Source organism: Carcharhinus amblyrhynchos, chromosome 2, assembly GCF_965287045.1.
Source record: "Carcharhinus amblyrhynchos chromosome 2, sCarAmb.v2.hapA, whole genome shotgun sequence".
Taxonomy (NCBI): Eukaryota; Metazoa; Chordata; class Chondrichthyes; order Carcharhiniformes; family Carcharhinidae; genus Carcharhinus; species Carcharhinus amblyrhynchos.
Genome location: NC_137325.1, coordinates 115,591,439 through 115,859,904, shown reverse-complemented (window position 1 = coordinate 115,859,904; position 268,466 = coordinate 115,591,439). Strand labels below are relative to the sequence as shown.

The window sequence follows — 268,466 nt, the reverse complement described above, 5'->3', positions numbered from 1 at the left end:
AACTATTGTTGTGTCTGGGAACCACGTGCAATGCCCAGCAAATGGTGCCTCACAGGCTGGGTGGGAAGAGAATTCTGACTCCATTTCTGGATTTCCCAGGTGCAGGACATTAATGATTGCACCCATGAGGGCACCAAGATATCAACAAAGAACCAATTAGATTCTTCAACCAGAAGGACTTTTATTCCATCAACATTCAACTGGTGTGCGACAACAACAAAATATTCCTGCATATGTGTGCTTGATTTCCTGGTGGCTTCAATGACTCCATCATCCTCTGGCTATTCGGGATGCTGTGGTTCTTCATTTCAACTCCCCAAACTACATGAATGGATTCTAGGAAACAAGGAATATCCTTCAAAGAAATGGCAACTCGTGACTTTGTGACTAAGCAAAAGCGTGCAGTCATTTGCTCACAAGGAATAGACGCATAACCTTCACAAGATATGGTGCCAGTGCCTGAGCCTATGGGTGGCAGTATAAGAGTTTTGTGCATTGTGGTGGTCTGCTGCACTCTCCACAAATATAGCAGTCCAGACTGGTGAGGACCTTGAAGATGCTGAAATATTGGATTGAAAAGGCTCATCAGCAGAAGAGAAGGAACAGGATATGTGAAAGGAAGATGCAGAAGGAAATGATGAGTTGAGAATTGCCCCCAACTACAATGGACCCAGTTTCCTTATCTCATACTCAATGTGCTCAGTGTTAACAACCTCCATCCAGGCCTTATTCCAGGAGGCTTTCATCATTTTTTTTCCAGGAAGGAGCCCTTCCTCCTCTTTCTCCTTGCCTTGACCATGATCCACACACATGCATCCTTGAAACAGAGCTACCCTACCCTGGGCTCCAAGCGTATGTCTTTCTGGAGACATCTTTCCAACAGCAGGTAATGCAATGGACCAAAAAGGAAATTTATGCATGGTGACCGGGAACATGGCTGAGGTATAATAAACACCGTGAACCTGCCTTCACCAAGAAAGAAAATGCTGTCAAAGTCGGGGTGTGACTGGGCTTGCAAAATCTCACTAACTGTCCTGGCTTGAGACGATACACATCTTTAACCTGTGCTTAATCCTCTCTCCACTTGCATTGTGTGCATTGGGCAACGCAGGGACTGTGGTGCATTATTGACCCTAATAATCACACTTTCATTTGATGTTTTCAAGTTTTTTTGTACTTTGATTTTGTTCGGGCTGTTCCCCCTCTTTTTGGGGAGCTGCCCCTTTTACTTTGTCCTAATTTAACTTGAGTTTGTTTATTTGGTTTGACCTTTTAAAGAGGCCACTCGCATTGTCTGAAGCTGTAAAGACTGAATTATCTGTTAAAACTCGCATTCCAACCACTGTCTTGCAAATGAATCTGTGTCCATGTATACCCTGATTGTGAAACCAATCCTCCACTCATCTGATGAAGGGGCAGTGCTCCAAAAGTTTGTGCTACCAAATAAACCTGTTGGACCTCAACCTGGTGGTGTGAGATTTCTTACGTGAAAGGGGAGATATTTGAAATACCAGTTGGGCTAAAATTATTAAAGAGGAGGACTGGCTAGGTTGGCCGTAATGAGGGTTGATAATTCAGCAGCACTGCACCTAAGATGCAATTTCAAAGAAGAATCATGTTTGATTTGAAAGGTTAACTGTTTCTCTCTCCACAGATGCTGCCAGACTGGTAAGGTTTTTCTAGTATTTTCTATTTTTTATTTCTGCAACTAAGGATGTGGAAATTGCATAGGCACTGACCAGAATGTCCCAATTCACCTTAGAATAGAGGTGATGCCCGAGGACTGGAGAACTGCTAATGATAAGTTCTGTAACCACAAGGCAGTCAGTCTAATCACAGTGGTAAGAAAACTTTAAGGAATGATAATTCGGGTCTAAATTAAACGTCACTTAGGCAAGTGTGAATAAGATAAGGAAAAACAGCATGGATTTGTTAAAGCAAATCATGTTTAACTAACTTGAGTTTTTTTGATTAAATAAACTGATGAGGGTCATACTGTTGTACAAGAGCTTTCAGAAGGAATTTGACAAGGTGCAACAAAACAGCTTGTTAACAAAGAAAGAGCTCATGGAATATAACTGGCTGAGTGAGTGGAAACAATGAGTAGTGTGGAATGCTTGTATTTTCGAGAGGCAGGTATACACCATAATGAATCAAATAGCCACCTTTTGTTGTGTATCTATTTTGTGTATCTGGATTCCGGGGAAGTGCCAGAAGATTGGAAAACGGCTAATGTTACGTCGTTGTTTAAGAAGGGTGGCAGGCAAAAGGCAGGGAATTATAGGCCGGTTAGTTTAATGTCTGTTGTAGGTAAAATGTTAGAATCCGTGATCAAGGAGAAAATAGCGAGACATCTTGAGGAGAATTGTTTGATAGAGCAGATGCAGCACAGTTTCGTTAAGGGGAAGTCGTGTCTGACGAATTTATTGGAGTTCTATGAGGTTGTGTCTAGGGCGGTGGATAGTGGAGAGCCGGTGGATGTGGTGCTTCTTGATTTTCAGAAGGCGTTTGACAAGGTGCCCCAAGAGGTTATTACAGAAGGTCAGAGGGCATGGAGTTGAGGGTAGGGTGTTAGCGTGGATAGAGGATTGGCTGTCAAATAGGAGGCAGAGAGTGGGGGTCAATGGGTGCTATTCAGATTGGCGGTTGGTGACTAATGGAGTGCCCCAGGGGTCGGTGCTGGGACCTCAGCTATTTACCATTTATATAGATGATCTGGAGGAGGGAACCGAGTGTATGGTGTCGAAATTTGCTGATGACACCAAGATTAGGGGAACGGCAAATTGTGCGGAGGGTGTGGAGAGTCTGCAGAAGGATCTAGATAGGCTGAGCGAATGGGCCAGGAACTGGCAAATGGAATTTAATGTTGGCAAATGTGAGGTTGTCCACTTTGGTAGGAATAATGGTAGGAAGGACTATTACTTACATGGCGAAAAACTGCAGCATGCGACGGTGCAGAGGGACCTCGGGGTCCTTGTGCATGAGTCGCAAAAACCCAGCCTGCAGATGCAGCAGGTGGTCAAGAAGGCAAATGGGATGCTGGCCTTCATAACGAGGGGGATTGAATATAAAAGTAGGGAGGTCTTGCTGCAGCTGTATAGGGCACTGGTGAGGCCGCAGCTGGAGCACTGTGTGCAGTTTTGGTCACCGCACTTATGCAAGGATATTTTGGCCTTGGAGGGAGTGCAGAGGAGGTTTACTAGGCTGATTCCGGAGTTGAGGGGGTTGAACTATGAGGAGAGGCTGAATTAACTAGGCTTGTACTCGTTAGAGTTTAGAAGAATGAGGGGAGATCTCATTGAGACATACAAGATGATGAATGGGATGGATAGGATAGAGGTGGAGAGGCTCTTCCCGCTCAGAAAGGACAGTAGGACTAGAGGGCTCAGCCTCAAGATAAAGGGGGGGGCGGTTTAGAACAGAGTTGAGGAGGAACTTCTTCACTCAAAGGGTGGTGAATCTCTGGAATTCTCTGCCCGTTGAAGTGGTGGAGGCTGCCTCGCTAAATATTTTTAAGATGCGGGTTGATAGGTTTTTGATAGGCAAGGGGATTAAGGGTTATGGGGAGAGGGCGGGAATGTGGAACTGAGACACGGCAGATCAGCCATGATCTTATTGAATGGCGGGGCAGGCTCGAGGGGCTAGATGGCCTACTCCTGCTCCTATTTCTTATGTTCTTATGTTCTATTTTATGAATCTATGGGCCAGCCTTTTCAGGGTACTATGGTACCCGCCCTTCAGACTGAAAAGCTATTAACAAACTTACCCATCATAGGGTGATGGCCCCACAGCAATTTAATGCTTGGAGCAACATTAATTGCTTTAAAGTGAGATTTCAGGAGGAAGTCCTGCCTTAAAGAGCTGTTGACCAATTGGATGGTCAGCAGCTCTGTAGCCTCAGCAGGGGTGTGGCAGACACTCTTTAACTTGATTGATTATTGTCAGATGTATTAGTATACAGTGAAAAGTATTGTTTCTTGTGGACTATACAGACAAAGCATATCATTCATAGAGAAGGAAACAAGAGTGCAGAATATAATGTTACAGTCATAGCTAGGGTATAGCGAAAGATCAACTTAGTGTGAGGTAAGTCCATTCAAAATTCTGATGGCAGCAGTGAAGAAGCTGTTCTTGAATCGATTGGAATGTGATCTCAGACTTCTGTATCTTGTTCCCAAAGGAAGAAGGTGGAAGAAAGAATGCCCAGGGTGTGTGGGGTCCATAATTATGTTGGCTGCTTTGCTGAGGCAGCAGGGAAGTGTAAACAGAGTCAATGGGTGGGAGGTTGGTTTGTGTAATGGATTGGGCTACATTCATGACCTTTTGTAGTTTCTTGCAGCCTTTGGCAGAGCAGGAGCCAAACCTACCTGTGATGCAACCAGAAAGAATACTTTCTGTGGTGCAGTCCTGATGAAAAGGAGTCCAGACTTGAGATAAATCCAAAGTACTGCATAGTCAGGCTCTAGCAATGGGGGATATAAGATATTCAGACCACTTATTTTGGACTAAGGGAAATGGGGAATGAGTTTGAGAGGCTAGAGAGATGGTTTGACCTTGTGTGTGGAGAAGGGTTGGGGAATGACACCAATGGGCACAGATCTGCAAAGGAGGTCCCCTCCATCCTTGCCCAGTACCAAGCTTCCCACATGATTCGGACCTTTTTTTTTTCTGCTGCAAGTAAAATATTGGCAATGATGTGTTGAGACCCTTAATTGGTCATTGAATATGCCCAAGAGCCTCAACATACTATTGGCCTAAGGACGGGCAAGCTATCTCCGATAAAATTTGAGAAGGCTTGGTTGCTTCATTTAGATCACATCCTCACAGGCAGAATTGACCGTAAACTTGAAGCCTAAAAAAGTAATAAGCCAAGTTGATAGTTGACATCATAACAATGAATTTATATTGCAAATACAAATGATTTATTTCTGAAATGTACCTGGGTAGTCCTTTTTCCTTTGCTACTCTACTTTTCCTTTTAATGCAGATATCAAGGAATTCCTAGTGGAAATGCCATTGTATCCCAGCTAAAAGTGCATGAAATCTGGCACAATAGCAATTAATAAGATAGAGATGTGTCTAAAGGCACAAAATAATCTTCAGCTGTGAAGTTTGACTAACTACATTGTCCTCGTAAGGCAGCCTTTAATTGTATTTTTGTCTGTACTTTTATAAAAGTCACGTTGATTCGCCCATGCTCATCAAATGCCTTTGCATTGAAACGTGGGAGAGTGGAAAAAGAACAAAAGGAAAGATCAATGATGAGATGAATCTTATTCAGATTATAAGGGGAGGGAGGTGAGTGTCTTACTGTTACACCCTCAGTTTTTGCAATTTTATAATTAAGTATTGGACATGATGGGCACATCTTTAAATTTAAACTACACAGACCAATTATTGGAGTAATTAGCACCACTGCAATTAAGAAAATGCCTTGCAATTAAGAAAATACCCAAGGCTATACATCTTGTATCAACAATGAATGAATAAACAGAAAATAAATAGTTTGGGAATGCTGTAGGCAGATCAGCAATCCGTTCCTTCACACTGTCAGAATATTATCTCCTAGATTTAGTGGTGTGAACAATCTGTGATTTTAGCATTCGTGGTTCCTAAAACCCTTATTGTGCTGTTGAGAAGAGTAACAGGATCACTAGCAAACATTCACATTTGTAGTTGTATCAGAACCTTTGGAATTACAAAAATATAAATCAAACACCAACCTTTAAAATTAGATCATAAAGTAACTGGGGCATCCCTATTTAAAAAGTAATTGATTAAATTTACACTGTGCATCTTTGTCCCTCGATTAAATTATGTGGCATGAGTTTACTTGTATACTGGACTTTTTGAAGGGGGTCTCATGTGACTGATGCTGTCAGCCATCTAACATTTAGGCATTTTCAAAAACAATAATGCTTTAAAACTGTTTTTTTTTCAAAAGTGCAAATAAAGTTGCTTTTATGTGACAATGTGAATAAAGTTCCAAGCTTACAAACTCACAAAATGCTGAGAACTGCATTCTATTATCTTGTGTTGCAAATCTTGGTAGCTTTTTTATTACCTCTTAAGAAAGACACACCTAACATCTGTTATAGTTCCACAGTTACTAGTTGCCTTCTGATACCTTACTCGAGATATCCATTCTTGGCATATAATCCAGAAAAGAAAGATTTGATATGCTGTTTGACTATTAAGGCATCACATTCAAACTCATTGCTCCTCATTCAAAGCTCATAAACACGATTTTTCCAGTAAAAATCGCTATATTCTGATGCAGCATGGGGAGCTCAGTTGAATTTTTTCTTTGCCTACAATGATGGGGACCAGTATAGAACCCCTGTGCTCACCCAGCAGAGATGAGCAAACACAATTTGGATTGGGAATGGAGCATAACGTAAGATTATGGCTGATCTGATTTTGGCCTCATCTTTACTTTCCTGTCAGCCCCCACCATTAGCCCTTAACACCCTTGTCAATTAAAAAATCTGTCTAATTCTGCTTTGAATATATTCAATGGCCCAGCTTCCACTGCTCACCAGGGATGAGAATTGCAAAGGCTAACAAACCTCAGAGAAAAAACTTTCCTCATCGTCTCAAATGGGAGACACGTTATTCTGAAATTGTGCCCCAGTTCTAGATTCAGTTATCAAGCTGCCTCAAAATTTTGTTTCAGTAAGAGCAATTTTCATTCTTCCTAATGTCAAAGAGTATAGGTGCAACTTGCTAAACCTTTCCTTCTAAGACAAACCCCTCATCCCAAGAATCAACCTCGTGATTGCAGAGCTCTGTTGCAGAGGGCTCTGGGTGTCGTCATGCATAAATGACAGAAGGTTGGTGTACAGGTACAACAAGTAATTAGGAAAGCTATTAGAATGTCATCATTGCAAGGGGAAATGAATACAGAAGTAGAGAAGTTATGCTTCAGTTGTACAGGACATTGGTGAGATCACTTCTGGAATACTGTGTGCAGTATTGGTCTCATTATTTAAGGGAGGATGTAAACAGTTCCGGGAAGGTTTACCAGACTAATATTTGGAATGGGCGGGTTGTCATACAATGATGGGTTGATAAACTAGGTTTGAATCCATTTGTGTTTAGAGGAATAAGAGGTGACTTCGTTGAAATGGCATTGAGGCACTGTGGTACAGTGGTTAGCACTGCTGCCTCACAATGCCAGGGATGCAGGTTCAATTCCGGCCTTGGGTCACTGTCTGTGTGGAGTTTGCACATTCTCCTCATGTCTGCGTGGGTTTCCTCCAGGTGCTCCGGTTTCCACCCACAGTCCAAAGATGTGCAGGTTAGGTTGATTGGCTGTGCTAAATTGCCCCTTTGTGTCAGGGGGTTAGCAGCGTAAATATGTGGGGTTATGGGGAGAGGGCCTGGGCGAGATTATTGTCGATGCAGCTCGACGGGCCAAATGGCTTCCTTCTGCACTATAGTGTTTCTATGATTCTATGAAACATATGAGATCCTGAGAGGTCTTCACAGGTCTTCATATGGAAAGGATGTTTCCTCTTGTGGGAGGATCTAAAATTAGGGGGCCATTTTTTAAAAATAATGGGTTGCCCATTTTAAGCCGGAGGCAAGGAGGATATTTTTCTGAGGGTGGTGAGTCTTTGGAACTCTCTTCCTCAAAAGACAGTGAAAGCAGTGCCTTTGAAAAATTTTAAGGCCTACCTGGTTAGATTTTTGATAAGGTAGTGAAAGGTTATCAAGGTCAGTGGGATTGCAGCATTGAAATTACAATCAAATAGGCATGATCTTATTGAATGGGCAAGCAGGCTCGAGGGGTGAAATGGCTACTCCTCCTAATTCCTACGTACGTATATTTATATATTTCTTTCTGTAGACAATCTCCAAAATACATCCCTCCTATGTGGTCTGAGTCTACATTGTGCAGCAGCCCACAATGGGGCCATACAATTGGAAATAAAAGGTAATGTTTTTACCTGTTTTTTTTCAACTGTTGTTGCGCCAACTCAATAAAAACATAGGAAAAAGATAATACACTTGAACTTAGTCATAAAATCTAAAGTGTGTAAGGATTCTGTTCAGCCTGTGGCAGCTCTTTGAAACAGTCTGATGCTTCTGCGTTTTTCCCATATCGCCTCACAAATGTTTCCTCTTCAAGTACATGTGTATATATCTAATTTCCTTTTGAAAGTTAATCTTGAAATTTCTTCCACCACCCTTTCAGGCAATGCATTCCGATTGTAACAATTTGCTCTATACGAGAAATTCTCATCTCCCATCTGGTTCGTTTGCCAATTATCTCTATCCTGCATCCTATAGATCATGACCCTGCTGCCAGCAGGAATGGTTTTCCTTATTGATCTCATCAAAACCCCTCATAATTTTGAAGACCTCTATAAATCTTGCTTTACTCTTCCCGTTCTAATGAGAAAAATTCATGCTTCTTAAGTGAAGGGTATTCAATCACAATCCTGACCTGTGCCTGGTAGATGGTGGAAAGTTTTGGAGAGGCGAGAGGCAAGAGGCAAGTTATTTGTTGCAGAATTCCCTGCCTCTGACCTGCTGTTAGAACTACAGTGTTCAAATAGCTAGTATAGTTCAGTTTAAGTTCAACGGTAACCACCAGAATTTGAGGCTGGGAGTTATAATAACAGTAATGCCATTGAATGTGTCTATAAAATAAATAAATTGTGTTTAACTCGATCTTTCTCAAAATCAGATTTGTTGAAATCTGAACTTAATTTTTTGCCTGTACTCATTTGGCATTTCATTATACTACAACAACTATTTTCAATGTTGATTGCAGAACAGATTCTGCAGACATGTTATAATGTGATTGCAAAACCGTAAGTCTCAGTAAAGTTGACTGATCAAATTACCCAGCATAAACAGTTTGCTGCAGAATTAATAGTATTTTGCTTCTAATTTCTCTTATTGTATATTAGAATATTCCTGAGTTATGTTGTTCAATGTTTGGTTCATTTTACATAGAAACATAGAAGAAAGGAGCAGGAGGAGGCCATTTGGCCTTTCAAGCCTGCTCTGCCATTCACTATGATCATGGCTGATCATGCAACTCAACAGCCTAATCCTGCTTTCTCCCCATGACCTTTGATCCCCATTTGCCCCAAGTGCTATACCTAGCTGCCTCTTGAATACGTTTAATGTTTTAGCATCAACTATTTCCTGTGGTATTGAATTCCACAATAATTATTTTGCAATAATCTTTTGCATAGATAGTTAGCATAAAGCTTAGGAACAGAAATAAGCCATTTGGCCCATCGAGTCTGGCCCATCATTCAATGAGATCATGTCTGATCAGACATAATCCTCAACTCCACTTTCCTGCCTTGTCTCCATAACCCTTGATTCCCTTTCTGATTAAAAATCTCTATCTCAGCCTTAGCTAGACATACTTGACAACTCAGCCTCCACAACTCTCTACAGTAAAGAATTCTACAGATTCACCACCCAGAGTGAAGAAATTCCTCCTCATCTCTGTGTTAAATGGCCAACCCCTTATTCTGAGATTATGCCCTCTGGTCCTAGACTCCCACAAGAGGAAACAACTTCAGCATCTATCCTGTCAAGCCCCCTGAGAAACTTATGTCTCAATAAGGTTGCCCCTCATTCTTCTAAACTTCAATGAGTATACACCTACTTAGCCTCTTCTCATATAAGAAAATTCCTCCATATCCAGGATCAACCTAGTGAATCTTTGGACTGCCTCTATTGTCAGTGTATCTTTCCCTAGATAAGGCGATTAAAATTATTCACAACATTCCAGGTGTGGTCTAACTGTTATGATTATCTATATCTCCTACCCTCACTGATTTCCACTAGCTGCCTTTCACAAAGATCAATCAATTTGAAATCCTGCCTACTAATTGTTCTGTAGTCTTCCCTCATGTTGCTTTCAGCCCTGTGCTCCAACTTGCATTCTTCATTGTTCCATCTTTGATCCACTGTGTGCATTTCCAATTCAATATCAGTAGAGCAAGATCATACTTCAGGAATTATCTTTCTAGATTGATATTGTTCTTCCCACTTTAAAAAAATCTACTTTATGTCTACTTTTCTACGGATCAAAATAACGTGAATGCTGAAAATCTGCTTTAAGAATGGAAAATTCTGGAAATACCCTGACTCCACGTGGTCCGGCCATCCTCGAGCCATCTTGCCTCAGACCTGCTTGGGAGTAATCAGGAAAATGAATTCCTCACCAAGCCTCCCTGTCCCATTATTTATTACTTGTCTCTCAATCTGCTTCAAGGGGCAGGCATTAACTTACTCCCAACATTTGAGGTTAGTGATCTTTCATTTTTGATGTTTTACCCTGAAACATTAACTCTGTTTCTCCTTGGAAAGATGCTGCCAGTCCTGCTGAGTACTTCAGAACTTTGTCCTCATCTGTAAACCTCACCCTAACTTCTTGCTTGTTTTTGAGTGCCTTTTTCTGAGGCATCTTAGAGCGTTTTTCTCTGTTAAAGGCGTTATATAAGTGCAAGCTCTAATTGTAATCCTTCTCCATAATAAGGAAGAGAAACATACAATTTAAATTTATGCCAATGTGTGTTTTAACATAAAATACAATGAGAAATGCAATATCGAATTGGTTCAATGCTTGTGGATAATAATTTTATACATCTTGGCATTGACTTTGTGTAGACAGGAATGGGGTGTTAAAATAGTCTGTATAAGAAATGAATTCAAATGTATTAACAGCTTGCTAAAAATAGCATAGCTGAGTAATTTAAACTCCACAGGGTTATACAAAAAATCTAAAATAAATACTCTAAAAACAAATGATGCTCCAGCTGATTAGTATTAAAAACCAGCTGTGTAAGTTCCCAGTTGTCTAAGTGGATAAATATATCACAATATACAGTGTTGAACCAAGAAGCTTCCAGCAGCAGTTCTCATCTCTACTGTTAGCCTACACCCAGTAGTGAAAGCATTAAAGTTAGCTTAGGAGTTGAGGGAAATAAATTGGGTAGCTTTGCGATTCAATGAAACGCCCCCCCACCCTGCTTATGATTATTTTACACTTGTAATTCGACAAGTTATAAGAGTACCACTGATACCCCAGCATTCATTGTCAACTTTTGGAAAAAAGAGATAAAGAAAGAAGTCAGACGAAAAACTAATGGAAGGAAAGCATTCTATGACACATTATTTTGGACTAGTATATTGGCTATGCTAAATCCTCCCTCAGTGTACCTGAATAGGCACCAGGATGTGGCGACAAGGAGATTTTCACAGTAACTTCTTTGCCATGTTAATGTAAGCTTACTTGTGACACTAATACAATAAAAAACTTTATAACGTGATGATTCCTGACATACTAAGTGTTTATTTATTAGTCATAAGTAGGTTTGCATTAACACTGCAATGAAGTTGCGGTGAAAATCCCCATCACCACGTTCCAGCGCCTGTTCGGGTACACTGAGTGAGAAGTTAGCATGGCCCAATCTACCTAATATGCACATCTTTGGACTGTGGGAGGAAACCAGAGCACCTTGAGGAAACTCTCACAGACATGGGGAAAACGTGCAGACTCCACACAAACAGAAACCTGAGCCGGGAATCGAACCTGGGTCCCTGGTGCTGTGGAAGCAGCAGTGCTAACCGCTGTGCCACCATGACATACTTAAGTGGCTCCTAATCTCAACTGTTGCTAAACAGATGTTAAATGTAGCGTAGGAAGATAATCAGCCTCAAATTGTTAGTAACTGGGTCAAGACTGCCATAGGTCATTCCCTGATAAAATTTTAAAAATATTAGTATTTAAGTATTCCAAATTGAAATTGAAAAAGAAATATTTTGGATAATCCAGACATATTCATCACATGAAGCCGTTAAATCTACAGTTCTCATGTTGCTTTTGTACCTATTCCACCTAAGGTACATATTGCAATGGCTTTGATTTAGTAACTTCTTCCATCTGCTTGGTCAAAGTCTGGGAATTCAACATTCTATATTCAAGCCATTGTATTTTTAGCCACTGCAATTTTAACTGAGGTGATTCAGGTCTTTCATAACGCTCCCACTAAGGCAGGGGGGAGCTATTTAAGATGTAAAATTTGAAGCTTAATTATGTCATTGATGCCATGATGTAATATCATCAAGAAAGGTAGATTGTAAATAGCTGGAGCACAAGGACCAAACCCTGGGGCACACCACTCATTACTTTCTGCCATTCAGGGAAAAAAACATTTATCCCAACTCTGTCTCCTGTCCATCAACCAGTCGCCTATCCAAGCTAATAAATTATCCCGAATCCCATGTAATCTAATCTTGCAAATTAACCTTTCATGCAGCACCTTATCAAACACCTTTTAGAAGTCCAGATATGCTACATCTACTTTGATTGTTACATCTTCGAACATGCTTGTATCTGGAACGATAAAACAGTTATGGTGCAGAAAGGGGCCATTCAGCCCATCATGTCTGCACTGCCCAAAAAAAAGCAAAATAAACTAGTTATTCATTTTAGTCCCACTTCCCAGCATCTGGTCCAGAGCCTTACAGATTACAGAACTTCAGATGCAAATACAGGTAGCTTACAATGAATTGAGCATTTCAGCCTCAACCATCAACTTAAAATGCCTTCCATGCTCTGGGTGAAAATATTTTCACTCGTGTCGCTTCTAATTTTTCAAGTCACCTGCCTGGGCCCATCAGAATTTTGTACAACTCTATTTGTCACCGCTTAGCCTCCTCGGTTCTAAGGAAAACAATCCAAAACTATTCAGTCCCTCAGAGCTGCAATTTTCAAGCCCCAGCACCATTTTTATAATTTACCTCTGCGTTCTCCCCGGACTGATAATGCGGTGACCAGAGCTCTGCGCAAAACTCTAGCTGTGGCCTAACCAGCATTTTATACAGTCCTATCATTACATCACTGCTTTTGTATTCAATATCTGACCCAATAAAGAGAAGCATTCTGTATGCTTTCTTGACTACCTTGTCCACCTATCCTGTCACCTTCAAGGACCTGTAAACATGCACGCAAAGGGGTCTCAATATCTTGAGAGTATTCCTTTTGCTTTGTTTGCCTCCCCAAATGCATTACTTTTCTGATTGAATTCCATTTGCCACTTCTCTGCTTACTCAACACCAAACCATTGATATAGTTCTGAAGATGACAGCTATTCTCTTCACAAACATTAGCCATGTGGTTGATAGTGCCTTGTGTAAATTTCCCAATCACCCCTCCCATATTTAAGTTTTAGTCATTACAAACAGCAAGGGCCCAAACAGTGAGGCCTGATGAACACCTCTGGCAACTCTTTTCCATTTTTTCCAAAAAAAATCCATTACTCTTTCTTTCCTGTCGGTGAGCCAATTTTGGATCCAACCTGCCACCTTCCATGTATCCCATGAAATTTCACTTTTCTGGTAGTCTGGCACCTCGCCTATATCTAGTGAGGATTAGAAAATGTTCCTCAGAGCATCTGCTATTTCCTCCTTGGCTTCCTTCAACAGCCTGGGATATAAGTTTTTTGAACGGGTAACCAAGAAGGTAGATGAGGGCAGTGTAGTTGATGTTGTCTACACAGACTTTAGCAAGGCCTTTGACAAGGTACCACATGGTAGGTTGTTGCTTAAAGTTAAATCTCACAGGATCCAGGGTGAGATAACTAAATGGATACAAAATTGGCTTCTTGACAGAAGCCAGAGAGTTGTTTTTCAAACTGGAGGCCTATGACGAGCAGTGTGCCTCAGGGATCAGTGATGGGCCCACTGTTATTTATCATTTATATTAATGATTTGGATGAGAATTTAGGAGGCATGGTTAGTAAGTTTGCAGATGACACCAAGATTGGTGGCATAATGGATAGTGAAGAAAGTTCTCTCTGATTGCAATGGGATCTTGATTAATTTGGCCCATGGGCTGATGAGTGGCAGATGGAGTTTAATTTAGACAAATGCAAGGTGATGCATTTTGGTAGATTGAACCAGGGCAGGACTTACTCAGTTAATGGTAGGGTGTTGGGGAGAGTTACAGAACAAAGAGATTTAGGGGTACATGTTCATAGCTCCTTGAAAGTGGACAGAGTGGTGAAGAAAGCATTGAGTGCAGGAGTTGGGATGTCCTGTTGAAGTTGTACAAGACATTGGTGAGCACGTTTGGAATACTGTGTGGAGTTCTGGTCACCCTATTATTGAAAGGATATTATTAAACTAGAAAGAGTGCAGAAAAGATTTACTAGGATGCGACAGGGACTTGGTGGTTTGGGTTTTCAGGAGAGGCTGGATAGACTGAGACTTTTCTCTTTGGAGCATACAAGACTGAGGGGTGATCTTTGGAGGAGTAAAATAATGAGGAGTACAGATCAGCTAGATAGTCAATATCTTTTCTCAAAGGCAGGGGAGTCTAAAACTAGACACCATTGGTTTAAGATGAGAGGGAAGAGATACAAAAATGTCCAGAGGGGCATTTTTTTCACAGAGGGTGGTGAGTGTCTGGAACAAGCTGCCAGAGGCAGTAGTAGAGGCGGGTACAATGTTGTCTTTTAAAAAGCATTTAGATAGTTACATGGATAAGATGGGTATAGAGGGATATGAGCCAAATGCAGGCAATTGGGATTAGCTTAGATGTTTAAAAAAAGGGCGGCATGACAAGTGGGTCGAAGGGCCTGTTTCCATGCTGTAAACCTCAATGATTCTATAATCCATCTGGCTCTGGTGGTTTAATCACCTTCAAAGATGCCAGTCTCTCCAGTACTTCCTCTCTCAATATGCTTATTGTATCTAATATTTCACACTTGTCTTTAACTAGAATGTCTGAAAGATTTCCTTGGTGAAGGTAGAGACAGAGTTCATCGTGAACTTTGCCCACATCTTCTGAAACAACATATTAGTTACTGTGTACATCTCCAAAAGGCCCTTCCTTTTCTTTCCTTTTGCTCTTAATGTATTGATAAAACATCTGAAAATTTCTTTGTTTTTTTTACCTGCCAATATTTCTTTGTATCCTCTCTTTGCTTTCCTAACTTCCATTTTTACTTCACTAGTGTACTTTCTATATTCTCGAGCTTTTTTCAGAATTGTCTTTTCTGACCGTCATAAGCTTTCTTCTTCTGCTGTATCATGGTCTGTTGGCTTCTGGATAACAAAGGTGCTCAAAATTTGGCTGAACCAACCTTTTCCTTTTTGAAGATATTTCTGTGCTGTGCCTGTAGACTTTTGCCTTTTAATACCTCCCACAACTTTGACAGTTTTTCCTTCTAATGGTTTATACAGTCCACTCTTGCCAGTTTGTTACTTCGCTTTGTAAAATTTGTCTCTTCCCCGACCTCCCCAGTTTAGAACTTCTGCTCCTTTTCTATCAATGTCTCTTCCCATAATTATGCTAAATCTAACTACATTATGGACTATCTCAAATGGTCCCCCACTGCTACTTCATCCATCTGACCAGCTTCATTTCCTAAAACAAAATCTCTGAATGCAGTTCAATAATTTTATACTTTCTGTACTCTTTACACTTTTCATAACCCAATTGATATTGGGTTGGTTGAAATCCCCATCAATTGGGCTCTATTGTCTTTGCACTATGATTATTAAATATGTTGTACACTACCTTTGGCTGTATCCTTTAGAAAGCTCTAATATTTCCCTTCAAAAAATAGGACCACTGTAATAACAGTAATATTGTTACTTAACATTAATGAACATTAAACAATAATGGCTTAATGTAATCTCAGGCAGGTAATCAGAAATATAAAGATAACATGGGTAGATTTCCTCACTGATCTTGAATAATATTTTCTCTCTCTTACCAGTGATATTGAATCATTTGGAGTACAGTTTTAGAGGCTCTGGCAGCTATCCAGGAAGCATCTCCGCCAAATTTCCATTCTTCATACATGAGCCCGTACAATTAGTGTCAGCAGTATATTTGAGTGTGGTTAAAGGACAGAATGTTTAGAGGTGTGCTCATTGTAGACATACCTTGGCATCCATTCAAGAGATGCTTTCCTTAGATGCTTTACTTACGCATAATGAGCGTAAGTAAAAATCCAAACTACTTTTTCTCAGTGGTGCTAAAGCCAATTGTAGTATTCCTGCTATTGCCCTAATTTTCTGAATCTTGTGTTTCAATTCCACAGTTAATAGTGAAACTGTTGGTCAAGCTAAGTTTTGCTCATCTATAAGGTTCTTGGTATTATTAGTGACCTATAGCGTGGAATGTCTCCTGTTCTCTTCAAGAGTCTCAGGCTAATGCTTTTTGTGCAACTCTTTTAAATTGTGTAAGACCAAAATTAATTTGTTATGTATACACTTATGGTCTCATCCTGTGGTGGGCATAACTCATTTCCAAGAACTACTGGGTGTTCAAATGGTGAATGGATAGGCATATGGATAACATTGGAATAGTTTAGTTTAGAGGGTCATTAGATTGGTTCCACTGGTTGGTGCAACATCGAGGGCCGAAGGGCCTGTACTGTACTGTAATGTTTTATGTTCTATACTGATACTTCCTTTCTTGAAGTTTGTGTAACAATTGCCTGTGTGATTATAAAAAATCCTGCAAATAATTACCTTCACAATTGAAGGCAGGCAAAGATAATGTTTTTCTTCATTAGTCTTCATTTTATGTGTACAGGAAATGTGGACACCAGTGGCTAGGTCATCATTTTATGCCCATCCCTAATCTATTTGTGTAAACTATATATCTTAAAAATTAGTGGATGGATTTGAACAAAGCTTGGTACAGTGATGTTAAGAACGTAAGAACATAAGAAATAGGAGCAGGAGTAGGCCATCTAGCCCTTCGAGCCTGCCCCGCCATTCAATAAGATCATGGCTGATCTGTTGTGGCTCAGTTCCACATTCCCGCCCTCTCCCCATAACCCTTAATCCCCTCTCTTATCAAAAACAGCTGATTTGTTTTTGAAGATATGGACCCGGATCTGGATCCTGGAATTTTAGAAAGTGTCCACTAAAATTAGAATACAAGTCAAATTGACATTGTGTTAGAATATTATGATTTTTTTAAATTCAGAATGCTGTGGATGGTTTCACCTGCTGTGGTGGACAGAAGTCCATTAGAACATACAAAACAGGTGGAGTTGTCCATCGGGCCTCTTGAGTCTGCTTTGCCATTTAATAAAATCATGGCTGATCTGCACAACATTCAGCATTATTCATGACTCCTCAGATACTGAAACAGTCCATGTTCAAATGCAACAAGACAATATCCGGGCTTGGGTTAACAAGTGGCAAGTTACGTTCACGCCACAAATGCCAGGCAATGACCACCATCAATAAGAGACCATTGCCCCATCACATTCAATGAGGTTACCATCACTGAATTCCCCTCTGTCAACATCCTTGGGATTACCATTGACCAGAAACTCAACTGGACTCACGACATCATAAACATTGTGGCTACAAGAGCAGCTCAGAGGCTAGAAATACTGCGGCAAGTAACTCACCACCTGACTCCTCAAAGCCTATCCACTATCAACAAGGCATAAGTCAGGAATGGAGTACTCCCCACGTGCCTGGACGAATGCAGCTCCAGCAACACTAAGGAAGCTTGACACCATCCAGGACAAAACAGCCTGCTTGATTGGCAGCATATCTACAAACATCCATTCTCTCTACCACTGATGCTCAGTAGCAGTGGTGTGTACTATCTATAAGATGCACTGCAGCAATTCATCAAAGATCCTTAGACAGCACCTTCCAAATCCATGACCACTTCCACTTAGAAGGACAAGGGCAGCAGATACATGGGAACATCACCAACTGCAAGTTCCTCTGCAAGCTACTCACTGTCGACTTGAAAATCCGTCGCTGAGTCAAAATCCTGGAATTCCCTCCCTAATGGCATTGAAGGGTCAAACCACATATCATGGACTGCAGCGATTCAAGAAGCTGGCTCATCACACCTTCTCAAGAACAATTAGGGATGAGCACTGAATGGTGGCCAGCCAGCAAAGTCCATGTCTGACACATTTTTTTTCAAAAATCCACTTTCCTGCCTGCCCCTGCCATGATGTGGAGATGCCGGCGTTGGACTGGGGTAAATACAGTAAGAAGTCTCATAACACCAGGTTAAAGTCCAATATGTTTATTTGGTAGCAAAAGCCACTAGCTTTCAGAGCGCTTGCTGCTCCTTTGTCAGGTGAGTGCTCCCTTGTCAGTCAAAAACCTGTCTAACTCAGTCTTAAATATATTCAATGACCCAGTCTTCACTGCTCACCTGCGGAAGAAAATTCCAAAGACCAACAAACATCTGGGAGAAAAAACATTCTCCTCACCTTCCTCCTTCTTAAATGAGGGACTTCTTATTTTAAAACATAGAACATAGAACATTACAGCGCAGAACAGGCCCTTCGGCCCACAATGTTGCGCCGACCAATTAAAAAGCAATGACCCTGTAATCTAAACCAATCCCTTTCCATCCATAAACCTATCCACGGATCTCTTAAACGCCCCCAAACTAGGCGCATTTACAACTGCAGCAGGCAGGGCATTCCAATCCCTCACCACCCTCTGGGTAAAGAACCTACCTCTGACATCCGTCCTATAACTACCACCCCTTAATTTACAGCTATGCCCCCTCGTGCTATCTTTCTCCATCCGAGGAAAAAGGCTATCACTGTCCACCCTATCTAAACCTCTAATCATCTTATATGTTTCAATAAGGTCCCCTCTTAGCCGCCTTCTTTCTAACGAAAACAACCTCAAATCCCTCAGTCTCTCCTCATAGGACCTCCCCTCCATACCAGGCAACATCCTGGTAAACCTCCTCTGCACCCTCTCCAAAGCCTCCACATCCTTCCTATAATGTGGGGACCAGAACTGCACACAATACTCCAAGTGCGGCCGCACCAGAGTTTTGTACAGTTGCAACATGACGCTGCGGCTCCTAAATTCAGTCCCCCTACCAATAAACGCCAAGACACCGTATGCCTTCCTAACAACCTTATCTACTTGATTCCCAACTTTCAGGGATCTATGTACACATACACCTAGATCCCTCTGTTCATCAACACTATTCAGAGTCCTACCGTTAGCCCTATACTCTACACATCTGGTATTCCTGCCAAAGTGAATTACCTCACACTTTTCCACATTAAACTCCAACCGCCACCTCTCGGCCCAGCTCTGCAACTTGTCCAAGTCTCTCTGTAAACTGTGCCTTCTAGTTCTAGATTACCCCCATAAGAGAAAACACCCTCTCAACATCTACCCAGTCAAGTCCTCTTAGAATTTTATAAGTTTTAATAAGATCACCTATCATTCTTCAAAATTCCAATACATTTGTACAGTTGTAGCAAGATTTTGCTACTTTTATATTCCACCCCCTTGCAATAAAGGTCACCATTCCATTTGCTTTTCAACTGACCTGTTTGTACCTGCTCGCTGATTTTTTGTGATTCATGTTGTTGCCCTCAAACTTGGGTCAACAATCTATAAAGACACTCAAACTCTTGAATTATTGGGCAACAAATCTCCTTTATTGTACTCTACTTCTGTGGTAACTTAGTATCAACCTCTACCATTCAAACTTTAATACACAAGTTATCAAACTTCATTGTACATAAAGTATTCAACCTGCCTTACTTTGCTATATATGAAGTATCTAACTTCTGACTTCATTATGCACAAAATATCTAACCTTTGACCTACTTTGTTATACACAAACTATTCAAAAGCTTCACAAAATACCCAAACTCTCAACTTGGACTAAGATACTATCTGTGGCGAGGTGAGGTGATCAGACTCTCAACCAATAGACTTTGTTCAGACTGAGTCGTACTGCTTCTTTTGCAGTGGTTGGTCCTGGGTTACCATTCCTGATATTTCTTTGTCTCTCCTTCTTGTACAGTTCTTGCTGTCACTGTTCATGCTTCCAGTCACACATTCACAGGATGGTACTAATTAATTGCCTTTTTAGTCACAAATGCTCCGAGGTCATGTCTCTCTGAGGGAGTCATATTTTTGTCAGGGGTACAACACGTGGGCTGTCTGTATTCAATTACAAAACATTTGGACAGGTACATGGATGGGAAAGGTTTAGTGTGATATGGGCCAAATGCAAGCAAATGGGACTAGTTCAGTTTTGAAAAGCTGGTCAGCCTGGACAAGTTGGGCCAAAGAGCCTGTTTCCATGCTGTATATCTCTATGACTATCTGTTCAAAGCGTAACAGCCACTGTCCAATCAGTTCCTCTGCCTGTTTTTTTTTGCTGCTCACCCCTGTGCAGTCTTGCTATTCGCACAGTCTTTAGCCTGGTACAATGTTAGTTCTTAGAACCAACAGGCTTTGCTGATGTCTTCATTTTGGTGGTGACTTTATCAATACCCATTAAGCTACAATGTACTCAGAGTTTTGTATCTTTTTCCTGACAGAAGGTGGAAGAGAGTACATCCAGGGGATGTGTGGTCCGTAATCATGCTGGTGCTTTTTGGAGGAAAATGTGGACGGTGTCAATGGATGGGAGACCATGGATGGGTTGAGTGATGGACTGGGCTTTATTCATGACCCTATGTAGTTTCTTGCGGTCTTGGACAGAGCAGGAGCCGCACCAAGTGTGATATAACCAGAAAGAATCCTTTCTATGGTGCATCTGTAGAAGTTGGTGAGGGTTGTAGCAGACATGCCAAATTTCCTTAATCTCCTGGAGAAAGGTGGGCTTTTGTCTGCATGGAGGGACCAGGACAGTTGGTGATCTGGGCACCTAAAAATTAAAGTGTCAACAATTTCTACTTCATCCCCCCGATGTAGACAGGGGCTTGCCCTCCACTATGCTTCCTAAAGTCGATGACTATCTCCTTCATTTTGACATTGAGGGAGAGATTATTGCTGTCATACCTGTTCACCAGATTCTCTATCTCTTTCTTGTAGTGTCTCGTCATTGTTAGAGATCTGACCCACAACAGTGGTGTCATCATTAAACTTGAAAATCGAGATGGAGGGGAATTTGGCCATACAGTCAAAGGTGCATAAGGTGTATGGTTAGGGGCTGAGGACACAGCCTTGTAGAACTCCAGTGTTCAGGATAATTGTGGAGGAGGTGTTGTTGCCTATCCTTACTGACTGTGGTCTATGTCAAAATGCTGCCAGTTTATTGGAAAGCAAACTATAGAATTGCCACTACAATTATTTCATAATGCTCCCTGGATGAAATGTTTTTGTAATTGCTACCAATTCTTTCCTTTTTACTGTATATGTGAGTATATCTCAATGACTGACAAATGATGGCTTTCCTGCTTATTTTGTTCTACTAAACAAACGGAAATAATAGTCAGCAGATTAAGACATCCTCCCACTCACTAATACATCCAATCAATCATTTTTACTCCTAAACCATTGACATTTTTATTGTAATCTCTTGGTTTAAAAAAAAAGTCTCAGCACAGGATTTTTTGAATGGAATTTAATGTTTCATAATGACTTGGATCCTGTTTATTAAATTGATAAGTGGCCAAAATTATGAATATATTTGGGACAACCACAAACGCTCCCCACCCTGCCCTCCATCCCCACCCTGCCCTAATACCTCCAGACTCTTAACCCATCCTCAAAACACTTTTAGATCCTGATAACCTACTCCAATGCTGCCAAAGTCTGACTTTCTAATGTTCTCAAGTCCTAAGAATGACTCCAATCAGAATGTGTTCCTGACACAGCTACTTGGCATAAATCTTATAGATGTAAAGGGTAATGCTATTGGAAATCTGGCTGTGTCTCATGATGTTGCTTATTTCTAGTCAGAATCTGTGTGATTTGGAGGGGCACTTGCTTGTGGTTCTGTGGTTCATGCATCTGCTGTTATTGTTTCTTTAGATGATAGAGGTCATAGGTTTGGAAGTTTTGAGATGGAGGAAGGTTTGTAGTAAAGTTCTCCAGGGGTCATTGTTGGGACTTGTTTTTCTTGATATGTATTAATGACCTGGGCCTTGGTGTACAGAGCACAATTTCAAAGCCTGCGGATGATGCAAAGCTTGAAGGCATTGTAAACTGTAAAGAGAAGAATGTAGAACTTCAAAAGGACATAAAGAAATTGGTGGAACAGGTGGACAGGTCACAGATGAAGTTCATTGTAGAGAAATGTGAAGTGATTAATTTTGGTAGGAAGAACAGGGAGCAATAACCTAAAACAAAGGTACAACTCCAAAGGGAATGCAGGGGTAGAGGGACCTGGGTGTATGTGTGCTTAAATCATTGAAGGTGGCAGGTCAGGTTGAGAGAGCAGTTCATAAAACACACAATATCCTGAGCATTATTCATAGGGGCATAAAATACAAGAGCAAGGTTATGTTGAATTTATGTAAGTTACCAATGTTACTTGTGGAGGAAATTCCCATTGATAGTGAGTACCTGAAACTGGACTGTGTGACTGATCCTTGCCAAAACAATTATGTCCTGGGAAAAGTTGGGAGGAGAGGTGGCTCTACAGCAGATAGGACAGAAAGTAGTGGCAGCGCCAGTGGTACTGCCTGAGGCAGTAACTTGCTAATCCTGCCCTGCTGATTCGTTGGGCCTCAGATGGAGCATTGCACCCAGTTCTGGGCACCACATTTTAGAAAAGATGTGAAGGCATTTGAGAGACAGTGTAGAAAAATTTCTAGGGATGTGGAACTTCTGTTACAAAGATAGATTGGAGAAGATAGCTGTATTTTGCTTCGAGTAAAGAAGATGAGAGGAGAATTGATAGAGCTATTTAAAATCATGACTTCTTTACAGAGAGGGAGAAACTGTTCCCACTCATGGGCGGCACAGTGGCTAGCATTGCTGTTTCACAGCTCTAGGGACCTAGGTTCGTTTCCTGGCTTGGGCCACTGTCTCTGTGGAGTTTGCACATTCTCCTCGTGTTTGCGTGGGTTTCCTCTGGGTGCTCTGGTTTCCTCCCATAGTCCAAAGATGTGTGGGTTAGATTGATGGGCCATGCTAAAATTGCCCCGGAGATGCGTAGATTAAAGGGATTAGCAAGTAAATATGTAGGGATATGGGGGTTGGGCCTGGGTGGGATTGTGGTCGGTGCAGACTCAATGGGCCAAATGGTCTCTTTCTGCACTGTAGGTTTCTACAATTTCTATGAAATGATTGCAAATGAGAGGGCACAGATTTGAAAGAAACAAAAGTAATATGAGGAAAATATTTTTAATGCAGCGAGTGGCTAAGATTTGGAACTTAAGAGGTTAGTGTGCAAAATTAAAATGATTGGGGTTAATATATTGCCATGGCTTGCGTAGTGGTTAGCAGACGGGAAACAGTAGAAATAAATGCGTCTTTTTCAAAGTGACATGGTGAGTTGGTGTGATGACACAGTGGCCAGTGCTTGGGCCCCAACTATTCACAACATACATCAATGATTTGGGTGAGCGGACCAATTGTAATATTTTCCGGTTTACTGATGACATAAAACTTGATGGGAATGTGAGTGGTAAGGAGGATGTTGAGAGACTTCAAGATGATTTAAGCAGGTAACATGTGGCAGGTGCAGTATACAATGGATAAATGTGAAGTTATCTACTTTAGTTGGAAAAACAGCATGGCAGAGTATTATTTAAAGGTAGTTGATCGGAACGTTTAGGAGTAAATGGATTAGGGTGTCCTAGTACACCAATCACAAAGTAAGTATGCAGGTCCAGCAAAAACAGAAAATGCTGGAAAATCTCCAAGTTTGATAGCATCTGTGGGGAGGGAAGAGAGCCAATGTTTTGAGCTTGGAAGATCCATCGTCAGAGCTATGAATCATAGAATCCGTACAGTGCAGAAGGAGGCCAAATGGCCCATTCAGGCTGCCCCAACCACAGTCCCACCCTGGCATTATTCCCGTAACCTCACATATTTACCCTTTTGATTTGATTTATTATTGTCACATGTATTAACATACAGTGAAAAGTATTGTTTCTTGCACACTATACAAACAAAACATACCGTTCATAGAGAAGGAAATGGGAGTGTGTAGAATGTAGTGTTATAGTCATAGCTGGACTGTATAGAAAGATTAACTTAATGCAAGGTAAGTCCATTCAAAAGTCTGACAGCAGCAGGGAAAAAGCTGTTCTTGAGTCGGTTGGTACCTGACCACAGACCAAAAGTCTGAGGTCACTGCTAATCCCCTGATACTAGAGGCAATTTAGCATGGCCAATCCACCCAACCCATCATTGTGACTGTGGGAGGAAACTGGAGAACCTGGAGAAACCCCATGCAGATATGGGGAGAACGTGCAAACTCCACCCAGGCAGTGACCAAAGCTGGAGATCGAACCTGGGTCCCTGGCGCTGTGAGGCAGCAGTGCTAACTGCCGTGCCACGTGCCACTCAGCAAACTCAGAGAGAGGTTGGGGTGTGGAATGGACTGCATGCTGTGATAATGAGTCGGGCACTTTAGGAACTTTCAAGTGGTTGTTGGGTAGGCACATAGAGCACACCAGAATGACGGGGAAGGGGATAGCTTGATCTTGATTTCGGGCAAAGCTCAGCATAACATTGAGGGCTGAGGGGCCTGTACTGTTCTATGCAAACACAGTAAGAAGTCTCACAACACCAGATTAACGTCCAACAGCTTTATTTGGTAGTAAACACCACTAGCTTTTGGGGTTTGCCCCTTCGTCAGGTGAATGGGCTGATCACAAACAGAGCATATAAAGACATAAACTCAATTTACAGCATAATGATTGGAATGCGAGTCTTTACAGCTAATCAACTCTTAAAGGTGCAGATAATGTGAGTGGAGATAGCATTTAAGCATAGGTTAAAGAGACGTGTATTGTCTCCGGACAGGACAGTTAGTGAGATGTTGCAAGCCCAGGCAAGTCATGGGGTTTACAGATAGTGTGACGTGAACCCAAGATCCCGGTTGAGGCCGTCCTGTTCCATGTAACCCACTGGAGGGTCTGAGCTGGCCCCGCAGGTGATCAGAGACTACAGCTCCCAGCATGCTTTGCGGCCGGGGTCCAGCGGGGTGAGAGGTCAGGGCCGGGCGGTGAGAGCGAGGCTCGCAGTCCCAGAGTGCCCCGCGCGGTTGGGAGGGGAGTAACCAGGGCGGCGCGAGCGAGCGGGCTGGCGGGCGGGGAGGAGGAGGAGGAATAAAGCGATGCAGAAAGATGTAAGATGGCAGAGCTGCAGATGTTACTCGAGGAGGAAATCCCCGCCGGCAAGAGGGCGCTGATTGAGAGTTACCAGAACCTGGGCCGCGTGGCTGATTACTGCGAGAACAACTATATCCAGGTGAGGCTGGGCAGGCGAGACGAGCGGGAGGGAAAGGGGAGAGAGAGAGAGCGGTAGCAGCGGCACCGCCAACAACTCCCCCGGCCCTGCCCCGCTTGTGTCTCTCTCTCTCTCACACACACCGTCCCCGCGGGCTGGGCCCCGCACTCTGTCCCCTTCCCTTCGGTCCCTCAGCCCGGGGTCGACTTCCCCCGGGATTGCTCGGTGATTATAGGATTCGGCCCAGGGCTGACTGAAGGCGGAGGTTTCCCTCCTTATTCTTTCTGTGGCTTTTAAACTCACTTTGTGCAAGAGTGGGCTGCCGCTGGGTTTATCACCAGCACGTTTGAGCTCTCGCCTATGTGTGTCCCGGAGGGTGTGCCGCTCCTCTGTGTCTGCTCTGATTCCTGGGGTAAGTCGGCGGGACTCTCCCAATAATCCCCCACCTCCCTCCCGGCTGTGGAGGTGCCTACTCTTACAATTTCAACTAATGATTTTATTAACGGCTTTTGTTCTTTTGTGCCAAGCTGTTCCTCTCCGCTTTGTTTTTATTCGGTCAGATCTGCAGCTTTCCAAGAGATTCCGGTTATTCTTTGCATGGATCGATCCCTGTGCGTGAGAGATATGAATTTCGGTGTTTCTTCTCAAATTATCTGTCCGAAAACTGATAAGTGCTGGGTTTTGTAATCGTAAACATTGGAAAGATGTCTCAGTTGAGCAACGTTTACCTTGCCTAGGTTGGGCAACATTTGAAGGGGAAAAAGTGTCCACGGGACAAGTTTCGTGTGAAACTGGTTTTAGAACAGATCTTGTTTCGACAGGAGAAGGTTCCTCCGGCGCCCACTCCTCTTCCCCCAGGAGATTTTCCCTTTTTCCTTTTTTAATCTTGATAAATTCCTCGGGCATGTGGGTGTTGAAGCTCGTTGTTTGATGGCCGTGTGTGTAGTTTTACTTCGAGGTCGCCAGTAACAGGATGAGATGTCGAACTCCACCCGGGAGATAGTTTGATGCGCCAAATACGTAGGAAGCCAATGTAGCATTTGTTTTTTCCTCGGACGGAAATATGATAATCAAAGAGGCAGACAGAAGTTGCAACACGTAGTCCGACTTGTCAACTATGCAGGCTGTGTTGTTCGGGCTACATAAGACATTCGTTCTAAAATTTGTTAGAACGAAGTATATTTATGACTTGAGATCTCTTGCTCACTTTCCATATGGTCTGTCTACACTTAATTTTTGTTACTTTAAGCGGTTTTCAGAACTTTAACATTAGGAATGCATCTCAAAAGCATGTCAGAATGTGACATGACAAAAGTTGATACTGAGCCAAAGAAATTAAAACTGCTGGGTTTTCGAAGCCTGGGGTCTAGGTGGTTGAAGGTTTGCTAGCAGTGTGGGGGATGCACATGAATCTCGAGCTACGGGCCACAGAATTTTTGGTGTGTTGTAAAACTGGAGGAGGTTGTAGAGATATCTCAGTTAGCAAGGTCAAGGCTGATGGGTGAATGGGTCTTGTTTCAGATATAGGCATTGGAAGTTTGTATGAGCTCAAGGCTACACAGAGTAGAAGATGGAATGTGGCCAAAGGCAGCTTTGGAATCGGCATTTTTGAGGTTTCAGTAGTAGATGAGCTGGGCTGGGATTGGTGACTGAAAGGTTGGGTTGGATTGGGAGAAGCTTGGATTCTAATGAAATCAGTTTGCAAATAGTCTGGTTCAATTTACGTTGTCATGCACTTTCCAGTCACTTAAGCAACTTGTGTCCTTATGCAGGCTCTTTACAGGCTCCTCCTCAGCTTGCTTTTCCATCTAGCTCTGTACTTTCAGCGCACTTGGGACCTTAGTTCCCCTCATCAAAGTAATTGATACAAATTGTAAATAGTTGCGGCCCAAATACTGACCTTTCCAATACCAGTTGCGTCTTGCCATCCCAAAAATGACCTGTTTTTCCTACTGTTTTCTCTTCCATTCTCAACCCATGCTGATCCGTTACTTATGTAACAGGAGCTCCCCTGACGCCTTCACCAAATGTCTTCTGAAAATCAAGTATACTACATCTTTTAACTATCCTGCTATTTACACCCTTGAAGTAAGCAAACATGATTAATCTTTCACAAAGCCATGTTGACACTTGCCTAAACAGTGATTTTTTTTTCACATTTTGTTGTCAAATCCTGAAGTTTTAGCTTTTTTTTTAAAGCTGGTCCCAGTTTTCTTTTCCCTACATCTGTTACTGTTCAGTTTTTAATGGCACTTACGTACGTGCACCAGAAACCATCACGCATGCAAATATTTTCTTAGAAAATGCTGGCATGTTTGTCGCATTTTAGTTGTCCATTGTTACAGGGATTGCTATTTTTTAAAATTTCTCCTATTCTAAAGGCTTCTTTGCCTAGAATTAGAGACATTCCACCTGAATTATCTCAATACTAGAATAAACATACCTGCAAAATAGCCTCGGACATGCTATAGACCTCCCTCCTTTCCAGTATGTTATTTGATTAAGTACCCATTCTTCTAGTACTATCCCTGATTTTGTTTTCTTGATTTTCTTTATCTTCTGCAAGGTAAATCTATATCCTCCTCTCAAGTTCTTTGACTCTAGGATAGCGCATTTGACAACTCCTAAGTTCAATTTATGGTTTGTTTTTTGTTTTCGGACATAGGATGAGTAGTGTGCAATTTTATGGCTTAAAGTTCCCTTAACTTAATCTACATTTGAATGTCAATTGATCAAACTGTTGCTTCACTTTTTTCCAAATGTATACTTTGTAACACACTTCTGTAATTTTTATAAATAAAGTTGACAAAATGCAAGTCTTTTTTTAATACTGTTTATGGATCAAGCTGCTAATTCTGTCTTTGTTCCTCTTCCTGTTTGATTTTAAGGGCCAGCCCCAATCACTCTTGTGCTTCCAGTTTTATAACTTCAGTGGGACATAACTGGAATATTTCTTTCAAGTGAGGGAGGTGCTGCTAATCTATACAGCTTCAAAACACTGCCCACTTGTTCCTCTGGTATTTTTTGTCATTTCCATCCCCAGCAGTTGTCAGTCATTTTGTGTATGTTATCAGAATAGGTGTCTGCAAGCCTTGATTATGTATTATATGTTGTATGTAACTTTTCTTATCAGCAGTTTCATCCTACAGGCAAACACACCGCGGATGACCAGGTTGGCTGACCTGTCTCTGCAGAATATACATTTCACTGATCGCAGAATGCCTTTGCCTCCTTCAAAGGCTTGTTGGATGGTGAAATCATGCCTGGTTTTGATGGGTGCAAGTTGCACTTGCAGGTCTTGGATAACCAAATTTTATTGTGACTGTACCTTTACACTTCTATTGCCTCTACACAATCCACATGCTCCAAATTGAGTACAGAATGTTACTTTCTTAATACTAGCCAAATTTTTTTTAAAACTGCTCATCATAGTCTTGCAATCCAGTGCACTGATTAAGTGCGTGAATGCTGCCACACTTTATGCTGCTCTATTTCTCCTGAATAGATTTTAACCAGAAATGTTCTACCATCACTTGACCAACGTTTAAATGTTATAACCTTTACACCAACTTTGTGTTGGTAGATTGGCAGCTTTATTTACATCACTTGACTGAAAGGTTCATAGTGCTGTATCGGGGAGATGAAAAGTAAATACATTGCATGTAATTTACAGTGCAAACAGGCCATTTAGCCCAGCAGGTCCATGTTAGTGCACTGAGCCTCGTCCCACCCTTCATCTAATCTCACTAACTCAGTTTAGCTTCCTCTTACATTTACCTATGCTTGTTGCCTGAATTGCTGCATATGGTAGTGCATTTAGCTCTCTGGGTTAAACAAAAAGCCTCTCCTGAGATCCATGTTGGAATTTAGTGATCTTATTTCTGTTCTCTAGTCTGAACTTTCATGCTAGTGGAAAAGTTTTCTCCATGAGTACATTGTCAAATCCTTTCATAAGTACAAACATCACGTCATCTGTCAGTGTCCCATTCTGGAGGAATGAGCCACCGATTACTGCATTCCTGAAAGCTGTATCTTTTGGTATCATCGTGGTTGATCTTTCTTAAACCTCTCGTGCCCTGTATCCTCCTCCTAGAGGGAAAAAGAACCATCTGCAGTGCTCACAAGTGTGGTTTGGCCAAGATTTTATTTGGATTTGACACCCAAATTTTATTCCTCTAGACATAAATCCCAGTGCTTGTAACAAAATCCAAAAGTAACTTGGACACTACATTATGTTACCTGTGCTCGCTTGGCACCCTATTACCCACTGCCCATTGATCAGACACAGACAAGACAGGTGACGAGAAGCTGTCACTAAACAAAGCTTAGTTCTTATTCTTTCTTGGGATGTGGACATTGCTGGCAAAGCTAACTTTTGTTGTCCTACCCTAATTGCCCTTGAATGGGACAGTCAAGAGTCAACCACATTGCTGTGAATCTGTAGTCATATGCAGGGCTGACTTGAGCAAGAAGAGCAAAGGCATGATAACTAAATTTATAGATGACAAAGATATGTGGGAAGATATCAGAAACAGAAAATGCTGGAAAATCTTAGCAGGCCTGACAGTATCTGTGGGGAGAGGATAGAGCCAATGTTTCGAGTTGAGATGACCCTTCGTCGGAACTGCTCAAAATGTTGGCTCTATTCTCCCCCACAAATGCTGTCAGATCTGAGATATTCCAGTTTTTTTTTCAAATTCCAGCGTTCATAGTATTTTGCTTTTATCTTGGGTAGGAAAGTATGCTGTGAAGTGGCCGTGAGGAAGTTGCAGACAGATATGAATAGTTCGAGTGAATAGGCGAAATGATGTACTATAGCGTAAGAAAATCATTTTGGCAGGGCACATAAGACAGAATATTACTTAAACAAAGGTCGACTACAGAATTCCAAGGTGCAGAAGCAGTTAGATGTTCTGCATAAGTTGCAAAAATACAGGCGCAAGTAATTAAGGCTAATGGAATGCTATCTTTTACTATGAGAGGAATTGAACACAAAAGTAAAGATATTGTGCTTCAATTTTACAGGGCATTGGTGAGACCACATCTTGAACATTGTGTGCAGTTTTAGTCTCCTTATTTAAAGATGAATGTAAATGACTTGGGGGCAGCTCAGGAGGTTTATTGGATTTGATACCTTGAATGTCTTGAGGAAAGGTTGGACAGACGGGGCTTATTTCCATTTGAGTTCAGAAGAGTGAGGTGACTTGATTGAAGTATACAAGATCCTGAATGGTATTGACAAGTTGGATTTGGAAAGGGTGTTTCCTCTTGTGGGTGAGTTTGGGTATGGCTTTAAAATTGTGTCACCATTTTAGGACTGACGTGGAGAATTGTTTTGAGAGTTGCGCAATCTTGGAGTGCTGCCAAGGAAAATGGCAGATTTTGTTAGGCAATAGAATCAAAAGTAGTCAGACAGATGGGCATGTAGAATTTGAAATACGGATCAGCCATGAACTTGTTGAATGATGGAGCAGGTTTGAGGAGCTGAATGGCCTACTTCTCACTTCATATGTATGTACCAGATAAGGATTAGCAGATTTCATTCACGAATGGACATTAGTGAACCAGTTGGGTTTTTACAGCAATTGATAATTTCATGGTCACCATTACTAAGATGAGTTTTATATGCCAGATTTATTAATTTAATTTAAATTCTACCAGATACTGTAGTGGTATTTAAACCTGTCTGCAGGGCATTTGCTGGGCCTTTTGATTACTAGTCCAGTGACATTACCATTCCACCACATTTCCCCATGTTTGATTGTTTGACCATATATTGTGGTGGAAGAATATTTTGTGGTGTTGATCTTGTTCCATTGAAATGTAGTTTTGCTCTCCCTAGCCTCCCACAGTGACTCAATGGTGTATGTTATTCATTAGTCCAGTAACATATTCTAGAATAAGAAGATTCTGCATTTTTAATATGGTTAACTACCATCATTGGCCCTTGTTTCGGAAGGAAAATAAGCTAGGGCCTTGTATTTGATTCCTTTTAGCTACACTTGTTTAAGATGTGCATGCTTTGTTGGGTAGTGGTTGATGCAAAGATCTCTGCAGCGCCTCAACTAATTATAATTTGCAACTGTTTTGAGGTTTGGATGACTTGCTATCAAGGGTAAGATGGTTGTGCTAGTTCCTGGAAGGCAGTGCCTTCCATGCCCACTGAACACTGCAGGGACTGGTGTACATTATTGATCCTGTTAATCGCATTTTGATTTGATGTTTTTAAGTTTCCATTCCACTTTGTCTTTTGTTTTGGGTGGTTATCTTCCTTTTGGGAGCTGCCCCTTTTTAATTTGTCCTTTTGTTAATTTGATTTCGTTTATTTGGTTAGTCAAAAAGATTGGTCCTGGAAGACAATTAACATTGGAGCCATGCCTATTGAAAAGTTAACACCTGCATAGTAAGAAAGATGGTTTTTGAGGTGCTTATGGGCTACTGACTTGAACCACTGCAATTATCAAAGAAATAATAGAAACCCTACAGTACAGAGAAGTCATTCAGCCCATCAAGTCTGTGATGACCATAAACCCATCCAGGCCTACCCCCATACCCCTACATATATTTTACATGCTAATCCCTCTAACCTATGCATCTCAAAGACCAAGGGGCAATTTTAGCATGGCCAATCAACCGAACCCGCACATCTTTGGACTGTGGGAGGAAACCCACGCAGACACAAGGAGAATGTGCAAATGCCACACAGTGACTCAAGCCTGGACTCAAACCCAAGTCCCTGGAGCTGTGAAGCAGCAGTGCTAACCACTGTGCTACTGTGCCGCCCCTCGTGCTTGCATGACATTGAGATCCAGTTATGTGGCAAAGGTATTTACACAATTCTGTTAAGTAGGCAGTCCCAATATTTTAGCCCAGCAGAACTGAAGGAAATAGATTGTATATTTAAATCAGGATGGTATATGAATTGGCGGTCATAGTGTTTCCTATGAGATACTGTTAAAGTAAGATGTTTAGTGCATTCTGAGAGGTACTTATTGTAGTTGGGGGTCTGATGCTGCTGGTGGGAGTGAAGATTTAAAGTAACTGGGGGGGGCTGCTGATAAAAAGTGCTGCTTTGTCCTGAGTGGTGTCGCAACTGGAACCAAATAAGCTCATCCATCAAAATTATTCCATCACATTCTGCTTTGTAGGTTGTAGAACGGTTTGGGAGAGCCAGGTGGCATTCCAGTTGCTGCAAAATATTTCAAACTCCAAGGTAATTGTGTGGCTGGCGAGGTTGGAACTCTGACTGATGGTGGTTTCCAGGATTAGCTGATTTAGGAATGCTACTAAAACTTGAGCAACTTTTGTGTGTCAAAGCAAGTGGCTGCTCTCATGCATAATGAGAGATAGATATTTGACTTCTGGGGCATCATCATTTACTCAGTCTTGATGCACTTCAGCAAGCATCAGTGGCTAGTGGTCTGTAGGAGTCCTGGATTCCCTCCACCCTGTGCTGAGATCTGTTGTAGTTCCAATACTGCAGCCAAACTGGCCTCCTAACAATGTACAGGTGAGGAAACCATTCAATCATTATGTCCAGTATAACTTGATACAATTATGTTTCATTATTTCAAACTTAACTTTAAACTAACACTTTGGGATCGTCCCTTTAGTCTGAGGTTGTGCCTCTGGTTCTAGTTTGTCCTGCTAACACTTTGGGTGACATGACAAAATACAGCAGCTGCAAGTAACATTGTTGTTAGTTTACTTCAACATCGAACCTATTATGTGCAAGTTGTTTAACTATTAATAACCTGCTGTGATTTGGTCATTGCTTGGTTTCAGGAATCCTAATGTCAAATTTAATTTCAAAATGATCACACCCTTGAAAGCAGCCAGGTAGATGTTGAGTAATGGCTTTTGAAGTTTGATCTTTGCATCATCAGTGGAGATGGGAGAGGTTCTGGAGGATTGCGGATGTGGTTTCTCTGTTCAAGAAAGGGAGTAGAGATAGCCCAGGAAATTATTGGCTGGTGAGTCCAACCTCAGCAGTTGGTAAGTTGATGGAGAAATCCTGAGAGACAGGATTTATGAACACTTGGAGAAGTATAGTATGACCAAAATAGTCAGCACAGCTATATCAAAGGCAGATCGTGCCTTATGAGCCTGGTTGAGTTGTATGAAGATGTGACTAAACACATTGACGAACGAAGACCGGTAGATGTGTTTTATATGGACTTCAGCAAGGTGTTCGATAAGGCCCTCCATGCAAGGCTTATTGAGAAAGTGAGGGGGCATGGGGTCCAAGGGGATGTTGCTTTGTGGATCCAGAACTGGCTTGCCCACAGAAGGCGGAGAGTGGTTGTAGATGGGTCTTTTTCTGCATGGAGGTTGGCACCAGTGGAGTGCCCCAGGGATCTGTTCTGGGACCCTTGCTGTTTGTGATTTTTATAAATGACCTGGATGAGGAAGTGGCGGGATGGGTTGGTAAGTTTGCTGATGACACCAAGGTTGGAGGTGTTGTGAATAGTTTGGAGGGGTGTCAGAAGTTGCAGCGAATCACAGGATGCAAGACTGGGCAGAGAAGTGGCAGATGGACTTCAACCCAGATAAGCGTGTGGTGGTTCATCTTGGCAGGTCAAATGGGATGAAGGAATATAATACTAAGAGTAAGATTGGCAGTGTGGAAGATCAGAAGGATCTTGGGGTTTGGATTCATAGGACTGTCAAGTCAGCTTCGCAGGTAGAGGTTGTGGTAAAGAAGGCGTCTGGTGTACTGGTCTTCATCAATCGAGGAATTGAGTTTAGGTGTCGGGAGATAATGCTGCAGCTGTATAAAACCCTGGTCAGACGCCTCTTGGAGTACTGTGCTCAATTCTGGTCACCTCGTTACAGGAAGGATGTGAAAGCCATTGAAAGGGTGCAGAGGAGATTTACAAGGATGTTGCCTGGATTGGGTGGCATGTCCTAATGAGGATAGGTTGAGCGAGCTTGGTCTTTTCTCCTTAGAGACCAAGATGAGAGGTGACCTGATAGAGGTATATAAGATGTTGAGAGGTATTGATCGGGTGGATTCTGAGGCTTTTTCCCCAGGGGTGAAATGGCTGCCACAAGAGGACACAGCACCAGGTTAAAGTCCAACCAATTTAACCTGGTGTTGAGACTTTTTACTGTGTTTACCATCTTGAAGGGAATTGTTTGATAGAGCAGACGCAGCACGGTTTCATTAAAGGGAAGTCGTGTCTGACAAATTTACTGGAGTTCTATGAGGATTTGTCTAGGGCAGTGGATAGAGGAGAGCCGATGGATGTGGTCTTTCTGGATTTTCAGAAGGCGTTTGACAAAGTACCTCAAGAGGTTATTGCAGAAGGTCGAGGGACATGGAGTTGGGGGTAGGGTGTTAACGTGGATAGAGGATTCGTTGTCAAATAGGAGGCAGAGAGTGGGGGTTAATGGGGGCTATTCGGATTGGCGGATGGTGACTAGTGGAGTGCCCCAGGGGTCGGTGCTGGGGCCTCAGCTTTTTACCATTTATATAGATGATCTGGAGGAGGGAACCGAGTGTAGGGTGTCGAAATTTGCTGATGACACCAAGATTGGGGGAACGGCAAATTGTGCGGAGGGTGTGGAGAGTCTGCAGAAGGATCTAGATAGGCTGGGCGAATGGGCCAGGAAATGGCAAATGGAATTTAATGTTGGCAAGTGTGAGGTGGTCCACTTTGGTAGGAATAATGGTAGGAAGGACTATTACTTGTGGGGCGAAAAACTGCAGCAGGCGACGGTGCAGAGGGACCTCGGGGTCCTTGTGCATGAGTCGCAAAAACCCAGCTTGCAGGTGCAGCGGGTGGTCAGGAAGGCAAATGGGATGCTGGCCTTCATAGCGAGGAGGATTGAATATAAAAGTAGGGAGGTCTTGCTGCAGCTGTATAGGGCATTGGTGAGGCCGCAGCTGGAGTACTGTGTGCAGTTTTGGGCACCGCACCTGCGCAAAGATATTTTGGCCTTGGAGGGAGTGCAGAGGAGGTTTGCTAGGCTGATACCGGAGTTGAGGGGGTTGAGCTATGAGGAGAAGCTGAATAAACTAGGCTTGTACTCGTTAGAGTTTAGAAGAATGAGGGGAGATCTCATTGAGACGTATAAGATGATGAATGGGATGGATAGGATAGAGGTGGAGAGACTCTTCCCGCTCAAAAAAGACAGTAGGACTAGGGGGCACAGCCTCAAGATAAAGGGGGGTGCGGTTTAGAACGGAGTTGAGGAGGAACTTCTTCACTCAAAGGGTGGTGAATCTCTGGAATTCTCTGCCCGTTGAAGTGGTGGAGGCTGCCTCGCTAAATATTTTTAAGACGCGGGTTGATGGGTTTTTGATAAGAGAGGGGATTAAGGGTTATGGGGAGAGGGCGGGAATGTGGAACTGAGCCACGACAGATCAGCCATGATCTTATTGAATGGCGGAGCAGGCTCGAAGGGCTAGATGGCCTACTCCTGCTCCTATTTCTTATGTTCTTACGTACCCCAGTCCAACACCGGCATCTCCACATCGTACCACAAGAGGTTTAGGGTGCTGGGAAATGGGTACAGAGGAGATGTCAGGGGTAAGTTTTTCACTCAGAGTGGTGGGTGAGTGGAGGTGGATTCGATAGGATCTTTTAAGAGACTTCTGGATGAGTACATGAGACTTAGTAAGATTGAGGGTTATAAGCAAGCGTAGTAGGTAGAGATATGTTCGGTGCAACTTGTGGGCTGAAGGACCTGTTCGTGCTGTAGTTTTCCTATGTTCTGAAGTGAGTAAAGAACAGATTTTGTAATGTGTATGTGAAATTTCAGTTGCTGTTTTGTGTTCCATGAGGGTTGTTGGAAAAATTGCTGTTTGGCTCAAGTGTGGTACAGAAAATGTTGGTTGGACAGGTTAGGGTTAATTGATTAGAGAGTTTGAAATTGTCTCAGGTGATGATGCAATTTCTTTCTACTTGGTGGTGTTAAAATTTGGATGTGGCTACAGGGAGCAAGGTATCAAAATTTGCATGTCATACAAAAGTAGGGTATTTGGCAGAGGGTTAGAGTTCAAAATAATCAGGTTAAATTTGGGACAACGAACAGTAAGGAATGTACTCTATGATAGGGGAGATTAAAATCTGCGTAGTGGTTCAAAATCCGTTGTGCTGGGTAAGCTTTGCTTGCCAATCTTTGTGCTTGGATGGCAGTACCTGTCACAGTAAAACATAAACTTAAGCAGGACAGCAATCTGCTACAGAGGCAGAAGGGTTGTGTTGACTTGCCTGGTCTTCTGGTGTCAAATGCTTAAAGCTATAGTTTGCACAACAGATTTGGATGCTTTACCTGTTGGCTTTTTGCTTTGAGCTCCTGAAAATGGGTGGATGTGCATTGGTTTGCCAACCAACAATGGTTAAGGAAGCTGGCAGTAGCTATGGTGTCTATTTAGAACCCATAAATCTTTGGTTTGCATTTATGATTTTGATATTATAGGACTTGGTTGTTTAGTATATGTTCACAATAAGAACATAAGAAATAGGAGCAGGAGTAGGCCAACTAGCCCTTCGAGCCTGCCCCGCCATTCAATAAGATCATGGCTGATCTGTCGTGGCTCAGTTCCACATTCCCGCCCTCTCCCCATAACCCTTAATCCCCCCTCTCATCAAAAACCCATCAACCCGCGTCTTAAAAATATTTAGCGAGGCAGCCTCCACCACCTCAACGGGCAGAGAATTCCAGAGATTCACCACCCTTTGAGTGAAGAAGTTCCTCCTCAACTCTGTTCTAAACCGCCCCCCCTTTATCTTGAGGCTATGCCCCCTAGTCCTACTATCCTTCTGAGCGGGAAGAGTCTCTCCACCTCTATCCTATCCATCCCATTCATCATCTTATACGTCTCAATGAGATCTCCCCTCATTCTTCTAAACTCTAACGAGTACAAGCCTAATCTATTCAGCCTCTCCTCATAGCTCAACCCCCTCAACTCTGGTATCAGCCTATTAAACCTCCTCTGCACTCCCTCCAAGGCCAAAATATCCTTGCGTAAGTATGGCGCCCAAAACTGCACACAGTACTCCCAGCTGCGGCCTCACCAATGCCCTATACAGCCGCAGCAAGACCTCCCTACTTTTATATTCAATCCCCCTCGCGATGAAGGCCAGCATCCCATTCGCCTTCCTGACCACCTGCAAGCTGGGTTTTTGCGACTCATGCACAAGGACCCCGAGGTCCCTCTGCACTGTCGCCTGCTGCAGCTTTTCTCCACGTAAGTAATAATACTTCCTACCATTATTCCTACCAAAGTGGACCACCTCGCACTTGTAGAAAACCAAATTTTCAGATTTTAGGAAATGTATGTATTTTCTGTAGGTACTAATTTTAAATAACTGATTCATTTTAAGTTTTTAAATGTGTATTTTCTATACAAGTTCACTTAGGAATTTAGAAATTGATTTGTTTCTTGATCACAGGGTAGCGTGGTTAGCACAGCTGTCTGTGCCAGGGACCTGGGTTTGATTTCCATCTTGGGTCAGTGTGTGAAGTTTGCACATTCTCCCCGTGTCTGCGTGGGTTTCCTTGGTGCTCTGGTTTCCTCCCACAGTCCAAAGATGTGCAAGTTATGTGCATTGGCCATGCTAAATTCTCCTCAGTGTACATGAACAGGCACTGGAGTTTGGTGACCAGGGAATTTTCACTAACTTTGTTGCAGTGTGAATGTAACCCTACTTGTGACACTAATAGTTAGACAAGCATACCAATTCTAAAGTTTGAGATTCAGCTGGATTGTTTGACAATCTTATTATACTTTTAAAAAGATGATTCTCTTCTAACATGTTTATAGTTTATTGTTTTTCCTCTTCAAAACTCTCACTCTTGCTGTGTTGTGATCTTGACTATCAGGAGTGTGGTCATTCACTTAAATGACTGACATTTATTTTCTTTGGGAGCTCACAATTTGGATATAGTCACAACTCAGTATCCAAGTCAAACTACAGCACAGGAAGCACATCCTGCAAACGTATGATATGCCACAGATATCCAGGCTTTGTATTTTGTAGTTGCTTGAGTTGTGTGCTCAGAATTTTACTTTGGACTTGCATTGCATAGCCTCAGCTGAACCTCCCTTGCGATCTGTATATGAACTGCAGATTGAAGTGGCAGTACAGAATAGCTTTGGTAAGCAGATGATTACAGTTCCAGTGCCGCCATCTATGTTCGTGCTCGTATTAGTAAATCAGATTTTGCTTTGATTTCAAGACGTTAGATATTGAGTTCAGGATTATGTACTTTTTGCAGAGGATCTTGGTATTGTATTTAAATATTTCATGAAGATCAGCAATGCATCTGAATCATTGCCTACAGTGCAGAAGTAGGCTATTCTGCCCACTGAGCCTGTACTGGCAACAATCCACCCTGGCCCTATCCCTGTAACCCCTGACATTGTATTTGACTCTGCCCCTCAATGTCAGGGTAATCAATCTAACCCATATATCTTTGGACTGCGGGAAGAAACTACATCTGTGGAAACCCATGCAGACACTGGGAGAATGTGCAAACTCCACATGGTCACATGAGGCCAGAATTGATGCTGTGAGGCAGCAGTGTTAACCTTGTGCCATCGTGCCACACGTTCCCTGAACCAGCAGGGAAATTCATCAGTGCACTACCTTGTGAAATTTGGCCATTTGTTTTAATTGTTTATAAATTAAAGTAGGACAACATACTGATTCTTGTTTGATAACATTGGAGGCAGATTTGTTAATGGGCAATCCCATTCCAGTGCTCAACTAACTGACCAATGAAAAATTGTCTTCTGAAAGCTGTAAAATCCCTATTGCTGACCTTGTGCCAAATTATTAATGTAAATTTGTTACTACAGGTGGAATGCCATATGTGTTATATTTTAAGATTACTTTTATTCTGCTAGTCATTGCCTTTAATTAGTGTATTGCTGCAACAGTGTCTTGTAAGAAAAAGCACATTTAATTTAAAAAGAAAATCAGTGTTATTGCAGCCATGACAATCAGTGACAGATTTATAACTGTTAGTGTTACGCAGGTCCAAATAGCCTTTCTGAAGACTTCCAGTTTGGAGGTGACTTGTATATAATTACACAGCTATCCTTTTAGAATACTAAATGTAAGTAGCAAGAAGTTCACAGTACAAGTTGATGACAGTGATTGCATTTGTCTTTTTTTTAAACCCTTCTCCATTTCCCAAACTCCAAACATTAATCATTGATTAGGCAACAGCAACTTGCATTCTTATACCTTTAAATGTTAAAATGATCCAAGTTGGTTGACAGGAGCATTATTGAACAAGACTTAATGATGAGCCTGATGAGATGTGGTCAGGTACCAAAAGCTGAGCTATAGTAAAACGGTATCTATTGATACGGCTACAATACTGCTACATAACCATCCTGTGGGACGTTGGTTATCGTGATCATATCACTGGTTGTGTATTGTGCAAAATTGTAAATGGGCCAAAGGCTGCCACTTTCAGACCTGCAATGTGCATTGTCTGCCTTGAATAATCCTGGACATGCAAAGTATTGCACAATCTGAGCAGATTAAGCAAGCAGTTTCACACTGACCCAATGCCATGGTAGACAAATGATATTTTCCACCAATAGCATGCTACTGTCTGCCCAAAAAGATGTTCTGCTTGCTATACAAGTGAGCAACATGTGTTTCAGTGCTGGTGTGATGCCAGTAATATAGGCTGTACATATCAATGATTGTTCGATTGAATTAGACAACATATCCCTTTTGTCTTCGTAATAATAAAGCGCAGACAGGGTGGCACTGCTGCCTCTTGACTCCAGGGACCCGGTTCAGTTCCGGCCTTGGATCACTGTGGAGTTTGCATGTTCTCCCATGTCTGCGTGGGTTTCCCCTGGGTGCTCCTGTTTCCTCCCACTGTTCAAGGATATGCAGTTTATGTTTGGCCATGCTAAATTGACCCTTAGTGACTGGGGGTTAGCAGGATAAATAAGTAGGGGTAGGGCCTGGGTGGGATTGTGGTTGGTGCAGGCTCGATGGGCCAAATGGTCTCCTTCTGTACTGTAGGGATTTTATGATTGAGTTCTTACCTAGCACTTGCCTCACAAAATCCAGAACAAAATGTCACCTGTTCGATGTTATCCTTTTGAACAGTAGTTGTTGAACAATCCTGAGTGCACAGTAGCTACACTAATTACAAATTTAAGATAATCGGTTGAGCTCGTAATGTGGTAATTTTGCATTCGCTAGAAGTGACATGCATTTGTAAGCAGGAACCCTCCTTTACAAACAGGAATATATTTGAGCCTTGCATCATCTTTGACTTGCCCAGAAGTTTGGGTCTATAGTTCCTTGGTTAGTCAAAGTATTGCCAAGAAGAAATTAATCAGTCAACTTGCCAATGAAGCAGCAACCTTTTCTCCTGTAGTCAAAATTGTTGTGATTGTTTCAAATAGTTTTGTGATTTGTATTGGTAAACACTGGCAATAATGTGTAGTTTTAAATGGGTTTAATGTAATGTTTCTGTCCCTGGAAGGGAAAGGTTGTCGTTAGATTCTGTGTACATAAGAACATAAGAAATAGGAGCAGGAGTAGGCCATCTGGCCCTTCGAGCCTGCCCCGCCATTCAATAAGATCATGGCTGATCTGTCGTGGCTCAGTTCCACTTTCCCGCCCTCTCCCCATAACCCTTAATCCCCTCTCTTATCAAAAACCCATCAACCCGCTTCTTAAAAATATTTAGCGAGGCAGCCTCCACCACTTCAACGGGCAGAGAATTCCAGAGATTCACCACCCTTTGAGTGAAGAAGTTCCTCCTCAACTCCGTTCTGAACCGCCCCCCCTTTATCTTGAGGCTGTGCCCCCTAGTCCTACTGTCTTTTTTGAGCGGGAAGAGTCTTTCCACCTCTATCCTATCCATCCCATTCATCATCTTATACGTCTCAATGAGATCTCCCCTCATTCTTCTAAACTCTAACGAGTACAAGCCTAGTTTATTCAGCCTCTCCTCATAGCTCAACCCCCTCAACTCCGGTATCAGCCTAGTAAACCTCCTCTGCACTCCCTCCAAGGCCAGAATTGGAATTGGTTTCAATTACAACTGTTTTCTATTGTGCTTAGAGAGGATTATTGTATGGAGAATCAGTAGGCTGGCAAAAGTAGCAATGGTTGCTTAGCAAATAGGGCCTTTTTGGGGAGAGGTTTTTTGGAGTTAGTTTTAGCTGGAGATATTGCAGTCAAAGAAAGGATACTCAACTTGCATAGTAGGCTTTCCAAAGAACCAGATAACCAGGGAATTGTGATATAACTTCAGTCGTCAGACATTTGAGAGCTGGGACCAAGGTATTGTTCAGGAGAATTCAAGGGGGAAAAGTAAGCCAAATACTCTGAGTTAGAGACTATTGCAGTGACCATATTTATTGTGAAATTGGACTTCAGATTGTAGTCTGAGAATCGATAGTTAAAGCAATTGTGAACAGTTTGTACAACAGTTCAAGGCAGAAATCCTAAAGAAGTGATAAAACCTGGATATTGGATTCATTGTTAAAAGTGAAGAGGAAACTTTTATTTGAGTCATTTGGAAAGCCTGGACTGGATTTCTGAACACAAGCCCTACTAATGGAACGTGTTGTTGTGGAAGAACATTTGAGTATATTTGGAGTTTGGAAACTCTAATGTGAATTCTGAGGAGCAATTCATAGACATTAAATTTGGCTCAGAGTGGTGCTATTCGGATTGGCGGTTGGTGACTAGTGGGGTGCCCCAGGGGTCGGTGCTGGGGCCTCAGCTATTTACCATTTATATAGATGATCTGGAGGAGGGAACCGAGTGCAGGGTGTTGAAATTTGCTGATGACACCAAGATTGGGGGAAAGGCAAATTGTGCGGAGGGTGTGGAGAGTCTGCAGAAGGATCTAGATAGGCTGGGCGAATGGGCCAGGAAATGGCAAATGGAATTTAATGTTGGCAAGTGTGAGGTGGTCCACTTTGGTAGGAAGAATGGTAGGAAGGACTATTACTTACGTGGCGAAAAACTGCAGCAGGCGACGGTGCAGAGGGACCTCGGGGTCCTTGTGCATGAGTCGCAAAAACCCAGCTTGCAGGTGCAGCAGGTGGTCAAGAAGGCGAATGGGATGCTGGCCTTCATAGCGAGGGGGATTGAATATAAAAGTAGGGAGGTCTTGCTGCAGCTGTATAGGGCATTGGTGAGGCCGCAGCTGGAGTACTGTGTGCAGTTTTGGGCGCCGCACCTGCGCAAGGATATTTTGGCCCTGGAGGGAGTGCAGAGGAGGTTTACTAGGCTGATACCGGAGTTGAGGGGGTTGAGCTATGAGGAGAGGCTGAATAAACTAGGCTTGTACTCGTTAGAGTTTAGAAGAATGAGGGGAGATCTCATTGAGACGTATAAGATGATGAATGGGATGGATAGGATAGAGGTGGAGAGACTCTTCCCGCTCAAAAAAGACAGTAGGACTAGGGGGCACAGCCTCAAGATAAAGGGGAGGCGGTTTAGAACGGAGTTGAGGAGGAACTTCTTCACTCAAAGGGTGGTGAATCTCTGGAATTCTCTGCCCGTTGAAGTGGTGGAGGCTGCCTCGCTAAATATTTTTAAGAAGCGGGTTGATGGGTTCTTGATAAGAGAGGGGATTAAGGGTTATGGGGAGAGAGTGGGAAAGTGGAACTGAGCCACAACAGATCAGCCATGATCTTATTGAATGGCGGGGCAGGCTCGAAGGGCTAGATGGCCTACTCCTGCTCCTATTTCTTATGTTCTTAGAGTGGTTGAAATTTAGGGAGGGAATTTGAGCTGAAAAGCCTAACCTGCTGAAGGCATGAGTAAAGGGACAGAATTGGAGGAATGTAGTGGTACCTCAAGGGTTAATTTACTTTCTTTCCAGATTTTAAAAAAATGTTCGGTCATGGGCATCGCTGTCCAGCATTTATCATCCTTAACTGCCTGAGGGCAGTTAAGAGTTAACTCAAAGCTGTGCTTGGAAGTCACATGTAGGCCAGACCGGGTAAGAATGTCCTTTAGGGAAGGTTTCCTTCCTAAAGGACGTTAATGAACCAGATGGGTTTTTCTGGATAGTCAACAATAGTTTTATGGTAATCAGATTCTTAATTCCAGATATTTTTATTGAATTCAAATTCCACCATCTGCCATGGTGAGATTTGAACCAGGATTCCCAGAACATTCGCTGAGTATAATACACTAGGCGATTGCCTCTTCTTGGACTGAATGTTTTGAGCATTTTTGATTTTTTTTTCTCTGAATTTCAGATCAAGTTGTGCCTTGAATTTTTCGTTTTGGAAGCAGGAAGTGAATATTCTTCACATTCACAGGATGTGGCTATTACTGGTTACTCAGCATCTATTGTCCATCCCTAATTACCATCTTGAGAAGCTCATAGTGAGCTGCCTTCTTGAACCATTGCAATCCATTTGGTCTAGGTAGCCCAAAATGTTGTTAGGATTTACTTTGTTCTTGATAGAAAACCTTTTCAGACCCTGGGGAAATGTCTTGTAAAAAAAAATGCAAGCACCGTTGGAATCCCTTGTATTTCACGACTATAACATCTGGGTGATGTTTTTACTTTGTTCAGATTGTAGATTTGAGTTCTGGCAGCAACATTACACCTGAATTGGGAGGGAGGTGAAGAAACTCAAGATATGTTCCTCCTTTGGAGGGTAGAAAAGGAAATATTGGAAAAATTTTGTGTTCGGATTTAAACTGAGTCTGGCATTGTTTCTTCTGTGATAGGCAAGTGAAACAAGAACTAATGGTTCTGAAATGTATAGGTGATTGTCATGACGGTTAACTTTTCATGCATGTAAAGAGAAAAGCATTTCTGTAGTTTTACATAGTATTAAAGCACAAATTCAAGAAAGCATTGATCTTGTGTCCAATAATTGAAGCATTGGCTTTTAATTAATGTTCTTAGCTACACCTGAACTGTCAACGATTCCAAACTGCAGCACTTTGAAATGGCCAGATTGCTTAACCCATATTGCAACAACAATTATGCAATAAATTTATCCTGCTGCAATTACAGTTCAAAAAGAAATACAGAAGACTACTGAACCAATTCATTAAATGTAAGATGAAAAGAAGTTCAGTCTTTTGCTCAACCAGTTTTTGCAACCCAGATTCTTTTTGTAACAATCTGTTTAATTCTACTTGACGTTAGGAAGAGAGTATAGAGGAGCTTTTAAACTATTGATGCACTATTTCAAGAATTGAAGGTGTTCATTATTCCCCTGTAATAACTATTGATTAGTATTTGGCTGTCCTTATTGTGAGCTGACCTTCACCTTTCCTGCCTGCTCCCCATAACCTTTGAAGCCCTTATCAATCAACAATCTCTCTAACTTGCCCTTGAATATATTCAGTGGCCCAGCTTCCATTGCTTGTTGGGAAAGATAATTCCAGTAACTGAAGTTTCTCCTCCTCTTGTCTTCTGGACGAGCCTTATTTTTTAAATTGCTGTCTAATTTTAACCTCTCAACATCTACCCTGTCAAGCACCCTTCAAAACCTTGTGTTTCAATAAGATTAAAATAAATTATTTTCAGGTTTGCTTATAATTGGTGCCTTTGCAAGGAGTCATACTATCGTGACAGGAGAACTAAGTTCAGTGAAACTTGATTTTTTTTTGGAGTGAAATATCTGTAACTTGTAAAGAGTTATTGAGCTTGTACAGATTCTGATTTTGGATCATGTCATAATCTTTGTAGTGCAAAAAATTGCAGAGTAGTAATTGGTAAAATGTCCTGGAACATTGCCCATGATGGTAATGGAAGCAGAAACAATGATTTTGAAGGAAATTTGATCGGCACTTGGAAGAAAATAAACCTGAAGGGTTTTTGAGCAGGTGAACGGGATTGACTGAATTACTCCAGGGGGAGCTGGCCTGCAGTTGTTAGGCCAAATGTCTTCCTTTTGTGCCACGAGTGACTTTATAACTCGAGTGTGGAAGTTAAACAATAGCAACATTCTAACTTGTATATTATTTGTAATGACAGGGTAATTTCACTGGTCACTTTACAGCTTAACATATGCAGCTATGACTTACTGCTGTTTGCTTGAATATAAACAGAGGGAATCTGGAAAGTAAGCAATCCTAATTTGAAAATTGGCAAATAATAGAAACGATTGACACTTTGGCTTTGCCATGGAATCTCTTTTACTTCCCAATAACAAAATAACCTCATGCGAAATGCTGAGCAATGCATTAAATGGAACTACAGTATTCAAACACCATGCTTTGTGTCACAGCGTTGCTGCAACATGCCTTAACCCTTCTACTGCCTCCAGTTTTGTCCTGCACTTCAGGGAAGGGCTTGTGATACGTGGTTGTCCCAGTGTGGGAAATTTACTTCTAAGGCTAAGGCTGTCAAGAGTAAATGTATATTCATGCTATGTGCTTTGCAATAATTGCCTTAATGTATTTTCTTCACACTTGAACAAACTGATGTCTTATGTCTTGGGTAGCTTCTTTCAGTTCATCTCAAATAGCAATATTTCTTGACCATGTCCACGTGAAGCTTGAGGGTGTTGTGACGTCTGGTATATCAATATTTTTAAGTTTGGCCTGAAGACACTGCTTGATTTAGTGAGATGAGTCTAGGTAGCACACCATTGAACTGTGTACTTGCATTTCAAGTGCGCCAAGCATTGTTTAAGTATACCTATTGTGGCTGAGTTTAATGAATGAGCACCGTGATCAGTTGATGTTCCTTGTTAACTAAATCAAACTTCATGTGTCTTTTTATTAGTTATGGGAGCTGTATACGTAATAAAACTTCTCTTTGATCTTCTGAGTTATTTATCCATCCACTTGCGAAATGGCAGTGCTTTGCTCTGCTTTGAGGGCAGGCTGCCATTGAGTGGTGGGACTTTCCCAGCTGTTTCCTTGGTATGTTATGTCATTTGGAGGAGGATTGGTATGTATTATAATAGTACTATTTTAAATTCTTTGCAAGTGTAGTGTGATGAGGAATGTGGCCTCTCCATCTGGCAGTTCCCTCGGGCAATTCGCATGTCATCAGATCTGCAAATATCTACACGTAAACATAAGAACATAAGAAATAGGAGCAGGAGTAGGCCATCTAGCCCTTCGAGCCTGCCCTGCCATTCAATAAGATCATGGCTGATCTGTCGCTGCTCAGTTCCACTTTCCCGCCCTCTCCCCATAACCCTTAATCCCCTCTCAAAACCCATCAACCCGCATCTTAAAAATATTTAGCGAGGCAGCCTCCACCACTTCAACGGGCAGAGAATTCCACAGATTCACCACCCTTTGAGTGAAGAAGTTCCTCCTCAACTCCGTTCTAAACCGCCCCCCCTTTTATCTTGAGGCTGTGCCCCCTAGTCCTACTGTCTTTTTTGAGCGGGAAGAGTCTCTCCACCTCTATCGTATCTATCCCATTCATCATCTTATACGTCTCAATGAGATCTCCCCTCATTCTTCTAAACTCTAACGAGTACAAGCCCAGTTTATTCAGCCCCTCCTCATAGCTCAACCCCCTCAACTCTGGTATCAGCCTAGTAAACCTCCTCTGCACTCCCTCCAAGGCCAAAATATCTTTGCGCAGGTGCGGCGCCCAAAACTGCACACAGTACTCCAGCTGCGGCCTCACCAATGCCCTATACAGCTGCAGCAAGAGTGAGCCGTTCAGTTTCCTGTACTTGCTGTGTCATTTCATAGAATAATGGCCAATTTAATAGCAACCTCAAATCTGCATCCTGCCGACTCCCGATAACCTAACACTGCCTTACTTACCAAGAATCTATCCAGCTCTGACTTAAAAATGTTCAAAGTCTTTGCTTCCTTTGCCTTTTGGGGAAAAAGGCCCACAACCCTCCTTATCTGGGTTAAATGGGCAACCCTTATTTTTAAACAGTGACTTTTAGTCCCAGATTCTGTCCCAGGAGGAAGCATCCTCTCCATCCACCCTGTCAGTACCCTTCAGATCTTGTATGTGTCAATCCAGTTGCCTCTTGCTCTTGTAGACTCCTAGCCTGTCCAAACTTTCATCATAAAACAGCCTATCCAGTTCAGTATTCCTTTTTCAATGTGCTTGAACAAAACCAAAGCATGCATACTGCACTTAACCTGGTACAGATCAATGATCAAGCTTGGCATTGTATTCAACTTAGTGATCTGCTTGCTTTATTTGTTGAAGTTGTACTTCATTGTCTGCGATTCAGAACTGAGTTTGAAAGCTCAATAGTGAGAAGTGCCTACGATTGTGGCTCAAAGTTGGTTGATATGTACAAAACCAAGAATGAGGGGAGATCTCATTGAGACGTATAAGATGATGAATGGGATGGATAGGATAGAGGTGGAGAGACTCTTCCCACTCAAAAAAGACAGTAGGACTAGGGGGCACAGCCTCAAGATAAAGGGGAGGCGGTTTAGAACAGAGTTGAGGAGGAACTTCTTCACTCAAAGGGTGGTGAATCTCTGGAATTCTCTGCCCGTTGAAGTGGTGGAGGCTGCCTCGCTAAATATTTTTAAGAAGCGGGTTGATGGGTTCTTGATAAGAGAGGGGATTAAGGGTTATGGGGAGAGGGCGGGAAAGTGGAACTGAGCCACAACAGATCAGCCATGATCTTATTGAATGGCGGGGCAGGCTCGAAGGGCTAGATGGCCTACTCCTGCTCCTATTTCTTATGTTCTTATGTTCATATTTCAAAATGCTTGATAAATTTTCTATTCATTTGGCATGGTCTTTCACACTTAACAATTTAGAGAATTTGAAAAATTAATCAGGTGGATGCGATGGGAGAGATTTGATTGTCAGGTGAGAAAGATTGAACATTTGTTTGGTAAACAGAGACTCTTAATGGAAGAACTTGAGCAATATCTTAAATTACAAATATTTCAAAGATTAGTCTGACAAAAGCAGAAAAAAAATTTATTGAAGTATTGCAAGGCAGGAAATGGTTTTCTAAAATCTTAAAGTACAAAAATACATTCAAATTTCACTTTGCTACCAAAATAATAGGGTAATTGAAGTTTTATTATATCCTGATGTAGATTTTCCACTAAATGGGGCTGGTTTTGCCCCTGTATGCAAAACATCAAGGAGCTTGAAGTCCCAGTAATGCCTGATATAAATCAAGTTTGTGTTTTTTTTGTTAATAAAATGAGCTGGAAGTCTGTCTTGCCCCTAGATTGAATTAATCATTTAAGTGAGTTTCTTCCAATTGCACTTGGTGTCCTTCAGGGAGGCTTCAGAAATTGGGTTTAAGGTCTGGGAGCACTAATAAGCTATTTTGAAAAAAGACTTTACATGTTTACTGAAACCAACTGATGTACACCACAAAATAGTAAATAGCTCTGCATGTTTTCCAAATTTACTTAAAATTGAGGTAAATTAAGACGAGCAGCACCATGGCACAGTAGTTAGCTTTGCTGCCTCAGTGCCAGGGGACCTGGGTTTGATTCCGGCCTCGGTCGTTGTGTGGAGTTTGCATGTTCTCCTCATGTCTGCATGGGTTTTTATCCGAGTGCTCCAGTTTTCTTCCACAGTCCAGAGATGTGTGGGTTAGGCTGATTGACCATGCTAAATTGTCCCTTGGCATGGGGAGGAAGGAGATAGATATATGGGGTTACAGGGCTAGGATCTGGATGGGATTGTTGGTGCAGGCTCAATAGGCCAAATGACCACCTCTTGCACAGTAGATTCTGTGAGGTTGCTCACAGGTAATAGAATCATAGAAATCGTACAGAGCAGAAAGAGCCCTTTTGGTCCATTGAGTTTGCACCGACCACAATCCCACCCAGGCTGTACCCCTATATCCCTACATATTTACCTGCTAATCCCTCTAACCGATGCATCTCACGACACTAAAGGGCAATTTTAGCATGACCAATCAACCTAACCCGCACATCTTTGGACTGTGGGAGGAAATCGGAACACCCAGAGGAGAATGTGCAAACTTCACACAGACAGTGACCCAAGCTGGGAATCAAACCCAGGTCCCTGGAACTGTGCCACTCTTTTAATGAGCAAGATGCATCAAAAATACTTGAGCTACTTAGAACAAATTGGCAAAAAAAAATCCTTAATGCACTTTGGAGTAGTAACCTAGCATAATCTGATCCAAAAATGTGTTCATAACAAAACATAAGTTTGGTTCCTGGAAGGTTTTTGTTCAGTAATATTCAAATGAATGAATGTAAACCTGAATGAAAATCAGCAATTTTGTGCATATTTACACTGAACATGCTGATCTGCGCTCACAGTGGAAACTACCCACAGCATAAAGTGTGCATTCGTAGGATGTCACACCTGGACTGTGTCTGCTGTGACATCCAAATTATGCATGCAGTGTCAATTTTGTCTGTAATGGTTAGCTTAACATCTCTAAACAGACTGGAAAACCTGGGAACCAGTAGCACACTTACAGAAACAAGAAAAAAGCCTGAAAAATACTCAACTGCTCTAAGCATTTTAGCTTTTCCAGAAAAACTAATCTCTATTTTTATCTTTAAATGCTAAGTGATAAGAGGAACAAATCAGTGATATTAAATTTGTACATAACTGTTAACTTCTTTAGCGATGCTTTTCCCTCTCTCTCGAACTTTGAATTTTACTGTGTTTTTCAACTTGCTGTGTGAATCTGGATCTTGGATTAGACTTTTTCATGGCAACTCTCAATGTATAATTGATACTGCACCTTTTTTGTATTGATGAACCACATTTCCCAAAATTTAGTTTCAGACTGCATTGTAGTTCAGTATTAGGTCAGTTATCAGGACACTTTAAATGGTATGCTCTGATAACGAATAGTCTTGCTTGAATTCTCAAGTTCAGTAACTTGTATGTGATTGGTAGGACATAACTTTTCCCAGATTCAACCAACTAACTGGATTCATTTATATATCATGTGATTGGATCCTCCTTGAGGTTTTGCCCCTGTAATCCAAAGTTTTGGCCATTCTGGCCTGGGCACAGCCAATGTTTTTCCGTCTTAGTCACTGTGCTGTTATAACATATTACATCTTTCAATTCGGTCTCTGACTTGGCAATTAAAATTAGTTTACATTATTGTGCAAAGTCTAGTTTGACTTGACGACTATTTTCCTCAAGATGCTTTTCGGCTATTTACTAAAAAGAGGAGCACTTAGTAATGCATGCTGTGATTTTTTTTTTATATTAAGATCTAACAATTATAGACTTTTTCTATTGCCTTGGGCAAAACTGCGTTTTGTTAAGCTATTTCTGTTACTACACACCACATGTCAAGGAGTACTATCCCAATCAGATTTTTGTGCATTTGTTGCCACCCTGTACTGAGAACACTTCTAATTTGTTTGTCAAGAATGAAATGAGTCTTGAAAAGAAACTAAAGCTTGAGGGTGATTGTTCAAAGTAATTTTCTAGCACTTGGTCATGAGATTATTGTGAAGTTGGTGTGTACTTGCTAACATGGTAATACTGGAATAATAGGAGCTCTGGAGGCGTTAATTGGTGAAATGAGAAGACTGATGGATGTTCACACTGTTGTTTACGAGGGTAGGCAAAGATGGCTGAAGAAATTACAGGTCTAACCTCAGGTAAAATCTATTGAATCCCTGCAGTACAGAAGGAGGTCATTTGACAAATTGGATCTGCACCGACTCTCGGAAAAAGCATCTTATCCAGGCCCACTGTAACCCCACGTGTTTACCATGTCCAATCCGCCTACCCACATTTTTGCATTGTGGGAAGAAACTGGAGCACTTGGAGGAAATCTGCGCAGGTGGGGAGAGTGCTCAGTTATGAAGACTAGAATTGAACCTGGCCCTTGGTGCTGTGAGGCAGCAATGCTAACCACTGTGCCACCGTAATGGAAAAAGTCCTCAAGAACAGTAATTCATACTTTAGGTGGTGGGAAAGATAAACAAGGCAAAGGAAAACAAATGATAGGAAGTGTCAGGGCCATATAGTGCAGTGGAGTGCATTGGAGTTTTTGTGCGTTTGAAGTGTTCACTAGTTCTGGGCATAAGCCCTGGCAGAGCTATTGTTATCAATGAGCAACAAAAGGACAGTACCTTGGCATGCATAGCAACAGGTCCTTGAAAGTAGCAAGGCAGCTAGATAACGTAGTCACCTTGACTACAAGGGATACTTGCCTTTTATTAGCTTGCGCATCAAATATAAACAGGGATGCTATCCTTGAACTAGATAAAATACTAGCCAGGCCTCAGTCGGAGTTGCAAGTGTGAGGTTATCCACTTTGGCAGGAATAATAGTAGGAGGGATTACTATTTAAAGGGCGAAAAGCTGCAGCGTGCTACGGTGCAGAGGGACCTGGGGGTCCTTGTGCATGAGTCGCAAAAACCCAGTCTGCAGGTGCAGCAGGTGATCAAGAAGGCGAATGGGATGCTGGCCTTTATAGCGAGGGGGATAGAATATAAAAGTAGGGAGGTCTTGCTGCAACTGTACAGGGCATTGGTGAGGCCGCAGCTGGAGTCCTGTGTGCAGTTTTGGTCGTCGCACTTGCGCATGGATATTTTGGCCTTGGAGGAAGTGCAGAGGAGGTTCACTAGGCTGATACCGGAGATGAGGGGGTTAGACTATGAAGAGAGACTAAATAGACTGGGTCTGTTCTTGTTGGAGTTTAGAAGGATGAGGGGGGATCTTATAGAGACGTATAAGATGATAATGGAGGGGATGGGTAGGGTAGAGGTAGAGAGATTCTTCCCGTTCAGAAAGGACAGCAGGACTAGAGGGCACAGCCTCAAGATGGGGGGGGGGGAGCAGTTTAGAATGGAGTTGAGGAGGAACTTCTTCACTCAAAGGGTGGTGAATCTCTGGAATTCTCTGCCCAATGAAGTGGTGGAGGCTACCTCACTAAATATATTTAAGACACGGGTAGATAGGTTTTTGGTAGACAAGGGAATTAAGGGTTATGGGGAGAAAGTGGAACTGAGCCACTTCAGATCAGCCATGATCTTATTGAATGGCGGGGCAGGCTCGAGGGGCTAGATGGCCTACTCCTGCTCCTACTTCTTATGATCTTATGTTCTTAAGAGTACTGTTCATGGTTTGTCATTAATACAGGAAGAGTCTAAGATTTACAAGATGTTGCCAGGAGTGGGCAATTTTATTTGAGGGAAGATTAAATAACTTGGGGTTAATTTCCTTAAAATATGAGGTGTGTGAATTGAGGGAGACGTTATCAAGTTTTTAGAATCCATTTCCCCTGGCAAAGAGGTCCATAATCTGGTGCACAGATTAATTGCAAGAGGATTAGAGGAATTTATTGACTCAGAAAATGACAAGGGTATAGGACCTGCTGTCTCATGGCAAAAAAAAATTGGACATGCACTTGAAAAACTGACCATACAGGATTATGGACAATGAACTGGAAAGCTTGTTTGTGGATATTTTTTGGCTGGCACAGACACTGGGTTCAATGACTTGCTGCTGTGGTAAATTTTCTACTTTGCATTCTCCTGGAATTGCCTGTAATTTTTACTTTCATTTTCTCTGGTCTTTTCAGTTCAACTCTGGAATATTTGCTTGGGTAGCTCACCTGAAAAGCTGCCTAAAACATTTTCACAACCGTAGCTACCTTGAAAGCTGATGAGATTACAGACATGTGCGCCTTTTGTCTTAAATTGTTAATTCTTGATTCAGTGTCTGTGTTCAGATATACATTGTGGTTTCGAAAGAATGTGGTTTAGCTCATGTTTGTGGGTACTTGAGAGCACTGTTTGTGTTTGGTAAAATGACGTGTAGCACAGTATGTATTTTGATTGACTCTTAAATTATAAGGTTTGTGTTTAGCTTCAAATAAATTTGTACAGCATTGTGATTTTGAATTCATTTTGACATTGAGTTAATTTAATATGAGACTAACTTGTTTCAATCAGATTTGGTGCAGTACTACAACACTATCTCACCAGAGTATATTGGCTTGCACCGGTTTAGGGTCGCATCCTGGAGTTATACTTGCTTTCTCCAGAAGGGCATTGAACTGGCTAGGAAAGTTGACATTCCAATACTAACCACAGCATCTGCTCCTAAAGCCATGCAGAATAAGGGCAGCAACTCTTCAGGCTGAACCTAACCCATTTTGACCTACATTAGATAAATGCAAAAGATAATTTGCTTGTAATGTTACTGCACTTCAAGATTTTTCTGACCATGAGGAAAGTTGCATTGTAGCATTTGGTGACATCAGGGAGTAACGTTCAGAGTCAGTAATCCTTGGCTCGATCATGATTTAACCAAAAAAGTAAATTTTATTTTGAGAAGTTAAGCTTTAGTTACAACTGGCACTAACTGCAAAGAGCTGAGGTTAAGTTCTCAACAATTATTTTTGTTGTGTAATACTTCTATTGCCTCCTTGCAGAATCATTTTTACAGTCTTTCTTCAGCATTGACTGTTGTGCTAACAATGCTGATTACTTTCCCTCTCTCTCTTGTTTCTGTTAGAAACTGGGCTTGTTGCCAGAGGATAATGCATTCTTTCAACGCTTATAACGTAGAACCCAATCTACACAACATTTGTCTACCTGAGGAATCTTTTGAAATTGAGTAAATGTTTTCAATCCAAAATTCACAAATTGATTTATGAAATTTATTTGCGCACCCATACAGTTTGTTTTTACTTTGACAGATCTCTTCCCAAGCAGCTAGCTACAATGCAGTTTCTACCAATAGCTTGTTTAAAAACTTATTATTCAATTGCAGTCAGTTTTGTACAGTTATCGTCATTGTCATACTTGCTGAAGTTTCCAGTTTTAAAATAATGTCTGGTTTATTATTTGCTATAAAAATTGAATCTCCTGAGTGTTCTTTTTATTTTACAGGCCCAAGACAAGAGAAAGGCCCTTGAGGAAACAAAAGCATATACCACCCAGTCCCTTGCAAGTGTTGCTTACCAGATAAATGCTTTGGCTAACAATGTGCTCCAATTGCTGGATATTCAAGCCTCTCAACTACGGAGAATGGAGTCTTCCATTAACCATATCTCCCAGGTAACAATGAAATTTGAGTGAATTTTTATGTGAGACATGCGCAGCCCCTTTGTTAATGTGTTCACCATAGTTGGATCGTAAAGCGCAGAATGAATTTAATCACAAGTTTATTGCGCCTTTGAGTTTTTAAAATTGAACTCTGTTACAATGTTGTAAACATGAATAGGTTATGATGTTGGGACAATTAAGTTTTCCTGTTAATTTTTAATGAACCATGGACTACTGGTAAGTTAGCTACTAAAACAAATCCCTTCTACCTTGCTTGGAAACAATCATATAAAGCTATGTTTCTCCATGCGGCATGAAGGGACAGAATTATATAACCCTTTCAAGGTTATGGAATATCTATTTTCTTAAAATGTTCAGTTTTTTTTTGTGATCCTCGGGCATTGGCTTGCCATGATGATGTCTGCAAAAAAAAGCTTGTATATAACAGGATTAAAAAATAATTTGTCACCTTTCCAAAGTTGAGAAAACAATTGGTACGTTTTGCATTAATTGTAACAAATTGCAATGTTGCCTCAGTGTGCAATTATGAATGTATAACCAATACTTAAATTATTTTGTCAAATTTGTACAATGGTGTACAATGATTTAATTTTGCAACTGACTTTAAACTGATCTCCCAACCTTAATTTGCTGTTGCAATTTTTTCCCTCACGATTTGCATTCTACTTGATAAACGTGGAAATGTTAATTTTAACCTTTCAACTTTTGGCAAGTGCAGATGATTCTGTACTTTTCGATCTGTCTCTGACTACAGTATTCCTCTGATTTAGACTTAATGTTGGGAGCAGAATCATAGAATCCCTACAGTGAAGGAGGCCTTTTGGCCCATCAACCCTGCACCAAAGACAATCCCACCCAGGCCCTGTCCCCTTACCCACGTGTTTACCCCCTTAATCCCCCTGACATTACGGGGCAACTTGGCATGTCCAATTGAACACACCCACATACCTCTAGAGTAACTCATGTTACTTAAATTCCTAACTATTTGTACTTAATTTTTGCTCTTGCCAGATTGCACTTTTTTTTTAGATTACTTGAGTAATCTAAAATTATTTAATTTAACTAGTTGTTTAAGTTGCTGAAATGTTGCTTTTTTCCTAAGTCAGATATCCAAATGTTCCATCTGGCACTGGGGCCCACTTTAAAAAAAACTTTCTGAATTGAGTATGGAGCAATACCCACAATTTACTATTATAACTATCTAATCATTCTTTTTGAAAATGCATGTAGTTACAGTTCGCGTGCCAACAATATGGGGCTTTACAATAATGTTCTTCAAATTTAACTAGTTTGTAGCATGTGATATAGATTTGCATGTGAAGAACGGTCACATAGGTGAGGATGACTGGCGCAAGTAAAACCAGCAAGAATCAGTGTACTAAAGTGAAAATTTCAAAAAATTTGGTTACTGAATGCACAGTTTTTAAAAAGATGTTTCAGAATGCTGAAGTGCAACTTGATTCTCTTAATGTAGGTCTCAATCTTTTCCCAACTCTTGTCATAGAACATAAAACAGTACAAGTCTTTTGGCCCTCGATGTTGTGCCGAGCTATGTCTGAACCCAAGATCAAGTATCCCACTCCCTGTCATTTCTGGTGTGCTCCATGTGCCTATCCAATAACTGCTTGAAAGTTCTTAGTGTCCGACTCTACTATCACAGCAGGCAGTGTATTCCACACACCAACCACTCTGAGTAAAGAATCTACCTCGGACATCACTCCTGTATCTCCCACCATGAACCTTAAAGTTATGCCCCCTAGTAATAGCTACGTCCACCCGAGGAATTAGTCTCTGAATGTCCACTCTATCTATCCCCCTCATCATCTTATAAAATTCTATTAAGTCGCCTCTCATCTTCCTCCACTCTAAAGAGAAAAGTCCCAGCTCCTCATAAGACTGACCCTCCAAATCAGGCAACATCCTGGTAAATCTCCTCTGCACTCTGTCCAATACTTCCACATCCTTCCTATAGTGAGGTGACCAGAACGGCGCACAATATTCCAAATGTGGTCTCACCAAGGTCCTGTACAGTTGCAGCATAACCTCACGGCTCTGAATCTCAAACGCCCTATTAATAAACGCTAACATACTATAAGCCGCCTTCATGGCTCTAGCCACTTGAGTGGCAACCTTCAGAGATCAGTGGAAATGAACCCCAAGATCTCTCTGTTCCTCCACGTTCCTGTAATCCGCATTCAAGTTTGTCCTGCCAAAATGAATCACTGCATACTTAGCAGGGTTAAACTCCATCTGCCACTTTTCTGCCCAGCTCTGCATCGTACCAATGTCTCTTTGCAGCCTACAAGAGCCCTCCACCTCATCCACTACTCCACCAATCTTGGTGTCATCAGCAAATTTACTAACCCACCCTTCAGCCCCCTCTTCAAGTCATTGATAAAAATCACATAGAGGACCCAGCACTGTGGTACACCACTGGTAACTGGCCTCCCGTCTGAAAATTTTCCCTCCGCCACCACCCTCTGTCTTCTGTGAGACAGCCTGTTACTTATCCAGTTGGCCAAATTTCCTTCTATCCCACACCACCTCACTTCCTTTGTGAGCCTACCATGGGAACCTTATCAAACGTCTTACTAAAAGCCATATATAAACATCAACTGCTCTACCTTCGTCTACACACTTAGTTACCTCCTCAAAGAATTCAATCAAATTTGTGAGGCAGGACTTACCCCTCACGAAACTGTGCTGACTATCCTGGATTAAGCTGCATCTTTCCAAATGGTCATAAACCCTATCCCTCGGGACCTTTTCCATTAACTTAACTGACTACCGAAGTAAGATTAACTGGCCTATAATTACCAAGGTCATTCTTATTTCCTTCCTTGAAGAGAGGAATAACATTCACCACTCTCCAGTCCTCTGGCACAATCCCTGTGGACAGCGAGGACCCAAAGATCAAAGCTAAAGGCTCTGCAATCTCATCCCTTGCCTCCCAATGTATCCCATCTGGCCCAAGGGACTTATTGACCCTCAGAACATCTGTCTCCTCTATCCTTTCAGCCTGTATCTCACTCTCATCCTCAAAAACATGGCCCCTCTCCTTAGTGAATGCTGAAAAAAAAAAGTATCCATTCATCACCTCGCCTATCTCTTCTGACTCCATGCACAAGTTCCTACTACTATCCTTGACCGGCCCTAACCTCACCTTGGTCATTCTTTTATTTCTCTGATAAGGGTAAAAAGCCTTGGTTTTCCTTGACCCGCCAAGGACTTCTCATGCCCTCTCCTAAGCTCTCCTTTTAACTCATTCCTTGCTACCTTGTAACCCTCAAGCAACCCAACTGAACCTTGCTTTTTCTTCCTTACATATGCTTCCTTTTTCCTCTTGACAAGACATTCAACCTCCTTTGTGAACCATGGTTACCTTTCTCGGCCATTTCCTCCCTGCCTGACAGGGACATATCTATCAGGGACACGCAGTATTTGTTCCTTGAACAAGCTCCACTTTTCATTTGTGCCTTTTATCTGACAGTTTCTGTTCCCATCTTATACTCCCTAATTCTTGCCTAATCGCATCATAATTACTCCTGCCCCAATTATAAACCTTGCCCTGTCGTGTGACCTTATCCCTCCATTGCAATAATGAAAGACACCAAATTGTGGTCATTATCTGCAACATGTGCTGTCTCAAACAAATCTAACACTTGGCCCGGTTCATTACCTAGTACCAAGTCCAATGTGGCCCCACCTCTTGTTAGCTTATCCAAATACTGTGTCAGGAAACCTTCTTGTACATACTGTATAAAAAGTGTCCTATCTGAACTATTCGACCGATAAAGGTTCCAATCAATATTTGGAAAGTTAAAGTCATCTGTGATATCTACCCTATGACCTCCCCACCTATTCATAATCTGTTTTGCCTTTTCCTCCTCCGTCTCTCTTACTATTTGGGGGCCTATAGAAAACTCCTAACAACATGACCGCTCCTTTCCTATTTCTAACTTCAGCCCATATTACCCCCTCAATGCCTTTCAGCAGCCATTAAACTATCCTTGATTAACAATGCTGCTAGTCCACCTCTTCGACCATCTTCCCTACTCTTACTGAAACATCTATACCCTGGAACTGCCAACAACCATTCCTGGCCCTGTTCTAACCATGTCTTCGTAATGGCCACAATATCATAGTCCCAAGTACCAATCCACGTTTCGCGTTCACCTACCTTACTCTGGATGCTCCTTGCATTGAAGTAGATACATTTCAACCCACTGTCCTGTCTGCCTATATACTCCTGTGACCTTGATACCTTCCTCAGTACCTCACTTCCCTCAACACTGGCTTCTGGACTACAGCTCGATTTCCCACCGCACACAGGCATGCACCCGACAAATTAGTCTGAAGTCCCCCAAAGAGCTGTAGCAAATTTCCCTCCCAGGATATTGATGCCCCACTGGTTCAGGTGCAAGCTGTCCTGTTTGTACAGGTCCCACCTTCCCCAGAATATGCCCCAATTATCTATGTAAATGAAACTCTCTCTCCTACACCATCCCTGTAGCCAGATTTTTATCTACATTCTCTCCCTGTTCCTCAACTCGCATGTGGCACTGGCAATAAACCAGAGATGACAACATGCTTTGTCCTGGCTCTGTTTCTATCCTAGCTGCCTAAATTCCTGTTTTAAATCCCTGTTTCCCCCCTCCTACCTATGTTGTTGGCACCGATGTATACCATGACCTGCGACTGACCCCCTCCCCCCTTAAGGATCCTTGACCTGTTTGTTTCAAATGATTGGGTTATCTGTCTGGCAGGCAAAAAAAACACTCTGTAGTATTGTTCTTGCTAACGCTGTGAAGATTAAAGCTGTTTTATGCTTTCACTGGATTAAGTCTTCCAGCAAATAGATAAGTGACTTTCATAAGCTCTGCCATTTTTTGAAGTTTTTCCTGTTAATGGTGAAACAAGTGGGTGGGTGGATGGTGAAGACCTAGACCATGTACAGTGCTTGGTTTTTTTGGTATACAAAATAAATGGATCATCCTTGACAATAGCCTGAATAAAGCTATAGTTGTACTTGGCCATATTATTTAGGCTTCACTCTAGTTTCTGACCATTTTAATGGGCTGTAACGGGTGTATTTGCAAAATAATGCGCTTAATTTATTTAGTAAACTGTTTCTGTGGGATTGGAATGGCTATATGATTCCATCCAGTTTTCCTGAGTCTTACAGAACATAAGAACATAAGAAATAGGAGCAGGAGTAGGCCATCCAGCCCTTCGAGCCTGCCCCGCCATTCAGTAAGATCATGGCTGATCTGTTGTGGCTCAGTTCCACATTTCCGCCCTCTCCCCATAACCCTTAATCCCCTCTCTTATCAAAAACCCGTCAACCCGCGTCTTAAAAATATTTAGCGAGGCAGCCTCCACCACCTCAATGGGCAGAGAATTCCAGAGATTCACCACCCTTTGAAGAAGTTCCTCCTCAACTCTGTTCTAAACCACCCCCCCTTTTATCTTGAGGCTGTGCCCCCTAGTCCTACTGCCCTTTCTGAGCGGGAAGAGTCTCTCCACCTCTATCCTATCCATCCCATTCATCATCTTATACGTCTCAATGAGATCTCCCCTCATTCTTCTAAACTGTAACGAGTACAGGCCTAGTTTATTCAGCCTCTCCTCATAGTTCAACCCCCTCAACTCCGGTATCAGCCTAGTAAACCTCCTCTGCACTCTCTCCAAGGCCAAAATATCCTTGCGTAAGTACAGCGACTAAAACTGCACACAGTACTCCAGCTGCGGCCTCACCAATGCCCTATACAGCCGCAGCAAGACCTCCCTACTTTTATATTCAATCCCCCTCTCTATGAAGGCCAGCATCCCATTTGCCTTCCTGACCACCTGCAAGCTGGGTTTTTGCGACTCATGCACAAGGACCCCGAGGTCCCTCTGCACCATCGCCTGCTGCAGTTTTTCGCCACGTAAGAAATAGTCCTTCCTACCAAAGTGGACCACCTTGCACTTGCCAACATTAAATTCCATTTGCCATTTCCTGGCCCATTCGCCCAGCCTATCTAGATCCTTCTGCAGACTCTCCACACCCTCCGCACAATTTGCCGTTCCCCCAATCTTGGTGTCATCAGCAAATTTCGTCACCATACACTCGGTTCCCTCCTCCAGATCATCTATATAAATGGTAAATAGCTGAGGCCCCAGCACTGACCCCTGGGGCACTCCACTAGTCACCAACCGCCAATCTGAATAGCCCCCATTAACCCCCACTCTCTGCCTCCTATTTGACAACCAATTCTCTATCCACGCTAACACCCTACCCCCAACTCCATGCCCCCTGACCTTCTGCAATAACCTCTTGTGAGGTACCTTGTCAAACGCCTTCTGAAAATCCAGAAAGACCACATCCACCGGCTCTCCTCTATCCACCGCCCTAGACACATCCTCATAGAACTCCAATAAATTTGTCAGACACGACTTCCCTTTAACGAAACCGTGCTGCGTCTGCTCTATCAAGCAATTCCTCTCAAGATAAGAACATAAGAACATAAGAAATAGGAGCAGGAGTAGGCCATCTGGCCCTTCGAGCCTGCCCCGCCATTCAATAAGATCATGGCTGATCTGTCGTGGCTCAGTTCCACTTTCCCGCCCTCTCCCCATAACCCTTAATCCCCTCTCTTATCAAAAACCCATCAACCCGCTTCTTAAAAATATTTAGCGAGGCAGCCTCCACCACTTCAACGGGCAGAGAATTCCAGAGATTCACCACCCTTTGAGTGAAGAAGTTCCTCCTCAACTCCGTTCTGAACCTCCCCCCCTTTATCTTGAGGCTGTGCCCCCTAGTCCTACTGTCTTTTTTGAGCGGGAAGAGTCTTTCCACCTCTATCCTATCCATCCCATTCATCATCTTATACGTCTCAATGAGATCTCCCCTCATTCTTCTAAACTCTAACGAGTACAAGCCTAGTTTATTCAGCCTCTCCTCATAGCTCAACCCCCTCAACTCCGGTATCAGCCTAGTAAACCTCTGCACTCCCTCCAAGGCCAAAATATCCTTGCGCAGGTGCGGCGCCCAAAACTGCACACAGTACTCCAGCTGCGGCCTCACCAATGCCCTATACAGCTGCAGCAAGACCTCCCTACTTTTATATTCAATCCCCCTCGCTATGAAGGCCAGCATCCCATTCGCCTTCCTGACCACCTGCTGCACCTGCAGGCTGGGTTTTTGCCTTGCTATTTCCTCCTTGATGACGTGTTACAGCTCAAAGTCAACGTAGTAAAACTTGAAACAAGTTGTGATTTATAGTAATCTTGTTTAATTTCCAAACAGATCTAGTGTTCAGAATCCATGGGTGTGGTTGGCTAGTGATTATGGAACTTATCCAGTAATTTAGTTCTGTAATTCAAATCCCATCGTGGTGAGGTTGTGTTCACGGATTCCCTTCAGAGAAGGCATTGTGGCAGCTGTAATATTTTCCACTTGTTGGAATGCCATTTGAATTGGCCTTGTGAGCTGCTGAATAATGTAAAGATTTGCTACATCTGAGTGATTTGGATGGGTCTAATATGAGGCTGTAAACACACTGAGAAATGTTAAAAATATTCTCCAGTGCATTGTGCAGGGATACTGTGGCAATTTTGGGATTTGTTGAAATACCTTGAAGATTGATATCTTTGTTTTTGAAGTCGTGTGCTCTATTTTACTGAACATGTAATTTAATTTGCCTCCTTTTCAAGGAGAGCGGATCTGGACATGTCAGGTGAACTTCATCGTACTACAAAACTAACTGTTAATCCTGGGTAAATGTTCCTCAGTGATGCATGGAAGATTGCAGGTTTTGAATCAAAGATTTTTGTTACTGAAAACTGGTTTTTCGCTATGAGCAAAACAAAACTGTTGAGAGACGGTCCAAATCGTATTGCACAATATCAAGGCTGAAGAATTTTTCTAGTCGTGCAAGACAGAAGTGGTGAATTGAGGGTGTTTAAGAAGTTAGATTGCACGAGAGAAGAAAAACTAACATGTGAAACTTCATAATTTTGAAGTTTGAATGCATGACTTAAAACAAGTAATTGTATCTTAATCTTTACAGTGGAGATCATCAAGCACTGTGCAGTATTTAAAGCTGGAAAGGAACAACAATGTAGTGATAGTTTAATTTTAAAACTAAAGATGTTCGAGAAAAGGGAAGGAAGGATTGCATTTTAGGTCTCTTCCTTGTGTTCTGTGCAGAAGCGCAAGAATATCAGGGACTCCTGAGATGCAACTCCACTATTAAAATCTTGAGCTTAGAGTCATCTAAGCAAGTGGGATGAGAAAGGAAAATAGTTCTACCTAAATGGCTTTGGACGAATGAAGATTGAGATTAGCTGTTGGTTAACTTATCTAGAAATTTAAAAAAAACCTCAATGTTGGGAACTGTTGATCCAGTTATTGCATTGCACTGAAGCCTTTGATCTCTGGGAGCATCTGACTTGGAATTGGCAAACAAATGAATCTGGCAGGGTGATGAATTCTAGAACAGGGGATGATTGTTCAGTTCTGTGCAGTTTTTAGCTAGTTCGAACTGTTCTAATCCAATTTCCTTCTTCCCCATCCACTTTTAATGTTTCATTTTTCAGGTAGTTTAATTGCTTCTGCCTCTAATTGCATAGTATTTCATGTTCCAATAATCTGAATATATTTCTAACTAACTGTGCTCCAGTGATAAATTTTGTTTCCCAAACTGCCGTTCGTTATTTACTCCCTCACACTTGAAATTTTGAGAACCATTTGCAATCCCATTGTTTAATTTTCTGCGATCCAGTGAAAAGATCCTTTATCCTTAAACCACTCCTGCATCATAGCTGTTATATTTTTAAATGTTGTGCTGGCAACTGCATGTAATACTGAAAACAGTCTTGTATAAATTTAGCATCGCTTTCTTGCTTTAATATTCACTCCCTGAACGTTTTAAAACCCAGAATCTTGTTTGCCTCTTTATGACCTTTGTTCCAACTTGAAAGATTCAGGAATTTACATCCCTCGATCCTTGTTGTTAAGAATTTTATCATTCTTTAATACACTCCTCACTCTTGACACTAATTTACCACTTTGCCCATGGAGTCAACCAATCATGCATTCTCCTTGTTGCTGCTTCTCTCATCCGGTATCAGATAACTGTAATATACCTTTGTACCTACTGAAAATCACTTGCACGTCACAGAACGTGCAGCTAATGCCAATTAACTCTACATCGTTTTCTGTCTTCTAGCCGGCTCCCTGTTGCACAGTTCTGCTTTCTCTAGTGTGTATTTTATTTTTAGCATCAACTCTCTTATATGACATATTAGCAAAAGTTAACATAATGTTAATCTAATTCTCTTGACTCATGATGCAGAGAATCCTACCGTTGCAGAGTGGAATTTTAATTCAAATTAATAAATGTGGCTTTAGGCTAGTGTCAATAATGGTTGCAGAGAAACTATTGTTTTTTGCTTTAAAAACAGTATTTGATTCATGTACTTAAGGAAAAGAAATCTACTGTCCTTAACTGATCTGGCCTACATCTGACTCCAGACCCAGAGTAGTGGAAAGTTGACATAATCCCAGATGACCATGGGCTGTTCTCAGCCTGAGGAGGAGAGATGATTGGTGTTGGTTTAACCTGAGGATCACCAATAACCCAGAGGAGGAGCAAATTGAGAATCACAGAATCGCTACAGTGTATATAAGAACATAAGAAATAGGAGCAGGAGTAGGTCATCTAGCCCTTCGAGCCTGCCCCGCCATTCAGTAAGATCATGGCTGATCTGTCGTGGCTCAGTTCCACTTTCCCGCCCTCTCCCCATAACCCTTAATCCCCTCGCTTATCAAAAACCCATCAACCCGCGTCTTAAAAATATTGAGCGAGGCAGCCTCCACCACTTCAACGGGCAGAGAATTCCAGAGATTCACCACCCTTTGAGTGAAGAAGTTCCTCCTCAACTCCGTTCTAAACTGCCCCTCCTTTATCTTGAGGCTGTGCCCCCTAGTCCTACTGTCCTTTCTGAGTGGGAAGAGCCTCTCCACCTCTATCCTATCCATCCCATTCATCATCTTATACGTCTCAATGAGATCTCCCCTCATTCTTCTAAACTGTAACGAGTACAAGCCTAGTTTATTCAGCCTCTCCTCATTGCTCAACCCCCTCAACTCCGGCATCAGCCTAGTAAACCTCCTCTGCACTCCCTCCAAGGCCAAAATATCCTTGCGTAAGTGCGGTGACCAAAACTGCACACAGTACTCCAGCTGCGGCCTCACCAGTGCCCTATACAGCTGCAGCAAGACCTCCCTACTTTTATATTCAATCCCCCTCTCTATGAAGGCCAGCATCCCATTTGCCTTCCTGACCACCTGCTGCACCTGCAGGCTGGGTTTTTGCGACTCATGCACAAGGACACCGAGGTCCCTCCTGCACCGTTGCCTGCTGCAGTTTTTCACCACGTAAGTAATAGTCCTTCCTACCATTATTCCTACCAAAGTGGACCACCTCGCACTTGCCAACATTAAATTCCATTTGCCAGTTTCTGGCCCATTCGCCCAGCCTATCTAGATCCTTCTGCAGACTCTCCACACCCTCCGCGCAATTTGCCGTTCCACCAATCTTGGTGTCATCAGCAAATTTCGACACCATACACTCAGTTCCCTCCTCCAGATCATCTATATAAATGGTAAAAAGCTGAGGCCCCAGCACCGACCCCTGGGGCACTCCCAGTTGACCCCCACTCTCTGCCTCCTATTTGACAGCCAATCCTCTATCCACGCTAACACCCTACCCCCAACTCCATGCCCCCTTACGTTCTGCAGTAACCTCTTGAGGTACCTTGTCAAATGCCTTCTGAAAATCAAGAAAGACTGCATCCACCGCCCTAGACACATCCTCATAGAACTCCAATAAATTTGTCAGACACGACTTCCCCTTAACGAAACCATGCTGCGTCTGCTCTATCAAGCAATTCCTCTCAAGATGCCTCGCTATTTCCTCTTTGATGACGGATTCTAACATTTTACCTACAACAGACGTTAAACTAACCAGCCTATAATTCCCTGTCTTTAATAAGAAGGCAATTTGGTTCAATTGCCTGAACACTCCAACAGAGCATCTTACCCAGGCCCCCACTCTGTCCTATCCCTGTAATCCTATGTATTTACCCTGCTAGTTTTCCTAATCTACACATCTTGGGATACTAAGAGACAATTTGATATGGCCAGTCCACCTAACCTGCAAATCTTTGGATTGGGGGTGGGGGCCTGTGCAAACTCCACACATAGTCATCCAAGGCTAGAATTGAACCCAAGTTTCTGGCACTGAGGCAGCAGTGCTAACTACTGTGCCATTGTGCTGCCCACAGAAGGTGAGGCCTTTATGAATAACCTCAGCCGGTACAGGAATTAAGCCCATGCTGTTGGCATTGCTTTGAATCAAAATGTCAAGCCAACTGGGCTCACCAACCCTGATACTACACTGCTCTCTTGAAATGGAATAGGTAGCTACTTAGTTGTATGAAACTGGGAGATACTTTTTTTCAAATTTTATTTTAAAAAGATCACTAAGGACTATTGGAGATTAAGTTTAATGTTGGCTTTGCCAGCGATACTCACCCCCTGACAGCATAAAAGTTTTTAAAAAAGCAGATGGATCATCTAATATCTTCCTTCCAGCTACATGCTAAACAATTGAGGGAAGTAAGTTAGATGTCTTTTGCAAAACCATTCTGACTGTCCCTGATTTGTTGTCTGAGTTCACAACCTTATTCTGTGGGTGAGTGGGATGATCGTGGGAGAAGAGTAAGTGGTGTAGTCCTGGGTGCTTTAACCATATGCAAAGAATGAAAGTATTAGTTATTATGTGAAGTTATTTTGAAGGGAAATTAAGAATTGTAGCCTCTCTGATTTTGGGATACCGGATCAGATACCGCAAGGTAAACAATGAAGCCAGACTAGACCCCAACAACTTTTTATTTTGGCATTAGTGTGAGGATAAGATGTCTCAGTTCAGGCACAATTGTACTGGGAAGCTTTTATGAAACAAACTTTATTTAACATAGTTGAACCATAACAAATGTATTAGCTTAAGCTTTATCAATTCAGCATACTTAACCATGCCAAGTTACATATCTAATCGGCTAACCTTTTGCTATGAGTTCCAATTAAAGCAATATTCCTCTCTTAGACTAAAACCCCTCTTTAAAATTAGGTTTACACAGGCATACTCGTGGTAACTTGGGTTACCAGTTTAAGAGCTCTGAGGCCTTTTGAAGAGAGAGCGCCACTGCTTTTCTCTGGCAGTCCGGGCAGCAACTCCCCTTGTTTTTAAAATGAAACTGAAAACAGTATTTCTTTGCAGTTTAGCTCCTCCCATTAAGCACATGACCCTGGACCTGTCAATCAACCTAATCAAAACTCTATCCTGAAATCCCAGGGAGAATACAGATAAACAAAAATGCATCAGCTCTGCTTAAATGTCTAAAATGACTACTTATTTGTGCTCCCAGCTACCAATTTCTAAGTTTCCTTAGACAAGTTGGCATCCTGCAAAACTTAGCTGAATTCTGAGCATTCCCCTTACAGGAAACACACTGATGTCTGACTGAAATGTCCTTTCAACATTTAAAGTGGGGATTTACTGGAGAGCTTCTGTGCAGAATCCTTGATGGATATGATTGGAATTATTTTTCTAAATGTCTACCTAACCAATTAAAGGGGTGAGAAAAGCCAGACTGAGTCTTTGGTATCAGTTAGGGCAATTTACCTTTTACTAGATGATTTCCACGTCACTTCATTTGAAATTTGCTGTGGATAAATATTTTCACTAAACTACTCAGCATAGTTAAACTCCTATTCATGCTGTCATGTCCAAATAAATGGAAGTCAAATGAGTTACAGGCTGTAATTTGTGTTTGTACAAACCAATGAGGCCTATCTAAGTATTTGAGTGATTTTTGAGCTTCAAGGTGATAATGGCACAGTTGGCATAGGCTTTGCTTTTGAGATGTCTTTTATATGGCATTGGATTAGATCTTAATACACTTAGTGTTTACCTTCAAATGTTTGCATGTGGTATTACATGATTTTAATTTTGAATTGTGTTGCTGTGTATTTCTTATCTATATTTCTGTTCTGCTGCTGGGGAATAATTTTCGTGGTATTTTGTCTAAGTGGCCATTCTTCATTTTTATTATATTAGTGTTTTGACTGAACCTGATCCTGTCATCCAGTTATTTCTGGATGTCAAATCAGAGCAACTTTTGTACTTGCCTTTCTCACTTTATGCATCAGTCATTTCCACAAAAATTCCTTAATTCAATCTAGGCATTGTTGAACCCGAAAGTAGATTTGAAAATCTTATTTGATATTTAAGATGGGTTTTTTTGAAAACTGAGAATGATGCTGCTGCTTGAATTGTGCTCAATTTTGGTAAATTTGTAATTTACAAAGTCTAAGCTTTGCAAGATTTCTAATTTATAAGGGAATACAATTAATGCTGTATAAGAAAACACTTCTCATACAATAAATTGTTGTTTTAAAATAGAATAGAATATTCTATTTTATTTCCCAATAATATTCTTGTGAAGCATTGAATACAGGATGAAAAATTTTGACCTTTTTACAGCAATATCTTTAATTTTGAAAAAAATTACTATGGCATAATTTCCAAATTAAGCACATTTTAGTATTTGTGCCTTGTGTGGCATAAAATGGCAAACAATTACAGTGCCATGCTTATGACATTTTCTCCCCACTGTAAATGACATTAAGTTGCTTTGCTGATTCTAGCATTCCAACGTGGAGGTGTTTGGATTATTGGACATGCTGACGAGAGCTAGTCTCCAATCTCAGATTATTTAATGCAGTAGTTTTTTTAAAAAATGGAGTTGAATTTCTTGCTGTTTTTGGGGAAAAAACTGTTCAAAATTCATAGTTCGTATCCAACATTTTTGGATAAATTGGGAAAAATACCTGAAGTTGGAAGTTGTTGTAGCCATTTTATTTGGTTATTGTCTGGATTATCAAGGTTTTAGAAGTTCAACTTGCTACTCTTGCTCACTGTGAAGATCTGATTGTTACAAAACTGCTGCACTTTCCATTCATCAGGATCATTTCTAGTTTTGATTTCAATAAGGAATTTTAAATTTTGGGTCAACTTGGCTTTAACTATTTTATCACTGAAATAGTCTGCAATCAAGATGCAAGTCTGAGTGGTACGTGAAAGCACTACAGTTGACTTACAATTTTATGCAATTGTGCCCCCAGGATCTTATAAATAACTTCTGTCCATTTCTGTCTGGCATGCAATATTTCCAGATCACTGTCCTTTTGAATATTTTGAGTATTCAACTCCAGCTCCCTTTTTGAGACTGCTTGGCAGTATTGCATGCCATTAACAAGTTGAACATTGTGGTTAACTATCAGAACTTCACAGTGTGATAGATGCATTTTCAATATACCTGGAAAAACAGTAACAGTAGTTGATAATATTGATCTATATAAGATGACATTCACCATAAGATGACGTGGTTTCTGAAGGTCTGTAACATACGCCTGCCCTGCAAACAGGGTCTCAGCAGAGACCATCTGGCAACATTAGCAAGGGACGGCTTCATGTGTGGCACTTGGGCAAACTTTGCTCTCCTAGAACCAGCTTGTTCATCCACCAAAAGAAATGCAGCAGCTGATCTCATCTGCTCTTGCTAAAGTTCTGAGCATTTCCATCATTTCTTGCTGAAGGAAGGGTGCTGTCAAATTAATCACACCATAGCATATTCAATCTGAGAATTGTTTGAACGACCAAGGGTGGATGATGGTCAGTGAATGAACCTGACCAGTGATAATTGCTGGCTAATATAAAACTGACACTATTGGTCAACCCGCAGAAAGCAACTGGCCTGGATGGTCAGGGCATGCACTCAGATCCTGCACAGATCAGCTGGTGGAGGTATTCACAGACATCTTCAGCCTGTCTTTACAACAATCTGAGGTCCCGATCTGCTTCAAGAAGAAGACCATCAACCCAGTACCTAAAAAAAAAAGCAGCATACGTTAATGGTTATTAGTCGATGGCTTTGACATCCATTGTCATGAAGTACTTTGAAAGATTAGTCATAGCACGAATCAATTCCAGCCTCCTGGATTATCTGCAACAAGCTCACAGCAGACACCATTTCCCTGGCCCTGCACTCAACCCAGGAACACCTAGTTAACAAGGACACCTAATGTCAGACTCCTATTTATTGACTACAGCTTGGCCTACAACGCCATTATTCCCACAAAACTCATCTCCAAACTGTGGGGCCTGGGCCTCGGCACACTCCTCTGTGACTGGATCCTGAAGTTCCTAACACTCAAACCACAATCAGAAAGCATAGGCAGCAACAACACCTCCACGATCATCATCCTCAATACCAGTGCCTCACGAGGCTCTGTTCCCAGCCCCTACTGTACAGCTTATACGCCGATGACTGACTGTGGTCAAATTCCCCTTCAATTCGATTTTCAAGTTGACAACACTGCCATAGTGGGTCAGATCTCACACAGTGATGAGACAGAGTACAGGAATCTGGTGAACGGGTGCAGCAACAATAATCTCTCAATGTCAACAAAATGAAGGCGATTGTCATCGACTTCAGGAAGTGTAAAGCAGAACATGCCCCTGCCTATATCAATAGGGACAAAGCAGAAAGGGTCAAGAGATTCAAGTGTTTGGGTGTCTAGATCATCAACCTGTGCTGGTTCCCCCCATGCTGACACTGTAGTTTAGAAAGCCCACCAATGCCTCTACTTTCTCAGAAGACTAAGGAAATTTGGTATGTCAGCTACAACCCTCTCCAGCTTTGTACAGATGCACCACAGAAAGCATTCTTTCTGGTTGTATCACAGCTTGGTATGGCTCCTGCTCTGCCCAAGACCGCAAGGAATTACAAAAGGTCATGAATGTAACCCAATCCAACACACAAAGCAGCCAGTATAATTAAGGACCCCATGCACCTTGGACATTCTCTTGTCCACTTTCTTCTTTCGAGGAAAACGATACAAAAGTCTGAGGTCACATACCAACTGACTTGAGAACAACTTCTTCCCTGCTGCTGTCAGACTCTTGAATGGACTTGCCTTGCATTAAGTTAATCTTTCTCTCTATCCTAGCTACAACTATAATACTACATTCTGCACTCTTGTTTCCTTCTCTACGAACGGTATGTTTTGTCTGTATAGCGCGCAAGAAACAATACTTTTCACTATGTTAATGCATGTGACAATAATAAATCAAATCAAAGTATAGTCACTAGAATGAGCTGAGACTGACCAGTTGCTAACTATGCACATACGTATAATGCTAATGGCAGAGCTTAAGTCAGTGAAGGGTTTTTGATGATTGCATTTACAATTAATGAAGTTCATACTGCTATTGCTTCAAGCCCTTTCACTGGCTACTATTAAAGATGAGCGCTAAGTCCAAGGGAGAAAGGAAGCCTTGTTGTCACAGGTGTAATTAAACACAGCAGCTTTGCTTTCATCTGGCTGTTGATGTTGAGCTACCGGTTACAGCAACTAAAGACCTTTGTGAAAGCAGTTTCTTTACTGAAGGTGAAGCATTGTGTGGTATTATGCAGGTAATCTATGCCTAGTTGAATTACATATGTTAAATCGCAGTGTTGAAACCAGGAGGTGTGTAGCATTGATCCCAGTGGTTTAGAAGTTGGAGTGTGCAATGTTCTGTTGGGATTATAGATTATAACTAAATGTTTTCCTTGGTTTCATATGTTTTTAACCACCTTTTATACTTGGAGGTCAATTAGAGTATCTGCAGGAAATATGCCAGACACCTTCCTTTTTCAAAAAGTGTACCATCAAATTACCCTTTTTTTTCCCCCATATTATTTTCATTTGGCTGTCTTTGCTTCCTTCCTTGTTGGCTAATTTTGTAACCAAAACCACCTCTGATCTGTCCAAATAAAATTGAGACTGTCTCTTGTACAAACCTGCATGCATTTTTTTTTTGAAGGGAATTTGTCTCATGAACTTGATTTTGAATTCTTTTTCGCAGGAACAATTGGTTGTTGGGGATAATGTAATTGTGGTGTATGAAGACTTTCAAAAGGCATTTGATAAAGTGCTATTCTTAATCATGGAACAAAAGGGATACAAAACTGGCTAAGGGACAGGAAACTGCAGTGGCGAATTGCTTTTTGAATGTGGGAGGGTATACTTGGATGCAGAGGGCATGGTTTTGATGTGCAGATGAGATCAAACTTGCAAACATTAAGAATTGTGAGGAACTTTGAGGATGCAGACTGTTGGAATGCTTGGACATGTGGAAAATAAAACTTAGTACAAGTGATATCTCTTGTCAAGAGACCAAGGAGAGGTAATAGAACTGAAGGGCACAGTCCTCAAGGAAAAATAGGAACAGAGAGATGGGGTATATACACACATGTTGCTGAAGGAGGCAGGGCAGATTGAAAATGTGTTTAAAAAGGCATGCAGGATCCTGGGCTAATGTAGAAAGAAGAACTTGTGATTAACTTCTATAATGCATTGATTTTGCCTCTTGTTCTAGGCACAGCACAACACAACAGGAGGGGTGTTGAAACAAGAGGATACAGCAGAGATTTACAAAATGATACCTGATGAGAGACCTGTTATGTGAATAGTTTGGAGAAGTGGGGTTTATTTTCCTTTAGAGAAGATTGAGGAAATTTAAAGGTACTCGGAGGGGTCCAGACAGTCGACGAAGAGCAGCTGTTTCCTTGGGCAGAAGAGTCAAAGACCAGTGGATTCTGAATTAAGGTGATTGGCTAAAGAACCAATAAATGACACGAAAAACATTTTACTAGGAGGATCTGGAATGATCATCTGAAATTGTGGTGGAGGCAAATTCAGTATGGCTTTTAAAGGGAATTAAACCAGTACGTCGAGGAAAAGAAAATATTAAGTTATGTGAAGTGGGTTGGAATAGTGGGATTAAATGGATTGCTCTTGCAGAGGCAGTAGAGATTGCAGTAACCATTTTGTTTCTATATCTGACCTGTAATTTACACCTACCAGGTTCCATTATTATGATATGGTGAGAGGCCTGCTTTAGCAAATAAAGAATGAATTCCAAGTATCACTTTTTGAAAATTAATCTTAAAACAGCTCAAGTTGGAAATTGGCACCAAACTTATGGATTGTATTAGTTGAAAGGTTAATTTAATTTTGAACAAGTGATTAAATAGGTGGAACGCATTAGTTATGGAAATGTTAGAGCTAAAAGTATAGACATACCCTTTCTCTTTTTATCTGTTTCATGTATCTTAAAAATTGACACTTGAGTGATGGAACTACTGAATTCTTAAAACTCCCGTAATTAACAACGTATCATTAACTATTCTGGTCTGAGCAAGCTGCTCATAGCATGTCCTTTATATGAATTAGTGAACAATCTTTCAACATTCAGTTAGGTTCTTATTACCTGCATGTAATAATCAATGATTTGTCTAACCATTCAAGCTGACACAACCAAGGTTATTTCTTCTAAAAATGATTCACTTTGAAGGATGCTAACATCTTGTGCGTAGTACAGAAAAGTTACAACCGCTAGACGCAGCAGCTTTGTGTCTCTCTATTTCTTTAAATTAATGTCAAAGCTGAATTTAATTGGGTGTCGGATTGCACCGCTGCTCTGAATTAACTGTTCTGGAGCTGCTGCTGGTTAGGATTCTAATTTAAACTCAGTGTGGCTTTAAGTAATCTAGGTCTCCACTTTTCCTTTCGGCTAAAGTAATTTTGTTCTTTGAGTATTAAAATTCAGACCTGTTCAATAGGTGATGGCTGAAGTATTTAAGTTATTTTCAGCACAAATTTTGTAGTTCCTTTTAATGAAGCCATCAGGCAAACACAAGCATCTGCTGGTAAGGCCATTTAGTGTAATATTTTGCTTTGCAGCTAAAAAGTGCCTGTTTGGCTATTAGATTGCACTGAATTGTTTTGCTGCTTGCCTTGTTTCGAGCAGTAGAGCTGAAATAGACAAACTGCTCTAAAAATGAATCTGAAGATTTTGCTCCTTGAAAAGGAGACAAACTCAAGTAAAAATTCACTAAGAAACACAGCTTATATTTCATTTAATGCTGTTCACAGGATATCCCAAAGATATCTCAATGAATGACTTTTTTTTTGGTTCAGTCATGTAGATTTATTTGTGAAACAGAGCAAATTCTGGATGAAATTACCTGTGAATAAAATTTGTGTTGGGTAGAATTGTCTTCTCCCTGCTTCATTTTTTTTTAAACTGCTGTTTTTGTACTGTCAAAAGTGAAAACCTGAATGGAGGGATTTGAATGTGAAGTTCCAGAAAATGTGGGTATGGGTTTGAGACAACAGTGTGTTCAAGGACTTTGGGAAGTAAATTGAGTTTGGAACACATGCACAGTATTACAGATACTGGAAATGTGGAAACAAACAAAATAGTTGAAATACTTGACAATTTTTGAATCTTTCTTCAGAAGTTGGAGCAATTTAGCACGTCCAATTAATCTAATCCACACAGTTTTGGACTGTGCGAGAAAACCAGAGCGCCTGGAGGAAACACATGTGGACACAGGGAGAAGATGCAAATTTCATAGTTATCTGAGGCCAGAATTGAACCCGGATCCATGACACTGAGGCAATGTGCTAACCACTGCCACCATACCGCTCCTACAACGTCGCCCTGTCCCCTGTTTTGGTTTAACAGGTGTTTAATTATGTGGTTCAACTTTGGCTAGGCTTACCCAGCATTTTAGTATGCCAAGCCAGTGCATTTTGAGGGAGGGATGTTAAAGTGCTATTGAGCTATACTATTTTCCATCTTGAGCAGCAAATTCTGATTCAGATAATGGCTTGATGTGCTTTGAGTTGGCTTTTAATGTGCAGTGTTTTCTGTATAATTACATCTTGAAATAGTTAAATGCAGCATGGGTTGAGGGTTTTGCAGTTGACAGTTAACATGTTAGAAGTAAATTTAGAATGTGCAGTGGAAGAAGGAAAGAGTGGAAACCACTCTTGAAAAAACACCAAAAAAAGACTCAAAAATGCCATTTAATTTTGAGACTTAAATGCTACATCTTCAAAGCTGTGATGATTTATCTTGTTTAAAATTGGGCTGATCGTACTGATGGATTTCTCTAACCAGAGAAGCAATTACTAATGTAAACATTCAAAGAAAATAGAAATTGGAAACAAAACAAGATGCTGGAAATAATACAGTATCTGTAAAAAGATAAATGCATGTGCAGAACCTCCATAACTTTGCAGATTTCAAGTTATCCTTTTAATATTTTAATTGAATCCTTCCTGTGGACTGTCTTCCATTTTAACAAATGGAAGTAGTTTCTTTATCCAAACTTACCGCAAACTATTAATGAAAACACTCTCACCTGCACATTCAAGAACTTTGATTACTCCAAATATCTATTTGGTTAGAACAGTGTTAGTATCTCCATTACCCAGAAATGAACTGGCTATTGATATGAATAGCTTTTATTCAGCATTCTAGTATCACACGTGGATGGATAATACACCCCATTTAAACAGTAAAAGTTGTTGTTATGGCAGTACAATGTAGATAATTTTACACCTGAATTAGATCAATTTCCTGTCGTGTAGGGTGGGGAAGGAAGTTTTCTACGGAAACACAACTAGAAGTTGTTTCCTGCACTATATCTATGGCTGCTAAATTGACCAATTTCAATGAAACCTTAGTTCATGATATTTTTCTTTATCAGCCCAATTTGTCATGCCTATTCCTATTCTAATATTGGATAAACAGAAATGGCAAAATAAAATCTCAATTCATGATGTGACTTTCAATTAAACAGCGAGCAATTCCAGTACTTGCAAATAATTAGTGAGATATGGACTGTTTCTTGGAAAATGCCAGTTCTGCAGCTTTTGCTAGTGGGTAAGGGCCAGAATTATGGCTATAGAATCAAAATGGCCAGTATTTTGACTGCTCCACCATTAAATATCTGTAGCTTGCATGTTATGCTTGTACAAGGCCATATTATTATAGTCTGATCATTGGAACCGAAAAATATTGGACTGGGGGGACAAAGGTCAAATTGGTGGAGATGGTTCACCGTCTACAGTTGTTGAACTCATGCCTGATCAGAAGATGTGATGTGCCTGCAGTTTGCATTGGACTTCACTGGAACATTGCAGCAGGCCAAGGTCAGGCATGTGGGCATGAGAGCAAGATGCTGAGTTGAAATAGCAAGCAACAGGAAAGTTAGGGTCGTGCTTACAGACTGAAATTGGGTATTCCTCAAAATGGTCACCCAGTCTGCATTTTTTTTTTACTTTATAAAAGTGAAATTGTATTTGAAATCCCCCTTTGGAGGATGTAACTAGATGAGAGGGAGCCAGAGATGGTGTATATGCAGATTTCTAAAAGGCTTTTGATAAGGTGCCAATCCATAAGAATTCATGAAATATATTTGTGTGGATAGCGCTTTGGTTAACCGACAGGAAGCAGGCTAGAGATAAATGGAACATTTGAGTTGGCAGCCTGTAACTATTTAGGAGCTGCAAGGATGAGAGTTGCGACCTCAGCCATTACAATTTATTTTAATGGCTAGAATGGAGAGAGAGTAATGTATTTAAGTTCATTGACGATACAGAAGGTTTTGCTGTTTTCCTCCACAAAGCAACTCCTAAGTTCCAGATTTTTAACTTGTTGATTTAATTTTGACCTGGACCGTCATTGTTGTTTGCCAAAGCCTAGTTTTTGTTTGCCCATTCAGGTGATATATATTTGAGTAACACAGCAAGGGCTCCAGTCATGTCATTAAGCCAGTGATAGTGGGAATGGGTGCTTTGTAAAGAATAATTTGACCGTGAAGCTCAATGGGCCGAGACCTTGCCACATGTAAGTCGAATCTTGGTGTATGCATGAAGTGACAAATGAGCTCTGGTAAAGTCCAAAATTTTCAGTGCTGAAGCAAGTAAACATCTCCTTCAATTTATTGGTTATACTTTTGCCAATGTTTGCAGTGCTCCTCCATGTGTACAGTAATTCACCAATTTTGCATTGGGATCAATGCCACATTGGTGTCACTACTCCACTATGGCATCCAAAGATTGACTTTACTCCATTTGGTGCAGATACCCATACATTGTGACCATGTGGGATATGCTGATTGATGGAAGCTTCAAGCAAACAGAAATCTCCGTTGCTGTTTGGTAGGCAGTAACTAGAAAAAGCAAAATACCCTTCTGAATTGTGCCTTTTTGAAATGTACCTTATGCACCAGAAGGTCAGTGAAACCTGTTGCATCTGGATTTGTTTGACCAGTAGGCATGATTCACTAATTGAGTTAGGACATCATTGGCCATGTCATTAATCTTGGGGTAGCAATCTATTTGATCATGGTGCTAACTAAATTTATATTTTGTACAAAAAGGACTCGCCGCATCTGTGATTCAGTTCATATTAGTTCCTGTACGTTGGTTCTATGTTCTTATGACTTTGCAATTCTTGAATATGATGCTTCAAAAGTCCTGAGTTGTCCGCAGCCCTAACATGAGCACAGAACTCTTTTTCACCATAAACTGAGCCTAGAGTTATGGAATCCCTACAGTGCAGAAGGTCATTCAGCCCATTGAGTCTGCATTGACCACAATCCCACCCAGGCCCGGTCCCCGTAACCTCATGTATTACCCTAGCTAGTTCCCCTGACACTAAGGAGCAATTTAGCATGGCCAGTCCACCTAACCTGCACATGTTTGGATTGAGGGGGAAAACTGGAGCACCTGGAAGAAACCCACACAGACATGGAAGAATGCGCAAACTCCCCACACAGCTATGACGCAGCAGTGCTAACCACTGCCACCATGCAGGAGGCCCCCCCAAATATTTTGCCTACTTGTCTTGTGTTAATGTTGGTTCCAAGTCTCTGCACAGAAGAGATGGTTTTTAATCTTTTATTTGATAGAAGCTCATGTATCACTGAGGTACTGAGTGTATGTTCCCTCAAGTAAATACTATCTTGATTTACAACTTTGTCATATTTGCATCCCTTTTGATGTAAAATCCTGTCTTATACCCAGTGTCAATGTTTTGCTTCACAGACGAATATTTGTATGTGAAATCAGGACTTATTGTCTCAAAGATTATTTTGCAGCCAAGTGCACTTGTGGCAAGACCAGTTTTTTTTTTGCTTTGCTCATGATCACTATCTTAACACTAGCTACTGTCATTTGTGTATTTCACACTTGACCTCAGCACAAATAATTATAGAGCAAGTAGTTACAGGGAAGGTGGGTTGGGGAGGGGAAAGGAACTGATTGCCATGCACTAGTTTGTGCAGTTGAAACAATTGGAGGTGATGGCATTATGCACTGTGCTCTATTCCTTGTTTCCATTGATGCATCTTAAAGTAGCTATGTTACTTCATACAACAAATTCTAAACGCATCTTTGGACTTTGTTTGAGTAGCCTCCTAAAAAAAAAATGCAGTAAATGAATATTTAAAATCGATCTTTGAACAAATTATCCCACAGATGCAACATTCATTGGGGAATCTGGTCAAGATTATGGGTAGACATTGACGGGAGCAAAGTTCATACTTTGAAGGTTTTTGAAATGAATGTAAAGGGAGAGGTATAGAAATAACCCCTCCCCTCAGAGCAGAACTCTGAGTAGTGGCAGAAATTACCCCATTCAGAACTATAGTTTACTAATTCTCTCAAACTTGGCATAAAATGACTTCTAAATTTGATCTTTCTTCCACCCAATGGTATCTACTGTTTAATGAGTTGAAACATTTACTTTGATCTATAGGGACATTTAAAAGATTCCTGGGATAGAATTAAATCAGAAAATTTGTTTTCTGGCTCAGAACTAGAGGCTCAATTAACAACTCTTGATCTGAAGTTGCTTAATTTGAATTGAAATTGTAAAAGAAAAATTTTTTTCCTAAAATTGCAATAAGGTAAGTAAATTTTACTTCATGACCAGGAGTAGATGACAGTTGATTTCCAGAATTCTAATGTGCGAGTGTGAATTGGATATGTGCTTGTTAATCTTGCAGCAAGAAAAGTTGCAGATTGAAACATTTATCCTGTTTTGCTGGCAAATGATAGGATGACTGCATATTTTATTTCAATATGTATTGGAACCTTTATCTAAATTAGCTTGAGTGCACAGTGGGCACTTCATGTGGAATTATTAAATATACACTTATTTGAATATGAGGTTCTTATCACAGAATATTGTCCACTTTTTATTTTTCAGTTTTTGGACATGCAGCCGTTGTATCATGTGGATTTGATTTGTCTTTTAGGGTTAATATTGTTTGATCTCTTGGCTCAACGCTCAGTTACTAAACTTATCATGCATATTGTATCAGCATTGGGCTGAGGTGGGTTTTTAACTTGGGTGTCATGGCAGTTTTTTTCAGTAGTTTAAGATCATTGCTGTTTGGCAACTTGAAAGGAGAAGGGTGAAAGTTTAGAGGAGGAAGAGAAAAATATTCAGATTTGTCATGTTAATTCATAATTCGGATGTAAATTCTACAAAGATTAACTTTGCTCTCTTTTTAACTAGACTGTGGACATCCATAAAGAAAAAGTGGCCCGTCGGGAGATAGGTATTCTGACTACCAACAAGAATACATCAAGAACTCATAAAATCATAGCACCAGCCAGTGTTGAGAGACCGGTCAGATACATTCGGAAACCCATAGACTACACAGTGTTGGATGATGTTGGTCATGGAGTGAAGGTAAAGTTTTCAAGATGAAATGATGCAGGATATTTCAGATTTGTAACTTTATTAAAATCTCAGGTTCTCATCCTGGTGAGTCTATGTGCACCCTTGGGATGATTTGTACAGTGAATGTTGAATTTGAAGGTCTGCTGTATATTTTGACTTTTTTAATGATCACTACAAATAGTATAGCTACATTATGTATATTCTTGTTATTGCAAAAATTCTAACAGATGTAGAAACCAGCGAACAAATTTGCTCTCTCCTGAAGGTACTTTAAGCTAAAAGTGTTTGTCACCCAATGCAAATGTCTTTTTCAAGAATTTGGGTTAAATTTAGGTCCAAACATGTCAGGTTAGGTGGGTTAGCCATGCAAAATTGTCCCTTAGTGTCCAATGATGTGTATTTGATTTATTATTGTCACATGTATTAGTATACAGTGGAAAAATATTGTTTTTGTGTGCTATACAGACAAAGCATACAGTACATAAAAGATAAAGAGAAGGTGCAGAATGTAGTGCTACAGTCAGAGCTAGGGTGTAGAGAAAGATCAACGTAATGTGAGGTAGGTCCATTCATGGTTGGTGTTAGATGGATTATTCTTGGTACATGCATGGGGTAGGACAGGGGGTTGGGGTGGGCTTGGGTAAGAGTGCAGAATCAATTGGCTGAATGGCCTCCTACTGCTTGTAGGGACTCTGGTTCAATTTTAGGAAACTATTTTAAGTAAGTTAGCTTTTGTTGAAATGTTAAAAGACATTTTGACTTTTTTATTCCAATATGAAATTCTGGTGGAAGGAGGGCATTTTTCAGCTAGCCTGTTGTAGCTTTTCATCTTTGTCTACATTTGTGGCACAATCCATTTGAAGGTTGATAAATCTTGGCTATAAATTTCACTTTTAAATGTTAGGTGCTTCACATTGGCCCAGGTTTATTATTACAAGGAGTTAATGTCGTGTGTCTTTTAAAATTATTTTTGTATCGAACATTATACTATATAATCAAGTATTTCTCTGTTCTGCAATAGTCTGATTTTTTTCTGCCACCTTTAGGCTTGGAGGGGTTTGTCAGATCAAATCATCAAATTACTTAAAAGCAAATTATTGTGGATGCTGATGCAAAAACAGAAAATGCTGGAAAATCTTAGCAAGTCTGACAGCATCTGTGGAGAGAGAATGCATCTGTGTCCAGACTCAAAGACTGCTGACATCTTCCAGCATTTTCTATTTTGAACAAATTAGGCATTTTTGGGTCTGATTTTACCATTTTCACTCAAGTCCTAGGCGGACGAGTCTGGGAGTGCTTCAGATCTGACTTTTAGACCTGTTGTCCGGCACCCCCGTATGCACTGTGCTGGAAAAAAAATCAACAATTCAGAATCGCGCTGCAGAAGCCTGCTGCTCCGATTGGAGCCTTCAGTTGCACATGCACAGTAAAACAAAAAAGGAAAATGCTCCCCTGCTGTGTCGCTTCCAGGCCTGTTTGTCTCTCTCCTGGCCCCCAAAGACATTACCCTACTCCCACAACATAACTGTTCCCTCCCTCCCTCCCTCCCTCTCGTTTTCCCTCCCTCCCTCTCGTTTTCCCTCCCTCCCTCTCGTTTTCCCTCCCTCCCTCTCGTCCTCCCTCCCTCCCCTCTCGTCCTCCCTCCCCTCTCGTCCTTCCTCCCTCCCCTCTCGTCCTTCCTCTGTCCGTCCTCCCTCCCCTCCCGTCCGTCCGTCCTCCCTCCCCTCCCGTCCGTCCGTCCTCCCTCCCCTCCCGTCCGTCCGTCCTCCCTCCCCTCCCGTCCGTCCGTCCTCCCTCCCCTCCCGTCCGTCCGTCCTCCCTCCCCTCCCGTCCGTCCGTCCTCCCTCCCCTCCCGTCCGTCCGTCCTCCCTCCCCTCCCGTCCGTCCGTCCTCCCTCCCCTCCCGTCCGTCCGTCCTCCCTCCCCTCCCGTCCGTCCGTCCTCCCTCCCCTCCCGTCCGTCCGTCCTCCCTCCCCTCCCGTCCGTCCGTCCTCCCTCCCCTCCCGTCCGTCCGTCCGTCCTCCCTCCCCTCCCGTCCGTCCGTCCGTCCTCCCTCCCCTCCCGTCCGTCCGTCCTCCCTCCCCTCCCGTCCGTCCGTCCTCCCTCCCCTCCCGTCCGTCCGTCCTCCCTCCCCTCCCGTCCGTCCGTCCTCCCTCCCCTCCCGTCCGTCCGTCCTCCCTCCCCTCCCGTCCGTCCGTCCTCCCTCCCCTCCCGTCCGTCCGTCCTCCCTCCCCTCCCGTCCGTCCGTCCTCCCTCCCCTCCCGTCCGTCCGTCCTCCCTCCCCTCCCGTCCGTCCGTCCTCCCTCCCCTCCCGTCCGTCCGTCCTCCCTCCCCTCCCGTCCGTCCGTCCTCCCTCCCCTCCCGTCCGTCCGTCCTCCCTCCCCTCCCGTCCGTCCGTCCTCCCTCCCCTCCCGTCCGTCCGTCCTCCCTCCCCTCCCGTCCGTCCGTCCTCCCTCCCCTCCCGTCCGTCCGTCCTCCCTCCCCTCCCGTCCGTCCGTCCTCCCTCCCCTCCCGTCCGTCCGTCCTCCCTCCCCTCCCGTCCGTCCGTCCTCCCTCCCCTCCCGTCCGTCCGTCCTCCCTCCCCTCCCGTCCGTCCGTCCTCCCTCCCCTCCCGTCCGTCCGTCCTCCCTCCCCTCCCGTCCGTCCGTCCTCCCTCCCCTCCCGTCCGTCCGTCCTCCCTCCCCTCCCGTCCGTCCGTCCTCCCTCCCCTCCCGTCCGTCCGTCCTCCCTCCCCTCCCGTCCGTCCGTCCTCCCTCCCCTCCCGTCCGTCCGTCCTCCCTCCCCTCCCGTCCGTCCGTCCTCCCTCCCCTCCCGTCCGTCCGTCCTCCCTCCCCTCCCGTCCGTCCGTCCTCCCTCCCCTCCCGTCCGTCCGTCCTCCCTCCCCTCCCGTCCGTCCGTCCTCCCTCCCCTCCCGTCCGTCCGTCCTCCCTCCCCTCCCGTCCGTCCGTCCTCCCTCCCCTCCCGTCCGTCCGTCCTCCCTCACCACCACCATCGATTGCATGGAGAGTGGCAGCTGAACCCACCACCACCACTTTGATTTGATTTATTATTGTCACATGTATTAGCATACAGTGAACAGTATTGTTTCTTCCGTGCTATACAGACGAAACATACTGTTCGTAAAGAAGGAAACGAGAGAATGTAGAATGTTGTGTTACAGTCATAGGTAGGGTATCTGAGTCAGAGCTGCCAGAAGCTCTGAGCTTACCACCTCAGAAGTTGGAGAGCCCGAATTGGACCTTTGCAGACCGTGTCTGTTTCCCTCCAAATCTGGACGGGTGAATGGGTGATAAAGGGGAACGTGCTGATAAGGTTGGACATCCAGCCCATTAAATCAATCCAAATGCATGCAAATACATTTAAATTGACATTGTGCCCATTTTGGGGTCCAGATGGCAGCCATTTTCAGTGATTGGTAAAGGGGGAATGGGCATGGAGATGATCACAGATCATGCTACTCGCTTTGCACCCAAAAATGGGCGCAACTTGGTCGTAAAATTTGTCCCGTATTGTGTTTTGAGGTCAAGTGTATGCCTGTAGGAAATGAGGGTTTGCTTGCACAGTTCATCCTTTCGGTGGAGTAGGAGGGAATTACCTAAATGTATCCTAAAATGATTACAGTAACTTACATATAAGCCTTTCATGTAAAAATATACCAAGGTGTTTCAAAGCACATCCTGTTATGGGAGCGTTGGAACAATCCGATGGAGGTGATAAACGGGAATGTTTCAGCAGCATGTGGGCTGAAGTGAGGTGTAGTTGCAAAATGTCAGAATTGAAAGAATTTGGAAGAGAATATGGGGTTGAAAATTTAATTCGGAGTAAAATAAGTTCCAAAAGAATTGGCTTCAAGCTGAGGCAATGCTTGGAGAAGATGGACAAAATCATTCTGTAAGGAGTTTGTAGTGGGATGGAAAATGATGGCAGTCTTCCTAGTATCTAACTGGAGAAAATTGACAATCACTCTGAGCTGGGTGTTTGACAAATCTGTATTGAGTGTGAAGAATTATTTCTGCTTATAGAAGCCCATAAGTTTGAGTTGTGTTTTAGTTGTAAATTGACCATGATCATGATGCTTTACATTTTCCTGTTGGTTTTTTAATTCATTTATGGGATACGAGTGTTGCTGGCTAAACCAGCATTTATTGCCTATTCCTAGTGGTGATGAGCTACCACCTTGAATTGCTGCAGTCCCTGAGGGGTTGGTTCACCCACAGTACTGTTAAGGAGGAAGTTCCAAGATTTTAGCCCAGCGACAGTGTGAAAGCTAATATATTTCCAAGTCAGAATGGTGAGTGACTTGGGCAGGGAACCTCCAGGTGTTGGTGGTAGTGGTTATGGGTTTGGAAGGTGCTTCCTTAGAAACCTTGGTGAGTTCCTGCACCACATCTTGTAGATGGTGTGCATGGTTGCCGCTGTTTGTCAGTAGTGGAGGAATTGAGGAACGGGTAGCAGTCAGATGGGCTGCTTTATCTTGGATGGTGTTGAGCTTCTTGTGTCATCGCAATAGAAGCTGTCAATCTGTGGCTTGGATTTTCATAAATTTGAACTGAAAGGGACTAAACTGATTTTCATTGAAATAAACATTATGCCAGTTGAATTTCCTGTTGTAAATGTAATTCCAAATTATGTAAATTAACTCATCATTCTCTTGAATGAGTCCAAATAATTAAATGTTTAACTGCAGTGAATTTGTTCACCAAATTCTTACAGGCTCAGTTTTAAAAAAGAGGAAATAACGGAACCATTTGCTTATTGAGCTAAGGGCTTCAATCCTGTAATCTGTCAAAATATACTTTAATTAAAAAATATTATTAATCACCTTTTGTTATGCAAAGTATCATTTGCCTAAATGGTATTGATTCCTAGCCAAGAAATTTTTATTGCTTTCATATGCCTTCATGCTTTGAACCTTGCAATCATAGAACATAGAACATAGAACATTACAGCGCAGAACAGGCCCTTCGGCCCACGATGTTGCGCCGACCAGTTTCAAAAACAATGACCCACTAGCCTATACCAATCCCTTTTCGTCCATAAACCTATCCAGAGATCTCTTAAACGCCCCCAAACTAGACGCATTTACAACTGCAGCAGGCAGGGCATTCCAATCCCTCACCACCTGCTGGGTAAAGAACCTACCCCTGACATCCGTCCTGTAGCTACCCCCCCTTAATTTAAAGCCATGCCCCCTCGTGCTAGCTTTCTCCATCCGAGGAAAAAGGCTATCACTATCCACCCTATCTAAACCTCTAATCATCTTATATGTTTCAATAAGATCCCCTCTTAGCCGCCTTCTTTCCAACGAAAACAACCCTAAATCCCTCAGTCTCTCCTCATAGGACCTCCCCACCATACCAGGCACCATCCTAGTAAACCTCCTCTGCACCCTCTCCAACGCCTCCACATCCTTCTTGTAATGCGGGGACCAGAACTGCACACAGTACTCCAAGTGCGGCCGCACTAGAGTAGTGTACAGTTGCAACATTACACTGCGACTCCTAAATTCAATCCCCCTACCAATAAACGCCAAGACACCGTACGCCTTCTTAACAACCTTATCTACTTGATTCCCAACTTTCAGGGATCTATGTACACACACACCTAGATCCCTCTGTTCATCCACACTATTCAAAGTCCTCCCGTTAGCCCTATACTCGACACATCTGTTGCTCCTACCAAAGTGAATTACCTCACACTTCTCCGCATTAAATTCCATCCGCCACCTCTCGGCCCAGCTCTGCAACCTATCTAAGTCTCCCTGCAGACTATGACACCCTTCCTCACAATCTACCACACCTCCAATTTTGGTGTCATCAGCAAATTTACTAATCCACCCAACTATACCCTCATCCAGATCATTAATAAAAATTACAAACAACAGTGGCCCCAAAACAGATCCCTGAGGTACACCACTCGTAACTGTACTCCATGATGAATATTTACCATCCACCACCACCCTCTGTCTCCTATCTGATAGCCAATTCCTGATCCAACTTCCTAGATTACCCACAATCCCATACATCTGCATTTTCTGCAGAAGCCTACCATGGTGAACCTTATCGAACGCCTTACTAAAATCCATGTATACCACGTCAACTGCCTTGCCCCCATCCACCTCTTTGGTCACCTTCTCAAAAAACTCAATAAGGTTAGTAAGGCACGACCTACCCGCTACAAAACCATGCTGACTATTTCTAATCAATTCATTACACTCCAAATAACTATAAATCCTATCCCTAATAATTTATTCTAAAACCTTGCCCACAACAGAAGTAAGGCTCACCGGTCTATAATTCCCGGCAAAGTCTCTGTTCCCCTTCTTAAACAATGGGACAACATTCGCTATCCTCCAATCCTCCGGGACTACACCAGAGACCAATGACGACCTGAAGATCTGAGCCAGAGGCTCTGCAATCACCTCTCTAGCCTCCCAGAGAATCCTAGGGTAGATCCCATCCGGACCAGGGGACTTATCTATTTTCAGCCCCTCAAGAATTTCCAGCACATCCCCTTTATCAACCGTAATAAATGACTTGCTTTTACAAACTCAAATGTCAATTTTTCTCATAAATGACTTGCTTTTACAAACTCAAATGTCAATTTTTCTCGTTCTATTTTTAGTTTGCAATAGAATCTGTTAATCAGCAGAAGACTGACTTCTCATTGCTTATTTATCATAGAATCGCTACAGTGCAGAAGGAGGCCATTCAGCCCATTTGAGTCTGCACAGATCATAATCCCACCCAGGCCCTATTCCCATAACCCCACACGTTTACCCTGCTAATCCCCTGACACTAAGGGTAATTTAACATAGCCAATCAACCTAACCTGCACGTCTTTGGACTGTGGGAGGAAACCTATGCAGCCATAGGGAAAATGTGCAAACTCCACACTGACCCAAGCTGGGAATCGTATCCGTGTCCCTGGCGTAGTGAGGCAACAGTGCTAACCATTGAGCCAACGTGCTGCTCCAATTTATCAAAATTGTCAGGTAGTTCGATAAGGAAATAGGATATTTATTGCACAGGATGCTATTTGGCCTATTGCATCTGTACGAGTTTTTCCTAAAGAATTTGAAAAAGCTGGTTCTTTTTCTCATCATAAATTTTGGAAGCAGAAGATACAAAACTATTTGTTCTTCCCCTTTAAAAGATGCTTTCCATGTTTTAATTGTTTTTTAAAATATTCTCATCTTGATTATCTTCAAGTGGTCAATTAGAAATAGAGCTTTCCACGAGTAGAATATCAATCCAGGGACTCCAAAATTAAAATTGAAAGGTGAGAAATTAAATCACGGATACATTTACACAAGGCAATGGCTACAATCATTTTTAAAAAATTTGATTTAAGAGTCAAGTTTCATGATAATGGCTCATAATTCAACTAGTCAGATGGGATGTAAGTTTTATTTTGGGATTGAGCAGAATTTTCATGTTTCCTCTACTTGTATTAATTATTGAAATCTTCCCATGACTGAACTGGATTTTATCTAATTTTTCTAAAATAAATAGAGAAATTATATATGCACTGGGTTTATTGGTACGATTGACAATTGAAATCAGTCATTTAAAAAGAGTTAAATATTTTGGAGTGCAAATGTGGGTCCATCCCAAATGGGGTCAGGAGAATTGATAATGTGTAAACAAATAATTTTTTGTCTGCCTTTACAGAGCAAAATGCAAAAAAAATCCCAGAAATTGTGGAGAATCAAGCAAGTGGAAGATAGTTTTTAAAGAAATTAATGGGCCTTGAGATAGATGAACTCCTTGAACCTGATGTTATATATTCAAAAATATTGAAGAAACGGCTGTAGAGATAATAGATACATTGATCATCTTTCAAAACTCTGTAGATCTGGAATGTTCATGAAGATTGGAAGTGGCTATTTAAAGAAAAAAAGAGAGAAAATGGGGAGCTAAAGACCTGGTTGTTTGGTATCAGTAGTAGGGAAAATGTTAGGACCTATAATAAAGAACATGATAACAGAATACTTAGAAAATAGTGATAGGTTTGGGTAGAGTCTACATGGATTTATGAAAGGGATGTTGTGTTTAAAAAAAAAACTTGGAGTCTTTTGAGGATATAACTGGCAGAATAGATGAGGGAGAATTGGTAGCTGTTGTGTGTTTGGGTTTTCAGAAACTTTTAATAAAATCTCAAGATATTGATTTTAAAAAAAGAGGAATTGGGGTAATGTACAGGCATGGATTGAGAACTGATTAACAGAGCAAAATGAATAAGTGGGTAATTCTCAGGTTGACAGGTTGTGGTTCGTGGGTATTGCAAGGATCAGTGCTTGGGCCCCAATCTGTATCAGTGATTTGGATATGGGGGTAAAATATATCTCGATTTGCAGAAGACGTGAAACGTAGAGCAAGTGGGAGTTTTGAGGAGGATGCACAGCTGGCTTCAAGGGAATTTGGAGAGGCTGAGCAAGCAGAATTAAAAAATTGGCAGATGGAATGTAGCATGGAGAAATTAGGTTATCCACTTTAGGTTGGAAGAACAAAAATCATTTTTCTCCAGTGGTGAGAGACTGTGAAATGTTGAATGTCAGAGACTTGGATGTCGTCTCACATGCATATACGGCAAGCAATTAAGACAACAAATGGTACCGCAGCCTTCATTACAAAAGGAGTTGAGTATAGGAATAACAATGGCTTACTGCAATTGCATGGAACCTTGTTGAGATCTCAGCAGGCATATTGAGAGTTTCTTTCCCCTTGCCTAAGGAAAGATGTACTTGCCATAGAGGGAGCGCAAAATTAATTCCTGGGATGGAGGGATTGTCCTGTATGGAAAGATTTAATAGACTGGGCCTTTATTCTCTGGAGACTAGAATGAGAGGTGATCTCATTCAACAGTTAGATGCAGGAAGGATGTTTTTCCCCTGGCTGGGGATACTATAACACACTTTCACCCCAACTACACCTTTACAAAAGCATACAAATTTATCGAGAGAATGCGTGTTGTATTGTGGTAGGTGTACAGTATAAACTAACAGGCGAACTGTAGTTAGGTTCACCACACTCAAAGAAAGTGACAGATGCCACTCCAAAGCCAATGCTATTGGTTTCTTATCAGCCACGCTTTTGGCGCTCATTACCCTATGAGCTAACCAGTCCTACGGAACTCTGCTTTGTTTTTCATGCAGGTGTTTCCAATTCACTGTTGAAGTTGGTGTGAATTTTTCTCCTAAAGGTATTTTCTCTTGGACATCTTCAGCAAGGATCCACCTCCAAAATTTTGATCTCTCCTTCCATTGTTCCCCTCCCCTGTGCCACCACATGATTTCAAGCTTTGCCCCCCTGCATCTCTCAGCCATCCCAACAGAACACCACTGTCCCATAGGCCTGTGGTATGGGGTCACCAACCTTTGGCCATTTCCTTGGATCATCTGGCTTCTTGCAAGCCTAATTTGTTTTATGTACCTGTACTTATAATTTGACTTACTGGGACCTTGTTCAGACTCTTGTTCTCATCTTGTGGTGTCATTGTCTTTCTGGAGCAACCTCCTGTCCCAGTCCTGGATCTTAGAAGTCTGTGATCTGCAGCCACCACTCATGTCTAGTTCTTCAATGCTTCCAGATGTAATGCAATGGCAAAGTTTTTTTTTTAGTGGGGGGTGTAAGGGTGGGATCACCTCCTCAGTTATTGATTATATTCAAGACTTGGATTGTCATATTTCTACAGATTAAGTGCAGGAAAATGGTGTTGAAGTAGAAGATTAGCTATGATCTCCTTAATGATGTGGGCTGGAAAAACTGGCTAACTTTTTCTGTTCTTGTTTTCTTAAAGCATTTAGAGGACTGTTCAAAATTCATGTTGGATTTTGTAATCATTGTATTAGTGCATCAAAATAAGGAAAGCTGCATTGTGCGTGTGTGATCCTATAATTGTTTTATTTCTAGGGTATTGAAACATTGGCACCCAGGTTGATAGGGTTGTTAAGGCGTACGATGTGTTAGCTTTTATTGGTAGAGGAATTGAGTTTTGGAGCTGCAACATGACCTCATGGCAAAACTCTGGTGCAGCTGCACTTGGAGTATTGTGTACAGTTCTGGTCGCTGCATTATAGGAAGGATGTGGAAGCATTGGAAAGGGTGCAGAGGAGATTTACCAGGATGTTGCCTGGTATGGAAGGAAAGGCTGAGGGACTTGAGGCTGTTTTTGTTAGCGAGAAGAAGGTTAAGAGGTGACTTAATAGAAGCATATAAAATGATCAGAGGATTAGGTAAGGTGGACAGTGAGAGCCCTTTTCCTCGGATGGGGATGGCTAGCACAAGGGGACATAGCTTTAAATTGAGGGGTGATAGATATAGGACAAATGTCAGAGGTAGGTTCTTTACTCAGAGTAGTAAGCGCATGGAATGCCCTGCTTGCAACAGTAGTGAACTCGCCAACATTAAGGATGTTTAAATGGTCATTGGATAAACATATGATATTGAATAGTGTAGGTTAGATGGGCTTTAGATTGGTTTCACAGGTCAGCGCAACATTGAGGGCTGAAGGGCCTGTACTGCACTGTTATATTCTATGTTCTATGAAACCTGTCTTGTATTTGTATTGTAGTACCTATTTTTATACAGTACTAGGAAGTTCATTCAGGGATGCATTTCTTTAATTCTGTACTTAACACTAGAGTTACTGCAAATTGGCAGGAATAGAAATGAGTGACTTCATTAAAGGGCACATTACTTACCAAAATTGTGAAGAGTATTTTTTGCATTTCAGGAAAAAAATGTTTCCCTTTTTTATTCACAAATGCAGGTTGCATGATCTTTTAGCTGTTGCCTGACCTGGGACATGCTGCATTAGCTACGAAACTGTTACACAGTACAGTAGATGTGGAATGTCCACATTCCCCTGTTTGCTTGGAAAGGTATTGAGTACTGCACTGACGTGAGGTGGCATGGTGGCAGTGGTTAGCACTGCTGCCTTATAGCGCCAAAGAGCCAGGTTTGATTCTGGCCTTGGGTGATTGTTTCATGTGGAGTTTAAGCGTTCTCCTCATGACTGCATGGGTTTCTTCCTGGTGCTCCAGTTTCTTCCCACAGTCCAAAGACATACAGGTTGGGTGGATTGCCATGCTAAATTGCCCCTTAGTGTCCAAAGATGTATAGGTTAGGGGGATTAGCCATTGTAAATCCATACAGTTAGAGATAGGGCAGATTGATGGGCTTGGGTAAGATGCTTTTTGGAGAGTTTGGTGCAGACTCAATGGACTGACTGGCCTCCTCCTGCACTGTAAGGGATCTCTGTACCTTGGCTAAATGGTTAGCTTGTTATTTGATTTTTACTTGCAGGATAATATACAGAAGCTGAAGGACAGCTAGTTATTGACAGTACAAATAAATAGCACCAGGATAGAGTTACCAAGATATTGGTATTTCAACTTTGCAACCAATGAAAAGAAAGACCTGTATTTGAATGATGCCTTTCTTGATCACCAGATATTTCAAAGTTCTGTTCCTGTTGTGAAAATTATGTATAATGCAAAATTCCTGTCCACTGCATGAAGATGACCTGACAACTAGACTGACTTGAAACTAAACAGGACTGTACTTCCGTGGCAGAAGTATGCCATCTGTATTGGGCTTTTAATTATCATCCATTCAAGAATGTCTATTAAGCCATACATTAGAGTAACTAATTTATCTGCTGCCCATCTGCAATTTTAATGTATCAAGAATTGCTCAGTCACTAAGAAAATCTCAATCTAATTAGTTTGAGTAGATGGAGCAGCATCTACAAGCATAGCTGGCTGATTCTCATTGAAAATATGAAAGAATTGGGCTAGTTAATGTATTTATTGACCCTGACAGCCAAAACAGCTCCTGAAATTTGTAGATTTTTAATTATTAAATATCAACATACTTATTTAGATATTGTTTTAACTGTGGCCTTTATAATGAAAGACACTGATTATAGTTATTTTTGTATATGAAATCTTGGAGCTTTACAAGTCCAAAGTCCAAGTTGGAAAGCTAAATCATAGCACTATCAGGTGGGTTGCCTTGAATCCCACTGTAATTTTTCATAGGCTACATCATTTATGTTGTGGTGAGTGGTCTGATTTGAGAGATTGCTGTTGCTTGTTGAGATATCCTCCAGTTTCCTTTGTGAGGAGGCATCATGTCCTTGCGTGGCAAGTATGAATCCCTGGAGACTACTACAAGAATGTAGGTTACAGTCAGATCAGCCAGGATCTTATTGAAGGTGGAACAGACTCTGGAGGGCTAAGTGACCTACTCCTGCTCCATGTTCATGTCGCTGATCAGATTTTTGAAGATTTCCATGTCAGCCCGAAGATTGCATTTGTCTTTTTCATCAAAACCAGCCTCACTCAAAGCATTCACAGAGCTCCAGAAAGGTTTGCATGATTTGAATTGTGTATTTAATGTGTTCTGTAAGTCTTTATAGGTTGGCTGTTCTGGGTTGGCTTCAATGCGGTAAGCTCATTCAGCATTTTTGCCTTCTGGGGCATGTGAAATAGAATATTAGACAGGACTGGGATCTGTTGTGCAATGTTGATTTCAGTGTAACACTGATTAACCACATTGATATGTTGAGAATAGTGTTCAAGCGTTCTGTGACTGAGTGTAATTGAGCTTAACTTTTAAACTTAACTATCCATTTTGGAGCTGCAGAAATTACTGTAAAGCTATTTTGAACCTTTCGAATAGTGAAAGCTGTAGGCAGTACAGTAATGAGATCACTTGAAGAATGCAAGGTTAGGGTAAAAATAGGTTTTCCAAGATAAAATGTCTGTGGTAAATTTCTAAAAGGATCAGATATTTAATTTGTTTAAGTGGTTTCATTCTTATCAACCACTCAGCATCCTTGGGTGATCTATTTATAACGGATGGAATCTCAACTTAAGGCCACCTTCATAGTTGGTTTGGACTAGCAATAAGAATAGATCATTAATGCCTCAAGGCCAGCCTACCTTTTCAAAAAAATCATAGCTGAGATGTATCTTAACAGCATCCATCTGCCTAGACTCATTCCTTTTCTGCTCTTGTTTTTGTGGAATTATGTAGTTATTCTTTTAATTTGACACAATTTTTAATTTCCTTTTGATCCTAGATAAGGTTGTTAAGAAGGCATACGGTGTCTGGGTGTTTATTGGTAGGGGGATTGAATTTAGGAGTCGCAGCGTTATGTTGCAACTGTACACAACTCTGGTGCGGCCGCACTTGGAGTACTGTGTGCTGTTCTGGTCCCCACATTACAGGAAGGACGTGGAGGCTTTGGAGAGGGTGCAGAGGAGGTTTACCAGGATGTTGCCTGGTATGGAGGGGAGGTCCTATGAGGAGAGGCTGAGGGATTTGGGGTTGTTTTTGCTGGAAAGAAGGCGGCTAAGAGGGGATCTTATTGAAACATATAAGATGATTAGAGGTTTAGATAGGGTGGATAGTGATAGCCTTTTTCCTCTGATGGAGAAATCTAGCACGAGGGGGCATGGCTTTAAATTAAGGGGGGGTAGTTATAGGACGGATGTCAGGGGTAGGTTCTTTACCCAGAGGGTGGTGAGGGATTGGAATGCCCTGCCTGCTGCAGTTGTAAATGCGCCTAGTTTGGGGGCGTTTAAGAGATCCGTGGATAGGTTTATGGATGAAAAGGGATTGGTTTAGGTTAGTGGGTCATTGTTTTGTAACTGGTCGGCAGAACATCGTGGGCCGAAGGGCCTGTTCTGCGCTGTTATGTTCTATGTTCTAGATCGTGTCCTTCTCTTGCCTTTCTTTTTCATTGGAATGTATGTTTTCTTCTGAGGGTTCTAAATATCTCCTAAATGTCTGCAACTGAACACTAATTATCGATTTCTTAACCTAATTTTCTAATTCATTTTTGTTCACTGTTTTTATGCCCTCATAATAGTCCTTATTTATGTTTATTACATTGGTTTTGAATCCATTCCTTTCTTTCTCAAACTGAACACGAAATTCAGTCATGACCTCTAATCTAGGGGCACCTTCACCATGAAGTTAATTGATCCTGTCTCATTGCATGTTATCAAATTTAGTTTAGCTTGCTTCTGTTTGGTGCTAGAAACTCCTGAAAACTTATGAGCTCCTCATGCCGATCTGATTCATCCAATTTATACATCGAGTCACCTTAGATCAGAATTGGGGTTGAGTCTCATTTTCAATTGTAATGTAGTCCAGAAGTTTGTGATGTCAGTGATGTGGGTTCAATTCCTGTACTGGCTAAGGTTATTCATAAAGTTCTACCTTCTCAAACTTGCCCCTTGCCTGAGTCAAAATCACCACTCAGCTCCCCCTCGAAGAGGAGAGCAGTTTATGGTCATCAGGGACTTTGGCAACTTTACTGTTACCTAGCCCAACACAATGGTATTTTGTTGTTCTTGTGGGGATAAAGAATAGGTTGCAACAGAGGATTCCATTTAAGTTCTGATCAGTATTTCAGAATGCTGTTTAATGCTTCTTGGAACATTGTGTTAAAATGGTGTATTCTGTGAAATTATTTTCTTAACAAAAATCAACCTCTTGCTGGATACAATTCAATGTTAGGGATATTTGAGGTAACTGAGGAAGATATTCACCTATTGGGATTCTAGTGCAGATCAAAACCAAGTCCTGAAAGAATTCAGTCAACAAAGTTACATTTAGTGTACATTGAGAGTTGTGGCCACCAGTGATCACTGAAGTGTATAATCTATTGCTGTTTTAGTTTATATATAAAAAAATGCAAACCAGAGCTGTAAAGATAAAGGAACCATCTCCTATGTCCACACATTCCTTGGTATTATTTACAGAAAGAGCATTTTGCCCTCAATGCCTTCACCATTGGTGGTAAAGATGAAGGGCGATGGCCCTAACATCAAGTCGTCTTGTACTGGTGACTGTCCCTCATGCAGAATACCTATCGTTAATTGCCTTCTGCACGTGCAAGTATCTATTTTTTAACCTCATTTTCTAATTCACTTTGGTTGTGCTGTTTTTATGCCCTCATAATTGTCCTTATTTAAGTTTAACACACTTTTCAAATGTTGTTTAGAAGCTTTCCGTATAATTTATCTCTTTATAAAATCTAGATTTACCATCAAGCTTCTACTTTTGTATCTTTAACTTCAGTCAAGTTGACACGTGAACTTTTTCTTTTACAAGTCATTTTTCCATTGCAAGGTTTCCTAATAACTTATCTTTTTGAGAAGATATCTCAGACCATCTCTAATTATCTAATTTAAGGTGCCTATATCTGGTGTTATGCTATTCATGTTCTCAGCACGTTTATTCTGCTTCATGGCCAATTAATTACTTTCGCTAGGGTAAATGGCAGCCATCTTGTACCAGTAGTATTTTAAAAACAACAAAATATGGATCAGTTTCTCTTCAGAAAAGTATCATTTTATATCCGTCTGAGCAACCAGGCTTTTGGTTTTCTGTTACACATGCAGGTTGCCACTTCAGATAATATAGCATCATTTCATTGCAGTACTGATAGTTCAGAGCATCTTCACCAGTGAATTGGAACTTGTGTGTCTGGCCGAGTGTGGCGATATAATTTGTCAGGAGTTAGCTCACTGACCATCCAAAATTAGCCTTTCACCTTGACTCTGATACCTACAGAGGTTACTACCATTTTAAAAGCAACATTAGTTTATATGAATCGCTTTCAATTTTCAGTATTAACCGACAAATGTAGGGAGTATGGATAACCCGAGGAGGGGAAGCAATGCTATAATTAAGAAAGCCCACCGATGCCTCAACTTTCTCAGGAAGCTAGGGAAATTTGGCATCTGCGCAGTGGTTCTCACTAATTTTCACAGACGCACCAGAGAAACTTGGTACGGCTCCTGCTCTGACCAAGACTGCAATAAACTACAAAGGGTCATGAATATAGACCAGTCCATTGTGTTAACCAGCCTCCCATTGATTGACTCTGGCTACACTTCCTACTGCCTCAGAAAAGCAGCCAGCATGATTATAGGCTCCAAGCATCCCGGGCATATTCTCTTCCATCATCTTCGATAAGGAAAAAGGTACAGAAGTCTGAGATCATGTTCCACCCAACTTGAACAGCTTCTTTGCTGCCATTCATTTCTTGAATGGGTCAACCTTGTATTAAACTGATCTTTTTCTACATCCTAGCTATGACTGTTATAAATTCTGCGTCGTCTCGTTCCCTTCTATGTACTCTTATGAAAGGTATACTTTGTATAGCACGCAAGAAACAATCCTTTCCACTGAATAACAATGCATGTGACAATACTTCAAAAGGAAGTAGAAAACCACTGACCACAGAAATCATACAGTTGCTCTCCATGTTCCATTGTATTCAGATTTATCACTCAAGCTCCAGGATTTTGACCTTCACAATTGTTGGGTCAAAATCCTGGAATTCCTCCCTTATGGGCGTTACAGGTGAACCCATAGAACATGAACTGCAGCGATTCAAAGAAGGCAGCTCACCACCACTGTCTCAAGGGCAACTAGGGATGGGCAGTAAATACTGGCCAGCCCGTATCCCAAAGAATGAGTTTAAAAAAAAGCTGAAAACTACACACTTATGGTGATTGTTGTAGAGAAAAGTATCTTGCAATGCATTTGTTTTCAGAAGTTCAGTTTTGAAAGATTTTCAAACAGAACAACTGTATTGGGGCAGAACTTATTTCTGCCTTTTTATTTGAAACAGACTATCCTATTAATGATAGGCAAGTGTTAAAGCAACAGTCCTAACTTTAGGCCTTGTCGTCAGAGGTGCAATGTCTCAAATCGGGCATAAGAAGACTAGACATTTTTATAAGCTGCTATGCATCAGTTTTAATTGAATAGATAAAATAACTCATCAGGGCAATTGGGTTCGGTGCTGTATTGGTTTGATGTTTATGCCAGAGTAGTCTTCAGCTTCTCTCATGACTCTCTACCTGTATTTCAAGTTGCCCCCACCTGACTTGATTTGGCCTTGTCTTCCATTAATTGAATTGAGGTTCTGAATTTTTTCCAAACTCAAATTGGTAAGTTTTGATATCCAGCATGGGCTTAGTGACGAGAGAGTGCCTCAAAAGCAACAATCTGTAGCTTGAACCTCAAGTCAGTAGTGAAAGGGAGCAATTTACTTCTGGCAACAGAAGGTTAATGCTCCCCTCTTGCCGCCTTCAACCTGGCTAAAATAAAAAAATTAAGATCCAACTTTTTTTTTGTTCATGGTATATTGGTTTTGGTAAGGCCAATATTCAAAGCCCCAACTTGAACCACTGCAGCCCATCTGGTTAGGTACACCTACAGTGCTGTTGGGAAGAGTTCAGCATTTTGACCCTGCAACAGTGAAGGATTGACTTCAGCCCCATTTCTTTTGAATTGTTTTCTCTCTGGCTATGTTCTATCAAAATTATTTTGCATGAAGGTTGGTCACCAGTGGAGTGCCCCAGGGACCTGTTCTGGGACCCTTGCTGTTTGTGATTTTATTTTTAATATAAATGACCTGGATGAGGAAGTGGAGGGATGGGTTGGTAAGTTTGCCGATGACACCAAGGTTGGAGGTGTTTTGGATAGTTTGGAGGAATGTCAGAAGTTGCAGATGACAAATAGGATGCAAGATTGGACGGAGAAGTGGCAGATGGACTTCAACCTGGATAAATGTGTAGTGGTCCATTTTGGCAGGTCTGATGGGATGAAGGAATATAATTTTAACTTAGCAGCAGTGTGGAAGATCAGAAGGATCTTGGGGTCCAGGTTCATAAAACACTCAAATTGGCTTCGCAGGTAGAGGATGTGGTAAAGAAGGCATATGGTGTACTGGCCTTCATCAATCGAGGGATTGAGTTTAGGAGTCGGGAGATAATGCTGTCAGATCCCACTTGGAGTACTGTGCTCAGTTCTGGTCACCTCATTACAAGAAGGATGTGGAAGCCATTGAAAGGGTACAGACGAGATTTACAAGGATGTTGCCTGGATTGGGTGGCATGCTTTATGAGGATAGGTTGAGAGAGCTTGGTCTTTTCTCCTTGGAGAGATGAAGGATGAGAGGTGACTTGATAGAGGTGTATAATATGTTGAGAGGTATTGAATGGGTGGATTCTGAGGCTTTTTCCCAGGGCTGAAATGGCTGCCGCAAGAGGACACAGGTTTAAGGTGCTGGGGAGTAGATACAGATGAGATGTCAGGGGTAAGTTTTTCACTCAGAGGGTGGTGGGTGAGTGGAAATGGCTGCTGTCAGTGGTGGTGGAGGCAAATTCAGTAGGGTCTTTTAAGAGACTTCTGGATGAGTACGTGGGACTTAATAGGATTGAGAGTTATAGGTACGCCTAGTGGGTAGAGATGATCAGCGCAACTTGTGGGCCGAAAGGCCTGTTTGTGCTGTAGATTTTCTGATTCTATGATTTCACTAGCCTGTTATTTTGCTTTGCTAATTTGCCTTAAGTGCAACTTACAATGTCTTGGTGCTACCTTTGATGTCATTATTAAAATAGATGATCTGCTTATCGCCATTAAATTTTGTTTATCTACAAAATAGAACGGATACTGAGAATGTATTTTGAACTACAGATGTTAGTATGAATTGCTTAAGTGTTCACTGCAGCTGCTTTTGATGGGGTTCAACTGAAACTTGAACAATTGTTTGATTGGACTTGCATGGCCCTAGCCTTTTAACTTGTTTCCTGATGTGACATTTGACATCACCCATTATGTAACTGAGAAAGGAAATTCGGAGATGAAATCTGTCTCTGCCTCTGATTGTTGTTAAAACTGTCTAATTGCAATGGCATACAAACTAATGGCCTGAATTTGGATCAGGAATCGGTTAGCAGACATGTGTTGCACCCATCCTTTTGATAGAGAATCAAGAATGGTGCATATGGAAAATCTTTGCATATACTGTTAATTATGGGATGCTGAATCAAGTTGTATCTGATTTCTGTTAACTTCTGTTATTCAGTACAGTGGACCTCATTCATTCTCCATAATGGAGATTTCTTGTTAGATAAAAGAAATTGGTTGATGGCGGTTCCATTGGAATTAGAATGCTTTATCAGCTCTTCCAAGAAGTCTCATGTCTAAGGTTTATTTATTATTACCACAAGTAGGCTTTCATTAATACTGCAATGAAATTGTGAAAATCCCCTAGTCGTCACACTCCAGTGCCTGTTTGAGCACACTGAGGGAGAATTTTGCATGGCCAATGTGCCTAACCATCTAGTCTTTTGGACTGTGGGAGGAAACCGGAGCCCCTTGAAGAAACCCACGTAGAGATGGAGAGAATGTGTAGACTCTGCACAGACAGAGATCCAAGGCTGGAATTGAACCTGGGTCCCTGGTGCTGTGAGGCATAAGAACATAAGAAGTAGGAGCAGGAGTAGGCCATCTAGCCCTTCGAGCCTGCCCCGCCATTCAAAAAGATCATGGCTGATCTGTCGCTGCTCAGTTCCACTTTCCCGCCCTCTCCCCATAACCCTTAATCCCCTCTCTTATCAAAAACCCATCAACCCGCGTCTTAAAAATATTTAGCGAGGCAGCCTCCACCACTTCAACGGGCAGAGAATTCCAGAGATTCACCACCCTTTGAAGAAGTTCCTCCTCAACTCCGTTCTAAACCGCCCCCCTTTTATCTTGAGGCTGTGCCCCCTAGTCCTACTGTCTTTTTTGAGCGGGAAGAGTCTCTCCACCTCTATCCTATCCATCCCATTCATCATCTTATACGTCTCAATGAGATCTCCCCTCATTCTTCTAAACTCTAACGAGTACAAGCCCAGTTTATTCAGCCTCTCCTCATAGCTCAACCCCCTCAACTCCGGTATCAGCCTAGTAAACCTCCTCTGCACTCCCTCCAAGGCCAAAATATCTTTGCGCAGGTGCGGCGCCCAAAACTGCACACAGTACTCCAGCTGCGGCCTCACCAATGCCCTATACAGCTGCAGCAAGACCTCCCTACTTTTATATTCAATCCCCCTCGTTATGAAGGCCAGCATCCCATTCGCCTTCCTGACCACCTGCTGCACCTGCAAGCTGGGTTTTTGCGACTCATGCACAAGGACCCCGAGGTCCCTCTGCACCGTCGCCTGCTGCAGTTTTTCGCCCCGTAAGTAATAGTCCTTCCTACCATTCTTCCTACCAAAGTGGACCACCTCACACTTGCCAACATTAAATTTCATTTGCCATTTCCTGGCCCATTCGCCCAGCCTATCTAGATCCTTCTGCAAACTCTCCACACCCTCCGCACAATTTGCCGTTCCCCCAATCTTGGTGTCATCAGCAAATTTCGACACCCTACACTCGGTTCCCTCCTCCAGATCATCTATATAAATGGTAAAAAGCTGAGGCCCCAGCACCGACCCCTGGGGCACTCCACTAGTCACCACCCGCCAATCTGAATAGCACCCGTTGACCCCCACTCTCTGCCTCCTATTTGACAACCAATCCTCTATCCACGCTAACACCCTACCCCCAACTCCATGTCCCTCGACCTTCTGCAATAACCTCTTGTGAGGTACTTTGTCAAATGCCTTCTGAAAATCTAGAAAGACCACATCCACCGGCTCTCCTCTGTCCACCGCCCTAGACACATCCTCATAGAACTCCAGTAAATTTGTCAGACATGACTTCCCTTTAATGAAACCGTGCTGCGTCTGCTCTATCAAGCAATTCCCTTCAAGATGCCTCGCAATTTCCTCCTTAATGACAGATTCTAACATTTTACCTACCATAGACGTTAAACTAACCGGCCTATAATTCCCCGCCTTTTGCCTGGCACCCTTCTTAAACAACGGTGTAACATTAGCCGTTTTCCAATCATCCGGCACTTCCCCGGAATCCAGCGACGTCTGGAAAATAACCACCAAGGCATCCACTATCACCTCCGCCATTTCTTTCAGAACCCTCGGATGCATTCCATCCGGTCCTGGGGACTTGTCCACAATCAGCCCCTCCAGTCTGTCGAGCACCGCCTCTCTAGTAACAGTAATGTCATTTAAGACCCTCCAGTCCTACCACCTTTCCATCGCTAACACTCGGCAAATTATTCATGTCCTCCTCCGTGAAGACAGAAACAAAAAAGTTATTCAATACCTTAGCCATATCCCCATCCCCTACCACTAGGTCCCCTTTCTCATCCTCTAAAGGACCAACATTCACCCTAGCCAGCCTCTTCCTTTTTATATATTTATAAAAACTCTTGCTATCCTTTTTTATATTAAGCGCTAGCCCAGCTTCATAGTTTCTCCTACCCTTCTTTATCAACTTCTTTGTCAATCTTTGACATTTAAACCTCTCCCAATCCTCTTCTCGCCCACTACTCTTAGCTACTCTAAATTCCTCCGCTTTTAACACTTTCCTTCACCTCCTTCGTTATCCACGGCTTATTACCTCTCCTCCTACTATCCTTTTTGACCATCGGAATAAATTTCCGCTGAGCACCAAGAAAGATCTCCTTAAAGATCCTCCACTGCTCCTCAACAGACCCTCCCTCCAACGCGCTCCCCCAGTCCACATTCGCCAATTCTTCTCTCATCCTACCGTACTCCTCTCTATTCAAACAAAGGACGCGTGTCCGGGAACCCACTTTCTCCTCCTCCATCTGCACCAGAAACTCCACCATACAATGATCACTCTCCCCAAGAGGATCCTTCACCACAAGGTCCCTAATTCTACCTGCCTCATTATGTAGCACCAGATCCAAGATAGCTCGCTCCCTCGTCAGCTCCAACACACACTGTTCCAGGAAACTATCCAGGCAGCATTCCAAGAACTCTTCCTCAAGCTCCCTGCGTCCAACATGGGTCGACCAATCAATATGCAGATTGAAATCCCCCATAACTACGGTCGTCCCATTCCTGCACGCCGCACTTATTTGCGCGTTAACAGCCCGCCCCACCTCCAGATCATTATTCGGGGGCCTATAGACGACACCCACCAGCGTCTTCCTCCCTTTGCTGTTCCTAATCTCCACCCACAACGATTCCACCCTCTGCTCCTTGGCTCCAGTATCATCCCTTGCTACCACTGTGATGCTATCCTTAATCAGCAGAGCTACGCGCCCCCCCTTTTCCCTCCTGTCTATCCTTCCTAAACACTTGATGGCCCTGTACATTCAGCTCCCAGTCCCTGTCACCCTGCAGCCACGTCTCTGTAATGGCCAGCAGATCGTATCCATTTGTGTCGATCTGCGCCACCAGCTCATCCACTTTATTCCGAATGCTTCGTGCATTCAGATAAAGCGCTTTCATCCCAGACTTCACCTGGACCCTATTTGCCGTAACGCCACCAACTATACTCACGCCCCCTACTCCCTCTATTATTGGGACATCCTCGGCCTCTTCCCTTACCTATACCCTATCCTTAACTTTAGACCTCGTAACATCACCTACCCTCACGCCCCCCCCCCCAAATTAGTTTAAAGCCCTGTCTACAGCCCTCTTTACTCGATTTGCCAGCACTCTGGTCCCAGCACGGTTCAGACCAACCCCATCCCGCCCGAACAGGTCCCACCTACCCCAATACTGGTGCCAATGCCCCATAAATTCAAACCCATTCCTCCCACACCAATCCCTGAGCCACCCATTCACTTCCTTAATCCTGTCAACCCTATGCCCGTCTGCACTCGGTTCAGGCAGTAGCCCAGAGATAACCACCTTGTCGGTTCTACTTTTTAATTCCATTCCCAGTTTTTCATACTCCCTCCCCAGATCCTCAGTCCGCATTTTGCTTATATCGCCGGCACCCACATGTACCACAACGACTGGATTCTCACCCTCCCACTCCAGGTTCCTCTGCAGCCCAGCTGCGACATCCCGTACCCGAGCACCAGGCAGACAACACACCCTTCTGTGCGCTTTGTCATTGTGACAAAGGACAGTGTCAATACCCTTCACCCCACTATCCCCAATCGCTACTACGTTCCTTTTCCCCCTCTCTTTGCCTATGTCCTGCTGCATCCCTGCACCGTGTGCAGTTTGCTCACCAACCTCATCTGCCTCGTTCTCGTCCAGCCTGGAAGCAAGACCTCAAACCTGTTATGCAGATTAAGAGGCTGAGGCCTCCACTCCTCACCCCCTTCCTCCTCCCAGCAACCTCCTCTTGTCCCTGACCCTTAGAGTTAGCCTGTCTAGGGGGGGTGGACGTCACTTGCACCCCATTGACAATGGCACCCTCTCTCCCCTTGATGAGCCTCAGTGTCTGTAGCTCAGAGGCCAGCTCATCCACCTTGAGCTGGAGCTCCTCCAGCAACCTGCACATACTACAGACATGGTCACTGGGATGGACCCTGGAGTCCACCAGTTCCCACATCATACAGAAACCACACATCACATGCCCCTCCATTATTCACTGTAGTAATTTTGAAAAAAATTTTTTTTGTTTTTTTTTTCCTTGTTTTTCAAACGAACTCACCTGGCCTTTTTTCCCCCCCAAGCCCTTTTTGATATTAAGCCCTAATAGCTCACTCTGTTTCCCACTCACTCCGCTGCCCGCTCAGACGCTGCCTGCTGTCTACACCAGGCCTCCTTTTAAACCTGGCGCTGATTTAAAGCTGATGGCTCACAACTGCCTGCTAACCACTCCCTCAGAATTCTTAAAGCAGTAAATACAATAAATAAATGCTTTAAACAGTTCTACAAAGAACAAAGTGTTTTAAACAGGTTTTTAACAGGTAAAATCTTAGCTCTCTCTCTGCTCCTTCACTCGTCTGCTCCAGTAAACAGCAATGCTGACCACTGTGCCACCCTTTTGAGATGAAGTTTGCTGAATTCTATGAAGCTTTCCATGGTAGATCTTCTGATTGGCTTGAGTTAAAAATGGTTCAGTTGAATCCTATTACAGGTCAACTGCAGCTTTTACTTTGAGGGTCCTTTTTTAATTGACCGACCTTGCTTTCTTAGTTAATCATGAATGATTGATTGTCAGTCATTTCCTACCAGCCTCATGTTTGCTAACCCAGAAATCCTGGGAGGTTACAACGCAGGAATATGTTTGTACACATACCAATAAGACTAATTTTCTCTCCTGCTTGCTCCTCATATCCTTGAATAAATGGACGTTTTAAGCTATCTATTGAACATGGTCGTCATTGATCTTAATTCTGGTAAAAGAAGTGATGCACAAACATTTATGATAACATACCAAAACACAGATTTGGCATGTTGTATACATTAGTGTTGTAGGGCTGATGAGCTCACCAAATTTCTCTTGTTCTAAATTTATTACTCTGCTACCATTCCATGGCTGCTGCACAAATCTAAGTAACCATTATACATCTAAACACAGAACACTACAGTGCAGTACAGGCCCTTCGGCCCTCAATGTTGTGCTGACCAGTGGAACGAATCTAATGACCCTCTAACCTTAGCTATTCCAATGTTATCCATATGCCTATCCACTGACCATTTGAACGCCCTTATAGTTGGCGAGTCCACAACTGCTGCAAGCAGGGCATTCTGAGCCCTTACTACCCTCTGAGTAAAGAACCTACCTCTGACATCCGTCCTGTAATTATCACCCCTCAATTTAAAGCTGTCTTCTCATGTTCGCCATCACCATCCGAGGAAAAAGGCTCTCGCTGTCCACCTTATCTAACCCTCTGATCATCTTGTATGCCTCAATTAGGTCACCTCTTAACCACCTTCTCTCTAACGAAAATAACCTCAAGCCCCTCAGCCTTTCCTCATAAGACCTTCCCACCATACCGGCAACATCCTGGTAAACCTCCTCTGCACCCTTTCCAATGCTTCCACATCCTTCTTATAATGCGGCGACCAGAACTGTGCGCAATACTGCAAGTGTGGCCGCACCAGAGTTTTGTACAGTTGCAACATGATCTCATAGCTCTGAAATTCAATCCCTCTACCAATAAAAGCTAACACACTGTACAGCTTCTTAACAACCTTATCAACCTGGGTGCCAACTTTCAGGGATCCAAGCACATGTACACCGAGATCTCTCCGCTCGTCGATGCAACCAAGAGTCTTTCCATTAGCCCTATATTCTGTACTCCTGTTACTCTTACCAAAGTGAACCACGTCACACTTTTCTGCATTAAACTCCATTTGCCACCTCTTAGCCCAGCTCTGCAGCTTATCTACATCTCTGCAAACTGTAACATCCATTTTCACTGTCTACAACTCCTCCAACTTTGGTGTCGTCAGCAAATTTACTAACCCACCCTTCTACACCCTCATCCAGGTCATTTATAAAAATGACAAACAGCAGTGGCCCCAAAACAAATCCCTGAGGTACACCACTAGTAACTGAACTCCAGGTTGAATATTTGCCATCAACCACCACCCTCTGTCTTCTATCAGCTAGCCAATTCCTGATCCAAACGGCTAAATCACCCTCAATCCCATGCATCTGCATTTTCTGCAGTAGCCTACCATGGGGAACCTTATCAAACGCTGTGCTAAAATCCATATACACTACGTCAACTGCCTTACCCTTATCCACCTCCTTTGGTCACCTTCTCAAAGAACTTGATAAGGTTTGTGAGGCACGACCTACCCTTCACAAAACTGTGTTGACTATCCCTAATCAATTTATTTCTCTCTAGATGATTATAAATCCTATCTCTTATAATTATTTCCAAAACTTTGCCCGCAGCAGAAGTAATGCTCACCAGTCTACAATTCCCAGGATGGTCTCTACTCCCCTTTTTGAACAAGGGGGCAACATTTGCTATCCTCCAGTCTTCTGGCACAATATCTGTAGCTAATGATGACATGAAGATCAAAGCCAAAGGCTCTGCAATCTCCTCCTAGCCTCCCAGAGAACCCTAGGGTAAATCCCATCTGGCCCAGGGGATTTATCTATTTTTCATACTCAAGAATTGCTAACACCTCCTCCTTTTATGTACCTCAATCCCATCTAGTCTAAAAGCCTGTATCTCAGTATTCTCCTTGACTACTGTAAATCTTGATACAATAATGTTGGTATTGGATCCCAAGACACATCTGCCCTCAGTTGATAGCTTCCTATGGTTATTCAGTAGGGGATCACTGAATAGAAGTGAGAATTGAGATCCATCCAACCTAAGTCACTTCATACCAAACGGTTATCCTCCTCATCCTACTGTATTGTCAAACCTGTGAATCATCTGCATCAGTAACTGTTTCCTCTAGCACTTTTTACAGGTTGTTAGTATTGAGTGATAGCATAGTGTTGCAACGCAAATGGAATGGAGCCTAAAATCAAAAAGATATAGTATTGGTTCAGAATTCTCATTTGCATGCCTAATCGTATAAACCCAAAAACTGTCTCCAATGCTGAGCTGTAGGCTGGATGTTGCAATGGAGGTGCCAGTTGAAAGGAGCTTTAAAAAGCACTTTAAAATCCACACGTTCTTGCAATATTAACTCAAGACCTGGTAAGATATTGTCACAGAAATCACAATCTGACTATTCATCTATTAAACTGAACAATGTCTCCCTGGTTGGTTCAAATTAATTTGTTAAGATCTAGCTGCCAAACAAAAGCATGCAGGATAACTTTTTTGCCTCATCTCGCTTGATGGTATATTTCTATTTTACGTTTGGGCTATTCTCCCATCAACAGCAACACTCATTTGTTGATATGATTTGTTGAGAATTTATCATGTTTTTTGTTGGCTGGCCACATACTGGTGTTTGAGCCTCAACTCGCTGGTTGCCTCAATTACACAAAACATAATTTATACTGCCAGTTGGACTAGACCTGAAATTTGCTCACCTTGTTTTTTTTTCTCATGGAATTTGAGCAAGGCTGACATATGTTGCCCATTCCTCATTTCCCTTGAGTGAGTGACTGACTTGGAGGCCAGTGATGCATGGTGCACGTGACAAATTTTGTGTTCTAAGTTAATTTTATGTCAAGAAATTTGGCTTCTCGAGTTGTCGTTTGTACTCTGAATTTGGCGGTCTTATCCTAGGAGCATACTTGCAGACATGATTTGTGGGTGCAGGTAACTTGGAATTAGAGCTGAAACAATGCAAGCAAGCAAACTCCACTAGATGAAAGAGAGCTTCTATCTTGGGGTAAAAGCAAATGACAAAGGGTCAGCCAGGTTCAACGTTAGCTCTATTCTGTAGAATAGGTGCTGTAAAAGTCCCTCAACACCAGGATAAAGTCCAACAGATTTACTTGAATAATGAACTTCCGGAGCACTGCCCCCTCAGCAGGTGGCTTTGTGATTCCTAGCAAGCCTGTTGAACTTTAACCTGGTGTTGTGAGACTTCTTGCTGTGCCCACCCCAGTCCAATGCCTGCATCATGTCACAGATGCTGTCAGACCTGCTGAGATTTTCCAGTTCTCCTTCTACCTTTTGGCTATGTTTCATGCCTATAATAATTCTGACGCAATGCAAACTCATTGTTATCAAATGCCTGCCTGTCAAAGGTCATTTTTATACTTAATCCACTTACTGAACTTATTTCTCCATTGCTATTCTGTTTGTATTGTCAGGCTGCACAAAGTTGATTGGCAAAACTGCCACAGAAAAGCAACTTGAATTCAAATGGACCTCCTCTAATGAGCCTGCAGAATAAAGGAGTCACCAGAGAGTAGACATCTGTCACATATTTTCTATTTTTTTGATAGCGTGTAGATAATTTTGTTTCCACGGTCATTTAATTTTTTTGTGACTATGCTGAGTCTAACTTGCACAGGAAGTTTTGGTGGTTGCAGCGTTGTACAATTGGTCATAAATGACGTGTTGAGCTGACTGAGAATGTTCAGGAGAGTAAGATTGGAACACAGGCAGATCCAGGGAGTAGTTTTATCTGGATTTCCATCTGTTGAACTGGACCCGGAAAGTTTATTCTGCAGTCATGATAAATGTGCACAATATTGGCTTTAATTGTCTGTGACACTGAATAATGCAGGAATGTATTGTCTTTTTTTTTGAGAACATAGCCAAGTAGTCCCATTTATACAAATGGTCTCAATTTCTGAGTGTCAGCCGAAATAGCTGGACAATTTAATGTATTTTACCCATGTGCAGTTGCATACTGAGACTGGGTAAAGCACTTGGTACACACCAGTTAAATCCCATCGGCCCTGTTCGCATTCATAGCTTGGCTGATTAGGCTTCCTTAATAGCCTTTTAATTGTGCAAATGGTTTTTTGTCAAATAGCTACAGAAAGTTGTACATGTGATTCAATTTAATACATGCCTTTGTCAAATAAGACTTGATGTTTCATATGCTTCCCATCTGCATTAGCCATTACGACCGAGAGGACCTTGCTTCCAACCATTCAGAAATGTTGAAAACTTGTTCATCCAACTGCATAATGTTTTGAGTTGCAATGCCTTAATGACCAGACACAGCATTGGCAGAGAAGGCAAGAAACCAAAGCAATCATACACTCTGGATCCCACTGCTTTGTGGGGTGTCCTGCCTCATGTATCCAAGGATGTGCATACCAAGAATTGGCCTGTAAGTCATTTGAAGACCTATGGCCAAATCTTGTGCATCTGTATAGATGGCATCCTTGAATTGAGGGATAACTAACAATGACCCACATGTTTTTCCGCAAAACCCACAACAATGTTAAGTTGATTTTGCAATTGAATTGTTACAAATCCGTAAACTATTTGGCATTCAAACATTTGTGTAATCTTGGCTTGTGTAGCAAAGGAGGAATGTTTATTTTGGTGTTAATTGAAGAAGAACCTAATTATTTCTAGCACTTTGACTTGTTAATGAGCAAAATGGTGGCAGAATGTAATGTGCAATAAATTTTTAAATATTAGTACTATGGGTGCTGAATTCTGTACTGAATTTGTTTTCAAATTTTCTCTATGAAACTCATGTGGTTAATTGTTACTTTATTTTTCTTCTCTTTTGGCAACATTAAGTGGCTTAAAGCCAAGGTAAGATGAGCATTTTTCTTTTGTAGTGCACCAGCAAATCTTTTCAATGCAACATCATAATTAATACACAACAGTATTTTACATAGGATGATAAGGCTTCAGAGCAAGAGTAGGCAAAATGGCTCTTTTGGCCTTCTCTGACATTTGATAAGATCATGGCTCAACTCCACTTTCCCCTCTGCCCTTCTTAACCCTTAACATCTTGTCTATCTAAGATTTGTCAAACTTGATATGTTTCAATCTCCATTGCTTTTTGGAAAAGATAATTCCTCCAGAAAATAATTATCTAAATTTTAAAAGGGACTCCTTTGTAATCTTAAACTGTCTGTCCTAGTTCTAGTCTCCCTACAAGAGAATAAATGCTCTGTATCCATCTTATCAAGTTCCTTGGGGTGTAATATTTCAATAAACCACCACTCATTCTTCTTAACTCCAGTGGGCACAGGCCCAATCTGTTCAACCATTCGTCCTAAGAGTAGCCTTTTGTCCCTAGAATGAGTTGTGAACTTGCTCTGAACTGCTAGCGCAATGATAACTTTCCTGAAATAAGGAGACCAAAACTACACAACACCCCAGAATATGGTCTGTACAAATGTAACAACGCATCCCTACTTTTATATTCATTCTGATGTCAAAAAATGCCAATATGCTATTTGCTGTACCTGCATACTATATTTTTTTGTGATCCATGTACTAGGGAGCCCAAATGCCTTTCTATCAGGTCTACAATCTCACCAGCATACTGAACAAAGAAAATTACAGTACAGGAACAGGCTCTTTGGCCCTCCAGGCCTATACTGACTGCTTTTTAATTCTCCTGCCAAATGGGCAACTTCACATTTCCCACATTATAACCTATTTTGCCCAATTAACCTGTCTATATCTTTCACCCCACACTCCCTCCACCTGGCCCCCCCCAACCCCCTCCACTTTGCTGGCAATTTAGCTACCATAAAGTCTGGTGCTTTCATCAAAGTCATTGATGTAGACTGTAAGTGGTTGAGGTCACAGCTCTGATCCCTGTGGTACTTTAGATCTTGCAAACCATTTATCCCTGCTGTTTGCTACTTGTCGTCTAACCAGTCTTTTATCCATGCTATTATATTGCCTCATATGCTGATTTCTTCTGTGCAGCCTTTTGCGACACCTTATCTATGCATCTGGGAAATCTAAGTTCACCAGAATTACAAATTCCCTATTGTCCACCTTGCTTGTTGCTTCCTCAACAAAGACTTATGGTTGGCTATCCCAGTATGTCCTAATTCATTGATTTAAAGTGATCTCTAAGTGTTTTTTTTGAGACTTAGAAATTGTTATAAACCTTTTGGGATTTCCCAGACATCACTACAATACCTTTGGGATAGCTCAGTAAAATTCTTCATAATTTAAATGTGGGACATTATTCTAAGCATATATGCAGTCACTTAAATGGTATGTTTTTAGGAAACTTTATATGTACTGAACCTAGCAATTGAAATTTCAAATGGTGTACTAAATCTTTACTTTGTATAGCATTTAAATTTACACCTGGAAAATCTTAATTTTGTTCAATTCTTTTCTGGGACATGATCTTTCTGATCACACTCAGTACCTGTTCAACTGCCTAATAATCTTTTGGCCTGAACAGTGCTGCCAAGTCTTAACATTGTGGTTATGCATCACAACTAAACATCTAATCCTCATCTGATAATCCCTCAGCAATTGGTGTTTTGGGGGCCAGTTATAGTGCTCTTGCTGCCAACTAGCTGAGATCAATCCATTCATGACTTGGTTTTGAAGCTTGTACTTTGCAGGTTTTTGAGCTCAGCTCCTATCTACGTAAGCTGACAACCTCCAGTGAGCTGAACTGGTTCGTTTTCAATGATCATGTTCAGAAAGCCAATGATATTGGACTCCATTTTATTAATATAGTAATAGTTAGAATTTATAGCACATACTTTCAATTAAGCATTCCTTGCTTGAACTGTGGTTTTTTTCTGCAGCATGGAAGTAATCAACCTGCAAGAACTGGTACGCTCACTAGGACAAATCCGCCCACCCAAAAGCCACCAAGTCCCCCGATGTCTGGACGTGGAACTTTAGGGTATGCTGCTCCACATGTGGGAAAGATTAGTCAATTATTTTCTTAGCCTGTAACTATGCTTTTGTGCCTTTTGTAGAGGAGACTTACTTTAGTTAATTACGTTGATAATGTATATGTTGCAAGTAGTGAGGTTGTATCATTTAATGGATCCCAATTAATGGAGTAAATATACAGAAAAATGTTTGCTCGTTAAGATCGTTAAGACATTCCATTTAATGGCATGGTTTATGGTGTATACTCTAATTCTCACGTTCTAATTCCTAATAGCTTTTCTTGTTCTAAATGGGCACACTGAGCTTTAACAGTAATTTTTTTAAGATGGAGGGTGGTGGTTGGGGGGGGGGGGGGGAGCAAAAGTTTTCATTGCAGTTTGGAAACCGTTCTTGTCTGTGCGTGTTCGGTTTTAAGTCCAAGTACAAAAATGGTGAGGTTTGGAATTGGTTAGCCTGTTCCTTTAATAGTTGTGTAGAATAGAAACTATCTCTTAGTAGAAATCTTTATTTAGCCTTGAACAAACTACTCCAAAATGTCAACCGATTTTTGTTTCTGTTTCTGCTTGTGTTGCTGCTTATTTTTTCTGAAATGAGTTCTTTATTACTTCTGTGCTTCTATAAATGAAATATTGTAATTTGATGGTACAATGTGAACTTGCCTGTAACAAATCTTGGCATATGGAAAATAGTGCAATGCCTTTACCCTAGGACTTAGAAATTGTACTTTTTAATTCCATTCCCTTAAGCTTTTATGGGCGGCAATGCATTCACAATAGGAAAGGAATTTAAACTTGACAATTTTGCACCAACCACTGGGATAGCTGAGCAGCCTCAGGTATATCAGCTTTATTATTTCATACTTTGAAAGGATCCAATCTTTAATTTTCATAAGGTGGCTGTTAGGTAAAACAATACAAAGTCCGGGGAGGGTGTGTAGCAGGTTTGTTTGTTTCAGTATAATCTGGTGTAGAGGCAGCATCTGATTCATAACAATAACATGAAGTAATTTTTCTCTACCTTCAGACGAAACACTCCCTATAAAACGCTAGAGCCTGTTAAGCCACCTGTTATTCCTAATGACTACATGACTAGTCCTGCTAGGAATGTGACTGCAAACCAGCAAAGCCCTATGCGAACAGCATCTCTGAACCAAAGGCCAAGAACACACAGGTATGAATGCTCTTTGTGTGATCAACTTTTCAACTCTAAAATGACACTTTGTCGAGATAATTGAAGTTGGATCTGCTTTTAACCTTGTTTTTTGTTGACAAATGTGCTAGTAGTGTAGTAGGACCACTGTTTCATCAATTTTGTTCCCTTCACGTAAGGGTCAAAAGGGCGTATGTTCAGTCATCAGTGTTCAGTACTACTTGTGATGGTTCAGACACCAAAGCATCTTTGATGTCTGAACCATCATAAATAGTACTGAGCACTGATGACCAAGCATCGTTGCGCACATGCAGCAAGGCCTGAGCTGATAATTGGCAAGTAAAATGTAAATCACAAGTGTCAGGCAATGGTCATCTCCAGCTCGGAAGAATCTATTGGTCTCCCCATGGCATTCATGGCATTAATTAAATTGCTGAAACCCCCACCATCATGTAAAAGCAAAAGATTGCAGATTTTGGAATCCCAAAAACAGCAAATGCAGGAAAATCTTAACAGGTCTGACAGCATCTGTAGAGAGAGAATAGAGCTAACCATTTGAGTTGGGATCACCCTTTGTCGGAGCTGAAGGCAAAAAAAGGATGAGATGGGAGGAGGGGGGATTGTAATTGGCAAAAAAATGTCATCAACACAAGTCAAAGGGAATGTAAATGGTGATAATAAAGGCTGAGAATGGTGCTCATGACGGCCCATTAAGAGTACAATGCACAAATGGCTGAACAAAGGTGCAGAGTGTTAAAGGACAAGGGGAGAGATGGGGTGCATGTGTTTTGGGGGGAGGAGAGATGGGGTGCGTGTGCATTTTGAGGGGGGAAGAGATGGGTTGCACGCGTGTTGAGGAGGGAGTGTGTGTGTTGCACGCACGTTGAGGGGGGAGCATATGTAAGTGTGTGACAAATAAGATTACTCACTCCAGAAACTTGAAACCATCCACGTCATATCTTTACCCTATCCACTATCATCTTAAAGATTTACTCTGTCCATCAATGCACAGTGGCAATATTGTACAATAGTGTATCTCGGGACTTAATGTATACTGCTGCCACTTTGCTGTAGACACCTTGCCTTTTGATTCTCCGAAACTTGTCTACCATCTGCATGATAGTTAAGAGGAATACTCTCCACTTGCATAACTGAAGAAAAGTTAGAATTTGTACAGTGGTGCACTTTGACTGGACTGATAAAGCCATGTACAACAAATAATGTATCTTGGCTTCCTCCAATTAACACCTAACCTCCCATTTTTCTCTTAGCTGATTTAAGTTAAATTTTTGTCATGTGTTCTGCACTCAGATTTTTCTAATCAAAGGGATTAATATATCCCATTATTAGCTTTAACACTTCTATCCTTCATCCAAAGAGTGAATATAATTTCATGATATGTTAACAGACAACTTTATTTATGCTCCACCATCTACAGCTTCGTGAATGAAGCTCTGCTTTTTTCTTGACGTCCATCCCCAACTTAAAGATTAGTTAAACTTCCTCTGATTACACATTGGTAAGACCAAAGCTAGAAATCTTTACCCCTGCCCATGTTTCTGTTTTCCCAGCAAGTTGCATACTCAGTCTAAGCTGAACAGTATATGACCATGATGTTTTTCTTGCATGATTTGAACCACAATTAAAGCCATTGTTGCTAACACCCCCATGCCAGTCTCCACTCTAGCTTCTAATGGTACAGTCGTAATGGAAACTCAAGGTTATGGTGGGCATGCAGCAGATTCTACTCATAGTAAATAAATGCAGTGCTTAATATTCTGATCTCCCAATGGTAAGTTGGGTGCAGCAAATAATTGAACATCAAAATTCCTTTAGACTGTTTTAGTAAATTATGCTTATTTTTGATGAGAGTAAGTAGTTTAAATCTGTATGCAAATGGTCACTACCTAATTATATCCCAGTCCAGCTGGCAGTTGTGTTCTGGCCATGTCACTAATTACCACTCGGGGAGAGATTTGCAACAAAGTCAGCAGAAGGATGAATCTGTCTTGATGCTGCATGCCATTTTTTAATGTCACAAATCTAAGCTATTAGCTTTATTCTTGGGTGGCATTTTGCAATATGTGGGGAAAAAAAAGCTGCATTCCACAGTAGTTGAAAAATGTTTCCAAGTTTGAATTACAAAACATCCCTAGTTTAAACATCATGAATGGTAACTGTTGGTGGTTAGGGGCAATTTTAGCTAAATAATCCCACTTGTGACTTTGCTTCTCAATTCCCCAATTTTTTTTTCAGAGCATTGACAAGACAGAACTGATGTTCATTGCATCAAGTTCTTAATAAATGTGAACCCACAGCACTGAGCTCACCACAATTTTGGTCTCATTTAATCATTAGAAAAATAATAGGTATGGGAAATAGTAATGTCCAAGGACATAAGATTTTTCTGAAACTGAAAATAAAGGTGTTTTTACTGAACCCAAGTAAAATGAGACATTGTTTTCAATTAATTTATTGATTTCATATTTTCATGTTTTATGTTTACCCAATAGATTCAGATTGTTCTTCTAGACATTCGTTGCTTTAAATATTGTTTGCCTAATGCATTGCAGCTCATATTCCAACTGTGTCTCAGACAGTAAATTGCTTTAACATATGGTCATTGATACAACAGCCATTTTGTGCATACTTAAATAGAAAGCTGGAAAAACTCTGGTCTGGCAACATATGTGGAGAGTGAGAAACAGTAACGCTTCAGTCTATTACACGATTTCAGAACATATGCTTAATTTGCAAGTAACAGAATCAACAACTTAGTGGAGCTGTTAATTACAGAAGAAACACTCACTTGCACTCACCAGATCCACCTACACAAGGGAACTTCAATATCTATTGGCATAAGAAGTTGAAGCTTTTTAAAATCTCACCCAAAGAATGGCACCTGACAACAGAATGCTCATGCAGTTGATTATTATTGAAATGTCAGCCTGAATAACATACTGTACTGCTGCAATGGGATGTGGATGTAAATGTATGTGCAATTGACAGTTCTTCACATTGCTGTTGCTTTTACTCGTTTTAACATTGCAAAACTAAACCTATGGCACCAGCCAATTTGCCATTTGCAGTGCCTGGCTGGAACTCCATCTCTTATTTAAGAAGCATGCAGCTTTGGATGAATGTGAGGAAACATTGGCTCTTTCATTAGATTGGTTCTGAAAATATTAGTGATTTATGGCACTTTTATTCAGTGTAATGCATAAATGGGATACAGTAAAAATTCTCCCCTGACAGCACCTTGTTGAAATTTTGACACAATTGGTGACAGCTGTGCCATATTGAGTTGAGTGGAAGAGAAAAGGTAATGCAATCTGTTGTACTCTAAATTTAGCTTTATTTGCCGCTTGTAGCCTTCAGGAAGCCACTACACTTAATGGTGCAGTAATTTCAGTAAATGTTTGATATCATGCACAATAACCACTGAAGAATGTATTTGTAGTTGACTAGTTAATATACTTCCGTCTCGGTGCTTGAGTCAAAATGCTTGGTTCTGAGTTTTTGAGGATGGGCAAGAAAAGCTGTTAGTTGTACGTGTCAGGAAGCATCCAGGTTGACTCTCATCTAAGCTGAGTTTGTTGACCTGAGACAGCAGGATTGGCCAGTTGGCCTCTTATGGAGAGTTGAATGGTGAGCTGGAAACGCATATATGAATTTGTTAAGCACAGGGATCAGCTTTGACTGTTATGCCTCTATGGTTGAGTAGCCAGTTGAGATTGAGGCTTGCATGTATCTATGGCTAAAGTACAGCAGCTCATGTATATCCTTAACCTAGCAAGGAGTTTTCCATTTGGGATAGCTGCTGAGTAAAAATTGCTGATATGCTTGTTTTTATTTTTTATTTCGCCTTAGTGGGAGCAGCGGAGGAAGTGGAAGCCGAGAAAACAGTGGAAGCAGCAGTATAGGTGTTCCTATTGCTGTGCCTACTCCCTCGCCACCCACTCTTTTGCCAGGTCGGTAAAATTCTAATGCTTTGCAGATGAATAAATGGTGAATGCTTAAGAGTCTGTTTATGAAGTTGATTTTGAGAAGTAATTTCCCTGAACTTTTAAGGATTAGTATAGTTAGGACAAATTTCAAGATAGAATGAAAACACAAAATGCTGGAAATATTCAGCATGCTGGATAGCAGCTGTGAAGGCAAACAGTTGCTGTGAAGGCAATTGTTTCAGGTCCATGTCTTTTCATCAGAAGGTCATTGAACTGAAATGCCAATGGGGTATAGTCTCAGAAAAGAGGGTCAATCGTTTAGGACTGGGGTGAGGAGAAATTACTTCATTTGAGGGTTACAAATCTTTCCATTTATCTAGCTGAAAGGGTCATGGATGCTATATCATGGCATATATTCAAGGCTGGATTTTTGACTCTCCCAGAAATCAAAGATATTGATAATGGCTAGGAAAGGGGTTGAGACAGAAGATTGGCCAAGATGGTATTGAATAATGGTGCAGGCTCAACGGGCAGTTTGTTCCAACCTGTCCCTTTTTGTGTTCTTAAGTTGTTGTGCTCAAGGTAGAAGAATGGATTTGCAAGAGAGAACCCATCCTATCTCCATTTACTGTCTGTACTGATTTCTCATTACTGAATGGACCTTATCACCACCCACCCCCGATGTTCATACGATGTGGCATATATATTTCTTGTCTCAGCCCAGCCAATATTATAATTTTGTCCAGTGGCATCAAATTTCCTTATTTCTTAAATTTAACGTTTATAAAGAACTACTGGATAAATTGTTATAATCATAATTTGACTTTTTTTGTTAGCATCATATTCTGTCCCAGTTGGAGCCCCTTCCCTGCCGCCACCACCACCTCCACTGCCAGCGGGCAGTTTCATAGGTGAGACTGGCTGCTGCTTGGAACTACTCACGCGTTTGTCCTTTCACAGCTAACTAATGGATTTGGAAAATGGTGTTGTTTCTCAATGGATTACAATGACTAAACTGGATGGAATGATTTTGGGTTATAAGGAACTGTTGATAGTGTTCAAGACTTTTAATCCCTGTTAGTGTCTTTGAAGTGGGCTCAGGGTTGACAGGCTGTCCAGGAAATTCTTAAAACTATAAAATATTAACCCACCAACTGAAACCAGATCCATGTTTTGTCTTTCAGTCCAGTTTTGTGATAACTTTTTGAGTTTTGCGGATGATGATCTTTATACCTTGCCTAAATGACCATTATTAAATCATTTTGCAATTGAAGGGAATGTATTAAATATGGGGAGTATCAACCTTGAGTTTAATCTTGTCCTTATCGAATGCCCATATGCCCATTTGAGTTTTTTCTTTTCTTGCCTCATCACCTTGTTTACTGTGGGGCTGGAGAAGCTCAGGACTGGTTCCCAACAGACCTTTCAGTTGCAATCAGATCTCTCTGTAGAGACTGGGAATTGTTAGGGTGCTGGTCCAGAACCCTAATACATTTGGGAGTCAGACTAGACGGCAACAATTTTTCCTCTTTAGCATAAATGTGGATAGGACATTTCTGTCTGGGAATGACTCCTCTACTTTGTCAGCAATCTTTTTATAATAAAACAAATTTTATTCGGAAATATATTTAAAATAACAAATAAAGCCGCTTAACCACTAACAGTTGAACAAAACTTAAAATGAAAGGAAGCAACTTTACTTTCTAGCTTATGACTGTTCCAGTTCTAAATAAGCCCCATTCATGCATAGATCTACACTTCACTTACAAATACAGTTCGCAAACCCAGGCATACTTGCCATAAATTGTTAACAGTCTTGAAGCTTTCAGAGAGATTTTGTGGAGAGTGTGTGTTCTTGGGTATAGTCTATGCATGCCTCTGACTTTAGCAGTCTTTCTGTCTGCTGTAGACTCAGCTTTGCACATTAACCATATTACCACATGACCCTGTCCATCAATCTAATTAAATACCACAGAGGAAATTTCTTCTCCCAGCATCTGAGCTGCATTCCTACTAGATATACTAAGTCCCTGTAGAGTAAAGCTGAACTTCTAAGCATTCCCTTTAAACAAAAAAAGTATATGTATATATTGGTTGCGCTATCATCACAGAATTGAACTTTGAACCTTTCTGATAGGCATAATTTAGCCAACAACTCTAGAATGAGAAAAGAATGTTTTCTGCTCCAACCCTTTTGTGGAAAAGCATTAATTTTTTTTAAGTTGTAGTTTTTGTCAAGAAACATAACCATTTGTCTGGCCAGTTTTTTTAGATTTTAGAACCTTTTGGTTAATTACTAATTGTGGGGATGGTGGGATCTGGATAGTATTTTAAGTCAGTTCTTGAAGAACGTCCTATTACATGGTGGCACAGTGGTTAACCCTGCTGCCTCAATGCCAGGGACCCGGGTTCGATTCCAGCTTTGGGTGACTGTGGAGATTGCATGTTCTTCCCATGTCTGCGTAGGTTTCCTCCCACAGTCTAAAGATGTGCAGGATAAGTTGATTGGTCATACTCAATAGTCCCTTAATGTCTCAAGATGTGTAGGTTGGGGGGCTTACTGGGGTAAATGTGCAGGGATAGGGTGGGGAGTGAGATGCTCTGTTGGAGAGTTAGTGCAGACTTGATGGACTGAATGGCCTCCCCATTCCATGTAGAGATTCTAAGCCCATGTTACTCTGACACTAACGTGGATTGAAATCCTTAGATGCTTCTAAATGCTTACATATGCTTATAAAGGATTATTAATTTAACATTGAAGGTTTGGTTGAATTTGAATTTTAAGTGTCTATACTTTTACAACGTATAAAGCTTTTACTAATCTTACTGGCTTGTTGCAATCACCTTTGTTTGCTGTTGGTGATGGTGTAGTGAAAATTTTTCCCCCCTGAATCTTTGCATGCCTGTAACACTGTCCAGAATCAATAGGAAATTTGGAACTCTTGTGAAAAGTATGGTTTAAGAATGGCTATAGTGTGTATATATCACTTGATGTCTCATTTTTTTCCCCCTAAAAATGTGAAGTGGAATAGAGCCGTGACAGAATGGAAGAAGGAGCATTTTCCGAGTGAGGAAATTGTCAATTGATTTTAATGTAACATGTAGGAATTTCAGATTTTACACAAGTGTGATTAAGCTGAAACTTCTTTTTATCCCCTCACTTTATTTCTTCTGCTCTGGCTGGTTTGAGGATTCACGTTTTCTTCACCAATCAAATCTGCTTTTCAGAAATTACGGAATAATGCATATTTCTTTTTTCCTTCCCTGCTGTGACTTTAATGCTTTCAGCTGGCCCTGGTTCGGCTCCTAGCTCCCAGTACAGTACCATGACCAGACAGATCTCTCGGCATAATTCTACCACCTCTACGGCATCTTCAGGGGGCTTCAGGCGAAATCCTTCAGTGACTTCTCAGTTTTCTGTGCAGCCGCATATTAATGGTGGCCCTCTCTATGCTCAAAATTCAAGTAAGCCTTTTACTTAATACTGCTTCCAAATATACAATGCTTATTGTATATTGAGCTAACTAAGGTGTCATTCAATGCATTTTTTTGTCACCTTTATTGTCTTGTGGATCATTCTACTCTTGGTGGAATTCTGACTTTACAGCACAGGTTGCATGTTCATTTCTATATGATCTATACTCTGCTCATATGTATCTTTCTCAGATGCCGGAAATAATTGGAATCCTCAGCAGATTGTTCAGCACTGAAATTAAGATTTTTAACTGTGCAGCAGCAATTTCTTTTCTGAGGGAGGAGAAAATTTGTTTATGATACATTGTGGGGAAATGAATTTTTAGAACAAAGTATATTTGAAGTAGTTGCAGCACATTGATATTTAAAACAGTTTCTCAGACCCCCACCCACCAGCATAAACTGATTTGTCAAATATTTTAGATGACTTGGTCAACCGTACACTATGCAGAGCACATCATTCTAGCATTCTAAGTTTCACTATTTTGAAAGATAAATTCCAAACCATGTTTATGCGTACATCTTTTTTTGGTTCCGAGAGAATGCTCGGAACTCACTGGAGTGGTAAGGGAAAATATCCCAGCAGGGAAATGGACAGCTGTTCAATGACAGCTAGGTTTTCGAAAAATTTGAGGGATGTGCATACTTCGTTTGGCTGCATCACTACATTTCCAGCATTACGTATAATGGATGGATTTGCAACTGCAACAACTTCAAAAGGTGTTCTTTGAATCATCATATTTATAATGCATCCCAAAATAACTGCAGTATCTGCAAAAAAAAAAATCACCTGAGTGTATTCGTGGCTTGACTGAGGGCTGTAACTTGTAGTCTGCAGACTGGTTTGTTAGGTTCAGACACTCATGCCAAATTTGAATACCGCGAACAAAACTGTGCAACTCACAGAACCATAACGGAGAAGTTTGCCAAAGCAGCTTCTCCATTTGTAATTGCGTGAAGTTTTTAAAAAAATTATTTAAAAACTGAATTACTTATTGCAGCCATCTAATTTGCTTTCAGCAATGTTCACCATCTGCTTTTCAAATAAATGTGACCAGTTTTAAGGTTGAGGAAATTTTGTAATAGCTTGAATTTTACACAAACTCATACTTGCACTTGTGTGACGACAAAACAATAAAGCTTTGGTCCAAATAAGTGGGGGTTTCTGAGTCAGCCCTGATCACTAATCAGATTATTAAAACAGCCAAACTTGCATTTATAGAGTGCCTTTTAACGTAAAACACTTGCCTAACAAGACCATTATCAAAAATTGATACTGATACAAGGGAGACATTAGGTCAAATGATCCAAAGCTTTGGCAAAGGCTGATTTTTAACAAACTCCTTAAAGGAGGAATTCCAGAGCCTGGGATCTTGGCAGCTCAAGATTTGGCTGTCAGTAACAAACCCTAATTTTGGAGATGCAGATAAGGCCAGAGTTGGAGAGCTGGAAATGTTGTAGGACTATAGGACGTAACGCATCTAGGAACGAGAGCATGGAGGGATTGAAACAAAGATGATTTTAAAATCGAGGCATTGCTTAGCCAGGCACATGTGCAGGTCGTTGACCATAAGGATAATGGTGAGTGTTAGGATACTCAAGCAGTCAGGAGCAGGAACCTTTGTTGTTCATCCCTGTTAAATCCCATGGTTAACATTGGCTAACTAATCGTTGAAAGGTAAATTAAGTCAAGGATTTCTGGCCTGAAGAGCTTTTCTAATTTTTCTAGGCTGGAGAGTAACATTTTGCATAATTCTGACAGTAAATAGGCTTCACTGGTGAAGGCCTGTACTTTCTATTTTTAAATCAAAGCAATTAGAAGTCATTGGCCACATCACTCAGTTAACCAAAATGTGATAATTTGCATGAACAGAGTGGCTTGTAGAATTTAACTGAACGCATCTGTAAATCCTGATTTTATTCGTCATTCTCCCTACTTATTTTGCGGCCATGTGAAGAATTAATAAACATTACAGATTCTAAGTAGGAAAAAGATTATCTGCTGTAATGAGAAGAAAAGCTGAGCTACTTTCCAAGGTTTCAACAAGAGAAGATTATTAGTCAATAAAAGATGCTAGTGAGGTAGAGCAAATTTGCATCTTTGTGCATTTCTGTGGCTGTTCACTGGAGTCAAAAGATATATTACCATGATTATGGTGCAGTGTTCTTATTCAAAATGAAATCAAGTATAGTGAGGTAACGTTTCAGTTCCACAAAATGGAGTAATGTTTTTGGTATGTGCAAGAGCCATTTGTCTGCCTCCTTGGTATAATTTATGCCAACCACGCTAGTCCTCAAAAACATCTGTTGAGATGTGTGCCACTTTACAAATTTTACACGTTGCCCCTTTTCATGCTGTCTTCTATGTGTTCTCAATAACTCACTACAATCGCATTGTCCTAACTCCAGTATTTATTTTGCCGTTTAACTTGGCATACAAGTTGTTAATATTTCTAAATGTGAAATACACAATTGTTCAATACTTGCTTTTGGTTACTAAATTAGCTCAGGAACAACAGTGTTCATGCAGTTTCTGGGGAACTTGTACAAACAGCATCTGCAAAATAAATTACTGAGAAACCTTTAAGCTTGTATGTTAAGAGAATTTCTGAAAACAGACATTTAAGTTTAAAAACTATGGGTAGCCTTCACTTCACCAAATTCCTTTCTCCTGACCCTGATATTGTGTGTCTGATAGTGGATCTCATTTTGAGGACCTTTTTGCCTTAATGGGATTAAAGTGGTCCCAGGTCTTTGTCTGTGATTTGTCAAGTGATGGGCAGGCCTGTGATTGATTCTCAAATGTTAGTAAGTCTTTTTGTAACCTCTCTGCTTAACTAGAAAACTGAAGTTTCACCTTAGTGTAATTGAAATAGTTCTTTGTGCTGCCGAATGAGCAGTTCGAAAACAGTAAAATGAACTGAGCTGGTGTGAGAGGGGACATTTTTAACATTGTTATAGTTGGTTAGGTGCTGATCATCTCAGCTGGTTGTTCCAAGATTGTCAGGTAAATTTGCAGCAAAAACAAAGAAAATGAGCACACCTACAAAAAAAGACAACTGATATCAGTTCCTAAATTGTCTACAATTTGCAGGTTTCACTGTATTTAAGAATAGGCTTATGAACAGCAGTGTTGCAAAAGTACATTTTTAGATTTGTGATCCCTGTAACTTTGTGACCTCAAAATGCCAGGAGTGGTGTTGATGTTTTTATTTTTAATCAGCATTAAAACTTACCAACTGAATAAAAAGGAATTATTTTTGGCTGCATTTTCCCAAATCTCTTCACAGATTAAAAATGTATACACCAGAGCAATGAAGATCCGTGCTCAAAAATTTGCAGATCATGGAGCTATGATGCTTGACCTTATTCAGGATATTTACTTATTTAACCCTTGGTACGAAGTACTTTTTAAAAAAACGTTTAAATGTAGTCCAAATACCAAACATTTATTTTCCCCTCACGAATACTGACAACCTTGTACAATTGGGCTTAATCAAAATCAAAACCACCCCCACCCCCCAACTGTCCAGTATAGTTTTGAAAGAAACCTAGATTAATCCTCTCCGTCAGGCAAGGTCTCAGAAAAGCATGATATTCCTTCTCCCTTTGCTGTGCTGTAACTGTACCATTCTATATGGTTCTGTTCCTCCATTTTGATGACTGCACAGTTCTTCCTTTAATTCAAAACTTCAGAACATTTCCTCCTAATCCTTGGCCTTTTAAAACTTTGGTTATTAAATATGAACAAAGAACAGTATAGCACAGGAAACAGGCCCTTCGGTCTTCCAAGCCTGTGCCGCGCATTGGTCTAACGAGACCGTTTGTTTGTATCCCTCCATTCCCAGTCTGTTCATGTGATTATCCGGGTAATTCTTAAACGATGCCAGCGTGTCTGGTATCGTTTAAAGCCTCCACCACCCTACTTGGCAACGCCTTCCAGGCCCCCACCACTATCTGCATAAAAAATGTCCCTTTGATATTGGAGTTATACCTCGCCCCCCTCACCTTGAACCTCTGACCCCTCGTGATCGTCACCTCCGACCTGGGAAAAAGCTCCCCACTATTCACCCTATCTATACCATTCATAATTTTATACACCTCTATTAGGTCTCCTCTCATTCTCCGTCTTTCCAGGGAGAACAACCCCAGTCTACCCAATCTCTCCTCATAGCTAAGACACTCCATACCAGGCAACATCCTAGTAAACCTTCTCTGCACTCTGTAAAGCCTCCACGTCCTTTCTGGTAGTGTGGCGAGTACTCCAAATGTGGCCTAACCAGCGTTCTATACAGCTGCAACATCAGACTCCAGCTTTTATACTCTATACCCTGTCCTATAAAGGCAAGCATACCATATGCCTTCTTCACCACCTTCTCCACCTGTGCTGCCACCTTCAGGGATTTGTCGACTTGCACACCTAGGCCCCTCTCTGTTTCTATACTCTTGATGGCCCTGCCATTTATTGTATAGTTCCCCCCTACATTAGTTTTTCCAATATGCATCACCTTGCATTTATCTGGATTAAATTCCATCTGCCATTTCTCCACCCAATTTTCCAGCCTATCTATATCCTGCTGTATTCTCTGACAATGTTCATCGCTATCCGCAAGACCAGCCATCTTCGTGTCATCCACAAAATTGCTGATAACACCAGTTACACCTTCCAGATCATTTATGTATATCACAAATAGCAGAGGTCCCAGTACAGAGCCCTGCAGAACACCACTGGTCACAGACCTCCAGCCGGAAAAAGACTCTTTGCCTGCCACCTCTGTCTCCTGTGGTCAAGCCAGTTCTCTACCCATCTAGCCACCTCTCCTTGTATCCCTTGAGCCTTGACCTTCTTAACCAACCTGCCATGAGGGACTTTGTCAAAAGCCTTACCAAAATCCATATAGACAATATCCACGGCCCTTCCTTCGTCAACCGTTTTTGTCACCTCCTCAAAAAATTCCACCAAATTTGTAAGGCACGACCTCCCTCTTACAAAGCCATGCTGTCTGTCACTAATGAGATTGTTCCGTTCTAAATGTGCATACATCCTATCTCTAAGAATCCTCTCCGACAACTTCACTATCACGGACTTCAAGCTCACCAGCCTATAATTACCCGGGTTATCCCTGCTACCCTCCTTTAAATAACGGTGCCACATTCGCTATCCTCCAATCCTCTGGGACCTCACCTGTGTCCAATGAAGGGACAAAGATTTCTGTCAGAGGCCTAGCAATTTCATCTCTTGTCTCCCTGAGCAGTCTAGGATAGATGCCATCAGGCCCTGGGGATTTGTCAGTTTTAATGTTCCCTAAAAGACCTAACACTTCCTCCCTTGTAATGGAGATTCTCTCTAACGGGTCAACACCTCCCTCTGAGACACTCTGTCAACACGTCCCTCTCCTTTGTGAATACTGATGCAAAGTATTCATTTAAGATCTCCCTGTTCCCTTGGGTTCTAAGCATAATTCCCCTCCTTTGTCCCTGAGAGGTCTGCTTTTTTTTTTGTTTTCCCCTGACAACTCTTTTGTTCCTAACATATATGAATAAAATGCCTTAGGATTCTCCTTAATCCTGTCTGCCAAGAACATTTCGTGACCTCTTTTTGCCCTTCTAACTCTCCATTTGAGTTCTCTCCTACTCTCTCTGTATTTCTCCAGAGCTCCATCTGTTTTCAGTTGCCTGGACCTAACGTATGCCTCTTTTTTTTTCTTCTTTTCGATCAGATCCTCAATTTCCCTAGTTATCCACGGCTTTCGAATCCTACCTTTCCTATCCATCCTTTTTACAGGCACATGCCTGTCCTGCAGTCTTATCAACTGTTCCTTAAAAGACTCCCACGTGCCAGATGTGGACTTATCCTCGAACAGCCTCTCCCAATCAACGGCCACAAACTCCTGCCTAATCCAGCTATAGTTAGCCTTCCCCCAATTTAGCACGTTACCCTTAGGACAACACTCATCCTTATCCATTACTATCCTAAAGTTAACAGAATTGTGGTCACGATTTGCCACATGTTCCCCTACTGAAACTTTGACGATCTGACCAGGCTCATTTCCCAGAACTATGCCCAGTATAGCCCCCTCTAGTTGGGCTGTCTACATATTGTTCCAAAGAACCTTCCAGCATGCATTTTACAAATTCTTCCCCGTCCAGACCGTCAGCCCTAAGCACTTTCCAGTCTATATCAGGGAAATTAAAGTCTCCCACTACAACAACCCTATTTTTTCTGCACCTATCCAGAATCTCCTTACATATCAGTTCCTCCATTTCCTGTGGGCTGTTAGGCGCCTGTAGTACACCCCAGCATAGTGATTGCACCCTTCCTGTTTCTGAGCTCCACCCACAGCGATTCATTACATGACTCCTCTAAATTGTCCACCTTCTGCACTGCTGTAATATGTTCCTTAACTAATATTGCTACTCCCCCACCTCTTTTTGCCCCTCCTCTGTCTTGCCTAAAACGCTTATACCCCAGAATATTCAGCTGCCAGTCCTGTCCTCCTTTTAACCAAGTCTCCGTCACTGCAACCACATCCAAATTCAGCATAAGCATTAAGGCCCTAAGTTCATCTGTTTTACCTGTTACTCTCCTCGCGTTGAAGCAGATGCACTCCAGACCTCTAGGCCCACTCGCGTCATCCTCCTCCAGAATGCTTTCCCTACTTATGAGCCTCGTTAGCATTCTATGCTATGGACCTTGGCCTTCCCAAAAGTCCGTTCACTTCACCAGATCCTACGTGGTAGTCGATCCATTTTAATTTGTGAAGATTTTTTCTTCTATAGAATCACTCCATCCCTTGTACCTAAATTATAATTCCTCCGTTTGCTGAAGAGTCATAGAATCATAAAAACCCAATAGTGCAGAAGGAAGCCATTTGGCCCATTGAGTCTGCACCGACCATGATCCCACCCAGGCCCTATCCCCATATCCTGCATATTTACCAGCTAATCCTCTATTCTATGCAAAGGGGCAATTTTTAGCATGGCCAATCAACCTAACCTGCACATTTTTGGACTGTGGGAGGAAACCCACACAGACACAGGGAAAATGTGCAAACTCCACACAGATAGTGACCCGAGCTGGGAATCGAACCCAGGTCCCTGGAGCTGTGAAGCAGCAGTGCTAACCACTGTGCTACTAATAGTCTTGGAGCTTTGTACAGGGCAAATTTTAAGCCAAGTTTCCTTTGTGCAGGGTTTCCTCCAGCATCCTTGAAGTCTCGTACCAGATCAAACATGGATAAGGAAACCTCTTGCTGGTCACCACCTACTGACCTCCCTCAGCTCAGCTCAACCTCCCTCCTCAATATTCAGCATCACTCTGAAGAAATACTGAGGGGAACAAAGGCACGTAATGTATTCTGGATGGAACTTTAGTGTCCATCACCAAGTAGCTCAGTAGCACTGCTACTGGCTGAGCTTGCTAAATCTTGAAGGATGAATCTGCTGGACACGATCTTTGGCAGGTCATGAGAACTGTTGATGGACAAAATTGCTTTATCTCACCAATCTGTCGCAGATGCATCTAACCATGAACTTACTGATTCGAAATGACTGTCCAGTCGCCCTGTGTTCACAGGGAGGACATCCTCCATGTTCTTTGACATTACCATTGTGCTAAACAAGATAAATTCAGAACAAAACTGAAGTGCAGTGGACCATCAACAGCTGAGTTATATTTGACTACAATCTGTCCACTCATGGCCTGGCATAGATTATCAAGCTGGGTGACCAACCTGGTTCAGTGAGGATGGAAGTAGAGAATGCCAGGAGCAGCACCATGTATAGCTCAGAAGCCAACTTTGTAGCACTACATTGCAGGACTACATACTAGACTATGGAAGCTGCATGTCAGAGCTAAATAACTCCAAAACAAATCAAATAGAGTTCTGTAATCCTGCCACATCCAATTATGAATGGGATAAGGAAGTGACTAACAGGAGAAGGAGCCCCCTCCCCAACACCACCACCGCAAAAACTCTTCCAAATTTGTTCGTGTTGAGTCAAATACTTTATTGAGCTATTGTATTAATGTATTCATTAATATATCTTGATTGATGGTCATAGCTTCAGCAGAATGCTCCCTCTGACAGTTCATGCTATAATTTTTTCCCTTTAAATTCTTGCAACATGTGTTTATATCCTGGGGAAATGGAGCTTTTTCCTTTTTTACGCTTTGTACTTCCATCTAAAATTTGTGGTGGGTTAACTTGCATTCATAAATGTTGTTGCAGTGGAACCTTATCTACTCCTAAGGTAAATGTTTGGTACTGGTCTTGTTTTTGGGTGAAGAAACCAAGTTGCTATGTGATATTTCCAATATAGCACTTGTAATGATCTGTGATACTAAAACTCTGTCTGGTGTATGTAGTTCCTTGAAAAGGTTTCTTTGAAACCTTTCCTCCTATAGTTGGAGGAATGAGGTTGCACTGCTTCATTAAGCAATTGTATGTTCTCCTTGTGACTCAACCTATGTGATTGACAGCTGCTTGTGTTTGCCTTTTCCTTTTACCCCTCACTGTTGTTCCAATGTGTCTGTGTTTATGCCAGCATCCCTAGCTCCGCCCCCTCCCCCTATGCCTCAGCTGACTCCACAGATACCTCTCACAGGCTTCGTGGCCAGGGTGCAAGAAAACAGTAAGTTCTTATGGCTGAGTAGATGCATCCTTTTCTTTACCCATTTAAGGACAGAAGTTTGCATGATTGACATGTTCACATTTTAGGCTATTTCTCTACTGCTGTCACTGGCTGTGTGCTTGTCTGTGTCGCTAAATGTTACTTGACGTGCAATATTTGGTTCTTATTTACATTTGTGTACTAGTTTTAAAGTTGGGTATATTTTGGTTTACTGGGTATCTTGAAACAAATAATTATTTCCTTTTTTAACCCTGTAATTTTAATTGGCTTTTTTCTGTGTAATTGAAGCTGGATAGACTTCTATGCATATTATTTAGATCAATACCTATTTACATTTACTTAGAGTAAAGCCCCCAGTTGTTGTAATATTTAACAAGAAAACTACCTTCAGCTGTTGAAATTAGGATAAAATTGTAATTTGATTTTCTTTTGCTGTCAAAAGCTAATTTACTTAACTGGAGTCTTGTGTTTAGTAGACTATTCTGCATATTGCACGTCTGATATCTGAAACTATTGCATTTGTCATTTTGTGCATGTTTTAGGACACATTAATTTAACCCTACTGTTCATCTGGCTGTATAGTTTCTACATTTGTGCAAAGACTTTTCTTTTAAAGTTTTTGTCTATATAAAGTGCAATGTGCCAATCACAAAAGTTATTAAAATCTAGGAATACAAAGTTGCCACCTGCTGGATAGTGTTGATTGTACATAGTGATTCTTGAACTTCATTGAAATGGTAAGCCATTCATTTACTCATGGTTAACGTGGAATTCTACATGAGCATGTTGGGAAAGACTTTTGAACACTGCAACATTTGGATGAAATTTGTATGAAGATGTCCACTCTGACATGGTACAAATATATCCAAAAATTTCCATTTCCAATGCCTCTAGCAAAATTCAGTTTTCTTGCAAAAATGAAAATTTCTCCAGGTAGTTTTGGGACTTCTGTACTCAATTGTAAATGTTGTGTACAGATTCAGAGGTGCATTTCCTTAGTGAATACAAAATATGGTGGATTTTTAAGTCAACGTACCTTCAGTTCCATTTTTCTTGCTTTTGATCTAGTTTGAGCTCTTACCGATATAGATTAATACAAAAATGTGTTCGGAATCAATTGTTATAATCACCACTTTAAAAATGGATTAAAATTTTATTGTATGCAGTTTTATTTTGGTTCCTGCAGGATAACTTGAAATTTAAGCAATTTTCAACATTTTTAAAATTTTATTGCATGCTAAAATAATATGCATCAAATTATTACCTCCCAATTGGGGAAACTTAGTATTTAACTGAGGCAGTTGAACATACAAGGATCGATGTGTAGATTTTTCATTTCATATATATAGAAATTATGACTAACATGGCTCAGCATGGTCTGAAACCTCTCTACATACTCCGCCTATCTGCATGGTTTCTTTTGAAAGCCTGCAATATGAAATGCATGTGAAATTAATTGTGTTGAATATTTGTGTAAAATTTATTTGTTGTTTTTACTAAATGATATTTAATTATACTAATAAACTGCAAATTGTTCCAGTTGCTGACAGTCCAACCCCTCCACCGCCACCTCCACCAGATGATATACCAATGTTTGATGAATCCCCACCTCCACCTCCCCCACCTCCTGTGGACTATGAAGATGAAGAAGCAGCAGTCGTGCAATACAATGACCCATATGCTGATTCAGACCCTCACTGGGCACCAAAGATTTATCTTGAAAAAGGTAAGTGGTTCATTTATTTTGACTATTGTCACGTGTATTAGTATACAGTAAAAAGTATTATTTCTTGCATGAACAAAGAAAATTACAGCACAGGAACAGACCCTTTGCCCCTCCAAGCCTGCACCGACCATGTTGTCGATCTGAACTAAAACCCCCTACCCTTCCAGGGACCATATCTCTTCTCATCCTATTCATATATTTGTCTGAACGCCCCTTAAAAGTCACTATCATATCTGCTTACACTACCATCCCCAGCACTGAGTTCCAGGTACCCACAACCCTCTGTGTAAAAATAAACGTGCCTCATACATCTCCTTTAAACCTTGCCCCTCGCACCTTACACTTATGCCCACTAGTAATTGACTCTTTCCCCCCCCGGGGGAAAAAACTTCTATCAACTCTGTCCATGCCCCTCATAATCTTGTAGACTTTTCAGTTCATCCTTCAACCTCCGTCATTCTAGTAAGAACAAACCAAGTTTCTCCAACCTCCCTCAAAGCTAATGCTAGGTGACTTCCTGGTAAATCTTTTCTGTACCCTCTCCAAAGCATGCACATCCTTCTGATAGCACAGCAACCAGAATTGAATGCTGCATTCCAAGCGTAGCCTAATCAAGGTTCTGTAAAGCTGCAACATGACTTGCCAATTTTTAAATTCAATGCCTCGGCCATTGAAGACAAGCATGCCCTATGCCGCCTTGACCACTTCCTTCAGCTGCGTTGCCACCTTCAGTGACCTGTGTACCTGTACAGCCAGATCCCTCTGCCTATCAATATTCTTAAGGGTTCTGCTATCTACTGTACAGCCCTCCATTCAGAAATGCACCCTTTCACTGCTACCCTCTGTCTACTATCCATCTTGTCAGCTCACCTCTGATCCCCTACGACTTCACCTTCTGAACCAGTCTGCCATGAGGGCCTTGTCAAAAGCTTTACTGAAGTCCGTGTTGACAATATCCACTGCCTTACCATCACCAATCATCTTTGTCACTTCCTCGCAAAACTCCAAATCAGTGAGAGACGACCTCCCCTTGACAAAACCATGTTGCCTCTCGCTAATATGTACACTTATTTCCAAGCAGGAGTAAATCTTGTCCTGAAGAATCCTCTCCAAAAATTTTCCTGCCACTGACATGAGGCTTACTGGCCTGTAATTACTGGATAACATTTGCTACCCTCCTTAAACAAAGGATCAGCATTGGCTATTCTTTGCCAATTCTGTAGCCAGTGAGGATACAAAGATTTCTCTCAAGGCCCCAGAAATTTCCTCCTTTGTGTGTGTGTCTGTCTCTCTCTCTCTCAGTATTCTAGGGCATATCCCATCAGGCCCTGGGGACTTGTCCACCTTAGTTTTTCAAGACCCTCAATACTTCCTCTTTTTTGATCTCAACATGACCCAAACTATCGATATACCCTTCCCCAGACTCATCATCCACCAAATCCTTCTCTTTGAATACTCACGCAAAGTACTAATTTAATACCTCAACCATTTCCTCCGGTTCCATGTATAGATTTCCCCCCCCTTTTCTTGAGTGGGCTAACCTTCTCCCTGGCTACCCTCTTGCTCTTTACATATGTATAAAAAGCCTTGGGATTTTCCTTAAATCTGCTGGCCAGTGACTTTTTGTGACCCTTTTTAGCCCTCCTTACTACTTGCTTAAGTTTATTTCTGCTTTCCTTGTCTTCCACATTTGCTTTGTGTCCTCGCCTCCTAGCCTTGACAAATGCTTCCTTTTTCTTTTTGACTGGGCTCACTGTATCTCTTGTTGTCCAAGGTTCCTGAAACTTGCCATACTTATCCTTCATTCTTAAAGAACGTGCTACCCTAGATTCTTATCGACTTGCACTTGAAAGCCTCCCATATGCCAGATATTGTTTTGCCCTCAAACGTTTGCACCCAATTTACATTCTTCAGCTCCTGCCTAATATTGTTGTGATTCGCCTTCCCCAGTTTAGCACCTTCACTTGAGGACCACACTTGCCTTTATCCGTCAGTACCTTTAAAGCTTACTGAATTGTGGTCGCTGTTCCTGAACCATTCCCCTACTGAAACGTTGACCACCTGGCCAGGCTCATTCCTCAATACCAGGTCCAATACAGGCACTTCCTTGATTGGATTATCTATATACTGTTTCAAGAAGCCCTCCTGGATGCTCCTTACAAACTTTATCCCATCCATTCCCCTAACACTGAGTCCCAGTCAATATAGGGGAAATTAAAATCACCTGCCACAACAACCTTGTTACTTCTACACCTTGCCAAAATCTGCCTACATACCTATTCTTCTATCGCCTGCTGGCTGATGGGAGGCTATATGTAAACTGTAAATGGCTACACCCTTCCTATCCTAAGCTTTATCCATATTGCATCGTTGTATAAGCCCTCCGAGGTGTCCTCCTGCAGTGCAGCCGTGATATTCTTCTTAACCAGTAGTGCAACTCCCCTACCCCTTTTACATTCCCCTTTATTCCGTCTGAACCATCTGTATCCTAGAATGTTAAGCTGCCAATCCTGTCCTTCCCTTAACCAAGTCATGGACAGGCTGCTCCATGTTTTGTAGGCCTTCATCTGGCATTTTTTTGGATCAATTGATTATGTAGTAATGTGAATAGTGATGGATTGTTTGCACTGATTAGTGAAATGGTAATCTGGTCATAAAACAGTGTGGTTAGAATATGGTTCTCTGTGACAAACTATTCTTAGAATTGAGGGCAACCAGGTTGTTTGTCAAAGTGTAAACTTGTGCCAAATAGCCTGTTTGTGTACTGAGATTTCTGTGCTTCTGCTATTTTTGACCTTGATAAACAAGACAAGAGAATGGCTCCCAATACTGAGACTTCAGCCTGCATTCTCCAGAGTGGCCATTGCAATAAAAAGTTGGACCAGCTGCAGCACCATGGAACATGAGGTTGAATTAGGATCAGGTCTTGAATTGCATCAGACTCACTGGATTCTTGATGTTGTGGAATCTATCAGCTTGGTTTAAAATATGAATAAAACTGCTTTCAAACTACCCAGTTCAGGGGCTGATAATTTTGTGAGACCATTTGATGAGCAGCAGTTATTTTATGTAAGCTTTTTAGATTATTGAGGTGTATCAACATATCTTGCCTCTTGCTTGTGGAAGGCTGGGCACATTTTCAGTGCCCAGGACCAGCATATGTGCAGGTAGTGTCCAGCTGGAAGCTTGAGTTTCAGAGCTGGAATAGCAGCAGGGGATACAGGAGCATCAGTGAGCATGAGAGCATTGTGGATAGCATGTTTAGAGAGGTAGTCACTGCAGCTGAAGAGACCTGAGTAAGGAAGGGAATGGGTGACCACCAGGCAGTCCAAGAGAAACAGACAGATAATTCAGTAGTTCCTTAGATTCTAGCTAGCAAATCTATGTTCCATTTTGGAGGCTAATGAGGGTGCTGTTTCCTCCAGGGAGTGCAGGCAAAGCCAAGCTTCTGCCACTGCAAACAGCCTGTCTGTATAGGAGAGGAGGAAGAGCAATAGTAATGAGAGGATTCTATAGTCAGGGGGATCGATGCTACTCTGCTCAGAGTGGTTGGGGTGTGGAATGCACTGCCTGCTCCTGTGAAAATAAAGAACCTTCCCACTTCAAGATGCCATGCAGAGGTCATGGTACATGTTGGTACCAATGATAGAGGGATGAAGTCTTGCATCAAGAATTCAGGAAGCTAGGCAGTAGACTAAAAAGCAGAACCCCTCGTAATCGCGATTATTCCCACTGCCATGTGCTAGTGAGCACAGAAATGTGGGAATAGTGCAGATGAATGCGTGGTTTAAGAATTGGTGGAGGGTTTTAAATTTCTTGGGGACATTGAATGACGCTTTGTGAGTAGAGCTTAGGAACGAAAAAAGGGGCAGTCACATTGCTAGGTGTTTATAGTAAACTCTTGATGGATTGGATTTAAAATGTGTGCAGGAGAACTTTTTAGGCAGATATGTAGATAGTCCAACAAAGGAGCTGTGCTGGACTTAATTCTGGGGAATAAAGCTGGACAGGTGGTTGTGATGGGCAAAGTATTTTACTGATAATGATTACAACATGGTACAATTTAAGTTTGTTATGGACAAAAAAAATAGACAAGTTGCAAAAAGAAAGTAGGGGAGAATGGGTTTTAGTAAAATAAGGCAAGATCTGGCCAAGCTAGACTGGGAACATGTACTGGTGGGAAAACCTACAGGAAAAACAGTGGGGTGGGTTGTGGTGGTGGTGGAAGAATGAAATGGGGAGGGTACAACCCCTGCATGTCCCCCCCCCATGTTGATAGGAAGAAGTAACAAGCCCAGAGAACCATGGATGACCAGATAGATTCAGGATATGATAAGAAGAGAAGCTTTTAGCAGGTACAAGGGAAGAAAATCAGCAGAGGCATCAGTGGAGTGCAGGGTGGAGCTTAAGAAAGCAAAGAAGGCACTGACTAGTAGAAGTAGAGACAATTCCAATAAATATATCAATGGGAAGAGGATAACTGGGGAAATGGTTATTAGGGACTACAGGGGCAATCTATGGATGGAGCCAGAGGACATTGGTAGAGTTTTGAATGAATATTCCACATCTGTCTTCACCTAAGAATGAGGATGAAGGTATGAAGACTGAGCTTCTCAAACAAACTTACACAGGGAGTGACAAGGTATTAGAGGTGTTGGCAGGCTTGAGTGTAAAATTGCACATGTATTTGCATGTTAATTCCACATCTGGCATAAGGATTCTCATTTCAGCTATAAATTGACCAACAGTTCATCACAAAAACAGTTGCCAGTCTTGTTCTGAAATTGCTTGAGCTGATTATATTTGAAGGTTAATAAGGTTAGTTTGTATTGTGGTGGCAACAGCTTTCAAATCTTTTCCTTCAGTTTTAATATGCTATTGGTTGGTGCATTGAATAATGTCCCTTCTTACTGTGCTTTTTCAACAGTTGTGGCAATATATGACTACTCAAAGGATAAAGATGATGAGTTGTCCTTCTTGGAGGGTTCAATCATTTATGTGATAAAGAAGAATGATGATGGCTGGTATGAAGGTGTCATCAATGGAATTACTGGTTTGTTTCCTGGAAATTATGTGGAACCCATCATGCACTATGCAGATTGAAGCAAACAAATGACTTCAAGTTCTCTAATCATTGGCCAGTCTAAGCATTTTGGGGTGTGGGTTAATTTGGAGAGGATTTCTAGGTTTTCAAGGGTGCCATTACTTTGAGTTCAGCATGGAAACTGACAGTTACTGAAAATACAACAACGTTCAGTCTGGCACTAAAAATGCAAGTACTGGTCAAATTTTCTTAAGACTTATGGTCATTCCTAAAATACAACTAGTGCTTGTTGATAGCATGCATAAAATACACAAATTTATGTATTGTAGTCAATCCATTTTTAACCTAAAATGCTTCCGATATGTTGTAATTTTCAGTTAATCTGTAAGTACTCTGATTTGTAATCTCATGAACAATCACATGAGTCTATAAAAGAACATTTGTGGATGAGCCTTGGGTGTCTTCTAATCAGAGTACATGTTGTTGATTTGTACTTAACAGGTGAAACATTTTATATGGATAAAATTTACACAATGAAAAAAATCATCTGTAGTCACAAAGTGAACCAAAGTGTAGTCTGCTATTGTGTCAGTTCATTTGTACAGTGGAAATTGTCTGGATCACTGGCTTTGTATAGTGCTGGTAAATTTTAGTAATTAATTTACTAACCATTAGAATATTAATCCAGTTAACACCTTATGATTTATTAGCTATGTTCTGAACTAGATACAGACAATTCTACTGTACAAAGTCAGTTTCTTGAACAGATTTTACTTTCAGATGCATCCTGTGGCTCAGGCCTGATTAATCATGCTTTCCTATTTGCTTTGGAAAACAAGTATAATTTCAAAAAGTTATTACTAAATTTAATGTATTTAAGACAGGAATTCCAGGCCAAAAGGCTCCAATCTCCATAAATCAGTGTTCAGCTGTATTTCTCTTATGTTCAGTTTAATTATTTGCAATTCATGCTTCGTGTTGAAGCTAATAAGAAACCAAGAATCTATCCTATATTCTAAACTGATTTGATATTAAAATAGAGCAGCAATGGGCATATTTTGCTCTGGTACTAAAGGGGATAAGGAAGGCAATAAATACAGTGTCCTATTTGGAAAATTGCTAAAATTTCTTGCACCATGTTTTTTCTATTCTTCTAGAAGCTGTGCTCTAATCTGATTTAGCAAAATTATGTGCAAATAAAATGGCAGTTAAACTTGCTTTAAAAGATGTCCACTTTGAAGAGAGACATTATGGGGGCCATTCATTGTAATACTGAGGTTTTCTTATTAACTTCTGCCTTATGATTGTAAGAAGCTTTAACATTGTGACTTCATTTTCTTCAATCTTTAAAATTGAAAATGCATTCCTTTAATTTGTATATAACCTGTTACAATTGTATGTACAGCCTTTTATAATAAATCATTCTCAGTATATAAAAAAATTACTCCATGGATTCCAGTCAAGTTTTTTTTATAAATGGAGTTATATGATGGTCAAGTAAGGCCCAGGTTGGGTCAATAACCTTGAAGACAGACCAAGGTCCAATGTATTGTAGGCTTTATGGTTAGACAAATGTAAACAAAATTCCCAATGTGCTGCTTTTCAACTTGGAATTCTTGATACTAGTTGAATGTAGTTTTGCAGTCTTGATGGTTGACTGAAGTGTGGAAAACACTCACTTGTTCCGAGTTAATACAATTTCTGCAAGTTGAATCAAGGCATCTCTTTCTGGTGAACAATGTAGCTTTGAGATCTGCCGAATGGCTTCCTGACAGTATTGATGTGCAAGATAGCATGTTTGCTGAACACCATCACTCTAAATGAAAACATAACCTGGTTAGAATAATGGTCAACTTTAATGCACATGATGTGGTATAGCTATTTCTAGTGTTATAATTAATCTTGCACTGATTTTAGTTGAACAAACTAAGTTTGATGCTGGGCTGGGTTGAGTCAGTTCTTGCTTCATAACTTGTTTCTATGGTTCCAAGCCATGCCACTGAGCTCTATCCAATCCTCTTGTTACTGATGTATGTATAGTTGCAGGATAATGTGAAAGACAACAAATAACTGATCAGAGAGCCAAGTCACATCTAACAAACCGAGTCAAATTTTAGTTAAAATTTCAGGCAAGGGTGTGTCTGTATGATCAGCTGAAAGGCTGATCATACAGACACACCCTTGATTATACAAGATAAGGTAAAATCAACAACTGGAGGCAGTTTAAAGACCTGGGTTAAGATGGGGATAATGGGTGTGCACAGATTGTGAGGATGTGACTCATGTTTCTCCTATATGTTGCAGCAATGATATTAAAATCTAAAAGGTTAAATGATGCCAGATGGCATAGATAAGGCCTGCAGTCTCATATTAAGGCTCAAGTGTAAACTGGTGGCATTCTTGTCACATATTGTATGTAACAATCTCCTAAGAGGTCAAATTGAGTTAATAAAATTGGTAAAAGAGATGAAGGATGGATATCATGTAACTGTTCTTGAAGTCAGTGGTAGGTGGCTGCTATTATTGGCAAACACCAGAAGCCACTGAATTGGTGTAGCAGCAGAAAGCAACAGTGACCAGATGCAGTTTGAACTGAAGACGGGAATGATGTACCGCACTGGTTGGCTTGGTCAGATTCTGAAGGAACTGGAAGATTATGGATCAGCAGGCTACACTGCCTGCAAAGATGGGAAACTGGTCTGCAACTACTAATCTTGTAGGTGACAATGCATGAAGGGACAGAATGTAGATAAATCATCAGCACAGGACTTAAATGGATTGTCTACACCATGATGGCTTAAAATGTTAGAACTGCATGGGCTCATGCAGTTCTATTTAAAATTAAAACCACTTAACTAACAACATTCATTAGAGCAGAGAATTAAAAGCATTAAACAGTTTGAAGATGGGAGTTAGTGTTCAGTGAGTTGGACAGATTATAATTCTTGCATCATTGCTGGGCCAATAGCCAATAATTCCCTGATACAATGCGTGAGCAACATCAATGTGCTGAATAACTACTGGGCAATACATGTAGCCTTGTCAATGTTTTGCTGCTTTCTTACCTGTTGTACATATTGCCAGGCCTGATCTACATCGCCATCCACACTGAAGCGTCTCATTATCAGGGCATGTAATTCTGGAAACTAATGAGGAATTTAGTGCAACATTTATGCATTTTTTTTGTTACGTTCACACTAAGCTAAATACTTGCATTTCCTGTAATTTCCACTACACCACTGAACTCCAATATTCCAGTTTGACTATGATATCTAGTGTTGCCATGATGATAGTTGGCATAGATTATGGAAAGCTTTCAGAACTGTCCTTTCACCAGCAGTTTATTACACTTGGATGGTCACGGTGTGGCATGTCTTCAATGCCTGCTGCAACAGAACTACAGTTATCACCTTACTCTGAGGCTTTAATTGGGTTAAATGAGGCTGAGGCTTAATGATTAACAAGGGTTAGGCTCGCATCCTTGTGGTGGTACAAAAATCCTACTTTGCTACATTTCAAATTCCTGAAAGCAGAAAATCTGGGCATCAATCACAATCACAATGTGACTAATCTGAAAATGTGTTTTGACCTAGACTGTAGTTATAATTTGAGAGTCCAGTTATGCGCACACAGCCTGCAAGAGGGAGATTTCTAAAATCAACAGTTGCACTGCAGCTGACCTGCACCTCAACCCCACTTACCCACTACTACCTTGCAATCATTAATCAAATTTGTTTGCTTCAGTGCTCAAAATTTGAGGGATTATTCACTATCTTTTATGAAGTGTTACTTAATTCCACTTGTGCTTTTCTTTGGATTCCCTGCAGAGAACAAGGGTGTTTTAACAACTGATGTGTAGCAGTGTGTATTTGCCAAGTCCAAATCAGTGATGCCTAGTGCATGGTTGAAGGTTATTCTATTTCTTGAACTGCCAAATATTTATGACCCAAGTCAGAGGCACAGAAAGTTGGTTTCTATACTAGGATTCTTCGAGAAATTAGGATGGAAGGGACTTAGTGCCAAGGTTTGAAAAGCCACAATTATGGAGTGTATTAAAATCCCACCTGACATTTACAAGCATCTATTTCAAGAATGGGTTCATTAAGTAGAACGCTACTTAAAAGGAGCCTACCTTCATTGGAAATTCGTAGAGTGATTGATTGAATCTGTAACCTTTGTTTGCATTGTTTAGCTACTTGCTTTAACCAGATTAAGTATAAGACAACTGTGGGTCTCAGTTATGTGGAGCATTTCTTGTTTCAGCCCAATTCAAGCTCACTCCTACAACTGTTTCCATTATAGCAAAGACTGTATCAGAGCCATTTCATTTTCAACTGGGCCAAATTTTTTTCCCTTTCATATCTCACATGGTCCATCCCCAACACTTCCTCTATTTTCAGTGACAGACTGACCAAGATTTATTACAAGCCCACTGCTACCTAGACTACAGCTCCTTACACCCTACTTCCTGCAAGATTCCATTCCCATTCTCCCAGTTCTTCACTTCATCTGTTCCAATAATGCAACCTTTAGAAACGGCAGTTCTGTTATCTGCCTGTTTCCATAATTGAGGCCCCCACCCCCCCAGAACCATGATAGTCATTCCTTTATTTCTTTGCGCCCATTGTTCAAGGCCCCAAACGTGCCTTTCAAGTGAATCATTATTTCACATGCACCTCCTTCAATTTGATCTACTGCATTCACATTTCTATTAACGGAATTTAAATTCCACCTGTTGCTTTGAACAAAGAACAAAGAACAACCCAGCACGGGAAACAGGCCCTTCGGCCCAACGAGCCCGCGCTGCCGCATCACCCTACACCTATTCTACCCTGCATGTCTACGAATGGAACCCTACTCAGTCAGATTCAGGGAAGAAATAGTGTCAATTTGGTAAAAACCGATTAGCCTAAGAGCACATCTTTGGGGTGTGGGAGGAAACCGGAGCGCCCGGAGGAAACCCACGCAACCACAGGGAGAATGCGCAAACTCCCACAGACACAGGCCCAAATCCATGTGTCTGCACAGCCAGCAGTGCTAGTCACTGAGCTGTTGCAGCGCCCGTCTACCGGTCCAGGATCAAGCACACACACCGACATGAAGTACTAGGCCACTCCTGGAACTTCCAAGAGCAGCCCACGCACGACCTGCCGTGTGCATGCCCCTCGTTTGACACGAGGTGGACCTCCACCTGTGGAATAAAGACAAAAATATTAATCTTACAGCCTGCCTTTCCGGTGTCTCCCGAGGTTTAACCCTATTTAATAGCCCCTACCATATCCCTCCATTCTTGTTTCACTCATGTGCCTATCTAACTGCATCTTAAACGAGTCCAACGTTCCTGTCTCCACCACCCTACTCGGTAGTGCGTTCCAGACCCCCACAACTCTCTGCGTAAAGAACCTTCTTCTCACCTCCAAATTATACCTCTCCCCCCTCACCCTTAAATGATGACCTCTCGTGTTCGTACCCAGTCTAGGGAGCAGTCTCTCACTATTAACTCTATCTATTCCCTTCAGTATCTTATATACTTCTATCATGTCCCCTCTCAATCTCCGTCTTTCCAAGGAGAATAGTCCCAGTTTCTTCAACCTCTCCTCGTAACCCAGTCCCCCCATGCCAGGCAACATCCTGGTAAACCTCCTCTGCACCCTTTCCAGAGACTCCACGTCCTTCCGGTAGTAAGGTGACCAGAACTGGACGCAGTACTCCAAATGCGGTCTAACCAACGTTCTGTACAACTGAAGCATTAGACGGCAGCTTTTATACTCTATGCCGCTTCCTATAAAGGCTAACATCCCATAAGCCTTTCTAACAACGTTCTCCACTTGTGACGCAACCTTCATGGATTTGTGAACCTGCACTCCCAGGTCCCTCTATGTCTATACTCCTAATCGGCCTACCTTTTATCACATAGCTCCTCTCTGCATTATTCCGTCCAAAATGCATCACCTCGCATTTGTCAGGATTAAATGCCATCTGCCACCTATCTGCCCACTGCACCAACCTATCTATATCCTGTTGTATCACCTGACAATCCAGTTCCATACCCGCCAACCCTGCCATCTTGGTGTCATCAGCAAACTTGCTGATCACACCACCTACGCCCTCTTCCAAGTCATTTATGTAGACTACAAAGAGGAGAGGTCCCAGTACTGAGCCCTGCGGCACACCACTGGTCACTGGCCTCCAGCCTGACAAGGTCCCCTCCACAACTACCCTCTGTCTCCTATTTCCCAGCCAGTTCTCAATCCACCTAGCTACCTGGCCTCGTATCCCATGCGCCTTAACCTTTTCTACCAGCCTACCGTGAGGGATTTTGTCAAACGCCTTACTGAAATCCATATAGATGACATCAACGGCTCTCCCATCGTCAACCGTTTTTGTCACCTCCTCAAAGAATTCCACCAGATTCGTAAGGCAAGACCTCCCTCTAACAAAGCCATGTTGCGTATCCCTAATCAGATCGCAACGCTCCAAATGCTCATACATCCTACCCCTAAGTATTTTTTCCATCAACTTCCCTACCACCGACGTCAAACTCACCGGTCTATAATTCCCAGGGTTATCCCTACTACCTTTTCTGAACAACGGGACCACATTTGCTACCCTCCAGTCTTCTGGGACCTCACCTGTGTCCAAAGAAGAGACAAAGATTTGCGCCAGAGGCCCAGCAATTTCATCTTTCGCCTCCCTAAGCAGCCTGGGATAAATACCATCAGGCCCCGGAGCTTTATCCGTCCTTACGCTACCTAAAAGCCCTAGCACTTCCTCTCTCGTAATAACTATATCCTGCAACTGAACCTCCGCTCCCTCCAAGAGACCGCATGATTCCGAACCCCTCTCCTTCGTGAATACCGATGCAAAGTATTCATTCAGGAGCTCCCCCATTCCCTCCGACTCAATACACAACTCTCCACTCTTGTCCCTAAGAGGACCAATTTTCCCTCTAACTACTCTCTTGCCTCTAATATAGGAATAAAATGCCTTTGGATTTTCCTTAATCCTACCAGCCAAAGCCATCTCATGCCCTCTCTTCGCCCTTCTAATTCCCCTTTTTAGCTCCCTCCTACTCTCTCTATATTCCTCCAGCGCACTCTCCGTACCCATTTGTTTTGACCTAACATACGCCTCCCTCTTCTTCCTGACCAAGTCTTCAATATCCCCCGTAATCCACGGCTCTCTAATCCTACCTTTCCCATCCTTTGCTGGGATTTGAATCCATGTTTTCCCAAAAGCAACATCATGGGTTTGGATTACTAGTTCAGTGACATTGCCATAGTCTCTTGGAAAGGCAGGTCAATTCAATAAAGTCAGCATGGGTTTGTCAGCAGGATGTTATGCCCAACAAATATGATATTCTGTGTGGATGAGGTAAGTGCAGTTGATGTGGTTTATATGGATTTTAGCACAGCTTTGACAAGGTCCCACATGGGGGATTAATTGAGAAGGCTGCAACACATGGAATTCAGGGAAATGTGGCAGGATGGATCCAAAACTGGCTTAGTAATCAGACACAAAGGGTTGTGGTAGAAGGAAGGCTGTTGTAACATAAGGTTCAGTATGGAGACCTTTATTGTTATATACAAATGATATCATGTGGATGGAATGATAAGCAAATTGGCAGATTAGCAAAGAAGGTCAGAAGTTACAGGAAGATAAATGGGTTGGGCAGAGCAGTGGCAGATGGTACTTAACCTTGCAGTGTGGGGTGATGCACTTTGGAAGTAGTAACAAGACAAGGGACTATATAATGAATGGCAGGGCACTAGGAAACTCAGGAACAGATGGATCTTGGGGTACTTATTCACAGATCCCTGAAAGTGGCAGAGTGAATGAATAGGGTTCAGTCATGGTATAGTGTACAAGAACAAGGAAATGTTGCAGCTGTACAGATTGTTGGTTTGGCCACCGCTGGAGTACTGTGCAGTTCTGGATACCCAACTATAGAAATGATATGATGGCACGTATGAGGAGATTCACCAGGCTGTTGCCTGGGATGGAACATTTGAGCTATAAAGGAGCGTCTAGATAGACTGGATTATTTTCTTTACAGCAGAGAAGGCTGAGGGGAAACATGTTTGAGTTGTATAAGATTGAGGGGTGTGGACAGGGTGAATAGGAAGCAGCAGTTCCCTTTGGTTGAGGGGTCAATATGAGGAGGCATACTTTAAGGTAAAGGGGCAGGAGATTCAAAGGGGATTTGAGGAAAAGAAAAACTCTGGTGGGAATCTGGAATAAGAACATAAGAAATAGGAGGAGTAGGCCATCTAGCCCTTCGAGCCTGCCCCGCCATTCAATAAGACCATGGCTGATCTGTCGTGGCTCAGTTCCACTTTCCGGCCCTCTCCCCATAACCCTTAATCTCCTCTCTTATCAAAAACCCATCAACCCGCTTCTTGAAAATATTTAGCGAGGCAGCCTCCACCACTTCAACGGGTAGAGAATTCCAGAGCTGGGAAGGTAATGGAGGCTGGAAACCTTAAGTATTTGGATGAGCATGTGAAATTGGATTAATGTGACTTTAGTGGTAATTATTGTTGGTGCAGACTCAATAGGCCGAAGTGTCTTCTCTGCACTGTATGATTGATTTCTTTTCTAGCTGCCAATTTAAGCTTTCCATCACTAATTTTACCTGGCCATGGGTGCATGGTTTTAACAATGCAGCCAAATACACACCGAATGTCTTAACTCAACAGCTGCAGTTCACCAATAGTACTTACTATAATCTGCTTTGTTGTAAGTGTGAAAATGACATGGGTATCAGCCATGACTTAATTGGTAACTCTTGTTTGAGAAACAAGGTTATGGGTTCAAATCCCACTTTGGGATTTGAAAGCTTAACCTTTTTGTGATCAAAGTGCTTCCCAATTGGAGTTGCTATTGAATGGCACTGTTTTGAAGAGGAGCAGGGAAGCTATCTCCACTGTCCTTGATAATTTATACCCCAAATGCAGATAATCAGGTTCTCATATTACTGTTTTTAATTATCTACCCACGTTTCAACAGTGACTACACTTAAAATTATATAGTACTTTGGGATGTCCTGCTAAAAATCTATTTTTGATATCATTCAATTCTAGTTTAATTCCAGTTACATTGCTGTGGAACATAACACTACAGATAACATTCACACTCCAAAAACTTAGTTCTCTAGAGTCTAAATAACTGACCTGGAAAATTTACTGCAATGTCAAATAAAATTTTGTTTTTGTGGAAACAGTACTGCAGTTTATATTTATAACTGATGTCCACATTACCTGTTGGCAAGCAAACAACACCGGGCCTGTTGCCAATCCAAGCTTCAGGTCAGTAGCAGTAGGTTTTCCTAATTGATTAGCACAGGAGGTGAAGTCCAACACATCATCTATCAACTGCGGCAACAAGTACAGTTTAGTTTAGAAACAGACACTACAATAGGCTCTTGTGCCAATAAAATCAAAATAAATAACATTATCTGCACACTACCTGAAAAGCTATCCCGATATTTCTTCCATATTGGTAAGCAATTTCCTGGACATCTGGATCACAGTTACCAAGTATGGAGACCTTTGTTTAAAAAAACAATCAAATGAAATTAAAGTCTTAGATTTCCAAAGTCTGGATCAATCTTTACTATTTGATTTGATCAAAAACATAGAAAACTCTCAATTTCCCAAGCTTGATCCATTTTTTTTTTACACCCATCCTAGAATCATAGTATCTGGTGTGGTCTGCAGCTCAGAATATTAGCATTATTAAAACACCCTCTAAAGAAGTGCAACATTATATAGACCAGTTCAGCTCCTGATTATAGGATGGAGGCCATTGGTCTACACTGACCACAATCCCATGAAGGCACTAATCCTTGTAACAGTCATATTTACCCTGCTAGTCCCCTGACACTAAGGGGCAATTTGGCATAGCCAGTCCATCTAACCTGCATATCTTTGGCGTGTGGGAGGAAACCATGCAGACATGGGGAGAATGCGCAAACGCCACACACAAAGGACCTGAGGCCAGACCTAACCCAGGTCCCTGGCGCTGTGAGGCAGCAGTACTAACCACCATGCCACCCATAAAATCTGGGTACAGTTAGATTGGTGCAATTGGCTCAGTACATTGAAACAGCAAAAGAAATGTTTTGAACTGTACAGTTAAGTACATGCAAAATTGAGGCTCAACTATGAATAAATATTGTTAGTACTAAGATCTATAACAAGGACATTACCAGAGAGCCACTGCTACCTGTGGAGTTACAAGCCACCGTTAAGGTAGTAGCCTCAAAATTGAGTAAGGGTAGAAAATCTATATACAATCAGTACAATTGAACAAATAATTTCTAAATTTAATCCCTATTCAAATCTTTGAATAAAAACATTTTAAAGACAAGTTCAGATGAAGTGTGTAGCTTTGAAATGTACAAATTAATTCCTGAATACTTAAAAACCTGATGGAAAAGGTATCTCTAAAGTGATTAATAACAACCATTAAGCTAAAATAAATCAATCTTTGCATAAATTCAAGCTATGTGAAACCTTGTGTAATGAAGTGCACAATATTATACATTTTATAATTTGTCAACAGACCAAAATTCCAGTTGCTTCAAGAACGTACATACTGCTTTACAACTGTTTGCTATGAGACTTGCAGTCTTCTTAAATGTTTTCTCAAGGTAATGCACGAATCTTTCATTCTCATTTTCTTTGGAGCCCAACTGCATAAACTCTCCTAAACATGAAGATAAAAAGATACTAATTCACAAGTCATCAACTATGCCGACAGTTTTATGCATTCAAATCAATTTTAAACTAACCTCGTACCAAATCTTCAATTGCTTGAGTGAAAACGGATACTACAGCGTTGTTACCAAGGCGAGCAAGGGCCACAGATGCTGTAGAGAGAACGAAGTCTCCAGCCAGAATAGCCTGCAATGAAAATTCACAATAGATGCAAGGAAAAAAAATTTGATACACATTACTAAATCAGGTTATTGCACATTTCCTGAACTGAAAAAGGGCTGGACATAAACACTGCTCTGAAAACACTTAATCAGACAAATGAGGGATTCTTATTTTTCAACCCCATCAGCAAGGTGTTGAGTCCATATCATAACAACTCATGTTTTCCTGTATCAAATGCAATAGAAATACTTTATAACTTGCTTTATACATTTTTCTCACCTCCTTCCATTTGTTTTCTGAACTTGATTTGACATTAAATTTACTCCCTTTTAATCCATCCTTCTTTTCGGTCTTTCCTGTTTATTTCTCAATCCTGGCTCTGTTTGGTCAAAAATATATGTTTGTCCCATTGGTTAAGGTTCCACATATAGCCTTGTTGCTCTTACAACACCAGCTTGCACTTCAGCAACTTTGTGAGCATGTGTACAAACAGGTCACGCTAATAGGGCAAGCCCAGAGATACTCCAGCAAAATCTGTATATTAGAACATAGAACAGTACAGGCCCTTTGGCCCTCGATGTTGTGCTGAGCTATGTCCAAACTCATGATCAAACTATCCCACTCCCTATCATTCTTGTGTGCTCCACGTGCCTATCCAATAATTGCTTGAAAGTTCCTAAAGTGTCTGACTCCACAATCACAGCAGACAGTGCATTCCACACTCCAACCACCCTCTGAATAAAGAATCTACCTCGGACATCACTCCTATATCTTCCACCCTGTACCTTATAGTTAGTCCCCCTAGTAACAGCTACGTCCATGCAAGGAAATAGTCTCTGCACATCCACTCTATCTATCCCCCTCATCATCATATAAACCTCTATTAAGTCACCTCTCATCCTCCTCTAAAGAGAAAAGCCCCAGCTCCCTCAACCTTTCCTCATAAGACCTACCCTCCAAACCAGGCAGCATCCTGGTAAATCTCCTCTGCACCCTCTCCAATACTTCCACATCCTTCTTGTAGTGAGGTGACCAGAATTGCACACAATATTCCAAATGTGGTCTCACCAAGGTCTGATATAGTTGCAGAATAATCCCACGACTCTTACTCAAACACTCTATTAATAAACGCTAACACACTATAAGCCTTCTTCATGGCTCTATCCACTTCAGTGGCAACCTTCAGAGATCTGTGATATGAACCCCAAGATCTCTCTGTTCCTCCACATTCCTCAGAACCCTGCTGTTGACCCTGTAATACGCATTCAAGTTTGTCCTGCCAAAATGAATCACTGCACACTTATCAGGGTTAAACTCCATCTGCCACTTTTCTGCCCAGCTCTGCATCGTACCAATGTTTCTTTGCAGCCTACAAGAGCCCTCCACCTCATCCACTACTCCACCAATCTTGGTGTCATCAGCAAATTTACTAACCCACCCTTCAGCCCTCTCTTCCAAGTCATTGATAAAAATCACACATAGCAGAGGACCCAGCACTGATCCCTATGGTACACCGCTGGTAACTGGCCTCAGTCTGAAAATTTTCCTTCCACCACCACCACCCTCTGTCTTCTATGAGACAGCCAGTTACTTATCCAATCGGCCAAATTTCCTTCTATCCCACACCTCCTTACTTTCTTCATGAGTCTACCATAGGAACCTTATCAAACGCCTTACTAAAATCCATGTATACGACTTCAACTGCTCGACCTTCGTCTACACACTTAGTTACCTCCTCAAAAGAATTCAATCAAATTTGAGAGGCAGGACTTACCCCTCATGAAACCGTGCTCACTATCCCGGATTAAACTGCATCTTTTCAAATGGTTATAAATTCTATCTCTCAGGACCCTTTCCATTAACCTACTGACCACCGAAGTAAGACTAACTGGCTTATAATTACCAGGGTTATTCCTATTTCCTTTCTTGAAGGGAGGAACAACATTCACCACTCTCCAGTCCTCTGGCACAATCCCCATGGACAGTGAGGACCCAAAGATCAAAGCTAAAGGCTCCACAATCTCATCCCCTGCCTCCCAAAGTATCCTAGGATGTATTCCATCTAGCCAATTTCAAAATTGCTAATACATCTTCCCTCAGAACATCCACCTCCTCCATCCTATCAGCCTGTAACACACACACACACACACACACACACATACATCCTCAAAAACATGGCTCCTCTCCTTAGTGAGCACTGAAGAAAAGTATTCATTCAACGCCTCACCTATCTCTTCTGACTCCATGCACAAGTTCACTACTATCCTTGACTGGCCCTAACCTCACCCTGGTCATTCTTTTTATTTCTCACACAAGAGTAAAACGCCTTGGGGTTTTCCTTTATCCGACCTGCCAAGGACTTTTCATGCCCCCCTCCTAGCTCCCCTAAGCTCTTTTTTTAATTCATTCCTAGCTACCTTGTAACCCTCAAGTGACCCAACTGAACCTTGTTTTTTCATCCTTACATACACTTCCTTTTTCCTCTTGACATTCAACCTCCTTTATGAGCAATGTATATTTATTTAAGGTAACTTAGGAATTTGAATGTTCTTGAGTTTGCTATGTCTAGGCAGCATAAAATTAATACTTTTACTGATCACACTTTAGTTTTTATGTCATTCACATTTTCAGGAAACCAATCTTCTGGTACCTGCCTCAAAGTTGTCAGCAGCTTGACATAATCAATGAATGAATGCAATATATTTGGCTCACGAGAAGGATGGAGAAATGTAAATGGAAAAAAGGCAATGGAATCATGCAGATTACTTGTCAAAGAGAACAGGCAAAAACAAAAAATTGAGTTGTGAATTGGCAGGCTAAACTTTGCTTTATTACCTATACTCCAATGTAAAAACTATACAATGATTGAAAAAAGTGTATAACAAAGCTGATGCAAAAATCTTTGACTATCTGCTCTGTACAACATAAGTACTACTGACAACATTTTAAAACATCCAATATTGGTTGGACAAATTTTGTCCAATTTAGCTAATAAACTTACTCAGCAAACAATGAAAAAAATTCAACTTATATCATTCTCTATACTTAAGAATTTTTATACTTGCTTCCCCCATCCACCCCTTTAAAGCTTTGACACTCAACAAAGTATGTGCCATAATCGTTAAGATTAATGCTTACAGACCTGATAGCAAAAAGCATCATAGCTATACAGAATCTGGTTCTCACCTGATGTCTTCCAGCCCAAAAATGCATAGGTCAAATGCAGCACACCTACTGCTACTTCAGTAGAGTGGAACTATTTTAGTAGACAGGGATCAAACTAAGGGATCCTTGCTCAATGCAAGACCTGAGTCATCGGGAGAACTTGGATGATTATTTTTGTTAAAGCCCCAAGGATAACATCTCTACTTGTCAAAACAGGTATGGACAACTGAAATGGTAATCAACTACATAAAACAAGAAAAAACTTTAAAAATGTCAAAACTAGCATAGATCCTGGCAATTGCAAGATATGCAAAAGGTGACAAAATAGCTACAAGTTCAAAATAAGAGTCACAAAAAGCAGCACACAAGGAATATCAAAACCCAAATAAAACTTTGGAAAAGGTATTGAGGGGCAGCAAAGGTAATTTGAAAACTGATGTTTTAAATGGAATAAAAAATATTGGACATGATAAATATTTGTCATGTTAACATTTACAGTTGAGGGAGAGGATAGCATCCCAAGGAGATTATTGAATCAGGGACAGATACCCATGAAAATTCATGACAGTAAATGAATGATACACACTGGATGAGTGAAAAAACCCAGGGCCATATGTTTCTATTCCAGGATTTTAAATGAAGTAGGTGAGAATGTTGTAAATGCTTCAAATATAATCTTCCAAAGTTCTTTTTATTCTACCACCACTCCTGTAGATGGGGAGAATTGTGCCTTGTACTCCACTATTTAAACAGCAACAGAGGGAAAGCAGGGAATTATAGATCAGCTAGATTTAACATTTGTAGTCAGGAAGTTATGAAGGCTATAATTAAGGATATCAATCTTGAGAATGATCAGTTGAGAGCCTGCTTGGCTTTGTAAACAGTAAGTTATGGCTGATAAAACTTGACTGAATTTTTTGAAAAGGTGACTAATGTAGTAAAATGGATGTTATTTATATGGCCTCATTTGATAAAGTCCTTTATAAGAGACTGTTGGCTGGGGTAGCATAGTGGTTAGCAGTACTGCCTTATTGCGTCAGGGACTCGGGTTTGATTCCCGGCTTGAGTCCCTGTCTGTGCAGAGTCTGCACAGTGCTTCCGGGTTTTCTGGTTTCCTCCCACAGTCTGAAAGATGTGCCGGTTAGGTGCATTGTCCATGCTAAATTCTTCCTCAGTGTACCCAAAAAGGTGCCAGAATGTAGTGACTAAGGGATTTTTACTAACTTCATTACAGTGTTAATGCAAGCCTATTTGTAGCACTAATTAATAATCTTTAAAGTTAAAGTTCATGGAATTCAAGGCAATTATTGACCTGGTTAAAAAATTGGTCGAGGGACAGAACAAGACAGAGCAAGATTAGTGGGCAGGTACTCTAATTGGTAGAATATGATGTGATGCCCTTTGAGGACACTTAATCACTGTGTGAACACTTAATCACTATTTATCACTAAATGATGAGATGGAAAGTCACATAAAATTTATCAATGATAAAGAAAAGTGGCAATGTAAGTGGTACAGATGGAAACAAAATTGCAGAGATATTAATATATTAAGTGAATGGACGGAACTGTGATAATGGATTTCAATGTAGGCGAATGGGGCTAATTATTCACTTTGGACCTATAAAGGTAAGAACTGGACACTTTGGAATTGGTGAAAAGCTAGAAACAGTGGCAGGTCGAAGAGATTTTGGGCAACATGCATTGATGGTTAAAATGGCACGCACAAGTTTAGAAAATAATTAAAAGCTAATGGAATGTTGACCTTTATTTCCAGAGGATTTGAATACAAGGGAGTAGAATCAGTGTACATTGACCAGTTCTAGGCACATGTCTTAGGAAGAATAAATTGGCATTGGAGGGAGAGCAACATGACTTTTTAACAATTCCCAGAATGATAGCTGGGCTTTAAGGGCTACATTATGAGATAAAATTAAATAAGATTATAGTCCCTGGAATTTAGAACTTAAGGGGTGATTTCATTAAAGGTTTCAGACATCAAGAGGATCAGAAAGCACAGACAGAAACTATTTCAGCTGTTTGAAGAGTCTAGAACTAGAGGGCATAGTCTGAAAATTAGAACTTGACCTTTCAAAGTGAAATTAGGAAACATTTCTGTGCAGAACTGTTTCATAAATTGTAACTGATCCTACGTTAATTTTGAATGTAATATCAACAAATTTTTGCTAACCAATAGTATTACGAGATACAGGGCAAAGACAGTACGTGCTGTTAAGTAACAAATGTGAAATGATCTGAGTGGCAGACAGGCGCAAAGGGCTAAACGGCTTATTTCTGTTCCTAATGATTTGTCACTATTTATTTTTTGATTATGAACCAACTTCTTATGACCAAAGTAGTCACACTGACCTTTCTCTCTCCCCAGATTTTATTCACAGTAATTTTACCCCGTCGAGTGTCTGACCCATCAATAACATCATCGTGCACAAGGCTAGCAGTGTGGATCATCTCTACGATCATGCCTATTGAATGCTGGCTTTTCAACAGCTTTCTATATAGAATGGGAGAGAAAATAATAAGTTAATACTGTGATGTTGACCTTGGGTGAAAATGACAGGTTCCAGTTCATCAAAACTGCTTCTTCTTAGGAAGGTGACAGTAAATATTTGCAAAAGTAACACAAAGGTTCTTTTAGGACTTGAGCTATTCCACTATGGAATACTGAAATGTTGCTGTGCAAGATATTATGATTAAGCTTTCCTGAATAGCACCGACAAAAGACTTCACCTGCAGATTTTCATTCTGGGCTGTTTTGGTGAAAATTAACCATACTACTGCTTCATGCAGTACTCAAAGGAAGAATACATTCTTGTCACACTTGTTATTTAAACTGTGATCAATGCGTGTCAAGAATTTAGGAGTAATAGCTGGAATTTTACCAGTGAAGTTACTCAGCAACACGGAGACTTAAACACACAAAAAAATTATAGTAGCTGAGATTCATGCAGTGCTATAAATTGGTATTTCACCATTTTAATTCTAAAGATGACTTTAGTGAGCAAATACCAATTTGCTATTTCTTTATGCAAAACTAATAAGGATCATCATTTACATTGAATTTCAGAACGCCTAGTTGTTTTCATACCATCAAGCAATTCAAGAAGCAGCGCTATGTATTACTTCTTGTTTCTGCTTTAACCAAACAAACAGTCAAGAGATTAACTGGTGTAGCAATTGTGAGCAGGTGGTAAGAGTTGGACTGGGTCTTGTTAGGGAGAAAAATGGTGATATATGCTGAGAGGCAGGGGGTAAGGCTAGAATACTGCATCAGACATTAAGAAAGAAGAGAGATGAGGAGAGAAAATATTGGTAGAAGCGGAGAAGTAGAGATAATGTGTGGGGTAAGAAAAAAAGGAAGCGTATACTGGAAAGACTGGCTACGCTTGGAATGAATGGTCCAGATGGCATTCAACCCAGGTTGCCAGGAGAAGTGGGGGTGGCAATAGCTTAAGCATCTTCTAATCATCCCATGATATTGGAGAGGTGCCAAAGAATTGGAGAATAGCAAACGTCACACCTGTTGTTCATGGAAGGCGATCCAGACATTCCTCATAATACAGGTTGGTCAGTTTAACATTGGTGGTTTGTAATGTTTTAGAAACATCAATTAGGGGAAAAAAGGTCAACAGGCATTTGTAGAGATTTGAGTTCATGAAGGAATGTCAGCATGGATTTACAAACAGCAGATTTTGCTTGACTAATAAAACTTTTTCAAAAGTAACAGAAGTTTGATGAAGAGGATGCAATGGATGTTGTCTATATGGATCTTGACAAGGTATATAAAAGACTAGTGAACAAAATTAAGGCTCTTGTAATGACAGGATCAGTGTCAGTTTGGAAACAAAATTGGCAAAAAGAAAAAAAAGTGGTGGTAAGGACTACAGAATTATAGACAGTGATGTTCCCCAAAGATCAGTGTTAGAACCCTATATAAATGAGCTGAATACTGGAATCCAGAGCAATATTTAAAAAATTTACCCTCCATACCAAAGTGGGAGGTAGATAGAATTTAATACAGATAAGTGAGAGGTGATTTTGGCAGAAAGAGTAGGGAAAGGCAACATGGACTTTGCAGCACAAATCTAAAGAGAGACAGAGGGACGTTGGGACTCATGTGCACCGATCCTTGAAGGTGGTGGGGCAGCACAGTGGCACAGGAGTTAGCACTGCTGCCTCACAACACCAGGGATCTGGGTTTGATTCCTGGCTTGGGTCACTGTGCAGAGTCTGCACGTCGCCCCGTGTCTGCGTGGTGCTCCAGTTTCCTCCCAGACTCCTAAAGGCATGCTGGTTAGATGAACTGACCATGCTAAATTCTCCCTCAGTGTACCCAAACAGGTGCTGGAGTGTGGCGACGAGGGGGATTTTCACAGTAACTTCATTGCAGTAAGCCTACTTGTGACCATAAGACACAGGAGCAGAATCAGGCCACTCGGCCCATCGGGTCTGCTCCACCATTTAATCATGGCTGATATTTTTCTCATCCCCATTCTCCTGCCTTTTCCCCATAATCCTTGATCACCTTATTAATCAAGAACGTATCTCTGTCTTCAAGACGCCCAATGACCTGGCCTCCACAGCCTTTTGCAGCAAAACGTCCCACAGATTCACCACACTCTGGCTGAAGAAATTCCTCCTCATCTCTGTTTTAAAGGATCGTCCCTTTAGCCTGAGGTTGTGCCCTCCGGTTCTAGTTTTTCCTACTAGTGGAAACATCCACTCCATATCTGCTCTCTCCAGGCCTCTCAGTATTCTGTAAGTTTCAATAACGTTTCCCCCTCATCCTTCTAAATTCCAACGAGTACAGACCCAGAGTCCTCAACCGTTTCTCATACGACAAGCTCTTCATTTAAGGGATCATTCTGTGAACCTCTTTTGAGCCAGCACATCCTCCCTTAGATATGGGGCCCAAAACTGCTCACAATACTCCAAATGGTCTGACCAGAGCCTTATTCAGCCTCAGAAGGACATCTGTGCTCTTGTATTCTAGCCCTCTTGACATGAATGCTAACATTGCATTTGCCTTCCTAACTGCCAACTGAACCTGAACGTTAACCTTAAGAGAATCTTGAACAATGACTCCTAAGTTCCTCTGCATTTCTGATTTCCTAAGCATTTTCCCATTTAGGAAATAGCCTATGACTCCATTCTTTCTTCCAAAGAGCATAACCTCACACTTTTCCACATTGTATTCCATCTGCCACTTCTTTGCCTACTCTCCTAACCTGTACAATTCCTTCTGCAGCTCCCCTGCTTCCTCAATATTATCTGTCCCTCTACATATCTTTGTATTATCTGCAAACTTAGCAACAATGCCCCCAGTTCCTTCCTCCAAATTGCTAATGTATATTGTGAAAAGTTGTAGTCCTAGCACTGACCCGAGGCATATCACTAGTCACTGACTGCTATCCTGAAAAAGACCTCTTAATCCCCATTCTCTGCCTTCTGCCAGTCAACCAATCCTCTTTCCATGCTAAGATCTTACCATTACTACCATGGGCACTTGACTTATTTGGTAGTCTTCTATGCAGCACCTTATCAAAGGCCTTCCGGAAATCTAAATAAATACGTCCACTGGTTCTCCTTTACCTAACTTCCTCATTAACTCCTCAAAGAGCTCCAACAGATTTGTCAAACATGATCTCCCCTTGACAAAGCCGTGCTGACTCAATCCTACTTTATCATACACTTCCAAGTGCTCTGCGACCTCATCTTTAATAATGGACTCTAAAATCTTGCCAATGACCAGAGTCAGGCTTACCGGCCTATAATTTCCCGTCTGCTACCTCCCTCCCTTCTTAAACAGCAGTGTTACATTAGCTACTTTCCAATCCTCTGGTACCCTTCCTGCCTCCAGCGATTCCTGAAAGATCACCACCAACGCCTCCACAATTTCGTCAGCTATCCCTAATGGAATAAACTTTATTTTATATCGGGAGTAGCTACAAAAGCATATGGGATATTGGACTTCATAAGGTGTTGAGTACAAAAGTGGGCAAATTATGCTTGACCTTTATAAAACTCTGGTTAGAACAAAACCAGCGTATTGCATCCAGTTCTGGTCACCACACTTTTAGAAAGGATACCAAGGTCCTTGAAACGTTACAAAAGAGATTTACCAAAATGGTTCCAGGGTTGAGGAAGTTTTAACCACAAGATTATTCAAAGAAGATTGAGGGGGTGAAAGCAGAGACAATTAATGATTTCAAAAGAAAACTGGATGAACACTTAAGGGAAATTAAGGTGCAGGGTTACAGATATAGTCATTTTAAATTATTTTTCCAGGTTTTGGTATCACTGGCCCAGTATTTATGGCGGTATGCTGGTCAGCGCCAGGGATCCAGATTCAATTCCTGACTTGGGTCACTGTCTGTATTATATGATTCTGTGTGGCGTCTGTACGTTCTCTCTGTAATTTCGCCGGTTTCCTCAGAGTACTTTGGTTTCTGTGCTGGAGAAGTGAAGGCATTTAAGAACAAAAACGTGAACTCCAGAAGTTGATTATTCCTGTTTGGCGCAAGAGTTGCAAGGGAATTGTGGCCAAACCAAGGATTACAAGGGAAATTAGAGATAGTATCAGATTCAAGGAAGTAGCATTCCGATTGGTAAGAAAAGAAATAATAGGCCTGAGAATTGGGAGCAGTTTAAAATTCAGCAAAGGAGGACCAAGGGATTGTTTAAGAAGGGGAAAATAGAGTATGAAAATAAACTAGTGGGGAACATAAAAACTGCCTGTAACAGTTTCTATAGATATGGAAACAGAAAAAGATTGACAAAACAGATGTAGGCCCCTTACAGTCAGAATTCATAACAGCAAATAAAGAAATGGTTGAGGAATTAAATTTGTACTTTGCTTCGGTCTGCACTAAGGAAGACATGAATAATGTACCAGGAATGCTGAGAGAAACATGTTTTGGTGAGGAGCTAAAGGAAATCAGCATTAGTAGAGAAATAGTTTTGGAGAAATTGATGGGATTGAAGGTGGATAAATCTCCAGGTTCTGATCATCTTCATCCCAGATACTTAAGGAAGTGGCCCAGAAAATAGCAAATCAATTGGTGGTTATTTTCCAAAATTCTTTCAACTCTGGAATAGTTTCTACAGATTGGAGGGTTGTTAATGTAAGCCCGCTATTCAAAAAGGGAGCTAGAGAGAAAATAGGGAACTAGAGTCCAGTGATCCTAACATTGGTACTGGGGAAGCTGTTAGAGTCTATTAACAAGGATTTCATAATTCAGCATTTGGAAGGCAATGGTATAATCAGACAAAGTCAGCATGATTTAAAAAAAAGGGAAATCATGCTTGACAAATCTATTGGAATTTTTTTTGAGGGTGGGACTAGTAAAGTTAAGCGAGGAGAAGCAGTGGATGTCATTTATTTAGGCTTTCAACAGGGTCTCACACTACATATTATTATGTAAAGTTAAAGCACATGGGATTGCAGGTAAAGTCTTGAGATAGAAAGCTGGCTGGCTGATAGGAAGCAAAGGATTAGCATAAATGGGTCTTTTTCTGATTGGTAGTCAGTGACTAATGGAGTTCCACAGGGATTTGTGCTGGGATCCTAACTGTTCACGTTATATATTAATGATTTGGAAGAGGGAACTGAAAATATTATCTCCAAATTTGAAGATAATACGAAGTTGGGGCGGGGGGAGTGAGAGCTGTGAGGAGGATGCGGAGATGCTTCAGCGTGATTTGGACAGGCTGTGTGTGTGGACATCTGCATGGCAGAATAATATGGATAAATGTGAGGTTATCCACTTTGATAGCAATATTAGGAAGACAGGTTAAGAGGTGGTTAATTAAGAGGTGGATATTCAACAAGACCTTTGGAATTATCGTGCATCAGTTGCTGAAAGTACAGCAGGCAGCAAAATGGTAGTTGGCCTTCATAGCAAGAGGATTTGAGTATGGATGTTTTGCAGCAATTGTGCATAGTGTTGGTGAGGCCACATCTGGAGTGGTGTGCACAGTTTTGGTGTTCTTATCTGAGGAAGGATGTCCTTGCTATGGACAGAGTACAGTGAAGGTTTACCAGGCTGATTCCTAGGATGGCAGGTGTGACATATGAGGAGAGATTAAGTCAGTTAGGATTATGTTCACTGGAATTTAGAAGAGCGAGAGGGATTAGAGGATGTAGATTCAGAAGGAATGTTTCCAATGGTGGGCGAGTCCAGAACTAGGGGTCACAGTTTGAAGATAAGGGGTAAACCTTTTAGAACTGTGAGGAGAAATTTCTTCACCCACGGAGTGGTGAATGTGTGGAATTCACTATTACCGAATGTTGTTGAGGCCAAAACGTTGTCTGATTTCAAGAAGAAATTAGATATAGCTCTTGGGGCTAAAGGGATCAAGGAATATGGGAGGAAGGGGGGGAAACCAGGATATTAAATTCACTGATTAGCCGTGATCAAGATGAATGGTGGAGCAGGCTTGAGCAGCCAAATGGCCTACTCATGCTTCAAGTTTCTATGCTTGGTGCATTAGAACATAAGAACATAAGAAATAGGAGCAGGAGTAGGCCATCCAGCCCTTCGAGCCTGCCCCGCCATTCAATAAGATCATGGCTGATCTGTCGCTGCTCAGTTCCACATTCCCGCCCTCTCCCCATAACCCTTAATCCCCTCTCCTATCAAAAACCCATCAACCCGCGTCTTAAAAATATTTAGCGAGGCAGCCTCCACCACTTCAACGGGCAGAGAATTCCAGAGATTCACCACCCTTTGAGTGAAGAAGTTCCTCCTCAACTCCGTTCTAAACCGCCCCCCTTTTATCTTGAGGCTGTGCCCCCTAGTCCTATTGTCTTTTTTGAGCGGGAAGAGTCTTTCCACCTCTATCCTATCCATCCCATTCATCATCTTATACGTCTCAATGAGATCTCCTCTCATTCTTCTAAACTCTAACGAGTACAAGCCCAGTTTATTCAGCCTCTCCTCATAGCTCAACCCCCTCAACTCCGGTATCAGCCTAGTAAACCTCCTCTGCACTCTCTCCAAGGCCAAAATATCTTTGCGCAGGTGCGGCGCCCAAAAATGCACACAGTACTCCAGTTGCGGCCTCACCAATGCCCTATACAGCTGCAGCAAGACCTCCCTACTTTTATATTCAATCCCCTTCGCTATGAAGGCCAGCATCCCATTCGCCTTCCTGACCACCTGCTGCACCTGCAAGCTGGGTTTTTGCGACTCATGCACAAGGACCCCGAGGTCCCTCTGCACCGTCGCCTGCTGCAGTTTTTCGCCTCGTAAAATTTTTTTCATTAGCCATGCTAAATTCTCCTTCAGTCTACCCGAACAGGCACTGGAATGTGGCAACTAAGGGATTTTCACTAACTTCATTAGTGTTAACGTAAGCCTGCTTGTGACATTAATAAACAAACTTAAAAAAAACCTATTGCCCATCCCTAATTGCCCTTAAGATACTGGTGAGCCACCTTCTTGAACCGCTGCAAGCTAGGTGATATAGGTACACTAGAGTGCTGTTAGGGAGGAAATTCTAGGATTTTGACCACGAGAAGGGTCAACTGGGAAACAGGTCTGTCTGGAATGCTCTACAGAGAGCCAGCATGGAGTTGATGGACCAAAATGCCTTCTTCAGTGCCATTATGAATCTATTAATGTGGCTATGAAATGCAATCAATATTTGTGTGGTTGCAGGAGTGCACAAAATGGTGGGAAAAAACATTTGCATTAGTAATCCTCCATACATCTCCAAGTCAAAGTTCTGTATTTCAGCTAACAATTTACAATATTTACTTCACTCACCTGTTTTTGCTATGATGGAGATTGCATGCTTTTCCCATTAATATCACAATCATAGGCCGAAAAGCCTTCCCCTTTCCATCAAAATAGTAATCACAAATGTCTTTAAGGTCTGAAGAAACTGTTAAAAGCTGTAAGGCCATTTAAAGAGTTAAATCGCGAAACAGAATAAGTTATCATACATTCATAAGTTACAGTAGCAACAATAACAGAAAAAACTTGTTAAATGTGTCTGAACCTTTACAGAATCAATTATCTAAATATAGATGCCAACAGACCAATACTTTCAAGACGGTGACCAAATTTTGCTATACTCATCCTCTCCCCTCACTTTCTCATTATGATCCTAGTTATTAGAATACTGGCCAAGCCAGATCATCATGATGTAGAGATGTACAAGCCAGATAAAGCATGGAAGAACCAAGCATGAAGAAATTAAGCAGCAGGACTCCCAAGACTGAACAAACATCAGAAGAATCCTGACTATACAAACTTGAACAAACTAAATACAAGTAGTAATAATGAATGACCAAATCAGTACACTGAGCAAATAAGATAATGATTCTAAACAACACTGACCTTAAACTCAATCCAACAGATTTTTTACTATGCTTTTCACTTTGGATAGATTTTTGAACATTTACTGTGGGAGGCAGTTCTTTTTCTATGGGTCTGGCTGCACAGGTCACAACTCAGGGTCTATGGTACATTCCTACCAATACAACCTCCTGGCTCAAGTATTGGTGTTGCTGACAGTCACACACCATGATCCACTAGGCACTCCCTTGGCATCTATTCAATTGCCGGACCTCTCCTCTCTCTACAGAGCTACTTGGTCTCACTGACTTCTCTCAAACTTCCTCTTTTCCTCTCAGACATACAGAACCAAATTTTCTGGTTAAACACGAGACTTACTGTCTGCAGCAGCCAGGTCAACTTTTCTTGCACCTTTTCCTAACCTCCCCAGCCCCACCAAAAAAACCTGACTAGTTTTCCTTGTAGAACATTTTCCATCCTCAAAAATTTTATCCGTAGCAACCACAGGCCTTTCTTGTTTCCAAAAGCCTCTCAGCTGGGATAAAAATTCAAGTATGGTTTGTAAACATCACAGGCATGCTAAACCAAACCAAAAGTAAACAACCCCCAATTCACCTTAAACTGAAACCAAACTCTATATTCTGAACCTTTAATACAGAGATAGAGACAGTTCTAAGACTTTATCCACCTCCATACAAAGACAGTAATTCATTCTAGTGAATAGTTCTGTCTTCAGCAGAAACATTCCACCTAAGTGGCCTTTTGTTAAGCTCAACAGGATATTTAGTCAATTCATAGGCAAGCCCATCCTTGCCCTCAAACACACTTTCAACAGCCCTAATGGATTGCAGCTAGATTGCTGAAATCTTACTCATTTTACCATCCCAAACCTAAGAAAATTCTGTACCAAGCATTTGTCATGCTCCCCCAAGTTTGCACAGTTACTACCAGAAATTAAATGAGACTTTAATTGTATGTACAGTGCAGTAGTAAAACATATGCAAGTAAAAAGAAAGTTGCATTTTATTAATTTCTTTTATGGTGGTAAAATCATGTAAAAAGGAGGCTGAAACACACAGAAACAAATTTACTTTTAAGATCAAAGACGTATACTCCTCCAGGCAAACACTGGTTACTGAATGCAGAAATTCCTGGTCTACCCTGATTTTAGCAGAAAGGTCGATACAGACAAAAAAAATTATTCACTGCTTTTCAACTTACTCATGTCAAAACAGTTTGTCTATAAGCCAATGAAATGTTAATTTTTTTTTAAACTGAAATTGTGTATTTTAAGTTGGTTACTCTCCATGATTTGTCCCTCTTCAAGCAGACCTAATCCCATTTGAGAGGTAAACTAGATCCCCGACCTCAACTCAAGTCAGTCAACTAGATGTGCATTAGTTGGATCATCCATACATTCTCACTAGTTTCTATGGAATCCTACTAACTTGTCAAATGGTTTTCCAAGATTGCCAACTGGGCAATTCATATGAAACTTGTCTTGATTTAATGTTTGCTTTGCTATATTTAAAATTAAAATTAGACACCCTATATCGAAAGTCTCATAGTTTCTATTGCAACCGGTCATTAATAGAAATTGTTTCCACTCCAACTGTTAAATCTCTAATAGATAAAACATTGCTTGTGTAAAGGTTCTTTATAAGTATGCCATAATCCAGTTCTAAAACATTCTGTACTGATGAAAATGAAAAACATTGGTCAGCAGACTTACCCGTCTGATTTCATCATACAAATTCTTCAGGTCGTCTTGAGCTAACATGTAGGGATTTTTATACTGTTTGTCACTGTGCACCTGGTTGCAGCAGCATTTAATCCTAGTTGTGTACATGAGCCTGGATGGAGTCCTAAAACAAAAGAGTTATCCTTGGGTTTAGTGGCTTCTATTCAAATTAAAATTAATTTAATTTCAAAAATGTCTCATGACCTGAACTTTATTGAAGAAATCATACAAATCTCTTCATGTTCTTTTTCAACTTGCTTTTTAAATAAGGAATTATCCTGTGACACTGCAGTTTCCATAACATAACCAAATATCCACAGATAGAATCCCTACAGTACAGAAGGAGGCCATTTGGCCCATCAAATTTGCACCTACAATCCCACCCAGGACCTATTCCCGTAACCCCACACATTTACCTTGGTAATCCCCTGAATTTAGCATTTAGAATTTTAGAACATAAGAACATAAGAAATAGGAGCAGGAGTAGGCCATCTAGCCCTTCGAGCCTGCCCCGCCATTCAATAAGATCACGGCTGATCTGTCGTGGCTCAGTTCCACTTTCCCGCCCTCTCCTCATAACCCTTAATCCCCTCTCTTATCAAGAACCCATCAACCCGCTTCTTAAAAATATTTAGCGAGGCAGCCTCCACCACTTCAACGGGCAGAGAATTCCAGAGATTCACCACCCTTTGAGTGAAGAAGTTCCTCCTCAACTCCGTTCTAAACCGCCTCCCCCTTATCTTGAGGCTGTGCCCCCTAGTCCTACTGTCCTTTCTGAGCGGGAAGAGTCTCTCCACCTCTATCCTATCCATCCCATTCATCATCTTATACGTCTCAATGAGATCTCCCCTCATTCTTCTAAACTCTAACGAGTACAAGCCTAGTTTATTCAGCCTCTCCTCATAGCTCAATCCCCTCAACTCCGATATCAGCCTAGTAAACCTCCTCTGCACTCCCTCCAGGGCCAAAATATCCTTGCGCAGGTGCGGCGCCCAAAACCGCACACAGCACTCCAGCTGCGGCCTCACCAATGCCCTATACAGCTGCAGCAAGACCTCCCTACTTTTATATTCAATCCCCCTCGCTATGAAGGCCAGCATCCCATTCGCCTTCCTGACCACCTGCTGCACCTGCAAGCTGGGTTTTTGCGACTCATGCACAAGGACCCCGAGGTCCCTCTGCACCGTCGCCTGCTGCAGTTTTTCGCCACGTAAGTAATAGTCCTTCCTACCATTCTTCCTACCAAAGTGGACCACCTCACACTTGCCAACATTAAATTCCATTTGCCATTTCCTGGCCCATTCGCCCAGCCTATCTAGATCCTTCTGCAGACTCTCCACACCCTCCGCACAATTTGCCTTTCCCCCAATCTTGGTGTCATCAGCAAATTTCGACACCCTGCACTCGGTTCCCTCCTCCAGATCATCTGTATAAATGGTAAATAGCTGAGGCCCCAGCACCGACCCCTGGGGCACCCCACTAGTCACCAACCGCCAATCCGAATAGCACCCATTGACCCCCACTCTCTGCCTCCTATTTGACAACCAATCCTCTATCCACGCTAACACCCTACCCCCAACTCCATGGCCATTAGCATGGCCAATAAACCTAAACCCGCATACCTTTGGGCTGTGGGAGGACACCAGAGCACCTGGAAGAAACCCACAAAAACATGGGAAGAAGTACAAACTCCACACAGTGACCCAGGACCGAAACTGAACTTGGGATCCTGGCACCGTGAGGCAGCAGTGCTAATCATTGCGTCACTGATCTGCTCATAGAATCACAGAATGATGCAGCACTAGGAAGAGGTCATTCAGCCTATCATACTGTTTTTTTGAAACAGCTATTTAATTGATCCTATTCCTTTGCTCTATTGCTATAATCTGCATTTTCCCCCTGTTAAGTAGTTATCCAGTTCCCATTTTAAAGTTATTACTTAGTCTGTTTTTGCCAGCCTTTTATTCAGTGCATTTCAGATCATAACTAGCAGTTTTTAAAAATTCTTCTCAGCACCCATTAGCACTTTTGCCAATTATCTTAAGTCCATATCCTCTGTTTACAGGTCCTTCTGACACTGGAAAAGTTTTTTTCCTTATTTAGTAAATCCTTCCTGATTTTGAACATCAAGTCTGCTCATAGTCACCTTCACTCAAAGGGGAACACCTACAGCTGCTCGCTCATTTGAAATCTCATATCATTCTCATAAATTTTCTCTGTACTCTCTCCAATGCATCCTTCCTGAAGGACAGTTCCCAAAACTGGACAATACTCCAGCTGCGCCCCAACATCAGACTCCATATGGTAAAAATGGAGGCCATTCAGCCCATTGAACCTGCACCGACAACAATCCCACCTAGGCCCCATCCCTGTAACCCCACTAATTTACCCTGCTAATCTTCCTGACACTAAGGGCCAATTTAGCATGGCCAATCCACCTAACCTACACATCTTTAGAGTGTAGGAGGAAACTGGAGCACCCGGAGGAAATCCACACAGACACGGGGAGAACATGCAAACTCCGCACAGTCACCCGATGCCGGAAGTGAACCCGGGTCCTTGGCACTAAGGAGGCAGTATTAACCACAGTGCCAACATGCCAACCTGTGATTTATAAAAGATTCAGCATAACTTTCATGTTTTTCTTCTTTATGCCTCTGCCTACAAAATCAAGGATCCTCTATGTTTTGTAACAGTCTAACTTGTCACTATTGATACTTCAATTACTAATATCAAGTTAGGTTCATTATGAACAAAACAAAGGCATTGCAAAACACACCATATATACTCACGACTAAATTTGTGATTAAAAACTTAAAAAGCAATGAACTGCATTTAATCATTAATCTTATGTTTAAATACCCACCTTCCCATTGATTATTAAAAAAGTTGGATTGTGCCAGCTCATTTCTTCTTCCCCTCCCCTATACCCCTTTAAGTTTCATCATACATGCCAAGGAATTTTAAGTCACAGCCATGTATAGAGTTGAATTCTAATGGGACAGAAATATAAAGAGAAGAGTAACAACTTTAGTTTTCCAATTAAAACAAAAAGCTTGCTGGGTTACTAAAAACCCCCAACATAAAACCATGTGCTCAAATCAAATAACACCAGCCATACAGGCATGGCTACAGCCTGTTTTTTAAATAAATGTAAACAAGAAGTGATTTTTTGATATATCTAATTTTGATCAACAGAATTACATCTTTAGGTACTAATGTCAGAAAGTCTAACATTGACAAACACTATGCTTTAAAAAAAAGACAAGATCATAGAGTTTCCAAATGGCTCAGCAAACTTATTCCAATTGGAATAGTTCTATAATGTGAAATGGAAACCCAGGGTTGTTACTAAATTATTTTTCCTATTTATTCGTGGGATGTGACCATTTCCAGCAAGGCCAGCATTTATTGCCTCGTCCAAATTGCGGTGGATAAGATATTGGTGAACTACCTTCTTGAGCTATTCCAGTCCACATCATGTCAATGCAGCCATGGTGCTATTAAAAAGGGAGCATCAGCATTTTTATCTAGTGACAGTTAAGGCGCAGTAATATAATTTCAAGTCAACATGGCGTGTGACTTGGAGGGGAATTTGCAGATGCTGACACATCTACTGCTCTAGTCCTTTTTGATGGTAACGGTTGCAGGTTAAGAAGATTTACTAATGTCTTTCAATTGTTAACTGCCCTCTGAAATGGCTAAACAAGCCAGTCATCTGAATCAAACCATTCCAGAAAAGTCAAATTACCTGCTCTCTATTTTACAAAGTGAGTATATTGTTAGTTCAAAGAAATGTGACCGTACAAGGCTTTGTCTCAAATGGTTCTTACCTCCAAAGAGAATCTGGCTTCATGTAAGCTGTTGTGTTTAAATAGATTCTTCTATGTAAATATAGCTCCTGTACATGAATACAAAAAATACCTTTTGAAATAATTGGAAAGATATTTAAGAACATAAACTCCAGTTTGCTATTAACTGGATGTAGCAGATAGTTCAAATCTAGATTTGCACAACTTCTATTTCAAAAAATTAAGTGTTAAAGAGGTACAATCAACAAGTTTCAAGTTAAATCACATTGTGGGCGCAGCAAGGGAGATTTAAAAACCTGTGAATATCTGACGCAATAATAGGTAAGAACATAAGAACTAGGAGCAGGCCATTTGGCCCCTCAAGCCTGCTCTGCCTTAAATAAGATCATGGCTTGATCTTTTCGTGGACTAAGCTCCACTTATCTGCCCGCTCACCATAGCCCTTAATTCCTTTACTGTTCAAAAATTTATCTATCCTTGCCTTAAAAACATTCAATGAGGTAGCCTCAATTGCTTTACTGGGCAGGGAATTCAACAGATTCACAGCTGTGTGTGTCAAGAAGCTCCTCCTCAACTCAGTCCTAAATCTGCTCCCCCTTAGTTTGAGGCCATGCCCCCTAGTTCTAGTTTCATCCACCAGTGGCAACAACTTCCCTGCTTCTATCTTATCTATTCCCTTCATAATCTTACATATTTCTAAAAGATCTCCCCTCATTCTTCTGAATTCCAATGAGTATAGCTCCAGTCTACTCAGTCTCTCCTCATAAGCCAACTCTCTCAGCTCCAGAATCAACCTAGTGAATCTCTTCTGCACCCCCTCTAGTGCCAGTATATCCTTTCTCAAGTAAGGAGACCAAAACTTTGCACAGTACTCCAGGTATGGCCTCACCAGCACCTTATACAGTTGCAACATAACCTCGCTCTTTTAAACTCCATCCCCTTAGCAATAAAGGACAAAATTCCATTTGCCTTCTTGATTACCTGCTACACCTGCAAACCAACTCCTCGAGGTTCCTGCACAAGGACACACAGGTCCCTCTGCACAACAGCATGCTGCAATTTTGTAAGAACATAAGAAATAGGAGGAGGAGTAGGCCATCCAGCCTTTTGAGCCTGCCCCACCATTCAATAAGATCATGGCTGATCTGAAGTGGCTCAGTTCCACTTTCCTGCTTTTTCCCCATAACCCCTAATTCCCTTGTCTGTCAAAAACCTATCTACCCGTGTCTTAAATATATTTAGCGAGGTAGCCTCCACCACTTCAACAGGCAGAGAATTCCAGAGATTCACCACCCTTTGAGTGAAGAAGTTCCTCCTCAACTCTGATCTAAACTGCATCCCCCTTATCTTGAGGCTCTCTAGTCCTGCTGTCCTTTGAGCAGGAAGAATCTCTCTACCTCTACCCTATCCATCCCTTTCATTATCTTATACGTCTCTATAAGATCCCCCCTCATCCTTCTAAACTCCAATGAAAAAACAGACCCAGTCTATTTAGTCTCTCTTCATAGTCTAACCCCCCTCATCTCTGGTATCAGCCTAGTGAACCTCCTCTGCACTCCCTCCAAGGCCAAAATATCCTTGCACAAGTGCGGTGACCAAAACTGCACATAGTACTCCATCTGCGGCCTCACCAGTGCCCTGTACAGTTGCAGCAAGACCTCCCTGCTTTTATATTCTATCCCCCTCGCAATAAAGGCCAGCATCCCATTCGCCTTCTTGATCACCTGCAGACTGGGTTTTTGCAACTCATGCACAAGGACCCCCAGGTCCCTCTGCACCGTAGCATGCTGCAGCTTTTCGCCCTTTAAATAGTAATCCCTCCTACTATTATTTCTGCCAAAGTGGACAACCTCACACTTGCTAACATTGTACTCCATCTGCCAGGTCCTCGCCCACTTGCTTAGCCTATCCAGATCCCTCTGCAGACTTTCCACACCCTCCGCACAATTTGTTTTTCCACTCATCTTTGTGTCATCAGCAAATTTCGTCACCCTACACTCAGCCCCCTCCTCCAGATCATCTATATAAATGGTAAATAACTGAGGCCCCAGCATCGATCCCTGCAGCACTCCACTAGTCACCAACCGCCAATCAGAATAACACCCATTGATACCAACTCTCTGCCTCCTATTAGACAACCAAACCTCTATCCACGTTAACACCTTACCCCCAACTCCATGCCCCCTAACCTTCTGAAGCAACCTTTTGTGCGGCACCTTATCAAATGCCATTTAAATAATAGCCCATTTTGCTGTTATTCCGACCAAAATGGATGACCTCACATTTACCAACATTGTACTCCATCGGCCAGATCCTTGCCTACTCATTTAGACTATCTATATCCCTTTACAGGCTTTCAGCTTCCTCTGCACATGTTGGTCTGCCACCCGTCTTAGTGTCATCTACAAATTTTGAAACATTACACTTGGTCTCCAACTCCAAATCACCTATGTAAATTGTAAACAATTGTGGTCCCAACACTGATCCCTGAGGCACAACACTAGTCACCAACCAGAAAAACACCCATTTACTCCCACTCTTTGCTTTCTGTTAGTTAACCAATCCTCTATCCATGCTAATACATTACCCGTACTATCCTCCTTCTCATCCTCTAAACGACCAATGTTTACTTTAGCCACTTTTTCATTTTCTATATTTGTAGAAACTTAGGCTGTTTTTATATTCTGAGCTAGTTTACTCATAATCCATCTTATTTTTCTTTATAGCTTTTTTCATGTCTTTCTGCTGACCTTTAAAGATCTCCCAATCTTCTAGGTTCCCACTAATCTTTGCTACTTTGTATGCATTTCCTTTCAATTTGATACCCTCCCTTATTTCCTTAGACTTACGTAGCAGTCTTTGATGCAGCACCTTGTCAAATGCCATCTGGAAATCCAGATACACCACATCCACAGGTTCGCCACTGAGAACATTACATGAGCAGTGGACAATGGGGAACCTGTGGATGTAGTGCATCTGCATTTGGTGGAATTCTCTGAGAACATTACATGCACAGTGGACAAAGAATTCCACCAAATTAGTCAAACAAGACCTTCCCTTCCCTTCATGAACCCATGCTGTGTCTTACCAATGAGACAATTTATATCCAAATTTCTTGCTATTTCTTCCTTGGTGATAGATTCAAGCATTTTCCCTACTACAGAAGTTAAGCTAACTGGCCTATAGTTGCCCGCCTTTTGTCTACCTCCTTTTTTAAACAGTGGTGTCACATTTGCTGATTTCCAATCTGCAGGAACCACTGCAGAGTCCTGCAAATTTTGGTAAATTACCATTAATGTACTTGCTATTGCTCCTGCCATCTCTTATAGTACCCTGGGATGCATTCCATCAGAACCAGGAGACTTGTCTACCTTTGGCCCCCGTTAACTTGCTCAACACTATCTCTTTCGTGATGATAGTTTCTAGGTTTTCACCTGCCATAGCCTTCCTGTCATCAATTTTTGGCCCGTTATTTGTGTCTTCCACTGTGAAGACTGACACAAAATACCTGTTCAATGCCTCAGCCATTTTCTCATTTCCAGTTATTACATCCCCCTATTCATCCTCTAAAGGACTAATGTTTACTTTAGCCACTCTTTTTCATTTTATATATTTGTAGAAACTTTTGCTATCTGTTTTTATATTCTGAGCTAGTTTACTCTCATAATTCATCTTATTTTTCTTTACTGATTTTTTCATGGTTTTCTGCTAACCTTTAAAGATTTCCAATCCTCTAGGTTCCCACTAATGTTTGCCACTTTGTATGCATTTCCTTTCAATTTGATACCCTCCTTTATTTACTTAGATATCCATGGCTGATTATCTCTCTTCCTTAAGCAAGCAGAACTTGCTGGAAGTATTCTGATCAAACTGCTTACAATAAAGGTTGAGAATAAAAAATGCTGGTAACACACAGGCAATTCAGTAACTAAAAAGGTTAAAATTTTAGATCAATCAAAATAGGGCTAGGTTTAAGTCTTAGAAATCATTTGGGTAGTTGTTAGATGAAAATTAGCCAGGAAGATAAAATGCTGAATTTAAGCTTAATGCACTGTTGTCATTACATAAGGAATCCAGCAAAGTACTCATCATTGCATAAAGAGTACAACAAAGTATCCTGTTAGAGCCCAGTGTGCAAGAAATCCTGTCCCTTGCTGTTCATGCCTTGAGATTTTCCATCACTTTAAAAAGGGATCTCTAATTGGTGCTCTTGGCATCAGAATCACTAGATCTATCATTCTGCAGTTGATGACACAGCTTAGCTTCTTCACTGTACCTGACTAAACATGAAGGAAGTTTGGTGGTAGGGTAGGGGCAATTAGTTAATACTTTAAAACTCAACTGCACCAAGCACTCTGAATTAAAACTATTTTTAAAACTTAGGAAAACGACTGTTTCAAACAGTCCGGATTGTCGAACTACTGTTTAGATTCAAACACTGAACTGTACAAACAGAAGCTCCTGTTTATCTGCCATTTGTGCAGAACTGGCTCGTTTGGGGAGGCAATGGCCTTGTGGTATTATCACTAGACTATTAACCCAGAAACTCAGCTAACGTTTTGGGTCTCTTAGGTTCAAATCCCACCATGGTAGATGGTGGAATTTGAACACAACAAAAAAAATCTGGAATTAAGAATCTATCGATGACCATGAAATCATTGTCGGAAAAAACCCACCTAGTTCAGGGAAGGAAATCTGCCATCCTTACCTGGTCTGACCTATATGTGACTCCATATCCACAGCAATGTGGTTGACTCTCAACTACCTGCGGGAAACTAGGGATGGGTAACAAATGCTGTAAGAAGTCTCACAATACTAGGTTAAAGTCCAACCAGTTTATTTGATAGTAATCCCACAAGCTTTTGGAAACACCATTCCTTCGTCAGGCGTGGGGAAGGGGAACAGCATTTCCGAAAGCTTGTGGGATTACTATCAAATGAACTGGTTGGACTTTAACCCGGTGTTGTAAGGCTTCTTACTGTGTTTACCCCAGTCCACTGCTGGCCAGCCAGTGACACCTATGTCCCATGAATGAATTAAAAAAAAATTAGTTGGAATAACATTATGGTGCAGTACAATTAGCTTTAACACACCTGAAGCAGATATAAAACCAGCCAGAACTCCTATTGCTGATGGCCATCTGACAATTATTGCTAAAGTGCGCAAACATGGATATCCTGAAAGTACAGGATCAGTTCCTTTGTCTGAACAACTTATTCATAAAGGCTAATATTAATCAAAGTCACTTGACTGCATTACTGAAAGAAACAACTGGAGTAAGTGGAACAGACAAATCGTTTGAATTCTTTGAGGCGGTAACAAAGAAGTCAAAGAGCCAGTGGGTGTGATCTATTTGGATTCCCAGAAAGCCTTTGACAACGTGTCTTACAGATGACTGCTAAATAAGCCAAGAGCCAGTGGAGTTTGGAGCAATGTGGTCTTTCTAGATTTTCAGAAGGCGTTTGACAAAGTACCCCACAAGAGGTTATTGCAGAAGGTCGAGGGACAGGGAGTTGGGGGTAGGGTGTTAGCGTGGATAGAGGATTGGTTGTCAAATAGGAGGCAGAGAGTGGGGGTCAATGGGTGCTATTCGGATTACATAGAACATAGAACATAGAACATTACAGCGCAGAACAGGCCCTTCGGCCCACGATGTTGCGCCGACCAGTTACAAAAACAATGACCCACTAGCCTATACCAATCCCTTTTCGTCCATAAACCTATCCAGAGATCTCTTAAACGCCCCCAAACTAGACGCATCTACAACTGCAGCAGGCAGGGCATTCCAATCCCTCACCACCCGCTGGGTAAAGAACCTACCCCTGACATCCGTCCTGTAGCTACCCCCCCTTAATTTAAAGTCATGCCCCCTCGTGCTAGCTTTCTCCATCCGAGGAAAAAGGCTATCACTATCCACCCTATCTAAACCCCTAATCATCTTATATGTTTCAATAAGATCCCCTCTTAGCCGCCTTCTTCCCAACGAAAACAACCCTAGATCCCTCAGTCTCTCCTCATAGGACCTCCCCACCATACCAGGCAACATCCTAGTAAACCTCCTCTGCACCCTCTCCAACGCCTCCACATCCTTCTTGTAATGCGGGGACCAGAACTGCACACAGTACTCCAAGTGCGGCCGCACTAGAGTAGTGTACAGTTGCAACATTACACTGCGACTCCTAAATTCAATCCCCCTACCAATAAACGCCAAGACACCGTACGCCTTCTTGACAACCTTATCTACTTGATTCCCAACTTTCAGGGATCTATGTACACACACACCTAGATCCCTCTGTTCATCCACACTATTCAAAGTCCTCCCGTTAGCCCTATACTCGACACATCTGTTGCTCCTACCAAAGTGAATTACCTCACACTTCTCCGCATTAAATTCCATCCGCCACCTCTCGGCCCAGCTCTGCAACCTATCTAAGTCTCCCTGCAGACTATGACACCCTTCCTCACAATCTACCACACCTCCAACTTTGGTGTCATCAGCAAATTTACTAATCCACCCAACTATACCCTCATCCAGATCATTAATAAAAATTACAAACAACAGTGGCCCCAAAACAGATCCCTGAGGCACACCACTCGTAACTGGCGGATGGTGACTAGTGGAGTGCCCCAGGGGTCGATGCTGGGGCCTCAGCTTTTTACCATTTATATAGATGATCTGGAGGAGGGAACCGAGTGTAGGGTGTCGAAATTTGCTGATGACACCAAGATTGGGGGAAAGGCAAATTGCGCGGAGGGTGTGGAGAGTCTGCAGAAGGATCTAGATAGGCTGGGCGAATGGGCCAGGAAATGGCAAATGGAATTTAATGTTGGCAAGTGTGAGGTGGTCCACTTTGGTAGGAATAATGGTAGGAAGGACTATTACTTACGGGGCGAAAAACTGCAGCAGGCGAAGGTGCAGAGGGACCTCGGGGTCCTTGTGCATGAGTCGTAAAAACCCAGCTTGCAGGTGCAGCAGGTGGTCAGGAAGGCGAATGGGATGCTGGCCTTCATAGCGAGGGGGATTGAATATAAAAGTAGGGAGGTCTTGCTGCAGCTGTATAGGGCATTGGTGAGGCCGCAGCTGGAGTACTGTGTGCAGTTTTGGGCGCCGCACCTGCGCAAAGATATTTTGGCCTTGGAGGGAGTGCAGAGGAGGTTTACTAGGCTGATACCGGAGTTGAGGGGGTTGAGCTATGAGGAGAGGCTGAATAAACTGGGCTTGTACTCGTTAGAGTTTAGAAGAATGAGGGGAGATCTCATTGAGACATATAAGATGATGAATGGGATGGATAGGATAGAGGTGGAGAGACTCTTCCCGCTCAAAAAAGACAGTAGGACTAGGGGGCACAGCCTCAAGATAAAAGGGGTGTGGTTTAGAACGGAGTTGAGGAGGAACTTCTTCACTCAAAGGGTGGTGAATCTCTGGAATTCTCTGCCCGTTGAAGTGGTGGAGGCTGCCTCGCTAAATATTTTTAAGACGCGGGTTGATGGGTTTTTGATAAGAGAGGGGATTAAGGGTTATGGGGAGAAAGCGGGAAAGTGGAACTGAGCAGCGACAGATCAGCCATGATCTTATTGAATGGCAGGGCAGGCTCGAAGGGCTAGATGGCCTACTCCTGCTCCTATTTCTTATGTTCTTAAGGTACTGGCATGGATAGAAGATTGGCTGACAGACAGAAGGCAGAGTTTGGGGATAAGGGGGTCCTTTTCAGGATAACAACCGGTGACGACTGGCATTCCACAAGGGTCATTTCATTATATACATTATGATCTGGAAGGTTGAACTGAGGGCATGATTCCTAAATTTGTGGATGATACAAAGATATGTAGAAGGACAGGTAGTGTTGAGGAAGTGGGGAGGCTGCAGAATGACTTGGACATGCTAGGAGAGTAAACAAAATGGCAGATGGAATACAATGTGGGAAAGTGAGAGGTTATGCTGAGGTCTTGAATAACTTTTTTGTTTCGGTCTTCACGGAGGAAGACGTGAATAATTTGCCGGGTGTTAGCGATGGAAAGGTGGTAGGACTGGAGGGGTCTCAATGACATTATTGTTACTAGAGAGGCGGTGCTCGACAGACTGGAGGGACTGATTGTGGACAAGTCACCAGGACCGGATGGAATGCATCCAAGGGTTCTGAAAGAAATAGTGGAGGTGATAGTGGATGCCTTGGTGGTTATTTTCCAGACGTCGCGGGATTCCGGGGAAGTGCCGGAAGATTGGAAAGCGGCTAATGTTACGTCGTTGTTTAAGAAGGGTGGCAGGCAAAAGGCAGGGAATTATAGGCCGGTTAGTTTAACGTCTGTTGTAGGTAAAATGTTAGAATCCGTCATCAAGGAGGAAATAGCGAGGCATCTTGAGGGGAATTGCTTGATAGAGCAGACGCAGCACGGTTTTGTTAAGGGGAAGTCGCGTCTGACAAATTTATTGGAGTTCTATGAGGATGTGTCTAGGGCGGTGGATGGAGGAGAGCCGGTGGATGTGGTCTTTCTTGATTTTCAGAAGGCGTTTGACAAGGTACCTCACAAGGGGTTATTGCAGAAGGTAAGGGGGCATGGAGTTGGGGGTAGGGTGTTAGCGTGTATAGAGGATTGGTTGTCAAATAGGAGACAGAGAGTGGGGGTTAATGGGTGCTATTTGGATTGGCGGTTGGTGACTAGTGGAGTGCCCCAGGGGTTGGTGCTGGGGCCTCAGCTATTTACCATTTATATAGATGATCTGGAGGAGGGAACTGAGTGTATGGTGTCGAAATTTGCTGATGACACCAAGATTGGTGGAACGGCAAATTGCGCAGAGGGTGTGGAGAGTCTGCAGAAGGATCTAGATAGGCTGGGCGAATGGGCCAGGAAATGGCAAATGGAATTTAATGTTGGCAAGTGCGAGGTGGTCCACTTTGGTAGGAATAATGGTAGGAAGGACTATTACTTGTCGGGCGAAAAACTGCAGCAGGCGACAGTGCAGAGGGACCTCGGGGTCCTTGTGCATGAGTCGCAAAAACCCAGCCTGCAGGTGCAGCAGGTGGTCAGGAAGGTGAATGGGATGCTGGCCTTCATAGCGAGGGGGATTGAATATAAAAGTAGGGAGGTCTTGCTGCAGCTGTACAGGGCATTGGTGAGGCCGCAGCTGGAGTACTGTGTGCAGTTTTGGTTGCTGTACTTACGCAAGGATATTTTGGCCTTGGATGGAGTGCAGAGGAGGTTTACTAGGCTGATACCGGAGTTGAGGGGGTTGAGCTATGAGGAGAGGCTGAATAAACTAGGCTTGTACTCGTTAGAGTTTAGAAGAATGAGGGGAGATCTCATTGAGACGTATAAGATGATGAATGGGATGGATAGGATAGAAGTAGAGAGGCTCTTCCCGCTCAGAAAGGACAGTAGGACTAGGGGGCACAGCCTCAAGATAAAAGGGGGGGGGGGGGGGAAGCGGTTTAGAACGGAGTTGAGGAGGAACTTCTTCACTCAAAGGGTGGTGAATCTCTGGAATTCTCTGCCCGTTGAGGTGGTGGAGGCTGCCTCGCTAAATATTTTTAAGACGCGGGTTGATGGGTTTTTGATAAGCGAGGGGATTAAGAGTTATGGGGAGAGGGCGGGAATGTGGAACTGAGACACGACAGATCAGCCATGATCTTGTTGAATGGTGGGGCAGGCTCGAAGGGCTGGATGGCCTACTCCTGCTCCTATTTCTTATGTTCTTATGTTATGCAGTTTGGTCGGAAGAATAGAGGCACAGACTATTTTCCAAATGGGGAAAGCCTTCAGAAATCTGAAGCACAATGGAATTTCAGAGTCCTGCTTCAGAACTCTATTAAGGTTAACATGCAAGTTCAGTTTGCAGTTAGGAAGGCAAATTCAATGTTAGTTTTAGTTTCTAGAGGGCTAGAATACAAGAGCAGGGATGTATTGCTGAGCTGTATAAGGTCAGACACCATTTGGAATATTGACAGCAGTTTTGGGCCCCATATCTAGGGAAGGATGTGCTGGCCTTGGAGGGGGTCCAGAAGAAGGTCATAAGAACGATCCCAGGAATGAATGATTTGTCATACGAGGAACGATTGAGGAGTCTGGGTCTTAGAAGGAGAAGGGAAAAATCTAATTGAAACTTACAGAATATGGAGAGGTTTAGATAGAGTGGACATGGGGAAGGTGTTTCTATTAACGGGAGAGACTAGAACTCGGGGGCAGGTCAGGTCATCGAGTGGTTTTAAGACAGAGGTAGATAGGTTCTTGATCAATAAGGGGATCAAAGGTTATGGGAGAAGGCAGAAGAATGGGATTGAGAATCATATCCACGATTGAATGGCAGAGCAGATCAATGGGCTGAATGGCCTAATTCTGTTCTATATCTTATGGTCTTATGTATCCATATTTTGGTTGAAAGATCATTGAGTTAAAACATAACTTCTCTCCCCACAGATGCTGCCTGATCCCAGCTGAGTTTTATTCTTATTTCAGGTTTTGAACTGAAGGTTTCAATTGGCAATATTTCACTTTTGCAGCTTATACGTACCTCTCCTAATACAGATTTGCTCAGTTATAGATTTTAATCAGCTCCTTTTGTAGGTCTCTAATTGCTTCTAATACAATCCCACTGTCCTGTAAATTACTATTTGTGCATTTGACAAATTTCTCTTTCATTTTCAATCCAGGTCATTAATATAGATTAGGAACAATAGGAACCCCACCCCCGTACCATTCTGGGGACTGCATTCACTGTTTCCCTCACCTCCAACTACCTGAATTAACAATTTACCTTTAAGTTTTTTTTGCTTTAGGACTTCAGAGTAGGCCATTCAGCCCTCTGAGCCTGCACTGCCATTCCATAAGACCATTACTGTGGTTTCAACGCCACTTTCCTGTCTGTTCCTCAAAATGCTTTACCAAAGCATAATCACAAGTGAACTATAATGTGGGGATGATGGAGAATCAGACAGATTCAACAGGAGCTGGCCGGACAAGGTGAAAAATAGTTATGCATTGAATTATTATCCCATATCCCCGAAGACAATTTTAAAAAACAATTATGGGATGTGAGCACCACTGGCAAGACCAGCACTTACTGCCCATCCCTAGTTGCCCTGGAGAAGGTGATGCTTTATCGAACCCCTGTAATCCTGAGGTGTAGGTGCACCCACAGTGCTATCAGGGAGGGAATTCTAGGATTTTGACCCAGCAACCATGTGAAGAAACGGTGATTTATTTCCAAGTCAGGATGGTGAGTGACTTGGAGGGTATCTCCAGGTGAGGTGCTCCCAGGTATCTACTGCTCTTGTCCTTCTGGATGGCAGTAGTCATGGGTTTGGAAGATGCTGCCTAAGGATCCTTGGTGAGTTCTTGAGTGCATCTTGTAAATTGTACACATGGCTGCCATTGGAGGAGGATTGAATGTTTGCAGAAGGGATAGTAATCAAGTGGGTTGCTTTGTGCTGGGTGGTGTTAAGCTTCATGAATGTTGTTGGAGCTGCACTCATCCAGGTAAATGAGAGTATTCCGTTATACTCCTGACTTCTGCCTTGTAGGTGGTGGACAGACTTTAGGGAGGCATCAAGTTACTCATTGCAGGATTCCTAGCCTTTGACTTGCTCTTATAGCTGCAGTTTTTATCTGGCTAGTCCAGATTAGTTTCTGGTCAATGGTAACCACCACCACCACCTCCCCCACCCCCCGGCCCCCGGAGGTTAATAGTGGAGGATTCCGTGATGATAATGCCATTGAATGTCATGGGGCAATGGTTCGATTTGATTTATTGTCACATGTATTAGCACGCAGTGAAAAGTATTGTTTCTTGCATGATATACAGACAAAGCATACTGTACACAGAAGGAGAGGGTACAGAATGTAGTGTTACAATCAAGTAAGTAAAGTTTGCTTATTTGTCACAAGTAGGCTTACATCAACACTGCAATGAAGTTACTGTGAAAATTTCCTAGTTGCCACATTCTGGCAGCTGTAGGGGTACACTGAGGAAGAATTTAGCATGGCCAGTGCACCTAACCAGCATATCTTTGGAGTGCAGGAGGAAACCCATGCAGACATACGGAGAATATGCAAACTCCGCAGACAGTGACGCAAGCTGGGAATCAAACGTTGGTCCATGGTGCTGGGAGGCAGCAGTGCTAACCATTGTGCCATCCTCTAATAGCTAGGGCACAGAAAAAGATCAACGTAATGAGGTAGGTCCATTCAAAAGTCTGATGGCACCTGAGAAGAAGCTGTTCAAGTTGGTTGGTACAGGACCTCAGACTTCTATATCTTTTTCCTGACGGAAAGCAGGTGAAAAAGAGTATGTTCGGGGCATGTGGGATCCTCAATTATACTGGCTGCTTTTCCAAGGCAGCGATAAGTGTAGACAGAGTCAACGGATGGGAGGCTAATTTGCATGATGGACTGGGCTTCGTTCACAACCCTTTGTAGTTTCTTCCAGTCTTGATCAGAGCTATACTTTCTTGTTGGAGATGATCTTGCCTGGCATCAATGTTACTTGCCATTTGTCAGCCCAAGTCTTGATATTGTCCAGGTCTTGTTGCATTTGGACATGGACTGCTTCAAGGAGTCCCAAATGATACTGAACACTGCAGTCATCTGAGAACATCCTGACTTTATAAAGGGAGGAAAACCATTGATGAAGTAGCTGAAGATGGTTGGATCTAAGACACTATCCTGAGGAAACACCTGTAGTTTTATCCTGGAGCGGAGATTATTGACCTACAATCACCACAACCATCTTCCTTTGTGCCAGGTATAACTCTTCCCCTTGATTCTAGTTTTGCTAGGGCTCCTTGATGCCGTACTCTGACAAATGCTGCCCTGGGGTCAAGGGCAGTCATGCTCACCTCAACTCTTGAATTCAGCTCTTTTGTCCATGTTTGAACCAAGGCTATAGAGAGGTCAGGAGCTGAGTGACCTTGGGGAATCCAAAGTGAGTATCTGTGAGCAGATTATTGTTTAGTAAGTGCCGCTTGACAGTTGTTTGGCACACAAGTAGTCCTGTTTTCTAGCTTCATTAGGTTGACATCTCATTTTAGATCTAGAAACAAAGAACATTACAGCACAATACAGGCCCTTCGGCCCTCTATGTTGTGTTACGATGTTCAATCCTAAAATCAAGCTATCCCCTCCCTATAATTCTGGAGTGCTCCATGTGCCTATCCAATAACTGCTTGAAAGTTCCTAAAGGTATGTCTAGTTTTCCTCTGGCATGCCCACCTGCACTCTTCATTCAGCCAGGGTTGATCCTCTGACTTGATGGTAATGGTAGAGTGGAGGATATGCTGGGCCATGAGGTTATATATTGTGGATGAGTACAATTCTGCTGCTGCTGATGGCCCAAAGTATCTCATGAATCTCCAGTTCTGAGCTGCTAAATCTGTTCAAAGTGTATCCCATTTAACATGGTGAGAGTGCCGTACAACACAATGGAGAGCATCCGCAATGTGAAGGTGGGACTTTGTCTCCACAAGGATAATATGGTTGTCATTCCTATCAACAGTCATGGACAGATGCATCTGTGGCAGGCAGGTTGGTGAAGATGAGGTCAAGTACGTTTTTCTCTCTTGTTGGTCCCCTCATTAACTGCTGCAGTTCCAATCTAGCAGCTATGCACTTTAGGACCTAGCCAGTTCAGCCTGTAGTGGTATAATTGAGCCGTGCTGGGTGACGGACATTGAAGTCCCTCACCTAGAGTACATTCTGCACTCTTGCCACCCTCAGTGCTTCTTCCAAGTGGTGTTCAATATGTTACATGTGGGTCATTACATCTTTGCCGCATTAACACATTGAAGAAAAACACAGCATTTGGAAGGTACTATCAGAGAATGGTGCAACACAACAGGAGACCATTCAGCTCTTTCCGTTGACCTATTTTATTAGTGCCACTCCTATTCTTTCCCCATAGCACTGCAAATATTTCCTCTTCAATTACTTTCTTTTGAAAGTTACTATTGAATCTGCTTCTACCACCCTTGCAGGCAATAGATTCCAAACCATAACAACAGTGATAAAAAAGGCCTCGATTCTGTGGTTATACTGACAATAACTGTTAGTAGTTGCCATAAACACAATTCAAAATTTGAAACTGACTGCAAATTTTGGGATTTGTACATGCACAACTGAGGATATCTGAAAGTGTTGTTAATGACTTTTCAGACTTCACTTTTCAGAAGTCATTTAAATTGACATGAACTTCGACTTTATATCATTGGTCCCGCTTTAAATCCACTGGCAAATGTTGCACCTTACCAAGAGAGATGGAACCGATTTTTAAAATAGCACACTAGTTCACAATTACAACCACTATGGTCCTGGAAACAGATTTATATTTCGCCAAATTTCTGTAGCTTTTTCATGTTTTTTAAGTCTAAGATATTTCAGCTTCCACCTTCAGCCAATTTGTATTTCCCAATTTTCTTGGGAAAATTCACTTTCACTTCACTTTCTGTAAAATGATGAAAATAAAAAGAATAAATTTCACTTATTAATTAGCTGTGAGAATACTTTGATGTAATCAGATGCTTAGTCTCTTAAACATTGCTGCTCGTCAGAGATCCCCAGAACAACTGGCGCATATTGAGAAAGATGAAACCACGCCAGAGATTGCTGTTGTGGGTAGCTTTTTTTTGAGATCAGTGACAATTGCTGTCACTTTAATGCTGACTGTAAAGTCAGACAAATTGCATTCAAAACGCTTCACAGTTAATCAAGTAGTTTTGGAAATGTTGTAATGGAAACATAGCAACCAATTTGCAAACAGCAAGTGATAATCACCAGTTATTCTTTTTGTGGTGATGATCACATTGGGCAGGACATCAAGGAAAACTCTGCAGCTCTGCTTGAAATTGTACTCAGGGGTATTTATGTCCATCTTAGAAAGTAGAGAGGGTCTTGGTTTAAACAGAAGCTAGAAACAGGAGTAGGCCCTTTGAGCCTGCTCCATCATTCATTTTGATCATGCTGACCATCAAATTCAATATCCTGATCCCCCTTTCCCTCATATCCCTTGATTCCTAGAGCCCATAGAGCCACAGAAAGGTCTCATCTGAAAGATGGCACCAATGATTACTGCTGCACAACACAGAAACACAGAACATTACAGCGCAGAACAGGCCCTTTGGCCCACGATGTTGCGCCGACCAATTAAGAAAAAAGCAATGACCCTCTAACCTAAACCAATCCCTTTCCATCCATAAACCTATCCACGGACCTCTTAAACACACCCAAACCAGGCGCATCTACAACTGCAGCAGGCAGGGTATTCCATTCCCCCACCACCCTCTGGGTAGAGAACCTACCTCTGACATCTGTCCTATAACTACCACCCCTTAATTTAAAGCTATGTCCCCTCGTGCTAGCTTTCTCCATCCGAGGAAAAAGGCTATCACTGTCCACCCTATCTAAACTTCTAATCATCTTGTATGTTTCAATAAGGTCTCCTCTTAGCCGCCTTCTTTCCAACGAAAACAACCTCAAATCTCTCAGTCTCTCCTCATAGGACCTTCCCTCCATACCAGGCAACATCCTGGTAAACCTCCTCTGCACCCTCTCCAATGCCTCCACATCCTTCCTATAGTGTGGGGAACAGAACTGTACACAATACTCCAAATGCGGCCGCACCAGGGTTTTGTACAGTTGCAACATGACGTTGCGGCTCCTAAATTCAATCCCCCTACCAATAAACGCCAAGACACTGTATGCCTTCCTAACAACCTTATCGACTTGATTTCCAACTTTCAGGGATCTATGCACATATACACCTAGATCCCTCTGTTCGTCAACACTATTCAGAGTCCTACCGTTAGCCCTATACTCTACACATCTGTTATTCCTGCTAAAGTGAATTACCTCACACTTTTCCGCATTAAACTCCATCTGCCACCTCTCGGCCCAGCTCTGCAACTTGTCCAAGTCTCTCTGTAAACTATGATACCCCTCTTCACTATCTACCACTCCTCCAACTTTGGTGTCATCAGCAAATTTACTAATCCATCCTTCTATACCCTCATCCAGATCATTTATAAAAATTACAAACAGCAGTGGCCCCAAAACAGATCCCTGAGGCACACCACTTGTAACCGAACTCCATGACGAATACTTCCCATCAACCACCGCCCTCTGTCTTCTATCAGCTAGCCAATTCCTGATCCAATTAACTAAATCACCCTCAATCCCATACATCTGCATTTTCTGCAGAAGCCTTCCATGGTGAACCTTATCAAACGCCTTACTAAAGTCCATATGTACGTCAACTGCCTTACCCCCATCCACCTCTTTGGTCACTTTTTCAAAAAACTCAATAAGGTTAGTAAGGCACGACCTACCCTTCACAAAACCGTGCTGACTATCTCCAATCAATCCATTACTCTCTAAATAACTATAAATCCTATCCCTAATAATTTTTTCTAATACTTTGTCCACAACAGAAGTAAGACTCACCGGTCTATAATTCCCAGGGAAGTCTCTATTCCCCTTCTTAAACAATGGGACAACATTCGCTATCCTCCAGTCTTCTGGCACTATACCTGTGACCAACAACGACCTGAAGATCAGAGCCAGAGGCTCTGCAATCGCCTCTCTTGCCTCCCAGAGAATCCTAGGGTAAATCCCGTCCGGACCAGGGGACTTATCTATTTTCAAACCCTCAAGAATATCTAGCACATTCTCCTTATCTACTGCAATACTATCCAGTTTACAACCCTGTAACCCAGTGTTCTCCACAACTACATTTACGTCTCCCTGCGTGAATACCGAAGAGAAATATTTGTTCAGTGCCTCTCCAATCTCTTCCGGTTCCACACATAACTTCCCACTGCTGTCTCTGACTGGCCCTAATCATGCCCTAACCAATATTCTATTCTTAACATATCTAAAGAAAGCCTTAGGATTCTCCTTAATCCTATCAGCCAAAGTCTTCTCCTGTCCTCTTTTAGCTCTTCTTAACCCACTCTAACTCCCTCCTGGCTAATCTAAAGCTTTCCAGTGCACTACCTGAGCCCTCAAGCCTCATCCTGACATAAGCCTCCCTTTTCCTTCTAACCAGCGAATCAACTTTTTTAGTGCACCACGGTTCCCTTGCTCGACCATTTCCTCCTTGCCTGACAGGGACATACTTATCAAGGACTCGCAGTAGCTGCTCCTTGAATAAACTCCACATTTCGGATGTTCCAAGACCCTGTGGTTTCCCAGTCCAACCTATGCTCCCTAATTCTCTCCTAATAGCCTCATAATTACCCTTACCCCAGCTATAACTACTGCCCTGAGGTTCATGCCTATCCCTTTCCATCACTAAGGTGAACGTAACCGAATTGTGGTCACTATCACCAAAATGTTCACCAACTTCCAAGTCTAACACCTGGTCTGGCTCATTTCCCAGCACCAAATCCAACATAGCCTCACCTCTAGTTGGCCTATCTACATACTGAGTCAAAAAACCTTCCTGCACTTCTTCGATACTGAACTGCCAGGCTAGATACTTCCAGGCTAATATTTTCTTAAGTCACCTTTAATTTGTCCCCTTTGATTCTAAACACTTCAGCTACTGGAAAGTTTCTCCTTCTTTACTGTACCAAAACCATTCATGATTGAGTAAATCACTATCAAATCTCATCTTAACCGAGACTGTTCTTTGGTTTGTGAGATATAGAACATAAGAAATAGGAGCAGGAGTAGGCCATCTAGCCCTTCGAGCCTGCCCCGCCATTCAATAAGATCATGGCTGATCTGTCGTGGCTCAGTTCCACATTCCCGCCCTCTCCCCATAACCCTTAATCCCCTTGCCTATCAAAAACCTATCAACCCGCGTCTTAAAAATATTGAGCGAGGCAGCCTCCATCATTTCAACGGGCAGAGAATTCCAGAGATTCACCACCCTTTGAGTGAAATGTCAGAAAATTAGAGAATTGCAAATATTAAAAAGATTATTTTAAAAACAGGGTGCAAGAATAAACACAGCAACTACAGGCCAGTCAGTTTAATCTTGGTGGTGGAAAAGCATTTAGAGGCCATAACCTGGAACAGAATTAAATCACCGCAGATTAATTCAGGAACGCTAGCAGAAGATTTGTTAAAATAAAATCAGGAGGTAACAGAAAAGGTTGATGCAGTTTATATGGATTTCTAAAAGCTTTATAATAAAATGCCATACTATATATTTACCAGCAAAGTTGAAGTCCATGTAATAAAAGGAAAATGACAGTATGGACAGAAGTTGGCTGAGTGACAGAAACCATTAGTGGCGAGTGGTTATTTCTCAAGCTAGAAGGCGGCATATGGGGGGGGGGGGGGGGGGGGGAGGTCCACAAGTCCATACTAGAACCACTGCTTTTTTTGATATATATTAATAACCTACACTTGGGGTTGCAGATTACAATTCCACTTTAGGAGCAGTCAATATCCATATGCAGCACAACTGGGACAATATTGGGCTAACAAGCAGCAAATAAAATTTGTGCCACACATGTCCCAGCTAACACCATCTCCAATAAGAGAATCCAACCGTCTCCCCATGATATTCTACGGTATTAATATCACTGAATCCCCTATCATTAGCGTCCTGGTGGTTACCATTGACTGGCCACTTAACTGGATTATTTAAGTACTGTGTCTACAAGGACAGATCATCAGAGACTGGGAATTCTGCAGAGTGACTCACTACCTGATTCTCATCTACAAAGCACAAGTCAGGAACGTAATGGAATACTCTCCAGTTACCTGACGAATGGAGCTCCAACAACACTGAAGGTCAACACCTTCCAGGACAAAACAGCCTGCTCGACTAGCACTTCATCCACCACCGATACTCAGTGGCATTAATGTGTATCATCTACAAGCGGTATTACAAAAGCTCACCAAGGCTCCTTTAACTACATCTTCCAAAGCAGTGACCTCCACCACCTAGGACAAGACAGTAGATGCATGGGAACTACCTGCAAGTCCCCCTCCTATATAGACACCTAACATAGAACTGTGTTGCTGTTTCCTCGCTACCTCTGGATCAAAATCCTGGAATTCCCCTCCTAACAGCACTGTGGGTGTTGTGACAACACATGCCACAGACTGCAGCAGGGTTTAAGGCAGCAGCACACCACCACCACCTTCTCAAGGGCTCTGAGGAATGGGAAATAAATCTAGACAGAGAGAAAGAAACTGACCAGCTCTGACAAAGACTCATTCTGGCTCAAAACTATTCTCTCTCTCCACAGATGCTATCAGACCTGTTGAGATTTTCCGGCACTTTGTTTTTGTTTGAGGCAGAAACAATTCACACTGCCAGCAAAATAGTGGACACAAATTTACCTGGAGTGGAAAAAGACGCAACAGTGAGGTGAGGGAAAACTTTTCCAGACAGCAGGTGATTTGAAGATCTGAAATGTACTGCCCAGAGGCAGATTCAATCGATTGACTTATTGTCACATGTGTTGGGGTACAGTGAAAAGTACTGGGGCACGCAACGCGGAATAGGGATCCGAAGAATAAGTAGGACGGTGGGACGAGACGAGTTGCTCTTGTGGAGGGCCTGCACAGCCGCGATGGGCCGAATGGACTCCTTCTGCGCTGCAATTTTTCTATCATTCTACACGTAACCAAAATACATCCCGGGGAACCATTGCTGGTGATGAAAAGGCTGTAAGCAGGCTCAGGAGGGGGCGGGGGTAACTCTACACAGGGTGACCTTCTCGTCACCTTTTCCCCACCGTGGCCTCGCTTCCTTTTTTTCCCTCAAGCGTGTCGGTTACCTTCACAAGAGCGTGTCGGTGACGGGCTCCGGTAGCCCCGGCCTCTCGAGCCGACGGACGGCCGGCCGCAAGCATCTCGCGGTCCCGGCATCCGTTAAGCAGGCCGCACGCGCTCAGCGCGCCGCTCGCCAAACGGCTCCTCCTGTTCCACGCGCAGCAACGGCTCAAAAGCAGCGCCATTTCTTTTTACCGGCTTCTCCTCTCCTGTCCTGTCCCGCCCCGTTCCCCCAGCCCGGCGAGGGAGCTTGGGAATGTGTCGGCCCGAGTGCAATAAAACAAAGATTTATATTAAAAAAAAAGAACAACCCGAGAGGAAACTTTTCAGTAAAATAATAACCATGTTCAGGAAAAAAAGGGGCTATTTTCGCTTATATTTAAAAGTCGATGCAGTCTGACCCGGAAATTATTCTTATTAAACTCTGGAGCGGGGACATTGTTTTCAAAGATCTCTAAAGTAATGTTTTCTTTTGGATGTATATTTGTGACGATGCTTCTTCAGCAATTCAACCTTTAATCATGGTTCTCTAAGATACCTGAAGAGCCTGTAGGCGAAGTACTGACTTCTCCCCTGGCTTTCCAGTGACCAATTGAGATGGTGCACATCTACAAACATTATTCACCTCGTTTTATTTCTTCACTTTCCTTCCGAAAGAAAAGTGCTTCCCTCTGTCCCAGCCGAGTGAAATTGCTTCGCATTTTGTGTATAGAAAAATGGACGTTGGATTTTTGCTAAGATCAAAGTAAAGAGAACTGTGGTTGCAGAAATGCTCAAACCTGACATGACGATGAAGATGATGATGATGATTGTGGGGTTGATTTGGGAGTCAACTGTTGGGATTTTTTCTCGAGGAGAAAGAACAGAATTTGAAGCCGCTTCTGATCCTGAATGTAATTCAGTTGATTCTCGCCATTATTTTGCTAATGGTGATAACTTGGGTTATAGCCAGATTAACCGTAAAAAGATGTCCATGGATTTGTGGAATTTAACATCTCAAAAGTTAATAGGTAAAGTATTTTTTTCCAGGTAGTACAGGTGCAGCAGTGAGCAGGTTATTTACTGGTCGAAGGGGTTCTTAAGTTCAGAGTACCATGTAGATGGATAGTGTGTTCATAAAGTTTTGAAATACTTTATGGTTTTAATATCCTGGCATCACAGTGATGATTCATTTCTCTGTCTCATGCACAAATAACTAAAAAACTGTACCTTCATTTGTGATTCCAATGCAAATTTCAAATCAGGAAGAAAAGAAATGTGTACAAAAGGTTCAGAGAGCTAGGAGATGTTAAGGATCTAGAGGAGTATAAGGCTTGTAGAAAGGAGCTTAAAAAGGAAATTAGGAGAGCCAGAAGGGGTCATGAGAAGGCCTTGGCGGGTAAGATTAAGGAGAATCCCAAGGCGTTCTACAAGTTTGAAGAGTAAAAGGATGAGAAGTGAAGGGATAGGACCAAAAAAAGGTGAAGGGGGAGAAGTCTGTGTGGAACCGGGAGAAATGGCAGAGGTGCTTAATGAGTACTTTGCCTCTGTATTCACGGTGGAAAGTGATCTGGGAGGTTGTCCTACAGGTTAGCAGCAGACTGAAAAGATTGAGTATGTGGACGTTAAGAAAGAGGATGTGTTGGAACTTTTAAATTCTATCAAGATAGATAAGTCGCCAGGACCAGATGGGATGTACCCCAGGTTACTGTGGGAGGTGAGGGAAGTGATTGCAGAGCCCCTGGTGATGATCTTTGCATTGTCGATGGAGACGGGAGAGGTTCCAGAGGATTGGAGGATTGCAGATATGGTTCCTATTTTCAAGAAAGGGAACAGGGATAGCCCGGGAAATTACTGACCGGTGAGTCTGACCTCAGTGGTTGGTAAGTTGATAGAGAGGATTCTGAGGGACAAGATTAATGAGCATTTAGAGAAGTTTAGAATTATCAGAAATAGTCAGCACAGCTTTGTAAAGAGCAGGTCGTGTCTTACGAGCCTAGTTGAGTTCTTTGAAAATGTGTTGGAACACATTGACGAAGGAAGAGCGGTGAATGTGGTTTACATGGACTTCAGCAAGGCGTTTGATAAGGTCCCCCATGCAAGACTTCTTGAGAAGGTGAGAGGGCATGGGATCCAAGGGGCTTTGGCTTTGTGGATCCAGAACTGGCTTGCCTGCAGAAGGCAGAGAGTGGTTGTGGATGGGTCTTTTTCTGCATGGAAGTCGGTCACCAGTGGAGTGCCCCAGGGATCTGTTCTAGGACCCTTGCTGTTGTCATTTTCATACATGACCTGGATGAGGAAGTGGAGGGATGGGTTAGTAAGTTCACCGCGATACGAAGGTTGGTGGTGTTGCGGATAGTCTGGAGGGATGCCAGAAGTTGCAGCGTGACATAGATAGGATGCAACACTGGGCGGAGAAGTGGCAGATGGACTTCAATGTGGATAAATGTGTAGTGGTCCATTTTGGCAGGACCAATGGGATGAAGGAGTACAATATCAAGGGTAGGAGTCTTAGCAGTGTTGAGGAGCAGAAGGATCTTGGGGTCTGGGTCCATAGGACTCTTAAATCGGCCTCGCAAGTGGAGGAAGTGGTCAAGAAGGTGTATGGTTTTCTGGCCTTCATTAATTGAAGGATTGAGTTTAGGAGTGGGGAGGGAATGCTGCAACTTTATAAGACCCTTGTCAGACCCCACTGGAGTACTGTGCACAGTTCTGGTCGCCTCACTACAGGAAGGATGTGGAAGCTATTGAGAGGGTGCAGAGGAGATTTACAAGAATGTTGCCTGGATTAGGAGGCATGCCTTATGAAGATAGGTTGAGGGCGCTAGGTCTCTTCTCCCTGGAGAGACGAAGGTTGAGAGGCGACCTGGTAGAGGTTTATAAAATGTTGAGAGGAATAGATAGGGTGGATTCGCGGAGGCTATTTCCCAGGGCTGAAATGGTCACTATGAGAGGACACAGGTTTAAGGTGCTGGGAAGCAATTACAGAGGAGATGTTAGGGGTAAGTTTTTCACTCAGAGGGTGGTGAGTGAGTGGAATCGGCTGTTGTCAGTAGTGGTAGAGGCGAACTCGCTGGGGTCTTTTAAAAGACTTCTGGATGAGTATATGGGATTTAATGGGATTGGAAGTTACAGATAGTTCTATGGCCTGGTAGGTATGGATGTGATCGGCGCAACTTGTGGGCCAAAGGGCCTGTTTGTGCTCTAGTGTTCTATGATAGAGTCATAGAGGTTTACAGCATGGAAACAGGCTCTTCAGCCCAACTAGCCCATGCCGACCTTTTTTTTTAATACCCCTAAGCTGATCCAAATTGCCCGCATTTGGTCCATATCCCTCTATACCCATTTTACCCACGCAACTGTCTAAATGCTTTTTAAAAGACAAAATTGTACTCGCCTCTACTACTATCTCTGGCAGCTTGTTCCAGACATTCACCACCCTCTGTGTGAAAAAAATGCCTCTCTGGACACTTTTATATCTCTCTCCCCTCACCTTAAAACTATGCCCTCTAGTTTTAGACTCCTCTACCTTTGAGAAAAGATATTGACTATCTAGCTGATCAATGCCCCTCATTATTTTGTAGACCTCTATAAGATCACCTCTCAGCCTTCTATGCTCCAAAGAAAAAAGTCCCAGTTTATCCAGTCTCTCCTTATAACACAAACCATCAAGTCCGGGTAGCATCCTAGTAAATCTTTTCTGCACTCTTTCTAGTTTAATAGCCTTTCTATAATAGGGTGACCAGAACTGTACACAGTTTTCCAAATGTGGCCTTACCAATGTCTTGTTCAACTTCAACAAGGTGTCCCAACTCCTGTATTCAATAGACTAAGTTGAAATAGCAGCAATAAAAACAAAATGCTGGAAAAACTCAGCAGGTCTGGCAGCATTTTTGGAGAGAGAAAATAAAGTTTCAAGTTTGTACGACTTCTTTGCCAGACCTGCTGAGTTTTTCCAGCATTTACTGTTCCAGCATCTGCCGCATTTTGCTTTTCTATTAAGATTAAAAAAAAGCATGGATCTGGTTTCTGAAATTATGAAAGATGTAAACAGCTTTTTTTGGTCTGCCAAATTTTAAGAAAATATACAATGTGCAAAGTGGGAAATGTGAAATTATCCACATTGGTCAGAAGGACGGGGAAAAAATATTTAAATGGAGAGAGACTACAGAATGCTACAGTACAGAGGAATCTAAATGTCCTCGTATATGCTAACTTTTGTGATTCATGTAAGTATAGCAAGGGATTAGGAAGGCATATAAAATGTTAGTCTTAATGGCAAACGGATAAAGTATAAAAGTAGGCAAGGCTTCCTACAACCATTCAGGGCATTGAAGTGCACTGAGTGTACTGTGTATAGTTTTAGTCCCCTATATAGGGAGAGATATACTTGTATTGGAGGCAGTTCAGAGAAGGCTAATTCAGTTGATTCCTGGGTTGAGGAATGGTTGAACAGGTTGGGGCAATGCTTACTGGAATTTAAAAGAATGAGAGGTGATCTTATTGCAGCATGTAAGATTCTGAGGGAGTTTGACAAGGTAGACACTGAGATGTTTCCCCTCATGGGTGAATCTAGAACTAGGAGATATCTCCTATTTAGAAGTTGAAGAGGAATTATTTCGCTCAGAGGATTGTTCATCTTTGGAATTCCATAACCCAAAGAGACGTAGAGGCTGTGTCATTGAATACATTCAAGGCTGAGATTAACAGATCTTTCAACAGTAGGGAAGACGAGGTTGATTGGAACAGGCAGGAAAGTGGATTTGATGCTAAGTTCAGATCACCCATGATCTTACTAAATGGAAGGGCAAGCTTGAACAGAGAGAGCAAACCCTTGTCTGCTAGCACATTTGTTTCAATAATAAACAAGGTACGTGCATTTTCTTCATGGGAAGTAATTACAGCCACCTTGACAAAGTTGCTGATTTTATGAGCATGAAGTAATTATTGTAAAACACCACTGTGGTTTTTATTAAGCACTAATAACAGAATTAAAAATCTCATTACTAAGGGGCATATGTCATAAGTAAAGCACATTGAATCCATCATATTATTTCCTAACTTTTAGGCTAAGGGATGTGTGAGACTATGTCACTGTTTGTCAGTGGCCAGCAATGCAGAAGTTTAAGAATCACAGGTGCAACAGTAACACCATTACTCCTTCCAAAAATGCTTAAAAATTGGAGTGTAATTGCCAAAAAGTACACTTGAAGGAAAGATGCTGAATGAAGGATGTGAATAAACAAAGCAACTTAATTTCTCATAAATGCTGGTGTGAAAGCTATATAGATTTTGGGATATAATGCTAACAGCGATTTAGCTTGTGTAGGTTGGACCTCTAGTACAATTTGAGAAGTAATGATAAATTTGGTTAGGTCATGGTTGAACTTGTCTGGTAAAAATTGGTCCAGAACTTGCAATTTCCAGGAATTGTTTCCTGGTATGATACCATGGAAGACGTGTAAAATCCACCTGCACCCCCCACTTCTGCAAGTACTGCATAGTAATTGCCTGGAAAGTTTAAAAATTTGATGGGCAATTATCCTGCACCTGGAATCATCTGATACTCTTACTTAAATCGGAGATTTTGTCTATCTTAGCAGAATAGTTATCTAGGAAAATTTAAAGAGATCAAAATCAATTCTAATTCCTGGCTAGCTACACCACACTGTGGGGTGGCACAGTGGTTAGTGCTGCTGCCTCACAACGCCAGGAGCATGGGTTCGATTTCCAACTTGGGTCACTATCAGTGTGGAGTTTGCACGTTTTCCCGATGTCTGCATGGATTTCCTCCAGGTGCTCTCACTCCAACCAATCACCCTAGCAACTCTCAGACTACCCCCAAACCAGCGAACAAAATCCCACATCTTTTCTTTTTGTATAAAACCCACAACCCATACCATAGTTAGAGCATTACAGAAATAAAATTTGCGACAAGCCAGATTTTCTTTTGTCGAGAACATTGAGAAAAGATCATAAATAGAAGAAAAGAATTGTGAGTCCTCACTCTTTGAATATTAGAAGGCTGGGGAGAAGCAACAAAAGAATTAAGGATTGAAGCACCAGTGTAAAAAGGCAAGTTTAAAAAAAAAGCTCTGTGTGGTTTTAAGAGGGTCTTTCCTGATCAGAGAGGGTTGAGATTTCAGACAGTATCTGGCATTCTTAAAAAGAAGGAATGATATGCTACACAACTGGGACTGCTTGAAAAAAAACATCAAGTCAATGGACTCCAGGGTTAAAAGGTTAATGAGAAGACAGAAAGTAAAATACATCAAGCAGTCTCGAGTTCTTAGTGCCTGCAAGAGAAATGATGGGTCAATCGGGATCCATGGGACATTTCAATGAAGAAAATTAGTCATGGAGTTCCAACGCAGAGCACTTTGTATGAGCGAGTTGCTTGTAACTAGCTTTTCTTAATACACTAAGAAGTAGAACCTACAATTTGACTGGTGCATGGTTCATCCAGCAAAGCCAGGAACCAAAACATATAATGATGTGACAAAAGTCTTTGAAGAGTATCACTCTTCAAAGCCATTGATCATCGCGGAACGGTTCAGGTTCCACCGAAAGAATGAAGTGACGGGCAAAAATATTGCTCAGTTTGTGCCAATTTTAAGGCTGGCCAACACTGTGAGTTTGGCAAGTCATTAGAAGATACTCTTGGGGACCATCTAGTTTGTGGTTTCTAAAATGAGGCTATCCAAAAGAAGCTTGATTACTGAACATGTCTTAACTTTAAAGAAAGCAGTATAAATCGTATTGTGGTTGGAACTGACTGTTAATGAGGCTTCACAATTTGGTATAGGAATGAAGATCCACAAATTAGAAACTGACCTTAAGAAATCAAAACAACACAAGCAAGATGTGTTAAAATGGGCCATTCAGCAGATGAACACTGGAACAAGGATTATAAATGCAAGAACCATTGAAAAATGGGTCACATTGCAAAAGTTTATTGGGCTAGACCCGCTTGAGAAGAATATTCAGAAAAAGAATCTTTGTACCTTCAAGAAGAACAACAAGTTGGATTCTACAAAAAAATTGAATAAGAATGAAAAGAATTATGACTGTAAAGAAGAGAATGGCCTGAAATATGATGAAGAACTCCAGCTGAAAGTATTATCCATAGAGGGTGAAGCACATAGATTCTGAGTGATTCTAAAGTTAAGTGGACAACCTATTAGGATGGAAGTTGATACTGGGGCTGCTGTGTCTTTAATTTCTGAGACTCCATACTAAGAAAAACTGAAGTTTCTTCCTTTGAAAACAGCTGGTGTAGGTTTAAGAACATACATGAAAGAGATTGTGTCTCTTAAAGATTATATCATGGTCAACATAGAGTTGAGTAGACAATCAGTGGAGTTAACCCTCCTTGTAGTCTGTGGTAATTTTCCAGCTGTATTTGCGAGACAATGATTTGAGAAGATGAAGCTTAATTGAAATGCTGTCAATGGATTATTCAATGACAAAACAGACCAATGTGAGTGTTTTTGAAGAGACGTTTGGTTCAGTGAAGGAAGTTAAAGTTAAACTCACAAGTCTAGTAGTCAACAAAAAAACATCAAAGCAAGAGCAGTGCCTTATGCAATGCCAGGGTCAAAGAAGAGTTAACACAAGTGTGTTAGAGCAGGTTACAATGAGTGACTGGTCTATCCCCGTCATGCCTGTCATGAAACTAGATGTTTCAGTTTGTATTTGTGGTGATTTTAAAACAAGCAAGCATAAATCCAGTGTTACGTGCTGATCAATATTCGCTTCTTTTAATTGACATTTGTTTGCAGGGCTATCAGGTGGGCAGAAATTTAGCAAAATTGATCTTTCACAAGCATATTTACGGATGAATATAGCTGCTGAATCACAACTATTGCTTATTGTCGTTACTCATAAAGGTCTTTTTATTATAAAAGATTGCCTTTTCAAAAAGATTCCAAAGATTGATGGATCAATTATAGGTGGTCTCTCTGGTGTACAATGTTACCTGCATGATCTTCTAATTACAGGGTCCAGTGAAAGAGCACTTGAATAATTTAGAAGCATCATTGGAATGTCTTCAAGTACATGTTCTGCATATAAAGAAGCATGTGACTTTTTTCAGAATTCAATCCACTATTTGGGCTACATTATTGATAGTAAAGGCCTACATAAAGCACCTAAGGAAATGGATGCTATTTTAGAAACACTGTATCTGACGAACATGATGCAATTGAGGCCCTTTCTATGATTAGTAAATAATTATGGCAAATTTGTTCCTAACTTAGCCACACTATTGAAACCATTGTAATATTTGCAATATGTGAAACAGTGATGGAACTAGGTGAGAGAATGTGAGAAAACACGCAAGTATGTCAAAGGTGATTTGCGGAAGTCTGACGTGGTGGTTCATTTTAAGCCAAAGCTACCATTATTGTTTGCTTGCGATGCTTCGCTTTATGGAATAGGGGCAGTCATTTCACATATTGTACCTTTGGGAGAGGAATGACCAAAAGCTTTTTCTTTGCATGCTTGGACTTGAGCTGAACCTAACTATGTTCAGCTAGAAAAAGAAACATTGAGTGTAGTTTTTGGTGTACCAGGGTTTCATCATTGCTTATATGTTTATCATTTCACATTACTGACTGATCATCAACCCTTAACTACTATTTTTGGGCTGTAAAAAGGCATTCCATCCTAGCTGCTTATTGATTGTAAAGATAATCACTGATCCTATCTGAACATTCTTATGATATAAAATATAATCAATCAGAGTGCCTATTGAGTAGAGTACCTATTGAGCAGATGCCACCATCTAATTTTTCTAATATTCCTTATTTTCACTAGTAGATTATTTGCCTGTGATAGCTTCTTAAATTCAGAGACATGCCTGACCTACAGAAATGATCCCGTGATGGGGAAGGTGATGGATATGGTATTGAAAGGAATGATAGCTAGATTGCGTCATCCGCATTCTGACTTGAAACAATATGTGTCAAGAAAGCTTGAGCTGACTGTCCAAGGCGGGTGTGTATTGTGGGGAATCTGGCTGATCGTCATTTTAGTCTACGTAGAAGAGTTCTTGAACAACTATATAAAGGACACTCTGGTATAGTACGGATTAAGGAATTAGCACCCAGTTATTTTTGGTGGCTGGGCTTAGATGCTGAGATTGAAGGAAAAGTGGGACAATGTTATTCCTGTGCGTGAAAAAGAAATACATCACCGTTGTCTCCTTTGCACCCTTTGGAGTTACCTACAATGCTGTGACAATGGTTGCATTAGACTTTGCTGGTCCTTTTGAGGGTCACGTGTTCCTAGTCATAATTGATACACAGTCAAAGTGGCCAGAAGTTGTTATCATGAGATTTACTTCAACTGAATAAACCATTGAAAAACTTGATGAAATTTTTGCAAGATTTGGTAAACTGCAACATATTTTTAACAATAATAGTTCATAGTTTACAAAAGTTTAAGGATTATCTGAAAGTAAATGGTTTTCAGCATGCAAAATCTGTGCCTTATCATTCATCAACCAATGGATTGGCTGAAAGATTTGTACAATCCTTGAAACATTCTTTAAAAGTTTCAAGAGAGCAAAATTTGTTATTAGATCAAAAAACTATTTGTTTTTTGACATAGAAACGCAACTCGTGACTACCCAAAGTTCACCTGCGTTAAGAGAAAGTTGAGAACTACGTTTGATTTGTTATTACCTCCAGAAACTTCAGATATAGGACAGCATCAACAACAATCTCAAGTTACTAGACAAGAAGTGAGGGTAAAATAACCCTCATTTCAAAAGGAGATTGAGTGTTGGTGTGTAATTAAGTGAGAAATGGGTACCAGTCACAGTTTTAGCAAAAATGGGTCCAATTTCTTACAAGGTGCAAACTGGAGATGAACTAGGTTGGCAATGCCCTGCTGACCAATTGTTGTCATCTCAGAATAACTTCTCAGAATCGTCTCCAGAAGTACCAATTTTTTTAGTCCCAAGTGTTGTGAATACTACTGCAGAAGATGTCGTTGAATCCAAGTTGCCTGATGATTGTAGGAATGATGCAGAATTAGTTTCAAGAGAAGTGTCTTCTGAAGTTCCAAATCATACCTCTAGGGTCAAAGACAGCCAAATTCCAGAACGTTCCAGAATAAACAACCTTCTGATCGTCTTTCTTATTGATTTGAGTGGAATGATTAATGGTACATAGTACTGTGTCTAGAGTATTATTGGTCGTATGTATAATATCTTAGTAATTTGTTGTCATGTCCACAGAAGTAAAGAAGGAGGGATGTTATATATATTCAAGTGGTTTCAGTTTCCTTTAAGAGCTAATCACATGATTTTATGGTGATGTCATTAGGGTGTTTGCATAGGCTGCTGTTTTAATTTCAGTTTGTACTCTGTACAGGCAAGACCTCTCAGAATAAATCTATTGTTAGTTTGAATCTATGTGTGCAAACCATTTTTTTTGTGTAAAACCCACAACTCTTAACGTAAGACATTACATAGAATTTAACTGGTTTATGATAGCTAGTGCCATAAAATGGGGACATGGCTTCAGTTAGCCCAACAACTACATCCTGCAAAGAAAGGATATGGGTACCAGGCATGTCTTCAGATCCAGGTTGGAAGTTTGAGCAAGAAATTTGCTGCACCAATCTAAGGTAGGCAAGGAGCAGAGTGGCAGCTGACTGTCGTTGCCACTCGTTGGAAGTTCTGGTCCAATATTTTGTTATCTCCATTCTACATACAGAACAGGTATATGAAAGCTGAATGAATACTTGAGCAGAGGAAGATGCCCTTTGTCCTGGTAGGTGTTAAATTTCTTGATATTGTTTGAGCTGCACTTAGAGGCAAACGAGAACTGTTTTATTTTGTGTTAGGTGCAACTCTAAAAAGTGGGAATTTTACCTCTGAATTCCTATTGATTCCAGTTCCCTGATGTCACACTTAGGTCAAATGCTGCCTTAATGTGAAGAGCAGTCACTCACAATTCACCTCTGGAAGTTAGCTCTTTTCCTCAATGTTTGGACTAAGGTTGTAATAAAATCTGGAGCTGAATAGCCTTGGAAGAATCCAAACTGAGCATTGGTGAGCAGTTTATTGCTGAGTAAGTGCTGTTTGATAGCACAGCTGACAAAATCTTTTATCGTTTTGTTGATGCTTGAGAGTAGACTGATTGGGTTCTAATTTGCTAGATTGGATATGTTCTGCTTTTTGTGAACAAGACATACCTGGGCAATTTTTAACACTCTTGGGTCGATTCCTTTGTTGTAGCTCCCTTGTCTGCCCCTTTCCTCGAGCTTCCTTTCTCTCTCACAAGCTTCACACTTCTTTCTTCCCCCATCCCATTATCTGTTTCTCTTTCTACTCCCTCTTCTATCTACTCTTCCCTTTCTTCTCCCCTTACACTATACTTCATCACTCTCCTTCCTTCCTCTCTCACTATCTCTTCACCCACTTGCTTCTCTTTTTCCCTCCTCTTAGCTTTCTCCTCTTCCCTTTCTCTTTTACCCTATATCCTCTCTCTCAGGGAATGGGTGGGTTACAATGCAAAATACAGTTAGGTGGAGAAATGTTGAGGTTTTCAAAGTTGTATATTTTGGAATGGATTGGGGAAGGTGCCTTGGTGAGGAGCATGGAGTTGTAATTAAAGTTAAGGATAATATTTTGATAATGAAAATTGCAAAAAATATATCTATTTATTACAGAATCTTTTCAACTTGATCCTATCAAAGAAAATTATGTACGTCAAGTGAGGAATTGCATTTTTTCAGCTGTTCAGCCAGAACCATTCAAGTCTACAGTTAAGCTGGTGGCAGTATCAAAGGTTAGCATATGTTTCTTTTTTATATTCATTGTTGGGTTGTGGGCATCACTGGCTGGGCCAGCATTAATTGCCCACCCCTGACAGCATTTAAGAATCAACCACTTTGCTGTGGATCTGAAGTCACATGTAGTCCAGACCAGGTAAGGACAGCAGATTTCTTTTCTGAGAGGACATTAGTGAACCAGATGAGTTTTTACGACAACTGAAAATTGTTTCATGGTCAATAGTAGATTTTTAATTCCAGTTTTCATTATATTCAGATTTCATCACCTGCCATAGTGGGATTCAAACCTGGATTCTCGGAGGATTGTCCTGGTTCTCTAGATTACTAGTTCAGCGACTATACCACTGCCTCTCTGTTTTTCAATCACTTATGGTCTCTGTATTGATATAATATTACAAATTAACTAGCTTATTTAACAGTTAAGTTAGTGAACTTAATAGTTAATTGGTGCTGTGTGTATAGTAAATAAACTGGTGTGCTTAATTTTAGAACATAGAACATAGAACACTACAGCACAAACAGGCCCTTCGGCCCACAAGTTGCGCCGACCACATCACCTACCAACCTACAGACCTATCTATAACCCTCAATCTCATTAAACCCCATATACTCATCCAGAAGTCTTTTAAAAGACCCCAGCGAGTTCGCCTCCACCACCACTGACGGCAGCCGATTCCATTCACTCACCACCCTCTGAGTGAAAAACTTACCCCTAACATCACTTCTGAACCTCCCTCCCCGCACCTTAAATCTGTGTCCTCTCGTAGCGACCATTTCAAACCGGGGAAATAGCCTCTGAGAGTCCACCCTATCTATTCCTCTCAACATTTTGTAAACTTCTATCAGGTCGCCTCTCAACCTTCGTCTCTCCAGGGAAAAGAGTCCCAGCTCCCTCAACCTAACTTCATAAGGCATGCCTCCCAGTCCAGGCAACATCCTTGTAAATCTCCTCTGCACCCTTTCAATAGCTTCTACATCTTTCCTATAGTGAGGCGACCAGAACTGCGCACAATACTCCAAATGAGGCCTGACAAGGGTCTTATAAAGTTCCAGCATTACCTCCCGACTCCTAAACTCAATCCCTCGATTAATGAAGGCCAGTACACCATACGCCTTCTTGACCACCTCCTCCACCTGCGAGGCCGATTTAAGAGTCCTGTGGACCCGGACCCCAAGATCCTTCTGCTCCTCAACACTACTCAGACTTCTGCCCTTAATAGTGTACTCGTTCATCCCGTTGGTTCTGCCAAAATGGACGACAACACATTTATCCGCGTTGAAGTCCATCTGCCACTTCTCCGCCCAGTCCTGCATCCTATCTATGTCCTGCTGCAACTTTTGCCATCCTTCCAGATCATCCACAACACCACCGACCTTCGTGTCATCAGCGAACTTACTTACCCATCCCTCCACTTCCTCATCCAGGTCATTAGACATATTAGACATATTGACAAAACGCATTGTGTACTCTTCATCTTATTTACCCCTTGTGTTTTCATATCAACGCAAAGTGAAGCTATTGCAAATGGAATTATTTAACTTATTTATGGAATGATTTTGCTTTTCTAGTTTCCAATCTTCCCAATTTCCAGTTTATTGGTTTGACAATGAGAATATAATGACATAGGAAGAGGAGTAGGCCATTCAGCCCCTCAAGCCCATTCCACCAGTCACAGACATCATGACCAATCTGTGACATAACTCTAAATATCTACCTTTGTACCATATTCCTCAATACCTTTGGCTAACAAAAAATTATAACTAAAATTATAATCTCAAATTAATTATTTATCTATTATCAATTGCTGTTTGTGGGAAAGAGTTGTAAATTTCTACCACTGTGTAAAGAAGTGTGTCGCAATTTCACTCCTGAAAGGTATGGTTTAATTTCTGCTGACATTTGATCCACTTAACTCAACTCATGCCCAAATACCAGATCCAGGAATGTCTCATTTGGGCCAGAAACATACTGATTTGGAAAATTCATCTGGACACATTACAGAAATACTTCCTCCTCTGCTCTTTACACTATTGCTATCCCAGTCAACATTAGATAATGAAAATCCCTGTTATAAGTACTCTATGCTTCTTGCAGCTCTTGGGAATTCTCTTGAAAATTTGATTCTCTGTATCTTTCCTACTAGAATATTGAGTACACCCATATTGCTTTTATTTTCAGCCAATTGAATTCAGTCCTTTGATAAGGACTCTCTCACAACACTGAAATATTCTTCTTAATCAATACTGTCACTTCTTCTTCCCTATATTTCCGAAGCATTTTTGTGTCAAGGAATATTTAGTGTCCAGTCCTGTTGTCTGCAGAGAGGGGCAAGCATTCCTAGATTGCGTTCAAGAGATCTTTCTAGAGCAATGTGTAGAATTTTATGAGATTTTTTCTAAGTGTCTAGCCAGTCTGAAAATGGGAGAAAATCTCACTTTTGGGATGAGTTTTCATCACTCAGCCTATCCAGATCTCTCTGCAGACTTTCCACACCCTCCACGCAATTTGCTTTACCCCTCATCTTCGTGTCATCAGCAAATTTCGTCACCTTACACTCAGCCCCCTCCTCCAGATCGTCTATATAAATGGTAAATAGCTGAGGCCCCAGCACCGATCCCTGCGGCACTCCACTAGTCACCGACCGCCAATCAGAATAGCACCCATTGATACCAACTCTTTGCTTCCTATTAGACAACCAATCCTCTATCCACGCTAACACCTTACCCCCAACTCCGTGCACCCTAACCTTCTGTAGCAACCTTTTATGAGGCACCTTATCAAACGCCTTTTGAAAATCTAAAAACACCACATCCACCGGTTCCCCTCTGTTTACCGCACTAGTCACATCCTCATAGGAATCCGATAAATTCATCAAACACGACTTCCCCTTGACGAATCCGTGCTGCGTCTGCTCTATCAAACCATTCCTTTCCAGGTGCCTCGCTATTTCTTCTTTGATGACGGATTCTAGCATTTTTTCAACTACAGACGTTGAACTAACCAGCCTATAATTCCCTGCCTTTTGCCTGCTACCTTTTTTAAACAGCGGCGTAATATTACCTGTTTTCCAATCTTCCGGCACTTCCCTGGAATCCAGCAAATTTTGGTAAATAATCACTAAGGCATCCACTATCACCTCTGCCATGTCCTTCAGAACCCTGGGATGCATTCCATCCGGTCCTGGGGACTTGTCTACCTTCAGTCCCATTAGTCTATCAAGCACTACCTCTCTAGTGATAGTAATCGCATTTAGGCCCTCAACTCCTACCATCCTTCTATCTTTAATATCCGGCAAACTATTCGTGTCCTCCTCCGTGAAGACCGAGGCAGAAAACTTATCTAAGGCCTCAGCCATTTCCTCAACTCCCACCGCTAAATCCCCCCTCTCATCCTCTAAGGGTCTAACATTCACTCTAGCCAGCCTCCTCTTCTTTATATATTTGTAAAAACTCTTATTGTCCTTTTTTATATTTAGCGCTAGTTTAGCTTCATAGTCTATCTTTCCTTTCTTTATCAACTTCTTAGTCATTCTTTGTTGATTTTTAAATCTTTCCCAATCTTCTAATCACCCACTACTTTTAGCCACTCTGAACACATCAGCTTTTAATTTAATACTCTCCTTTAACCTGGTTATCCCTTCTCCTACATTCCTTCTTTACCATTGGAATATATTTCTGCTGAGTACCGAAGATCTCCTTAAAAAACCTCCACTGTTCCTCAGCCGTCCTACCAACCAATCTGTGCCCCCAATCTACATTTGCCAATTCCTCTCTCATCCTGCCATACTCCCCTCTGTTCAAACAGAGGACACAGGCTCGGGACCCTACTTTCTCATCCTCCATCTGCATCAAAAACTCAACCATACAATGATTGCTCATCCCAAGAGGATCCCTCACAATAAGATCCCTAATTCTACCTGCCTCGTTACACAACACCAGATCTAAGATAGCTCGCCCCCTCGTAGGTTCCGTCACATGCTGTTCAAGGAAACTATCCTGACAGCATTTCAAGAACTCTTCCTCAAGCCCCCTGCGTCCGACTTGGGTCAACCAATCTATATGCAGATTAAAATTCCCCATAATTATCGCCGTTCCATTTCTGCACGCATCATTTATTTGCTTGTTTATAGCCCGCCCCACCTCTAAGTTATTATTTGGGGGCCTATACACCACACCCACCAGCGTCTTCCCTTACTGTTCCTTATCTCCACCCACAACGATTCCATGTTTTGCACTTTGGAGCCTATATCTTCCCTTACTACCACCCTGATATTATCCTTAATTAACAGAGCTACCCCACCCCCTTTTTCCTCCCGTCTATCCTTCCTAAACACTTGATACCCCTGGACATTCAGCTCCCAGTCCTTGTCACCCTGCAACCACGTTTCCCTAATGGCCACCAGATCATATCCATTTGTGCTGATCTGCACCATCAGCTCATTCACTTTGTTCCGAATGCTTCGTGCATTCAGGTAAAAGACTAAGAGGAGATTTGCTAGAGAAGATCAAAATCACGAGGGGGCTGGAGTAGATAGGGCAAAACTGTTCCCATTTCTTAAAAGGATCGCTATTGAGAAGGCACAGATTTAAAATGACTTGCAAAAGAAGCAAATGTGATGTGAGAAAATCTTTTACTTGAGTGGTTTGGGTCTGGAATGCACTTCCTGAAAGTATGGTAGAGGCAGGTTCAACTAAGGCATTGACAAGGGAATTAGATGATTATTTGAATAGAAACAATATGCAGGGTTATGGGGAAAAGGCAAGGGAATGCAATAAGCCATTATGCTCATTTGGAGGGCCTGTGTAGACATGATGTTTAAGATCCTTATCACTGACAACTAATTATCTCCAAACGTGAAATAGCATTCTATCATGTTATGGTCACTTTTTCCTAAGGGCTCTGATGATGGCTTTCTTGCATAATTCTGCTATTCTGTGAAATCAGAGGTGACGGTACGAAGAGCAAGACAGCAATAATGAGGGCTTTCAATCGATATGTAGATTGGGTAAGCCTAATTTGTACTAATGTTGTAAAAGACGAATTCTAGAAGGTATGCAAGATGATTTTCTGAAGCAGTTACATTAAGGAACTAACTAGGGAATGGGCTGTTACAGATCTAGTATTGTGGAATGAGAAAAGGCTAATTAATGATCTTGTAAAAGATCCCTTAGGAAAGAGTGACCATAATATGATAGAACATTATTTCACGTTTGGAGATATTTAGTTCAGTCAGTGATTAGGATCTTAAGCAAAAGAAACTGTGAAGGTATGAGGAACAAATTGATTGTGATGGATTGGGAAATACAATAAAAGTATGACTTGGCAGGAAATGGCTGTTTGAAGAACTGATACATAGTTTACTTCAAAAATACATTTCTTTAATGCACAAAAACTCAGCAAGGAAAGTGGTCCAATCATACCAAACGAAAGAGGGGTATAAAGTATAAAGTTGCCACAAAAAGGATAAGCTTGAGAACTGGGAGCTTTTTAGAATTCTGCAAAGGAGGACCAAGAAAAAGATTAACAAAGGGAAAATACAACATGAGAGTAAATTAACAAGAAGCATCAAATGGACTGTAAAAGTTTTTTATAGATATGCAAAAAGGAAAAGATCAGCAAAAACAAATGTGGGTCTATTGCAAGTTGTTTCTGGAGAATTTATAATGGGGAATAAGGAAATAGCATCAAAACTAAATAAATACATAATAGAAGCCTGCATGGAGGAACACACCAAAAACTACCCAGAAATAATGGAGCACTAAGGGACTAGTGTAAAATTTTAAAAGGTTATATATTAGTGTCACAAGGAGGCTTACATTAACACTGCAATGAAGTTACTGTGAAAATTCCCTAGAAACTGCAAGATATCAGCATCAGTTAAAAATAATAGAGAAATTAATGGAACTTAAGATAAATCTCCTAGAGCTGATGATCTACATCCCAGAATGTTGAAAGAGGTGGCTGCAGAGATAATAGATGCATTGATGATCATCTTTCAAAACTCTTTAGACTGGAGTGGTTCATGCAGTTTGGAAGGTGGCAAATGGAACCCCACTATTTAAGAAAGGAGAGAGAGAGAAAATGACGAACTACAGACCTGTTAACCTATATCGGTAGAATCATAGAATTTTACAGCACAGAAGGAGGCAATTCGGCCCACTGTGTCTGCGTCAGCTCCTGAAAGAGTTACCTAGGTAGTCCCATTGTCCAGCCCTATCTCCATAGACCTCTAAATTAGTTCTAAATTCATCAGTTTCAAATATGCATCCAGCTCCTTTATGAAACCTCCTATGGAATCTGCCTCCACCACTTGCCCAGGCAGTGAATTCCAAATCTCTTCAATTCTCTAAGTAAAGAGGTTCCTCTTCATCTCACTCCTAGGTCTCTTGCTGACAATCTTGAAATTGTGACTCCTAGTCACTGACTTCCCAACTAGTGGAAACAGAATATCTTTCTTTACCCTATCAAAATTGTTCATAATTTTGAACACCTCAATAAAGTTACCACTTAATCCTATTCTCCAAGGAAACTAAAACCAATTTTTCTAATTTTTCCTTGTATCTAAACTTCCTTATTCCTGGTATCATTCCAGTAAATCTCCTTCGCAGTCTCTCTAGGGCTCTAACATCCTTCCTTAATTAACGGACCTCAATACTCTAAATGTGATCTGAGCAGTGATGTGTAGAGGTGGAGCATTACTTTGTTGCTTAGATACGCTATGCCTCTATTTATAAATCCAAGCCTTTTTATTTGCTTCAACTTGCCTGGCCACCTTCAGAGCATTATGCACTTGAACCTAAGGTTCATCTGCTCCTGTACTACCAAAGTTCTACTATTGAACCTGTACTGTCTCCCCAGTTTCTTCTACCAAAATGCATTACCTCACATTCCTCTGTATTGAAATTAATCAAGAATCATAGAACACCTATCTGCCAGGTGTCTGCCAATTGGGCGAACTTGTCCCTCTGAAGTTGCACTGTGCCATCCTTGCATTTCACTATTTTCGCTAGCTTAGTATCATTTGTAAATTTAGAGATTTTGCTCTCAACACCCACCTCTAAATTGTTTATATAAATCAGAAAAAGCTAGTGTCCCAACACTGATCCCTGCGGAACATCAGTTTTAACTCGTTTCCAGTCTGAGAAATGCCCATCCATACCTACTGTTGTTTCCTATCTCTTAGCCAACTTCTAATCCATGCTGCCAAGGGGTGATATTTTCTAGCTATACTTGCCCTAAGGTTGGAAAATCGTGCGTGAGGTCAGTGAACCGTTGCGTGGTCCTTGTCCCACCCTCTACAATTTCCATGATGGGACGGAACAGGAAAACTCTGCCCAAGGATTCATCAATCCCAAACATTTTTAATTTACTCATCAATCTGCTATGTGGCACCGTATCAAATACTTCCTGAAAGCCCAAATATATAACATGTGTGGCACTACCCTTATCCACTGCCTGTATCATCTTGTCAAAGAACTCAATTAAAATTTGTCAGACGTGGCCTGCTCTTGACAAAGCCATGTTGACTGCCTAGTATTAACTTATTTTTCTCCAAGTGTATATTTATCTTATCCGTGTTATGACCTTCATTAGTTTTCCCACTTTTGATGCCAAGCTAACCAATCTGTAGTTTTCTGGGTTATCCTTTGCCCCTTTTTTAAACAATGTCATCACATTTGCAATTCACCAGGCCCCTGGGACTAATCCTGTGTTCAGAGAAGCCTTGGAAATTTCTGTCAATGGTTCTGCAATTTGCTTCCTTACATCTCAACAATCTAGGATGCATCCATCTGGGCCTGGCAACCCCTCTAGCTGGAGTGCCACCAGCCTATTTAGAACCTGTTCTTTATCTGTCACTATACTGCTTGATTGCTGAACATCCACATTTTCAACTGGGCCATTGTCACCATCTTCTAATTTGTAAAGACAGAAGCAAAGTACTCATTTGGTACCTCTGCCATTCCTTCCACTTCAATGAGCAGTTTACTTTGTTTATCCGTTATGGGCCCCATTCTATCCTTCACTAACCTTTTACTATTAACATGTTTGAAGAACACTTTAGTATTGAATTTAGTGCAGCCTGCTATCCTTTCATCATGCTTGCTGTTAGCCCTCCTTATCTCAGCCTTAAGCCTCTCCTGTAGTAGAGAACATGCTAGAATCTATAATAAAGGATGTGATTTTAGGAGCGTTATATGTTGGCCTTTATTACAAGAGTAAATTATTGGAGTAAAGATATCTTACTGTAATTATATAGAACCTTGGTGAGACATTACCTGGAATATTATGTCCAGGTTTGGTCTCCTTACCTAAGGAAAGATGTGACAATACTGCGTCTTTAAGAATTGTATTTGTGTCATATTTCTTGTGAAGGAGATGTTGAGATTCAAGTCTGTTCAAACAGTGCCAATATGTCTATAATCACAGCACATGGTAAGCATGCAGAAGAATAATTGCTCCGAGTTATTGGGGTGTTTGTTTTGACCTAAGTTAATGCAGTTTTGGTATTATTCAGGTTGTCCCCTGGGGTTTCAGAGTAGGGTTTAATTAGGTTGATTGACAGGAAGAAAGAATCATGTGAATGGTTGGAGCTAGGCTTACAGAGACACAAGCAGGCAGTCGCTACTTGAGTTTGAACAGAGCAGCAGCTCTTACTCTCTCCCTCTGTCTCTGGAAATTAAGTTTGGGACTGCTGGAAAATATGTCTTTTTTTTACGTTATTTGTTCCTTCGGTATAAAATAGTCTTTGTTGCTTTACGTATATGAAACCTCAACTGTGATTGTCTCAATTAGTTTGGCCCATGGGAACGCCACAGCTGAACCTAATCCTTCATTGTCTTAATATCACACACATGTACTTCCAGCATAAGTTATTGGATAGGAATCAGGAATGGGAACCCTGATAGTCTACTGTTCCTCACCCAGGCCTGCTTAGGGTCAATTACAGGACTCCTATAACCACCCAGTTTATAATCAGCTAACTGCATACACTAGAGATTTAAATAGAGAAGTTTCTGTTCATTGTGGCTCAGTAAGCAAGTTCACTTTACTGTTAGAGAGATGCCTAATATGTAGTTTATAAAATTTCAGGTTTCCTAATCAACAACTTGTAACCAAAATAATTGTAAAACCTTGTTTTGTTATGAGATGGGGCATTTCATCAGACTCTTAAACAAAACAAAAAATTCATCTGTTGTCAATGCTTGCATTATCATTGTTCAGAAAGTTACTGTCATGTGAAAAATATTGGGCAGAATTTTCCTCAAAAAATCCTAAGTGTCACAAAAGACTGAAAACTGGAGTGAGTTGCCCCACACAATTTTCCCATACACTGTCATTTTTTTGGCAGAAAAGGGGGCAGAGCCTAAGATCATCAGGGAGGTCAGATGCAGATTGCTAGGCATACGCCCAGATCTCCCATATATTGTGCACACAGCTATGGGAGATATATCAACCCCAAACCACGCCCCCCCACCCATGGACATTGCTGGTGGCTCTGACCCCCAGTTGGCAGCCATGCCACCAGCACCCACCCCTTGATGCAGAGTTCCCTCCTACCAACCTCCCCGCCCCATGCTCCACTCCTATGAGGTTCTCAGGCCCCACCCCTTGGCATTGCCCATTAGGCAATGCGAAGCTGGCACTACCCAAGGGGCACGGCCTGCTCCTGCCCCCGACCACCCAGCTCCACTGCCACTGGCGAAGCCATCACATCAGGTCCCTGTTGGTGGAGGCCATCTGTGATCCTTGCTGGTGAGGACCCCCACTAGCGAGGTCAGAGAGCTAAGTGAGCCTGGACTATTGCACCCCGGGCTCATTAATCAGATCTAAATTAGATCGTAGCTATTTAAATTAGTCTTGCAGCGTTCCCGGGCATGATTATGTCTGTTATGTTCTGTTTTTGTCTTCCTTTAAAGTACAAATTGGCCTGTGAAATAATTATTGAGAATACTACACTGAAGAATGATGCACAGAATAATGAATGCTTGCTGTATAATGCAGGTTCTGTTTGTACCCATTGTAAATGGTGTGAGGAAAAGGGTTTGTTCTGAATAAGAAATTATTTTTAATTTCGCTGCTATGAACATTTTTGTGACATAGGGGATTTGATCTCAAATTAATTTAACTGTATTGTTCAAATATACAAATTTAAGGTTGATTTACAACTGCTGACTAAAAGAAGGAACAATTGATTCTAATCATACATGTCTTGGACCCAAAAGCAATTAATAGTGCTACAAATCCAATTCTTTTAGTTCTGTTCATACACTTTTGCAAAAGCATCTTCTGAAGATTGTGTGTGCATATTGCTGGTACAACCTTTCACTCCATTTTAAAATTCAAAATGAGCCTAACTACAAAATGTGATAAACACTAATAAATACTTCTATTGGTTGTTTCACTTCCGTTTTAGTTTAACTGATTTAAAGTGCTTCACTAAATTATGTTCATCTTTTGATATAAGTAGATACTTAAGTTATTGGTCTGAAAAAACTTCATGATTATGTGATGTATAGTAACTAATTGTTCTTTAACATACAGTTGTTTTATATTTACTTTAGGAAGTTGTGGAAGACCTATTGGACTTGGATATGTCTGTAACAGAGACCAAAGAGTTTATTCAATTTGTTAGTGGAGCACGGATTTTGTCTGGATCTGTCCCACTAACTCATAGATATGGCGGTCATCAGGTAAAGTGGGATTGTATTAAGTATCCTTTACAAAGAATTTAAAACTTACCCTATTATTATACCTACATTTCTATCTTTTCGAGAGAGGAAAAGTTATTTGATGTCAAACAAGGTGAACAGTTGATGTTGCTTGGAAGTTAATTATTTGTTATCAGCATATTTGGCATTCTTATGGTGCAATATAAAGTAAATAGGTAGAAAAAGCTGTGAAAACTTTGTAGATCCCACTAATAACATGCATCAGTCAGAAAATAAGATTCATCAGTGTAAGTTCTGTCTGGGCTAAGTTTCGGAGTTAGTTTAATTCTCAAGTCACTTCTAGGTATTTGTCCTATTATTTTATGCCTTCGATACACAGTCCACATTTCACAGGCATGCAGGAGGGTAGTGAGTACCATGGTGCTATAGACCTTCAGTTTTGTTGCTGGCTGATTCCTCGACGTTCCCATACAGTGGAGCGCAGTCTACCAAAGCAGAACTTGCCTTTGCTATTCTGCAGTTAACTTCTGCATCAATAGTCACTGCTTGGGAGAGGTTGCTGCCAAGATAAGTGAACTGGTCCACTGCCAGTAGTTTCTGCCCTTCGATTATGATTGTGGGTTCTGTGTATGGTGCATGAGGAGCAGGCTGGTGCATGACTTCGATCTTTTTAATGTTGATGGTGAGTCCAAAGTTGTCACAAGCTGTGGAAAATTTGTCCATACTGACTTGTATCTCTGGCTCTGAGCCAGCATACAGAGCGCAGTCATCGGCAAAAAGGAAATCTCTCAGAACAGCCTCTTTCACTTTGATAATAGCTTGAAGCCTCCTCAGGTTGAAGAGCTTCCCATTCACTCTGTACTTGAGGCTGATTCCAGCAGCACTGTCCTGGAAGGCATCATTCAACATGGCAATAAACATCATGCTGAACAGTGTGGGTGCGAGCACACAGCCCTGTTTTGATCCCATTGGTGATTGGGAATGCCTCAGAGGATTCTCTGCCATCCAGTACTCTGGCCATCATGCCGTCATGGAATTGGCATACCATCTGAATGAATTTGTGGGGGCAGCCGAACTTTGACACGATCCTCCACAGGCCTTGTCGGCTTACAGTATCGAAGGCTTTTGCGAGGTCAACAAGGGTTGTGTAGAGCTCGTGATTCTGCTCCTGACACTTCTCCTGAAGTTGGCGCGCAGCAAAAATCATGTAAGTAGTTCCATGACCTATGGGGAAGCCATACTGTGACTCTGGAAGCAGGCCCAGCTCCAGATGAGTGACCAGACGATTTAGCAGGACTCTTGCAAGGGTTTTTCCTGTGATGGAGAGCAGCGAGATTCTTCGGTGGTTGACTCATACTTGCCGATCGCCCTCCTTCTTGTAGAGGTGTACGATGGAAGCATCTTTAAGTTCCTGAGGAATGGATCCTTGCTTCCAAAAGGACTGGAACAACTTGGTGAGCTTCTTGATAAGTGCAGGACCAGTGGCTTTACAGATTTCTGCAGGTATGGCATCTGCCCCTGGGGCTTTGCCACTGGATAGCTGGCTGACAGCTTTCGTGAGTTTGGCTACTACTGGTGGATCATCCATGATGCTGTTGATATCAACCTGGGGAATCCTGTCTATTGCCTCATCGTTAATAGATGACAGTCGGCTGAGGACGGCTTCAAAGTGTTCAGCCCATCTCTGCAGGATCTGAGCCTTCTCCGTAATGAGAGTTGTACCATCTGTACTCAGGAGAGGGGAACTCCCGAGAGATTGAGGTCCATAGAGAGTGTTGAGGGCTTCATAGAACCGTTTCAAGTCGTTTCTGTCAGCATGTCCCTGTATTTATCTGCCTTGGCGCTCAGCTAGGCATCCTGCATTTTGTGTGGTTTATTCTGGACTGTCCTGCGAGCACTGGTAAAAGCATTTTTGTTGGCAGCTGAAGATGGGTTGTTCTGACAGGCCCGATGAAGACAGTGCTTTTCAACAAGTAGAGCCTGTATCTCCTTATCATTCTCATCAAACCAATCACGCTGCCTGCAGGTGGAGGGCCCGAACATCTTCAGCGCTGATGTATGGATAACATCCCTGAAGCGTTTCCAGTCGTCCTCAGTGCTGCCTGTGAGGTGTAGGTCAGCAAGCTTGATTTCTAAGTCTTCAGCCAGTGCTGAAGCTATGCTGGGGTTCTTTAGCTTGGCTGCATTGATTCTTTTCATAACCTTGCTTCCTTGTGGTCACCTCTTGGCTCTGATGCGGAGCCCCATTTTGGAGACAATGAGCCTGTGATCTGTCCAGCAGTCAGCACCACACGCGGCCTTGGTTACTCTGACATCCTGCCTGTCTTTTCTCCTGACAGTGACATAGTTGATAAGATGCCAATGCTTGGAGCGGGGGTGCATCCAGGAGGTCTTGTTACGGGTAGGCAGACGGAAGGTTATGTTGGTGATGAGAAAGTCGTGTGCTGCACAGGTCTTCAGTAAGAGTAGGCCATTACTGTTACACTTGCCCACTCCATGCGTCCCAATGACTCCCTGCCAGATTGCAGAGTCACACCCTACTCTTGCACTGAAATCGCCAAGCAAGATCAGCTTGTCGGTACTGCTCACTGCTGATAGTAGGGTGTCTGGTTCTTCATAGAACTTGTCTTTCATCTCGACCGGGTTGTTCATTGTGGGGGCATAGGTGCTGATCAGGATGGCTTGACTTCTGTAGCGGAAGCTGTAATGTCATAAGCCAGTCATTCACACCCTTGGGTAAACTATCAGGTTTCCGAACAAGGTGACTCCTGACGGCGAATCCAACTCCAGCATCACAACACTCATCGCTGCCGCGACCGCTCCAGAAAAAGGTGTATCCACCTCCCGTTTCAGTCAACTGACCTACATTGGCAAGACGAGTTTCGCTCAGGGCTGCAATGTCAGTGTTGTATCTTGCAAGCTCTCTGGCAACTAAGGCTGTTCTTCTCTCTGGTCTGTCTGCTGTGGAGTTGTCCAAAAGTGTGCGCACGTTCCAAGTGCCAATGGTGAGTGGTGTCATCTTGTGTTTTATTTTGTCTGTTCAACCGCAAGATGGGATCCCCGCCAGCCGTGGTAAACTGGCCAGGGTGTAGTGAAGCAGGCAATGTTTAGGGCACCTTTTCTAGCCCCTTCCTCATTCTACGGAGGTGAGCAGTGCATTCCTGAAGAGGACTGCTCAGTCGCCCAGGTAGACACCGAGTTCCACTGCTGCTTCGGTCAGCGGAAAACGACCATTAGACCTGAGCCGCCTGCGTGCAGGCCCGTGATTACAGCTCCCTGTGTATCCACACCTGCTGCTTCGCCGCTCGCCCATCGCCACAAGACTTCAAGGGTTGAACAGGACACATGATGATGATGGTGTCGAAACTAGCGCTTGATTTGGATTTTTGATTTTGATTCACTCACACACACACACACACACACACACACACACACACACACACACACACACACACACACACACACACACACACACACACACACACCTTATGTGCCAACTCATGTTCCCTACAAACTCAAAATTAACCTTAGACTGTAAAGGCATCACTGTGGAATTAGAACATATAAATCAGAATGTCCTGGCTCGATCACTGATACAATATCGGTAAAACAGAGAACAGTACAGCACAGGAATAGGCCCTCCTGCCTATCAAACTTTTGCCAACACATATAACGCCTTTCTAAACTAAAGACCTTTTGTCCCTACGCAATCCGTTTCTCTCTATTCCCTACCTATTCATGTATATGTCAGTATCTCTTAAATGTTGCTATTGTATCTGCTAAAACTAGCAGTTAATCATGACTCCCAGTTCTGATTGGACCTTTCTCTGAGAATGAGCTAATGTACAATCAGGTGAGCCACTAATGGTTCAGTTGTTGTGCCTAATTTTGTCCAGCCCCTATTGAAATCATCATTCAGGTTCACAGGTGAAGATTGGCTACATCATGCTTGTTCAACCTGAGGGCCAGATTTTGGCCTGTGAAGCCATTCTATGTGGCCCTTGGAGGCACTGTTAAAATGCCAATCAGATGGGTAGCAGAAATTCCGATGGTTAAAAAGGACAGTAGGAAGAGAGGTAATAAGCCGTGGATAACGAAGGAGGTGAAGGAAAGTGTTAAATTAAAAGCGGAGGAATTTAGAGTAGCTAAGAGCAGTGGGCGAGAAGAGGATTGGGAAAGGTTTAAATGTCAACAAAGATTGACAAAGAAGTTGATAAAGGAGGGTAGGAGAAGCTATGAGGCTGGGCTAGCACTTAATATAAAAAAGGATAGCAAGAGTTTTTATAAATATATAAAAAGGAAGAGGCTGGCTAGGGTGAACGTTGGTCCTTTAGAGGATGAGAAAGGGGAGCTAGTGGTAGGGGATGGGGATATGGCTAAGGTCTTGAATAACTTTTTTGTTTCTGTCTTCACGGAGGAGGACGTGAATAATTTGCCGGGTGTTAGAGATGGAAAGGTGGTAGGAATGGAGGGTCTTAATGACATTACTGTTACTAGAGAGGTGGTGCTCGACAGACTGGAGGGGCTGATTGTGGACAAGTCCCCAGGACCGGATGGAATGCATCCGAGGGTTCTGAAAGAAATGGCGGAGGTGATAGTGGATGCCTTGGTGGTTATTTTCCAGACGTCGCTGGATTCCGGGGAAGTGCCGGAAGATTGGAAAACGGCTAATGTTACGCCGTTGTTTAAGAAGGGTGCCAGGCAAAAGGCGGGGAATTATAGGCCGGTTAGTTTAACGTCTGTGGTAGGTAAAATGTTAGAATCCGTCATTAAGGAGGAAATTGCGAGGCATCTTGAAGGGAATTGCTTGATAGGGCGGACGCAACACGGTTTCATTAAAGGGAAGTCGTGTCTGACAAATTTACTGGAGTTCTATGAGGATGTGTCTAGGGCAGTGGATAGAGGAGAGCTGGTGGATGTGGTCTTTCTGGATTTTCAGAAGGCGTTTGACAAGGTACCTCACAAGAGGTTATTGCAGAAGGTCAGGGGACATGGAGTTGGGGGTAGGGTGTTAGCGTGTATAGAGGATTGGTTGTCAAATAGGAGGCAGAGAGTGGGGGGTCAATGGGTGCTATTCGGATTGGCGGTTGGTGACTAGTGGGGTGCCCCAGGGGTCGGTGCTGGGGCCTCAGCTATTTACCATTTATATAGATGATCTGGAGGAGGGAACCGAGTGCAGGGTGTCGAAATTTGCTGATGACACCAAGATTGGGGGAAAGGCAAATTGTGCAGAGGGTGTGGAGAGTCTGCAGAAGGATCTAGATAGGCTGGGCGAATGGGCCAGGAAATGGCAAATGGAATTTAATGTTGGCAAGTGTGAGGTGGTCCACTTTGGTAGGAAGGACTATTACTTACGTGGCGAAAAACTGCAGCAGGCGACGGTGCAGAGGGACCTCGGGGTCCTTGTGCATGAGTCGCAAAAACCCAGCTTGCAGGTGCAGCAGGTGGTCAGGAAGGCGAATGGGATGCTGGCCTTCATAGCGAGGGGGATTGAATATAAAAGTAGGGAGGTCTTGCTGCAGCTGTATAGGGCATTGGTGAGGCCGCAGCTGGAGTACTGTGTGCAGTTTTGGGCGCCGCACCTGCGCAAGGATATTTTGGCCCTGGAGGGAGTGCAGAGGAGGTTTACTAGGCTGATACTGGAGTTGAGGGGATTGAGCTATGAGGAGAGGCTGAATAAACTAGGCTTGTACTCGTTAGAGTTTAGAAGAATGAGGGGAGATCTCATTGAGACGTATAAGATGATGAATGGGATGGATAGGATAGAGGTGGAGAGACTCTTCCTGCTCAAAAAAGACAGTAGGACTAGGGGGCACAGCCTCAAGATAAAGGGGAGGCGGTTTAGAACGGAGTTGAGGAGGAACTTCTTCACTCAAAGGGTGGTGAATCTCTGGAATTCTCTGCCCGTTGAAGTGGTGGAGGCTGCCTCGCTAAATATTTTTAAGAAGCGGGTTGATGGGTTCTTGATAAGAGAGGGGATTAAGGGTTATGGGGAGAGGGCGGGAAAGTGGAACTGAGCCACAACAGATCAGCCATGATCTTATTGAATGGCGGGGCAGGCTCGAAGGACTAGATGGCCTACTCCTGCTCCTATTTCTTATGTTCTTATGTTCTTATGTAAGTGAAATTAAAGATTCTGCAAGGGCTGCTCCTTCAATCATAGGCCATTATTCTCTTCTGTTTGCTGCTGATAGATTCACATAGCAAATATTGGAGAGAAACAGTTACTAATTGGATGAGAGTGATCAACGGCAGTACTAAGTGCTGAGGAGAGAGAGAGGATTTCATGGGAGGGGATGAAGAGAAGGAAGGTGCTGTGGGCCTGGGGAGCAGAGCTGCTATGGGGCCGGGGGTGGGGGGAAGGGGAGGGGAGGTGCTGTGGGACCTGGAGTGCGGGGTTTGGGTGACAAAAGAATGAACAAGGAAAGTGACTGATCCGAAGTATAGAAAAAAGAGTTAATAATTGTTGTCCTTTTAAAATTGACTTCAAATACTTTTTGGAATGGTGAGTTCACAAAATGCGAGAAACTTAACTTTTTTCTATTTCTTTTCACACAGTTTGGAGTCTGGGTTGGCCAGCTGGGTGACGGAAGAGCCCATTTGCTTGGAGCTTATGTTAACAGGTAAAATAACAATTTTTAAAAACAGTTTGAGCTAAATGAAATGAATATAACTTGTTTAACATAAATATGGTAGAGGAAGTTAGGAAGTGAGCAAAGCAGACATTACTGAAGGCAGAATGCATAAATCCAGTCTTTATGGTCCTGAACTACACTGGCCAGAGAAGTCCAGGTTAGAACTCTGGTTGTTGCTTAGTTAGTTGATATCAGCTGAACAGCAGTAAAGCTTTAACAACCTCAGTTTTAGGAATGGAAAAAAATCAGTCAAGGCACATACTTCTAATTACTCATAAAAAGAATATACAAGAATATTCAATCATTCATTTGAGTTTCAACCAAAAGTCTACAGATTGCATCATAGCAAGAGCCATTGCTATACTCGGGGAATGCTGAAAAAAAATGTAAAGACATAATGTTGTGTTCTAAAAAGTGTGAAGCATTTACATGATAGAGAATTTAAAATTTAATGATGGTGTTTTACCAACTGCAATATCTGTTATAAGGTCACAGTGTGAATCTCTGTGCTTCATATATTTGATGTCTATAAAAAAGATATCCAACAATCTCTGGAGATCTATACTAAAGTAAATAATACCACTTCACTTAAAGAAATCAAGGGCAGCTTTTAAAAATGTTTGGAGATGAAATCATCAGAAATCTGTTAATTTCTCGTAAATTAACTCGTCCATCTTTCTACAGACATGGTGCGAGATGGGAGCTTCAGCTGAAAGGCTCTGGGAAGACGCCCTATTCCCGGTAATTTAATACATTGTCATTCAACAAATATTATTTTGCGTAAGTACTGCTTCTTTATAGGATTTCTGTTTGACAGAGATGGTGATGGCCGTGCAGTTCTCCGCTCATCTGTGAGAGAATTTCTTTGTAGCGAGGCCCTGAATTATCTGGGGATCCCTACCACCAGAGCAGCCAGGTAAATATTCTAATACTAAGTAACTGTTATAGTTTCTAACATCATCTAATTTTAATGAAAGGTCATTGACATTTGTTGTCTTCATTTATATAAACGATTTGGCTGAGAGTACAGGAGGCATGGTAAATAAGTTTGCAGATGACACCAAAATTGGTGGTGTACTGGACAATGAAAAAGGTTATCTAAAACCACAATGGGATCTTGATCAACTGAGCCAGTGGGCTAAGGAATGGCAGATTGCTTTTAATTGAAATAAATGGGAGGTGTTGTATTTTGGTAAGACAAACCATGGCAGGACTTACACAGTTAATGTTATGGCCCTGGAGAGTGTTGGCGAACAGAGAGAGACCTAGGTACATAGTTCTTTGTCACAGGTAGACAGGGTGGTGAAAAAGCCTTTGTTGGTCAGAGTACTGAGTACAGGAGTTGGGACGTTATTTTACAACTGTACAAGACATTAGTAAGGCCACATTTGGAGTACTGCATTCAATTCTGCTCACCGTGCTATGGGAAAGATTTTATTAAACCGGAAATGGTGCAAAAAAGATTTATAAGGTTGTCACCGGAACTGAAAAATTTGAATTATAAGGAGAGGCTGTATAGGCTGGGACTTTTTCCCTGAGACGTAGGAGGATGAGGGGTGACCTTACAGAGGTTTATAAAATCAAGAGCAACATAGATAAGGTGACCAGCCAAGGTCTTTCCCCATGATAGAGGAGTCAAAAGCTAGATGACATAGATTTAAGGTGAGAGAGGAAAGATTTAAAAGGGATCTGTGGGACAATCTTTTCAAACAGAGGCTCGTGTATATATGAAATGAGTTGCCAGAGGAGGTGGTAGAGACAGGTACAATGACAACATTTAAAATACGTTTGGATAGGTACATGGATGGGAAAGGTTTAGAGGGTTACGGACCAAACACAAGCAAATGGAACTAGTTCAGTTTAGGAAACTGATAGGCATGGACGAGTTGGGCCAAAGGCCCTATTTCCATGCTGAATGTCTCTATGAATCTATGACCAGGACTTGAAACTGTAACTCTTTTCTTCGTGGCTACTGCCTGACTTGCTGAGTGTTTTTAAGCATTTTCTGTTCTCATTAAAATTTCCAGCAGTATTTCGGCTTTGTTGTAGTGTTTTATTCACTCACTTTTCTTTCAGGATTGTCCATCTTTGACAAAGTTCTGCTCTTCTGCATGATTTTAATTTGCCTTTTACCTTGTTTTGTGTTATTCATTCATTGGAACTGGATGTTACTGGTTAGGCCAACATTTATTGCCTAACCAGTAACATCCTTTGAGAAGATGGTGATGATCTGATTATTGAACTGTTGTAGTCCATGTGATGTAGGTGCACCCATAGTGCTGTTGGGGAGAGAGTTCCAAGATTTTAACCCAGCAAGTCACAATGGTGGGTGGCTTGGAGGGAAAATTCCAGGTGGTGATGTTCCCATGTGTTTGCTGCCCTTGCCCTTCTAGATGATTGTGGTCATGGGTTTGGAAGGTGCTGTGTCAGATGCCTTTGTGAGATCCTGCAGTCCATCTCTGTGTGAAAAGAACTGCCTCTCTGTACTCTTTTGTATCTCTCCCCTCTCACCTTAAACCAATATCCTCTAGGATAGTTTTAGACTTCCCAACTTTGAGAAAAGATATTGACTATCTCGCTGGTCTATGTCCCTCATTATTTTATAGACCTCTTAAGATCACCTCTCAGCCTTCTACGCTCCAGAGAAAAAGTCCCAGTCTATCCAGCCTGTCCTTACAACTCAAATCATCAAGTCCTGGAAACATCCTAGTAAATTTCTTCCGCACTCTTTCTAGTTAATAATATTGTTTCTACAATAGGGTGACCAGAACTGTACACAGTATTCAAGTGTGGCCTCACCAATGTCTTGTACAACTTCAACAAGATGTCCCAACTCCTGTATTCAGTGCTCTGACCAATGAAACCAAGCATGCTGAATGCCCCCTTCACCACCCTGTCCACCTGTGAATTCATTTTCAAGGAGCTATGTACCTGTATCCCTAAATCTCTTTGTTCTGTAACTTTCCCCAATGCCCTACTATTAACTGAGTAAGTCCTGCCCTGGTTCAATCCACCAAAATGCATCACTTCGCATTAATCTAAGTTAAACGCTATCTGCCACTCATCAGCCCACTGGCCCAATTGATCAAGATCCCGTTACAATCTGAGATAATCTTCTTCACTGTCCACTATGCCACCAATCTTGGTGTTATCTGCAAACTTACTAACCATGCCTCCTATATTCTCATCCAAACCATTAATATAAATAACAGTAGACCCAGCACCGATCCCTGAGGCACACCGCTGGTCACAGGTTTCCAGTTTGAAAAACAACTCTCTATAACCACCTGTCACCAAGCCAATTTTATATCCATTTAGCTACCTCATTCTGGATCCCGTGAAATTTAACCTTAACCAGTTCTTGATCGCACGTGAAGTTAATTGAATTGGCTGAAGATTGGCATCTGATGTTGGGTACCTCTGGAGGAGGTTGAGATGGATCATCCACTCAACATTTCAGGTTAAAGATTGTTGCAAATGCTTCAGCCTCATCCTTTGCACTGATGCGCTGGACTCCCCCACAATTGAGGAGGAGATATTTGTGGAGCCTCCGCCTCCAGTGAGTTATTTAATTGCCTTTCACCGTTCACAACTGGATGCATCAGTCCATCCAGGACTGCAAAGCTTAAATATGGTCTGTTGCTTGCGGAATCACTTTGCTCTGTTTATTGCTTGCTGCTTATGCTGTTTAGCTCACAAGTAGTACTGTGTTGGAGCTTCAGTTCAACTCATTTTTGAGCATGCCTGGGTGCTGCTCCTAGCATGCTCTCCTGCACTCTTGTTGAACCAAGGTTGATCCTCTGGCTTGGTAATAATGGTAGAGTAGGGGATATGAGGTTACAATTTGTGGTTGAGCACAATTCTGCTGTTGTTGATGGCTCACAGCTCCTTACGGTTGCCCAGTCTTGAGTTGCTAGATCTGTTCAAAATCAGCCCATTTATCATGGTGGTAGTGTCACACAACATGATGGTGTATATCCTCAGTGTGAATACAGGACTTCATATCCAACAAGGATTGCGAGGTGGTCACTCCTGCTGATACTGGGAACTGGCACTGACATTGAGCATCTCAATTTCACTACTCCTCTCACTTGCTCTAGAATCATAGAATCCCTATTGTACAGGAGGAGGCCATTCGGCCCATTGAGCCTGTACTGACAACAATCCCACCCTATCCTCGTAACCTCATATATTTACCCTGCTAATCTCCCTGAAACTAGGGTGAATTTAGCATGGCCAATCAACCTAACCCTAATCTTTGGACTGTTGGTTGCCGTTTGTTTGGCAAACAGCCCTCTATCGTAGAGATGCTGTTTGGTATCTCTCTGATGTTACTGTCTGTCTTTCCACGTACCATGATTGGAAGCTCATTGTCGGTTAAGTATAACACCAGCATCGCAAATAGCCTGGTTCAGCCTCCTTCCTGGGAAGAGGGCTGGAATAGCTAGCTGAGGAATTAATTTTCTTGGCGGAAACTGAAAACAATGGCTTTGGGTCCCAGTATTTAATTGGAGGAATTTCTGCTCACAAAGTACTGGTTGTTGGAGAAGTAGTCTGATAATTTAGCAACAGTGGTGGAATCGAGAGAGATGGTGATAAGGTAAAGTTGGACGTCATCAGCATTTGTGTAAACTAAGACTGTGTTTTCACATGATATTGCTGGAAAGATGAGAAATAGGAGGGGACGAACAAAAAATCCTTGGGGGATACTAGAGGTAACAGTTTCAGAAAGAGAAGCCATTGCAAGTGATATTCTGACTGTTGTATACAAATAGATGTAGTCTAATTCAGCTGAAATACAATGGAGAAATCTTCAAAGAGGCTTATGTGGTCAATCATAGCAAATGCATCTTGGTTAGTTGTTTAATTATACAACTCTGTTGAGTCTGCAAACATGACCCTGAGCTTCATCAGAACCGTTAAAAAATAAGAAATAGGAACAGGAGTAGGCCATCTAGCCCCTCGAGCCTGCCCCGCCATTCAATAAGATCATGGCTGATCTGAAGTGGCTCAGTTCCACTTTCCCGCTTTCTCCCCACAACCCTTAATCCCCTTGCCTACCAAAAACCTATCTACCCGCGTCTTAAATATATTTAGTGAGGTAGCCTCCACCACTTCAACGGGCAGAGAATTCCAGAGATTCACCACCTTTTGAGTGAAGAAGTTCCTCCTCAACTCCGTTCTAAACTGCGCCCCCCTTGAGGCTGTGCCCTCTAGTCCTGCTGTCCTTTCTGAGCGGGAAGAACCTCTCCACCTCTACCCGATCCATCCCCTTCATCATCTTATACGTCTCAATAAGATCCCCCCTCATCTCCCCTCTCACCTTAAACCAATATCCTCTAGGATAGTTTTAGACTTCCCAACTTTGAGAAAAGATATTGACTATCTAGCTGGTCTACGTCCCTCGTTATTTTACAGACCTCTATAAGATCACCTCTCAGCCTTCTACGCTCCAGAGAAAAAATCCCAGTCTATCCAGCCTGTCCTTATAACTCAAATCATCAAGTCCCAGTAACATCCTAGTAAATTTCTTCTGCACTCTTTCTAGTTAATAATATTGTTTCTACAATAGGGTGACCAGAACGGTACACAGTATTCAAGTGTGGCCTCACCAATGTCTTGTACAACTTCAACAAGACGCCCTAACTCCTGTATTCAGTGTTCTGACCAATGAAACCAAGCATGCTGAATGCCCCCTTCACCACCCTGTCCACCTGTGACTTCATTTTCAGCAGCTTGAAAGATTGTTACAATATTTGAAAATTGAAATATGCAATATATTTTTACTAATGTAAGATACACTACCAGTTCATTTTTTTTACCGTGGCCAGTAATATTGTTCAGTTATTTTTTTCTTTCGGTGATTTTGATGGTTTTGGTGTTTTCTTAAGTCTGGTCATCTATTATTAAGATAATCTTGTATTTACTTTAATGATGTTAACGCTTCTCTACAGTCTAGTTGTAAGTAATGATGATGTGAAGAGGGATCAGTTCTACAATGGAAATGTGAAGAATGAAAGAGGTATGTATGTTAACAGTTTACCATAATCCCTATTAATTACAGAGAATTGAAAAGAGTTTAGCATTAAAATGTGTTACACAATGTGATATTCCTTCCCTTTATTGTGTTCTTCAAGGTGCAATAGTTCTTCGTGTAGCAAAATCATGGTTTCGCTTTGGGTCACTGGAAATTTTGGCACATTCTGGAGAGACTGAATTATTAAGGTAATCTTACTAGTTTTTTATGTCATTTTGGATTTGAAGGTAACATTGAATCACTCTTGTCTCTGCTGTTGAGTATAAATGCTTTCAAGGGATGTGGATATCATAGGCAATGCCGCGTCTATCTTGCCCAGGCTGGGAAATCTGGGTGGATATGTAAAATGACAAGAGCAGACGTGGTGGAGTGCCCCTATGCTCAATGGGAATGTTGGAGGACAGTCCTACCATTCAGCGGCCAGTTGAACTATTTAACTGACCAACTAGGGGTCTCTTCCCATTGTTGTTGACATTTGACCAGCGGTAAGTGAGACCTCCACCACGTAAAGAAACAGTCCATAGCCTCCTTGAATACCAAACTGTCCAGATTCATCTTCAATTATAGGACAACTTCCATGCAATTACCAACACCAGGAGAGATACTTAAAGATGGGCTACAGGGTGTTATTAAAGAATTGTGGGAATTGCCCCATGTGATTACAAGGCATGGTCAACTCAAGGTTTCCTACGAAGTCTGGGTGGGGGAGACCATTCAACATAAACATCTGGACCATTTAAAAGTTGTTAAGCCCCATGATGTGCTGGAACAATCTATACCCAGCGCATTGGGAGCCATGGCAGAAATTCTGGGACCCGGCAGCTCCTGCTGTCCGGTCATTGGAACCTTGGAATCTGAAATAGAAACAGTGGATTTAGCCACGTTAACCCTCTTTCTGTTCGGTGAAGAGAGTGAAACCATGCCTCGACGTGTGGGATGAAAGAGGCGAGCTCTGGTCCGGTAAACCCCACCTACTTCCAACACAGAGATGGAGAAACTTGGCCTGGCATTGAGGCTCGCAAGGCGAACGACCGACCGAGGTTCCTCAGCCCTAGAGAAGGAGGAATGTAATGACTTTAACGAGGTCCATGAGGTGGACCTGTTAGGATACAAGTTCCCTGACTGAGGCAGTTAATGCTGTCAAATCTGGGAACCCTGCAGAGATATATAATTTGGAGTGTCTTGGTTACCGGCACTCAGGGTATGTACTCTACTGGGAAGTACCTGTCTGAGTATTACTAGCTATTATAAATAAATCTAATTTTGGTGAAGGAATATTGGCCTCGGTAGAGTTATACAGTATGGAAATAATCTGTCGAATACTGTTTTCTTGTAGGAAGTTCTCAAATTCCTGTGAGACAAATTGAGGTCTGTTGTCGCTTACCAGCAGTTCTGGAAATCCAAAGCGACTAAATACTGCTAGTTTTTCAATAGATTTCTCAGATGAGATAGATGTCTTCACAGTGACCACTAGCCATTTAATATGTGCATCAACCTTTGCTAAGAATATATATCCTTCGAAAGGGATATGTGCGTCGTTCTTTGCTAAGAATAAATATCCTTCGAAAGGTCCTGCAAAATACACAGGTATACATTGTCAAACCTTTTCAGGTTATTTCAGTGGATGCAGTGATGCTAAGAGTGGCAGCTTTCTTATCTTTGCACAAAAAAAGTTCTAGCTTTTTCTTCAATCTCCTCATCCATTCCAGGACACCAGAAATAACTTCTTGCTATTTCCTTAACATGCGTACGACTTCACAATGGCCCTCATGTAGCTTCTCTAACGTCCATTTCCTTAATGGAGGTGGAATGTTCACTCTGAGCCTCTATAGAAGACATTCCGACTATACTGACAGCTCCATTCTTTTGGAGTAGTAAGGTTTCAGATTAGCTGTTCTGAAATCTTTCCTCATAAAATCATATCCATCATTTCTAAGAGCACAGGATCATTCCAAGAGTATTTTCCCATTTGCCTATATGTGACAGCTGTGTGATACTTGTTCAAAGTGGAAGCTATACCCCTTAAAGCAGTCTGATTAACTGCCTGGTAGTGGCAATCTGCGTTAAAATATAGACTTGACTGTTGGTACTTAATGGTGTAAGTATGTGCAGATAAGCAATGCCCACCTTTGCATTCTAGTGATGATGTAAACTCCCTCCCATACAGGAACTGATGGAATTTCTTTTCTCCAAAAATGATCTGAATGCTTCCCATTCAATCTGGGCATAGTTTCAGCTTTGCTCAAAGTTCGAGAAACAAAAGGAATGGATTTTTCTTCATTGGATGGCATCTCTCCTACACCTGTCCTACACCATAAGGGGGTGTATCAAAGCAAAGTGTATGGATAAAGTAGGATTAAAGTGTGTAAAAGCTTCAGACTTAAATGGCTTCTTTGGCTTGCGTGAAGGCATTATTGCATTGATCTGATTACTTCCATGTCTTGTTCTTGCCTAAAAGATTATGTAATGTTTTCAGAATTGTTGCTAAGTTTGGGACAAATCTTCCATAATAATTCAACAATCCTAGGAACAATATTCTGAGATGCAGACACCTCTGTAATGGCCTTAACCTTGGAAGGAGATTTGTAAGGGCCAGCAGCATCAATCATGTGTCCCAAAATTCTCGACAAGAATTGTCCTTATGGACTTCAGATCATAGTCTTCCATTCGCTGGAGTGCAGCATCCAAATTTTGAAGGTGTTCTTCTTCATCTTTTCCAGTGATTAGAATGACATCCAGATAGCACCATGCTTCACTCATTCTACTCAGGATCTCACCCATTGCCCTTTGAAACAGTGCAGAGCAAATGTGATATCAAATGGCAATTTGATAAGTCTATGTGTGTCACAATCATCACAGATTCCTGTGACTTCTTGTCCACATGCATCTGCAAGATGGGACTGGCTCTGGTCAACTTTGCTAAACTTTTGGCCTCCAGCCAATCCTGCAAACAGGCCTTCAATGCAAGTTAATGGGTACTGTTCAGCACATAACATTGGATTTATGGTAACCTAGAAGTCTCTATAAATCTTTACAGACCCATCTTTCTTGATGGCCAGAACAATATGCATGACTCATTCACTGATATTGACAGGTTCCAGAATTCCAGTTTTCAACAATCTCTACAAGTCAGCCTCCACCTTCAGCCCAGTAGCATACAGGACAGACCTTGCCTTCAAGCACTTAGCTTGGCCTTTGTCTTTTAACTGTACTGTCTTTCATGCTCCCTAATTCCTCTTTGAAAACAACCGTATGTTTCTTTAACATTTTTAAGGCCTGATTCTCCATTTGCCATCATGTTGACTTCAGCCCTAGTTGAATATTGGCCAGCCATTTACAACTCAAAAGCGCTGGATAATTTCAGTTAACCCACATTTTTGTGCCACTTCATTGCATAGACTACAAACAATTATGTCATGACTGGTCATGACTCGTGCCATTCTGTCATGACTAGTGTCATTCAGCACATCTCCAAACTTCCGATATTCTGCAAGTCTTTTAAGTACTGCCATAAACTATGCAATTGACTCACCCTCCACTTGGTTTCTTTTATGAAATCTAAAGTGCTATTTGCACGCAGAATGTCTACCGTCTGTAAGTTCTAGTGCTCGGTTTGTCAGGTTGCACTAAACTGAGTGATTAAAAATTTTCCTCCATCATGCGCAAGAAAGTAAGCACCATAATATCTTCAGCTATTTTGTTTGCCTGTGCAAAATAATCAAAGTGCTCAGTATACAAGCTCCATTGCTCCCAATTTTCATCAAAAGGACCCATGATGCTGAAAACTCCCACCATTTTTTCACTTGAGCAGGTACCCAATCGAGCTTCAGCCTCAATTTATCACAGCCAGCTCTATAATCGGCTTGCATTGTTTGCTCATGTCCACTTAGCCTTGAGTCTCTATAGCATGTGAGAAAATGTTCTTTTTTATTTGGTTAATTTCTTCTTGCCAGGTGGCTAACAAGCGCATGCCATAGTCCTTGTCACCAGTTTGTGTTGCATAGAACATTACAGTGCAGTACAGGCCCTTCGGCCCTCGATGTTGCGCCAACCATTATTTGGAGACATGATATGCAGGACAGACTTAAGTGTGTGATCTCTTCTATGGCTGCTTCTTTTTGTCTGCTTTCCCACGCTAAATCTGTTACATAATTTCGGGTTCATACAATAATACAGCAGAGCTCCAGTGAGCCAACAGAAATGGATACAAATACATAACATTGACCTAACTGAGATGTATAAAATTATGAGGGACCTAGACAGGAAAGGCATGTTTCCCCCAGCTGAGGGAATCAATATTGAGGGCATAGATTTAAGGTGATTGGTAGAAGATATAAGGTTCGTTCCAGATTTCAGACATCTTCTGGTTGGAAGACAAAATCTTGAAGCTATCTGTGCCATTGGCAGAGGGCCGGAGGTGAGACTGTTCCCATTGAAAGCACGCTGATGCCCTGAAGGCATCAGCTGCTGCTCAACCAATGCCTTGAGGTCCATTTTGCCCTCCCTACTTCCCTCAGAACGATGAGGACTTTCCATGAAACTCATCCCCCTCTTCTATTTAGCTGTGCATTTTTAAGAAAGGGTATTTGCTGGAACAGTGAGGTCGAAAATGGCAGTGCAGAGGATGTGCTGGTGTAAAGACCAGCAGGTCTGGTATCATCTGTAAGGAGAACAAGCAGAGTTAATGTTTCAAGTTATTTGGTTCTTCATTAGAACGAACAGTGCCGGTGTCAAATCAGCATTGTATGTGAGCTAACGTCACAATCTGCCTACACCTGACAGAGGCTCCTAATGCTCAGCGGCTGACTTCCCAATGGCATCCAGTGCAAACTGCTCCTTAATTGTGTAGGTAAGTATTTTTGGAACTAAATCTGCCCTTAAAGCACCGAAATTACATCCACTACATTGCTGAATTTTGCAGCCACTGAATTTCGCATGAAAACTTTGCATTATTGTTACAATCTCCATGGTGGATTTATCAACCAAAATAATTAAATGATCTCCAAATGAAGAAATTACCAACAAGGTTTCACTTTTTGTAATTTACTTTAACACAAAATTGAGCCAATATAAATTAAACCTGAATTGACACAGCAAATAATACTACAAATACAAAGATAAATTATACTTTAAAAAGGAATACATCAAAGACACATCTGATACAACCAGAAGTATTTACATCACTCCCCACAGACATGTGGCACTACGTAGCTACAAAGTTCCACAATATGCTGTTCTTTATTCAGGTAGGGTAGGTCAGGATTCCTATCTGACAACAGCTTTTGTAGGTACAATTATCACTAACAAGGCTCTCTTCTATGAACCATCTCTCCCTTCGGCCACAACAATCCTGATGGTGTAGCTCTGACCAAACAAAACCACGCTAATTCATGTTTGGCCACTTATGATAAAACATCCAACTCTTCCAGTTTTTAGATCTTTTTAGGTTGCTCGCACAGTGCCTCCAAGAGCTCTTGCATTTGTGTGCTGATCACCTTCTGCCTTCAGCTCTCCTTTGTGTCTGTCAGCCATGCAGCTTTCAAATGTTAACTTCTGTCCTCTTGGTATTATTCCAGGTCAAGGGTTGCCAGGCGTGATGGACCAATATTCCTTATTATCAAAGGAAATTGCAATTGATTTGTTTGAATTTGATGCAAACTCTTAAAAGTTATTTTCAAATGCTCTTAGAAGTAATTTTAGTTTGCACAGATATCTTAAATAATGCAGAAATTTTCAAAGGACAAAAGAACAAAGAATAACCCAGCACGGGAAACAGGCCCTTCGGCCCAACGAGCCCGCGCCGCCGCATCACCCTACACCTATTCTACCTTGCATGTCTACGAATGGAACCCTGAACTTAGCCAGATTCAGGGGAGAATAGTGTCAATTTGGTAAAACCAATCTGCCTAAGAGCACATCTTTGGGGTGTGGGAGGAAACCGGAGCGCCCGGAGGAAACCCACGCAACCACAGGGAGAATGCGCAAACTCCCACAGACACAGGCCCAAATCCATGTATCTGCACAGCTAGCAATGCTAGTCACCGAGCTGTTGCGGCGCCCGTCTACTGGTCCAGGATCAAGCACTCACACCGACTCATTGTACTGCTTCTGAATCAAAAGTTTAAAGTTTAAGTTTATTTATTAGTGTCACAATAGGCTTACATTAACACTGCAATGAAGTTACTGTGAAAATCTCATAGTGTCACATTACATACATTGATTCAAAGTAAAAGTCTCAATAATCTATACATCAGTAAAAAAATTATCTTTAAACAGATTATTCTAAGCCAATTTAGGAACACACTAAAACAGAAAATGCATGACCCACAGCTTCCTGATCTCATTGTGTAACTTCTCTACCTTGCTGTAACTCTTGACATTTCTGTCTTTGGCCTGCTACAATGTTCCAGTGAAGTCCAACATAAGCCTTTCATCCTTTGACCGAAGGCCTCAACGTTGGGTTCAGGTTTGCACAAGGTTTGAGTTTAAGACTCATGGGGTTATGCTGCAACTATACAGGACCTTGGTGAGACCACATTTGGAATATTGTGTACAGTTCTGGTCACCTCGCTATTAGAAGGATGTGGAAGCATTGGAGAGAGTGCAGAGGAGATTTACCAGGATGCTGCTGGTTTGGAGGGTAGTTCTTATGAGGAAAGATTGAAGGAGCTGGGGCTTTTCTCTTTTGAACGGAGGAGGCTGAGAGGTGACTTAATAGAGGTTTATAAGAAGATGAGGGGGATAGATAGAGTGGACGTCAGACACTATTTCCTCAGGTGGATGTAGCTGTTACTAGGGGGCATAACTATAAGGTTCATGTTGGGAGATATAGGAGAGATGTCCGAGGTAGATTGGAGTGTGGAATGCACAGTCTGTTATGATACTGGAGTCAGACACTTTAGAACTTTCAAGCAGTTACTGGATAGGCACATGGAACACACCAGAATGATAGGGAGTGGATAACTTGATCTTGGGTTCGGACATAGCTCGGCACAACATTGTGGGCCGAAGGGCCTATCCTGTGCTGTACTATTCTATGTTTCTCTGTTTAGATCATAACCTCCGCTCCCACTTTGTGTAGTTTTTTTTTGATTCGGTTTGTTTTAATTTCTTTCCGAATCCATTTATTTTGCATTCAGACAGTTGACATTCTGCCTTTCACACCTCATCTAGACATATTGGGAGCGATTCTCCTAAAAGAATTCTAAGTGTCACATTGGCGTAAAAACTTTTTCGGTGGGAGTTTCAAAATGAATCTCCCATACTCTGCACTGCACAGAGTGCAGTGGTGTGATTCACCCAAAAAATCAGGCGGGTCCCATTCCCACTGGAGAGGCTGGCAGTATAGCGCTGATGTGGGTATGCCGGTGTTGGACTGGCGTAAACACAGTGAAAAGTCTGACAACACCAGGTTTTAGTCCAACCTATTTATTTGGTAATGTACTCACAAGCTTTCGGGGTTAGCCCCTTCGTCAGGTGAATGGAGAGTTCTGGCCTCAGACAGAGCATATAAAGCACAGACAGTTTAGAGGTTACTGATTAGAATGCGAATCCTTACACCTAACCTGCTGTTCAAGACCTGAAGTGGCTGATAATGTGAGTGGAAGGAGCACTGATCACAGTTTAAAGAGATGTGTATTGTCTCCAGACAGTACAGTAAGTGAGGTTTTGCAAACCCAGGCAAGTCACGGGGGTTACAGATAGTGCGACATGAACCCAAGATCCCTGTTGAGACCGTCCTCATGTGTGCGGAACTTGGCTATCAGTCTCTGTTCAGCGACTCTGCGCTGTCGTGTGTCGTGAAGGCCGCCAGCGCAGAGTCGCTGAACAGAGACTGATAGCCAAGTTCCGCACACATGAGGACGGTCTCAACAGGGATCTTGGGTTCATGTCGCACTATTTGTAGCCCCCGTGACTTGCCTGGGTTTGCAAAACCTCACTTACTGTACTGTCTGGAGACAATACACATCTCTTTAAACTGTGATCAGTGCTCCTTCCACTCACATTATCAGCCACTTCAGGTCTTGAACAGCAGGTTAGGTGTAAGGATTCGCATTCTAATCAGTAATCTCTAAACTGTCTGTGCTTTATATGCCCTGTCTGAGGCCAGAACTCTCCATTCACCTGACGAAGGGGCTAACCCCGAAAGCTTGTGAGTATATTATCAAATAAATAGGTTGGACTAAAACCTGGTGTTGTCAGACTTTTCACTGAGTATAGCGCTGAGCAGGCCATTGCGCATGCACTGATCTATCAATGCCAAGATTGGCGCATGCGCAGTAGCCCCGCATTGCTAACCTCCCAGTCACTGGCCAGAGCGATTGCTGGCCAGCCCTGCGATCCTGCATTGTTACCCCTTCAACCCATCCCCACATCCAATCACTGGCTCCCCCTGGAAGTGTCCGGGCCATGACTCCCTGGCCCTCCTCGATTTTCCCCCAACCCGAAGCCCCTATGTACCGATTGTTTCCTGCCTGCCTCTGCTGCACTTCGCTCTCCCTTGGGCAGGCTGAGGCCCCACACTGATGGCCAGCCCTGATCGCTGGCCTCCCTCCCTCTGTCATTGATCCCAGTGCAGAGTGACATTGGGGCCCCTCAACCCCACTGGTCTTCCCCCCTCCCAGGGGTACCACCCCATTATGCCCTGCCCCCTCTGATACCATCCCATTGGCACTTCCAGTACCTGGTGGGCATTGCCCAGGTGCTCCTTTGGTTACTGCCACTTTGCCCCTTGGGCAGTGCCAGGGGGCCAAGGCTGGCATGGCCAAGCTGGCAATGCCCGTGGGTCCTCCCAACCCTCAACTTCCCCTCTCTAGCAACATGGTCCAAACCTTAACCACATGTTTGCCTGTGTACAAACACTTATTAATTGCTTAACTTACCTGCTTTATCACAATTTTCTCTCTTATGACATTCATTTTCATTTTTTTTCTTAGGAAACTGGTAGATTTCATTATAAAACAACATTTCCCTTTGATAAATGCAACCAAATCAAACAAGTATCTGGTATGTTTTAATATCAATATTATCACTATATGTTAGGATTTATACAATTTATGTACATTTAACCAAATGTCATGTATTTCTATTTGTCAGAAAATGACTTACAATTTTCACTGAGTTAGTGTTTTGTTATTACAGGAATTTTTCTCTCATGTTGTGACAGATACTTCATACCTCATCGCACAATGGATGTCAGTAGGATTTGCACATGGTATGACGTAGAAATGTTGCTCAAAATTACTAAATTTTAAAAAAAGTAGTAATTTACACTTGATAGATGCAAAATATCCAAATTGCACAATTTTAAATGTAATATCCTCTGTATATTCTCCAATATACTAATATTCTCTCTTTTTCTGACTCCCAAAGTACATGTTTAAATTCCCGAAAATGAGACTTACATTTGTAATGCTGTTCATTTTTCCCAGTCAGTGTGACTGTTAAGAAGGCAAGGTATTCAATTTATTTTTCAAGGTGGTACTTGAGCTGACAATTCCCCGTTGAGCTTATTTGCTCTGGAGCTCCTACGGTGACAATTCAAAAGCATTTTAAACTGTTCTTTCTGCTGCCTCCTAGATACCTACCTCCTAATCAATAATTTAATCTATAATTTAGAACCACCTATTCTAGGCCAAATACTTTTGCTTGCTCTAGCCTCCACCAGGATGTTGCCTTGATCATTGGAACTCCACTCCCACTTCATGTCCTGACTCCTTTACTGCAAGAAACCTCCTGTACTGGACCCTCAAGAATATCTCACACAAAAAAAACAAAAATATTCCTATTTCCTAGCTCCCAACAAGCTTAAAAATCTGCTAACTTCCATTGCCAACTCTCTATACTTCTTGCTTCACAAATATTTTTGATAACTGGAGCAAAGCTCTTTGTGCTGTTGACTTAATGTTCCAGTCCCTCTTTAAGCGCCAAATTCTTTATCCTATCTACAACGGCAGCGAGGCATGAATGGCTGGAAAATTCCAGCGCATCTTTCCTTTCTGCAATAACTAACTCCTTAACTAATAATGCAATGCCTCCTCCTCTTTTACCCCTCCTCCTGACTTGCCTGAAGATTCTGTATCCCAGAATGTTGCACTGCCAATCCTGCACTCCCTTCAACCACAGCTCTGTGATGGCTACTATATCACAATGCCACGTGTCAATTCTCACCCTTAACTCAATACTTGTAATACTCCTGGCATTAATTGGAAGGTTATCCAACATCGCCTTATTCCCTTGAAACTTAATGCATCTCTCTTTCTACCGATGTCCCTTTAAAAATTCATTTGTGGGACATAGGCGTTGCTGGCTGGCTAGCATTTATTGCCCAACCCTAGTTGCCCTTGGAGGGCTGTTGAGAGTCAACTGCATTGTTGTGGTTCCGGAGTCACATGTAGGCCAGACCAGGTGAGGACAGTAAATTTCCTTCCCTAAAGGACATTAGTGAAACATATGTGTTTTTCTGACAAACAACAATGGTTTCATGGTCATCGGTAGGTTCGTAATTCCAGATATACTTCACTGAATTCAAATTCCAACATCTGCTGTGGTGGGATTCGAACCAAGGTCTCCAGAACATTAGCTGAGTTTCTGGATTAATAGTCTAGCGATAATATCACTAGGCCATTGCCTTCCTTTTTACCAAAATGTACTATGACCTCTGCCTTATCACTCTCCTCCTTCAGGACGCCCTGGAAGTCTGTGATTTCCCAGACTCTTGCACCAGGGAGGTAATGCCTCACGTTGACAGCCACAGTAGCACCTTTCTGTATCTCTGACTATAGAATTCCCTGCTATTATTGCTTTTTGTCCCCTGCTGTGTAGGCATGCTGCTTGTGGTGCCAGAAGCTTGGCTCTCTCTGCAGTCCTTGGAGGAGCCACTGCCTCACTAGCACCCAAAATGGAATACTAATTTTGAGTGGGACCCCAGGGGACTCCTGAACTACCTGCCTGTTTCTGTTGGACTGCTGGCTGGTAACCCATTGCCTTCCTTCCTCAAGTGTCTTTAGCTGCATTGTGACTACCTCTCTAAATGTGTTGTTCACAATGCTGTCAGATTCATGGATGCTTCACAGTGCAGCAGTCACCGTTCCAGCTCTGAAACCCAGAGCTGTAGCTGGGCACATTTCCTGCACACATGTTAGTCTTGTGCACTGAAAATGTACCCACATAGAACAGGAGCAAACCAAACGGCGTTAAGCTCTCCTGCCATGCCTCAATCCTTTATATTTAAAACTTTACATAACTTTTTTAAAAATAGAATAAATAAGTCCATTTCCTTGCTTAAACAATGACTTGCAAAAATCATGCTCTATCGCCTGTCTACACTTTGACAAATCAGACCACGAGACTGTGCTCCTGCTCCCAGCTTACAAGCAAAAACTAAAGGGGTACAATCCATCAAAGAGAGTCATGCAATGTTGGTCTGAGGAATCAGATGATCCCCTATGGGGCTGCTTGAGTATTTAAAAACTCTGTGACCAGCCTGAATGAATATGCCTCCACAGTAACTGATTTCATTAGTAAGTGTATAGAAGAATGCCAAAGAAGCAAATCTGTATGTTCCCCAACCAGAAACCATGGATGAACAGGGATATCCACTGTTTGCTGAAATCCAGATCTGAGGCATTCAAGTCAGGTGCCACTAACCTATACAAGAAAGCCAGATACAATCTAAGAAGATCATCAAAAATGCCAAAAGACAATACTGGACCAAGCTAGAGTCCTAGGCTAGCCACACCGATCTCCGCCGACAATGGCAAGGTCTGCAAGACATAACAGGCTACAAGATGAAGGTATGTAAAATCACCAGCTCCAACGCACCCTCCCTGATAAGCTCAATGCATTCTACACACATTTTAAGCAAAAGATCAACCAGAGCACGCCCTCCACCCTGGAATCCTTGGATGAACCTTTATCTGGGGTTATCACTGCAGATGTCAGAGCAGCTTTCTTGAAGGCCAACCCACAGAAAGCAACTGGCCCAGATGGGATAGCCAGGCATGCACTCAGATCCTGCGCGGATTAGCTGGCGGACGTATTCACAGACATCTTCAATCTCTCTTCACAACAATCTGAGGTCCCTATCTGAAGCAGATAGGGAAAAACCAAGCAGTGTGTCTTAATGACTATTGGCCAGTGGCTCTGACATCCATCATTATGAAGTGCTTCGAAAGGTTAATCATGGCACGAATCAATTCTAGCCTCCCGGACAACTAGATCCACTGCAGTTTGCTTCCTGCTGCAACAGGTCCATCGCAGATGCCATTTCCCTGGCCCTGCACTCAACCCTCGACTACCGAGATAACAAGGACACTTATGTCAGACTCCTATTTATTGAGTACAGCTCAGCCTTCAACACTATTATTCCCGTGAAACTCATCTCCAAACTCCATGGCCTGGGCCTCTGCGACTGAATCCTGAGCTTCCTAACTCACAGACAACAATCAATATGAATAGGCAACAACACCTCCTCCACGATCATCCTCAACACCAGTGCCCCATAAGGCTATGTTCTCAGCTCCCTACTATATTCCTTGTATACCTATGACTGTGTGACCAAATTCCCCTCCAGTTCGAATTTAAAGTTTGCTGACGACACCACTGTAGTGGGTTGGATCTCAAACAATGACGAGGCAGAGTACAGGAATGAGACAGAGAATCTGGTCAACTGGTGTAGCAACAATAATCTCTCCCTCATTGTCAACAAAATGAAGGAGATTGTCATTGACTTCAGGAAGCTTAATTGAGAACATGCCCCTGTCTATGTCAATGGGGACGATGTAGAAAGGGTTGAGAGCTTCAAGGCTTTAGGTGTCCAGATCACCAATAACCTGTCCTAGATCACAAAACATTACAGCGCAGTACAGGCCCTTCGGCCCTCGATATTGCACCGACTAGTGGAACCAATCTAATGACCCTCTAACCTAAACTATTCCAATATTATCCATATGTCTATCCGATGACCATTTGAATGCCTTTAAAGTTGGTGAGTCCTGTTGCAGGCAGGGCATTCCAAGCCCTTACTGCACTCTGAGTAAAGAACCTACCTCTGACATTTGTCCTATATTTATCACCCCTCAATTTAAAGCTATGTCCCCTTGTGTTTGCCATCACCATCCAAGGAAAAAGGCTCTCACTGTCCATCCGAGGAAAAGGCTCTCACTATCTAATCTCTGATCATCTTGTATGCCTCAATTAAGTCACCTCTTAACCTTCTTCTCTCTAACAAAAACAACCTCAAGTCCCTCAGTCTTTCCTCATAAGACATCCACACCACACCAGGCAACATCCTGGTAAATCTCAATTGCACCCTTTCCAATGCTTCCACATCTTTCTTATAATGCGATGACCAGAACTATACGCAATACTCCAAGTGCGGCCGCACCAGAGTTTTGTACAGCTGCAACATGACCTCATGGCTCTGAAACTCAATTCCTCTACCAGTAAAAGCCAACACACCGTATGCCTTCTGAACAACACTATCAACCTGGGTGCCAACTTTCAGGGATCTATGCACATGTGCACGGAGATCTCTCTGCTCATCCACACTACCAAGAGTCTTTCCATTAGCCCAATACTCTGTAATCCTGTTACTCCTTCCAAAGTGAATCACCTCACACTTTTCCACACTAAACTCCATTTGCCACCTCTCAGCCCAGCTCTGCATCTTATCTCTGTCTGCAAACTGTAACATCCATCGCACTGTCTACAACTCCTCCAACCTTAGTGTCATCCACAAATTTACTAACCCATCCTTCTACACGCTCATCTAGGTCATTTATAAAAATGACAAACAGCAGGGGCCCCAAAACAGATCCCTGCAGTACACCACTAGTAACTGAACTCCAGGTTGAATATTTCCCATCAACCATGCCCTGGTCCCTCCATGCCGACACTATAGTTAAGAAAGCCTACCAACACCTCTACTTTTTCAGAAGACTAAGGAAATCTGGCATGTCAGCTACAACTCTCCCCATCTTTTACAGATGCACCATAGAAAGCTTCCTTTCTGGTTGTATCACAGCTTGATATGGCTCCAGCTCTGCCCAAGAGCACAAGGAACTACAAAAGGTCGTGAACGTAGCCCAATCCATCATGCAAACCAGCCTCCCATCCATTGACTCTGTCTACACTTCCTGCTGCCTTGGCAAAGCAGCCAACATAATTAAGGATCCCATGCATCCCAGACATTCTCTCTTTCACCTTCTTCCTTCGGGAAAAAGATACAAAAGTCTGAGGTCACACACACTTTCTTCCCTGCTGCTGTCAGACTTTTGAATAGAACTAACTTGCATTAAGTTGATCTTTCTCTACACCCTGGCTATGACTGTATCATTACATTGTGCACTATCTCGTTTCCTTCTCTATGAATGTATGTTTTGTCTGTACAGTGTGCAAGAAACAATACTTTTCACTGTATGTTAATACATGTGACAATAATAAATCAAATCAAAATATAATTTGAAAATATCCACCAGGACTTAGTCACCAATCTGCTGCTCACGTTGGTCCTACATCACTTTCTGAACTGTCGCGTCACCTCAGAATGCCACTGTCTGTCCCGGTGTTACTGCCGATTTACCCTGCCACCACCGAAAAAATAAGTGGATTAGGCCTGCTCTTTTGTACTCCCCTAAGCCTTGGGTTCTCCCAGGTCCAAGCTCCATCACCACTGAAAAGATAAGTTATCTTGAGATGTGCTATCACTAAGATTGCCTATCGCCACCTCCATGACATCGCCTGACCTCACCCCAACTCAAGTTATCTGTTGCAAAACCTTTCTTTTTTTTAACCCCTTGATTTGACTATGGCAACATACTCCTATATAGTCAGCCTTAGTAAACTTCAAGTTACTCAAAGCTCTGTGCTCTGTCTCAACTCCCACCAAATCCCATTTCCTATCACCACTGCTGATCTCAATTGGCTTCTGGCCAAGCAGTGTCTTGATTTTAAAATTCTGATCCTTGCTTTCAAATCCCTTTGTGGCCTCACCAACCCATGGTATCACCATTCCTACCTCTGTAATCTCCTACAGCCCCATGACCCCCCGAGATATGTACTTTCCTCTAATACTGGTCTGTTGAGCATCCCTGATTTTAACCGCTGCCCTGTTGGTAGTCTCACTTTTATAAGCTAAGCTTAAGCTCTGGAATATCCATCCTATACCTCTCTGTCTCTCTACCTCCCTTTCCTCCTTCAAAACCTACCTCCATGACAAAAAAGCTTTTGGTCTTCTGTTAACGTTTACTTATGAGGCAAAACATAGTGGATGCCTTAGTAATTATTTATCAAAATTCGCTGGACTCTGGGGAAGTGCCGGAAGATTGGAAAACAGCTAATGTTACGCTGCTGTTTAAAAAAGGTAGCAGACAAAAAGCAGGGAACTATAGGCCGGTTAGCTTAACGTCCGTAGTTGGAAAAATGCTAGAATCCATCTCAAAGAAGAAATAGCAAGACACCTAGAAAAGAACAAGCAGATGCAACACGGATTTGTGAAGGGGAAGTCATGTTTAACGAATTTATGAAGATATGACTAGTGCAGTAGACAGAGGGGAACTGGTGGATGTGTTTTTAGATTTCCAGAAGGCATTCGATAAGGTGCCTCATAAAAGTTTACTGCAGAAGGTTAGGGTGCGTGGAGTTGGGGTAAGGTGTTAGCGTGGATTGAGGATTGGTTATCTAATAGGAAGCAGAGAGTTGGAATCAGTGGGTGCTTTTCTAGTTGGTGACTAGTGGAGTGCCGCAGGGATCGGTGCTGGGGCCTCAACTGTTTAGCATTTACACAGATGACCTGGAGGAGGGGGCTGAGTGTAGGGTAACGAAATTTGCTAATGACACGAAGATGAGTGGAAAAGCAAATTGCGTGGAGGGCGCGGAAAGTCTGCAGGGAAATCTGGATAGGCTGAGTGAGTGGGCGAGGATGGAGTATAACGTTAGCAAATGTGAGGTTATCCACTTTGGTAGAAATAATAGTAGGAGGGATTATTATTTAAAGGGTGAAAAGCTGTAGCATGCTACTGTGCAGAGGGACCTGGGGGTCCTTGTGCATGAGTCGCAAAAACCCAGTCTGCAGGTGCAGCAGGTGATCAAGAAGGCGAATGGAATGTTGGCCTTTATAGCTAGGGGGATAGAATATAAAAGCAGGGAGGTCTTGCTGCAAATGTACAGGGCACTGGTGAGGCCGCAACTGGAGTCCTGTGTGCAGTTTTGGTCCCCGTATTTGCGAAAGGATATATTAGCCTTGGAGGGAGTACAGAGAAGGTTCGCCAGGCTGATACCGGAGATGAGGGGGTTAGTTTATGAAGACAGATTGAATAGACTGGGTCTGTACTCATTAGAGTTTAGAAGGCTGAGGGGGGATCTTATAGAGACTTACAAGGTAATGAAGGGGCTAGATAAGGTAGAGGTAGAAAGATTCTTTCCACTTAGAAAAGAAAACAGAACTAGAGGGCACAGCCTCAAAATAAGGGGGGGAGGGCAGTTTAGTATGGAGTTGAGGAGGAACTTCTTCACTCAAGGGGTGGTGAATCTCTGGAATTCTCTTCCCATTGAAATGGTGGAGGCTACCTCGTTGAATATTTTAAAGTCACGGGTAGATAGATTTCTGATAGACAAGGGAATTAAGGGTTATGGGGAGAAAGTGGGAAAGTGGAACTGATTCACTTCAGAACAGCCATGATCTTATTGAATGGCGGGGCAGGCTCAAAGGGCTAGATGGCCTACTCCTGCTCCTATTTCTTATGTTATGTTTTATAATGCTTCCAAGAAGTAACATGGGCCATTTTATATGTGAAAGGCACTAAACAAAATATAAATCATAGAAACTCTATTGTGCAGAAGGAGGCCATTCGGCTCATCAAGTCTGCACCGACCACAATCCCACCCAGGCCCTACCCCCATATCCCTACAAATTTACCCACTAATCCCTCTGACCTACACATCTCAGGACACTAAGAGACAATTTTAACATGGCCAATCAACCTAACACGCACATCTTTGGACTGTGGGAGGAAACTGGAGCATTCAGAGGCAACCATGCAGACACAGGGAGAATGTGCAAACTCCACTCAGACAATGACCCAAGCCAGGAATCGAACCCAGGTTCCTGGAGCTGTGAAGCAGCAGTGCTAACCACTGTGCTACTGTGCCGTCCCTTTGTTTCTATCATTGTGGGGTGGCAGTTACTGCCAGAAAAGTTTCAACTATAGTTCTGTTTCCAATGCCATTCATTATCAAGGACACATGAAAGCTGCCTAATGTGACTCACCCTCTGATTTCCTCCTTTCGGGTATCCAGTCAGCATTTGCCACTTCTTCTGAAAGCAGGTTCTATAAGCGAGAATTTGTGTAATGATATTAAAATGATGTCTGTCCTTTGGTACGTATCTTACCTTTTGTCTTTTTTCCCCTTTCTCTCTCTTTCTCTTTCTGTTTTTTCTATATTTCAGGTGTATGCAATACAGACAACTTCAGTTTACTCTCTGTTACATTAGATTATGGTCCTTTTGGATTTATGGACTTCTATGATCCTAGTAAGTATCCTTGTTCTTCTCTGCAGAACATCTATTAATTCGACTTTCAGTGGTACTTCATAGTACAACTTTTGTAAGCTTCTGTGTCATCATCAGGTCTCACACACAGCTGACTTATGTAAAAGAAAATTGCAGACGAGTTGTCTTGCAGATCATACTGTTGCATATTTCTCCTTATTTGAAAATGATATTCATCTTGGAAATGAGGGCATTGTAAGTTGGCTTGCTGTCCTAGGCTAGGAAGGAAAGAAATAATTGGGACTTTCATTCCTGATTGCTATCCAATGAAGATTAGTACTCTAATTTATTGGTTGCGGATAGAATTGGCTTCAGCTCTGGTATTCACCCGCACGTATCACCACCACCATCGCCACCAACACCACAAACCCTCTCCCCCACTACCACTTTGTCAGTTTATGAATTCAACTAGCTGATACTGTCTTACTTAAGCATGAGGAATAGTCACTGAGGTCTGTACTAGAGGATAGAAAACTGAATGCAGAATTGTTCTTAAGTATGAGTCAATGCCTATACAGACATGTTATCCTGTATGAGTCGTTATCTTCAGGAAAAGAAAAAAGAATGAGAAATACAGCAAATTTATTTGGAGGTAAAATGCTACTAATTATAGTTGAGCATAGGGATCATATCTAGAATTAACTCACTGTGCTAGAGTATAACGCTATAAAGACATTCATTTTTTAAAATTTAATTGTGTTTTAAAAAAGGGGGATAATGTATTTTTCTTACTATTTTTAATAATGTTGCTATTAATAGCCATATAAACAAATTTCTGTGTTTCCTGAACCAGATTTTGTGCCAAATACATCTGATGATGAAGGTCGATACAAGATAGGAAACCAAGCCAATGTTGGGAGATATAATCTTGACAAACTGAGGAAGGCTCTGAACCCATTATTGGACCCCAAGCAACAGCTGTTGTAAGTAGTACTCATAGTCACGTATGCCAGCTGATTTTCTAACGTAATAAAATGACTAGGAGTTGAGCAGTATTTTCCTGTTTGAAAAATTAGGTTCCAAGAAGTGTTTACACGAAGTATTTCCTCTAATGTGAACTGGGAATTATAATTAGAAGCAATCTTAATCCTGTTTATTCTGAGACATGTAATGGTAAGGGTAATTATGAATTTAATACATTGTTGCCTTGGATTAAAAATTATACTTTTGTGATTATATTTTGTTTTATATCCAACAGCAACAACAATTTACATTTATCATAGTAAAAAATTTCAAGTCACTTCACAGGTTACTGAGCCATAGGAAAATAAATGAAGATAGGTGATCAAAAGGTGGGCCAAGTCTAGATTTTAAGGAAGAGAGAGAGAGAGAGGCAACAAGAGTTGGGGAGGAATTTTAAAGCCTAGACAGCAAGAGGCACAACCTGATAGACTGAATACAATTAAAGATGTGCCAGAGGCCAGAATTCCAGGCAAATATCAGTAAAAACATTTTTTCAATGCTATTTGAACTTTCTCAAAAATTTGAATTTGATATTTTACGGAAAAAAGATATTCAAGTTATTTGTAGCTGTTTTTCTTCATGCATTGTCTAGAGATGACATCAGATTAAATTTGGATTTCTCTTTCATTTTAACTCTCTGCACACACCTGGAACACATCTTGCAGAGTTCTCTGAAATATATTTTTCCTCTGTGCCACAATTGTTTGATAAACTTGCACATTTTTGTTTAGTTATGAATGAACTGATTTCTTAATTTAACACTTATTAAATAAACCATATGCTCCATGATCATGGTTCTTTATCCCAAGTAATCAAATGTAGATGTTTATAAAGCACCTTTTTGAAATAATTTGCTACATGAGTACCGAAAACTGTGATGAGAATCTCCTAAGTATTAAATTTACAGTTCCTCTTTAAATGAATGAATTGTCTCAACCATAAAGAACAGCATGGTTCAGTCACATTCTGACTTTAACAAGTGAGTCATTGGATGAGCCCACTTACTCTGTTAATAACTCCAACCTTCAGTTTCCTTTCTACTTTGATTCTGTCTGACTGTACATTTTTCAGAATCAGCCTTATAATTCAGAAATGTCTTGTTAAACAATTGGATGTTTACAGTATTAGAACGAGGTAATTATACCACAAGTTATTTATTTATAATATAGTAGATTTTATGCAAATTTCCCAGTATGTTTATTTACAATAATTCTTGATGGTTTCTGTTGATATTTTTAAGCTATTGGGTATGATTTTTAAGTTCACCAATATGGGAAGTGACTTTTACTAATGCTGGGACATTGTTTAGATATGCCACTTAGGATAGGGCCTAGACCTCACTATTTTGAGTACCTTCCTATCTCTGGTGAACCTACTCCTGTCCCTTGGCCAGGGTGGATAATTCTGGCTAGAGAATTTTTACCTGAGGTGCCTGTTCTTCAGCTGTGACCCTGATAGTACACAATCGCACGATAGGACTAGTATACCAGACCATCACACAGAGACAAGATTGCAGTTGCCTTTTAACTCTGTTTGCTGGAGCAGACGAGGAAGGAGCATCAGAGAGAAAGCTAAGACTTTACCTGTTAAAAACCTGTTTAAAATACGTTTAAAGCACTTTGTTCTTTGTAGAACTGTTTAAAGCATTTACTTATTGTATTTACTGCTTTAAGAATTGTGAGGGAGTGATTATCAGGCAGTTGTGGCCCATCAGCTTTAAATCAGCGCCAAGTTTAAAAGGAGGCCTGGTGTAGATAGCGGGCAGCGGAGTGAGAGGGAAGCAGAGTGAGCTATTAGGGCTTAATATCAAAAAGGGCTTGAAGGTAAAAAGGCCAGGTGGAAAGAACAAGGAAAAAAAAAATTTTTTTTTTTTTTCAAAACTACTACAGCAAGAAACAAGGAAAAAATTTTTTCCCACAACAAATTATATTGAATAATGGAGGGGCATGTGATGTGCGGTTCCTGTATGATGTGGGAACTGGTGGACCCCAGGGTCCTTCCCAGTGACCATGTCTGCAGTAAGTGCAGGTTGCTGGAGGAGCTCCAGCTCAAGGTGGATGAGCTGGCCTCTGAGCTACAGACACTGAGGCTCATCAGGGGGAGAGAGGGTGCCATTGTCAATGGGGTGCAAGTGACATCCACCCCCTCTAGACTGTCTAAATCTAAGGGTCAGGAACAAAAGGGGGCTGCTGGGAGGAGGAAGGGGGGTGAGGAGCGGAGGCCTCAGCCTCTTAATCTGCATAACAGGTTTGAGGTTCTTGCTTCCACTCTGGAAGAGGACGAGGCAGGTGAGGTTGGTGAGCAAACTGCACACGGTACAGTGATGCAGCAGGACATAGGCAAAGAGAAGGGGAAAAGGAACGTAGTAGTGATTGGAGATAGTGGGGTGAAGGGTATTGACACTGTCCTTTGTCACAATGACAAAGTGCACAGAAGGGTGTGTTGTCTGCCTGGTGCTCGGGTACAGGATGTCGCAGCTGGGCTGCAGAGGAATCTGGAGTGGGAGGGTGAGAACCCAGTTGTGGTGGTACAGGTGGGTGCCAGCGACGTAGGCAAAGTGCGGACTGAGGATCTGGGGAGGGAGTATGAGAAGCTGGGAATGGAATTAAAAAGTAGAACCGACAAGGTGGTCTTCTCTGGGCTACTGCCTGAACCGAGTGCAGACGGGCGTAGGGTTGACAGGATAAAGGAAGTGAATGGGTGGCTCAGAGATTGGTGTGGGAGGAATGGGATCGAATTTATGGGGCATTGGCACCAGTATTGGGGTAGGTGGGACTTGTTCGGGCGGGATGGGGTTGGTCTGAATCGTGCTGGGACCAGAGTGCTGGCGAATCGAGTAAAGAGGACTGTAGACAGGGCTTTAAACTAATTAGGGGGGGGGAGGGTGCGAGGGTAGGTGATGTTAGGAGGTCTACAGTTAAGGATAGGGTACAGGTAAGGGAAGAGGCTGAGGATGTCCCAAGTGGTGGCGTTACGGCAAATAGGGTCCAGAAGAAGGCTGGGATGAAAGCGCTTTATCTGAATGCACGAAGCATTCGGAATAAAGTGGATGAGCTGGTGGCGCAGATCGACACAAATGGATACGATCTGGTGGCCATTACAGAGACGTGGCTGCAAGGTGACAGGGACTGGGAGATGAATGTACAGGGCTATCAAGTGTTTAGGAAGGATAGGCAGGAGGAAAGAGGGGGTGGCGTAGCTCTGCTGATTAAGGACAGCATCAAGGTGGTAGCAAGGGATGATATCGGAGCCAAAGAGCAGAACGTGGAATCGTTGTGGGTGGAGATTAGGAACAGCAAAGGGAGGAAGACGCTGGTGGGTGTCATCTATAGGCCCCCGAATAATGATCTGGAGGTGGGGCGGGTTGTTAACGCGCAAATAAGTGCGGCGTGCAGGAATGGGACGGCAGTAGTTATGGGGGATTTCAATCTGCATATTGATTGGTCGACCCATATTGGACGAGGTGGGCTCGAGGAGGAGTTCTTGGAATGCTGCCGGGATAGTTTCCTGGAACAGTGTGTGTTGGAGCCGACGAGGGAGCGAGCTATCTTGGATCTGGTGCTATGTAATGAGGCGGGTAGAATTAGGGACCTTGAGGTGAAGGATCCTCTTGGAGAGAGTGATCATTGTATGGTGGAGTTTCTGTTGCAGATGGAGGAGGAGAAAGTGGGTTCCCGGACACGTGTCCTTTGTTTGAATAGAGGGGAGTATGGTAGGATGAGAGAAGAATTGGCGAATGTGGACTGGGCGAGCGCGTTGGAAGGTAGGTCTGCTGAGGAGCAGTGGAGGATCTTTAAGGAGATCTTTCTTGGTGCTCAGCAGAAATTTATTCCGATGGTTAAAAAGGACAGTAGGAAGAGAGGTAATAAGCCGTGGATAACGAAGGAGGTGAAGGAAAGTGTTAAATTAAAAGCGGAGGAATTTAGAGTAGCTAAGAGCAGTGGGCGAGAAGAGGATTGGGAAAGGTTTAAATGTCAACAAAGATTGACAAAAAAGTTGATAAAGGAGGGTAGAAGAAGCTATGAAGCTGGGCTAGCGCTTAATATAAAAAAGGATAGCAAGAGTTTTTATAAATATATAAAAAGGAAGAGGCTGGCTAGGGTGAACGTTGGTCCCTTAGCGGATGAGAAAGGGGACCTAGTGGTAGGGGATGGGGATATGGCTAAGGTCTTGAATAACTTTTTTGTTTCTGTCTTCACGGAGGAGGACGTGAATAATTTGCCGGGTGTTAGCGATGGAAAGGTGGTAGGACTGGAGGGTCTTAATGACATTACTGTTACTCGAGAGGTGGTGCGCGACAGACTGGAGGGGCTGATTGTGGACAAGTCCCCAGGACCGGATGGAATGCATCCGAGGGTGCTGAAAGAAATGGCGGAGGTGATAGTGGATGCCTTGGTGGTTATTTTCCAGACGTCGCTGGATTCCGGGGAAGTGCCGGAGGATTGGAAAACGGCTAATGTTACGCCGTTGTTTAAGAAGGGTGCCAGGCAAAAGGCGGGGAATTACAGGCCGGTTAGTTTAACGTCTGTGGTAGGTAAAATGTTAGAATCCGTCATTAAGGAGGAAATTGCGAGGCATCTTGAAGGGAATTGCTTGATAGGGCAGACGCAACACGGTTTCATTAAAGGGAAGTCGTGTCTGACCAATTTACTGGAGTTCTATGAGGATGTGTCTAGGGCGGTGGATAGAGGAGAGCCGGTGGATGTGGTCTTTCTGGATTTTCAGAAGGCGTTTGATAAGGTACCTCACAAGAGGTTACTGCAGAAGGTCAGAGGACATGGAGTTGGGGGTAGGGTGTTAGCGTGGATAGAGGATTGGTTGTCAAATAGGAGGCAGAGAGTGGGGGTCAATGGGTGCTATTCGGATTGGCGGTTGGTGACTAGTGGGGTGCCCCAGGGGTCGGTGCTGGGGCCTCAGCTATTTACCATTTATATAGATGATCTGGAGGAGGGAACCGAGTGTAGGGTGTCGAAATTTGCTGATGACACCAAGATTGGGGGAAAGGCAAATTGTGCGGAGGGTGTGGAGAGTCTGCAGAAGGATCTAGATAGGCTGGGCGAATGGGCCAGGAAATGGCAAATGGAATTTAATGTTGGCAAGTGTGAGGTGGTCCACTTTGGTAGGAAGAATGGTAGGAAGGACTATTACTTACGTGGCGAAAAACTGCAGCAGGCGACGGTGCAGAGGGACCTCGGGGTCCTTGTGCATGAGTCGCAAAAACCCAGCCTGCAAGTGCAGCAGGTGGTCAGGAAGGCGAATGGGATGCTGGCCTTCATAGCGAGGGGGATTGAATATAAAAGTAGGGAGGTCTTGCTGCAGCTGTATAGGGCATTGGTGAGGCCGCAGCTGGAGTACTGTGTGCAGTTTTGGGCGCCGCACCTGCGCAAGGATATTTTGGCCCTGGAGGGAGTGCAGAGGAGGTTTACTAGGCTGATACCGGAGTTGAGGGGGTTGAGCTATGAGGAGAGGCTGAATAAACTAGGCTTGTACTCGTTAGAGTTTAGAAGAATGAGGGGAGATCTCATTGAGACGTATAAGATGATGAATGGGATGGATAGGATAGAGGTGGAAAGACTCTTCCCGCTCAAAAAAGACAGTAGGACTAGGGGGCACAGCCTCAAGATAAAGGGGGGGCGGTTCAGAACGGAGTTGAGGAGGAACTTCTTCACTCAAAGGGTGGTGAATCTCTGGAATTCTCTGCCCGTTGAAGTGGTGGAGGCTGCCTCGCTAAATATTTTTAAGAAGCGGGTTGATGGGTTTTTGATAAGAGAGGGGATTAAGGGTTATGGGGAGAGGGCGGGAAAGTGGAACTGAGCCACGACAGATCAGCCATGATCTTATTGAATGGCGGGGCAGGCTCGAAGGGCCAGATGGCCTACTCCTGCTCCTATTTCTTATGTTCTTATGTTCTTATGTATTGCTGGAAGGGATAAAAACAAACATGCCTTTTGCTCAGAAATTGCTTTCTTTCATCTCTCATCTTGTTCACAGTCTGGGATATAACACACAGGAAATGGTTTCTGCTGAGATGGTAATCAGCCTCCATTTTCAATGCAACTGCCAGAGATTACAGTTTTTGCATTGCATCGCTTCCTTTGAAGTGTCTCTATCTGAAATAGGAATTTCAGCAAGTGGCTCTTTTACAGCAGTGATGGGTATCCTAGGCTACCCATGAATGGGTAGCTGTTGCTGTTGCTTGGGGTCCAATAATGGGTTCAGAGCCTTCCTCAGTTTGTCAAGATTATATCTCCCAACATTGGCTTGGTTTCCTATCTTGTATCGACCTTCATCATCAGATGTATTTGGCACAAAATCTGGTTCAGGAAACACAGAAATTTGTTTATATGGCTATTAATAGCAACATTATTAAAAATAGTAAGAAAAATACATTATCCCCCTTTTTTAAAACACAATTAAATTTAAAAAAATGAATGTCTTTATGGCGTTATACTCTAGCACAGTGAGTTAATTCTAGATATAATCCCTATGCTCAACTATAATTAGTAGCATTTTACCTCCAAATAAATTTGCTGTATTTCTCATTCTTTTTTCTTTTCCTGAAGATAACGACTCATACAGGATAACATGTCTGTATAGGCATTGACTCATGAGTGGGCTGCATGAATGGCCCACCTTTTTCTCAGTGGGCTGCAAGGTTGAAATTGTTAATGTACACTAACCATGATGTATGAAGAAGATTAAATACATTTAATACACACCAACTATTTTATAATGAGTTACAGAAAATACTAAATTATTCATATATTCATCAACTTCAAGTTGGAGAAATATTTACACTCACCTTGCGCATATTACGTTTTGCTGCACTTATCAAAGCTGGTGCCAGCTACAACTAAACATTATACATTTCTTTATTGTACAGATGTGTGCTTTAGGTATTTATTTATTTTTATTCACCTTTATTTTATGGATGAACCCTACTGCTCCCACTAACCTTTACTACTGGGTGGCATGGTGGCACAGTGGTTAACACTACTGCCACACAGTGCCTGGGATCCAGGTTCAATCCTGGCCTCTGGTCACTGTCTGTGTGGAGTTTACACATTCTTCCCATGTCTGCATGAATTTTCCCTGGGTGCTCCGGTTTCCTCCCATACTCCAAAGATGTGCAAGTTAGGTTGATTGGCCATGCTAAATTGCCCCCAAGTGTATGGGGGACTAGTAGTGTAAATACATGGGGTTGTGGGGCTAAGGCCTGGGTGATATTGTTGTCTGTACAGGCTGAATGGACCAAATGGCCTCCTTCTGCACTGTAAGGCTTCTATGGTACTGCTGTTGTAAAAACTATGAAGAAAACCTTACTTTAAAACGTAAGTCTTAGATCCACTCCTTTCTTCCTCATACTAAATGTGAAATTCAATCATACTATGATCACAATTATCTCGGACATATTTACTATGAGGTCATTAATTAATCTTCTTGGTGTACATTACCAGATCTAATATAGCCTTCTCTCTGGTTGGCTTTAATTTATTTTTCTTAATTTATAATTAATAAACACTGCATTCCTAATGAAGGCAAATTACTGCGGATGCTGGAATCTGCAACTAAAAGAGAAAATGCTGGAAAATCTCAGCAGGTCTGACAGCATCTGTAAGGAGAGAAAAGAGCTGACATTTCAAGTCCAGATAACCCTTTGTCAAAGCTGAAAGGCATAGAAAGTGGAAGATATACTGCAGGGGGAGCGATTTTAAAGATGAGTCATAGCTATAGAAACCAGGGGAAAAGACTGCTAAGAGCTGTCCACAGAGAGAATAGAGGGTGTGAATGGTCAAGCAGCAGAGAAGCTGTAAGCTGTGCCAGGTGGAGATGTTGGGGGAGGGGGGTAGAATGGGACAGAGGTAGAATGTAGAAAAGGGGAAGCGGTCAATGTTGTTGACCTGATACACTGCAGGAAAGGATGTCCCAAGGCATGGTACATTGGCGAGACCATGTAGACGCTACAACAATGGATGAATAGACACCACTGAACAGTCTCTTCCTGTTGGGGAATACTTCAGCAGTCATGGACATTCAACCTCTCATCTTCGGGTAAGCGTTCTTCAAGGTGGCCTTCATGGCACACGACAACGCAGAATCGCTGAGCAAAAACTGATAACCAAGTTCCGCACACATGAGGATGGCCTCAACCGGGATCTTAGGTTCATGTCATACTATCTGAAACCACCATGATTTGCCTGGACTTGCAAAATCTCACTAACTGTCCTGGCTTGAGACAATTCACACCTCTTTTAACCTGTGCTTAACCTTCTCTCCACTTGCATTGTCTGTACTTGTAAAAACTTGATTACTTGTAAAGCTTCGCATTCCAAACATTATCTTGTAAACTGAGCCTGTGTCTATGTGTGCCCTGTTTATGAACACAACACTTCACTCATCTGAACAAGGAGCAATGCTCTGAAAGCTTGTGCTACCAAATAAATCTATTGGACTTTAACCTGGTGTTGTGAGACTTCTTACTGCTCTTATAGTTAGTAAGGGAGTGAGTGAACATTGAGGGATCGACCCTTTTCTTTTCCACCCCCGGCAGCATCATCTTGTTGGTCACTGACTACTGTGCTTGCTGTCAAATTGAGGGCCATTTCTTTACAGCCTCCCAGTATGGACAAGACACCACACCACCTTTTCCCCGCTCAACATAACTGAGTGGCCACAGCTTTGAAAACTATTCTGCCCATTGGATTACTGTAAGACCAATCCTGTCAAAGGGCTGAGGAGGAAGATCCTATAAGGACACTGGAGCACCCACACCTGATAGAGCAGGATGCCAAGCTGAGACTTGTAACTTTTGCCTTTGTCAAGGAGGATTTGTGCTCACCCTGTCGGTTGGCTTGTGAGGCCTCAACCCTCCACGGTGCCCCAAACAACAGCTGGCTTGCAAGGCCTCCCAAGTCCTCTTTCTGGAGGAACCCCAACCCCCTCCATCTTGCGAGCCCTATACCATATTTCCTGTCCTTACAATGATGCTCACTACTGAATGAATCTTGATAACATTTTAACCAGTCTATTCCACTCACTGTCAAAGTGCAATCATTGTCTAACACAGCATAGTTAAATGAATCTGTGACTAATACTCTCATCACTGTATTAGCTTTCTGTGACAGTACAATTCCTTAAAAGTGATCATTATCATTTTAAAAAATATTCTTTCATGGGATGTGAGCATTGCTGACTAGGTCAGCATTTATTACCCATCCTTAATTGCCCTTGAGGAGACATGTAAGAGGCAACTGCATTGCTGTGGATCTGATGTCACATGTAGACAAGACCAGGTAAGGATGGCAAATTTCTTCCCTAATGGATCTCAGTGAACAAGATGGGTTTTTATGGGTTTCATGAACATCATTAGACTTTTTATTCCAGATTATTATTCAATTTAAATTCTACCATCTTCTGTGGTGGGATTCAAACCTGGATTCCAAGAGCAGTACCCTGTGTCATGTGGAATGTTCTGCAAGACGTGCTGGATCACCGACACGGATGCCATCATCTCACGTGAGAACACCATCACCAGGTACATGGTATGTACTCTTGCAACTTGGCCAACATTGTCTACCTGATGCACTGCAGGAAAGGATGTCCCGAGGCATGGTGCATTGGGGAGACCATGCAGACGCTACGACAACGGATGACTGAACACTGCTCAACAATCACCAGACAAGAATGTTCTCTTCCTGTTGGGGAAAATTTCAGCGGTCACAGGCATTTGGCCTCTGATCTTCAGGTAAGCATTCTCCAAGGCGGCCTTCATGAAACTCGACAACGCAGAGTCACTGAGCAGAGACAGGTAGCCAAGTTCTGCATGCATGAGGACGGCCTTAACCAGGATCTTGGGTTCATGTCACACTATCTGTAACCCCCCCACGACTTGCCTGGGCTTGCAAAACCTCACTAACTGTCCTGTCAGGAGACAATACATATCTCTTTAACCTGTGCTTAACGCTTTCTCCACTCACATTGCCTGTACCTTTAAGACTTGATTACCTATAAACACTTGCATTTGAATCATTATTTTGTAAATTGAGTTTGTGTCTTTATATGCCCTGTTTGCGAACAGAACTCCCACTTACTTGACAAAGGAGCAGCGCTGTGAAAGCTAGTGACTTTTGCTACTAAATAAACCTATTGGATTTCAACCTGGTGTTGTGAGACTTCTTACTGTCTCTGGAATACTAGTCCAGAGATAATACCACAATGTCACTACCTCGCCATGTTATCTTTAACCTCTGAATTCCGTGTGTTATTTGTCATTTCAAGAACCCTGCTCATCCTCTTTGAGTAGTTCATCACGTGGTGATATTTTGAGTTACACTTAAAGCACCTGTTATTTATTCCCTGGGCATTCTTGGGATCATTCCCCTTCAATTCCTGCTCCCATCCTGTTGTCCACAATAGTATCCAGATCTGTTAAAAATTCATTGATTCTCATACATTCTGTCTGTGACTGTTTCTTTGTATTCTCTCTGTCTGGATGATCTAGAAATGTGACAGTCATTCAGTCCTTCATTCTTTGTGGCATGGCAGAATGTCCTGTTGGTACCATTAAGGCTGCTGAGAATTATTGTTTACCCAGAAATTTATATCAGAGAGCGTAGCTGGGTGACCTGATCTCATGATTTAACCAATACCACTGTTCATCAAAAGGCATGGAAGTAGCACAGTTACAATTTTTATTTTCTTTATTTACCCCGTTTAAGTGCTAAACTACACAAAATGATAATGTGTGACAAAAACATGCACAAGAAATGTAAGATGAAACAAAACTTTAAACTGTGTATAGAAAAGTTGGGGAAACATGATTTAGTGGAATCTAAAATAAGACACACAATTCAATTCATTACTTGCAATATTTTTGACAAAAGTTTATTTTATTTCTCCTGGATTTCTAGGGCTGAACAAATATTAAAGGGATATCCCGATCTTTATCAAATCAAGTAAGTGTTAATTTTCATTTATAAAAGGAGATCATTATTAATAAATTATTAGCAAATTTCCCAATTTGTAAAGAAATATATTAGGCAGTTAATATGTTTTAGTTCAGGAATAATGCTGGACGGTATATCAATAGAACTTACTGAACTTCTGTGCATTTTTATGTCTACAAGCAGCTATATGAGCCCTAGACTAATGCCTCTTCTGAAGGATGATCCTCCTTCATTCTGCCCTGAAATTATTCACTCAAGTCCTTTATCGGGGCTTGAATCCATGACTTTCTGATTCTGAGGCTGAACTCTTGCCAGTGACCCAAACTGGCATGAAGGAGAGAATAAAAGAATAGTTAAATAAAATCCTTCAGGTACTAAGGTTTATAAGAGCTGGAAATAATTGGATTTGCAAAGACACAAACCCTCAGCATTTTCAATGGTTGGATAAAAGGTACTTATGGCTTTGTCAAAACTTTGGTTGAAAATAAGGTCTGGCTGTATTTCCGTTTTTAAACCATTTTATAGTTTTTTGTTGAATCCACACTTAACCAGCTTTTTAAAATTTGCCTAAAACATGGATATAGTTAGCAATCATATTATACCCATTTACTTCTGATCAAATTTTAGATTCTTGGAATTGTTTAAAGCTAAGTTGGGCTTGTTTGGACGTGATAAAAATGATGAGTATTTGATTGCATACTTGTTGAAGGTAAGCATATTATGTCACTAGATTTTAGACTATTCAGTTCTGCTGCTTTTTCTGTGTTGCCAACTAAGCCACGTATCACCCCATTCAATTTTTACCCAAGCTTTGAATCCACATCTTTTTCGAGTTTCTTTCCTATTTCCCCTTAGGTACTCTCTTGGTTCATTTTATATTCTATATTTCAAATTGTTGTTTTTAAGTTAAGGTAAAACAGAATGTCTTGGAATTGGGGGGATGATGATTTTCGTTCATTAATTCGTTTGATTCATTTGGTTGTGTGTGCTAGGCAGTGATTGCATCTTGACAGTGAGTGGAATAGACTGGTTAAAGTGTTATTGAGATTCACTCAGTAGTGAGCGCCATCATAAGGACAGGAAATATGGTACCAGGCTTGCAAAATGGTGGGGTTGGGGTGGGGGAGGGCGGCTTGCAAAATGGTGGAGTTGGGGGAGGGGAGCTTCGTTGTTCCCAGAGGGGAGATGATGACTTTGGTTTTCATGGAGAAAGTGATCCAGGCCAAAACATATAATTTTTCACACCATCACACAAAAAGGAGCAGCTGATCTCTCTGGACACATAATTTGAGGCTCAGAGATCTGGAAAGCGAGAGAGAGAGAGAGAGCGATGCTGCAGGGTGAAGAAGCAGAGAAGATACTGCTGTAAAAATAGGCTGCTTAGAAGGGTCAATTTTCTGTTTGGAAAGAATAGAGAATGGATGGGACTTTTGGAGATTTAAAATGAAGAAGTCGCTGAAGTGGACCTTGCAGCTGTGAGTCAGCTATGGGCTACCCAGAAGACTGAGTTAAGCAGTTTTCAGAAGACACTTGAAGACTTGCCCTGATATGGCAGGTACAATGCCTGCTGAGAAAAGCCAGGAGGGCTTTGATTTTACATCTATGAGACAATATTCCTGCTGAGAGTGTGATGTATTATACAAACAGGTGTGCTAATTAATTAATGTGTAAAGGTAGGTGTACTGGTTGCCAACTAAGTAGTGTTTAGTCTCTGCTGATTTTAGTTTGTTTGTTACGTAGAAGTCTTAAAATGGGAATTCTTGTCAGGTGATTCTTTCTGTTAATCAGTAGGAAATTCATCATTTTTAAAAGATTATTGGCCCTGATAGAGATCATAACAAGATACCCTGTATCTTTGCATTTTCCTTTATTGACAATTATAATGGCTGTGTTTTATTTATCTTAAAATGTAAAAGCAAACAGTCTTTTATAACTATTTCTAGTTCCTTTGGTAAACTCTCTAGTAGAGGGAACTTAAAGCCATTTATACTTTTAAAATACATTGTGTTTCTAATTATTACTTTCACTTTTATAGCTGATGGAAGATACAAGAGCAGATTTCACAATGACATTTCGTCAGCTTAGTGAGATTACGCAGCAACAGCTTGAGGCTCATAGCATTTCTGAGGTAAATGGATCAGGTCAAGATTTCAGATAAGTGTACAAATTTTAACTTGCCAGCCTGTAGACAGTTAGAATGGACAGAGTGACTTTACCTCTGCCTTTCTGCAGGTTTACTGTGGGGTCTTTCTTAAATGTTAGGTTGTGCCCCAATAAAGTCATTGGGGCCTGACTACAATTTTAACCTGAGACCTATGCAGAAAAGTCTTGGCTTCCTCACCAGGGCATTTTGGTGGCTAAAATCAATCAGCAGCTGCTTCAAGTGGACTTGGGCAGGAAATCAACGCTGAAGCGGTCCAGTGTTAAAATCTCCCGGGCATCTTGCTGTGGTGTCAACTGCCTCAGCCCTACCAAATGTTATTCAATTGGACATTGAAATTGGAGTATAAGATTCTGCAACATGCAGATTCCTCTGCAATATTTGTGAAAAAGAGCAATTATATTTATTCACGCTTCACATCTGAAACTTGTTAATGTTCTCATTGAAAAATTATAATTAAATATATAAACAATATTTAAATGTACTTTAAAAAAAACAGTTTCCCCCCCCTCCTTTCAATTGCTTTGAGTCCTTACTAGAGGTTTGAGACTTTTCTCTTAGCTGAAAACTTGTTCAACTGACATCAAATTCATATGTTAATTTAACTAGAATTAATGAACAATTTCTAGGCTTGCAATGTAAATGTCTAAATGCAATAAGTTGGCAGAATTTTATATCTAAAATATTTTAAAACAATTTATTGCGTCTATTTTTATGGTAGAAAACTGAAATATTGTTCAGAAATGATGGTGAACCAAAGGTCTAGTAAGAATGAGAAAATTAATCAGCATAAATAAAGAAACAGTACTCATGAAATTAAGGGCCCAATAAGTGGCAACAAATCCACTGGACCTAACAACTTTAATCCTAGGTTCTTAACTGAGGTAGCTGCAAGATGGCAAGCATAACTAATAGGGTATAGCAAGGATCAAAAATTATAATCACTTGGATGAGGGTTTTGAATGTAACATACCCAAGTTTGCCTGTGAGGCAAAATTTAACGGAAAAATAAGCAATCAAAAGGATCCAAAGAAGCTGTAAAGGATGTGGGCAGGGTAGGTGACTGCAAGTGTTATATTATCCAGTTTGGATGGAAAAATAAAAAAGAACAAGATGTATTGGTGAGAGACTGGAGAACGCTTGCATTCAGAGGGATCGCTGATTGTCCTTGTACCTCGAGCACAAAAGGTTAACATGCAGGCAGGCAACCAGTTAGGAAGACAAATAGTGTTCTAGATTTTGTTGTAAATGAAAAGAGTAAAGAAGTCTTAGTACAATTATACAAGGCATTGGTGAGGCCACACCTGAAATATGTGTACTAAGAGAGGACTTACTTTCTCCAATACTTGTTCTTTGAATAAAGTACAATGCTTGTTCTTTGAATGAGGTGATTGACCTATGAGGCAAGAGTGAATAGAGTACGCCTGTATTCACAGCAGTTTAGAATAATGGAAAGATGATCTAATTAGGCAATGACCCGTCCACGATTATCCTCAACAATGGGGCCATGCAAGACTGTGGCCGTAGCCCCTTGCTATACTCTTTATATGCCTATGACTGCTGGTCAAATTCCCCTCAGCTCGATTTTCAAGTTTGTTAATGACACCACTGTAGTGGGTTGGATCGCAAACATTGTCGAGGTGAAGTACAGGAAAGGGATAGAGAATCTCCAGGCTGATTCCAGGGATGGCAAGACTGATGTATGAGGAGAGATTGACTAAGTTAGGATTGTTTTCACTGGAGTTCAGAAGAACGAGGGGGGATCTCATAGAGGCTTACAAAATTCTAACAGGATTAGATAGGGTAGATGCAAGGAAGATAAAAGTAGATCAAAGATGTTTCTTAACTTCCTCTTCAGTAGTAGCAAAGCTGGGGAACTCTGAGTGGTTTGCATGTGTGGTGTTGTAATATGTTGCCAAGAAACTGTTTAGACAGTGATTGAATGAATCTTTGATCGTAGAGGTTTTCAGTAAATGCTTCAAGGACTGAATAAATCTTTTGGCTAATCCATTTGTTGATGGGTTGTCAGGTGCTGATTTTATGTGTTGGCTACTACTCACCTTCAGATAATCTTCAAACACTTCAAGCCATGTTGTGGCCAATTATCACTCACAATTTGGAAGTATCCAGGATCAGGGATCACAATGTGAGGATTCGGGGTAGACCATTTAGGATAGAGATGAGGAGACATTTCTTCACCCAAATGGTGGTGAGCCTGTAGCATTCATTACCACAGGAAGTAGGTGATGCCAAAACATTGAATGTGTTCAAGAGGCAGCTAGATGTAGCATTTGGGGCCAATGGGATCAAAGAGTATGAGGAGAAAGCGGAATTAGGCTATTGCATTGGACGATCAGCCATGATCGTGATGAATGAAGGAGCAGGCCAAATGGCTTCATCCTGCTCCTATCTTCTGTATTTCTAATCTGGTGAAATGGTGTAACAACAATAATCTTTCCCTCAATGACTGTAAAACGAACAAGATAACCATCGACTTTAGAAAGCTTTGTTGGGAACATGCCCCTGTCTACATCAACAGCGGTGAAATGGAAATGGTCAATAGCTTTAGGTTTCTAGGTATCCACATCACCAACAACCTGTCCTAATCCCTCCAGGCTGATGCTATAATTAAGAAAGCTCACCAATGCCTCTAGTTCCCTGGAGGCTTAGGAAATTCAGCACGTCTGCTAAGATCACCAATTTTTACAGATGCACCATAGAAAACATCTTTTCCTGTTGTATCACAGTTTGGTGTGGCTCCTGTTCTGACCAAGACTGCAAGAAACTACAAAGTGTTGCGAATGTAGTTCAGTCCATCATGAAAATTGGCCTCCCATTCATTGACTTTGTCTATATTTCCCATGGCCTTGGAAAAGCAGCCAATATAACCAAGGACCCCATGCACCCTGGGCATGCTGTCATCCTCCACCTTCTGTTGGGAAAAAGAAACAAAGCCTGAGATCATGTACCAACCGACTCAAGAACAGTTTCTTCCCCGCTGCCATCAGACTTTTGAATAGACCTATTCTATATTAAGTTGATCCTTCTTTACACGCTAGCTGTGACTGTAACACTATACTGGATGTAGCACCCTTTCCTTCTCCCCTATGTTCTCTACGAACAGTATGTTTTGACTGTACAGTGTAAGAAACAACACATTTCATTGTATGCCAATATATGTGACAATAATAAATCAAATCAAATATAACATTTAAAATTCTTAAGAAGCTTGGTGGGAGGGGCTTTGAGAAAATGAGAAATCCACGACAGAGGATCACAGTCTCAGAATAATGGGTTGACCACTTATAACTAAGGAAAACTTACTTCACTTAGATGAAGTGAACCTTAGAAATTCTCTATCCTAGTGAACTGTGGGCGCTCAGTAATTGAGCATATTCAAGAGAGAGGTAGATTGTTTTCTGGGTACAGTGGAAATTGAGGGATACAGGGATAATGCAGGAAGGTGGAATAAAGGTAGAAGATCAGCCAAGGTCACTTGTTGAATGTTGGTGCAGGTTCAAAGGACTAAATGGCCTGCACTGGCTCCTAATTCTTATGCTTTTACTATCTTGTGTTTATGATTTGAAGAATATTGATGGTCCATAATTGCAGATATTTTCAGTATTAAATTACTCTTATGACAAAATGATTTATTTTGGTATAGGAATACTGGGCTCTTCAAGATGTTGCAAGACACACAAAGTTCTTGTATTGGGTTAACTTGTATCTGTCAAGGTTGAAGAGGTAAGAATTCATTTGCTTTTGAAACCCTCTTAAAATCCTTCTGCAGAGATAGTGAGACTATAACTAATCCAGTTTATCTATCTTTAATTGCATCTTTAAGTTACTTTATCACTTACAGTATCTTTCAATTGTGAAGATCACTATACAAATCATGAACTGTTATAATCTCCTTGCTTTTTAATGTTTTGGTTTTTGATTAAAATAATCCAACAATATTGTGTGATGTTGATCATTTTGTTTTATATTTGCCCAACATTGTAACATTAGGGTGTTTCAGGCAATATGTTTTCTTTTAATGCTTTTGAAAAAGACAAGAAATTCCTGATGTGCACAACTTAGTTATAAATGGATGTAAATTTTTACAAATAATGATACTGTGATAAAAGTGTGCAAATGGTATGCATACATATTGTGGATTTTTTTATGATTCAGAATGTTTTAAAGTTCAGCTTTCTTCTACAGGTACTCAGCTTGTCTGGAAGGAATGACACAGGTTTATTAATAAGTTGTTGACTCTACAAAGGCTTGCTCTAGATAGGCAAAAAGCTTGCAAAGAAGCCAATGACATCACAAACTATACACATGATGAGACCCTTAATGTGACAGCACAACGACAGCCCCAAGTATTTAACAACTTTGATGATCAACACTTTCCAGCATCTCACTATTTAAGAAATATTTGGTACTTTTGTTGTCATGGATGCACATTCCAAATGGCCAGAAATTGTGCAAAGTCAATGACTGTGGAACAAACCATTAAAAAGCACGATGAGATTTTTGCTAGATTTGGGAAACCAGAACAAATTGTGAGTGATAATTGGTCACAACATGGCTCAAATGTTTGAAGATTATCTGAAGGTGAGTAGTAGTCAGTACATAAAATCAGAACCTTACAATCTATCAACAAATGGATTAGCCAGAAGATTTATTCAGTTCTCAAAGCATTTACTGAAAGCCTCTAAGGCCAAAGGTTCATTGAATCACCGTCTATGTAGTTTCTTGGCAATGTATTGCAACACCACACATGTAACCACTCAGAGTTCCCCAACTTTGCTACTGCTGAAGAGGAAGCTGAAAAATATCTTTGATCTGCTCTTATCAGAGGAGACATCCAAGAAAGTAGAACATTATCAGGAGTTGCAAATCTTGAGAAGAAAAGATCTTCCTGCAAGGTTTGGCACATGGATATACCACTAGCAAAAAGTGGGTTCCTGTACATGTATTGGCTCAAAACTGGCCCTGTCTTCTATACAGTACAAACTGAAGATGGGCTAATGTGGGGATGGCATGCTACATGCATCAAAGTGCCAGTACCTACTTTGAGATGAATCGCCTTCCATACCATCAGATACCGTAACCGCAACTTTTCATCAATCAGCAGAAATTGAAATTGCTGAAGAATCCCTTGCTGCTACTAGACTTCCTTTTGCAGAAGAAACTGTTACATCTTCCAGGGTAGAGGCGTTTTCTTTAAGAACCGGAGATTACCTCTAAGGTTTAAGAGCTACCAAATCCTTGAAATGCCCAGACAGCCAGTGCAGAATAGATGCCCACCTGATCTTCTTTCCTAAATTGTATTATTATTGCGTAATGATGCATTGCCTGCCCTTGTGTGTGTGTGTGTGTGTGTGTGTGTGTGTGTGTGTGTGTGTGTGTGTGTGTGTGTTTTGATCACTATGTAAAATACTATGATTATTTGTTGTTATGGGACCTTAGAAGTAAAGGGGGGGGAAGAATGTCATATGCCCTGGTTCCGAATGGACATCTTTGCTCTTAGTCCCACAGCTGGTTCGTATTTCCTGGTCCCACACCACCTGCTGACTGACCAAACTGACTATCCCCAAACTAACTGCAAACTGACAGTCTCTGTAAGCAAACATGCACAGATAAATTAATACGAAGGATCTACTCTAACCCCACCATCCCAACTTCTTGACAATGTGATGCACTTTGGGATGCTCCCTAACAAAAATGTAAACTACTCAGCTATGTTAGAAGCCTTTCATACTCAAGGCCATTGTGCTGCCTGCCTCCATTCTTGGTGAGGGGTGGGGAACAGGCAACGTTAATGCTGTTAAAGTACCACAGAAGGCTCAGAATTGACCGTAATTGTCTTGTCAATTGCCTTAATTAACTGCCTGGGAAATCTCCCTGGAGTTGGGAATTCATTGGGGAGAGGTCTTAACTCTGCCTCTCCCTATTTTCCCGTCCAACCCACCCTCCCAATCTTCATGGTGCTGGATAAATCTAGAATAAAGTGCCAAACCATTTCCTTTTGTGCTGTCAATTTCAATGGTCTTGTTTAAAAATTGTTTTAGTATTGTAAATCAGTGCTTTTATAACAGATGCACATAATGTTCCCAAATATTGTTTCTTGCAGGAACACTGTGGATTCAGATGAAGCACGCAGAAACAGAATGGAAAGTATGGTGTTTTAAAATAGGTTTCTTAATATAGCCTGTATGTTTCATGCAATAATTAGTAAAGTTAATAAAAAAATAAACTTGGAAGTCTCATTATTTATTTTGAAGGTGTCAACCCAAGGTACATCCTTCGCAACTGGATGGCAGAGTCAGCAATCAAAAAGTTGGAGCAAAATGACTTCTCTGAGGTAATCTTATTGCATTTTTCATCTAATAAATTGATCAATCTAAAAGATAGTTTTTTTGCCTCTCATTCAGATTGCCTTGGCCCTAGTGCTGCAGAATTTATCTCATCATAAACTCTGTTGCTTCTATAGTTTGGCATTGAGGAGCCCTAGTAAAACTGGATTCAATGGGAGTTGAGGAAAATTCTCTACTGGTTGTACTCATACCTGGCACAAAGGAAGATGGCTGTGGTTGACAGAGGTCAATAACCTCAGATCCGGGACATCACTGCAGGAATTCTTCAGGGTAGTGTCCTAGGCCCAACCATCTTCAGCTGCTTCATCAATGACTTTCCTTCCATCATAAGGTCAAACATAGGGATATTCACTAATGATTGCATAATGTTCAGCACCATTCATAGCTCCACAGATACTGAGAAAGACCATGTCCAAATGCAGCAAGACCTGGACGTTATCCAGGTTTGGGCTGAGAAGTACCAAGTAACTATTGTGCCATGCAAGTGCCAGACAATGACCATCTCAAACAAAGGAAAATCTATCCATCAGCCCTTAATGTTCAATGGCATTACCATTGCTGAATCCACCACTATCAACATCCTGACCATTGACTAGAAGTTTAACTGAACTAACCACATAAATACTGTGGCTACAAGAGAGGTCAGAGACTGCAAATTCAACAACTGTAATTCTGTAACTCATCACCTTACCACCACCACCACTGCTGCCCCCCGCGCCCCCCCCCATACACACACACACAAAAGAAACTTGTCCTCCATCTGCAAGAAGTTGATGGAATACTGTCCACTTGCCTAGACAAGGCAGCTCGAACAGCACTGAAGAAGCTTGACACCATCCTGGGAATGCAGCCTGCTTGATCGGCACTCCACTCACTACCTTAAATGTTTACTCCCTGCAGCACTAAAACTCAGTGGCAGCAGTGTGTACCATCTACAAGATGCACTGTAGCAACTCACCAAAGCTCCATTGACAGCACTTTACAAAGCTACAGTAGCCAACCATCTAGACAGACAAGGGCAGTGTGGGAACACCACCACCTACAGGTTCTCCTTCAGATCATACACCAGCTTCATTTGGAAATATATTGTCATTCCTTCACTGCTGGATTAAAACCCTGGAACTCCATTACTGACAGCATAGTGGGTGTCCCTATAACACATGGACTACAGTGGTTCAAGAAGGTGGCTCACTGCCATCTTCTTGAGGGCAATTAGGCACAAACAACAAATATTGACCAAACAGTGATGCTCATATCACATGAAAGAATAAATAAAATGGACACCTTTCAATGAGACCAATCGCAAAATGCTCCCCAGCTACTTCATTGAACACAGTTCCTGCCTTTCCCTGCTGCCTAATGCCATTATCCTTTTCAATACATGATGAATAGCAATCCTATTTCTCCTCTCTTCAGGTATCTATTTCCAAACATATGAAAAATAGTCCCAAATCCTAGAATAAATTCAATATTTGTCCAAAAGCAAGGTTTTATTCAGTGGCTGTACAAATATTGCGTAACATTTTTTCTCTACATTTGCTTTCTTTTGTGTCAATTTGCACTCTTCTAGCTATTCCTAGTCCTAAATCCCACCTGAATAGTGAAGTGCATGGCAGTTTATTTGGTATGTGTCTCTTCAGATTGTAATGCTCTTTCCTTCCAGTTATCCAATCCTTAGAAATGCACGTTTGTAATCTGCTTTTCTATTGCTGTTTCCTGAGCAACCTGATGGCCTGTTAAGTTACATCTACAAGTATCTGAGTAATAGTAAGAAGACTATCTTAAGAGATGGAAGGGTCATTTGAATTCCTTCCTATTACACCAGTAGCAGACACTTGTTAATAGAACTGCCTAATTACATAGAAGCATAGAATGTAAGAACCAGGAGTAGGCCATTTGGCCCTTCAAGCCTTCTGTCTCATTCATTATGATCATGGCTGATCATCAAGTTCAATATCTCGATTCTACCTCCCCCCGGCATATCCCTTGATCCCTTTAACCCCAAGAGCTATATCTAATTTCTTCTTGAAATCACACAATGTTTTGGCATCAACTACTTTCTGTGGTAGTGAATTTCACAGATTCACCACTGTCTTGGTGAAGAAACCTTTCCTCACCTCAGTCCTTAAAGGTTTACCCCTTAACCTCAAACTATGACCCTTGGTTCTGGATTCCCCCAACACCAGGAGCATTCTTTTTGAATCTTTTCTAATCCTATTAGAAGTTTATAAATTTCTATGAGATTCCCTTTCTTCTAAACTCCAATGAATGTAATCTTAACCGACTTAGTCTTTCCTTATATGACAAACCTGCCATCCCAGGAATTAGCCTGGTAAATCTTCGCTGCATTCTCTCTATAGCAAGAGCATCCTTCCTCAGATAAGGGCAGCAAAACTGCACACAGTACTCCAAGTGTGGCCTCACCAACATCCTAAACAATGCAGTAAAACATCCCTATCCCAATATTCAAATCCTCCTGCTATGAAGACCAATATATCACTTGCTTTCTTTACTGCCTGCTGAAACTGCGTGGTTACTTTCAGCAACTGATGCACGAGGACACCAAGGGCTCGCCAAGTATTCACACCTTTCAATTTGCACCCATTCAAATAATAATTCAAATAATAATAACTTTCCCCTTCTTTCTCAATCCCTTGGTCCTCCTTTGCTGAATTTTAAAGTGCTCCCAATCCTCGGGTCGATTGCTTTTTCTTGTCAACTTGTATGCTCCTTCATTGAATCTAGTACTATCTCTAATTTCCCTTGCAAGCCATGGTTTGGCTGTCGTTCTCTTTCCGCTCTTGCAATAAATAGGAAAAGACAACTTTTGCAGGTCACCTACTCATTCATTGAATGCCTATCATTTCTTCACCAGTGTCCTTCCTTTCAGTAATATTTCCCAGCCCATCATAGCTAATTCATGTCTCAGACTATCATTGTTACCTTTATTGAGATTCAGGAACCTGGTCTCAGAATTAACTATTTCACTACCCACCTTACAAAGAATTCTATCATATTATGGTCACTCATCCCCAAGGGTTCTCTCACAAGTAGATTGCCAACTAATCCTTTCTCATTGCAAAATACACAGTGCTAGATGGTCTGTTCCTTTGTTCCTCAACGTATTGGTCCAGAAAAATATTCCATAAAACTCCAAAAATTCCTCCTCTATTGTACTGTGATTTATTTGACTCTCCCAATCTATATGCAGATTAAAGTCACCCATAATCACAGATATTCCTTTGACACATGCATCTCTGATTTCCTGTCTAATGCTATTCCTTACATTACCACCACAGTTTGACGGCCTTATAACACCCCCATAATGTTTGTTGCCTCTTGGCTTTTCTTATCTTGATCTGTACAGATTCCCCATCATCTGTGCTAATATTTTTCCTCAATATTGTATCAATATCTTCTTTAATCAATGATGAACTCCACCATCTTTTCCTTTCCGTCTGTCCTTCCTAAACACTGAATAGTCCTCGTTGTTTAGTTCCATCCTTGGTCACCTTGGAGCTTGTTGGAGTTTTTTTCAGAAACTGTGTATTATGCTGGCTTTCTGAACTAACCCAATGACCTGTGGGGACAGTATTCTGATTAAAGACATTTCTTTATTTCCCAAGCTTGATCCATATACGTGGGAGAGAAATTTGGGGCAGTCCAAATCTACTCTAAAAGTATATAATTCTCAGCATTACAATTATACAATTTTCAAAAGTCATTTGCTCACCCCTTTGCTGACACCAGCTGGGTATTAGCCAATCATTGTTAGTATGGGTTATTTACCTTGGCCAATAACATTTATCCTTTGATAGCATGGAAATACATGAGCTTGTGGACTATAAGGGTGGGATTTTATGGCCTCGCTCTGGTGAGATCATAAAATCCTGCCCAAGGCCAATAGAGATTTCTGTTCTGGGAATCGCAAGCAGGTGAGGTGGTAGGGTTTCTGCGCAAGAGTTTCTCTCAGTTTCCTGACACTCTCCCTATCTGGTGTAATGTATGTCCTATTTATTAAACTGTCTGGGACTGCTAGGACTGTCTGGAGCCCACACGGATAAGAGTTCTTTTTCCCTTTGCTCAACAGTCGCATTGTTCAGAGGAATGTGGCTCTTTTTACTTGACTACATCCCAACATATGTTAAAGCAGTGTGTCATTAGCCAAGGCGCATGCTTTTAATACCGATTATAATCAATTTTCAAAAATACAGGTTTAAATTCTCTAACAGTCGTTATATGTGTCTTTATGCAAACAGTACCTTTGTAAAATATATTCCAGGCTCATTGTGACTTCAGTCTAAATTAACTTACCCTGATCTGTTGGTATTTTAGTCCCAAATTATTCTGAATTCCCTCTTACAGAGTCATATCTTTGTAATGCCAACTATATTACAGCCCTTTGCATCTATCTGCACAAATAATTCATCCATTCAGGTACAAAACCTTAAGGTGAGCCCTTTTAAAGTTTCTTGTCCCATTTCTACTATTTTTTACTGTGTCCTTACCTGACTCTGGCCCTTGATTTATTTGCCTTTCACTTTTCTTGTTCTTCTTGCTGTCTTTTCCCCTTGTTCTTGATTCCCCCTGCTCTGAATACTTATAGTGGTTCTCATCTCCCTGCTGTATTAGTTTAAACCCTCCCCAACCACTCCCATTAGTCTCCCATCTCTGCTTTTTCCCCTTGTTTTGCAGATTCTTTTTAAACCCCTTTTCACTTATGTATCTAATTCTCTTTTGAAAGTTACCAGTGATTCTTTTCCACCAGCCTTTTGGCCCTGCATTCCAGATTATGATGCGTTGTGCAGAGCACATTCTTTGCTGTTCTTTCCCAATTAGTACAAAGACTGCTATAGTCTCCTTGCTCCCCAGCCTGTATTGTTTACCCCTTTTTTCCTCTTCTGCATTCACTATCCCTCTCCAGCCATCCTTCTACAACAAGGTATGGTCTGATGGAACTCTGGCAGGAGCCTGTTCAGTTTTTATAAATTGGCTGAGCCTGGAAAATGGGCAGGGCTCGGTGTTGTACACAAAGAGCTGGGATCAAAGGGTGATATATAGATGGGTATAAGTCCTGTCTCTGCACATCGGTTATTACAGTCAACTCTTTGGCTGTATTTATCTCAAAAGGTAAAGTTAAATATTAATTGAGAAAATCAAATTCCTGTTTTCGCACTCCTATTTTGATAAATTGAAAATTCATTCAAAGTTTAAATTGTGAAGCATAATACGTCCATGGAAAAGCAGGACACTTTTATATTAATATAATGTTCACAGAGAAGTTACCTGTGTAAGTTTAAAATACCAATGGCACAAATGACAAATTATTTCTTTATTTTGCCTTAATAACAGGTTCACCTTCTACAGAAAATTTTACACCATCCTTTTAGCAAGCAGATAGAGGCAGAGGAAGCTGGATATTCTTCCCGTCCTCCTCCATGGGCTGGAGAGCTTCGTGTCAGCTGTTCCTCTTAATGATGAAAGTAAATTGTAACAAGACCAAAAATCATTAACAGCCCAAGTACTTTAGCCAAGTAATTCCATATTCTTCTTATGGGCAGATTTTACATAGGTTATGAGTTGTTGAATAAACTATGTTGTGCACATTGTCAATAAAGTTGCTCAATTTTAAAGTCTTGCTCATAACTACATCATGAAGCATAAAGTATACAAAAACAGAAAATGCTGGAAAATCTTAGAAGGTCAGATAGCACCTGTAGAGAATAGAGCTAATGTTTTGAGCCTGGATGACCCTTTGTCAGAGCTAAAGAGAAAGAAAATAGGACAAGATTTATACTATAAGGGTGGTGGGGTGTGAATCGTATGAGGATGTGAATCTTTAATTACCCCTGGAATCTTTTCCATCTGTCAAACCAGGATTAGGTCTAGCATCCCATACATATGATTATTAGAGAACTGCTTCAGTCATGCACTGAAATAATAAAATATAGCGCTGTACATGCCACAGACAAATGCAACTTTTCCAGTTTTGCAAAATCAGAGCTGCAATATATTATAACATATGCACTATTACAGCAATGCTATATATAAAAGATGGCAGCATACAGAATCAATTTTTTGGCACAATTTGGCTAATAATACACAAGAATTTCGGGGAAGAACAGTAACATTTTGAAAACAAAAAAAAAGGAACTGGAAGTCTGCACTGACTTTTTCTGTTGCTGGCATATTTCACAGGCAGCAGTGGGGAACTTGCTACATCAATATTTGTGTCATGTTGTCTTGGGTAACTGCTGCTGCTGTTTTCAGGAGATAGGTTAATTACATCTGTTTCCTGTTTACAAAGGTCATGATTAACATGTAGCAGACTATGTGCTCAGATACATTTTGTAATTTGGAAACCATACAATTCAATGTTAACAGTGTCTAAATTGCCCAAAATAAGTTAACTCTCAAAACCTAGATTATATGAACAAACACAAGCATACAAATTAGGAGCAGGAGTAGGCCATATGGCCTCTTTGATTTGATTTATTATTGTTACACAGAAAAAGGTCATTATCTTGATCTCCCCGATATCCCATGATCCCTTTAGCTCTAAAGTAAAGTTTATTTATTAGTCACAAGTGGGTTAACATTAACACTGCAATGAACTTATTGCGAAAATTCCCTAGTCGCCACACTTTGGTGCCTGTTCAGGTACACTGAAGAGAATGTAGCATGGCCAGTTCATCTAATCTGCACATTTTTGGACTGTGGGAGGAAACCCACGCAAGCACGAGGAGAACATGCAAATTCCACATAGACAATGACCCAAGCTGGGATCCGAACCTGGGTCCCTGGTGCTGTAAGACAGCAGTGCTAACCACCGTGTCACCATGCTGATCTGATTTATGTAAGAGCTATATATAAGAGCTATATCTAATTTGTTCCTGAAATCATGCAATGTTTTGGCCTCAACTACTTTCTGTGATAGTGAATTCCACAGATCCACTATTTTCTGGGTAAAAACATTTCTCCTTGCTTCATCCTAAAAGGTTTACCTTTTATCCTCAAACTATGACCTTTAGTTCTGGACTCCCCCATAAGAAACATTCTTCCTGAATCTACCGTGTCTAATCTTGTTAGAATTTTATAAATTTCTATGAGATCCCTTCTCGCTCCTCTAAACTCCAATTAATACAATCCTAATCAACTTAGTGTCTCCTTGTATGACAGACCCACCATCCCAAGAATCAGCCTGGTAAACCTTCACTGCAGTTCCTCTATAGTAAGGACATCCTTCTTCAGATAATGACTGCATACAATACTCCAGGTGTGGCCTCATCAACACTCTGTACAATTGCAGTAAAATTTGGATCAATGATCTTTCACCAGAAGCAGAAATAGTCAGAAATGTTCTTTAAGAGTTGAAGGGTCTTCTATGTATTGTTTCATGTCCCATAACTACCTCTGTTTGCCTTGCAGCATAATTCCTTTTGTAATTGAATCACTTCTGCTTTCCACCCTATCATTGAATTTTCTTTTTATTATTTCCTTGCCACTCTCACCTTTCCCAGCCTTTGTACTTGCTTATAAATGGTTACATCCCCAACTTTTTCCAGTTCTGATAAAAGGTCAGCAAGCTAAACCATTCATCTCTCACTCTTTTCCTCTCTTTCTCCGCAACTGCAGCCTGACATGCTGAGTATTTTATGGACTTTCTGTTCTAACTGGATATATCAGATCTTCAGTATGCCACAGCATAGAAGGTGATCGATTACAGATTGATTCTTGATTTCTGATATGCTGACTCTTATCACTGTGTGCAATGAGTTAAATGGTCAGCAGACAGTTTTCTGTGAAAATCTCGATAATGGTGAAAAGTAGAGAATGCTATACAAAGATCATATCTGTGAAATAATGGGCAAACAGGTCTTTTGAGAGCTTAAGACCCCAGTTAATGCATCAAAGCATTTCATTCACTCAAGTATTTTTGAGTGTTTTGGAAAGGAATATAACTTCACTACCTTGTGGTTGACCTGATATCCTGCTAAAACAGCAAAAACTTCAGAAGTGGAGTTTTAAATTTTTTTCAGGATGTAACTGGACAATTGGACTTTAAGTAGGTGGAAGAGATAAAGCTGGTTTTTAAAAAAAGTGACCATTTAATGCATACCTTTATGTTGTTTTATTACAACAAATACGTAAACATGCTAATTATTTATAAATTGCTATTTAAAACATGAAATGAACAGCTATGTGAGTAAAGTCAGACAGACGAGCATGTATAACGGGCCTGCATTATCAAATTAAACATCAGTGCAGGAAGTTTAGGCGTGCTGTTAGTCTTTGAAACAGGAAAGAAACGCCTTGGTTGTGGTTTTGTAAGGGTTTTCTGAAATGATGAAAATAGCATGTTTTTTCTGCAAATCAACAAAAGATTTAGGTTGTCAAAATTAATGAAGATAAAGTTCACAAAAATAACATTTGCATTAGCATAAATAAGCATCCTTTGACCAGAAGAGTTGTTTTCCCGCTTAAAGCATTACAATCAGCCCTTTCTACACAAGCACATAAAAAGTTATACAGTCAGCTTTTAGGCATGGGCACTCTGTTACATAGTAAGTGAGCAACAGGTTTTGCACTGTAGATCAGTGCATCAGTGTGTTCTGGCTGTGAAATGATGCAAATCAAGAGGGGGCAAAGTTTTATTCCTGATCTGTACAACTAATCAGAGTGGGACCATCACTGAATGATTACAGTTGGCCTCACTTCCCCACACATTGTGGAAAAAAACACTGACTCCAAGGTCTGTTTCCGAATTCATTTTGACCCATGTTATTCAAGAGAAAGGATGGAAAGAGACATTTAGAAAATTATTTTTACGGAGGATGGTTAGAATGTGGAATTTTTCACAGTAAACTTGTTGAAGCAGAAATTGTGAATTGTTTTAAAATGGAATTAAGTAGGTGCTTATAAAACAGGTAAATGCAAAGCAAGTAGGCGAGTTGATTAGACTGGTTAGTGGTTGTTGTGAAGAAAAATACAAGGACAAATGGATGGTCTTGTACTATAGCATTGTAAGGTCCTGGCCTGTACTAAGTTAGCTGATTTCTTTAAGGGTAGTGGGCAGGGTACTACAAATTGCCTCAGATCTTAGAATGAGGATAATTTTTTTGGTTTTGCCACTGATGATGGCTTTCTATGACTGTCCTGGAAAGTGCATGGATATGAATGGCAGGATTTGGTTCACTTGACAAAATTTGCATTATCACTTCAGGATTAACATCCCAACTCTTCCCTCACCATACCCAATCAAATTGAAAATTAATGTCTTCATAGTTTTCTCAGCACACCTTTTCAATTTTCGCAAATATTGGTCTATCCAGAATGCTATTGCCGAAGTTTGCAATTGTATGAACTCCCACATACCATCATCCCTCTCCTTGTCCATTACCGCTTGCTAACTGTATCCAAGTACATCCACACAAAGTCCTGATTTTCACATTTCTTCAAGGTCTTGTCACACCCCACCCAAATCATACCCAGTTCTATGTCTCAGTCAACATCTCCAATCTCCATGTCCTGAATTACTACAAATGTACAAAATGTACAAAAATGATAAACATGAGCAACTGAGCAACATGATTTCCTAGGTCCCCTCAACTATCACTAGCCACTAATCCACTGAAGAGAGGCAGAAAGCAAAAAAAAATTCCAAGGTTAGTCCAGGAATATTTTGGTGGGGAAAATTTCTCTCTGCTCCCTGCTTCCAAAGGCAATGAAATACAAATTCCTGAAGATCACAGTAATTTTATTCATTGTGATGTTTGTCCAGGTACCTGCTGAACACTTGCAGTGAATCCACGTTCACTACATAAAATAGCAACAGTTTCCAAAGGTAATTTATGTTCTGCAAAACAAGAAGATTGCCACTTATCCTAGTTTTAGAATCATAGAAAGTTTATGGCAGAGAAAGAGGCCACTTGGCTCGTCTTGTCTGCACCAGCTGAATAATGAACCCTTGGCCTAATCCCACTTTCCAGTGTTTGGTCTGTAGCCCTGCAGATTAAAGCACTTCCACATATGCAGACACTTTTTAAATGAGGGTTTCTGCTTCTACTACACTTTCAGGCAGGGATTTCCAGACCCCCACAACGCTCTGGATGAAAAAATTCTCATCTACCGTCTAATCTTTTTATCAATCCCTTTAAAGTAAATAGGTCCTTCTCATTCCTCTTATCCAATCCCTCACAATTTTGTTCATTTTATTTTAATGTCTTCTCTGGAGCTTTAATTATTTTTACTGATTCCTCTTTATGTTTAATAATTCCTAATTTCTTTTTAGGTCTTTAATTTCTGCGTTCTTACTGGATTGATATGTTTGACAAATGGAATCTTAGTTTCCATTTGCCTTAACTTCAGTCAAACCCTTTTTGTTTCCGTGTTGGCCAAGTCTGTCCCTGGTGAAATGTTGACTTGTTTCATAAGAACATAAGAACATAAGAAATAGGAGCAGGAGTAGGCCATCTAGCCCTTCGAGCCTGCCCCGCCATTCAATAAGATCATGGCTGATCTGTTGTGGCTCAGTTCCACATTCCCGCCCTCTCCCCATAACCCTTCATCCCCTCTCTTATCAAAAACCCATCAACCCGCGTCTTAAAAATATTTAGCGAGGTAGCCTCCACCACTTCAATGGGCAGAGAATTCCAGAGATTCACCACCCTTTGAGTGAAGAAGTTCCTCCTCAACTCTGTTCTTTATCATGAGGCTGTGCCCCCTAGTCCTACTGTCCTTTCTGAGCAGGAAGAGTCTCTCCACCTCTATCCTATCCATCCCATTCATCATCTTATATGTCTCAATGAGATCTCCCCTCATTCTTCTAAACTCTAACGAGTACAAGCCTAGTTTATTCAGCCTCTCCTCATAGCTCAACCCCCTCAACTCCGGCATCAGCCTAGTAAACCTCCTCTGCACTCCCTCCAAGGCCAAAATATCCTTGCGTAAGTACAGCACCCAAAACTGCACACAGTACTCCAGCTGCGGCCTCACCAATGCCCTATATAGCCGCAGCAAGACCTCCCTACTTTTATGTTCAATCCCCGTCGCTATGAAGGCCAGCATCCCATTTGCCTTCCTGACCACCTGCTGCACCTGCAAGCTGGGTTTTTGCAACTCATGCACAAGGACCCCGAGGTCCCTCTGCACCGTCGCCTGCTGCAGTTTTTCGCCAAGTAAGTAATAATACTTCCTACCATTATTCCTACCAAAGTGGACCACCTTGCACTTGCCAACATTAAATTCCATTTGCCAGTTCCTGGCCCATTCGCCCAGCCTATCTAGATCCTTCTGCAGACTCTCCACACCCTCTGCGCAATTTGCCGTTCCACCAATGTTGGTGTCATCAGCAAATTTCGACACCATACACTCGGTTCCCTCCTCCAGATCATCTATATAAATGGTAAATAGCTGAGGCCCCAGCACCGACCCCTGGGGCACCCCACTAGTCACCAACCGCCAATCCGAATAGCACCCATTGACCCCCACTCTCTGCCTCCTATTTGACAACCAATCCTCTAACCACGCTAACACCCTACCCCCAACTCCATGTCCCCTAACCTTCTGCAATAACCTCTTGTGAGGTACCTTGTCAAACGCCTTCTGAAAATCAAGAAAGACCACATCCACCGGCTCTCCTCTATCCACTGCCCTAGACACATCCTCATAGAACTCCAGTAAATCTGTCAGACACGACTTCCCCTTAACAAAACCATGCTGCGTCTGCTCTATCAAGCAATTCCCCTCAAGATGCGTTGCTATTTCCTCCTTGATGATGGTAAACACTTTACCTACAGCAGACGTTAAACTAACCGGCCTATAATTCCCTGCCTTTTGCCTGGCACCCTTCTTAAACAACGGCGTAACATTAGCCGCTTTCCAATCTTCCGGCACTTTCCCAGAATCCAGCGACGTCTGGAAAATAACCACCAAGGCATCCACTATCACCTCCGCCATTTCTTTCAGAACCCTTGGATGCGTTCCATCCGGTCCTGGGGACTTGTCCACAATCAGCCCCTCCAGTCTGTCGAGCACCGCCTCTCTAGTAACAATAATGTCATTG

The 268,466-nt window shown here is 41.8% G+C and overlaps 3 protein-coding genes across 12 annotated transcripts; 2 read left to right on the top strand and 1 right to left on the bottom strand.

Annotated features, from left to right (window-relative positions):
- Window positions 1–24,978: 24,978 nt before the first annotated feature.
- abi1a (abl-interactor 1a) lies at window positions 24,979–135,086 on the top strand. Of its 6 annotated transcripts, XM_080211536.1 has the most exons (11): window positions 24,979–25,179; window positions 53,910–54,077; window positions 78,629–78,805; window positions 109,578–109,678; window positions 110,695–110,841; window positions 114,691–114,791; window positions 115,604–115,678; window positions 118,056–118,232; window positions 126,789–126,875; window positions 128,416–128,601; window positions 133,529–135,086. In XM_080211536.1, exons 1-11 carry the CDS (start codon window positions 25,063–25,065, stop codon window positions 133,702–133,704), a joined length of 1,512 nt encoding a protein of 503 aa, XP_080067662.1. In that variant the 5' UTR covers window positions 24,979–25,062; the 3' UTR covers window positions 133,705–135,086. The 6 variants fall into 6 exon arrangements, with proteins under 6 accessions (XP_080067662.1, XP_080067670.1, XP_080067699.1 ...); XM_080211544.1 differs by lacking the exon at window positions 115,604–115,678; XM_080211573.1 differs by lacking the exon at window positions 118,056–118,232 and having other exon boundaries at window positions 24,980–25,179.
- On the bottom strand, window positions 134,991–183,495 carry pdss1 (prenyl (decaprenyl) diphosphate synthase, subunit 1). Its single transcript, XM_080211593.1, has 11 exons — window positions 183,292–183,495; window positions 163,589–163,656; window positions 159,747–159,879; window positions 157,481–157,608; window positions 150,063–150,204; window positions 144,441–144,552; window positions 144,246–144,355; window positions 143,114–143,194; window positions 142,906–143,019; window positions 136,711–136,791; window positions 134,991–135,461 (listed from the first exon to the last, which is right to left on the bottom strand). The coding sequence occupies exons 1-11, from the start codon at window positions 183,469–183,471 to the stop codon at window positions 135,321–135,323; spliced, it is 1,290 nt and encodes a 429-aa protein (XP_080067719.1). The 5' UTR covers window positions 183,472–183,495; the 3' UTR covers window positions 134,991–135,320.
- Window positions 182,643–262,014, top strand: LOC145357916 (protein nucleotidyltransferase YdiU-like). Of its 5 annotated transcripts, none has more exons than XM_080211505.1 (20): window positions 182,643–182,879; window positions 194,948–195,066; window positions 199,967–200,076; window positions 205,634–205,762; window positions 212,300–212,364; window positions 213,061–213,117; window positions 213,194–213,292; window positions 218,331–218,398; window positions 218,514–218,601; window positions 227,350–227,419; window positions 227,555–227,627; window positions 235,863–235,946; window positions 236,758–236,887; window positions 247,838–247,882; window positions 248,501–248,582; window positions 249,909–250,001; window positions 253,699–253,778; window positions 256,159–256,202; window positions 256,310–256,389; window positions 261,755–262,014. In XM_080211505.1, the coding sequence occupies exons 3-20, from the start codon at window positions 200,047–200,049 to the stop codon at window positions 261,875–261,877; spliced, it is 1,440 nt and encodes a 479-aa protein (XP_080067631.1). In that variant the 5' UTR covers window positions 182,643–182,879; window positions 194,948–195,066; window positions 199,967–200,046; the 3' UTR covers window positions 261,878–262,014. The 5 variants fall into 5 exon arrangements, with proteins under 5 accessions (XP_080067631.1, XP_080067640.1, XP_080067614.1 ...); XM_080211514.1 differs by lacking the exon at window positions 182,643–182,879 and adding an exon at window positions 183,719–183,745; XM_080211522.1 differs by lacking the exon at window positions 182,643–182,879 and adding an exon at window positions 194,268–194,327.
- Window positions 262,015–268,466: the final 6,452 nt, after the last annotated feature.

Excerpts from the sequence above, each read along its gene's own strand:
- LOC145357916 (XM_080211488.1), top strand. The coding sequence starts at position 184,056 with ATGCTCAAACCTGACATGACGATGAAGATGATGATGATGATTGTGGGG. Across the intron at positions 212,365-213,060 it reads CTTGGAGCTTATGTTAACAG|ACATGGTGCGAGATGGGAGC; the intron begins GTAAAATAACAA and ends ATCTTTCTACAG. Across the intron at positions 218,602-227,349 it reads GGAGAGACTGAATTATTAAG|GAAACTGGTAGATTTCATTA; the intron begins GTAATCTTACTA and ends TTTTTTTCTTAG.
- abi1a (XM_080211536.1), top strand. The coding sequence starts at position 25,063 with ATGGCAGAGCTGCAGATGTTACTCGAGGAGGAAATCCCCGCCGGCAAG. Across the intron at positions 118,233-126,788 it reads TCTCTATGCTCAAAATTCAA|CATCCCTAGCTCCGCCCCCT; the intron begins GTAAGCCTTTTA and ends TGTTTATGCCAG. Across the intron at positions 126,876-128,415 it reads GGCCAGGGTGCAAGAAAACA|TTGCTGACAGTCCAACCCCT; the intron begins GTAAGTTCTTAT and ends AAATTGTTCCAG.
- pdss1 (XM_080211593.1), bottom strand. The coding sequence starts at position 183,471 with ATGGCGCTGCTTTTGAGCCGTTGCTGCGCGTGGAACAGGAGGAGCCGT. Across the intron at positions 157,609-159,746 it reads TGTATGATGAAATCAGACGG|CTTTTAACAGTTTCTTCAGA; the intron begins GTAAGTCTGCTG and ends ATGGCCTTACAG. Across the intron at positions 144,553-150,062 it reads AAATCTGGGGAGAGAGAAAG|GCTATTCTGGCTGGAGACTT; the intron begins GTCAGTGTGACT and ends TTTTCATTGCAG.